The following is a 288358-nucleotide window of genomic DNA, read 5'->3' on the forward strand; positions in this document are numbered from 1 at the left end:
ATCACATGTATCAAAAATGAAATATTTGTTTACAACATCAATTTGATTAACATCTAGATTTGACTGAGCCATTAGTTTAGCTAATCCTTGTCCTCTCACCAATTTGTTGATTTAAATAATTATATTGAACTCTTTAATTCTATTGATCCATCTACACCTTCTAATAGACACTTCTTGTTGAGAAAAATTATCTTTTACTGCTCCACTAGGTATAAAGGCAATAACAATAGCACCCACTAGAAAATATCTAAAAGCTTTGACAACTTTAACAAGTGCATATGCTTATTTCTCATTTATCTCATACTTTAGTTTAGTAGGTTGTAGGGATTTACTAAAAAATGCTATAGTTTGTTCGTGTCCATCTTCATTTTTTTGTAATATAATAGTAGCAATATTTAGAAAGATGCAAACAAAAAAATATGCATAGGCTTTTGATAGTCAAGGGTCCTAAGGACTAGTGCATTCTTGATAGCATTCTTAATTTCTTAGAAAGAAATAGTAGGCTCACCTTCCCAACTAATATTTACTCCTTTCTCAAGCATTTTTGAGATTGGTCTGCTGATTTCAACAAAATTTGTAACAAATCTTCTTAATAAATTCACTTGCCCAAAGAAGGACTGTATACTTTTAACATTCTTATAGTCTTAATACTTTGTCAATGGCTTCTACTCTTTCTGTTGTGATGTGGAGCCTAATCAAACTCAGAGGTTTATTTAACTTAGTTTCCCTCCACATTATTTCTATAGCAGTTTGGGTAGTGCCCCAAGACTAGGTTAAGGAGTAGCACCCCTACAAGGTCCTAGGGCAGTTCCCTAGGTATGCTCCCTATAGAAAAATAGGGTGGGGTTGAGGGGCAATGCCTCCATGGGGGTTTTAGCCAAATATGACCTTATATTGTAAAAGGCATTAGCTACTATTTTTCTATTATTCTAGCCCTAATTTTGTAAGCGACAAAAAACTTGTATAAAAAGGCTTAGGGTTAGGGATTTTCACAGTGTGTGAAGCAAAAATTGGTTCTTGTGGTGATACTGAGCTATAAGGGATTATGAATTATAATCAACTTGTAAGCATTAGATAATAATAATATTGGACTTGTTGGTGGACGTAGCCCAGGGATTGGGTGAACCATGTTAAATATTGGTGTCTTGTGTTGTCTTTTATGCAATCTAATATTTTTTGGTATTGGTTATATTTGTGTGTAACTGTTATTTCTATCTAAGGTTAATCCTAACAAGTGCTATCAAAGCTAGATGTTCATCATTTTTTTAGCTAGACCATCATCATTTTTTCTTAAAAAAATTAGCAATCCTCAGCAAGAAGGTCTCATGGTTGAGTGAGAGCAAAGATAGATGAGGGTAAGCTAAAGGTGGAGAAGTTTAATGGGATGAACTTTTAGTTATGGAAGATGCAAATGGAACACTATCTTTATCAGAAGGATTTATGGAAGCCATTGGAAGGAAAATCCAAGAAACAAGGAACCATGTCAGATGAGGATTGGGAGATTTTAGATAGAAAGGCACTTGGAAGTATTTGATTATACTTGGCACCATCAATGACATTTAACATTACAAAAGTGAAGACTATGGAGGATTTTATAGAAATCCTAGTGAAATTGTATGAAAAGCCCTCTGCTTCAAATAAGGTATTTCTCATGAAGCATTTATTTAATATGAAAATGGCAGAAGGTGGATCTATTGCAGATCATTTAAATGAGTTTAATACTATTAGTAGTTAGTTATCTTTCATGGGTATTAATTTTGATGAAGAAATTAGGGCTCCCTTGATTTTGTGTTCTTTTTCTGAAAGCTGGAATGGCTTGGTAATGGTTGTGAGTAATTATATTTCTAGATCTAATACCCTAAAATTTGATGATGTGATTACTGTTATTTTGATTGAGGAAACTTGTAGAAAATCCTCAAGTGGATCTACATTAGGAAGTGCTTTGAGTGCACAAAGTAGAGGCAAAATGACTAAGAGAGGAAATAATTTCAAAAATTATAGGAAATCAAGAGGAATATCAAAGGGGAAGAGGTCTCAATCTAGAGGATCGAGAGATTGTTGGTATTGTGGTAAAATAGGGCATAAGAAGAAAGATTGTTTGACTTGAAAGAACAATGAAGGAGATAAACTAGAAGGGGAAAAGGAGGCAAATGTGCTAAGTAACAAATCTGAAGAGGATGCTTTGCTTTTGTCTTTTGAAAGTGTTGATGATTCATGGATTTTAGATTTTGGTGCTTTATTTCATGCTACACATCATAGAGCCTATTTTATTGATTATGTCTAAAGAGATTTTAGGCTTGTTTATTTGTGGGATAATGAACCCTGTCAAATTGTAAGAAAAGGAAAAGTTAAGATTAATTTATAGAATGGGAATCATTGGCTACTACATGAGGTAAGACATGTTCCAAGGATGAGTAGGAATTTAATTTCAACAAGGAAACTTAGTGATGAGGGTTGTGTAGTTAGTTTTAATAATAAAAATTAGAAGGTTTCAAAAGGCTCCCTTGTAGTAGAAAAAGATGTGAAAGTAGGCACCTTATATCTTTGTATAGGTTATATTGTTCCTTCTACTTTGATTGTTGCAGAGAAAAATAAATGTTCAGGAACAATTGCTATAGTTGAACAGGGAGAACAAATAGTTGCTATAGAATCTGATACAGTACTATGGCACAATAGACTTGGGCACATGAGTGAGAAATGTATGAAAGTACATCATTCAAAGCAAGTTTTCCAAGTTTGAAATGTGTCAATATAAATTTCTGTGAAAGTTGTGTGTATGGAAAACAAAAGAGAGTGAGTTTTGTGAAGACTAGGAAGGAAAAGAGAAGTGAAAAATTAGAGCTTGTGCATACAGATGAATGGGGACTAGCTTAGGTATCTTCCCTTGGTGGCTCTCATTATTATGTTACATTTATTGATGATGCAACTAGAAAAGTATGGGTTTATTTCCTTAGACAAAAATCTAATGTATTTAAAACTTTTAAGAAATGAAAATGCTTGGTTGAAAATTAGACGGGAAAGAAATTAAAATGTCTTAGATCTGAATATGGTGGTGAGTATTGTAGTTATGAATTTGAATATTATTGCTTTGCTAATGGTATTCATAGACAAAAAATTGTTCCAAGGACTCCACAAGAAAATGGAGTGGTTGAACACATGAACATGACTATAATGGAGCGTACAAGAAGCATGAGGTTGCATGCAAGGTTGCCCTTTAACATGTGGATGGAGGCTATCAATATTGCTATATATTTGATTAACAGAGGCCTCTCTACTCCTTTGGGCTATGGCATTCTAGATGTAGCATGGACTAGTAAGAAGGTGAGTTATTCTTTTCTCAAAACCTTCAGTTGTGAAGCATTTTCTCATATAGATTCTAAAAATAGAACCAAGCTAAAAGCTAAGTCAAAGAAACATGTATTTTTTGGATATAGCATTAATGAATTTGGTTATAGGCTTTGGGATTTTGAAAATCATAAAATTGTAAGAAGCAGGGATGTCATATTCAATGAGAAAGTGTTCTACAAAGATCTATTGCAGCAACATGAGAAGAAAGAAAATGACTATGTAGTGTTGGATGATACTCCAAAAGCTAATGTTCTAGTAGTTCCTCATGATCTGCAACAACTAAAACAATAAATATCACACACCCTAGTGAATTTTAGATGGTCAACAAGGATCAGTAGACCTCCAGAAAGATTTTTTCCTTCCTTGTATTATATTTTACTTACTAATGTTTTACCTGAATGTTATGATGAAGTTGTGGAGGTGGCTACTAAGATTCAGTGGGAGTCTGTAATGAAAGATGAAATGGACTGTTTGTTAAAAAGTAAGACATGGGATTTATGCAAGTTGCCTACAGGTAAAAAGAATTTACAAAATAAGTGGGTTTACAAGTTGAAAGAAGAGGATGGAGGTAAGAAACGAAAGCCTTACAACGGTATAGAAGGTTTCTACATAACTTCATTAATAATTGGGATGAGCTAGGAGAAAAATTGTGCATTTTGAAGATAAAAGTGATCATCTATCACTTTTGGAGCAACTAACTACAATTAAAAGAGCACCCCATGAGTGCGTGACTGATTTTAACTATAGATTTCAGAAAACATGGAATAGAATTCTAGGTATAGAAAAACCTCTCCTTGTAATACTTTCTTGCATTATCTTAGAGCTTTCAATCATAGAATTTCTACCACATTGCAAACCTTTGGAGGACATACTCTACCAGCTGCATGACATAACTTCATTAAAAAGTAAGACATGGGATTTATGCAAGTTGCCTGCAGGTAAAAAGAATTTACAAAATAAGTGGGTTTACAAGTTGAAAGAAGAGGATGGAGGTAAGAAACGAAAGCCTTACAACGGTATAGAAGGTTTCTACATAACTTCATTAATAATTGGGATGAGCTAGGAGAAAGATTGTGCATTTTGAAGATAAAAGTGATCATCTATCACTTTTGGAGCAACTAACTACAATTAAAAGAGCACCCCATGAGTGCATGACTGATTTTAACTATAGATTTCAGAAAACATGGAATAGAATTATAGGTATAGCAAAACCTTTCCCTGTAATACTTTCTTGCATTATCTTAGAGCTTTCAATCATAGAATTTCTACCACATTGCAAACCTTGGGAGGACATACTCTACCAGCTGCATATCAATTTGACATAATGGTAGAAAATACTTTGACCCAAAGTGGGGACCTAGCTCCAAGGCCTCTAATGTCACTATTTCTTGATGTACCTACACATCAGCCTATAATGGCTCCCATCCCAACTATGACTACATGTTAGCCTCTTATTATTGCTCCTTTGACTTCCACATCTTCAAATGGAATTGATGAAATTAAGGCCATGATGCAGGCTATGATACAAAATATAGATAAAAGGTTTTATGATCATACTATAGTGGTACAAAAAATGAACAATAAATTGGTGACTTTGGAGAGACAACAAGATCAAGGTAGTAGGCCTCCTCAACCTCATTATCAAAACCCTACATATAGGCCTCCAAATCAAAATTAGGGTTATGCTCCTTATAATCAAAATAGGTCTATTAGTAATATCTCTATTGCAAATGCAAATACAAACCTCAACAAGGCTTTAGTCCCTAAGAACAATTTGTCTCAATATTAGGACTTTTTTCCTTCTTGTAATTATTCATATGGTTCTTGTATGTGCTAGAAGACATAATATTTCCTAGCGGCAACTACACAGGATCAAACAATAGGACAGCAATATAGTGCTAGTCAATCTACAGATGCTTCTCATCTATAGCAGCAAGGTGATTTCTCTTTCATGAACCATCAACTAGAGGAACATTGTCATGCCAACCATGATAACTATGATGTCATAGCTCATAATACCAAAAGAAAAAGGAGAGTTATAAAGGAGGCTCCATCCTCTTCATCAAATCAGGGTGCAAGGGCTATCCCACATGCCATAAGTGTAAATGTACAACATAATGTTCATGCTCCATTAAAAAATTACCTCTACATTGGGTGCTTCTCCTCATGCACCAGTTATAACTACATGGTCAGATGTTACCTCCCAACAAAAGTAGAACATAGGCAATAAGAAGTCTACTAAACCTAAAATTGCTCAGTTTCAGTCATCAGTTCATATTGCTCCAAAGGTTCTTGTTAAATCAATTGGTACCCCCTTCAATGTGGTGGATCGAATGAAAATAACTTTTGTTAATATCTCTATATGGGATGTAGTTGCCACCATGCCACCATAGAAGAGACTAATGTAGTAAGAGTTAGAGAGCATAGGGGTGGAAAATTAGTTTGCCACCTTGAATAATGCAATAAGTTTGGTGCAGCCAACAAAGGAAGACGATACAAGTAAGAAAAATAAACATCCTCCCTTTTATGTCTCTTTGAATATTGGAGACAAACTAGTTCATAATTGCATGATTGATTCAAGAGCTATTAGTTATGTGATGCCTAATTATATAGCTAACCTCCTTGATATTAAGTATGAGCCAATGGTTAGGGATGTACTTCAATTGGATGGTAGCTTTGTTAAGATAGTAGGAATCCTAAAACATGTAGAAATGGCATTACATGCATGCCCTAGTTGCACTATCACACTAGACATATTAGTAGCTAAGGTTGATCCATATTTTTCCATCTGCCTTTCTAAGGACTTCACTTCACAAATGCGTGGTTATACTACCTTAGATTGGTCCTATACATTCTTTAGAGCCTTTAGCCCTTAATCATATAGAAACTTATGCTCCCAACCCCATAAACATGAATTTCACAATCCAAGAGGAAGATGAGGAATGCATAACTCATGAACATGATACTTCCTTAGTAGAGGTGCCTGATTACCTTTTGGATGAGTGGGTTGTTGCTTATCAATTTGATCTAATGCAGGAGGTTGTGGAGATAGGTCTGGAACATATTGCTTATTTGAGGAGAATGCTCCTATTCCAATCTCATGAAAATAGATAAAGGTATGAATGGATTTTGGAGTATGTTCTTTGATGGCTCAAGAGACAATAATGGTTAAGGTACTGATGTAATATTGGTTTCACCTAATTTTGAAAAATTACTACTTTTCATATAGACTCCAATTTAGTTGTACTAATAATGTGGCAGAATATGAAGCTTTGATCAAAGGTCTCCAACTTGCAAAAAGGAGAGGCACCAAGATTTTAAAGGTATTTGGAGATAGTGAGTTGGTTGTTAATCAAATTAGAAATCAGAATGTCATAAAGATTAACTTTCTCAAATCATACAAACATAGAGTTTGGGATCTACTTGAAGGCTTTCAGGTTGTCAATATTCAAAGTATCCCAACAAATTTAAAAAAACATGCTAATAGGATTGCAACTATTGGTGCTAATTATGATATACCAAAGCATGTTGTTGATGAAAGAAGTAGCAAATCAAAAATTTTGTAAGGCTTATTGTCCCAGACAATTGCACAAATTGGCAAGTATTTGATTTTGATTTACAAAATTGTTAATTTCTTGCAAAATGAAGTAGACTTCTCTGCTAGAAATCAGTCCAAGATGCAAAGTCAATATGGGGACCAAATTATCAACCTAAAGTCCAAAAAATTGCCTAAAGGTCTAGTCACCTTAGAAGGCATTTTCAACTTTGATGAGCAAGCAAGAGGCACAGGTTCAAACCTAACTACAAAGAGGGATGACTACACACCTATCACTATTGTTGATGGAAGAACTCTTAACTTGGGAAAGGTATGCACTGATGTTGAACAAGAAGTTTTCATTAATTTATGTCAAGACTTCAATGATGTTATTTCTTGGACATATGAAGACTTAAAAGGGTTTTGACCCAAGTCTATTTCAGCATACCATAGATTTAAACCATGATACTAAGCATAATAGGCAGAAACAAAGGCCAATTAACCCTAAGATTGAACCATTTATGAGCTATCCAAACTTATAGAAGCCAATATCATTTTCCCTGTTTAGCACTCTTCATGGGTAGCCAATCTTGTTCCTATTAGAAAGGAGAATGGAGAAATTAGATTGTGTGTAGATTTTAGGGACCTTAATAAGGCTTCTGTTAAAGATCACCATCCCCTTCCTTCTATGGAACAAATTATGTCCAAGGTTAGTGGCTCAAAAATATTTTCTTTCTTAGATGGTTTTTTAGGCGATAATCAAGTGTTAGTCCAAGAGTCAAACAAATATAAGACAACATTCATGACCAAATGGGGTACCTATGCTTATTGTAAGATGTTGTTTGCACTAACCAATGTAGGTGCCACATTTCAAAAGATAATGGAGATGGCCTTCAAGGATGTGCTAGAAAATTTTGTACTAGTCTACCTTGATGATATGACTATCTTCTCAAGCTCTTGGTTCCACATGCAAGTGTAAAGGAGTTCCTACTAAACAAAGATATCAATGAAAAGGAGCTTAGTGGATCACAAAAGTCATGGAGTATGACATTGATATTAAGATCATCAAGTTCATGAGGGGCAAAGAACTCTTTGAAAAAATGGTCTCCTCTTTTGATACACCCAAGGAGTTTTCCCTCTTGATATAGGATGAGCAACCAGCAGAGAATGAAAATAAAAATGATTGGTTTCATAACATGACTACTTTCTTGGTAGAGGGAAAATATTCACATGGCCTAAATAGAGCTTAAGAGAAGATAGTTCATATTGCAACCTATCCCTTATGTCTTAGTGGATGGAATACTATTTGGGAAGGATTCTAATGGAGTCCTTTTGAGTTGTATCAAAACAAATCAAATCAATAGGCTATTAAAAGAGTTCCATGATGGGTTTTTTGGTGGTCATTTCTCTACTAGGTTTACAACAATGAAGATAATAAGGGCTGGTTATTATTGGCCAAATCTTTTCAATGACTATCACAACAGGGTGAGGAAATGTGAGAAATGTGATTTCTTCTCAAGAAAGAAAAGATTGGTTGCCCTCCTCTCCATCCCATCCAAGTTGACCCACCCTTTTCTCAATGGGGTTTAGATTTTATTGGTCCAATAAACCCACCCTCTAGTGTTGTTCACAAATGGATCTTGGTAGCCACTAATTATTTCACTAGATGGACAAAATTAGCCACTTTGAGATACGCTAAAAAAAATTTAGTCGTTGATTTCATTGATGGGATAGTAACCAGATTTGGTGTTCCTTCAACTATCATATTAGATAATGCCAAATATTTTGTTGGAAATCATATATGCTCTTGGGCTCTAGAATATGAAATATATTTGAACACTTCCTCAAATTATTATCCCCAAGGGAATGTCTTCACAAAATCCTCTAATAAGAACCTCATTAGAATAACAAAGTAGACAATTGAAGACAATCATAGGTGTTGGAATGCTAAGTTGAAGAGTGCCCTTTGGGCTGATAGAATTACACCCAAGAGAGCAATTGGAAACTTTCCCTTCATGCTAGTATATGGAAGAGAAGCAAGGCTTCCTATTTCACTTGAATTTCCCTCTCTTAAACAAGCTCATCAATTGGAGCTATTTGAGGATGATGCTATGACAGTTAGGTTGTCTAAAATAATGGAACTGGAGGAAAAAATATAGCAAGCTATGCATACACTTGAGGTACATTAATAGTAGGTCAAAAGAAGCTTTGACATGAAGGTTATGGATAAAATCTTCAAGGAAGGAGACCTTGTCCTCAAGTGGAATGCTGATAGAGCCAAGGTAGATAGGCACTCCAAATTTGATGCTATGTGGAGTGGCCCATATATTATCACTAACTACAAAGAGGCCAATGCTTTTCATCTATCCAGGCCTGATGGTGAAGTTCTCCCAATCCCAGTCAATGGGATTCACTTTGAACCTTGCTTTAAGAGGAGGTTAAAGGTTTTTTGTACATATTAAAATAGTTTTTTTCTCTCTAATAAGTGCATGAGCATAGTTTTCTCACTAGGAGTTGTTTTGATCTTTTTAGAGTTCCCTACAATTTTTTTATTGGTTATAGATTTTTGTGAAGTTGCAGGTGCGATAACATGCCTTTTCTTGTTGGTGACTCTATGCCCAATGGATTTCTTAAGGCCACTAGTCTATGCTTAGTAGGCAAGCATCCCATTGAGTTGCCAAAAATCTTGGCCATTTCTGCCCCCCATTTAGCCCATCATTGATAACCAATCTAAGAGATCTTCAATGGGCTAATTTCTTTGGCGTGGGTTAACATGTGATCTGGTTGGTGTTAACTTTCATGTTAAACCAGTCTCTTCATAAGTCAAGTTGGCTCAGTTCCTTCATTGGCTAAGCTAGTTCAGCTTGTTCTTTGGCCAAGTGCACTAAGTTTCTCCATCTAGCTAGTTGCGAGTTAATACGCGTATTTTTAGGGGTTAACATCTCATGTTAATCATTTTCACTATTTCAAGAAGTGACTTTTCTTTATTTTTTGAAATCGTGAAATTGCATGATGCATCTTCAACTATGTATTGGGAAATGTGCCGACAAATAAATTAGTGCCAAGTGGTTGATCTTTGTCTTGCTAGGATGTTTTTGATTAAATAATTCTTGTATTTTCACACCATTTCTTGGGCCTTTTGCAAAAATGCAATAGTCATCAGATTTAAATGCATCCATTTGATATTAAAAAAATCTTGATCAAGGGTTATTTTTTAATCATGCATTGGGGATTTTCTTACAACATCTGAGCCATCCAATTCAAAGAAAGAGATCTACATCTATGGTCATCATTTTTTGGGAAAATCTAATTTATCCTACATGGGTCAACTCTATGATTTTCGTAATGGGTTAACATTGTGTGTTATCCCATCCCACATTTTTTGACAATAGCATGAATGGATTTGTTACAGCCATGACACGTTACTAGGACTATTCATTTTATTTAAAGCAACTCTTTGGGCTTTGTAACACCAATGTTGATTCCCTTTCATGCCTATTTAATGGTTTTGCAATGGAGATGATCTTTTCAACCACCAAATTCTTTCTTTGGCCCTTCTTGTCGCTTCACTACAACAAGTTAATTTCAAGGTTAGATTTTACTCTGATATTCATTTATGGTACTGTCATGTCCTCTATTCAAATAATTAAAAAAAAATAAACTTTGCTAAGGCAGGCAGGCTTCAAAAAGGTGAAGTTTCGGAAAAAGGGGCTAATCTTTGGAAACCAATGGACTAATAAATAAAAATTATTATTAAATTATATTTTATTAACCCCTCTTGGACGTGAGTTAGGGTTATGCCCTCTTTTAAAGGGGTTTGGAGGCATTTTGGGCTCATTCCAGAACTTGATTTTTGCTAATTTTCTTGTTGTTCTTCAAAGGCTGCCAAACCTGTGGAGAAGGAGACCCAAGAATGGGAGTTTCTAGGTTTCCAAGAAGGCTAAGGATGGGAGTTTGAAGCCATTCCATGTGCATGCTCATACAGAGTTTGGCTTTGTGCTAAATAGTGTCGATTTGTGGGTTTTCAGGGTTGTTTTTGGTTTGAGTTTGGTGTTTTCAGTTGAGTGTTTCATATCAGTTTGGGTTGCTGCTGTATTTCAGACTTTAAGATGTTAAAATAGAGCTGAATATATTTATTGGGCTGTGATTAAACTTCTGAGATAGTTTATGAGTGTTTTTGTGGTGTTTTCAGGCATTGTGTGTTAATTTCAGGAGCTCGATTGAGCATAGTTTTGTCCTACATTTGTGATTTGTTGTGTAAAGGCTATACAAATCTGGAAATGTCATTTTGTAAGCTGTTATGCTGCTGAAATTTCTTTAAAAATGTCCATTCTCAGATTTATTAATAATTTGTGAAGTTGTGAAGTTTTTTTTGGCACTAATTTGGACATACCCGATTTGGGTTTTATTGGGAAATTGGCAGATCTTTGTAATATTGGTTGTTTGATTTTAAAGATCTGATTTGAGGCTGGAAATACAATGCAAAATCATTAAAGGGACATTTTAGTGGTATCAGAGCCATGATCTTGCCAGCCTGAGGGTTTGTAGAAGTTGCATGTCAGTTTTAATAACTACCCAGATCTTGCATGTCAGTTTTGACAACTACCCAGATCTTGCATGTCATATTTTATGGTTGCATGTTGCTTCTAATTAGTTGCATGTCAAAATTTATGATCGCATGCAACTAAGTGAAAGAGAAAAAAGATATTTGCAGTGAGAAAAGAATAAAGAAATTTTGATCAAACCCCCAGTTGAAAGCAAAAGTACAAAATCCAAGAAAGAAAAAAGTATGGCTGATCCAGATGAGATGGAAAAGAAATTCTTCCAAGACATCCAAAATACTCAGAAGCAAACAGTGGATGGTTTGACGGAAACTAGAGAGGCTTTGTGAATATTGATAGAAAAATTACAAGGAGTTGCATCTATTAATGAGAAAGGGAGCACTTTAGAGGAGCCAAGAAATGGGAGATCCACACCATCTAAATCAACCAAAACTATTTTCTTGCCTACAGATGAGCCACCAGTACCAAATCCAACCATTAATCCAGTGGAAGAGGTTACAGGTAACTTGATTACATTAAGAGCTACTTATAACGGCTTAGATGATGACTTTCATAGTTCAGTTCCTTTTAGAGAATATGTGGATATAATGAACACTTTGATGCCCAAGAAAGAGAATTGGAGGGAGCATGACACAAGTGGAAGAGAGCTCAAAAATAAAATAAGCAAGTTTACAGCACCTACTTTTGATGGAACAAATAAAATTTTAGCTAGAGCATGGCTACAAAAATTACAAACTTTCTTCACACTTAACCCCATGAAAGAGAGTGATGTTGTTCAATTTGCAAGTCTACACTTGGAAGATGCAGCCTATGATTGGTGGTATCATGGAATGACTACTCAAGGTCACGATCACGTAACTACATTTGAAGATTTCAGTCAAAGAGTGATAGATAGATTTGACCTCAAGGATGATGAAGAGTACTTTAAAGAATTGTCAAAGTTGAAGCAAACCAAATCAGTTAATGAGTATATAGAAAAATTTCTAAAAGTGGCTATTATGGTACTTGATATGAGTGAAAAGAGGATTGTTTATCTTTTTCTTGATGGTTTAGAAGATTCTGTTAAGGGTTTGGTTAAGTCTTTTTCACCCTCAACCTTACAAGAAGCTATCAAAAGAAGCTTGCAACTTGAAACTTGCATGCCTATGAAATCAATCACTAATCAAAAACCCCCAAATCTTTGGCAACATAAGGGAAATTTTCAGAAAAAGACTTTCCCAACACTACCACCAAAAGATGTGATAAATGTGGCAAAAAAGAAGGTAGATGAAGAGACTAGGAGTGAATTATGAAAGAAAAATCTTTGTTTTACTTGTAGAGAACCATGGGTTCCAGGACACAGATGTTTGGGGAAAGGTCAAGTGCACTATATTGAAGTTGCTTCATAATCTGATTCAGATGAGCATGAGGAATTTCATGATACTAAGGAGGAGGTAGAAGAAGAGAAAGTAAAAGAAATCAGCAAGGATGGCACTTTAGCAGCATTATCAGGAGTCCCAAGATACCATCCCTTCCGAATTCGATGGGTACTAGCAGGGCAAAGGTTGACCGTTCTTCTTGATAGTGGGGCAACTCACAATTTTATTGATGAGGGATTTGTCATGAAAAGAGGGCTTAAAGCAGAAGATTTTGAGGGATTCAATGTTACTGTAGCTAATGGATTCACTATGCCTTGCACACGGGTGGTGAAACAACTCAAGATGACCTTAGGAGATTATGAGTTATGTGATGACTTCTATGTGGTTGGTATTGGGGAGACAGATCTTGTATTGGGTGTTCAATGGTTGCACTCTATCGGAGGCTATTACCTGAACCATCAAACTATGGAGTTTAAATTTCATTCCAATGGGAAAGAAGTCATATTGAGAGGGTTATCGAATGGAGCGCCTAAGGCGGTCTCTGCAAAGAGGATGGAGAGGACTTTTCGAAGAGGACAAGTAACATGGGCAGCGGGAGTCATAATCCAACCAACAAGCTCTCCAAAGAATCAAGGTAATTTCCATTTTGAAATTCAAAATATTCTTGATAAACATAGTATAGTTTTCAATGATTTGCCTCCAGGATTACCACCAGATAGAGGTTTTGAGCATGTTATAGAGTTAGAACAAGGTGCCAAACCAGTTATAACAACCCCATACCACCATCCAAGAGGTTATAAGGAAGAAATTGAAAAAACTATTAAAGAACTCCTGGACATGGGATTCATAAGGCCTAGCTCTAGTCCATTTGCATCATCTATGGTACTTGTCAAGAAAAAGGATGGTACAATGAGAATGTGTATAGACTACAAGGCTCTAAACAAGAAGACCATAAAAAATAGGTATCCCATACCACGCATAGATGAACTCATTGATGAGTTACATGGTGTTGTATACTTCTCAAAAATTGACTTAAGATCAGGCTACCATCAAATCCGAATGAGGAGTGAAGATGTGGAAAAGACTGCTTTCAGATGTCACTATGGGCACTTTGAATTTTTTGTTATGCCATTTGGACTCACTAATGCACCTGCAACATTCCAATCTTGTATGAATAAGGTATTCAGTCAGCATCTTCGAAAATTTGTTTTGGTATTTTTCGATGATATCTTGATATACAGTAAAACATGGGAAGAGCATCTAAAGCACATAGACACTGTTTTGGGAATCTTGGAGCAGAAATCCTTCTATGCTAAGCTATCTAAATGTGAGTTTGGTTTGACAGAGATCCTATATTTGGGACATATTATAAGTTCTAAAGGAGTACAGGTTGATCAACAAAAAATCCAGGCAATTTTGGATTGGCCTCCACCCACTAATCTTACACAGTTGAGAGGTTTCTTCGGGTTGTGTAGCTACTATAGGAGATTTGCGAAGGGATTTTCTCAGCTTGCTGCCCCCTTGACTGATTTGACAAAGAAAGGAGCTTTTGTTTGGACAGAAGAGGCACAAAAAACATTTGATAAGCTTAAGGAGGTAATGAGTTCATGCCCTGTGCTTGCAATTCCAGATTTTTCTTTACCTTTTCTTGTTGAATGTGATGCTTCTGGAGAAGGTATAGGGGCTGTCCTAACTCAAAGGGGATATCCAATAGCATTTGAGAGTAGAAAATTAAATCAATCAAAGAAAGGTTACTCCATCTATGATAAGGAAATGTTGGCAATCATGCATGCACTTCATAAGTTTAGACAATATTTGGTATGTGGGAGATTCATTGTAAAGACAGACCATAATAGCCTCAGGTTCTTCTTGAACCAAAGGGATTTGAATGATCGCCAACAAAAATGGGTAAGCAAATTGCAAGCTTATGATTTTGATATTGAATACATGAAAGGAAAGAATAATGTGGTTGTTGATGCTCTCTCAAGAAAGCCCACTTTGTGTTCCTTATCATCTATCTCTGCTGATTGGAAAGTCTCCATAATTTTAGAGTATGCTAAAGATTCATTTGCCACCAAGATTTTGGATAAGTTAGTGGATGATAACAGGTACAAGGCTGTTGATGAATTGATTTATTACAAGAACAGGATCTTCTTAGTGCTAGGGTCAAAAACTAAGGAGAGGATATTGAGGGCCTTTCATGACACACCTTTGGCTAGTCATCAGGGATACTTCAAGACATACAGGAAAATTTGAGAGCAGTTTTCATGGAAGGGTATGAAGGAGGATGTCCTTAAACACATTAAGGAATGTATGGTATGCCAACAAAGCAAGAGTGAGCAAAATTTTCCTGCAGGGTTGTTGCAACCACTTCCTATTCCCGAACAAAAATGGCAAAGTATTTCCATGGATTTCATCACTGGGTTGCCCAAGGTTCAAGGTAAGGATTGCATATATGTGGTGGTAGATAGACTAACTAAGTATGCACATTTATTTCCTATCACATCTGATTTCAAGGCATCACAAGTGGCCGAATTGTTCTTCAAAGAAATTTTTAGATTACATGGTTTGCCTAGAAACATTGTTAGTGACTGGGACAATAGATTCCTCAGCTCTTTTTGGAAGGAGCTCTTTCATTTGGCAGGAACTGAACTCACTCCCAGTACTAGCTATCACCCTCAAACAGATGGACAAACAGAGATAGTTAATAAATGGATAGAGGGATATTTGAGGAACTATGTTTCAAATCAACAACATGCTTGGGTGAAATGGTTACACCTAGGAGAGTATTGTTACAATACATCTCATCACATGTCTATTGGTATGCCTCCTTTTCATGCTCTTTATGGTTATGATGCCCTTTCCTTTGTTGATCTAATACTTTTCAATAGCAGAGTACCCGCAGCAAGTGATTTCATCAAGCAAAGCCAAGACATAATAAGGTCCCTCAAGGATAATCTACAACATGCACAGAACCAACAAAAGATATATGCTGACAGGAAAAGGATTGAAAGATCTTTTGAGGTGGGCGATTTGGTATTTGTTAGGTTGTAGCCATATAAGCAAAGCACCTTGAAGAGGAGTGGGGCAGAGAAACTCAAGCCAAGGTTCTATGGGCCTTATAAAATCATCAAGAAGGTAGGAGAGGTAGCTTATGAATTGGAGCTCCCACCAAACAGCAAAATACATAATATTTTTCATGTATCTTGCTTAAAGAAGGTTCTAGGCCAGAAAACCATAGTATCTATAGAATTACCACCTCTTGATGATGAATAGAAATTAGTTTTGATACCAGAAGAGATTTTGGATACAAGAGAGAAAAGGTTGAGAAATAGGAGCGTCATAGAGCATTTGGTCAAATGGAAAGGATTACCACTAGAGGATGCAACTTGGGAAGGAGCACATATTCTTGAGAATTCCAACCTTCATTGCTTGAGGACAAGCAATATTTTGGAGGGGAGGACTTGTCATGTCCCCTATTCAAATAATTAAAAAAACAATAAACTTTGCTAAGGCAGGTAGGCTTCAAAAAGGTGAAGTTTCGGAAAAAGGGGCTAATCTTTGGAAACCAATGGACTAATAAATAAAAATTATTATTAAATTATATTTTATTAATCCCTCTTGGACGTGAGTTAGGGTTATGCTCTCTTTTAAAGGGGTTTGGAGGCATTTTGGGCTCATTCTAGAACTTGATTTTTGCTAATTTTCTTGTTGTTCTTCAGAGGCTACCAAACCTGTGGAGAAGGAGACCCAAGAATGGGATTTTGTAGGTTTCCAGGAAGGCTAAGGATGGGAGTTTGAAGCCATTCCATGTGCATTCTCATACAGAGTTTTCCTTTGTGCTGAATAGTGCCGATTTGTGGGTTTTCGGGGTTGTTTTTGGTTTGAGTTTGGTGTTTTCAGTTGAGTGTTTCATATCAGTTTGGGTTACTGCTGTATTTCAAACTTTAAGATGTTAAAATAGATCTGAATATATGTATTGGGTTGTGATTAAACTTCTGAGATAGTTTATAAGTGTTTTTGTGGTGTTTCTGGGCATTGTGTGTTAATTTCGGGAGCCCGATTGAGCATAGTTTTGTCCTACATTTGTGAGCTGTTGTGTAAAGGCTATAAAAATCTAGAAATGTCATTTTTTAGGTTGTTATGCTGCTGAAATTTCTGTAAAAATTTCCATTCTCAGATTTATTAATAATTTGTGAAGTTGTGAAGTTTTTTTTGGCACTAATTTGGACATACCCGATTTGGGTTTTATTGGGAAATTGGCAGATCTTTGTAATATTGGTTGTTTGATTTTAAAGATCTGATTTGAGGCTGGAAATACCATGCAAAATCAGTAAAGGGACATTTCAAGTACTTTGTAACCTCAACTCTCTTTTTGTTGGAGTTTGAACTCAAGGTTGTATTTGGGTTATGCCTACACCCTATAAGGGCAAGTTTTCTTGTTGTTCTCAAGATCTCTCTTTTTCTAATCTTTTGTAGATTTATCCTCTATAAAAACTTTTGCCTCTTATTTAATAGAGATTGCTACTATCTCATCCATTCTTAGCTAGTAAATTTTGTGCAACTTGTTATGCCTCATTTTCCTGGATGTATTTTAACAATTGCAGCACCTTATGTATATGATCATTATAATTAACTAACCTATTAAGTGAACCTATGTATACCTAGCATGGTTATGTTATTTCTTGGCTTTTCTATGGTTTTAATATTGAGAGAATATAGATAATGGTATGTCTTGTGAAGTATATTGGATTTTAGTGTAGTTATGGAAAGAAGTAGATCAATAATCTATTTGATACATCACCACTTTTCCCTTAAGCATTTCAAATTTATGTTTCCTTCTTCCTTTCCCTTCTCAGTCTTAGTTAGGTGAAGCCAAATTGTGAGGAATCTAGTCTTCTCTAAAGATTCAATCTCTAATTTCAAAGTCTCACACTTTTGAGATTGTTTCCATGTTACACAAGGCTACCTGAGAAGTATTCCCTCAAGCTAGGGTGCAAGCTTTTGTGTCAACAACAACCAAAACAAAAGTGACTAGCATTATAAGTATTGCACCACTCTTTATCATGTGAATAGTTATTTTGAGGAAAAACTACCAACTCTTTAGAGGTACTAGGAGTTACATAATTTTAGGGTAGGGTTGATTAGCTCTTTGACCATAGTTTCTCTGTTGTCATTCCACTTGCCTTGGCTAGTTTGATCTTGATGCTTGATTTGATTGCCTATTTTTTTGGTAGGTAGCTTGAGGAGGCCTATTGCATTGACCTTGTTGCCTCTTCAAGTTTGTTATTTCATATCCATAGCTTTGCAAACTTTTCATCATAGTCTCACTTTTCTCCATTAATTCCAAAATTTTCTTTTTTAACTCTATGATAGGAGTTGTAGCTACATGTTCTTCTATTGCAAATTTCATGTTAAATGCTAGTAATGCTAGCATAGGTGGAATGAAAACTAATAGCGGTATAAAAATTTGTACAACCGGTTATATTTCTATAAAATAGGTCATTAGAGGCCTAGGAGGTAACTTACCACCTTGTATCAAGCTACTTTTAGCTCTATTAGCTATATCGCAAAGTACACCCTCTCGTAGATTGTATCATAACTTAAATATCATTGTTAAAAGTGTTAAAATAAAATAAGAATGCATAATCATTAGGAGGTTCAACAAATGCTTGAATTCTATCCCAAGTTCATTGAAAACAAAAATTAAAATCAGAAATATGCTCATTAGGATGCCTTTTAATAGTGGTTAGCAGCTCAATCAATGAAAGATTATCATATTTATCCTCAAACTTGTTGATCAAAAGGGTTCCCAATACATCCCATTTGGAAATTGAATTTACCGCTAAACTTCAGAACCAAATTAATATTTTACCTTTAAGAGAAGTTGCTAACAACTTTAAGGCTACATCCTTGTGTTGAACTTGATGTAATCCACAAAGGGTGGCTATATTTCTAATATGTTCAACTACCAAAACATGATTTTCACTAGTAAAATAAGAGAGAAATTTTAAAGTTTCTGGTGGAATATCATGAGTAGCAATTTATAAAGGGTCCCCAACATTAAAAGATACAAATGGAAAATTTTGGGTCATTTGATGAAGTGGTGGTTCTTGTTGCTGCACTAAAAGTGGTAACAAAGGTTGATTAGCCTGATTTAACTTTTATTGATATATTTTCAAACCTTGAACAATAGTTGGAGTACCACTTATGGATGCTACTGAAGAAAATTCACCCCTTCGTAGTTCCTCAAAAATTGACAATTCAAATCTAGAATTATCAAGAACACTCAAATATTTAGAAAAACTAATATCTTTAATAATTACCTTAGGTTCCTTAGAATTTGTAAATTGGTCCTCAAATATAGGATTTTCGAACATAGAGAAATTTGATTCAAATAATGAATTAGACCTTCCTCTTGTAGCCCATGAAGGCTACCTTCCTCTTGCAGCCCATGATGTTCATCCTCCTCTTGTTGATTGGTTTCCTCTTCTACCTGATTGCAATTCTTGATATATAAATCCTTCTATGTTTGATCTTGTGGGAGTTCTTCTCATTAAAAGAATTACTAAAACTACAATTGTATCTATGATAAACCTTCAAAATAAAGTCACCAAGTGCTAATAAAATACCTTCAAAAAGGCTGGAATATTGTTGTTCACAGCAAAATAATAGTAAAATCTCATAATTCAGAGAATTGTGAAGTAGTCCAGGTCCCATCGGGTGTGCCAAAAAATTGTTGTCAATCAGGATTGTGCCTATACCAAGATGTAAAATCTAGCTATCCTATTAAAACATGGAAACTCTCTCAAGTGGTGGGGTGTCCTAAAATTAGAGATGAATCTTTAAATCTGGTTGGTTCCTAAATAGTGTTCACCTAAAATCTCAATTGTATGTTCGAAAAGGGATGATAAGTGAACAAAAATAATGAATACTAAACCTAAATGAGGTGATACACCAATTATTGTATGCAACTTTAATTAAATCAACACAAGTTGCCCACAATATGAATGATTCACAATACCCAAACAAATGTGCAATTACAAAATTATTTCTATGCAAGGACCCAAAATATTTTGTTTTGAAAGGAAAACCTAAGCTTTACCAATTTTTTGCAAAAGAATAAGGATGCAAACAAAGACCTACAAGTACAAGTATTGAAATTCTAACATGCAATAAGGAATGTAGCTTGAATGAAGGATGAACACAACATAAAAGAAAAGAAGCCACAATATTGTAAACAAGAATCAATGAGAAGGAATCATTGAATCTATATAATCAATACTAAAAAATCCCTACTACAAAGTACTCCTACAATAAACTCAAAAATTTGCAATGTACAAAAAATTTGAGCGAGAAAGAAGAGACCTTATAATGAGGTGAAAATATAATAAATAGGGCTCAAAACCCTAATTTAGATATGAGAAAAATGCATGAAAAAAAAGGCTCAAAACTACTCCAATCTGTGAAGAAACCTATCAAATCTTCTCTCAAATACATGTCCAATTGATAGCCAACTAAAAAATGCCTCCAACTGCTCAAAAACTCATGCAAATACTCTAACTCAAATCTCAAAATCAACCCAAAAAAAATAGCATGTGTCAAACTACATGTTTCTTATCCTTCCAGTCTTTCAAGATTTTGTTTGCAACTCTTGCATTTCCAACATTGAAGATTTTCATGTCAATGGGTCTAGATGCTGGTAAAAAGACAATCTTCTCCAAAGTATAATCTTGAGGCATAATACTATCAAAATATTTTTCTATCCTAGACTTATATTCATCTACTACCCATTTCCCTATTTTCTCATCTACCTCTAGCATGGTCTCTATTTTAGGCTTGTTGCTCTTAGGTTTTTCCTTAGGCATTTTCTCACCATATCCTCTACTGATATAGTCATTGGCACTACACTCCTTTTCTTATTGATTGATAAATAAAACCAATTTGATGCAGAGGAACCACTCTTAGGTGGAGGAGTTTGAAAAATAGGGGAATTTCCAAAAACTAGTGAACGAAGAATGTTAGCTCCATCTACAACTTGTTGATTTATTTGATCCATGGCTCCAATTGAACTTTCACCACTTGTCTTAGCTATAATTATAACCTCAATTGGATCCTTATAGGTGTTTTCCATGATAACTAGTTGATCCTTCTTCCTTTGGTTGTATGAATGAGTCCACCTAGATAGAGGTGGAAGTTAAACTATAATTTGAACAATAGGCTCAACTTCAAGTTTGAGATATAGATCACCTACAGAAGAATATGTGATAACTTTATCAATATAGAAAATAGGCAACGTTGAGGTATAACTAGTAGAATCCTTTTGAAGGTTTGATTCAACTTGCCCCAAATTTGACTTCCTTTTATCTTCTAGCCATTTTTTAGTTTTGTCAATAATGGGAAGAGTTCTTGTTTGAAAATCATCTTCCTCAGGTAAATCTTGTTCCATCTTAGGTATGGGAAAAGCTTCAATTTTTTTTGTTTAAAATGGGTCCAACACTTTTTTTATACTCTTCAACATCAATAACATCTATATGAAACTTGAATTCTTTATTTTTCTTTAGAGTGAACCTAGACCACCATCTTTTCCTCACTTCGTAATCATCTTCAAAATCAGCCTAGAAATCCCCATATGTGGTACATAAGTGAAGGAGGGACTAAACTCAAATTGAAACTGTGTAAACCTTTTTCTATCAAGTTTAGGCTAGGTAGAGTGGGATGCCAAGTTCATCATTTTCAACTTTGTGTCTAGAACAAAAGCATCCTAGATGCTCTTATCCCAGTATTGACCTAGTTCAATTGGAAAGGTAAAACCAAAATCTTTCCTAGGCTTATAGTTTTTGTCCACCTCTGCTACTTTCCTACAAACTTCTATCAACACATAGTGATCCAAATAATGTATGGGTAACTTCAAGGGTTTACCTTTATATCCATCAATCCTTACAGATGTGAATTTAAGGAACTACATAAAGAAGCTACCATAAATCGTAATGATTAGAGTCACTTCTTCAATCAATCTTCTATTTTCCTTACTTTGAAGTTAAAATACCATCTTGGAAAGGAAAGTTTCATGTACTCTCTTAAAGTCCTTTGGATTCTTTTATTTTTGTAATGAAGGAAAGTATTCATAGATCAACATCCTATCAACCCAAGCCTAATGCAATAAGCCTTCCCATTCCCTACAACATGCTAGAATATAGAAGAGGTGAGAAGACATATAAAAATTAAAAATCCCAAACACCTATCAAATCTCCTCATGTAATATGTCCACTATGATTTTGGACCAATCAATATAATTCCCTTCACTCATAATGGTTTGGATTAAAAAATACATCAAATTCTCCCAAAAAAAGGCATGTTAGCTTCCTTTTATCTTATATTCAAGAGGGTGATTATATCTTAAACCTTAGGGATCATGTGCTCACATATGATGTAACATGGAAGATGAGGACCACCATTCTCTAGTTTGAGTAACATGTTTCTAGAAATGACATTATTGAAATCATTGACGTTGGTGGTAAACTAAGAGAAGGAAAGACTAATGGTCCAGTCTCCATACACTTTGTGAGATGGAATTCTTAAGGCACCCATTATCATGATGTTATTCACATATGCCAAGACTTCGCCTATATCTATCCTAATACACCTTTCAATAGCATAGTACTTATCCCTACATTCTAAAACAAGCTATGAACAAAGGATGGCTTCTAAAAAAGACCCCAGCTTGCACTAACCCACTCATAGAAAATTTCTCTACAATTGACCCAGGCGTAGACTTTGAGAACCTCAACACTACCTTCCAAATATCCGAATTTGTGACTAAGGTGTCTCCCAATTTAGGTAAGAAGTTGGTTAAGGTGGTAAATATCTTTTCTTTAGGAATAAAACATTAGCTTATGAGAGGAAAATTGAGACTCGCTAAGGAAATGCATAAAAATATCTTGCTAAAAATTATGAAGTTGCAAACTCCTTGTCTCTCCAAAGAAACCCATAACCCTTTCCTTATATAATTATGGTAGAATGATCAAAATGAGAGTCTCTTAGCTATTTATACATGGAGATCATGTCATAGAAAAATAGGGAAAGTACTGATTTGACAAGGAGATTTAATAATTAATGAGTGCTTCCTAACTTTGCACATACAAAATTTTATTATGCCATGATTTACACCAATTAAGGTTAATTATTATCTTTTTGGCCTTTTCAAGAAAAAATTATCAAATTATGTAGTTTCACTTGTGTCACCAATGGGACAACTTTCAAACTCTTGAACTATGGATTATGGTTCAAGGTTAAGGTTCAATAATCTTATAAATATTGTGATATGATGCTCATAAAATAACTTAGCATGACAAAAATATTTATTCATACCAAACTTTGAACTTGAACTACAAATGGTTTAAAGTTTAACTTCAAAGAATAGTATCAAAATCTAACAAACATCACAATCCCTGCTGGGATTTGATAAACAAACAAGCTGAACTCTTGAACTATGAACCTTTGAACCAATTGATTCAAGAGTTTGAGTTCAGGGTTTGAGTTCAAGATGTGGATCAATGCAAGGATAAAACATAACCAAGACATCTTGACATGGGTGAAATGTATTTGAACCTTGCGGCTCAAGTTCAAGGTTCAAAGGGTGAGAAGGACTTTATGAAAAACAACACAAGGGTGTAAAAGGATAAGTCCAAAACATAGGTAACAATTAGAATGGTTATTAGAAAGTTTTAATTGCAAAAGGTAAAAGAATATAGGCCACAAATTCACTCCTAATAGGGTGAATCCTTAGAAAGGGTAGTTGTATGCTCCTAATAGGGCAAAACATTTACTGTAATAGTGAGTTTTGTGAGTATCATCCCCATCATTGTTTCTATCTTCTAACAAGGGATTTCATGTGACCAAAATCAATGTCTCATGTGTTATGCATATATGGTTATTTGACCTTATTGTAATTTATTTAATGATATTGGTTCTATGTTTAGTTATATGGAATTTATATGGAATTTGATAATTCAATTTTACAGATTAGTGATTAAAGTTTTGAAATATTTGATTACACTAATTCACAACCCCTACCCACCACCCCCACGATTACCTAACCCAAATCTTTACACAAATTAGTATTAGAGCATTGAATCTCTAGAAGGAAAGTTTAGTAGCTTGAGAGTATACTTGGGATAATAGAAAGTAAAAAAATATTAGAAGCACTTAGAAGATGCTAATGAGCACATACAAGATCCAAAGAACAAGCTAAATACATCATTTCTAAGAAGAAAGGAAATAACATAAATATTATAGATGAACCTTGATTAACTTGATCAAATATCAAAAGGAAGTATATATACTAAGGAAGAAGATGATGTTATTATTGATCTATTGAAAAAGAATAATGAACTACTCGAAGATATTACAATAACTAAGAGAGAGCATGAAAGTCAATCCCTAAGGGTCATAGAAGTAATGAAAGGAATGAGGACTACCAAGAGTGCCAAAGAAGTTCTTGAAATAGAAAAGAGAGATAATGAAGAAACAATCAGAGAAAAGGATTTACTCCTTCAGAGATAATATAGAAAGATTCAAGCATGAAATAAACTAGTAGAAAGAACATGTGATAGAAATATACAAATGCAAGAAGAAAATTAGAAACTAAAGCAATGGAATGAAGAAATGAAGAATAGACTAAAATTGAAAAGGAAATCAATGTAAGAATCATAAGCTTTGAACAAATTATGAAGAAAATAAATGAACAACTAAAAAGTTAAAGGAAGCTTGATGATACTACTAGATTAGGATATATTGGCAAAAACAAAATGAAAATCAAAGAATCATCAAAAGCTAGAACAAAGAAACAACCAGAAACTTCTAAAGAATACAAAACATACAAGGTAAGAAGCCCTAAAAGTCTTCCTGCTACAGTTATTGAAAATTTGTCCGTGCTATAAATGTTTGCAGAATAAGCCAAGTAAGTACTTGTAGAAGCACATCTTTCAATGGTTACAGTTACAAATGCAATAAGTTTGGTCATGAAGCCTATGAGTGCAAATCTAAAACTATTAGTAGAGCACCTAAGAAAAACTACTCTAGATAATGAATGATCACTATCAACACAAAGCTAAAGAATGCAAACCCAAGTCACTAACAACAAGAAAATCAATAAACTATAAGAGAAAAGATGGAAACAATATTTTTACATGTGTAAAATATTGAAAAAGGTCATTTGACATTAGAATGTAAAAATTTTTAAAATAGAGGAAGAAATTATGAATCCTAGAGAGCAATGAGATTTCCATGTTATATTTTTTTAAAATTTGGCCATTTGTGCCTACAACTATAGATATGAGTTCATTTCTGACTAGGGTATCAAAGAAAAAATAATTATAAATCAAGATAAATTTTTAGGAGAACTAAAAAAGATGCAAATAAAGAAGGAAGATGATGTGACTTCAATGAAATGCCTTTTATTAATAGGCAGAGGGAATTTATTTTCCAACTAAGTAAGCAAGTAAATGTTTAGGGAACTAGAATTTTATTGGATCATTAGACAAGTCCTTAGATCATTTTGAGTTTAAAAATTCTATAAAAATAAATAGATGCTATGGTGGTTAGAAAAATGGAAAGTTGATTAGGAAGCATAAGTAATAGTAAACTTTTGGAATAAGGATACTATTTATGAACATACTCATTATTGGTAAAAGAAATATTTTCATCCTATAATTAATGTTTTGGTATGAATACTCATTGAACACCTTTCTGCTATATGTAGAGACATTCATCATATCATTTTTAAATTTTGAAGAGCTATTGTGTGACCAATTTCAAGAGAGAATCATTTTCTATTAGACAAACTCATATTATAAAAAGGATCCAAAGATTGATTGAGTTGCAAACCCTAGATGTTCAAAACCTCTTGAGTAGTATGGAAAACATATAAGATTTACATGGATGAGATGATGGTATTAATTGAGAGAATCACAAGAAAATAAGCCTGAATACTAGCTAAATTAACTCAAAGTTAAGTAAACAATATTGGGACACTATCTTGGATACCAAAAAGAGTTTTACTGACTGTAGATATTAAGAGATACACTAAATGAAAAAAAAAAATGAGATATGAGATGCAGACATAAATAAAGCCCACAAGGAATTATGCAATTATAAAAAATTGTTGAAAGAATTTTTTTGACATCTTAAATCAAAATTTCTGACACATGTCGTGTATCTACCAAAGAATTTTTGAAGAGGAATGGACTAGGCATGTGTTAAGGAGAATACATGGAGGCTATATCTAGTTGGAAAGAGAAAATCAAATTGAAATCACAATGGAAATCATTCACATAGTCACTAAACTATCAACTAGCAGAAGAAAATGTATAAAGGGTGTGGATGCTAAAATGCAAATAAAAGGATTGGTAAAATACAAGATTCAAAGACATTTGTTGTAGGTAAAATTCTAAACAAGGAAATGAAAATTGCATTAATGGTTATTGGCTACAAGATCTATTAGAAAAGCCAATTACATAGTGTATCGAGTGGAGTACTGCAAGTTGCATGTGGCATTGTCACAAAAGGAAACATATATGATTTAGCAGAGATTGCAAGGAATCAATTGATGATGAACCTGAGAAAAATCAAGAAGAGAGAATTAAAATTTAGTGTTATTGGTATGTATATATTTTTTATATATAGAACTTTTTTTGAGAATTGTTAGAGTAAATTGGACATTAGATAAACCATTTATTCAATAGATTAAGGATTATACTAAGCAATTGGGAGGAATTTACAATACAATCATGTCGTCCTATTTCAAATAATCTCAAGGAAGAATGCTTGAAAGATATTAGATACTGTAATCACCCAAAAATTCTCATCTAGACTATGAGCCCCCTTTCTAGCATTTTTGCATAATTTATCTAATGCTTGTCCTTGACCAAATCTCCAAAAAATCCATTTATTTGATTTTATCCTATAGTTTGACCAATTTATCCTAAGTTAGTATTTAATTAAAAGAACATGTCCTCCTTTTAATTAAATAAAATTCCCCACTCATCTCTTATCCTAAGTTGCACACACAAAGGCATTTTCCCTATTAAAAAAAAAAAAAAAAAAGACATTTTTGTCCCACATGGGGACAAAAGTCAACTCTTCATCATGATTGGTGGAAGTTCTTGTGCACATGAATCACTCCCACTTTCAAAATCCACCCTTCATCACATGCATCTTGCCTCATGATCTCTATCATCTATTTCTCTTTGAAAGGGAGAGCTATCTCCTCACTTCAAAAAAACTTCACTTTTTTACTAACATTATGTTGTAGGATTGAAGATCTCATACTTGTGGAGCTCCAATTCTTTTATTTTCTATTCTTCATTCTTCATGCTTTTCATTCATTCTAGTTTCTCTCCATGCTTATAGATTAAATCATCTAGTATAAATGGGGTTGTAATACTTATTTTGTAGTTTATCTTGCATTATACTTTCTCTCATTTAGCTTTCATTTACATTACATTCATTCTAGATTCTTGGATGTTAGCATTCTTGCTCCTATCTTTGAATCTCTCATTCTATGGTGCACCTTGAAAGGTTTGCATAGTTTGATTCATTTGAGAGCCACCATCTCATAACCTTTTTATGTCATATATAGAGAGCTATAAGCTACCTCTTGAGATGCCCTCTTTCATGGGTATTCTCAAGAATAATAGTTTATAGAAGTGTTTTCTCCTTATCTGCATTTATTTTCTCCAATTTCCATTCATTGTTTGTTGTTTTTTTTAGAGTCACAAATATCAAGTGATACTTTCTTAGTATCATATGATATTTGATAGTACTTGTGGGTGATACTTTTGTGGTAAAAGTATCACACACCCATACTAAACTTTATTGCCTCAGTATAGTAAGTTGTAAAGCATGGATATAGATGAAACTATTGTATGGAAACAAAGTGTCATACCAATACAATTAAAAGTATTGTATGATACTCTTCTAGCATAAAATATTGCCCAACCTAAAACTACTTGTAGAATGAGTTGTATTTCAATCTCTAATTCTGAATAACTTTAACCCATAAAAACATTCACCACACATCCATCTCATAATTTAACAAGTAAATTGAAATACCATGCTCAGAATATATATCTAAAGTATGTAAACAAGTAAGCATTCACACATATATGACACAAGATATGATTACCTAGAAACCCTCCAATGAGAAGGTAAAACTAGGGTGGGGATGACACCCACAAATATTCACTACTACAGTAATAAAGTGTATCTAATGAAGGTTACAATGTTTGATCATGAAACATGATCTACCTTGTGAAAGGTCTACCCTGTTAAAAGCTTACAAAGATTGTTAGGTCTTACTCTATTAAAGGATTTCAATACCCTATTAGAAGTGTGCTTGGTTAAAGGACTTCAACTCACAATTAAGTAAGCACCTTGTTAGAGGATTTCAATACAGCCTATTGGGACTAGATTGTTAAGAGATTTAATTGATTCACCTATTAGAATGTCTCAATAATGATCTTGCAATCAGAACTATGTTGCTTGATGTCAAATCATCTCTATATTGTTGTGTGCTATATCTTTCTTGATTAGATGTCTCTCTAATGTTCACTATTTCCTTCCTCTATTATCCTTTAACTAATTTTGCAATGAAATTTAGATCATAATTCCTTGGTCACCATCAATGTCATTTTTGTGCATGCAAACTCTCCTTCTCACTCTTTGATCATTCACTCATTCCCTCATAAAATTTTAGAGTTTTTCCTCCTTAAGAAGACCTAGGTGACTTAGGGTTAGGTGTGAATCAATGTCTATTATTTACCCATATTGCCACTTAAACCTTCCTTTTACCTGACTGGGTGCATGAAATACATAAGGATTCCCACTTAAGATTCATCATTATCAACAAAATATTGAAATAGTTTACATAGTAATTTGTGCCAATACAAACAACTATGTCAAAACTATGTTACTCAACATATGAAGTCTCTAGGGCTCGACACTAACTATGACTTCAATGCTATCACTCAGCAACTAAATGACTTAGCGTGTATTGCTTGCTTGGCTCCTAAATCACTCGGCATATACTATCTACTCAGCACTTGATTGACTTGACATACAAGTGACTCAACACTCACTATTTACTTGGCATGCTCTAACTTATATGTTGTGATTCACATATGTTACTTGTTTAGCATGAGCTAAGTAAATGACTTAAGTGTATAGATACTCACTTGTCAAAACTAATCTAAGATTAAAAATCTCCCCCTTTGACATGAGTGTCAAAAACACTTGGTCATAAATTAATAATCTTATTCTTACGAGCATAATATAGATGTCAATTCAGCTTCTATATAAAATCTCAAAATATTAAAATTTTGCAAAAAATGACTTATACCTCAAAATTTCACAACTCCCCCTAAGTTGTTTGATCTATTCTGAACTATACTCTATATCAAAATATGTCTCTTGTTAAGTATATTTGCATCAACTAATACTCTCTCTATTTGTTACTCCCCCTTTGGTATAAATATCTCTTTATTCTACTCCATCGTGGCTCTCTCCCCTAATGCTCTTGCTCCCCCTTTTTAACACTTATATCAATGGTTTATACACTAATAGTGTATTTTTCCAAAAAGGATTTATGGACCTCAAGTATAATTTTAAGAGCAGCATCCCAATTATCAAAAGCTACCTCCAAGGACTTAATTTGGAAGGCTAGCTCAACAGCAAGGTGGAATAAGCCATCTAATGTAGAAAGATTGGGATCTTTCTTCATAAGTTTTTTTGCATAGCTTAATTCATTGTGTAAAATCTCCATGTGAGGAGTCAATGTTAACTGGATGTTGATCAGTTTAGCCCTTATGTCAGCTTCATTTTCTTGTAATGATGCTAACTAACTCTAGGATTGCAATAAGGTCCTAAAGTGTTTCTCACTTTGAGTTGGAGAATTGGGAAATGTTGCACCCAATGACTACATTTGGCTTTCCAAACTTAGGATGCGATTCCTTATCTCTTGTATGAAGAGTATAGGATTACACAATTTGGTGTACAGAGAGAAAATGTTCTCTAGTACCTTCTTCACACTATCTATCTTAGTTGCCAATGCAACTTGTGTTAGTGCAATATCACTAGATATCTTCTCATTTACCTTGTTTTGAAACTTCTTTTTAGAACATTCTAATAGTTTGACATTAGTATCTAGGTGTGTCACTTACTCTTTCCACTATATTGGTCAATTATTTAATGATTGGCTTGGTTTCATCTAGAGTAGGCAAAATGAATGCATCTAAGAAAATATTTTTGGTATCAATAAAATCTTGTTTTTACCTATGATCCCTTCTAAGTAGTCCTTGATCTTTCTTCTTTTCTAGGGTCTATTGTAGCATACCCATCTGCTCAATTATTTTTGCAACATAATCAATTTTTGGCAATACAATTTCTTCATCTAGGCTAATATCTCCATAAGTAATTTCCTATTATGTCATAGATGAGCTAGGAATTAGTATTGGAGATTGTAATGGTGTACCATCTATGTTCAGTCTCTAAAGAGTTTGACTATAAGGAGTACTAGATTCTGGTAATGTCACCAATACTTGGATTGCTACTAGCTCCTTCAGCTTGGGTGTCAAACTTATCCTTTTCTACCTCTTTGATTTTAGTTGTACCTTGATCTTGTGTTGGAGGTGCAAGTGTATCTACTTGACCTATTTGACTTGGAATCCCATCATTATCTTGTGTTTCCAGCTTATCTTCTCCAACTATCTCAACCTTATCTTTTTTAGGTTCTTGTGCATTTCTGAGACTAGAGTGTCTAGCATGAGTGTGCTGACAATGAAACTCATTGTCTCCTTCCTTTATCATACAACTAAGGGTTGTGAAGGTTGTACACTTTTGACTTGAGGAGTGATTATAGATGTTTCTTTTGTTTTCACTTCCTCCCCTGTAGTAATTGACTTTATCTTCTGAACTTCATCTACACTCACTAGAACAAGGTTGTCACATAATTTAGCTTGGAGAGTAGACTGGCTAAGTATCCTTTTCAAATATTCCTCTATAAGGGGATTAATGTTCTAATAAAAAGTATTAGAAACATCCTTTAATTTGATAGTTTTAGTATTTTCACTTGTCACCTATGGAGGGTTGGCACTTGACACTTGTGTATCTTGTACACTTTGTTCTATTTGTTGCTCTTCCTTAGCTGGTGCCTAATTATCAATATTAATTTCAATGCCTCCCTTAATTTTTCCTTGTTCATTATCATCTTCTTCATCTTCTCCTACCTCAATATGTGTCTGATCATCCTATTTTGATGTTGTCATTCCATATGTTTATTTTTTGCATTTGTTTAGACTTCTTCACAACATCCTCTATATTGTGTTGCGATATGCTAAATGCCCTATAATTAGGTACAAATCTTACAACATATTTATTAATGGCTTTAGATATTTTAGCCTTACTAAGTTCTAGCATAACTTGAGCAAGGGATGTCTCCCTAATTTGTCTTTCAATGTTTAAACAATAATGCCATTTTTTCTCAACTATGTCATATAAACTTTTAGGTCTAGAGTTGGCAAGTTCTAGAGGAGCCTTTTTGAATGTATCCACTTGGTTCTTCTCAATCTCTCCAAGATTATCAAATTCAATGTGAGAGAAACCTAATAAATTAGCATTGTTTCTAACATTATTACATAAATTATTTAGATCTAAGTATAGACTATGACTCATCACTTGGAATTGGTTGTTACCATCTAATTCAGTCTTCTCCTCATTTGGTTTAGCTTGGGAAACATAATTTCTCCTCAGTCTCTTATGTTATCTAGCTTCCTTCTATTTAGACTTGACTACTTCTTTAGCCTTCTATGCAGTGACCCTTGTACTAGCCCTTGTGGTAGGTGTTGTAGGTTTGGGCTGGCTAGGTTTTGAAAAATTATTTGATTTTCTCACTACTTGAGTTTTTTCCTTTCTTTTCTTCTTATCAATAGTTATAGGTGCTTCATTGGCTTCTTCTTCCTTGGCACCTTTTGCAATTTCTACTTCTCCTCTTTCTGATCTTCTCCATGACCTTGTGTTAGTGCCAATGGTGCTTGAGCCTGTGTATCCTCCTCTTCTTTATCATCTTCCTCTTCTTCCTCTTCCTTGGCTCCTTCACCTAGTTTTTATTTTAATTTCTTCACCAATTTTTTCTTCTTTCTCATTACTAAAGTAGTCTTCAACTCCATAGTGATCTTTGATTTGGCCAAGTCATAATTACCAAATGTTTTGACTTCCTTATCCACTTATTTTGCAAGTAATGTTGTGATGATTTAGAGGCCTCATCAACATTTATTTCATAACTTAATGGCCTTTTCCATCTAACCTTAGGAATTATTTCTTGTACATAAGTGAAATTAGTATCAACTAGGAAGCAAACATCATTATTATTTTTCTTCACTAGTGAGATTGGTATCCTAAGTCTTTTCTTCATTTTTTTCTTAAAATCTTAAAAGTAACTAGTCATTACTAACTCAAAGTCTTCACCTAATTCCTCAATAAACTCTCCAATTTGAAATACAGTTGATCTATTCACCTTCCATGCAACTTTACAAAATGTAGGAAATGTATACTACACATAGAAGAAAATACATACTAGAATAGATCCAAATTTACACCAAGCACTCTTGACTTTCCTTATGGCTCCCAAATTCTCAATCAATTGTTGTAACTACAACTCAGCAAGATCATAAGTATGATTCTTCTTCACAATTTTGTAGCACATATCCACTACAATTCAAGGTACATTTTTAAATCTACTGGACTGATAAAACTTGTGTGCTATTACCCTCACTACAAAACCTATCAAGGGATTTGTGATCGTATCAATGGTCATACCCCATTTATTCCATACAGCCCCTGTGTTCTTTTCAATAACTTCCTTTGACTCACTTCTCATGGTCTTTGGTTGATCTAGGGTTGGAAACCCTGTTACCCTATGAACAATCTTCTTTGTGATTTTGACTAGCCCATTTTCTAGCCATATAGATCTATCATGAATTTTTCTTAAGACAATCTTCATCCAATATGTTTTGAAGGCGTTGAGGAAATCTAGGGCATGAGTTAACCCTTTCTTCTTGACAATATTGTATTTTTCCTTCAATGCTCTATTTTCACATAGTTTCCCATATTCTTCTCTTATGTCCATGTCTCCTATGCTTCCAATCTTGCAAGTGTAATGATTCTTGACATCTTGAATCATCAAGACTAATGGTGGTATCATAGATAATACACCAAAGTGATCCTTCTTATAAGCTATATCTGGGATAGCCTTGAAAATAGGTTGCTTGATTTTATTTCTAATTAACTAAACATTCAAAACCTCTTTTCCCTCTACACATTTTGCTTTACAAGAACTAGATGCCATTTTATGTATCTAGGGTTTGCAAAATTTGAAATTGCATAGCTCAACACATGGTAAATACCTTATAAATCCTACTGAGATGGTGTCAAAAAGCTATTCAAATATCTTACAAATGCTTAGATAAAATTCTCTAGATCATCTTTAGCTCTTCATGTTCTTCTTCAAATTAAAATGATGTCAAATGAGTAGAAGTCAATCAAATAGCCCTTAAAACATTTCCATTAATTATAAGTTCTTACATAGTTGTAATCTTGACATCAATTGATTTCTAGCTCACTCAGCAACCATGTGTCTTTCCATACACTCAGAAACCACTAAAATCTCAACCTCAACTAACAATTTTTGTTAGCTCAGCATCAACTAACACTTTACTTGGCAGTAACATGAAAAATTGACAAAACTTACAGATTTAACCTTGATTTTTAATAACACTTTGCATCTTTACTCATGCATATTTAATCTTTTCAAAACTAAATCCTTAGAATTAATGTATGATATATCTTTTAAATATTAGTCCCACATACCTCTTGATCACTTAATTTGATGAGGTGTGATCACCTAGCCCATTAGGTGAAGTGATCCCATCTACACTTGATGTGTTGGAATCTTCCTTTCTCTTCCATGTCTTGTTCATCTCATCTCTGACATTTTAAATATTTATCTTACCTTTACCTTTGTTGAACTCACAACTTGGTGCCTTTAACCTTGTTGGAAAATATCTACTAATGTGACTAGTTTTCAAATAGCTAAAATATGTGGTTTGACTCAACCACCTTTTGTAATCACTTCTTAAATGTGTTCTAATACAATTCTTAGGAATGTGTCCATACTCTTGACTATAGTGACAACTATACCTTGTATTATAATCCCAATTATAAGAGTTGTCATTTTTCTTTACATTTTTTTTCTTGTTTGATGACCACTTGGGTTTGGATCTACTTTCAAAAGCTCTATGTCCATACTTTTGACAGTTATAATAGTATCCTTCAAATCTTTAAGTGTGCATGGTGCAATGCCCCACCCAAAGATCCTTGGGAACAAAGATGAAATGCAAGCCATAATATTTTGTTTACACATGTCAACAACCTACATGGATCACAAAGATTGCAATAGAAGACTAAACCGCCATCCTGGCAACCAACAAATCTCCAAAAACCACTACTGACCAAAAAACCAAAAATGAAAGATGCAAAAATTGAATTAGAATCGAACACATCCCAAATTTAAAATGTGACACCATAGGGTTGAAGAACACCAAAGAGGGAATCCGAATCAACTCCCAAAAAGTTTAGATCAGACCAAAAAGTGCCCGCTACCCACCTGCACAGGTTTTTACAAAACCTAGGTGATACTTTAATACAGCACTGAAAAGTATCGCACAACATTCCTAAAGAAGGGGGGTGAAACTTTTAGGGACTAGGTGATACTTCTCTCAAAGGTGTGCAATACTTTAAGGGTATCATACTAAATTTCTTACAAGGAGGTGTGATACTAGAAAGTATCACACGATATTTCTCTAGGAGGCATGTGATAGAAAGAGGGGACACACAATACAATTTCAATGGGTGTGTGATACAATATTGTATTGCACCATGCTGATAAATGGTCACCTAGGAGACTCAAGAAACACAAAAGACAAATAATAGACTAAAACTAAGTTCAAAACCTCCACACTAAGGAGTACTGTATCCACAATTCAAGGCATGAACCACTCAAACACACTACTAGAAGACATAATCTACATCTGACCATCTAACAAGTAGTGAACGGAAAAATATTGAAGTAAACATTGCAATGTAGAAAAGCAACATTGCAATAACTGAATTAATATCAAGAGGATGGATGCAACATGCATCCCAATGCAACATAAAGTACAAAAGTGGTCTGATGGATATATATCCCAATGAATCATCCAGGTCCATGACCTACATTGTGCAAAGAAAACTTGAGAAAATAGGGTGGCATGCAAAATGAGGTAAAAATCCCAATTTTTGAAAATTTTGAAATTCAAACCCATTTGGCCTTTGGGTGCAAAAACTCTAGAAGTCAAAAAATAAATGAAATCGGACACCATATGAAAAAACTACCAGCATAACGGCTCAAAATCCCAAACCCCCATTTCAAAAATAGGGAAAACGTTCATACTTGACCAACCGGGTAGAACTAGCAAACAGAAATAGAGGGGAACATTATTTCTCAACCTCTTAACGTACTGCTACCAAAAATAGAAGTTGAAATAGAGAAAAAGCAATAAAAAAAAGGCCCTACCTGACAGCAGAAAGGGAAAAATCTGTAAATAGCCTAATAAAATAATGAGCTCGCTGAAACTGTCGAAAGTGGTGGCAAACCAAGGTCTCCCCAAGCCGGATCCAACGAGACTGATCTTGTGCCAAACCCATGATCACAGTTCCCAAAACAAATAAAACAAGAATATTTTAGAAGAGGATTTCTAAAATGGCTCTCAAATTTCTATTTTTGAAAAGTGAGAAGTCCATAATGAGTTCGCTTTTCCAATACTTATTCACTTTTTGAGTGAATAGTCGATTATGGAAAATAGCTAGCTAGAGTAGCTAAACTTCGAATCAACCCAAATGAAAATAGGTTATTATCCATAATGAAAATTCACCTAAGGAAAAGCTACCAGAAAGTAAATCCGAAAAGATTTAAAACCCAAAACCCAAAATCACAGAAAATAACTTAACACTTTCATGAAAAATGTGAACTTCTAAATGCACAGACACACTCACTAGTCTAATCACATAATGCAAATGAGTTCGAATTTACTAATCACCGAAAGGTTTAATTTAAACAATTAAAATAAGGGTACATCAACCATACAGGGATGACATTGGTAAAATATGAATAGCTGAATCACTAACTCCATAGGCCACTATGAGGGATATAATTCCTACACACTAAAACACACGACCAAGTGCAATTGCATATAATATAATAGCCAAAGAAATTAAAACATTAATTAACTAATTAATCCATTTACATCACTCAGGTTTGTAGAAAGCGTAAAGAATAAGAATGAAGTAAATAACCATAGCATAGAATCCATCTCATAACATAATCAACAAATATGTCCAATAAACCATATAACCATATATCATCATAGATCTATTGTCATCTCAAAATAGCATCAACATGGAAAAATGATAAACTGAATAGCATAATAGTATAGCATCTATGGTACTGAATCAAAGTATAACATTTGACCCTCAAGTCATCTCAAAGTACATATAATAAGAGTATCAAGTATCTCTCAAATCAAAATAAACAAGGTATAAACTGAAAATACGAGAGGCACTACATCCTACCCCACTAGCATAGGCTTACTCTTGGAAGCCAACAAAAAAGTAGGGGTACAATCACCTTATTCATGTAGCATCTTTCCAAGTCATAGAGGTCTCATCGCTCAGTTCCCATTGGACCCTTACTTGCTCAATGTCCTAACCTCGTAAGGTCAACCTCCGCTACTATAGGATACAAATGGGCTCCAAAGTAAGCTACCCATCTACTACCTATAAAGTATCCCAATCAAGAACATGGGTCACATCTAGAATATACTCTCACAAAATAGAAACATAAAAAACATCATGGATGCGCTATAGGCTAGGTGGCAATGATAGTCGATAAGAAATAGGACCAATCTTCTCAAGGATCTCAAAAGGTACAACAAAATGTGGTGTCAACTTAGAGCCTTTCCCATAATAGATGGGGCTCTTCCTCATACACACTCACAAAAATACCTTGTCTCCAACATAAAACTCACAATCCAACCTATGGGCATTTGCATACTTCTTCTGCCTATCCTGAGTAGTAACTAAATGCTCCCTAATGTGAACAACTTGCTGCTCCATATCTTGAAGCATCTTTAGACCCAAAAGTACTCGGTCCTCTAAAAAATCCCAACTCAAAGGGGTATGGCATGCTCTACCATACAAGGCCTAAAAAGGTGACATGCCAAGAGAACTATGATACCCATTGTTGTAAGCAAATTCAACAAGGTACAAATAGTCCTCCCACTTTACCTACCTATCCATAACATACATGCAAAGCATATCCTCTAAAACTTGATTCACTCTCTCAATTTGACCATTAGTCTCTGGGTGATAAGCTAAACTAAAATTGAGTTGTGCACCTAAAGCATGCTAGAGAGACATCCACAGTGCAGAAGTAAACACTAGATCTCTATCCAAAATAATTTGACAAGGAATCCCATGCAAACGCATAATATCTGCCAAGAAAACATGCACTACTGAAGAAGTTGTGTAGGATGCTCTCATGGGTGAAAAATGTGCTACCTTGGACAACTTGTCCACTATCACCATGATACAATCATGTCTCCATGATGACATAAGCAACCTTGTGATAAAATCAATAGATATCATATCCCACTTCCACTCTGGAATGGTATGTGGCTACAAAAGACCTCTTGGATGTTAATGATTTGCCTTCACTCTTTGGCACTCAAGGCATCTAGCAATAGAATTAGCAACGTCATGTCTCATCCCTACCCAAAAGTATAGTTGTTTGAGATCAGCATGCATCTTCGTAACACCAAGATGTGTAGAATATAGTGCATGATGCACTTCTAACAAAACCAAGGTACAAAGATCACCTTACGTAGGTACATAGATACACCCCATGTATCGTAGTAGTCCATCATACTTAAGCACATAACCTAAAAACCTCCCCTCACGGGTAAATCTAGACTCTATCTCCACCCTCACCTCTTGATACCAAGTGTCACTAGGCAAAGCCTCCAACATATAGCTTTGCAAGTCCACTCCCAATGACATCATTGATACCTCATGTCACCTTATGCTCAAAGCATCTACAATGAAATTCTCCTTCCCTTTAATGTAATGAACATCAAAGTCATACTCACGCAAGAACTCCATCCAACGATGTTGTTGTGCATTCAGGTTTGGCCAGGTAAAGATATACTGCAAGCTCCTATGATCACTATGCAGCTCAAACTTGTATCCCAAAAGAAAATGCCTCCAATGGACAAGGGCATGCACTATGGCTGCAAGTTCTGAATCATGAGTGGGATAATTGAGTTCATGGTCCTTAAGTTTCCTAGACTCATATGCAATGACTTGACCATCCTGCATTAACACTGAACCCACTCCTTCTAACGAAGCATCTATGTAAACCAAGAAATCACCTATAGGATTAGGCACTCCAAGGATTGGTGCACTGGTCAAACACTCCTTAAGAGAATTAAATGATGCCTCACACTAGTCTAACCAAACATACTTCTTCCCTTTACACTGAAGAGAGGTGATGGGATGAGCTACTTGTGAGAAATCCTTCACGAAGCGACGGTAGTAACCCACCAATCCCATGAAACTACAAAATTTTGAGACATTAGTGGGTACCGGCCAATCCATGATAGCACAAATCTTCTCCGGAACCACTACAATTCCATCACTAGTGATGATATGTCCCAAATACTTCACCTCAGATTGGAACAACCCACATTTACTCATGTTTCCATACAACTAATGGTCTCTCAAGCACTACAATACCTAATGTAAATGGACTTCATGCTCCTCCATAATCTTTGAATAGATCAATATGTCATCTAGGAATACAATAACACACTGATCAAGGTAAGTGCAAAATAAACCATTCATCAAACTCATAAACATTAATGGTGCATTGGTTAGCCCAAAGGGTAAAATCGTTAACTTATAATGTCCATACTATGTACGAAAAGCTATTCGATGAATATTAGCCTCCTAGATACAAAGCTGATGGTATCCCAACTTCAGATCAATCTTTGAGAACACTCGTTCTCCATTCATTTGTTTGAACAAGTCATCAATCCTCGACAAAGGATAATGATTCTTCACCATCACCTTATTCAACTGCTGGTAGTCAATGCACAAATGCAAAGAACCATCCTTCTTCTTCATGAAGATGACTGGTGCAACCCATGGGGATACACTAGGACAAATATGGCCCTTGGCCAACAATTCCTCCAACTACAATTTGGGCTCACTTAACTCTTGAGTAGCCATGTGATAAGGAGCTCAAGAAATTGGCTCTACTCCTGGTACAAGATCAATCCAAAAATCAATGTCATGTTGCAATGGCATACTTGAAATCTCATCAAGAAACACATCAGCATACTCAAGAAGGAGTGGGTGATCATCAACTATTACCATATGGCCCTTGACTTCCTCAAGATCACTGAGAGACACAAGAAACAACTAGCAACCCTTTCATATACTCTGGTTTAGCTAATTAGCTGAGATCATACGAAGTGAGATAGGTCTTTGAACTCCCAAAAGTTCCACCTACCCACCTATGTCATCAACACACTATACCACCTTACGATGGCAATCAATATTTTCCTAATGGGCAGCTAACCAATCCATGCCCAACACAATGTCATATGATCCCAAAGGTAGAATGCATAGATCCACTGTGGTGGTGAAGGCTCCCAAATTCAAACAACAACTCCTAACCAATGAGTCTACAGCCACCTTAGAACCTATGGCTAACTCAACCTACCACCTATTAACCTAACACACTGCCACTAGCCCACATCACTGAACAGGAGATGGTGAAATGAAAGAATCTAAAGCACCAAATTCAAACAAAACTAAAGTTGAAATACCATGCAATGTACCTATAGCCTCAATTATCGTACCTTGATGCTCAACTTGACAGTTGTCAACTGCCACAAAGACTCTATGATTCCAACCCTCATCTCCTATAGTAGGCTCAAATCTCACTGCGCCCTTACCAAGTCCTATAGATGGTTTAGTCTAGAAATCATAAGATTTATGGCCAAGCTAGCCACAAGAGTAGCAATTTCCCCCAAAGCTGGCACCTATTCCCTAGCCACCCTGAGTAGCATTGGAATATGGTGCACTACCCCTGCTAGATTTCTACTCAACATTTTGAGTAGGATGATCTTGTTAAGATTTTTGTCCTGAGCTCTGATTATCCCCTTTCTTTCCTGAGGTACTAGAATCTTGTCCACCCTTACCCCAAAACTTCTTCTTATTCTTATGGTAAGGACCATCCTGAGAAGGTTTAGATTGGGCTTGGCCCTTTCAAGAATACTGAGTGAACTGTGCATCCTATCTCGAATTCCTAGCACCTTGGTTTTGAGAACCAAATTTTCTACTAAAACCTCTAGCCAAATTTTCCTCTACAATATGTGCCTTCTCTACAGTGAGAACAAGAGCCCTAGGGTGGTGCATACAAACTTCTCTAATGAGGGATTCCTTAAGGCCTTGGATGAAATGATGAGCTAAGAGTAAATTATCATTATTGTAACATGAGTACTACCTAAGTTCAAAGAATTGGATTTTGTACTAATCCATTACCATGTTTCCTTTTCGGATCACGTGGAACTCATCAACACAAGCCTCTCTGAACTAAGGAGATAAGAATCTCTCTTGGAACCTCTCCTCAAAGATCTCCCAGGTGAGATCTGCAACACTAATCTGAATCTTCTGACTCTCAATATTCCACCAAATGGATGTGTGGACCCTCAACTGCATAATTTCACAATGGGCCCTCATGTTGGTTGAATATAGATACATGGTGAAGCAGAACTCCATGTCCAACAACCGAGTCTCAACCTTGAGGCCACTTCCCTTACCATCATACGGTGGCGGTCTGGAACTTTGAAGGGACTTCATGATATCCAACCTGATGGAATCCTCACTGTCATAGTCCCTAGCACCCCGATGGTGCCTTCTACCCCCTGTGGGGTAAGAGAATGCTCACATTCACATTCCTCCTCTCTATGCGTAGAGTGATGTGAATCCCCATGATAGGACCCCTCTTCCTAATTTTGATCACACTAGCACTCCTCAACACGAGGGCCCAATCGACAAAGAATCTCCTAGAGTGCTAGAAACAATACCCCCACACCATCTTGATTAGCATTATTACCTCGTTCTCCCTCTCTATCCTAACATTCCTCTTCATGGTGTTCATTTCCATAGTTACCACTATGGGTACCACCACAACCACCACGTCTATGTGTAGGAGGCATCACTATGAGAACAACAAGTTGATGTCAGAAAAGTTAGATCACAAGAATAAGAGTCGAAAACATGAACCAACAAGATAGAAAATAATAAAACATAACATCACAATACATAACAACAAACAAAACCTTAGTGGAATCATAACACAGAGATCCCAATGTTGCAACCTATGCTCTGATACCAGATGTAATGCCCCTCTTGGAGATCCTTGGGAACAAGGATGAAATACAAGCTAGAATATTTTTTTTACACAATTTTAAGTGCACATTTCAACAACCTACATAGATCACAAAAATCACAATGGAAGAGTGAACCACCATTTCGGCAACCAACAAATTTCCAAACGCCACTACTAACCAAAAGACCAAAAATGAAAGATGCAAAAATTGAATTCAAATTGAACACATCCTAAATTCAAAATGAAACACCATAGGGTTGAAGAAAATCAAAGAGGGTATCCAAATCAACTCCCAAAAAGTTTAGATTAGACCAAAAAGTTCTCGCTGCCCACCCGCACAGGTTTTTACAAAACCCAAGTGATAATTTAATACAGCACTAGAAATTATTGCATGACATTCCTAAAGGAGGAGGGTGACACTTTCAGGGACTGGGTGATACTTCTCTTGAAGGCATGTGATACTTTAAAGGTATCATACAACATTTCTTACAAGGAGGTGCAATACTAGAAAGTATCGCATGATATTTCTCTAAGAGGCATGCTATAGAAACAACGGATGCACAATACAATTTCAATGGGTATGCGATACAATATTGTATAGCACCATGCTGATAAATGGTCACCCAGGAGACAAGAAATACAAAAGAAAAACAATAGACTAAAATTGAGTTCAGAACCTCCGCACTAGGGAGTGCCAGATCCATAATTTGAGGCATGAACCACTCGAATGCCCTATTGGAAGAAGTAATCTACATCTAACCATCTAACAAGAAATGAAGGGAAAAATACTAAAGAAAACATCACAGTGTACAAAAGAAACATTGCAATAACTAAATTAATATCACAATGAAAAAAAAACCAAACTAATTACGTGGTTCCTCCCAACCGTCAATGGCATCATAAGACCATCGTGGGCCCTAGCCATCTCCCATGCATAACATCCCAAGCCACCAATCAGATCGTTGGTATTGTCATAATAGGGACATCACTACTAGAACATGCTAATAACAAAAACATAAGGAAATCTAACATGCACTAGTAAAGCATAAGATAAACCTACACATAGATAACATCACCTATCACATGCTAATCATCATAATAAGGAATGAATCAAAACTAAGATCATCTAACATGGTAAAAAAACATCCCAATGAAAGCATAAATCACAAGAAGCATACTTCAGAACCCAAAGTACCAAGTGAACACATCTAGCCATAATTGTGCTAGAACAATAGACTATCTTTGTACATTAGTCCTTAGCAATGGTGAAGGTAGCTATGCCTCCCAACCACGTGGAAACTATAGGTCCACACCTATTGTGGTGATGGAGATAATGATCCAACCACAAACACTTGCAAAACAAACATCCATGGCTAACACACATGCCAAGCAGTATGATGATTGAATCCAAGACATAGATAATGCATAAACTACAGGTCCTGGTTAGACATCTCAATGGGCTATTAAGTAGGGGATGACATCATGGAGAGTCACTTGGCATTGAAAAGCCCAAGCTCAAACTTGTGTAGATTCAATATCCCTCAATGAAAAGGCTCTAGCACCCCACATCTTTTATTATCTTAAGTTTATTACCACCCAATATTTTATTTAATTATCATTTAATTAAAGCTTCCTTCACCAACCCTCTTGGCACAATGATCACCAAGCTGCGAGGTAGAAGCCCCCTCCATATGTTACTCTACCTTACCCATGCTCATCCAATGATGAGTTCCTGTAGGCATGTAAATTCCCAATCCATCCCAAATGATCACAACTTTCAAAAGTACCATAGAAGATCGGGTCCCACATGTCACCAAACATATGTACTTATGTGTGGTGCACCACCATCACAAAGATCATACCAAAAGGACTAGATGAGACAACAAAGCAGAAAGTTACTCAACTGATAAACAACATCAAGAGGATAGATGCAACATGCATCCCAATGCAACATAAAGTACAAAAGTGGTCTGACAAATATCCCAACGAATCATCCAAGCCCACGACCCACATTGCGCCAAGAAAACCTAAGAAAATAGAGCATCATGCAAAATGAGGTAAAAACCCCAATTTTTAAAAAAAATTGAAATTAAAACCCATTTGGCCTTTGGGTGTAAAAACTCTAAAAATCCAAAATTAAATGAAATTGAACATCGTATGCAAAAATGGCCAGCATAACAGCTCAAAACCCTAAAACCCCATTTCAAAAATAGGGAAAACATTCATACCTGACCAACTAGGAAAAATCAGTAAATAGAAATAGAGGGGAACACTAGTTCTCAACCTCCTAACATACTACTACTAGAAACAAAAGCTGAAATGGAGCAAAAGCAATAAAATGGAAAGGCCTTACCTAACAGCAAAAAGGGTGGAATCTATAAATAGCCTAATAAAATAATGAACCTACTGAAATTGTCAAAAGTGGCAGCAAAGCAAGGTCTCCCTAAGTTGGATCCAATGAGACTGATCTCATGCAAAACCCATGCTCATAGCTCCCAGAACGAACAAAACAAGAATCCTTTAGAAGAGGATTTCCAAAATGGCTCTCAAATTTCTATTTCTAAAAAGTGAGAAGTTGATAACGAGTTCACTTTTCCAATACTTATTCACTTTTGAGTGAATAGTCGATTATGGAAAATAGCCAGATGGAGTAGCTAAACTCTGAATCAACCCAAATGAAAATAGGTTATTATAAATAACAGAAATTTACCTAAGGCAAAGCTGCCAGAAATTAAATCTGAAAAGATTTAAAACCTAAAAACCCAAAATCACAGAAAATAACTTAACACTTTCATGACTAATGCAAACCTTTAAATGCACAAACACACTGACTAGTCTAATCACATGATGCAAATGAGTTCGCATTTACTAATCATCGAAAGATTTAATTTAAACAATTAAAATAAGGGTACGTCGACCATACATGGATGACATTGGTAAAATATGAATAGTTGAATCACTAACTCCATAGGCCACTACCAAGGATATAATTCCTATACACTAAAACACACGATCAAGTGCAATTGCATATAATATAATAGTCGAAGCAATTAAAATATTAATAACTAATTAATCCATTTACATCACTCATGTTCACAGAAAGCATAAAGAACAGGAATGAAGTAAATAACCATAGCATAGAATCCATATCATAATATAATGAACAAATATGTCCAATAAACCATATAACTAGATATCATCATGGATCTACTGTCATCTCAAAATAGCATCAACATGCAAAAATAATAAACTGAATAGCATAGTAGTATAGCATCTATGGTATTGAATCAAAGTATAACATTTGACCCTTAGGTCATCTCAAAGTACATGTAATAAGAGTATCAAGTATCTCTCAAATCAAAATAAACAAGGTACAGACTACAAACACAAGAGGCACTCTTGGTTCTGCATTCATGTGCTTGATGACCTAGTTTGTTGCACTTGTGGTAGTAATCCATGTTCTTGTACTTAACATTCTAACTTATAATCTTACTCCTGCACACATTAGCAATATGTCCTATCTTTCCACAATTATGACAAGTAAGTTTGGAGTTCTTACCTTTTTTATTTCTTTCTTCAACACTTTTGGATGATTTTCCTTCTTCGGTAATAGTGTATCCCAGTCCAGATTTGTCATTGTTAGATCTAGGGGATCTCATCAATTGTTCAAAGTACTTGATGGCTTCACTAGGTTTGTTGAAACTTTTAGAAAATTCCTATTCCCTTTTCAAGTCATTGCTCAACTATTCATTTTGCAACTTGAGTGTTGTGATCTCAATGTCCTTGCTATTTATTTCATGATTAGCAATCATGACTTGATTCATTGTTTCCAATTGCATGTGAGCAATCATATTTACTTCTAATAATTTCTCTTCTAGTCTTCTAATCAAAACTCTTTTGTCATCTTTAATCATGACTTCATCTTCCATAACTTTCTTTTTCTATTTAGTCACCTCACATAGTAATATGGCTTGTGATTCTTTCTCTTTCTAAAGATTTTTTATCTCTTCAGGTAGGGTTCTGTTCTTTTCCATTAGGTTTGCAACTGCTGCATCAAATTTATTTGAGTTTTCATTTTTAAATAGCTTAGTAGCATCCATCTCTTGGTATTGTGTGTCATTCTCCTCAATAAAAATTTCCTTCATTCTTCTCAATGATTTCTTTAGATCTTCTCTTTCTTCATTCAACTGATGTAGAATGAGTTATATTTCAATCTCTTAATTCTCAATAACTTTTTCTAGCTTGTAGACTTCCATTTCTAAGATCTTTCCTCAAAGTTGCAAAGCTTCACTTTCGAAGGTTCTAGCTCAGCATATATATCTAAAGTGTGTAAACAACTAAGCATTCACACATCTATGAAATGAGATATGATTACCCAGAAACCCTCCAATGAGAAGGTAAAATTGGGGTGGGGATTACACCCATAAATATTCATTACTACAGTAATAAACTATATCCAATGAAGGTTATAATGTTTGATCATGAGATATAATCTACCCTGTAAAAGGTGTGCCCTATTAAAAGCTTACAAAGACTATTAGGTCTTACCTTGTTAAAGGATTTCAATACCCTATTAGAAGTGTGCCTAATTAAAGGACTTCAACTCATAATTAAGTAAGCACCTTGTTAGAGGATATCAATACAACCTGTTAGGACTATTATGTTAAGAGATTTAACAGATTCACCTATTAAAATGTCTCAACAATGATCCTGTGATTTGCACTATGTTTATTAATGTTAGATCATCTCTATACTATTGTGTACTTTATCCTTCTTGATCAGATGTCTCTCTATTGTTCATTATTTCCTTCCTTTATTCTCCTTTAACTAATTTTGTAATGCAATTTTGATCATAATTCCTTGGTCACCATGAATGTCCTTTTTACGCATGCAAACTCTCCTTCTCACTCTCTGATCATTAATCCATTCCATCATAAAATTTTAGGGTTTTTCCTCCTTAAGAAGACCTAGGTAACTTAGGGTTAGATATGAATCAATGGCTATGATTTACCCATATTACCGCTTAAACCTTCCCTTTGCCTATTTGGGTGCATGTAATACATAGGGTTTCCTACTTAAGATTCATCCTTATCAACAAAATATTGTAATTCAATCCTTAAGTCAGTTCAAAAATGGTTTACATAGTAATTTGTGCCAATACAAATAACTATGTCAAAACTGTGTTACTTGGCATCTAAAGTCCCTAGTGCTTGGCACTAACTATGAGTTCAATGTTGTCACTCAGCAACTAAATGACTTAGCATGCACTACTTTATTGGCTCCTAAATTACTCAACACATACTAGCTACTTGACACTTGAGTGACTCAGCATATGAATGACTCGGCACTCACCATTTACTCGACATGCTCTAACTTATATTTTGTGCTCAATATATGTTACTTGTTTGGAATGAACTAAGTAAATAACTTAAGTGCATAGATACTCACTTGTAAAAACTAATATAATATTAACAAGGACTCCTAGATTCAACATATGAGCATTCCCATCACCACCTAGACATTCACAATCACATCATGAAAGTGATGATGAAATCACTAGTGAAGACGTGATGAGATTTCAACAAGATGAAGGTCACCCAAAAGTTAATGCTCAAAACCTTGGAACAAAATGGGGACCAATACTTTCAATATATGACAATGAATTGATGGAAGCTCCCTCAGGACTTCGATGTGCAAAGGATAATAAAAAATGAGAACCCACAAAGGCTGAAAATTTGAGAGAGGAAATGCAAGAACTAAGAAAACAACTTGCACAACTACAAGTCTCCAAAGAACAACCTAAAACCTTCTTTGTCAAATCGATATGTGTTCTTCCTTTTGATAGAAGTCTTCACATGCTTCCATTTCCTAGGGATATAGAGGTTCCCAGGTATGAAAAATATGATGGAAATGGTGAACCTCATGATCATGTGAGGTACTTATATGCTATTATCATGAACTTTATACATGAAGACACTTACCTCATGAGGTTGTTTCCTAGGATTTTAAGAGGACAAGACATGGTATGGTTTACAAAACTTACACCTCTTTAAATTTTTTATGAACTTGCACAAAATTTAATTCAATGGTATTCCTATAACATTCAACATCATGTTACTATGTTGGATTTTTAAAACATCAAACAAAAACAAGGAGAGCTCTTTGCAATGTATCTCTAGTAATGGAGATCTCTACATTCTAGATACCCTCAACAAGTTCTTGAGACTGAGAAGATTTACATCTTTGTCAATACACTTCTACTAGAACTTTAATTCAACCTTAGAAAATAACTTTTCACATCCTTAAATGCCATGGTTGAAAGTGCATACCACATTAAGGATGTTTCTATCAAAAAAGGTGACATTATCTTGAATGAAGATTTAAAATGGCAATGGAAATGGCAAAAATAAGAATAAGCCTTAGAATAAAAACAAATACATTGTCAATGATGGAGTGTTGGATGCTCCTAAGACCAAGGATTCTACCTTTAACCTTTATAATGCTATTTATGCTACAAAGAAACAAGAGCCTTTGAAGTCTCAAACATCTCACAAAAATAACAAATTTGCTAATAAAATACATGTTTACACACCTATGGTAAAACCTTACGAAGTGTTCTTGAAGAACTTACTTACAAACAAACTGTTCATGCTTCCAGACAATTCTTGACCCTATGACCCACCCATTAGACCCTATTTGTGAAGAGAGGACCTTATTTGTAGTTATCATAGGAGAAAAACCACAACACTAAAAACTACTTTAAGCTCAAATATGTCATTCAAGATCTCATCGATGTTGGCAAAGTCATCACAGACAAACAACCATTACCCAAGGTAATGGTTAAGGTTAATCATCTAAGGCTAACAAGAAAAACTATGATGCAAAGGTCAACTATACATATACTAACATTGACAATGTTATAAACATGATAGAACCCATTGAATATCTTTGCATGATGGGTCCTAACTTTGACAAGGAACCCAACTATGATATAGATGATGAAAGGCCCAAGGTTGTCCTAAGAATGTAGTGCTCAACAACAACATAGGGACACTCAACCTAAGGTAGTTATTAGAGTGGAAAAATATTCCTCCCTGCATGATGAGTCACTTAATGTTGTCACTAGGGGGCAATCAAAAGTCATCCTTAAAGTTTCCATTGATCCTAAAAATTCTTCATCATCTAAACAAGCAACTACCTTAGCAATCTCTGGTTATGACCTTGTCAATTAGCTAGAACAAACCCTGATACAATTATCCATCTTTGAATTATTAGAACTATCTCCTTTGCACAAGGATATTCTTTAAAAAGCCTTAAACTCCACCAATGTCCCCATGGATATTGATGTAGAGAGGATCCAAGTTATGGTGAATCACATTTCTTCACCATACTATCTCAAATTTTCCAAAGAAGATGATAGATCTCTTAATAATCCCCATAATCTCTCCCTTCATAGAAGTCCAAATCTTCCACACTTACATCCATTGAGTGTTGATAGATAATGGTGTAGGGTTAAACATTATCTCTTTCAATTTTATTCAACATCTCAGCATGTCTAAATATTCTATCGACCCTAGGTGAAAGATCATCATCAAATCCTATGATGAGGTTGAAAGGTCTTCTAAAGGTCTTATTGTGCTACCAATCTGTGTTGGTCCCATTAAAAAAGATGTGGTCTTATAAGTTCTAGATATCCCATTAGCATATAATTTTTTTCTCAGAAGGCCTTGGATTCATGTCATGTAGGTAGTACCATCTACATACCACCAATGTATAAAGTTTCCCTTCAATGGTGCTAAAATAGTTTTTCTTGGAGACAATTCTATGACTATCAATATAGTGTCTACTACTAACACACTCGTTCCTCATAATTTCTCTTCTCATGAGCTTAAACCATCCCTAACAAAGTGAAAAAAAATTGAAAATGATGAGCCTAGGTATGGGCGAGTGCACTCTGGATTATATTTCTACTCTAACAATTTCTCCTTGATCTTACGGGAAACCTTCTACCAAATCAAAGCCCTTGGCTTCCACTATGACCATTTTTGGCACTTTTGTTCAATCTTTAATTCTCCTAGAATTCAAAAAATAAGACCAAGCTATCAGAGATTGGATGCATAGGTAAGAGGAAGATGTGGAGCAAGTCATAGTCACTACTCTTATCTCTCCTAAGAATTATGGAAAAGGATACAAATTTCTAAAAAACATGGGCTATTAGGGCCACAATTACTTAATTAGTAACAAAAAGCTCTCATAGAACCCTTAAGTCATACTGAGGGTCACAAAACTAGAGATACTATTGGCCAAGGCTTTGGACTAGAAAATGAATTACCAAGATTTCATAGAAGAGCTCCCATGTTTAATGAATTAAAGGATGATGAACCATCTTTTGCTACAATTATTCTACAAGAAGAGGATTCTATGCCTACCACTTCTCTCCTTTAGGGAGAAGAATCAATGATTACCTCCAACGATGATGAGGTTTCTACTTCTAGGCAACATGAACATTATGAGTCTGACCATGAGGACTCAAATAGAGGAAGGATGAGAGAATATTACTCGCTTGATTTCTAGGAAACAGAGTACATATTTTGGTGACTATGAATGGGAAAGTCTCTCAAATGCATCTTTCAAGTTAGAAGTGAATGTTATCCATTCCTATGCTACCCAACCTAACATAGTTGAAGAATCTAGTCTAGGGTTTAACAAGTTTGGTTCAAAAACTACTATAATGGATCACATTGATCCCTTTAGGTCTATTCCTAATCTAGATACTTAAGGAACTTTCACTATAGGCTCTACCTCTTATGTCACTAGAGATGACTCCTTTTTCATTAATTATCTTAAATCCTCCACATCCCTCTCATTAATCTATCTCAATCTTATAGATTGGTTTTCTCAAAGTCCTAAACTACCATCTTTTCGAAATGACTATGAGATCACTTGCTACCTCAACATTATTGAACCTATGATATCTTCCACCAATGAACCTATGGTTAACATGATATAAACATATATCAAATACCTTAGTCATAAAATCAAAGGATAAAATAAGAGGTCAGAAGGTGAAAACCACTTTGTGGTAGTATTTGAACCAAAAAAGAGTAAAAATAAAGATGTATCCAAAGGGGAAAACCTTTTTGAGGAACCTACACATGAGGTACTTGGTAGTCTACCAAGATATTTCTAGGATAGATCTTTAGTTCTCATCAAACCCACATAGCCTATCAACTTGGGTATAGAAGAGCCCCCTTAAGTTATTCATGTGGCTTAGTCTCTATCAATTGAAGGAAAAGAGAACTTTACTAAGTTCTTTCAAGAAAAGAAAATCAATTTTGGTTGGACATACTCAGATATGTTTGGTCTTGAGACTGATCTAATTATGCACCATCTATCTATTTCTCCTGGTGTCAAGCCTGTTAAAAAAAAGTTTAGGAAGATGCACCCACATGTGGCTCTTTTGGTCAAGGAAAGACTAGAAAAACTCCTAAGTGAAAACTTTATCAAAGCCATTGATTATATAGAATGGATCTCCAATATTATACATGTGTCTAAACATGATAAGTCCATTTGAGTGTGCACCAATTTTAGAAACTTAAATAAAGCATGCCCTAAGGATGACTTTCCACTACCTGACATAGACATGATAGTGGATATGACTAAGGGTTATGAGATGAACTCTTTAATGGATGGCTTCTCTAGGTACAAAAAAATCAAAATCATCCCTAGATATTAGGAAAAAATAGCTTTCACATGTGTATGTGGTACCTTTTATTGGAATGTCATGCCCTTTGGGATAAAGATTGCAAGAGCTACCTATCAATGAGTCATGACCACCATCTTCCATGACATAATGCACAAAAACATGGAAGACTATGTCAATGACACATTGGCCAAATCTAAACAAAGAAATACACATCTTGGTGACCTTAGTTTGATATTGGACTGTGTGGAACAATTTTAACTTAGGCTAAATCTCAAAAAGTGTGTCTTTAGTGTCACATTGGGCAAATTGTTAGGCTACATCATATCATCAAAAGGCATTGAAGTTGATCCCAAAAAGGTGTAGACCATCATGGAAATGCCTCCTCCTATAAATATTATTCAATTAAGAAGTCTTCAAGGATGTCTGCAATCCATTAGGAAAATGCAAATTTGATTACGAAGTATAAGTAATAGAAAACTTCTAGAATAAGGATATTATCTATGAACATACTCATTATTGGTAAAAGAAATATTTTCATCCTACAATTAATGTTTTGGTATTAATAGTCATTGAACACCTTGCTACTATATATAGAGACATTCATCATATCATTTTTAAATTTTGAAGAGCTATTGTGTGACCAATTTCAAGTAAGAATTATTATCTATTACATAAGATCATCTTATAGAAAGGATCCAGAGATTGATTGAGTTGCAAACTCTAGACATTCAAAACCTCTTAAGAAGTGTGGAAAACTTATAAGATTTGCCATGGATGACATGATAGTATTAATTGAGAGACTTGCAAGAGACTAAGCCTGAATACCAACTAAATTAACTGAAAGTGACATAAGTAAACAATATTAGAGCATTATCTTCGATATCATCTAGAGTTTTATTGACTAGAGATGTTAAGATGTATACTTAATGCAAAAAAATGAGATAAGAGATGCATACATAAGTGAAGCCTATGAGAAATTATGCAATGAGAAAAAAATGTTAAAAGAATATTTTTGACATCTTGAAACAAAAGTTCTAACACACATCATTTACCTACCAAATAATTTTTGAAGAGAAATGGACTAGGCATGTGTTAAGCAAAATACAAGGAGACTACATCTAGTTGGAAAGAGAAAATCAAATTGAAATCACAATGGAAATCATTCACATAGTCACTGAACTATCGACTAGTAAAAGAAAAAGTATAAAGGGTATGGATCCTAAAACATAAATAGAAGGATTGGTAAAATAAAAGATTCAAAGACATTTTTTGTGAGTAACATTCTAAACAAGGAAATGAAATTTTCATCAATGGTCATTGGCTACAAGATCTATCAAACAAGCCAAAGAGATAGTGTATCAAGTGGAGTACTATAAGTTACATGTGACATTGTCATAGAAGGAAACATTTATAATTTAGCTCAAAGATGGTGAGGAATCAATTCATGACGAACCTAAGGAAAATCAAGAAGAAAGAATTAAAATTTAGTGTTATTGGTATGTATATTTTTCTATATATAGAACTATTTTTCGATAATTAGTAGAGTAAATTGGAAATTAGATATATCATATATTTAATAGATTAAGGGGTACATTAACCAATTGGGAGGAAGTTACATTACAATCATGTGGTCCTAATTCAAAGAATCTCAAGGAAGAATGCATGGAAGATATTAGATACTGTAATAACCCAAAAATGGTCATCTAGACTATGAGCTCCCTTTCTAGCATTTTTGCATAATTTATCTAATGCTTATCCTTGATCAAATCTCCAAAAATCCATTTATTTGATTTTATTCTATAGTTTGACCACTTTATCGTAATTTCATATTTAATTAAAAGAGCATGACCCCTTTCAATTAAATAAAATTCCCCAGTCATCTCCTATCCTAAGTTGCACAGACAAAAGCAATTCGCTTATTTAAAAATAAAAGAAAAGAAATTTGTGTCCCACATGGGGGACAAAAGTCAACTCTTCATCATGATTGGTGGAAGTGCTTGTGCACATGGATCACTCCCACTTTCAAACTCCACCCTTGACCACATGCATCTTACCTCATGATCTCTATCATCCATTTCTCTTTAAAAGGGAGAGCTCTCTCCTCACTTCAAAAAAAATCCACTCTTTATTAATGTTATGTTGTAGGATTGAAGATCTCATACTTGTGGAGATCCTCTTCTTCTATCTTCTATTCTCCATTCTTCATGCTTCTCGTTCATCCCACTTTCTCTCAATGCTTATAGATTAAATTGTCTAGTCTAAATAGGGGTTGTAATACTTATTTTCTAGTTTAGCTTGCATTCTACTTTCTCTCATTTAGCCTTCATTTGCATTACATTCATTCTAGATTCTTGGATGCTAGCATTCTTGCTCCCATTTTTGAATCTCTCATTCTATGGTGCACCTTTCAAGGGTTGTATAGTTTGGTTCATTTGAGAGCCAGCATCTCATAGACTTTGCACATCATAGATAGAGAGCTATAAGCCACCTCTTGAGATACCCTCTTTCATGGGTATTCTCAAGAATAATGGTTTATAGAAGTGTGACACTTTTTGTACACACAAATATCACCTCATATTGTAGAAAATTATAAAAATGATATATTTTTTCTGGTAAGCACACACTCATCTAGAGTTAAAGTAGTAGATCCATGTACATCATGTGTGCCACCTTCTAGCTATGAAATGAAAAAGAATGAATTGATAGCAAGTATTGAGCAGTTAATGAATAAACTTAAGGATGTTTAAGAATGTAGATTTAGAACTTATGAATACGTTTATAGAAAGGTAATGTAAGAATATAAAAAATCAAAAGATGAAGGTAGTGCGATAAGAAGGTAGAAGTAAACAACAATTACTATAACATGTGCTAGAACAAAGAATAAAATAGCTAAAATAAAAGCTATCGAAAAGAAACATCTATAAGAAGGAAAAAATATTGAATCATGGAAGCCACTATGTCTCAACCTAGAAGGTAAATGAGGATCCAAGCCTCAACTAGTATAGGAACGAGGAGAAAAAATAATGAATACACAAGAATTAGAATTCCTAGGACAACTGTCAATATAGCATAAGGAATAAAAGAATATGGAACTGTCATACAGCTACATGAAAAAAATTATAGATCATGGTTAGAAGAAGTCAAGAAACTTAAAGAAGATGTAATTCTATTACATTAATACAAGTTTAGAAGATTTTGAAGTGAGATAAAGTATAACATTCCAAAAGAAATAGTTTACAAAATAATGGTAAAATAGGATGAAGCTACTAAATAAGAGAAGAAAAGAATAGAAATGGAATTAATCATCACTAAGCCATATGTAAGTGTTGAAGAAATTTATTCAAAAATGGAAAAGTATGAAAACAAATTCCCAATGAAGTATAGAACAAAAAATCACTAGGAAGAATACAACAAGAAGTGGAAGACGAAGACCTACAACTTTGGAAAATAATATTTGATGCTAATCTACCACAAGCATATAAATTTTAGGAATTTGTAGAAATAGGAGAATTATATGAATGAGTAATGTAATTGGACAAGATGAAGGCTACATCAATCTAACAGAGGAGAAAGATAATGAAGAAACAACTAGTGACAAGACACTAACAAGAGAAGATATCATTGAACTAAAAGGAAACAAACCTATTAAAATTTAGGATGAAATGGATGAAAGTACAAGTGGTGAGGGAGGAGAACAAATTGAAGAATGACATGAATCTGAAGCCATGTAAATAATAGAGCAAGAAGCAGTTACAATCATTGGAATCAAGGAATTACATGTAACTGATAAGATACATGTCCCATACACAAATGAAAAGAAAACTATAGATATAGAGTCAATTTAAAATTAAGTACTTGAATTAGAAGATGATGAAGTAGCCAAATCTCTACAAAATATGACTGATTATAGATGCACAAGAAAAGAGGAAAATAGTGCCATAATATAATGAAGAAGATGACAAACTGGATGAGAAACCTAAATATGCAATTTTAAACAAAGATTCCAAATAAACAACATCAAGAAATATAAAGGAGAGAGAGAGAGAGAGAGAGATAAGGAAGAAGAAAAATGACAAGGAATAGTTACTATATGTGAAGAAATATCATGAGAGAATAGAGAGAGAGGCAGGAGAGAGAGAGAGAGAGAGAGAGAGAGAGAGAGAGAGAGAGAGAGAGATAAGGAAGAAGCAAAATGACAAGATCATGAAGAGAATTGTTGGTACATTTTCAAGACTATTATCGATAATTACAAATAATAGTTAGTAAATGTGAAGAAATATCAACACAGAGAGAGAGAGAGAGAGAGAGAGAGAGAGAGAGAGAGAGAGAGAGAGAGAGAGAATCAAAATGACAAGATCATGAATAGAATTGTTGGTACATTTTCAAGATTATTACCAATAATTACAAATGATAAAGATGAACTCTTTATAGATCAATTGAAATTTTTTTTTAATACAATTAGTATGATCTAACTATCAAAGAAGAATTCAAAGAGAAACTATTTTTGAGATCATAGATTGTCAGAAGTACAAACAAATTAACTAAAATAATCAAACATTATCAGACAAGCTAAAGGATATGGAGGAAACTCTACAAGAAGTAATCAGTATGTATAGGAAGATAGGTACCAATGAAGGTATAAATGAGAAAATTGAAATACAATATATGATCACACCTATTATAGACATGATGCAAAAAATAGGTACAATTAATAGAATAGTAACATAATTGATGGCACCACATACATGATTATAAGCATTATTTTTTGTTTCTAGATTCGATTGTGTGTATTTTTTTATCATTAACATTTTGGATCACACTTTGAAATCCATTATTAGGATGAGAGAGTGAAATAATGAAATAGCAAGAGTCATATCACTATAATGAATCAACTTAAGGAGTGATAAAATATAATTTTATAAATTTTAATAACAAGTACACAAATATTATTAATGAATCAAACATAGGTAGATGCCCCAATAGACACCATTGTTTATCATCTTTGGAATTGTTTCCAAAAAGGGGGTACAATTGAGAAGTTAGGGGGAGAAGTTATGAGAATTCATGTTACAAGATTTGAAGAAGATTTAGAAGAAGAATCAAAGTGGGAGTAGTAAGCATAGAGCATCAAACTCATAAGAAGACAACAACAAATAGTTTTTTCGATCAATACCATAGGGGAAGACTATAACTTGAAAAAATCCTCTACATGCTACTGATGAAGATTTTTCTAAGGTTTTCATTATTAGAAAATCATATCGAAGATATTATCAAGAAATAAGGCATGTTATTGGTGCAAAGGGAATGATTATCAGAATGGTTATCAAAAAGTTTTATTGGTAAAAGGAAAAAGAAGAAAACACAATCAATGATGTAAGAAAACACAATTAATGATGTCATTTATTATAAACATAGTTTATTGAAGATTCAAGAAGAAGTTTGGTGATACCCTAATTAGGGGAAGTAAGCATAAAAGGAGATCAAGAAAAAGGTAAAAGTGTGTGGAGAATGACAAGAGATAGAGAGAAGAGGGAATGATATTGACAAAAACCAACATATCAGAGATCAAGCAAGGAACTGAATAGAGTGAGAGGAAAACAAGATCTAACAAGATTTAAAGGAAATAAATTACAAGTCAAATTTCTTATTAATTTATTCCAAATAGTTTATAGACAAGATTGTGAAATTCTTTTATTGGGTAGTTTTTAACCAAACTTAGAAGTTTTAATTGAAACTTATTGTAAATCCCTTAATTGGGTGGATACTATATAAGTGGGATGAAATCTCCTAGTGGAGTAGTATTTGATAGGACTTTAGATACTTATAACAAGGTTTAAATCACTCCTAACATGGTAAAGTCATTCATAAGATGACATTTATGTAAGATCTTAACCAGTTACCTTATTATTGCAGTGATGAGGTGTGGGTATCACCCAACTACAATTTTTCCTCTAACCAAGGGTTTTTTGTGAGACCAATATTGTGTTATGTGTTTGAATGTTTGTGTTACATTTTCATTATTTTTATAGTTTATTTATTTATCAATTAATGATAAAATAGTAATCAATTAAAATTACAATAGATATCAGTATAAGAAAGTTTTAAGTTTTAAGTTTGAGATTTATAGGGAAAACCCCACCCCCCTTAGTACCTAACCTAAATATTTGCAACACTATGGAGTACACATGGTGAGTGTAAAAAATTTGGGGGATCAGGAAAACCACTTCAATCAATCCCTACACATGGATTATGAGACTTTCAAAGGTGTTCAGGGTAGCATATATCCTAGAGTTCTTAGTAAGTATTATGTTCACAAATATACCATGTGGTTGCACAAGCAAGATTAAGACCTTTCAATTCAAGGAAATCTCATAAATGAGACTAAAACCTCTTAGCCCTACAAAAATATCAATGTATCCTACCATAGTACAAAAAAGAGTTCCCTTTGAGTACAAAGGTGAAGGTAGTCTCATAAATAAGCTCAAAATTGTGTTGTCCTACATTTTGTCACTACAAAATATAGGTAATAGTACAAAACTTTTCCAATAGGGTTTTACATTTAGCTGAGATGATTCACTATTTAATTAGCTAAGATTGATCAACCGATTATTCCCAATTCATTTAATGAATCCTTTTACTAAAGGCTATCATTAAGTCTTTTCCAATTTTTAGTTTGTTAGCCTATACTTGATTTTTGGAGCTTTCAAAGTCTCTTTTTATGTTTTCTAGAGTGTTTTTTTAGATTGTTTTATTCTTTTAGTTTCATTCAATCTCTTTCTTTCTATGTTCCCTTCGATTTGATATCCTTTTGGGCTTAATTAGAGTTATCAATTAAAAGATATCAAGTTTTTAGCATCTAAAAAGTGGGTTCTCCAAGTCCAATTACATATTTAAAATATTGATGTTATATTCTAATGTTGAGTTGCACTTAAAAAAACAAAAAAAAACTTAAAATGACTTTATGTTATAGTTTTAAGTTACTTTACCACTTAAGTGATTAAAGTGACTATAGTGCACTTTGTGTTATAATTTTATGTTGAGTTGCTTTTTTATTTTTCACTTAAGTGACTTTATGAATTGTATAGTCTAATTTAATGTTGAGCTTTACCTTACATATTTTATTTTAAAACATTTAAGTGAAATGTTACTTTTCGAATATATTTACACATAATATGTAAATTATATAGTGTACATATTGTATTTGACCCCTTTAAGTGATATTTTCACATTAATCAATTAGACATGTAGTAAATAGAAAACTTAAGTGATGCAACTCCATTCCATGTTATTTTTTAAAATAAAATATTTGTAAATGCAACTAAAGAACCCAATTTTATCTCAGATATGCAAATGCATTATATATCTAAAACTTGCATTTACATCTAGAGAGTGCAATTTTGGCCTAAGTGAAAATACATGACATGTAATCACCTCTCAAGATCCCAATTTTTCACTATATGCATGTTTGTTGACTTTTTAAAATTTGCATTTGCACTTGGAGAGTGTGATTTTGGCTTGATGCACAAGAAAATGCCTTCCAAGACCATGTTTTTCCTCTTGGAATCTAAAAATTCCCAATTGCATGTGTTTTCCTTGCATATTTAAAACATGCAAATGCACTTGGAGGGTGAGATTTGCTTCTTGCACTAGAAAAAACATGACATGTCATTACATCTAGCGAGTTAGTTTTTGCTCTCCAAGTAAAAATGTTTGGACTTTTTGCATTTTAAAACATGCAATAGCATCTCAAGACTTTTATTTACATGGAAGGCATTCCATTTTATCCAAAAACATCACATTTTTTTGCACCTGGAGAGTGTGATTTAGGTCAAAACACATGTTATATGCATTTTCCTTCATTATTCTCTACTTTTGCTTGCATCTTAAGACCCTATTTTTCTTTATCAAAGGAGACATTTCATGCTATTGCATCCCAAGGCCATATTTCACATGGAAAATATGCAACACCACCATTTATTCTTCATTCATTTGGCCTCCAAGACCACAATTTTCTACTCAGAGGCAAAAATGATCATGTCTTAGGGTCGTCTTAACCCAATTTCACAAGAAACATTTCAAGGAAGAGGACTTGGAACCACATTTTTTATATACTTGCACATGTGTTTTCCCTTGGAGGCCATGACTCAAAGCTAATTTTGAATTTTTCAAAGATGTTTAGTTATCATATGAAAACACACTTGGAGAACCCAATTTGGGAGAAGACAAGTTCACCCTTACTTCTATTTCTTCCACATTTTTATCATTGATCTCCAAGTAAGTGTGAGAGTTTGATTTATTTCTATTTCTTGCTTTTTTTGCTAATTTGTTACATTCTTTGGCTCATTACTATCCATTCATTCAAATGCAACCATAGTTTTTTATCTTTGTTGCAAATACAAAGCTCTTCCATAGAAAAAATGAAATTGCATGCAAAATGAAGTTTTGAGGTTCTCAAAACTTGAGTCAAAGCAAGAAGTATGTCTTTCTTTTTGTCTTTAATTTTTGCATATCTCTTGTTGCTTGTTTTGGTTTATTTTTAGAGAAAAGTTGAGGATTTCCACACAAGAATGCAAGTGCATATCCATGATTTCAACCCAATCCATTTTCCAAATATATTTCAATTCCATATTCCTACATATGAAATTGCATGTTCCAAACTTGATTACATATTTACGTCAAGTAAAAATAATATATTTTTACCACATGTAATCACCTCTCATAAACCCATTTTTGGTGAAAGGTCAGACTTTTAAAAACCAAAGTTATCATTTTCTAGATATACTATGCATCCAACTTTTATTCTTGGCCATTCAAACAAAAGCCCCATTTTACCTACACATAATCCATAATTCTGATGCTGATTTTGGCCCTTTTAATCCAAAATGCATGCTTTCTAGTTCATTTACATCCATCAAATGTGTTCCATAAGTATCTAATCCATACATGAATACTCATTCTTCATACATCTATCATTACAACTCAAAATCCAAAGCCTTCATTGATCCAATCCCTTCAGATTATGTATTTACTATTTGGAATTTCCATGTTGTAATATGACATATGTCCACAACTCCAAAGTCTAAAGAAAAAATGAAGTGCCAATATGATAAGGAGCTAACCCATGCAACTTTGTCTCATGTTTCTTAAACCCTTGATCAAATATTAGATACATAGATTGGTTATGTTGACATAGCCAATTTCTTGTAGAGGCTCAAAACTTCTTCCAAAAATGATATGCAACGTATCAAGAGGAGCCATATCGATATAGTGTCTACTTTTCCTATGGAAGCCCTTAGACCTAAGTTCATTTGTGAATGTATAAACTATTCTACCTCGAGTCAAAAATAATTAAGGATGCAGATGGTAAAGTATTTTTCAGCCTACATCCTGATGTGATTGAACAAATCTTCAAGGTTCTTACAAATCCAAAATGTGTAGATCTATTGAAGAAGATATCCATGTAGCCCTGGAATCAAAGAAAGATGGATTATCAAATCCATACAAATGAAAAATGACTAGTCAATATGAAATCAAATTTGTCTAGATGGTTGAGGATAATACATAGATGTGACTTCACTTCAAAGGTCAATGATTTGATAACTCTTGTTAGCAATATATGTAGTTTCAAATAATCCAATCACTTTGAGATCTAGATGTTTAAATTTAGCTATTCAATTCATGAACACAAAGATCCCATCTATTGGGGAGATATCATAAGCAAAACATTGTGTGAGCAATTGATTTATATGGGATCACATCCTCATTCCACATGAATTCATACTTGGTTTATATTTCTATGGCTACAAGAACATTCTTAGGACTCTCTACCAAGGGAGACTGCCTTTGGTTCCCATCTAGAACTATTATGATCAGCTCACACTAACATAGAACAAGAATCACTATAGGAGGGTGTAGGATGTATTTTTTGGGCATTTCAAATTCCTTTTCAACAAATAGTTGACAATCAAAAGAGTATTAGATAATGCATGCGAGCAAGTAAATCAGTATGGGTGCATTTCCTTGCAATTTTCAAATTTTACTTACCTGAGAGTTTTTTATTTAGAAGAAGAACCATACACTCTATCAAGATATCCTACTGTAATCACCCAAAAATGGTCATCTTTTGGCATAATCTATCTAATGCTTATCCTTGATCAAATCTCCAAAAATCCATTTATATTTAATTAAAAGAAAATGTCCCTGTTTTAATTAAATAAAATTCCCCACTCATCCCTTATCCTAAGTTGCACATACATAAAGCATTATTCCTATTTTAAAAATAAGAGGAAAATGAATTTTTATCTACATATGAATGCAAAACTTTCTATGCGAGAGGAATATTTTATTTTTTAAATAACTTTAATTCTCCTCCACACATTTCAAACCCTCTCAAAAGTCAACTATTGATTGTGATTGGTGGAGATGCTTGTGCACATGGATCACTCCCACTTTCAAACTCCATCCTTGATCACATGCATCTTGCCTCATGATCTATATTGTCCATTTCTCTTTAAAAGGGAGAGATCTCTCCTCACTTCACAACTCCACTCATTTACTAATGTTATGATGTAGGATTGAATATCTCATACTTATGGATCTCTTCTTCTTCTATCTTATATTCTTCATTCATCATGTTTCTCATTCATTCTAGTTTCTCTCCATGCTTATAGCTTAAATCATCTAGTCTAAATAGGGGTTGTAATACTTATTTTCTAGTTTATCTTGCATACTACTTTCTCACATTTAACTTTCATTTTCATTAAACTCATTCTAGATTCTTGGATGCTAGTATTGTTGCTCCCATCTTTGAATCTCTCATTATATGATACACCTTGAAAGGGTTGCATAGTTCAGTTCATTTGAGAGCCACCATCTCCTAGAATTTGTATGTCATAGATAGAGAGCTATAATCTGCCTCTTGAGGTTGCCTCTTTCATGGGTATTCTAAAGAATAAGGGTTTATAGAAGTATGACACTTTTTATACGACCTGCTGATAGGATAATTCTTATGGAAATGGCCAAAAATCTCATTAAGTGAAAACTTACCAAACTAGCCAAAAAAAACCAGGATTTGACATTATCACCACTAAACCTCTTTAGATTGGTTGATATGAACTGCCTCAATTTATAAAGAAAAATTTAAGGAGTCCAAACTTCAACTCATTACCGTAAAGAAGTTCAAGGCTAGATCCTTCTTTGACTATAGAGGAATGCATTCAAAGATAAAAAGGGATTTCATTTAGGTTCATTACATATAGAATGTGTGGATTGACTTACACACTATGGTAGATATCATTAGGATGGACTACTGAAGGCTTACTTTGCAGAAAATTGTCAACCTCAACATGATTCAAATTCTAGAATGGGTGAAATTGAAGATGCTAGCATACTCCTGGATCTGAAATATCATAGTACCCAACTTGAAAACTTTTTTCCCATTCCTATCATAACAAAAAAGAGGGAAATACTATCTTTGATAGTTCCAATCTATTTTGTTGAATATCAACAAATGGTTGAAAGAAAAGGTCTTAAAAGAGTACACCTAAAAGTTAAAGTAGGTTGTAGTAATTTCAAACCCATTGGAAGAAAGTTTCAAGTGGAGATCAAGAAGAAATATAATTAGTCCTCCTCAAAGACAACTAAAACTCTCAATTTAGAGCTCAAAGGTGGAAAAATTATGATTCCATCCTCATATTCATCTCAAACATCTATACAAGTGCAATCAGACAAAGCAAAGGGAGAGAGAGAGAGAGAGAGAGATAACAATCATATCTCTTCCATAGTTGCCAAGCAACCAAGAGTTTTCTATCAAAGAGGAAGCATTATTGGATGTCATAGACAATGATGTGGATTCATTCTCCACCTTATTCACACCTACAATTCAAATTTTAGAAGTGGATATATCAGCACTCCCTATCTCTTCTATAGCTCCTCCTATCCTCACATCAAAACAATGTGAAAACCTAATAAATATGTTCGACAATTTTCTAACTCTCATAGAAGGATAAGTTTCCAAACTTGATACCTCAACTATAGGGTTTGAGATGTTCATGATGGATTCACCCCAAAGGATGCCCATGGTTCCAACTATAAAAATTGAAGTGTGCACTATGAAAATGGAAATATAATCAAGATCAATGTTTGTCATAGCAACAATTATAGTCACAGCAGATGAAGGTTTATGCCTGCCTACATGGTTAGGAAACATCACCATAAAGAGAAGAAAGATCAAATTGCCCCTAGATGATATCCTTGCAAAGAAAAATATGTCTAAGCTTCTGAAGGAAAAGGTTGTCTCAAGAATTTGTGTTGATTTTGAGAAGACAGGGTATGCTAGGATTGCAATACCTCTTATGGATAAACTAACTAAAGAGCTTAATCACTCTAATTACAAGTTCACCATTTAATTGAATGTGGGAAACAATCACAATTGGGGTGTTTACATGATTCTCATGAAGACCTCTCTAATTTTTCAAAGAGAAATAATGAGATCTAGGAGAAGAAAAACTAGTTAAAGAAGGAGAATGCTAGTTTTCATGAGGCAATTTGCTAGAAATCCTTACGGTCTATGGTCATCACATCACAAACAACTCAAGTGAATAAAAAATATGAGGTAGAAAAGGATTGGTTCGAGGAGGTTATCTTAGAGGTATTTCAATTGATTAATGATGCACTCAAAGTCCTTAAACACATTATATGTTTCTAGCAAAGGCTCCATGTTATTATTGCTTCCTTCAATCAAGATATCAATGCCTTGAAAGAAGATTTGGATGCATGGGATAAAATGTGTAAGGACCCTCCTCGTATGTAATTATTAAATATGAATTTTTCTTGTTAAATCTGTTCTAAGAGATTTGAATGGATCTGAAGTAATGTTTTATGTTGTGAAGGTCCTAATGAAATTAAGAGTAGTTAATACAACCATGTTTTAAATATTCAGTGATTCAAGAACTTCTACATTAACTCAACTGTTGAAACATTAAAATTTCACTAATGATGCTATGAGGAATTTTCACCTAATGATAAGGGTGTTGATTTTGGTATCCTGATGATAAAGTTTTACACTTCAGATAGTTTTGTATTCTTTAATTGGTGTTGTTATGATGATTAGGTGTATACATGCCTAACGATGATTATTCTGGTACTTTAATATGAATTAATGAATAAGTTATGTTATATTGATTATGTGATTCGGATGATTAAATATGGGTAGAAATGAATTAAATAGTTGATTTTATGAAAGATTTATGTTCTGATTTATGTAACTATCCGGATAGGTTTTTTAATATATATGCATATGATTTTCTTGAGCTACTAATGTGTGCAATGAGTGTGTAGGATATTTTAGCCAAAAAAATTTAATGGAGAAATGAAACTGAACCCTATGTATCAATTGTGGAAACTAGGGTTAAATCTGATGAAAGATGCAAACCCCGTTGTTAGTATTTTATTTGTGCTGTGGTTTGGGTGAATGTATCATTCTATATTCAGTAAATGTTAATGCTTCATAATAGTGTTTTTATAGTGTCACTTGACGCTTGTGAATTGTGTATGCATTCCAGCATGATAGTTAAAGGGAACTGAGTAACCTAAAGATATAAGCTAGATTTGGTTAGTTAACTTTTTGTTAATCAGTTAGTTTTGAGTTTAATTACCCCTAATTAAGATTAGTAAGTTATCTACATTTTGAAGGTTTTTAGTAATCTTAAAATATTTCTAGCTTTGGATAGGTCTCTAATTAATCCTAAAAGCTTAAAACCATTAAATATAAGTACCTAAGGGGTATGGGTATGGGTTGGGGACATTTTCCACCACCTTAGCCCCTTTGGTTGACTTTTATGGTCACTCAAAAAATCCATTTTTGCTTGAGTGCGAAAATTGATTGCTTCCTTCTTGAGTTGGTAACCTTGACTCCACCTTGAAGTTCACCTAATGTCTAGTTGAGTTAGGTTGATATTTAGAGGCATTTTTTAGAAGTTTTGGTGGTTACCCAATCTCTAGTTTTAGAGAGAAGTTTTGGAAAGTTGAAGGAAGGAAGGAAGAGCTCATCTCAAACTGGTTCATGTTACCATAACCTTGTTGTGGAGGTAGGAGTTCTTCATCACTTTTGTTCATGTTGTTCATGCTTGGTTCATGCTTGTGCTATTGTGTTTTTCATTGGTATGCTTGTATGTATGTTGGGTATGGTTGGGAGGGATTGAAACATGTTTTTTGGAATGCTTTGCCTTTATGTTTTGCTTGAATTTTGAAGGGATCCTTGTGGGTTTTTTTGGCATTACTCATCCTTGGATAGCGAAGAAGTGGCCATGTACGGGGGAAGAGCCTTAGTTGGACCTCAATAGTGTAGAGTCTCTTCTCATGGTGAGAAGAGGGAAAGAGGGTAGGGTGTTATGAGCCCCTACTTGTCATCACATACCAGGTTCTGAAAATTTGAATTCTTGAAGAAGAGAAGGAATGAAAATCCTTGTTGTATTCACCTCGAAAGGGCATTTGTAGAAGAATCAAAGTTCTTGAGTTTTGGCCCCGAAAGGGCTATGTTATGGTATGGTGATTGATGTCTCCTATTAGGAAAATCCACCTACCCCCCTAAGTCTGGTTCAATGTTGAACCTATTGTGCAAAATTGGGATGGGGATGCTTGCTTGAATTGTTCTTCTTATTATGTTGATTTACCTCCAAGTTAGTTCTCGTTTACTCCATGATTCCCTTGCTGCATTAAAGATATTGGAAAGGATCTCTTGTGAAGGACCTAGAAGAGAATTTTTTTGAGTTGTAACATTATGTATAAAAAAAATTGTATTTAAATTTTGATGTATTGGCAAGGATGTCGAGTTTTCTTACTGGTTCTTTCCCAATGGAGCCTTGAACCAGATTGATTAATAGAAGAAAAAAAGCTTGAGTAACAAATCTTGCATTTGAATTTTATAATATTCAATTATGTATGTGTGCATGGAAAAGTGGATAAAATGGTGATGACCAATTATGTAATTTTCAAGTTCAAATATATTGTGTTATTGGGAAACAAATAATCTCACATGGTCAATAAAAAAAAATTATTCAACCTTCTTGCTTAACTAAATAATTGGTGAATTCAATTGTTTAAAAAGAAAAAAGAAGAAGATATAAACCTCCTTGTTATGAAAATCCTTAAGGCACAAAAGTATGCCTCTTGGAAAATTATGCAAGTTAGAAAAATTTCACACTTAGAAACAAAAAAAAATATCTCCAAGAGTAATATTGTTCTCTGGATTTTGTATGGAAAGCAAATAGAGTCCCTTGTTAGGAACAAAGAATATTTTAAAGTGATTCCTTTAAAAAAAAATGTTTTCTAAATTCAATTTTTTTTATAAAAAAAGAAGATTTGGAAGCAAATAAATAAATACTTAAATCTAAATATCCTCCTAAGCCTATCCCAAAGTCTCGCCAACTAATCTATATGGAATAACTATCTATCCTATCCCCTAAATGTGTTGCCCAAGCTATAATCATTACTTCCTAGGCGTTATAGCAAGTGGGTTGTAAGTGTCTGACATATTAATTGGGTTGGAGGACGAATCCATTAAGGAGCAGGTTTGTAATAAAGAAAAATCTTAGCATGCCCTTGTTTATCTTACCTTTTTCCCCCCTCCTTTCTAGGCGTTGATATGGAAAATTTTAAAATAATGTCAATGGTGGCTGATGTCACCCTCCCTGTCACATTACCTTGGGTGCAACAAGTACTTTGGGGAGGTTCCTTATGCATAAGCCAATCTCCATTTATTGGTGGGCAAATCAGGTTAGACCCTTGGGTCACGTTCAGGCCACCTTTCCCCTCTTAATCTTGCACCTAGGAAAGTGAGACCCCACTTGGAGGTAGCTAGAATAAGAGGGAAGTGAATGGCTAGGTTGGCGATTAGGGGGTTTTGGGGTTTTATGTTATGTGTGTTAGTGGTTAGTATGGGTTTAGGTTAGTTTAGGAATAAGTTTCTAAAGTTAGATGTTAGTATAGTAGTATCTAGTATTAATTTTAGATAATAAATTAGTTGTTAGAAAGTATGTGTGTGTTAGTTAGTTGTTAGAAGTTATGTGTTAATGAAGTTAGCGTAGGAGTTGTTCTTTCTAAGTTTTAATGTTAGATTTTTTTTTTTAATTAGTTTTGCATTAGTATTTCTTTTTAAGATTAGTATTATATTATGATGTTAAGTTGTGTTAGATGTTAGGATAGGATAATTTTAGTAGTAATAAAGTTATAGATTTTATTAATATTAGATGTTAATTTTTATTTTATTTTTATGGAATTTTATATTTAAATTTAAATGTTAGAATTTAATTAAAGTTTAAAGCAGATAGACAATAACTATATTAAATTATTATTGTTTCAAATTTTAAGTGGAAGCTTCATAGATATGATTTTTATTAGATTAAGTTTAGAGATTTAATGGCTATCATTTTGTTTTCAGTTGTTTAAACCTTTTTAAAATTAAGTGGTAAATGGTGTTTCATGTTGAATACTAAAGTACTAAAATTTGATTGTTGTAAGTGATAAATGAGAATATGTTGGGATTTATTTGGTAGGTGGATTAGATCATTTTACTATCTTAATTAGTTTTATTTTAGGTTGTGTTAATTAAAGATTTTGTTAGTTTTAGTTTGATTTAATAGTGTAGTTTAATGTTGAGATTTAAGTTTTAAAGTTAGTATATTTTAGTTAGGAAAATTCAATGATTAGATTTTATTTAGATAAGTTAGTTTCGTTATTAGTTAATATTTTGTTAAGAGAATGGTAGATATTTTGAATTAATTTTAATTAATTAGATAGTGATTGGAGTATTAGTCAAGTTGTATTATTTGAATTATTATTTAGCCTTGGTTAAAGTAATGATAGTATTATTACGTTAGTATAAAAATCAAGTCAAGATATTGGATGTTAGATGTTACTTTACTTAGAGAGTTTCTTTTAATTTCAAATGTCTCGAATAATTAGAGTTATAATTGCTTATATTGTCATTAAATAATTGAATTATATTGTTATCAATATTTGGATCAAATAATGTTATAAAATTCATATTCATGCTACTTTAAGGTAGTTGCAAATTGTGTTTCTAGTAGATTTAATAGATGGTTGGTTTATGTATGAGTTGTTGAAAAGTATATGAAAAATATTATATTGATTAAAATTAATGTATAACGAAATAAACGTTGAAATCAGTTAAATAACAAATATTCAAATTTAACAACCTATTAATACTCATTGATTAAGAAAAAACTTAAATGGAAATGTCAGGACATCGTTAGGAGATCTCGTACCTGTTTCTCATCTTTCCTATACTTTAACATGTACATTTTAAAACTTAGTGGTGTTATTGATCTTTAAAAAAAAAATTGTTGGTGTGTTTTTGCCCCGTATTTTGGGCATGACAAAATGAAAAGGGAAGTTTGGATGTATTTGTTGGAAATTTGGCTAAGGGGATACCATGAGGTTATCACTTATGGAAAAATATATTCTATATCTAGTAGGAAGACTTTGGAGTTATGTTTTGGAGGAGATAACTCATAAAATTGTCTAAGTATAACAAAGGTTAACTATCAGCAGAGACACCTTTTTGAATCAGGAGTTTCATAGAGAGCTAATTGGCACATACTGAGTTAACAAGAGGGAGTACATAAATTGAAGATCATATCCCCAAGTGTGCATGTCATAATGAGTTGTACAAGCACAATTATTAGATTTTTATCAGTAGTAATCATGTACAAGAAAAATAGAATAGAGGCAAGGAATTGGAAAAATGTGTTAAGGAATTATTTTGGTTTACCAAAATTATTACTTAACTATTATGGTATGACATCCTATATATTAAAAATAACTTATTATGAAGTGATTTTACATTTTGGGACATTTGTGAAGACTTGAAGGTTGACATGAAAAAATGTGTATAAGGAAAGAGTTTTGGATGTGAAGTTACGTAATGGCTATGTCATCGTGTTGTGATAATTATATGATGCAATCTTTATGTTTTAGTATAGCAAAGGCAATATATGTGAAGTTTTGTGAAGAGATCCACCAATGACAAATCCGATATTGAAGATATCAACACTATTAAAAGGATTTTGTATCTATACCTTTTGTGTACAAAATATATAATTGTATGTGCATGTTTGAGAAGTGGGCTCAACTTGATACTTTTGTAATTGTAATATTAACTCCTAATATGGTTGAGGCTTCTAACAAGGACATATACACTATACAAATGCAATAAACTCCTAATAGGGTCAATATCATTTTTAAGATACTTTTGATTAGTGGATAATTTTGTGGGTACCATCCCCATTGGAGTTTTCCCTTGGTTAGGGTTTTCTTAGTTAACAAATAATGGTGTTATGAGTCACATTGTGTTACTGTTATGTTTACTTTTCAATTTGATCATATGTACATGTTTAAATATTGTTAAAGATATTCATAGTTAGGAAAATGTTTGTGGAATACTAATTCACCCCCCTCTCAATATTTCCTATTTCTAATAGTTAGAGTTACTCAGAAGAGGCCTAACAAATTGAGGAAGATCTCTATGGATATGGATTAGTTATAAAAGAACCTAGAGGAAGCTCTTAAGGAACTTGATGTAATAAGAGAAGAAAGAGGAAACCTTAAGAACAAACTTAAAGATGCACAAGAATTCATTCAAAAGTTGAAAATGTGAATTGAATCTACTAAATCCAAGAAGAAAGAGTCAAATGATCAAATCAATGACAGTGTTGCAATTTCTAAGATTAAAAAGGAGAATGAGATTCTAAAGCATGAGCTTGAGATCACAATTGTTGAGATATGTTTGATAGAAAATGAGAGCAAAAGTCAATCAAATTTGGGATCTAAGAATGTAGATATGAAATCCAAACTTACCAAGGTGACATATAAACTTAAATCTACAAAGATATAATTTACAGAACTTGAGAAATATAACACTATTGTGAAAGGAGATCTTGCACAAACAAAGAAACATCTTAAGAAGTTGTATTGAAGAATTGAGAATCTTGATGAGAAGATCATGACACAAAGACATGTTTATGATAAGACATGAATTGGATATCTTGAAGGAGAATCATCTAATGGATTTGAAGTTTGTGAGGAAACATATTTAGTATTCCAACAACCTAAACAACAACAAGAAGATCTAAACAAGTACCTAAACAATCTGAACAACCTAAAGAAGTGAATAAGTAATTTAATGGAAGATTCTTTTGCATGCAATGAAATTGGTAATATGAAGAAGGACTATACAAGTAAGTATACTAACCCTTTTTTTGGTTATTGTTATAATTGTTATGTTTATGGGCATAAAGCTAAGGAATGTAGGAAACCTAAATTTAATAATAATTAAATATATCAAGGTACTAACCCTACATCTATTAGACCTATTGGTGCAACAAATGTCATTAGAAATGGAGTTATGTGCTATAAGTGCAACAATTTTGGACAAATTGCTAGAGATTGCATATTATAGATCAGTCAATCAAGACCCATATATGGAAACAATATCATAGCTTGTTATAATTGCAACTTGCATACAACAAGATTTTGCAAATATAATGGTTTTGAAAACAATATGAGTAAAAATAACATGAGGTCATATAATATAAGGACACCTAATTATAGAAGGAATGCAAACAATAATATGACAAGGAATGAAAACAACAATGAAAGACAAAATGAAAATTTAAAAGAACATGTAGAGAACTTCAATGCGACATTTTTTAAAGCTAAGACACCTAGAATCACACAAATTTGGGTAGAAAAGAAGAAAAATAACTCATTTGAGAATAAGTTGAAGTCAGTGATAGTAATTGAAAAATCCTTATCAATCTAAGAAATCAATTCATTAAAATATAAAGGGGAAATGAAATAAGAGAATTATTTGACCCCTTATAGGTTGAATTAGGACTTGCAAAGTTTTGGAGTAGTATGATATGGATGAGAGGAAGCTACAATTAAGAGTACAAGTGATTTGGAGCTTATATGTGAGTGCACATAAGGAAATCAAATCATTGGTAAAGGATAACAAGTTTTTAGTCATGTGAACTTGTGTAATTAATGCAAAAGTGATTTGAAAAGTATTTAACAGCTAGAATTGAATAATTTGATCACCATTCAATAAATTGAAGAGAATAAGAGAATTTGAGAGTTAACTTGGTAGAAAATCAAAGTATATTTCTGAAAGATTTCATCAGTTCACACAAAAATCCCTAAAATTGTGATCTCAAAGGTATTTTACTTTTTGCAAAGTTAATTTGTGAAGTGTGGTTGAAATTTTAAGCCATTGAAATGGAAGAATAAATATTACATAATATCATGAATTTAACTAGATCTAAATTGAAGAAAAACCCTTTTTCACCTATCAAGGATGACCCTAACACAACCTTTGCTCAAATACCTAACATAATTCAATATTTAGAGGATGCTAGAAGCTTTACCCATAAAAAATTTGAGACTGTAGGAGAAAGTAAAATTTCACATGAATTTGAGAATATATACAAACAAGACATATATTACAAGAAAGGTTTTTAACACCTAGGTGAAATTGATGTAGTGAAATACATGTTTTATCATGGCTTTGCCAATGAAGACTGGAAAAAGATCATTTTGAGTAGAATTCATGATGAATTTTTTTGGATGGTTGATAAATAAGAATACATTACAATTGAATTGATTTGTGAAGTAACATGTTTATCTAATCAAGGATCAATACCATAAAATGAGAAGAATGTTAAGAAGATTGTGGTTGAAAATACCAAATCAACCTACAATGGAAGAGGAATAGTAATCAACCAAATAAACTAGGATAATGTGATATTTGTAAGTAAGATTATTGCCACTAAGTTATATTGATGTTTAAGGAAAGATGAATTGGCAACCGGATTTATACATGCATCGTATAAGTTATGTATTGAAAAGACTCAAGTAAATTTATACAAAATTTTGAGAATTCAAGTGATTGAAAATCTTGAGAGGATAAAGAAAACAAAAAATGCACAATTCATATTTTAGTCTTTGATAATCTTTATGTTTTTCCATCTTTTGAAGAGATTTCCATTCATGCCCATGTCTGATTGGAACAATGAGAAGTGCACAATGCAAAATATTGTAGATTTATATAGAAGACACCCTATGCACAAGATTGACAACAATGCAACATTAATTGTGAAAAGTTTTTAGTGTGACATGAAGAAAAGGACAAGGATTCCCAAATCTATGGTTGAAAAGTACAAAGATGAAATATGTCTCATGGTAACTATTAATTTCACCAACATAGAGGTAGTCACTCCTTGAGTGATGCATGTATACACAATTGGCTATGAGATCATAGAGGAAGAAATTGAAGGATATGCACAAAGGATCCTAAATTCTAATTTAGATTCTAACAATCCAAGGTTTGGTACTTGTAAAGAGAACATGAGAATGGCTTATAAAACCAATATTAAAAAAGAAACAAGGAAGAAGGTTAATAGTGAAATTAAGAATATTTTGTAAGAAACTTTATCTGAGATGAAGCAGACTAGACAAAAAATATGTCTTAGTTGTTCCACCATTGGCATTTTAAACACGCCCTAACACTGCACCATCAGCTACACTTGCACCATCACCACCATTTGTTATAGTTGATTAGCCCATGATAGAAGAAGTTAGTATAATTCATATTCAGTTATCCACAACTACTAGCAAAAGGAGCTAAATGAGGTTAGTTGAAGTGAAACAAGAACAAGTAGAGATATCTAGACCCAAAAGAATCAAAGAGATGACCACTGGTCCAGGAAAAAGAGAAAAGGTGATAACCATTTATAAAGGAAAGAAAATGAGATGAAGTCCAAGTGCAACAACAATTCAACCACAAAAAAAGCAAGAACAAGAAGAGGGTAGCAGCAAAAAGAAGACAAATTGAAAGCCTATAATAGAGAACTTGAACAACTCTATCTTAAAAGGAAGGTAATCTCGAGAAGCTAAAGCAATACTATGATAGATATCTAGGCTATGAGAAAAGAAATTTGGATGTAACCATAATTTAGTACATGATTAAGTTTAAGAAACCTTTACTTACCATTCATCGAGAACTTCCAAAAGAAGTGTCTGATAGACTAAATGAAGTAAGATTGAAAACAAAGGTTGAAGAGGAAAATTTGAGAGAATAATTTGTTATAAAATGTTATGATGTAAAGAATGCCACACAAATGCAAAGGATCATGCACAGACTCTATCCAATTATGCAAGATAAAATGGGAGTTACAAGACTTATGGGAGGACTACAAGAAGAGGTCACAAGGGATACACAAGAACTTGGCAAAAAAATGTTAAGTGAACCTTTGAGTAGAGCATACATTGAAGAGGTTAGAAATGAAGTAACGATGCATTCATCAACAACAACACGACCTAGTTCATCAAAGCTTGATACTTCAACAACAAGAGTAGAGACTATAGTAATGACAAAGGACATTAACACCACCTTGGAGGCACCTAAGAAAGAACCTAATGATCGGATGGATATGCAACATCAAGAGAAAGGAAACTTGATGATAGGGGGAGCATTACAATTGACACCAGTGAAGACCCCTTTGCAAAAATTTAATTAGACCTATTCGGTGCTCAATTAGAGTTAAGTCTTGGAAATTTAATAGCTGAGAAAATTGTAGACTATTCTAGCTCTAGTTCAAAGAAGAAGAAGAAAGAAACATTAAAAGAGGAGAATAAATTGAAACAAATAAAAAAGAAGAAAATGAAGAAGAAAAGAAAGAAGAAGAAGGAAGAGAAGAGGAGAGACAAAAGAAAAGTACAAGGACTAAGGAGGTTGCAAAACCTCAATAGAACAAGCCTATCTTAGAGGCTAGTTAACAAATTGAAAATTCACAAGAATACAAAGAAAAAGAGAAAGAGAAGACTAAGATAGAGGAAAGAGGGAAAGCCAAAGAGTAGGATGACAATTAGAGGTTACAATTTAAATTGGTCACACCCACCAAAGAACCTAGAAAAGATGTACCTAACTCATCCAAGTCCCCATTGGACTTACTATGAGAAAACATGATGAGAAACACACCTTTGACAACCACAAGAGATGCAAAGATTGAAATGTTTAGTCAAATATCAACATTTTCCACAAGAAAAATTATTGAGAAAAGTAAGCATATCAAGAAGACTCACTCTTGATAAGGTAACTAACAAATTATAGAACATCATATCAGTTAATATCAGTGAGCCAGACCCAGAGAAGAGAGCACGAGAGGTAAAAAATGTAATTGAAAATCATTTTACCACTCTCTCGAAAGTCACATCAGAAAAAGTATAAGTTAGTCATGATGCAAAATTATTTGGCATAGTGTACGAGAAAATTAGAGGAGATTTAGTATATCTGGACTCTTGTATCAAGGAGTCAAGAAGATTTCTAGTAGAAGGAAAAACTTTATACAGACAATGTGCTTTTTCACACATTTACATTAGAGACATCACAAAAGATCTAAAGGTAAAACAAGAGGAGTTGTTGAATATTATGAATAAGCCACAATCACCTAATGTGCAAACAGAAGATCTAGAAAGTAGAATTGAAAAGGTAAGTGATGATATCAACTTGTTAGGGCTGAGAAGGGACATTGTAATGAAAATATTCTCATTGTTAAGGGAACACCTCATCTAGAAAACAAGTCATATTCAAAAGTAGTTGGATGAATGCCTTAAAGCCAAGGCATCATATGAAAAGCTTGTATATTTAGATTTGAACATAGTGGAGATAGAATCCTATGGGCTATGTGCATTAATCAACATATATGAGGTAGTTCAAGATACATGGGACAAGGAGTTCACAAATTTGAAGACGTTTTTTTTATTACATCACACAACTATCAAACTAGTTAGCTTGAAGACAAAAAGGTAGAATTCTAAACTATTGGCTTATAAATAGTTTTTGATGCTCACCTTTGTCATTGATGTCAAAGGGGGAGTAGTAGCATGTAAAATTGTATCATGTAAGGAGGAGGAGTATATACAGTAAGGGAAGATATAAGGTATAATGTAAGAAGGAGCATGTATGCAAAATGTAAAATATGGTATATAAATAGAAATGATTTGCATTTTGTCAGATTTTATATGGCCACATGTGAAGAACTTCACATTTTGTAATTTTGAATATTTGGACTTAGCCAATTTTCCCATATGGTTCCATCAATGGAAAAGGGGGAGAATTTTGGAAATTTGGCTAAGGGGATAGCATGAGGTTGTCATTTATGGAAAAATATATTCTATATCTAGTAAGAAAACTTTGGAGTTATGTTTTGGAGGATTTAACTCAAAAAATGTCTAACAAAGGTTAACTATCAGTAGAGGCACCTTTTTGAATGGAGAGTTTCACATAGAGATAATTGGCACATGCATAGTTAATAGGAGGAGCACAGATATTGAAGATCATATCCTCAAGTGTGCATGTCATAATGAGTTGTATGAATAGAGTTATTAGGGCTTTATCAGTTGCAGTCATGTATAGGCAGAACAAAATAGAGGAAAGAAATTGGAAAAATCTATTAAGGAACTATTTTGGTTTACCAAAATAATTACTTAACTATTATGGGATGACATCCTAGATGTATACCCTAACTTAACATGAAGTTATTTTATATTTTAGGACACTTGTGAAGACTTGAAGGCTGACATGAAAAAAAAAAAAAGAGTATAAAGGAAAGAGTTTTGGATGTGAAGTCGTGTGATGACTATGTCATTGCATTGTGATAATTATATTATGTGAACTTTGTATTTTAGCAGTGTAAAGGAACCATATGTGAATTTTTGTGAAGAGAGGCACTAAGGGAAAATTAGATATTGAATATATAAGCACTATCAAAAGGGTTTTGTATCTATACCTTTTGTGTACAAAATATATCATTTCATATGATGTTTGAGCAGTGGGCTCAACTTGCTACTTTTGTAATTGTAATACCAACTCCTAACAGGGTTGAGGCTTCTAACAAGGACATATATATTATAAAGATATAATAGACTCCTAACATGGTCAATATATTTCACAAGATACTTTTGAGTGGTGGATCATTTTGTAAATACCATCCCCATAGATTTTCCTTGGTGAAGGTTTCTCTAGTTAAAAAATAATGGTGTTATGAGTTGCATTGTTTTACTATTATGTTTAATTTTTAGTTTGATCATATGTACATGTTTAACAATTTTTAAAGATGTCCATAGTTGGGAATAAGTTTGTGAAATATTGATTCACCCCCCTCCCCCCCTCTTTTACTATTTCCTATTTCTAATAGTCTGGATCACATACGATATCATTCCACCTCTAGATGTGTTCTATGAATATCAAGGAGTCACGAGTCACAAGGAACTGGTGATGGAAAATCTTTTGACAAAAATACAAGGAGCCCTAGTAAGTTGCTAGGCTGTGGAAATGGAGATCATGGGTTTGAGACAAATGGGATGCAATGTCCTCATAGAGGATGACAACATGTTCATTGAAGCAAAAATGACTTCAAAGTTCATTGATAGAGTTAATGCTGAATTTGATTCAGAAGATTTTGGAGCACATACAATAAAAAAGTTCTCCACATATAAGTTTGTAGAAGATCACTTGTGTGATTCTATTGCAGAAAACTAGCAAGTTGTAAAAATAGGACATGTCGATGCAGTAAGGATTGATGTTGTTTAATAGATAATGAATATTCTAGATCTTCCCATGCTTCATGATTGTATTACCAACAACAAGGCCTTTGTTGACAATCTTTAGGATTGATTCAACTTTCAACATCTTTTTCTTTTAGTTTTAAAAAAGAAAAATAGTTTTGTAGATGCAGAAGATAGATTACATGTAATCAAAATTGCATATAATTCAATTACATGAACCTTCAATACATGTAATCCAATAAATCTTCCTTCCTAGTTTTATTGGGTCAAGGTGGTTGAGTTGTTCCTACTTTTTACTCATCCTTTATCTCACTTCTTTTCCTATATAAGGAGTGCCCCCTCATTGTAAATCTCATCTTGTATATATGCAAGAGATATTTGCCAAACTTGTGCAATCATAACTATGATTGTGTAGTACAAATTTGAAAACAAAGTGAATAGAAAGAAATACTTGAATTTTAACTTGTGACTAGAAATAATTGTGATCGAATGAATTGGAAACCATGACTGAAATTTATTTCTATTATTTTTTGTTCATGTTATTATTGTGTGTTTAAATAGAGCATAGTGAATCTATGGAGCCAAAGCTTTGACTCAGAGCAATTGTGGTAATATATAAACTATACATTAGGACTGTAGCTTATATTACTATCTCAAATTCATGCAAATGGTTATAAATTCTTTACTTTTGGAAGTCTGTGCCCACAATGATAAAAAGTTTTCTTAAACAATAGATAAAAATAGACATAGATCTAATCCAATACACACTCAATCAGCCTATGAGTTAGTTTTTGGCATTAGTATAACTATTTCCAGCTTTCAGATTTAACTGTAGTGTAAAAGATTCAACTTTCCCATTACCTACTTTGTGAGTGAGTCAACTCTTTCCTGAAAGAAAGAGGAAACAATAATAGTAATTGTTGGAAATATGTCCAATCAACCAGATAAAGTAAGTCATGGTTGTCATTTATGGCAACATATTCATTTTGCAGATTAACCTCATTCAGTTGTAGAAGAAAATTGTCTAAGAATCAGAGAGTGTTACAGCAGTAGGACAGTTTTGATGATAACAAAATATTCCCTTGGAAAATTCTCTTACATAGTTGACCAGAGACACATGACATCATAAGGATGACATATACTAGTGTGCATGTTCATATATTCAACCAAACTCGAGTTATGATGAAAAAAGTGATGTAGTGATGACACAGTGCAAAACAAAGCATATCAGTAGAACATGTTTAACGATTTGATTTATTGTTTAACTCTAATGATGTTATATGAGCTGACTAAAGAATATTTGACTAAGATGTTCCATATAAATAAAGTATTTTATTTGTGAAGTTAAAGTGTGTTGTGAGTTGTAAAAAGAGAAAGAAAATGATTCAGTAATCAATTGATGCGAAGTCAATATGACCTTGTGAAATGAGAGTAACAAGTGAATGCGACAGTTTGATATATGATGTGAAGATCTGATGCAAACTGATATATGCACAGTTGTTATTGTGTGAAGAATCATCAATCAAAAGGTTTGTGCAGTACAAGAAAGAAGTTAGTATTGTGTGTATACTTATTTCTTGAAGAACTTATTGTATAGTTGCATGTTAGGGAAGTGGGCTCTTCTTGCACACATTTGTATATGATCCACCAACTCCTAACAGGGTTGAAGCAACTCCTAACAAGGCCTAGGTCTCCTAACGGGGACTTAAGACACATACATGCTTCATAGACTCCTAATAGGGTCAATATCCTTAACCAAATTCTTATATTTAGTGAATCATCTAGTGGGTTTCTATACCCACTGGGGTTTTCCCTTGGCCAGGGTTTCCCTAGTTAACAAAATATGGTGTTATGATCTCTCTTTGTATATGGTTGTTTACATTGTGCAACACTATTGGTTTATTTTTTTATGCACATCATAAATGTGAATAATAATATTTAGTTGTGGTTAAAAGGATTAAAAATAGTGATTCACCACCACCCCCCCCCCCCTCCCCTTCCCCTCTCAATATTATCTATTTCTAACAATTGGTATCAGAGCTTGGCTATTTAGAAGAGGCTTAACAGCTTCAATAAGATCCCTATGGATATGGAACAACTGAAGAAAAATCTTGAAGAGGCACTTGAATAGATTGATCTTCTTACTGATGAAAGAGATGGCCTCAAAGATAAATACAAGGATGCTAAAGTCTACATTGGTGAATTAAAGGACAAGATAGATGACCTAAAGCAGAAAGGATCTACTAATGAAACCAATGATGATATTGAAGATCTAAAGAAATAAAATGAGATCCTAAAACATGAGTTAAAGATAGTTGAACTTAAGTTGAGTCTTAAGAAAAATGGAGGAAAGATTGACTTTGAGATAAGAGTTGAAAATGTAGATCTGAGATCCCAGCTAAGCAAGGTAACATGAGAACTAGAATCTATTAAGTTAGAACATGTAGAATCAGAGAAATACAACACCATTGTGAAAGGTGAGTTAGTACAAACCAAGCAACAAACTGAGAAATTATATACTAGTAGTGATAAAATTGAAGAACAAATATGTGCGCAAAGACCCAATTATGATAAGACTAGACTTGGATTCTTTCTTGGTTAGTCCACCAAGAAACCTATTGAAACAAAAGAACCTATTACTTCTAAAGTCAATAAAGACCTAAGCAAGACAGATGATGCATCTAAAGACGAAGTAAATATTGCCCACTCTGAGAAAGTCAAAGAATCTGATCAAGATATGAATACCAAAAGAAAGGAATCTTTTGCTTGGTGTGATGAACTTGAAGACACTGAAGTTAATAGCGAAGGTAAGTCTTTTAAACCTATTTCTAAATTTTATTGTCATAATTGTCATGGATATGGTCATTATGCAGTAGATTGCAAGAAACCTAAATTCGATAATGATAATGCAAATAGTAGGATGCATAGGAATGCTAACCATGCAGGAACTAGAAGAAGATCTCATAGTAATGAAAGTGGAGAAAGAAGACAGATTATTTGCTATAGATGCAATAATCATGGACACATTGCAAGGAATTGCAAAACACCTAATGACAAATTGAATGAATAGAAAAGAGATGTACCTATATGTCAGTTGTGCAACAACTTTGGACACACAACAAGGTTTTGCAGAATGGACATAAGAGATCTAAATAAGAATTAGAATTATAGAAGAAACAATAGAAGAAATGAAGTAAGGGCCCGTTTGGTGAGCGAAATAGGAATATGTATTTTGGAATAGAACGTATTCCTGTTCTTCATTTGGTTCAGCCAATATTTGATGGGAATTCGCGGACCCAAAAATTTATGTTTTCTAAAATTAAAAAAAATGGAATAGGAATACGTATTCCAATAACACCTATTTTGGTGGAATTGCAAAACCCCATTTTTGGGTCAAAAATGGAATACGTATTCCATTTTTACTTCGTATTCCAATCCCATTTTGGTGCATCCAAACAAGGAATTCAAAATTTTTGGAATATGTATTCCAGAATACATATTCCTATTCCGCTCACCAAACGGGCCCTAAAAGAACAGTCAAATGAATTAAAGGATTCATTTGTGAAGGAAAAGGAACCAGAAAGCTCTCATATAGCTAGAGAAGATATACCTAACAAGACAATGAGGTCACTATTATTAGTAACTTTTCTCACCAGAATTAAGCATTCTCAGTGGAATAGAGTATCAGTTATTGTTAACTAATGCTAGAGAAAGTATTAAGGGTTGCACAATTGATAGAAGGTAGTAGACATTGAGAGAAGTCTACAGTAAAGTGTGCATTACCTAATATAGTCAGGATGAGGATATATGTACAGATTAAACTCTGTTACATAGATATAGTATACTAAACTAGTGGCAGATACACATTTATTGTGTAGTACAGATTATGAAAGATTTAAAGGATGCAAACTAACTTGCACACATCATTTTCTTGTGCGAAGTTTATGAGTGAGATTGAAGCAAGATTTGGAGAATTAAAGAACCCTGAAGAATGTGAAGCCACTAGAAACCCTAGTACACATAATTAAGGTATTTTTCTAAATTGTTGAGCAAAAATCCTTCAAGAATGGCAAGGCAAGAAATTCATAATGTAAGCAAGGCCTAGGTATAATTTTAAGAGACACCCATTTGTTTCTTTGCTCGATGACCCCATTGGAGCATTTTTGCAAGTTCCAAAAAGTGTTCTTCATGTGGAAGATATCAGAGGATATATCCACTACAAGATTGAAAGTATAGGTGACTCTAAGATTCACAAGGAATTGGAAAAGATGTGTAACAATGATTTATCATTGAAATCTAAACATAGATATCTAGAACGCCTTAACCTAGTTAAGCATATGTTCTACAAGGATTTCAATAATAACGATTGGACAAGAATTATTCCTAGTAGAGTACATGATGATCTTCTATGGCTAGGAGATTCTCTCATTAGCATTGATAATGACCTAATTCACAAGGTCACAGGATTGAGCAATCAAGGCAGAAATCTTGTAAATATTAAGAATGTGCACAAACTTGTTGAGGCAAATCTCAACACACATTTTGATAGAAGGAACATGAAGGTCAACTCAATCCAAGATGATGGAGTGAGACTTATTTGCAAAATTGTGGGTTACAAGAATAACCATGGATCAAGAATTGATTCAATCCTTGTAGGATTCCTACATGCAACTTACTTGGCTATAAGAGGTGAAGAAGTGAACATGTGCGATATTATCAGAACACAACTGTTGGATAACATCTTAAGAATCAATAAGTCAAGAAGTGTAGTACTCATATTTGAATCCCTTCTAACACATATATTCTTCTATGCTATCAAGAAGTTTCCTAGTATTACAATTTGGAATGAAAATGAGTGCATAATCCTGCAAATTGCTCAAGCTTATAGATCAAGATCTGAATCAACCAGAGATAGTGACTTGGATAGAGTAAAAAAGACTTTTCAAATGGAAGTGAAGAAGAGGTATAGAATACCTCCAACACTTGTAGATAAGTACAAAGATGAAATATGCTTTATGGTTGAAACAAACTTTACATGCATGGAGGCAGTAGTTCCTCAAGTGAAATTTATTGAACCTATGGGATATGAAATGAGTGAGGACTTGATTGAAGGGTATGTGCAGATAATACTTCACTCTGAAGTTGATTATAACTATCACAGATGGGGAACATATTCAGAGAAAATGAAAGAGGTAAAAACTAGTCAAGTTATGAAGGACTCCAAGCAAAAGGTGGAGAAAGTTATTGATTCCATCTTGAAGGAATCTGGAATGTCAAGGAAAGAGTTTGATGAAGTTAAAGGGATAGCTATGGAAATGAAAGCTAGTGGCTAAACTGAGCTCTTAACCCCTACACCCATTATTATAGCAAGACCTAATGAGGAGGTCATAGTTTCCCAAACAAGTGTGCAGACTCCTTTTGTACCCTATGTAGTAGTTGCACAGTAGCAACCACCAAGAAAACTAGTGAAGACAAAGGAAACATCTGTAACAAGAAACTCTACAAGGACATCAACCCCTCCTAAAGGGAGAGTAAAGTAGACAATCAACCCCCCAAGCAAAAGGAGAACTCTTCAAATAAGCTCATCTGAGTCTAAGGAAGAAACTCGTGATAGACCAGTTGAAGTAGTTGATCAGGAGGCTAAGACATCAACAGGACACAAAGCATGGAAGCCTAAGGTAGAAAACCTTAACATGCAAATTATTAATGATAACAATTTTGTACAGTTGAATAAATATTATGATTTGTATAATAACATGGATAAGAGACAGTTAGAAAATGTTGTAGTTAGAAATATGATTTTGAAGGATAAGAGGTTTGATACCATCAAAGGGAAAATGCCTGAAGATTTGTACAATAGACTACTGAATAGGAAAAGCAAAGTTATAGAAGAGGATAAGCAGATAAGAATAAACATGATAAGAAATTTATGTACTGTAAATGGTAAAGAAGACATAAAAGAAATTTTGAAAGGCATAGCACCATTACTAAGGCATAAGAAAAAATCCATTCTTATTATGGGAGGAAATTATGAAGAACTCAATAAAGAAACTCAAGAGGCTATAGTTTCTTTCATGACCACTATACCTAAAGACAATGCACAGACTAAGAAGGCAAGTCAGATGCCTAGAGATAGTGTGCAAATGCCTAAAGCAAGTGTGCAGATGCCTAGAGATAGTGCACAGATAGAAGAGGCAAGCAAGAAGCTTAAATTAAGTGCACAATTAGTAGAAGCCAGTCAGACACCCAAGAAGAGCACACAGACAAAAGAGGATAGTCCTATAGCATACAACCCTCCTCACAGTAGTGAACCAGCAGCTACACCAAGCTCTCCTCCATAGATCACCATTGGTAGTGACTCTATGCAAGTAGACAACACCAAAGTGACTATTGATAAATCAGAAGATCCATTCAAGGATTTTGGTGCCAGCATTGTTGGCAATATTGTGGATTATAGTAGCTCTGATAATGAAGAGGATCAAAAGACTACTGAAGAAAATACATAGAAGATGGAAACCAATACTGTAGTAAGTGCCACAAGTGTGCCTTTAATGGGAATAATAGTAGTAGGGACTTCCACTCCTCCTACCCAAATAGCAGTAGCAGCAGATCCAGCTCAATTTGATGAAGAAGATGAGGCAAAGAACCTTATATCTTCTTTGAGCAAACTTCTTGAAAATAAGAAATTAGTCAAGTCACTTGAGAAGACTTTAACCATAGTTTTGGACAAAATGGAGAAGGTAATAAGACCTGTTGACACCCTAGCTGATATTCAACAGTGCGCAACAATTATGTGCAAGGCTTTTGATGATGAGTTTTCTACACTAATGAATGTGGCTACCATTCAAGCACAGACTGAGCACGATGGTAAACTTCTAAACACCATGTGCACCAACATGAGGAATGATATAGAGACTCTAAACATTTGTATTAAAGCACTTAGGCAGTGCTTAGAAGAAGGAAAATAGGCATATGCTAAGTGCAACTTAGCACACATTCATCTAAAACAATATGATGACCAAATCAAGGATAAAGTGACTAAGCTTCAGATAGTCACTAAAAACTTTTTAAAGTAGAATCAGAAAGTAGACTCCATTGAACCTACTATATAGTTACTTCATGATAATATAAGGGAAATACAAGCAAAGAAGGAAAAAATTCTAAAAAGGTTCACTCTCTTAAGAGTACATTTATTCCCTCAGATAACATTACTCAAAAACCTATTGCAAGAATGTTTGTCTACAAAATCTTCATATGGCAAGTTTCTGGCTACAGACCTCAACGCAGTAGAATTGGTAGCATATGCTCTATGTGTGCTTATTAGTGTATCTGAAGCACTAAAGGAAAGTTGGAAGAAATAATTTGAGTAGTTAAAGATGAATTTCAATGATTGTATTTCCAAATTTTGACATGCAACTACTAGATTTTGACATTTTTTGATAACTTTTGTCATTGATGTCAAAGGGGGAGAATATATAAAAAATTGTATTGTAAAGAATTGTAATATGTATGTAAGTGGGGAGCAATAAGTTGTAATAGGAAATGTAATATGTCACAACATGAATACAAATGGCTTTTATGTTTTGTGTTATGGCTATTTGTTTTAATTGGCATGACAATATGTTTGGGACTTAGTCAATTTTCCAAAATGTTGCCATTAATGCCAAAGGGGGAGATTTTTGGCAATATGTCCAATCAATCAGATAAAGTAATTCATGGTTGTCATTTATGGCAACATATTTGTTTTGCAGATTAACCTCATTCAGTTGTAGAAGAAAATTGTTTAAGTATCAGATAGTGTTACAGCAGCATGGCAGTTTTGATGATAATAGAATATTCCCTTGGAATATTCTCTTACATAGTTGACCAGAGACACATGACATCATAAGGATGATGTATACTAGTGTGCATGTTCGTACAGTCAACCAAACTCAAGTTATGATGAAAACAATGATGTAGTGATGACACAGTGCAGAACAGAGCATATCAATAGAATATGTTTAACGATTTGATTTATTGTTTTAAGTTATTGAGCTGACTCTAATGATGTTATATGAGCTAACTAAAGAAGAATTCACCAAGATGTTCCATATAAATAAAGTATTTTATTTGCAAAGTTAAAGTGTTTTGTGAGATGTAAAAAGACTAAGCTAATGATTCAGTAATCAGTTGATGTGAAGTCAAAATGATCTTGTGAAATGAGAGTAACAAGTGAATGTGACACCTTGATATATGATGTGAAGATCTTATGCATAATTATATAGGTGCAGTTTCTATTGTGTGAAGAATCATCAATCAGAAGGTTTGCGCGATACAACAAACAAGTCAATATTGTATGTATACTTACTTCTTGAAGAACTTATTATATAGTTACATGTTAGGGTAGTGGGCTTTTCTTGCACACATTTGTATATGATCCACCAACTCCTAATAGGGTTGAAGTAACTCCTAATAGGGTTGAGGCTTCTAACAAGGCCTAAGTCTCCTAATAGGAACTTGAGACACTATACATGCTTCATAGACTCCTAACAGGGTCAATATCCTTAACTGGATTCTTATATAGTGAATCATCTAGTGGGTTCCATCCCCACTGGGGTTTTCCCTTGGCCAGGGTTTCCCCAGTTTAAAAAAATGGTGTTATGATCTCTCATTGTGTATGGTTGTTTACATTGCTCAACACTATTGGTTTATTTTCTTATGCACATCATAAAGTGATTAATAATATTCAGTTGTGGTTAAAAGAATTGAAAATATTGATTCACCCCCCCTTCTCAGTATTATCTATTTCTAACAGTAACATCCTATAACACATCACTTCACTTCTTGTTTACCTTGAGTTGATCAAAGGAATTGTAAGAAGGGGGAACCTTCCCTTAAAGGTAGGAGAGACTTTGTCTCACAGGTTGTGGCTAATCTACCTATTTTTTGACTAAATTTACATAAACTATCACTTGTAAAATATCAACCCAACTGATTACAAGGCCCCACACACTCACCAAAGTAAACAAAATAGAATAACTATGTCCCTTGAGGCTTTTTTCTTAATAGGAAGCATTTAACTATAGTGGGTTGGATTAGCCAGGTCCACCTGTTCTCACTTGAGTTGCTCCCATAGGATTTTTCCCTTAATGAAAAGCTTGCTAAAAGAGGAACTACAAGATTAGAAAAGTGTCAAGGGTCTAGATTTTTTATTGGACCCAAATGGCCAAAAAACACTCTCCTAACCTCTAAGGTTTTCAAAATATGCAAGAGAGATCTAGTACAATTAAATAATAAGGTTTATTATACATGACCAATCCAATGTTTCTAGGTTTCTTATTGGATCGAGATGGCCAAGAGCATACTCCGCTATCACCAAACCAAATTTTATATACAAACCTTTAAAGATGCCTAGAAATGAGAGGCAATGAAGAAGACAAAATGTTTTCTTGTAAATCTGAGGTAATTTGCAACACAAATTTTTTTCAAGTCTATAAATGATAGTCTTCACCAAGTGTCCTACACAAAATCTTTATGGTGCACAAAACATATCAAAGAATAGAAGACCAAACAAGGGATAACAACAATAATTATCCAAAATTTATTATAAAACCCTAAAATCGTGATCTCTAGAAATGAAATGAGAATTTTCAATTTTCACCATAAATTGGTATGAGAATATGCTTGACCATATGAGAATATACCCTTTTTACAAATACTCATATGAGTTGAGATCAACCCATGTATGACAAAATAGCAAATTGAATAGACTTGTACAAGCCAAAATCATGCCTAGTACAATGATGTCTAAGCTTACAAATGCTCATATAAATATTCTCCAAATCCCATGAGACAGCCTAGAAACTTATACAAATAAAAAAGAAAAATCCAAAATTTCAGGAAATGAGGTTAAAAATGTGCGTGTGAGAATTGGTCTTATAGATGTAACACAACACTTTAATAATTCCTTACATTCATGGTTAGATACAATAGATAATTACTCAAAAAAGTGCACAAAACCATGATAATTTTATCTATTGTCTCCTATTCAATATGAGTATGATTTCCCTCATATCTTTCAAGCTATTAGTGACTAAAGATGCTATTGAAATGAAAGTTTTGAATATATGCAAATTAATCTAGATGAGACAATCAATGATATAATAATGCAAACATGATTAGTAATCTAAATGACATGCAAGTTAAGTTGATATGAACATAATAATCAATTCTAAAAAAACACGATGCATAATATCTCCTATTAAAAAAACCAATATAATAGATTTAACCTTTAATGGAACATTAGAAATGAGGAGAGAAACCCTATTTTATAGAAAACCCAAGAAAATCCACTATCAAGATTGATTGCGATGAATAATGGAGATTAATCCTATGTAGAAAAGAATATCAATCAAGGAAAGTAAACCTAAGTTCATCACATAACCTTTACACATCAAAGGGGGATCGAGGAAGTTAATCCTTTCAATTCAAATACTAAGGTAACTAGATTTAAGAAGATTAGTGCTAACCAAGTGATAGAGGAGCACTAATGCAAGCCATGATCTAATGGTTATAAAATTAGAGAAATGATGCAAAATTCCTTAAAACCCCAATTGTTAGATTGTGGTGACTGATCAGGAAAGTACTGTACATACTTCATAAATAGTGGGGTTCGGGGCATAGCCCCGAAAAAAAAAAAAATTTTGGGAAGTAGCCGACATGGTAGCCGACATAATATGGCCGACATGTTATAACCCTAAAGCGGTTTAATACTTGTATAAAAAGGGCTTAGGGTTGGGTATTTTTTCCATATGTGGTGATACAAAATTGGTTCTTGCGGCGGTATTGAGCTGTAAGGGATTACGGATTGTAATAAGGTTGTAATCACTGGATTGTAATAAGATTGGACTTGCTGTTTGGTGGACGTAGCCCAGGGATTGGGTGAACCATGTTAAATCTTGGTGCCTTGTGTTCATTTCTGTGTGTTCTATTATTTTCTGTTATTGGTTATATTTGCATGTAGTTTTTATTTCTGTTCGTGGTTTATCCTAACAAGTGGTATCAGAGCAAGGTTGTCTTTCAGTTATCCTCTGCAGAAAAGTCTCATGGTTAAGTGGGAGTCTCACAGTTGAGTGGGAGCGATGGCAGATGAGGGTAAGTTGAGGGTTGATAAGTTTAATGGGCAGAACTTCCAGTTATGGAAGATGCAAATGGAAGACTATTTATATCAGAAGGATTTATGGAAGCCATTGGAAGGAAAAGCCAAGAATTAGGGAACTATGTCAGAGGCTGAATGGAATCTTTTGGATAGAAAGGCACTCGGAAGCATTCGGTTATGCTTGGCACCATCGGTGGCATTTAATATTACAAAAGAAAAGATGACAGAAGATTTGATGAAAACCCTAGCGACACTATATGAAAAGCCCTCTGCTTCAAATAAGGTATTTCTCATGAAGCATTTATTTAATATGAAAATGATAGAAGGTGGATCTGTTGCAGATCATTTAAATGAGTTTAATACTATTACTAGTCAATTATCTTCTGTGGGTATCAATTTTGATGAAGAAATTAGGGCTCTCTTGATTTTGTGTTCTTTGCCTGAAAGCTGGAATGGCTTGGTAATGGCGGTGAGTAATTCTGTTCCTGGATCTAGTACCCTAAAATATGATGATGTGATCGGTGTTATTTTAAGTGAGGAAACTCGTAGAAAATCCTCAGGAGGATCTACATCAGGAAGTGCTTTAAATGCACAAAGCAGGGGCAAAATGACTGAAAGAGGAAGTAACTCTAGAAATCGTGGGAAATCAAGAGGAAAGTCAAAGGGGAGGAGGTCTCAATCGAGAGGATCAAATGATTGCTGGTACTGTGGAAAACCAGGGCACAAAAAGAAAGATTGTTGGACTCGAAAGAAAAATGAAGGAGATAAATCAGATGGAGACAAAGAGGCAAATGTGGTAAGTAACAAATCCGAAGAGGATGCTTTGCTTCTGTCTTTAGAGAGTGTTGATGATTCATGAGTTTTAGATTCTGGTGCTTCTTTTCATGCTACACCTCATAGAGGTTATTTCATTGATTATGTCCAAGGGGATTTTGGGCTTGTTTATTTGAGGGATAATGAACCCTGTCAGATTGTTGGAAAGGGAAAAATTAAGATTAAGTTGCAGAATGGGAATCATTGGCTACTACATGAGGTAAGACATGTTCCAAAACTAAGTAGAAATTTAATTTCAGCAGGGCAACTCGGTGATGAGGGTTGTGTAGTTACTTTTAATGATAAAAATTGGAAGGTTTCAAAAGGTTCCCTTGTAGTAGAAAAAGGTGTGAAACTAGGCACCTTATATCTTTGTACAGGTCATATTGTTCCTTCTACTTTGATTGTTTCAGAGAAAAATGAATATTCAGGAACAATTACTGCAGTTGAGCAGGGAGAACAAATAGCTGTTGTAGATTCTGATACAGCGCTGTGGCACAATAGACTTGGGCACATGAGTGAGAAAGGTATGAAAGTACTTCATTCAAGGAAAGTTTTACCAGGTCTAAAATGTGTGAATATGGATTTCTGTGAAAGTTGTGTGTATGGAAAACAAAAGAGAGTGAGTTTTGTAAAGACAGGGAAGGAAAACAAAAAGGAGAAATTAGAGCTTGTGCATACAGATGTATGGAGACCGGCTCAGGTATCTTCCCTTGGTGGCTCTCATTATTATGTTACATTTATTGATGACACAACTAGAAAATTATGGGTTTATTTCCTTAGACAGAAATCTGATGTATTTCAAACTTTTAAGAAATGGAAATGCTTGGTTGAAAATGAGACTGGTAAGAAATTAAAATGTCTCAGATCTGATAATGGTGGTGAGTATTGCAGTCATGAATTTGAAGATTATTGCTCCACTAATGGTATTCGTAGACAAAAAACTGTTCCAAGGACTCCACAGGAAAATAGAGTGGCTGAACGCATGAACAGGACTATAATGGAGCGCGCAAGGAGCATGAGGTTGCATGCTGGGTTGCCCTTACACATGTGGGCGAAGGCTGTCAATACTGCAGTATATTTGATTAATAGAGGTCCCTCTACTCCTTTGGGCTGTGGTATTCTAGAGGAAGCATGGACTGGTAAGAAGGTGAGTTATTCTTTTCTCAAAACCTTCGGTTGTGAAGCTTTTGCTCATATAGACTCTGAAAATAGAACCAAGCTAGAAGCTAAATCAAAGAAATGTGTCTTTGTTGGATATGGCATTAATGAATTTGGCTATAGGCTTTGGGATTTTGAAAATCATAAAATTATAAGAAGCCGGGATTTCATATTCAATGAAAAAGTATTGTACAAAGATCTGTTGCAGCAATATGAGAAGAAAGAAGATGATTATGTAGTGTTGGATGATACTCCAAAAGCTGATGTTCCAGCCATTCCTCATGATGTGCAACAACTGCAACAACAAATACCACGCACACCAGTGAATGTTAGACAGTCAACAAGGCCAATTAGACCTCCACAAAGGTTTTCTCCCTCTTTGTATTCTATTTTACTTACTGATGCTGGTGAACCTGAAAGTTATGATGAAGCTGTGCAGGTGGATACTAAGATTCAGTGGGAGTCTGCAATGAAAGATGAAATGGACTCTTTGCTGAAAAATAAGACATGGGATTTGTGCAAGTTGCCTGCAGGTAAAAAGGCTTTACAGAATAAATGGGTTTACAGGTTGAAAGAAGAGGAAGGAGGTAAGAAAAGATTTAAGGCCAGGTTAGTTGTAAAAGGATTTGCACAGAAAAAGGGAATTGATTTTGATGAGATCTTTTCTCCTGTTGTTAAAATGACTTCTATTGGTACTGTTTTAAGTCTTGTGGCTACTGAAGATTTGCATTTAGAGAAGATGGATGTTAAAACAACCTTTCTTCATGGTGATTTGGATGAAGAAATATATATGGCTCAGCCACAGGGTTTTGAGGTCAAAGGTAAGAAGAACTTAGTGTGCAAATTGAAGAAAAGTTTATATGGCTTGAAGCAAGCACCTCGGCAATGGTATCTGAATTTGACAGTTTTATGCATGAGCATGGATATAATAGGTGTCATTCAGATTACTGTGTTTATTTTAAGAGGTTGGATGATGATAGCTACATTATTTTATGTTTATATGTTGATGATATGCTTATAGCTGGGTCTAACATGGATCATATTAAGGGGCTGAAATGCCAATTAGCACATGCATTTGCTATGAAGGATTTGGGGGCAGCAAAACAAATCCTTGGTATGAAGATTTGCAAAGATAGGAAGAACAGAACATTGACGCTATCTCAAGCTGATTATGTTGAGAAGGTGTTGCAACGTTTTTCTATGGAGAATGCTAAAGCTGTCAGCACACCTTTACCTGGTCATTTGAAATTGACTAAGGAGATGTGTCCCAAGACACAGGAAGAGGAGGATAAGATGTCCAAGGTACCCTATGCTTCAGCTGTAGGAAGTTTGATGTATGCTATGGTATGCACTAGGCCAGATATTGCACATGCAGTGGGAGTCGTTAGCAGGTATATGAGTCATCCAAGATTTGAGCATTGGAATGTTGTCAAGTGGATTCTCAGATATTTGAGAGGAACATCCAATAAGTGTTTACACTTTGGGGGCTCTACTACTGATTTACAGGGCTATGTTGACTCAGATTTGGCTGGGGATATTGATACCAGGCGGAGTACTACAGGTTATGTCTTTACTATTGGTGGGGCAGCCGTGAGTTGGGTTTCTAGGCTACAGAAGATTAATGCTCTCTCCACTACAGAGGTAGAGTATGTTGCTACTACAGAGGCAACCAAAGAGATGATATGGCTTCAGTTCTTCTTGGAAGAATTGGGACATCCTCAGAAGGATAATTATTTGTTCACAGATAGTCAGAGTGCCATTCATCTTGCTAAGAATTCAGCTCTGCATTTTAAGACCAAACACATACAGTTGCGGTACCATTTCATTCGGTCAGTTTTGGAGGATGGACAGTTAAAGCTGGAGAAGATACATACCAATGAAAATCCAACAGATATGTTGACAAAGGTTGTAACAAGGGAGAAGCTGAACTCCTCTTCAGCTTCAGTTGGTCTTTTAGACTAAATGTGAATAAAAGAATAGCAGAGTCCAGGGTGGTTTGATCCAGTGGGAGCCCCATGCGGTAGTTGTATTGCTACAGGATCAGTCTCCAAGTGGGAGATTGTTGTTTAGTGTGGAGCCTAATCAGTCCCCAAGTGGGAGATTGTTAGATTGTGGTGACTGATTAGGAAAGTACTGTACATACTTCATAAATAGTGGGGTTCCCGAAAAAAAAAAAAATTTGGGAAGTAGCCGACATAATATGGCCGACATGTTATAACCCTAAAGTGGTTTAATACTTGTATAAAAAGGGCTTAGGGTTGGGTATTTTTTTCATATGTGGTGATACGAAATTGGTTCTTGCGGCAGTATTGAGCTGTAAGGGATTACGGATTGTAATCAGGTTGTAATCACTGGATTGTAATAAGATCGGACTTGTTGTTTGGTGGACGTAGCCCAGGGATTGGGTGAACCACGTTAAATCTTGGTGCCTTGTGTTCATTTCTGTGTGTTCTATTATTTTTTGTTATTGGCTATATTTGCATGTAGTTTTTATTTCTATCCGTGGTTTATCCTAACACCAATGTAGAAAGATAAATTAAATTAAATTAAAATACTACATTTAGGAAGTAGATATGCTAAAACAAAGAAGGTAATGAGAAGACTTGCCTTAAGAATGAAGAACTTTGAATCTAATTTTTTGATGTCTCTACAACTCCAATTGGCAAATAATCTTACCCCAAACCTAAAACTATGTGATCACTAAAACCTATAAATCATTCATCTATTTAGAAAAGTCAAATTTTCTCAATTGAGATTACTTTGGGAAGAAAGGATGCAGTGCATCCCTAATTAGTGGTATCCAAATGAAAAACAATTTTTGAATCTTCAAAGATTGACAAAAAGGATATTTGAATTAACAAACTATTCTTCCTTCTAAGGTCTAAAACCTAGAAAATAAAGGGGATTTTTGTTTTGTTGATGGGGGATTTGCCTTGGTCAAATACCACTTTAGTAATTAACCTTGAAATTAAAATAATTGAAATGCTAAAATGTAAAGTAAATGCATGAATTCACCTTAAAATAGAAGAATCTCTAGAATCAAATGTAATGCGATCACTTTACCAATTGAACCAATTGAGTTGAATCAAGAGGAATGAGGATGCATTGATGTAGAAGATGCAACAAAGGACCTTGAATGCATTGAAGGATATTGTGAATGCTAGATAAACTCCTTCAATTGTTTGAATGCTTGAATCTTTGATCTTTGATAGAGGAACTTCTTGAATGCTTGAAAACTTAAATACTTGAGTGCTAGTGCACAATAGATACTTGAATATGATATGAGATGAGATACAGAATGGAGAAAATGGATGGGTTTAGAAAGGGATGAGAATTAACTTTATCCCATAGGCCAAATGAACTTAGAATTGAATACCTTAGATCAATCTGGAGATGGGACCCAAGATAGGATCTTAAAAGGGACACATTACATCCCTAATTAGTCTAATAGGGACACACTATATCCCTGATTAAGAAGGGATGCATTACATCCATGCTAATTAGGGTTGAGAATCCTCGGGATTCCCTTAGGGTCTTGAAATAGGTCCTAAATTCTAAAAATTGGGTGCAAATTTTGAATGATTATATGAAGGCAAGGGAAAACCTAAGTGGTTAGATCCTACCTCAATATTTATGCCATAAAATAGTAACATTAAAGAGGGTTTGTTAGGTCTGACCTTAATTATGCTTAGGAGGAATGAGAAGGAAGGAGAAGAAAAGGGGAGAGATGCAACTAAATGATAATCTTATATTAAATAGGTTCTAAATCATCATTAAATTGAAGTACTTCCAATTAAGATGGTACAAATCCAAAGGTGAGTTAAAGATGAGTTTTAAAGCATACACCTCTAGTTGATCAAATGCTTTAAGAGGTGAAAGCACAATTAATCAATCACTTTTTGAGTGATTTTAAAGATAAGAGAAATTACATATTGATCTAATCTACAAAGATCAGTTAACACCTTTATCTCTTTTTAAAATTGTACATTCTTTAGTTAACTTACTTTTTCAATTTATGCATAGTTGAGTTAACTATTTTAGTTCTCCTTTTGATTTCTTTATTTATGCAAAACTTAACTTTACACTCAAACTTCGGTTCATTCTCATTTTATCAATTTTGGAAGATAATTGAATGTTTATCTCATTTAATTCAATTTTTCCATTTTTTGAATATTAAGTTCAAATTTGATATTTATAGAGATTTGATCAGTTCAATCAAATTAATTCCATTTTCATGCATAAATAGAAAATGAGCTCAATTTAATTAATTTGCTAGGACATTAAATATAAATAATTAATTTAGAATGATTCAATTGCCAATTAATGTTTTGATTAAGTAAAAATAGGTTTTAAAGGACCTGGAACCTTTTATAAAGTAACTAACAACAAGAGCAAAGAAGCCTAGAAGAATTGTGCATCAACACCAAAAAGAAGAACTAAATAAGACCATAAGACTTAATACAAACAACAAGAAAAGACAACAAAAAGAAAGCAAAAAGACAATATTATGATAGCTACAGGGTCTTCAGTACATCAACAATCTAATCTACAAGGATATTCATGTTAATCGCATAAGACCTTTAGATCATCCATTTCTTTGGCTTCCATGACCTCAGTCTTCTTAGAGTTAGCCTTGGTTCATTTGTTGGGGTTGTGGTCCTCTTTCAAGTCCTTTAAGCCTTGAACTCTCCCATGTTCCAGTTTGTCCAATAGAGTGTTAATGTTGTCCACCATAGTCTTCAAGATGGAGCAACTCTGGTCAACAAGTTTTTGAACCATCTCCTCAATGTTAACCACTCTGTTATCCATACCATCCAACCATTTCTGCAAATCCTTCATCTTATGTTCCATAGCTACGTTATTGGCTTCCAAGGGTGGTATTCTCTTTATAAGATTCTTAACCTCTTCTGCATTACCAATCACCTCAGAAAGTCTATCAAAATGCTAATCGAGAGTTCTCTCACCTCTAGTGGTCCTACTTAACTAATCAAACTCTCTCCTAATGTCCTACATCTACTCCTTCATTTTATTGATATCCCTTTTCATTAGACCCAAATTATCAATGATTCCCTTCCAATACCCTTGTTCATCATAGTCCTTTTTATGAACCAAGTAATCCTCATCCCTTTCCATAATATCTATTTTAGTATCCTCCTCCTTAAGACCTTTGTCATCAACCTTCCCTTGAGAAAGCACATTCTTACCTTTCCACTCCATCCTCTTTATAAGTGATTCATCATCAAAGGGAATGTTTAAAGCCCTATTAATTTTCTTCCTCTTGTTTCTATAATCACCTAAAAATGGTCATCTAGACTATTAGCCCCCTTTTCAACATTTTGGCTAAATTAATTTAATCATTTACCTAGACCAAATTGCTAATAATCAATGTATTTGATTATAACCTATAGTTTGACTATGCTATCCTAAGTTCATTATTTGATTAAAAAGCATGTCCCCTTTTAATTAAATAAAAGACCCCATTCTTCTAACCCACTTAAAGTGCACACATAAAGTCCTTTTTCTATTTTGCAATTAAAAGAAAAGGCTTTGTGACTTTTGTCTTATATGACAAGTCAACTTATATTCTATTGGTTGACTTGTGTGTGCACATGGATCACTCCTCTTTTCAAATTCCACCGTTGATCATCCACCATCTTCATCTTGATCTCTATTGTCCGTATGACTTTAAAAGGGAGAGAGCTTTCCCCCTCAATCCATCCATGTTTTGAGTATTGTTATGCTACAGGTTTTCTACCAGGTTTCTTTTGAGCTTTGTGGAGAACTTCTATTTCTTGTCTACATTCTCTCATACCATAGCATTTTAGCTTAGATTCATGTTGCATGTTAGTTTAGCTTCTATTTTATAATAATCTATCTCACATAGCTTAATATTTGGATTGTAACACTCTCATACATGTTTTAGCATAGCTGCATTTTGCATTCTCATCTTAGCTTAGTTTCCATATTTGCATTGCATTCTTGAGGGACTCCTTGAGACATTTGCATTCTTGCATATTGTCTTTGGAACCTCCCATTGCATGGTTTACTAGAAAGAAGAGTATTCTTAAGGCTCAGATGAGAGCCCTTGAACTTGAAATACACTCTCTTGCACTCCATGGATAGGGAGCTCTAAGCCGGCATCCAAGCATTCCAAACTCATGGAATCGTTTGGATATAAGGGTTTAGAGTGGAACACTTTTGAGTGTACATTTTTGGCACCCACCGTGGGGCATGAATCAAGTTTCTAGCTCCATTTGCTTTCATTCTTATCTCTGGTTTTTTTTGCAGCAGCATATTGGATCTAATCAAGTGCTTTTGTAGAATTATCACTTTGGTTTTAAGACCAACCCATAAGTAGATTGGTTTGAAGGCCAAAAATCTAGTTGGTTTAAAGATTTGATCATATCTTTTAAATTGCTTAGAGTTTGGTTTTGAATTTTTGCTTGCAAGTTGGGTATGTGTCCAACATGTCTTAGTCTGATTTTTAAGTGATTTGCGAAAGTTATGATTTTTTCTTTATTTTTCATAAAAAGTCATTTCTGATCGCAAATCAGCATATTTTTCAGAAAAACTTACATTTTCAGAATTTTTTTTTGAATTCTAAGGGGGGTACTTTCTTTGTGTTTTGACTCTTGAGGTTGTACTAGGGATCAAATACTCGCTTTGATAAATCTAGCCTGTTTTGAGAAAATGGGTCTCTAGGGCACAAATGAAGAGATTTTTTTGAATTTCTTGCATTTTTGGAAAGCTCTCAGATTTTTAGCAGGGGTCTCTTCTTTTCATTTCTATTTTTGAATCCGAAATCATAGCAAAAAATTTTAATCTTGTTGACTATATCAAAAGCAAAGAGTAAAAATGAGAGCATTTGTGATTAGTTTGCACTTTCTTTGCATACACTTGATTGGAAGATAACTTGAATATTCGAGGCAACTAACCACTTTTTATTGTAGTATTTTATGTTATTTCACACTAACTTATGGTGCTAACAAGTTGTGATTGCAGGTTGCCATCCTTGTGAAAAAAATTGAAACATTGCATAAAAAGAACGCATGTCAAAGCTTCAAATGCACAAGGGCTACTAATGATTGTTTGCAGGGCTTCCCAACGCATAAAAACCCAAATTTTCTTGTTCTTTACTTTTATATGTGCGGCATATACTAGTTGTTTATTTTTAGGCACATTAAAACTTACAATTGGGATCTTTTGGTGATAGGAGAGTATGCTCTTCACCCCTGTGGTGAATCAAAAATCTTGACTTACCATTTGGTTTCAAGAGTAAGAGGCAACTAAATCTTCTTGGCATGTTTGGGAGAAAATGATTGGAATAGGAGAGTATGCTCTTCACCCTTGTGGTGAATCAAAAATCTTAATTTCCAAAAGTTGATCCACTCTTTGTGTAGTTTAGAATCCTTTAGAGGGCCTGCTCTCGAACAACCTGAGGGGAACGACCCAAGTGGGGACAAGCAGATTATCGAGCTCTTCCAACCCACTATAAACTCAAGGCTACCAAGGACACAAAATCTTGGTAGACGTAGTGTTTGTTTTCGCCTAGTGTGATCGTTTATGGGATTTTGACCATAGGGAGATCACTAGGCAAGAATTCTTAAGGTACTCTTGTGGTCGCCAGATTGGTTACTCATCGCAAGGTGAGGTGTCTCGTAATTGGGAGCAAGAGAAAAACTATGAACGGAAGCACTATCTAAACACCCTAAGTTAGTAACTACCTTTTTTAGCTTCTCAACTTCTTGGTGCAAGGATCGATTCTAGTAGACTACCTGGATCACCCCAAGATTTTACACTCACCATCTATGTTCCCTTGGTTATGCTTATGGCATTTCCATGACAAAGCCAATATCTCTTTTGGGCAACCACTTGGTGTGAGGCGAAGGAGCATCAAGTGTGGGCCAAGTTGTTGAGTAATGAACCATGTCCTCTAGGTAGATATTGCTTGACGTGTTCTCGAATGTGGTATACCTATGAAAATCTTTTGAACATACACATGACGATAGTTCTAGGGATTTCTTTTAAGACCTCACATATGCTTGTATCATGCAAGATTGCTTTGTCCCTTGCTTGATTGTTTGAAGACTATTCCATGTGTCACTATCTTGCTTGGAAAGAAATTGCTTTTGAACATCAAATTTGTTATGCTATCAATTATTGTCAAACTTTGTCAACCAAGTCAAAATGTCAAGTGCAAACATTTTCTTGTGTTACTTACTAAGGGGGGTTTCATCATTTGGCTTTTATTTGTTATGCCTCTAGTGCTTAAACATGCTTAAAGTGGCTCTCTAGTCTTAGTACTCTTAGTCTTTCTATCTTCATGGTCTATGTCCACTTGCTAGTTATCTTTTTGCTGAAATGGTTACCTTGATTTCTTGACTACACTCTTGGGTTAGAGAGTTGTTCACTTGTCACCCTACTTGCTCTATCTATTTGGCCATTTGGGCATCTTGCCTAGCTATTGACTTGAGTCATTCATGTCATAAGTTTCTTGGACATATTGTTTGACAAGTCACTTTAATCTCTCTCTACTATCTTGGCAATTGAACACTCTACCTCCTATAGTTTCAACATCAAGTTATCTTCTAGGCTCTTTTATGCTTGGCTTTGCATCTAAAACTATTGGATCTAAACCTTGTGCTACCAAACTTCAACCAAATCTAGATGATCATGATATCCTCCATGTCACTAAAGAGTTTCAAGATCTATATGCACAATACAAAGAACTAGAAGAGACAAATGATCTTTCTTACCTTCATCTCTCTAAGCGCATGACAGAAATGAAGTCTAAACTTGAGAAAAGGTTAGAGGAGAAGATTGCATCATTACATGAATCTTCCTTAAGGTGTTCACATGCATGTGAGTCACCTTCTTTGAGGTCATCCTCTTCTTCTAGGTCTACATGCTCTACTTCAAGACATCAAATGTCTTCATCTTCTAGATCTAAAGACCTCTTTAGAGAACAAGCAAGTGATACCTCCTTTGATCCTATGCAAAGTTTTCATGAAAAACCTATCTTTGATCAATATGATGAAGACATGGACGCATGCTATTCACTTGAGAAACAACAAGAAGATCCTAGACATATTTTTGAGAGGACTTTTACTCCCTTGGAACATTCTTATGATGACATTGAAAACACTTCTTGAAACTAAGCTCATCATGTTGCCAAGTCTAGCTCCTATGGAAATCCTTTCTTAGATGCTTATTGTGCTTATCATCAATCTAATGACCATGCTACTTTTGATTGTATAGAGCTGAAACATAAAATCCAAGGTCTCATTGATGATGAGATTGTTGATCTTGGAACCTCTAGTGACTCATGTGGTGAAGATACTTCTCTTGAGAAAGATCATATTAATGAACCTATGTCTATTGATGGTTTCCTTGATACCTCCACTTCTTCTAACACTCGTGCATCTCCCAACACCTAAAGCTTTCCAACATGCCTCCATCAAATAAAGAACCTAATGCTCTCCACATTGACTACATGTATCCTCAAGGGCTACCTCTAAAAGAAACTCAAGCTAACCTTCACTTGGTTGCAAACCTTTTCCATGCCACTAATCCTAAACATCCTCAACCTTCATGCACTACTATGCCTAATCCAAGCAATATTCCATTCACTCTTCATTCTCCCTTGTCCTTAGAAGTGGCTCCATGTCAAGAGGACTCTAAAAAAGAAAAAGCTATAAATGTCAAGAAAGATCAAGATCAAGCACCCTTTCATCTCTTTCAATATTTTCCCCCTCCATATCCTATGTCTTATCCACCTCCTAAATATGATGAAGACACCACTTCCACCATTTCCCTTGAGCTTACTGAAAATTATGAGAAAAATTCTCTTCCTATCCTATCTAAAGCTACTTTTCAAGATCAAATTATCCCCTCATGTTCTACTTCTCCACATCCACTTCAAAATTGTGCTCAAGCTTCAAGTGCTTCTATTAAAAATGTTGTTCATATCAAAGGTACTCATGAGTCTATTGATGGCTTTGACCATGTTGCTCACTCTAAAGATGTTGATATCCCTTCCCACTATCCCTTTGCATCTTCTAAATCTATCCTTGGTCCTTATCCATCTATGCTAAAGCATTCAAACCTTCCATCCATATTGGGGCCTTATGTTCCTCCATCTCCTACATTCACTCCTAGCTCATTCCCTAGCTCTCCTATAATACCTCAAGATCAACAAAGACACTCATCCTTGATGAATTTTCACCCATCTATACATCTAAACCAATCATATCAGCCTTATTCATCCACAAATCCCAAGTCCTTTGGAAGTGAGAATAAACATAAGAATCCATTGAAAAATGAAGATCACTATGTCCCATCTAATCGAAATGTGAATGCTAAGAAGGAGAATGCACAAAAGAGACCACAAAGGTCCACTATTAAAAAAGCTAAATCAAGGAAAATATGGGTTCCTAAATCCATTATTGAAGAAATGTGTTTTGAAGTATCCAAAGGAAAATCTAAAGCTACATGGATTCCCAAGTCTCTTTTAAAAGACTTGAATATTGAAAATACTTCAAAGTTGGCATTCAAACTTCCAAAGGCTTCCATTCCATCTTCTTCAAAAAATCTTTCTAAAAATATTCCAAAGCCTTCCACTCCACTTTTTTCCAAATCTCTTCTACCATCTCATACACCTAAATCTCAAACTATTTCATCCATGATTCCTCCATTATTCCAATACCCTTCAAGGTGTGTGTCAATGTTGATCTTGTCCAATATTTCAGCTACCCTCATGAAATCCTCTAAAGCTTACACTTACTTTCTATACATGAACTCTTATCCTCAATATATTCTTCCTACTACCATTTCTCTTTCATCACCCTATCAACATCTTTGAGCATACCTTTCTATGGTCTTGGCTTATCATGACTTATCTTTCCTATAGGAGCACTATCTACATTCAAAAAGCTTGAGCTCTTTCTAAAAATTCAAAAAATTCAAAAAAAGAAAAAAAAGAAAGAAAAAAAAAGCATGAAAAAAAAATGAAAATGTGCCTTGGTGAAAACCACTTCTTGTGGCACCTTGGTAGCAAAAGTAAAGAGAAATAAATCCATCCTATGGTGAAAACTACTTCTTGTGACACCTTGGATAAGTACCATGATGAAAACCTAGTAAATAGGCATCATGTGTAATTCTTCCATCATCCATCTATCCCCTCTTCTCTCTTTGATCTTGACAATGTTGAGCTATCTTTGCATATTGGCTATCTTATCCACGAGATTTTCTATTGTGCTCTCCCATTCACTCATAGCCTCTATCTTGAGCTTTATTCTTATTTCTCTATCCCTTTACTATCTTATCTAGTTGACCCCTGAGTCTTGATCACAATAAATAAAACATCGTTCTCATAGGGCTCTTGGCATGTCTACTCTCTTGGATTGCATGCTTTCACGCTATCTTTCTCATTGGCTTCCACTGCTTATCCTACATGCTATCTTACTCATTGGCTTCCATCGCTTATCTTATATGCTATCACACTTGTTGGCTTCACCGCTTATCCTACATGCTATCTTGCTCATTTCTTCCATTGCTTATCCAAAACCTAGTTTTATATGCTATCTTTCCCTAGCTTGGGTACTCTTGAGGAGTGCGTCCTTAAGGATCACTTTCACTTGCTTCATACTCCTTTCTTATCCATCTTTGTATATCCACCAACTTTTTGCTCCATCATGTCCTACACCTTGCTAGAGATTGGGAGAAAATGATGTGATCTTGCCTGAGAACTAGTAATCTCTAAATTATTCTAAAAAATCATATATGATCTTGAAAAAATCCTAAAAATCAGAAAATGCCCTGAAAAAATGATCATCTTAGTGAAAACCTAGCAATAAGCACTTTGATGTATCACCAAAAAAATTGAAAAATTGAAAAATACAAAAAAATTGGAAAAAGTCCTTAAAAAAACTCTGTCAAGTGGTGAAAACCTAGAAACAGGAACTACTTGAAACCCTTGCACCTATGTTTATCAGTCTCAATCATCCATTTCACTACACATTTCCTGGCTTGGAATTGTTTCTTGTCCTTGTCTTGAGGGCATAGCTACTTAGCCTATTGAGGTATTCTTATGCATTAGGGTTTCTTTGACAACTCACAAAATAGTGTTTCTCAACACTTCCCCCACCTTGACATCAAGTGTTTTTCAACACTTTTCAGATAGTTTACGTACGGTCTCCGATGTCACGATATTTCTCACTATCAGAATCAAGTCTTGAAGAAATGGCCAAGTGACTTACACAAATGCACTTTAACACTTAAACGACTGAGCTATGCTAATCTTTATCTACTTTGTGTGTTATTTATGATGATTTCTTTAATATATGTTCCATCCCTAATAGTCTTTCAGGGATGTCATTGACTAGAAGACTGGGGGCATGAGGCATGTTTTCTTGATTTCTGCTTGTGGGTATACTTTGTTTGTCTATAGTGTTGTAAGCATTTATGCTTGACCTATTCAACATTTTGACTTACAAATGTATTATCCTTGACTGTTTTGCAAGACCACACTCAGGGTTTATCCTGGCGATTATGCCTTGATACAGGTGTAATCTTGCTAAATTAAACTTAAGGAATTTAATCACATAGTTATCTTGACTTACATGTCTTTGATGCTTAGATTGGATTTTCACATACCTATCTCATATCAATCATATTCATATCCTCATAGTTATACTAGTGATGGTTGTATGATCTCATGATGTCCCTAATAAATGCTCAATGATGAAATTAAGAGTCTAAATGTTATGCGCTTCTTGTTGGTAAACCACTTTGCATATTAGCTTGCATTTTAGGTTCATTTTCTAAGCTTAATCCTATATTCTTGCATATGGGGAGAGCTCTCTCTTCATCTTTTTGTGGACATATCAGCTAACTCCTTTCATATATTTCTTTACTTTCTTCTTGTTCATGTCTTTTCACCTCCTTAATCTTTCGCTTCATCTCTTTTCTATCTTATCATCACATTATATAAAGTTTTGACCTCTTAAATAATTTCAACGTCCTAGATTCATTTTCAAGATCAAAATCCAAATTTGAGTTCATCTTGATGGTCAAAATTATCTTTTAAAATTCTACTTTCTTCTGAGCAGTTAGCTGACCTTTTGAGGTCTAATCTCCGAATCATCACTGGGGCATCTTCATTTCTTCATGTCTTCATCATTTGCATACTTCATATCTACTTCAATTCATTGTTTCATGTCTAAAATCACCTTTCTACTCGTTTTGACCTAATTTTTATGCTATATCCTTCAAGGTCAACTCTAGTCAAACTGGAGCATTTTATTAGTTTCTTATAGTCATTATTAGGTTCTAATCATCTATCTGTCATCTTGGACATCGCTATATTCTAATTTTCTCATGTCTAGCCAGTTTTTGCATCCCCTTACCTCATTTTAATTTCGATCCCGAGGGGGTAGAAATAGTCTATCAATACTTGCTACAACTATCTACTTCTTTGGAGCACTTGTTTGATCTTTTCACTTGCTCTTGATCTATCTACTTTTCTAAGTGTTAGTATTCTTCTTGAATTCTAACATCATCTCTATCCTAGTGTTTAGTACTACTACTATCAGACTATACATTCAGGATTTGCTATCTCTTTCTGCATTTCGTTTTTCATAATCAGATATCTATTTCTATTGCTGCCTACTTGGCTTCTATTTTCTTTGACGTAATGTGTTCCTAGATAGATCACACATTAGTCAAAGAAGGGCAAATGTAATCACCTAAAAATGGTCATCTAGACTATTAGCCCCCTTTTCAACATTTTGGCTAAATTAATTTAATCATTTACCTAGACCAAATTGCTAATAATCAATTTATTTGATTATAACCTATAGTTTGACTATGCTATCCTAAGTTCATTATTTGATTAAAAGAACATGTCCCCTTTTAATAAAATAAAAGACCCCATTCTTCTAACCCACTTAAAGTGCACACATAAAGTCCTTTTTCTATTTGAAATTAAAAGAAAAGGCTTTGTGACTTTTGTCTTATATGACAAGTCAACTTATATTCTATTGGTTGACTTGTGTGTGCACATGGATCACTCCTCTTTTCAAATTCCACCATTGATCACCCACCATCTTCATCTTGATCTCTATCGTCTGTACGACTTTAAAAGGGAGAGACCTTTCCCCCTCAATTCATCCATGTTTTGAGTATTGTTATGCTATAGGTTTTCTAACAGGTTTCTTTGGAGCTTTGTAGAGAACTTCTATTTCTTGTCTACATTCTCTCATACCGTAGCATTTTAGCTTAGATTCATGTTGCATGTTAGTTTAGCTTCTATTTTATAATAATCTATCTCACATAGCTTAATATTTGGATTGTAACACTCTCATACATGTTTTAGCATAGCTACATTTTGCATTCTCATCTTAGCTTAGTTTCTATATTTGCATTGCATTCTTGAGGGACTCCTTGAGACATTTGCATTCTTGCATTTTGTCTTTGGAACCTCCCATTGCATGGTTTACTAGAAAGAAGAGTATTCCTAAGGCTCAGATGAGAGCCCTTGAACTTGAAATACACTCTCTTGCACTCCATGGATAGGGAGCTCTAAGCCGACATCCAAGCATTCCAAACTCATGGAATCGTTTGGATATAAGGGTTTAGAGTGAGACACTTTTGAGTGTACAATTTTTGGTAGCAATACTAGAATTAATTTTGATTTTCTTCCCTATACCCTCCTCCAGATCCTCCTCAGATTCCATGTCCATCTCTGAATCCACCTCCTTAGTCTTCCTTTTCTTCACAGACGAGCTCTCAGGAGCTAGCTTTTTCCTCTTCTTAACCTCTATCTCATCTTCCTCCTCCTCTATATCCTCATCATTGTCCTCATCCTATTTACTCTCCTCAGTATCACACTCCAAAGTTTCTTACTAAAATGGGGTTGGTCCACTTTCTTTGCTTTAATAAGATTCATGACCAGAATCATCAAGCCCTCATGGAAAGAATGGTCACCCTCATGATTGTTCTGTATATCTAAATGGTGTTACCCAATGACTACTTGAGGTAGAAGGGGAGATTAAGTCTAACCCTATGCCTAAAATGGTTAACCAACATAAAATGATGCCCAAAAATCTTAGTGAAATGACCATCCAGGGTTAGGTATTTAATCACCACGAACATGACTAACCTCCAAGGATGAGAAATGGAGCTAGGGCTAAAATAGGCATTGGCAATTTTAACCAACCTATTATGCTCCTTAGTCATCTCCACGAACTCTTCAACAATACGATCTAATAGCTTCCTATCCCTGTAGAATTTGATACCCTCTATATCAAGACCAGTAGCTTCTGATATAATGTCCTCCATGACATCCATTCTTTGGTTTCCCACCAAAATACTACCATCCTTCTAGGTCTTAATAAATTAATGAGTAATGGAAGGATTGCTACCCTTTAACTTCTCCGTGAAGCCCATAAATTGACCTCGCTCCAAAATATCCCAAATATCTCTCTTCTTCCATTCCTTGTAGCTTGCTGGGTCGACCATCTTTCTCCTGCCTCCCATCTTCCTCAAATTGCAAAAAATTCTCCCAATCATAACAGAACCAGACAATATAGAAAACTTGGTGTCGATATCACAACAAAGATTTTTGTTATGCATAAATACCCACAATCCGTGTGGCAATGAATGAATTGTCTCTTCAAAACTAATCATAGCCCACAACTCCCCATTCTTGCCCAATTCATAATGATTCATAAATGTTGTGTTCATCAGTATTAAATCTTTTTTGCAAACTTCTAACCTTGTCATACTCTATCAAGGATAGCCCGTTGGTAGGGATGTTGTCACCATGATTCCAAATCATCTTTGCATGACTTTTGCATGCCACATTCGCAACCCAATCATTAACTTAGTTTGTTTCTCTATAGTTGTGAGTGATAACAGAATCCTCGAAGGAATTAATTAGATTAGTGGCCTTTCATATAAATGAAGGAATATTTCTTAGTTATTCTAAAAAGAGAAAGACATTCAAATGTTATAACTATAGATCAAAGAAAATTGTTGAAAGTGAAAATGTTAGAGTTGACGAGAGTGTGAAAAGATTTAGAAGTGACTACATATATGACACACATGAAGAAGACAACTTGGATGAGGAATTACATAATCAAATTGAGTTTTGAAATGGTCTGGTAGAACATACATAAGTTAATGAGGAAGAGATTGACAATGAAGATTTTCTACAAGATCTACTCTAAAGATACTACTATATGTAAAGATTAATCACTTTTGAGAACACTATTATTTGTGACAAAATAGAGATGTTTAGACTAGAGGAAAGATTGCTAGGATTGAAACATGTTTATTATCAAAAATTGAACCTAAAAATGTTTATGAAGCATGCAATGATGAAAGTTGGGTAAAAGCTATGGAAGAAGAGTTAGATTAGATTCAAAAGACTAATACTTAGATTCTTATTCCTAGACCTTTGGACAAGAATGTGATTAGAACTAAGTGAGTATTCGGGAACAAATTCAATGAGCAAGGTCAAGTGGACCGCAATAAAGAAAGATTGGCATGTAAAGATTATTCACAAATGGAAGCCATTGATTTCAATGCAATTTTTTCTCCCATTGCAAAAAATTAAGCAATTAGATTACGAGTTGCATATGCTCCCTATAAAAGTTTTAAGGTTTATTAGATAGATGTTAAATAAAAATTTCTTAATGGTGAGTTAGAAGAAGATGTTTATATTGAACAACTTGATGTATTTACTCCAACTAATGAATGGGATTTGAAGTTGAAGAAAACTTTGTATACATTGAAGCAAGCTCTGAGATCCTAGTATGATAGATTGGACATGTTTACTAGGAATTAGTTTCACTAAAAGAACCACATGTATAGTAATTTGAAGTTGAAAGCAATTGATGGAAATATTTTGAATGTTGAAGTATTTATTGATGCTATTATATTTGGAGGCAATGATGATTCGAGTAGAGGTTTTGCTAATGAGATGCAAAAATCATTTGAGATGTCTATGATAAGCAAGATGAAATTATCTCTTGGAAAGTAAATTACACAATTGGTTAAAGGAATCTTTATTACTCTATCCAGGTATGTTAGAGAGTTATTGAAGAAGTTCAGGATGGAAGAATCAAAACTAGTCGGTACTCCTATTGTGACTAGTTGTAAATTGACAAAAGACAATAAATCTCCTTGTACTAATGAGACTAGATATAGGTCCATGATAGATGAATTTCTTTACTTGACATGGACTAGACTAGATATATTGAATGTTTTTGGTTTTTTTGTTAGATTTGAAGTCGATTTGAAAGAGTCACATGTTGCTGCTATAAAGAGAATTTCCAAATACTTAAAAGGAATAGTTGATTATAGGTTATGCTTTCACAAAGATAGATATTTTGCATTTTGTACATATATTGATGTTGATTGGGCATGAAATTTGGATGATAGAAAGGGTACTAGTGGAGGTGTATTCTTCTTGGATAAAAAAAAATCTCTTGAACTAGTAAGAAACAAGATTGTGTTTGAAAGTCTACCATTGAAGTTGAATATGTTGTTGCTACAAATCATTCAGTGCAAGTCATTTTGATGAAGCAAATGTTAACACATTTGAAGGTATGCATTGATGAAAAAATAGTTATTTGATGTGATAACTCAAGTGCTAATATTGTTTCAAAGAATCTAATACAACATTCAAGGACAAAACATGTTTCAATTATCATTTCTTGAGGGACAAAGTGAATGAGAAGGAAGTCAAATTGGATTGTTTTCCTACTAAAGAGAAGAGTGTAGATATTTTCATGAAGCCTTTACCAAAGGATGCATTTGAGTATCTCCAAGGGAAATTTAGAGTCATAGCCCCTCCTAGTTAGAGTTAAGATGCTTGATGTGGCATCAATCCAGTGCATTATCAAAACATTATTTCCCTAGATTGGTGTGTTGGGGACTTCTCCTTAGGGGGGAGCAAGTCCTATGTGATTTGACAATGCAAATTATTGGTCATCCTTTTAAGGTATATTTAGAGATTTGATGTCCTTGGCCCCTTCAGGGGAGAGATATGTGTGAAAAACAATGCTACTATTTGGAGGGAGAGATACGTTAGAGACATAGAGTGATCAAGTGGATATACTATGACAAAGTGATCAAGTGGATATATCATGACTTTGTGCATTGTTTGATTTTTCATTTCACATGTTGCGATCAATGCCAAAAGGGGTGATTGTATAAATTTGGTTGATCATGTCAGAGATTGTTGAGGTGTGCTGACATTAATGTTTTGTCATTGATGTCAACATACTATTTGTTGTTGCAGACAATGTATTGTATAATGTTTAGTTTGGTGATTTCAATGGTTTAGTTATTCTTTTGAAGATCTATTATTTTGATTCATGTTAAGGTTCTAAGATGTTTTTGGTTGATGGTAGTCATCTTACAAAGGTTTGCATGCTGGTTTGAATGAGTTTTAGTCAACTTGATGGTTATTGGTATTGCAATGTTAAAATGTGTAGAGGTTCATTATATAGTTCAATATGAGTTGGATTTGATAATTTAGAGGTTGTGAAGTTGGTATTGTCATTGTACATTATCATCGTGTTCACAATTACTATTTTTCATGATTCTGAGCTCAACAATCTATCTTTTGATATGAAAAAGTTTGGTATTTTAGTGTTCTTGATGATTGATGTTGAAGATGAGTTTGGATTTTGAGTTGGAATTGATGAAGCAAAGGTTTTGGATGGAATTCATGTTTCTTGTCGGTATTCTTGAATCACCTGATGACTGTGTTGTTGGTCCACATTGATTGAGGGGATTATAATTATTATTTAGGTAGTGTGTGGACATTTCTTTATTTGGTCTTGATTGACTTAGTAGAGTAACGTGTTGTGATTCTTAGTGTTGCATTGGCGATGGTGTAACACTTTTGTGGTTGAAGATTTGGATGCTATCTAAGTTTGAACCAACTTGATTTTGGATCGCATTGATGTTTGAGTATATTGTTTGGTACTAGGTCGATCTTGTATTTAGTGGTTGTTTATTCTTTGTAATCAATATAAATGGCAAACTATTTTGTAACAATTGAGAGTGTGTGTAATGCATTCAAGATGGTATGAGCGAGGTGAATGTAAATTGAATTTCATTGGAACTATATAGGCATATAAGATGTTATTTTTCAATTTGATTGTTATGGATTACTTGTCCATCTTGTTGTAATTGAAGAATAGATCAGTGAACCCGACAAAGGGTCATATTTGAGATTATATTATGAGTGGTGCACTATTGGCAATGTGCCTACAAATTGGGCCATAAGCTTGTTGGTGTAAGTACACCTTTTGTTCTCCATTTTTACACTCTTAACTTAATAGTGCTTTTAAAAGAATATATCATCTTGTGGGTTAGACTCCCACAAGGGTTTCCCCTAATGGGTTTCCTTGAGAACAAATCTTATGTTCAAGTGTTATGTGTTGTGGATCTAGCATCTATTGTTTGTTGTGGATCTAGCATCTATTGTTTGTTGTGGATCTAGCATCTATTGTTTATCTTTCAAATCTATATTATGCTTAAAAGGTTTTGAGCTTTAAGGTTCACCATTGATTCACCCCCCCCCCCCACCCACACACTCTCTCAATTGTGCTTGCCTTCTTTGGGCCTAATAACCTTTTCACCTATTGAACCTAAGTCCGATATTTCCAACCCCTTTTTAAATTACAAGTTCTTAGGGTTCTATTGAACAACACTTGGTTGAGATGGCTTTAGGATGATCATAGCTTGTTACAATCAATCAACAAGCTGAACAACCCAACATAGATCACTCAAATCCCTATTCTGGAGACAAATGCTCAAACTTGATTGGTTCATTGCAATGTTATAGTCGAAACTATTGAAGCACGAGTGTCGGGTGGGGGGGGGGGGGGAGCACATGGCATTCAGGAGAAACTTGGGAAAGTTGTATTCCTCACAGAGTAACTAGAAACTCCATCGGGTTGATGCTTGCCAACTAATGCCAAGACTTTGGAAATTGCCAATAGATCTACAAAACAAAATATTGAAGGCAACATGTAAAGCACAAAAATAATGTTGAAAGAGTTTACATTTGCAAAAGAAATTCATTTTCAATTCTCAAACATTTAAGGTAGAAACACATTCTCGAATAATACTATATTAACCTAAAACACAAACACAATAATATATAGCCATGTCACAATATAAATATTACTATAAAACAGTATAAGAATGTCTAGCAAATTGAAAAATATGTTCAAAACTACTTAGAAATAGACTTGCGTCCTAGGTAGCATGGTTGCTTGCATAGATCTAATTAACTTAAAAGAAAGAGGTTAAAAGAGAGAGGATAAAATATACTAATGAAATTTGATTGTTTAATAATTTGAAAAGAGATGGTATTTTTCTTAATAATTTGAAAAAATATTGTTCATTTTTTTTAGGATCCAAATTTCAGAAAATGGTATTTAATAATAATAATAATAAATTAAAACACAATCTACTGCCATAATAATAATAAATTAAAACACAATCTACTGCTTATTTTACATTCAAGCATACTTACGTCTAGCTAGACGTTGCCATTATTACGTGGGGAAGGAAGAATGATATTTGCAAATGCATACTACGGCAAATGTACACCATTCAAAACTGCCGATGATATATTAGCGTTTCAGAGGTTCGGGTGGTACGATGGGAAGCTGGAGTGGAGTTTGTGTCGGGTTGGGGCATTCACCTCGACTTTCACTTTCAAATTGGAGGTGTATAAAATTAGAATCGCGCTGCAGCTCCAAATTCAGATTTTGTGGCACAGTCCGGCAATCTGTGGGTTTAAATTCCGAATATAAAGTGTGCGGAATACGAGGAAAAAGAGTGAGAGTGCAGGGGATTGATAGCAAGTCCTGGAGTTGTGAAGAGTTGATGACATTTTTGGAGGCTGATCTTCCTCATTTATTTGACGAGCAGGGGATCGACAAAAGCATGTATGAGAAGGATGTGAAATTCCGGGACCCAATTACCAAACACGACTCTCTCGATGGCTATCTCTTCAATATTAGCCTCCTCAGACTGCTCTTTCGTCCGCTTTTTCAATTGCACTCACTGCAACAGGTGTTGTCATTGAATTACTTATACTTCTTAATGCCTCTGCTGGCGATGGACTCAATGTAACTTGCATTGTATGTGAATGTTGCACAGACAGGGCCGAATGAAATCACCACAAGGTGGACAATGGTGATGAAATTCGGGCTTCTACCTTGGAGGCCGGAGCTGACTTTCACTGGAACGTCAGTTATGTCTATCAATCCTGATACGGGGAAGTTTTGGAGCCACGTGGTATGCTAAGTGTATTCAACTTTCTTATAAATTCTTTAAAAACTATATTAATCGAATTGGTCTCAAGGGTAGTTGTCTCCTTTTTAAACAACTTCTCTCTTTAGCACTTGGATGTTATGTGCAACATTTGGGGGAACAGCTTTATGTTTAGGCTTGGGATGGAGGAGCTCTTACTACTTAAACTCTGTCATCAAGATTCCCATGTAAGAAAGTTATTTGAACATTCATTTGTTCCTCTTCTAAATCAAGAGCAGCAACAATACATAAAGGAGTCTAATCAAGGTTAGTTTATCCGAGAGATAAATCATCACCAAAATCCACTCCCTCAATTTGGGAGTAACATTTTCCTACTAATTGGGCCTTGTATTGTTTCTAAAAATCATCTGGAATCATGATGAATAAAGGAAACATAGTAATGAGACTTTCCATAGATGGTACATCCACAAGACTGAACACATCACTATTTATCACACCCAAAACTTGTTCAGCTCCAATACCTTCAGATTTAGATGATACTTTATCCCAATTTTGTATTTTGCAATGGTTTTGAGATGATAAACAAAGTACAGATAGTAAAATAATTTGCAACAAATTAACAACTTAGAAAATTGACAAAACTTAGATATATATGAAGCTGAAGTTCCAGATTTCATTTCTGATCTGAATATATAATATTTCTCCAACATAATATCATTACATATATATTTCAACATATCCACGAAATGCAGCAATGAAATGGCTTGAGCTGTTCTCAAAATATGGCACTTTGGAGATATACACCAAACTTCAAGAAACCCTCCCAGCACTGTTTGGTGAATAGATATAGCTGAGAGCACCCCCAAAGGCTTCCTGAGAAAGTTATGAAACCAGCTCCAAAGAATGGCGTCCTCTTCTTCTGACAAACACTTGCCTCCTTGAATGGTAGAACCAGCTTTAGAAGGTATGACCTGTGAAATTTCCTATTGCAGTCACTGATTATTAATCTTCTATCTTAAATGATTATTAAACTCCAAAAAAATAATTCACGGCTAATCTCAAAAAATAACACAATTGCAACTTCACCAATAAAATACGAAAAGAAATTCACAACATAAAGAACACAAAATTTTCGGACAAATTGTCCTTGGAAAAACTCCCAAGGGAAAACCAGTTCTACAGATGAGGAATTATATTAACTTAAGCAAATCAAGAGATACAAAATTCCTTGCTTCTCAATGGCAGAATTTAGATAACCTCCTAATTTCTCCCGCTGATATTCCTCCGTTGTTATCCCCAACACTATCACTACACCCTTGCTAACACTGCAAAGCTGTTTGCTAGCACTGCAAACTCCTTTGCTAACACTGCAAATGCTTCTACAAACTTCTTATTCTCCAAATGCCCCCCTGACCCTCTTTTATACCACTCTTGTTAGAAAACCAATGGCTGAGATTGATTCTAAATCGATGGTAGAGATTAAAAACAACTTAACAACCCTAACCAAGTTGGTTTCTAGTTGCTTCTAAAAGTGATCAATTAATTAACAAATATTTGTCCCTAATCTAACCAATTAGTTAGCAAAACAATTATTTTCCAACTAACTACATATGGACAAACAACTGTCCAAGCTACCAAAACTAACACTTCCTCTTAGTGAGGAAGCTGTTATGCATGACACCTAACTTATCTATGAAGAAGATGAATTTCGCCTTCCCTAATGCCTTAGTCAGAGTGTCTGCTACTTGCTCCTCTATAGGTATGTACTATAGTTGAACAACTCCCCATTGTACACAATCTCTGATGAAGTGATATTTGATGTTTATATGTTTAGACCTATCATGAAATACTGGATCCTTAGACAACTTGATGTAATTTTGATTGTCGCAGTGTATTGCAGTAGTCTCAACCTTCTGACCAAACAAGGCTACTAACAACTTTCAAAGCCATATAGCTTCACATGTCACCATGCTGGCTGCTATGTATTCTGCTTTTTTTGAACTCAAAGCCACATATTTTTGCTTCTTGCTGAACTAAGATACAACTCCCAATCCCAAACTGTAACAACACCTTGAAGTGCTCCTTTTGTCCATTGTACTTCCTGCCCAATCTGCATTAGTATAGCCTATCAATTTGATACCTTCACCTCAAACATATTTGATCCCATACTCAACTGTACCACACAAGTAACGCAACACATGCTTGACCGCTGTCCAATGCACTGTCTTTGGTTCAACCATGAACTGACTAAGTGAGTTCATTGCAAATGCAATATCTGGCTTGCTATTGACCAAGTACATAAGCAATCCAATAAAGTGGGATCTACATCCTTCTCCTTAGATGTATCTACCTTCCTCCAATTCATGATCATGGGTGTAGACATGGCTTTGCAATCCTCCATCCCGAATCTCTTCAAGATTTCAATGCAATATTTCCTTTGACCAAGGAAAATCTCTCCATCTGTTTGCCATACCTCCATGCCTAGAAAGTAGTGCATAAGTCCTAAATCCTTCATCTCAAACTCTTTTGCAAGGTCCCTCTTGCAATCCTCTATGAGCCCTGGTGCACCTGTAAGAAACAAGTCGTCCACATAAAGAACAAGAATGAGAACTTCACCCCCAACCACCAAGTAGTAGAGGTTAGCATCCGCTTCACTCTTCACAAAGCCCATTTCTCGCAAGTATGTATCAATGTGCTCATACCACACTCTGGGAGCTTGCTTGAGTCTATAGAATGCTTTTTTCAATCTGCACACGTGGGTCTCCTTGTTGTGTGCTACAAAGCCTTTTGGTTGCTCTATGTATACCTCCTCCTTTAATTCACCATTAAGGAATGCTGTCTTGACATCCATTTGATGGATTTGCCATCTCGTTTGTGCTGCAAATGAGATCACAACTTGTATAGAAGTATACCTGGCCACTGGAGCATATGTCTTCTTGTAGTCTATTCCCTCCTTCTAAGAGAACCACTTGGCCATGAACCTTGCCTTGTATTTCTCGATGCTACCATTTGCACCTTGCTTTATTTTATAGATCCAACGCGATCCAACTATTGCTCTATCTATTGGTCTAGGCACTACCTCCCACACATCATTCTACATAATTGAATTATACTCCTCAACCATAGCATCCTGCCATACTTGATGTCATGCAGCCTCCTAATAGTTGGAAGGTTCACTATCTACCAACTGACTAACTAATGCCACATAGTCATTGAACTTGACTGGTTGTCTCTGCTCTATAGTACTCCTTCTAGGAGCTCTCACAAACTCCTGAGTATCCCTTTGTGTCTCTTGAACCTCACGGTTCCTGCTGCCAACTGTAGAGGATGAAATATCAACCTCTAAGTCTTCTAGATGCATTTCTTGTTACACCTGTTGCTCCATGCTCTGTGAAAGTTCACCACCTGAGCTTACACTTGTACTAGTAATTGTACTTGTGCTTTGTTGCCCTTGACTAGGCCTTGGAACTTTTGCTGGTTGCTCGCTTTGATTATCTGTTGGCAAATCTGTCCTCCATGAACTTAACATCACATCTGACAATAATTCTTTTGGTCCCGAGGATAAAAATTCTATATGCCTTTGAGGTTTCACTATACCCCTTCTCTGTAGTCTGATCTAACTTGGTATGTGTATTTGATGCAGGAGCATTGAGCTTGGATTTTAGTGGAGTTATGCTTTTAATGGTTAGGGATGTATTGGAGACACATTGGGGAACCTTGTCCTATGCGTGCATAGAGATTGAAGTTATCATGTTGAAGTTTGAGCTGTTTTTACCTTGCTACTAGAGCTGTGTTTTCTAGTTTCTGGGTGCCTGTTGCTGGCTGTGTAACTAATTTTGCGCAATGAGTTAGAGGATGAGAATTTCAAGGATTGGAGAGAGCCTAGAGTACTATCTCTTGTTAATGGCGCAAGTCCTCATTCATTATAAGTTGGGAGATATGACAATTCTCTTGGAGTATTGATTTTTGGTAGTTTGAGCGACAGGTTTCTGTGCATGACTTTCGGGATGGATGTACAGATATCCTTAATGAATCAGCCTTTGCGCATTTCAAGGGTTGTAGAAGACCTAAAGTATTACCTTCAGTTCGAAGCACAAGTTCTGATTCAATCGAAGCTAGGAGATATTGCAATTTTGCACGGGTATCAATTTTTGGACATTTAATATGTAACTAATTTTGCACAATGAGTTAGAGGATGAAAATTTAAGGGATTGTAGAGAACCTAAAGTATTACCTTCAGTTTGAAGCACAACTTCTAGTTCAATTGGGGCTAGGAAATATTGTGATTTTTCTCGGGTATCGATTTTTGGATATTTAATTTCTATTGGAGGCTGACTTGTGGCTCTTCAAGTATTTAATGTTAGGTTTATTTAGTTTTTAGCATTCTGGGATGACTTGTGGCTTAGATTGGTATAAGTAAGGGTTATGGTGGAGTCTTTAGTCATTATTCATTCATTCATTCAGAGGAGTGAGTGAGGAGAGTAGCTGAAGAGCGAGTTTTTCTCGAGTCTATGCACAGAGCACCGAATGTGAGGCAATTTACAGCAAGATTGTAATTGATCATCCAGCTTGGAGAAGAGCATGGAAGATGGAGTAGCCGAGTGAGAATATTTTTAGTGTGTGAATAGAGCACCAAATGTGAGGCAGTTTACACTTGGATCTTGGATAAAGTTTGAGAAGAGCTAGTAGCTACGGTTTGGAAAACAAGGAGATTGCTTGGTGGGCTTGCGAGCACAAGTTGAGATCTTCCTTGGAGGTTTTTACCAGAGTGTGGATCTGGACTAGCTAGTGTTTGGGTTGGATCTTGAGGGATCTTGTAGAACTGTTATTGTAATTGCTTTGTATCTGGCCATAATCGGGAAAGCCTTACAGCTTGGCACATTCCATGTAACAGTTATTTTATGAATAAATTATTGTCATTTAGTATCATATCTTGCATTGTTATTCTGTTTCCGTTGTGTTTTTATTTGCTAGGGGCTTGGACATCTCCTTTGCGGATTCTCCTGCCTTGCATTGCGTTAGATGGTATCATAGTGAAGGTTGTTCCTGAGTGTGTAGACGGATCGCCGAAGTTGTTGTAGTTTGCACTAGGACTTGGGTTGGAGAAGTAGATCTGAGTTGATTTTGATCTGGTGGTGGATTTTTCTTTCTGGAGTCCTAGATCTCTTGGTTGTGAGGTGGCAGATCGTGGTTCCGACTTGCAATTTTAGAGGGCTTGCAGATGGATTGATGGATGCAAAGATGTAACACTAATCTTGTTGAGGCATGATTGTAGAGAGTTTGTGGATTATAGATCTGTGGTCCTAGACTTGTGATTTGGTTCTTGATTGTTCATGCGAGGTGGTAGGTTGTGATTTGACTTGCAAACAATTTGAGGTTGTTACAAGGAGCGTGGGAAGGATTTCTTGCAGAGGGTTTACGAAGATCTTGGGAGATGGCTCCAAGAGCATTGGACCCTGAGATGATTGCAAATCTTCGTGATCTGGCGGAGAGAAGGTTTTCTGAGATGACTGCTCGGTTTGAAGCTAGTTTGGCTGATCAAGCTAAGGAGGAGGTTGCTCGGTTTGAAACTATTTCGGCTAATCGAGATAAGGACAGGATGAGGAAGGCTTTTATAGATGTTTGTGGAGTTGGAGTCTACCAATCCGGAAGAGAGTTGTTTGGCCGGTTAAAAGACTTGTTCGTGAGAGAAGATGGCATCACAAGATCGAGGTGGAAGAGGTTGGTTTTGTTAATCAGATTGTGGAGTTTGATATAGAACTTGCAGAGCAGCTGGAGGTTGTTGCTAAAGAAATTCCTAACCTTGTTGATACTGGGACAGAGGTTGGTTTTTCATGATTAGTCGGTTGAGTCTGACATGGAAATTGCAGAGCACTTAGTCGTGGATGATCTGGTTGCTGTTGGTGATGAGTTATGTGTTGCAGAGCATCTTGTTGTGAGCAATGAGATTGCTGGTGTTGTGAGTTTGGCATGTGTTGATGGAGATTTACATGTTGTTGCTGATGTGGAGTTTGTTGCTGCTGATGTGAAGTTTGTTGTTGCTGGTGTGGATTCACTAGTTGTTGATGTGGATGAGGGTTTGTTGAAGAAGCATTATGTTCAGTTTGTTCTTGGGTGTGAGCATGCTGATTAGGTTGTTGATATGTATTTGATTCTGATGTTTCAATGGATGAAGCATAGATGATTGATTTTCAGATTTTTTCTATTGACTTTGATGAAGTGGAAGCCTTTGGTAAAGATGAAGTTGGTTGCAGATTTTTTTTTAGGCATCAAAGTATGGGACATACTTTCCTATTTACCTGGGGAGTCTGATGCAGGAGCATCGAGCTTGGAAATTTGGTGGAGTTATGTTTTTAATGGCTACGGATGTGTTGGAGACACATTGGGGAACCTTGTCCTATGTGCACAGCTTGGATTTTGGTGGAGTTATGTTTTTAATGGCTACGGATGTGTTGGAGACACATTGGGGAACCTTGTCCTATGTGCGCATAGAGATTGGAGTTATCATGTTAAAGTTTGAGCTATTTTTACCTTGTTGTTGGAGCTGTGTTTTCTGGTTTTTGGATGCCTGTTGTGGGCCATGTAACTAATTTTGTTCAATGAGTTAGAGGATGAAAATTTCAAGGATTAAAGAGGGCCTAGAGTACTATCTCTTATTAAAGGCGCAAGTCCTAATTCATTATAAGATGGGAGATATGACAATTCTCTTGGAGTATCTATTTCTGGTAGTCTACCCAATAGGTTTTCGTGCATGACTTTCGGGATGGATGCGCAGATATCCTTAATGAATCAACCTTGGTGCATTTCAGGGGTTGTAGAGGACCTAAAGTACTACCTTCAGTTCGAAGCACAAGTTCTAATTCAATCAGAGCTAGGAGATATCGCGATTTTTCTCGAGTATCAATTTTTGGATATTTAATATGTAACTAATTTGGTGCAATGAGTTAGAGGATGAAAATTTATAGGGTTGTAGATGACCTAAAGTACTACCTTCAGTTCGAAGCACAAGTTCTAATGCAATCGGGGCTAGGAGATCTCATGATTTTGCTCAGGTATCAATTTTTGGACATTTAATTTCTGTTGGAGGCCAACTTGTAGCTCTTCAAGTATTTAATGTTAGGTTTATTTAGTTTTTAGCATTTTGGGCCAACTTGTGGCTTAGATTGGTATAAGTAGGGGTTATGGTGGAGTCTTTAGTCATTATTCATTCATTCGGAGGAGGAGTGAGTGAGGAGAGTAGCTGATGAGCGAGTTTTTCATTAGGCTGTGGACAGAGCGCCGAATGTGAGGTAGTTTACAGCAAGATTGTGATTGATTATCCAGCTTGGAGAAGAGCATGGAAGATGGAGTAGCTGAGTGAGAAGATTTTGAAAGTGTGTGAATAGAGCGCCAAATGTGAGGCAGTTTACACTTGGATCTTGGATAAAGTTTGAGAAGAGCTAGTAGCTATGGCTTGGAAAACAAGGAGATTCTTTTGGGCTTGTGAGCACAAGTTGAGATCTTCCTTGGAGGTTTCTACTAGAGTGTGGATTTGGACTAGCTAGTGTTTGGGTTGGATCTTGAGGGAGCTTGTAGAATTGTTATTGTAATTGCTTTGTATTTGGCCGTAATCGAGAAGGCCTTACAGCCCGACACATTGCATGCAACAGTTATTTTATGAATAAATTATTTTCATTTGGTATCAAATCTTGCATTGTTATTCTGTTTCTGCTGTGTGGTTATTTGTTGGGGGCTTGGACATCTCTTTTGGGGATTCTCTTGCCTTGTACTGCATCAATATCTCCTAGAATATGATAATATGCCAAACCCCCAAATATTCTGAAGTGACCAACATCTGGCTTCTTTCCTGTGAAAGATTCCTTTAGTGTCATCTTCCTTAGTGCCTTGTGTGGAACCCTAAACTGAATGTAGACTGCTGTACTACACACCTTTGCCCCTAAATAACGGGGAATGTCCTGGTCATGTAGCATAGTCCTTGCCGCCTCCGATATAGAATGGTTCTTCCTCTCAACAACTCCATTCTATTGTGGATTGTAAGGAACAGTCCACTCTCTCTTGATTTCTTCTCTGGTATAGAATTCCTAGAAGTTATTTCCTTTGTACTTGCCTCCATTGTCTAACTGAAGAACCTTTATCTTCCTTCTTGTTGAGTTCTCCACATGAGCCTTGAACTCTTGGAACCGATTAAAAACCTCATCCTTGGTCTTCAAGAAGTATATCCAAGTCTTCCTGGAGAAATCATTGATAAAAGTAACGTAGTACTCATATCCTCTAAGAGACTTTGTTGACATTGGTCCACAAACATCTGAATGTACTAGATCAAGAACACCTTCAAATTTGGTGTCACTCTTTGGAAAAGATGCTTTCACAAACTTCCCCAACACGCATCCCTTACATACATCATCATGCTCTGTGCTCACCTCTGGAACACTTGTCACCGTCTCATGAAGCAATTTGAGTGCTCCATGATGAATATGGTCTAGCCTCCTATGCCATAGCTCTCCAAGATCTCTAGGATTACTGCTGCTCATGAGTGCCTTAGGAGTATCAAACTGCAACCTATAAAGGTGACCACTCCTAACTCCTATAGTTATGGGTAATTTCCAATCCTTATGCTTAGTCAACACATGTGTCCCTCTAAAGAGTATGTTATACCCCCTATCCTGAAGAACAAATACATAAATCAAATTCATACCTAAGCCTGGCACATGCAACACATCATGAAGTGGAAGTATCTTTCAATTCTCCCTCTAAAACTGAACAGTCCCTTTCCCAACTAGGTTGAGTTTGGACAAGTTTCCCATAGAAATATGGATATTGGTGTTCTCCTCCTTATAACTGGAGAAGTACTCTCTAACTCCTGTCATATGAAATGACGCCCCACTACCTATATACTAAACACACTGTGAGGTTGAGCTCACCATACAAGATAAGTGCAAACTTATCTTCCATTCTACTGGAGAGTTCTTCTGCACTTGCTGAAGTTGCCACCTGCTTCTTTGCCTTCTTCCTTTCTGGGCAATCATTGACATAGTGACCATACTCGTGACAACCAAAGCATTTGACCTTAGAAAGGTCCTTCTTCTTCTTCTCATTTTGTGAATTCAATCCTTTGCTAGACCCCTTCTTTGCTTTCCCTTTCCCCGCTAGGGCAACGTTTTCCTATCCCACCTCACTTTTCTGACTCTTGTTGGCACCATTGACAAGACTTAGTCTAAAATCCTAAATGAAATTAGTCCATAGTCGATCTCAACTCAGTAAGGTATCTTGTCCACTGACAACTTGAACAAAGACATCTCATTGCTTAGTAAACCCATTTAGGGCTATGGCATCATCACTGGGACTATCTCCAACAATTGCTAAATTGTCCTTGACAAGTCTAAGCCCGGTGAGGTAACTTGTGATGTCTTCTCCTTGGTTCATCTGAGTATTCTTCAACTTCTCTCTGAGAATCATCTTCTTGTTGGTGGTAGCATTTTGGTACAAATTCATAATGACTTCCCACGTCTTCTTTGCTGTATCTAGCTCTGAGATATGTGGAACAATATGATCTTTGACACCATCAAGGATAATCCTCCTTGCCTTGGAAATTTTCCTTCTTGTATGCTGCAAGCTGTGTAGCATCTGTAGGTACAGCTACAATAGTGGTAACATAATCCTTGATACCATTCTCTTCTAACAATAAAGAAAGTCGGGTCTTCCAGACACCAAAATTCAAGGCACCATCCAGTTTGTCTTGATCTCTCAAACTAGCTGAAGCCATCTCAAGGGATTAAAGCAATATAAATCTAAAGAGATCAATCTAGGTTTTAATAAACCCTTAATTTCTTTCCTAGGGAAAAACACTTCTACCCTCAACACCACTTTGATACCATGTGAAAATTCCTATTGTAGTCACTGATTATTAATCTCCTATCTTAAATGATTATTAAACTACTGGAAAACAATTCACTACTAATATCAAAAAATAACATAATTGCAACTTCACCAATAAAATACGGAAAGAAATTCACAACACAAAGAACACAATATTTTCAGACAAATTGTTGCTGGAAAAACCCCTAAGGGAAAACTAGTTCTATAGATGAGGAATTAAATTTACTTCAGCAAATCAAGAGATATTAAATTCCTTGCCTCTCATTGGTAGAACTCAAACAACCTCCCAATTTCTCTTGCTGATATTCCTCTGTTGTTATCCCCCAACACTATCATTGCGCCCTCGCTAACACTGCAAGATTGTTTGCTATCACTGCAAACTCATTTGCTAACATTGCAAATGCTTCTACAAACTTCTTATTCTCCAAATGCCCCCCCCCCCCCCCGACCCCCTTTTATACTACTCTTGTTGGAAAACCAACGACCGAGATTGATTCTCAATCGACAGTCGAGATTAAAAACAACTTAACAACCCTAACCAAGTTAGTTTTTAGTTGCTTCTAAAAGTGGTCAATTAATTAACAAATATTTGTCCCTAATCTAACCACAATTATTTGCAAATTAACTACATATGGATGAACAACTGTCCAAGCTACCAAAACTAACATGACCAGCCGAAAATAGACTTAAAGACACACAATAAGCTCCGAAAAACCTCTTAATCAGCCACTATGAATAATCTTTGAAGATAAGAAACTCTGAAAACTGAACAAGAAGAGAATATCAAAACACCATTACTCCAGATTGTGTTTTCCAACAACATAGAGAATGTTGCCAGTAATAGACTTCGTCTTGACAAACCTTGAGCTGAATCAAGTCCATCTCTAGAACCACATAGGGATTTCTCAAAGAAACACTCAAAGAGAAATATCATAACTAATAAACTCAACATGCAAATGAGCTTTCCATCCCCCTTTTTATAAGTGGTTGATGGAACTTTCTAGAAACTCCCCTTTAATATCACTTCATTAATTTATTAAGCCTTTAAACTCCAAAAAGTGATTTAATTTACATTTAAAACATTTTCACTTGAAGTTGATTTTAAGCATCTCATTATTTTAACTCTTTCCATTCTCTTTCCAACAAGCTATAAAGCTGAGGTGCCCACTAAATATATTTATTAAAAACTGCATTCTTAGTGAAAATAATTAAATATAATTCAATAATACACCCAATTAACGACAATAATTGACATGCATCAGTATTGAGATCTGACTATGTGGGAGTGATCCCGATGATAAAAGATGTTAAGCAAACTTAAATTGATGACATACTAAAAATAGCACTCCCTCCAAGCGTCTTGGAGCAAAAGCTGGAAATAATATCTGAAAGCATCATATGACTCATGTAAACTGTTTGAGCTCATTGGTAGCATCACATTACCCCTCTTAACATGTTCACACCAACCAAGAAAGTGAATAACAGCTACATTGGTAGAGAACCTAAAAATGGGGCATTATAATTTGCCCTTCACAAAGATTGCTTGTCATCAAGCAATGCTGATGCAATGCCACAATTACCAGACTAGTACAAAGTGAACCCTAGAATGGTCATAGGGTCTCAAGTCAAGTGAGGAGATGGAGCACTATCTCTTGAAAATGTTGTCTGGCAAGATACCAGCACAAGGACCTCCTGAAAACCTCTTATAAGAAGAGAAATCAAATATTGTGTAAGCTCAATCAACTCCTCAGAGAATTGCTTTTTGAAAGATCTACCCATGATTATCTGCTAGAGGAAAAGGACACATCATTGATTTGGAATATGGATCCGAATGAATGATTTTAACTTGTCACATACCCAAGTCCAAGGATTGATAGTAATAGGTAATGAAAAAATAATTTGAGTAGACAGAAAAAGATAAATTCAATCGTAAAATCTCAAAGAAAATGAGTTTATAACTAGATTGAATGATGTCTCTGGAAAAATTTCTCCTCCGAGTGGACTTTAAAGTCTTAAGCATCATTGTAGATGACCTTTGAGATTTCAACAATACAATTTTAGATTTTATTGAAGAGAGAATAAGTGCATAATAAGAGATCAGCTCTTTTGCACAAGTCATATTACCAAAATAATAAAATTGGATGACATTCATAAAGAGAGTTAAAGTTTTCATTGTATGAGAAAAACTGTTAGTATCTGCTGAAACAAGATGCTCTTAATGGAAGGATCAACTATTTTGTGCAATCACAACCCCAAATTGAGGTTTAGAAATTGGTAATTTTTTCATAAGAATCTTCCTTCAAGCCATTCCACAATTTCCACATGTGGCTGAATAACCTTATGTACTAGATACCCTGTATATGTTAATCTACAGGATCTTCAAACAACATGATATTGAAGAAATAAACCAATATAGGTGGGAGCCTCGGACAAGTGTGAAGTAGCTTTTACTTTCTTGGAATGTCACTGTGTAGGTTCACGATCATGGCATAGAGGATTGATAGAGTTTCACATTAAACATTCTTTTTGTATATTGTTCATCTAATGGTCTTTAAGGTTCTTGGGCTGCAACACTAGTGGCATTTATCGCAAGAGGAGTTCCATATAAATAATGTTTGCCTGATTGATATGCCTTCTAATCCAGTGTTGAATTTTGAACTTGCACAAAATCATATTCATGCTGAAAAAAGTCAAGGGTTAAATGTTTAGAAATTCTTAATATTTTCAGAAAACTTAAGGACACGCAGATGTAATTTTGTAATAGTTGAAAGGGGTGTCAATCTGGAAAGTTTGTTTCATATGTGTGCGCACATGATTTCTACTTTTAAAATCACTTGATGTTGAATACAAAAGATTTCTTTGTTCCTCATCTTCAGGGACATAGTAAGTTAATGATATAAGTTTATAACTATTTGATTTGTAATTGCCATAGAAGAAGGAAGTATTCTTTATTTTCTATATGGTCGTAACTTCTTTATGTTATTTTACATCCTATAGCTAGGTCATGAGTGTGTTTCCAAATGGATTTTGCTTATAAAGTCCTATATGTGTAACTATATAAATATAAATAGATCAGTATTACTAATTGGTCAAATTACAGAGATGTGGTTCTGTATATTGGGAACTATATTTTTAAATGTTTAGGTATTTAAAATTTGTTTTCCTCCAAAAATTTAAGCTCTTATTGAGGTAATGAACATGATTCAAGCAAGTGATCATTTCCTCTGAATGTTCCTGTTTCAGTGTTTCTAATGTTTAATTATTTTTATGTCAATTCTTTCTTCTTCTTGTTTGAGCAGGACTATTGGGACTCAATAAAACAAAATGACTATTTTTCCTTTGAAGGTCTTATGGATGTTGTAAAGCAGGTCAGTAATTGCTCAAAATTACCATTTTGTTGAAGTTTCAAATATCAGGCTTTTTTTCATTTTGAAGAGCTTGATCTTGATTATGCTTTTTGGTAATTTAACTGACATTTTATTGAAGTTTCAAATATTAGGCTTCTTTCATTTTGAAGAGCTTGATTATGCTTTTGGTACTTTTTTAATTTTGTCTTCTTGTTTTTAGGAAGTGATGATATTTTTTCTTTTCCTGCAGCTACGTATTTTTAAGACTCCAGATTTGGAAACTCCCAAGTATCAGATATTGAAAAGGACAGCAGACTATGAGGTATGGCACTAGAAGCATTAGTGAAAGGACTATGATAATGATGAATCTAATAGAAGAGAACAGGGAACAAACCTTCTTAATTTCCTTTGAAACCCTGAAGTCCTAAATTGTGGACAGGTTACATGAGAGGATCTCGATTCCTTCAATTTTTGATTAATTACACAGTCAAATATACTGTAACAGTATTGTCTGTGCAACATTGACACTAGAAAATTGCTGGACAAGGCTTGAAATCTAGGTGCATTTCCTTGATACTATTATGGTAACCATCTATGCTGTTGGTAAGGCAATCGTTTGGATCAAAATCCTGCTTCTGTTTGGAGTCTTTGGACCAACTATAGATTGTTCTGAGGTATTTGAATGTGTGATTAAGTAAAAATTAGTGGATGTTCAGTAAATATTAAGAACTTTAAAAATGAAAATGAAGTGCTCATAAATGATTGGTGGCCTGTATAAATCTAAATAAACTGTTCTTGTGGTAGAAAATAGAGTCTTGATGACAAGTACATGCCATGAACTAACAGAGAGGGGCCTGGTCACAGTTTTGACTTGGTTAAACAAACTAGAAAGAAGAGCCTTGTTAAAAGCAACACGTTTTATGACTAAAAAGTGGTTTCACAGGTGTATACATATGCATCTTAATAAAACAAAATCCTTACTAGTCACCAGTTTATTGAGGCAGATGTTTATAGAAGTCAATGGTTATGATTCTACATTACAATATCTAAGAACTAAAATGAGAAGTGGCAAAAGGTACATTCTGCCAACTTGTCTGGGTTCACAAGATGTGGGAATGAGTAGACACAATCACAATCAAAGATCTAGTAATGAACCTCAAGAAATATGCAGATAGGGTTTGAGATACAAAGGAAAAGCCTGGAAAAGCGCAATACAGTAGGTCAACTACTTGAATTGAACAACTGAAAGTTACAGGGGAAAATACAAAAATATGATCTCTTTAGAGACAAAAATGTTCCCAGTTAAACAGATTCATGTAGCATCTGTATTCTAGATACTTAGAGAAGCTGTCAGCTGACTTATAGAAGCCCTCATCTCTGCATTAATACCGGTATGCTGTTTACTTGTTTTCATTAAACTTTCGAGCAAAATTTTGTAATGATCCAATGTCCCTCCGATTTCAAGAATGTGGATTTCCTTTGGAGATTGCTTGAACAACGCAGGCAGCAGGAAGGTCAGATAGGCCGTATGGTGCATAGGATGGCCAGAAGACAAGTCGTACGGTTGACCGTACGATAGATAGGGAGATGGCGTACGGTGGTAGAGTTAGGAGGCTGTACGATGAGGGGCTTGTTGGCCATACGGTGGACTGTAGGGGAAGACCGTACGACTAGCCATACAGTACACAACTCAGTCTGATAGCAAGGTCCGTACGGTGATAGGGAAGAGACAGTATGGTGTATGGAAATTTTTATACGGTAGTAGTGAAGGGATGTTTGCATAGTGTGGAAGAGGGCCAAGATGCCGTACAGTGGATTGAGGGGGGATGGAAGAGAGGTACAGATATGTGGATGGTGAATGGAGGCCGTACGGCCAAGGAGGAGGTAGTATGGAGATAACAGGAAATTGTATGGATAGGTATTAGGACACAACTGTGAATGCTATCATGTTCATAAATCTGAACACAATAATAAAGATTTGAACACACAAATCCTTCAGTATATGTTTGCCAAGAGATGGTGCTCTGATTTGCCAGATCCGAGCAAGGTAATACATGCAACAACGAAATAGGGTAAGGGTTAAATCCCACCGAAACTGCACGAGCCAAATAGGGAAGGTCTTTCACTTCTGAAATGGCGAATTACAGAGAACTCCAACAAGAATTCGCAATACAGAGAAAATAATCCAAAGCATGCCTACAGACTACCTACAAGCCGTGCTTAAATACCCGTCGGGAAACTTTCCAAGGGTGTACAAAGATAGCTGACGGCGACACAAACTACGCAAACAAAAATAAAAATGGGTCCGAGATACATTAAATCAATCGGCCCGTTACAAAAGTTTGATTTATTATTTATTTTATAACAGGAACATTACAGTCCTTCAGTCCCAAATTTTGCTTGTCCTCAAGCAAATGCAATGCTAGGTGTTGAAGAATGTGCTCGCGCTCCCACGTCGCGTCGTCCAGTGACACTTCCTGCTCTCATAAGCGATGGGGTGTCTATCTTGCATCAGCATCGCTCCAATGCCTTCCCTGGACGCGTCGCACTCTAATATGAATGGTCAAGTGAAATCAGATAGTGCAAGTATGGGACAAGTGCTCATGGCCTCCTTCAGCTTGTCAAAGGTGAGTTGTACCTTTTCATTCCACTGGAAAGACCCCGTCTTTGTTAGATCCGTTAAGGGTGCACTGAGCTGAGAGAATTCTTTAACGAACCTCCTATAGTAACTGCATAGTCCAAAAAATCCTCGCAAATCTGTGAGTGATTTTGGGAGAGGCTAGTCAAGGATAGCCTTAATCTTCTCCTGATACACTTGAACTCCATATTTACTGACAACATGCCCCAAGTACAATATTTCTGTCATACCAAATTCACATTTGGACGGCTTGGTGAACAAGGATTGTTCTTCCATGATACTTAGAACTTCATTCAGGTGCTCCTCCCATGTCCTGCTATAAATAAGATCGTCAAAGAATACCAATAAATACTTATGCAATTGTTTGTTGAAGATGCGGTTCATGCATGATTGAAATATAGTAGGTGCATTGGTCAATCTGAACGGCATGACCAGAAACTCATAATGTTCGTAGTGACAACAGCAAGCCGTCTTCTCCACATCTTCTTCCCTCATGCAGATCTGATGGTATCCAAAATGGAGATCTATTTTTGAAAAATAGACCGTGCAATGCAATTCATCCAGTAGCTCATCTATCCTTGGAATGGGATATCTATTCTTTATTGTTTTTTTGTTCAACGCGCAATAGTCCACACACATGTGCATCATCCCGTTCTTCTTTTTGACCAATACCACAGATGATGCGAATGGGCTAGAATTGGGACAGATCCATCCTTTCTCTAGCAATTCCTGAATCGTCCTTTCAATCTCATCTTTGAATTTCTTGGGGTGGCGGTACGATGTGGTTATGACTGGCTTTGCTCCTGATTCCAACTCGATAGTGTGTTCAAATCCTCGATGAAGTGGTATGTCAGGAGGAATATCCATGAAAAATTTATCATGTCTACTTAAAATATCTTGAAGTTCATCATCCTGTGGAGGTCTTCAACGCGCCTTTATAGGTTCCGCCAAGATAAAGCAATGCGTAGCCCATGCAACGTCATCATGCCGAAAAATTGCCTCCATCCAATGCGCAAAAACTTCCTTTAGACCTTCATTTGCCATTCCTTGGAGGACAACCTTCTTTCCGTCAACAACAAAAGTAAAGTCCATCAGTTTGAAACTCCGAGTGTATTCATCAAGGGTCTCCATTCACTGTATGCCAAGAATAACTTCCATGTTAGCCAGGTCCACTATGAAGAAGTCCTCAGTCATCGTGTGATTCGCCATTGTGATACTCAGTTGAGGAACAAGGTGCGTGCAGGCCAGGAAAGTCCCTCCGGCAACCTTGACCTGGAAGCTTGCGTGCGCCTCCGTAGGTAGTCTTCTTCGTTTTACCAAGGATGAGTTTATGAAATTTAGAGTAGCTCCACTATCCAACATCACCATAACCCTTTGTCCTTGAAGGGTATCCCATACATGAAAAATTGTGCACCTCGGGCTATTGGCCAAGGCAATGGTTCCTCCGTGTTGTTCCAAAGCAACAATTCTCTCTACACGGTTTAAACTGATGTTGGTGTCATTGTGGGGTTGGTTATCTTCGGCCGACATTTCTTCCTATTTGTCCTCATCATCGGACACGACCTCAATGTAATGGATCTTCCCTTTTCTGAGGCATCGATGGTCAAGCTCCTAAGGTCCCTTGCAATTGAAACACAATTTCTTCCTTCGGAGTTCCTATTTGGTAGCTTCATCCAACATTGGCTTCTTGGGCAGAGTTTGTCCCTTGGAAACGTTGACGGTTTAGGATGTAACTTCGAGAGGATGATGCTAATAACGATGCCATACTCCGTGCTTTATTGATTGCTTCCGACAGGGTGGTAGGATTGAACCCCTTTACCTAACCTTTCAGAGGTTCTGTCAGTCTGTCCATGAAGAGCATTACCCATCTTCTTTCGGAAATGTCCGTGACCAAAATAGAGAGTTTCTGAAATTCTGCAATGAACTGATTGACCGATCCATTTTGTCTCAGTAGTGCCAAATCTTTGAAATTGAGCTCCGGATCTTTACCATCAAATCATTCTATCAATCTCTCTGTGAATTTTGCATAAGTGTTTATTTGATCATGCTCTAATGTGATGGTGCCGTGGTGCCACCATTCATGCGCAACTCCCTCCAAGTGCAACGTGGCAAATTTGATTGCTTCTTCTTCTGGCATAGGATTCAACTGGAAGTAGGTATCGGCTTTCATTACCCATGCTTGTGTAGATATGGAACCAGATCTATCAAATGGAGATAGATTTACCTTACTCAACTTTCTTCTAAGATCATCGTTAAAGTATCCTCTGTTTTCGCCTCCCGAATATCTCATTCTTAGATCCGCGTAATCTTTGTAGGATATATCTTCTTCAAGGTTTGCATTCTTCTAGTCTTCTCTCATTTGTTCTTGCATCTCTTCGAAGGTTGGTTGTCTCCCTCCGTGTTGTGCCTCCGTCTGCGGTAGAAAAGTCAGCATGGACGGTCAAGAGCGTGCTGGCTGCGCGCTGTGACCATTTTGTTCTCCTGATATTTTGTTGTCTGCCAACTTCTTGAGAGTTTCTTCCATGAGTTGCTACGTATCAGTGATCTGTGCCTGATTCCTTGCAAGTTCCCTTAGTACTGGCACAAGTTTGGTAGCGGTTGGTTCCGGTTCGACAAACATTCGATCAACGGAATGTGTCCTCTTCTGGCTATAAAATTTCATTCACTGTCCATAGGCAGGCAGGATTGAAGTGCTCTGATACCACTGTAATGATCCAATGTCCCTCCGATTTCAAGAACATGGATTTCCTTTGGAGATTGCTTGAACAATGCAGGCGGCAGGAAGGTCAGATAGACCGTACAGTGTATAGGATGGCCAAAAGATGGGTCGTATGGTCGATTGTACGTTAGACAGGGAGATGGCGTATGGTGGCAAAGTTAGGAGGCCGTATGGTGAGGGGCTTGTTGGCCATATGGTGGACTGCAGGGGAAGACTGTACGACTAGCCGTACAGTACATAGCTTAGTCTAATAGCAAGGTCCATATGGTGATAAGGAAGAGACAGCATGGTGTATGGAAATTTCTGTACGGTGGCAGTGAAGGGATGTTTGCACACTACAGAAGAGGGCCAATATGCTGTACAGTGGATTGAGGGGGGATGGAAGGGAGGTACAAAGATGTGGATGGTGAGTGGAGGCCGTATGGCCAAGGAGGAGGCAGTATGGAGATGATAGGAAATTGTATGGATAGGTATTAGGACACAACTGTGAATGCTATCTTGTTCATATAAACACAATAGATTTAGATGAAATCCGAACACAATAATAAAGATTTGAACACACAAATCCTTCAATATATGTTTGCCAAGAGATGGTGCTCCGATTTGCCAGATCCGAGCAAGGTAATACATGCAACAATGGAATAGGGTGAGGGTTGAATCCCACCGAAACCGCATGAGCCAAATAGGGGTGGTCTTTCACTTCCGAAATGGCAAATTACAGAGAACTCCAGTAGGAATTCACAATGCAGAGAAAATAATCCAAAGCATGCCTATAGACTACCTATAAGTCGTGCTTAAATACCTGTCGGGAAACTTTTCGAGGGTGTACAAAGATAACCGACGGTGACACAAACTACGGAAACAAAAATAAAAATGGGTCCGAGATACATTAAATCAATCAGCTCGTTACAAAAGTTTGATTTATTATTTATTTTATAATGCGAACATTACAAATTTACACATTTGTTACTGGCTCTTAAAAACATCCCATTGTTACTATGAGATCTGGGGAAGTTGTTGGGGTGAACTCAATCATAAATGAAATAGTCAATGCATTTCACTCATCAGTATTAAGATTAAAAACTTCACTCATTGGGTGCATGCTTCTGCTGTTTCATCACTCAAAACCTCCTTCTGTCAATCTCATGAGTGTTTGACATTCAAATAGGTTATTTAATGTGGCTGCGGAGAATAATGTCTTTTGAATACTCTCCTGTTTCAAAAAACTATTAGCTTTATCCTAGGATGGGAGTATCACATAGTTGACATACTTTTTGGCTTTGGTGATGGGGAATTTAGTTTTTTTTGCAACTTCCCCTCCTAATTTGCAGACAGGTTTTAGCTCCCAAATGTTCCATTTTGTGATGTCTTGCAACATCCAAATTAAAATGCTACCCCATACAAAATAGCACCTAAGTTAATAAACAAACTCTTACAAGAATAATATAAAGTTTGTAGATGGGGATCAGCTCATAATCCAATGTGATTTCTACTAGATGGGAATTTAATCCGTCTTCCCATGTCCCATCTGGATGAGGCATCCATAAACACAGTTATGAATCCCAAAAGAACATGATAGTTATTAGAGTTTTGAATTCAATATGTTGTTGCTTTGAATTTGATGTTTGCAAGCCATTTACATAACAAGCTTTTTAAGGCACGCCAAACTTCTCTTTATTTGATTGTGTCTAGGTGCGAAAATATGAACCCTTCATTGTGATAGAGACCAAAGGTGATAAGCTGACAGGTTCATCAGGTTTCAATGATGTTACCGGGTATGTACTATAGCCAATATTTACTACCACTCCAAATATAACTTAACATTGCTGGAGTTGTGCAAAATAGTCATGGAACATGTCTTGTATTTTCTAGGTATATATTTGGGAAAAATGCCAAGAATGAAAAAATTCCCATGACAACACCTGTTTTCACCCAGACAACAGAGGAATCTTCACAAGTACAGATTCAAATAGTTATTCCACTGGAAAGGAAAATAACAGAGTAAGTTTTTCTTTATCTGATGTGTTTCCTTCATATTGAAACAACACATTGGAGTACCAAATGCTACCAACATAAGCTAAATAAAGTTCAATATTATTCGATATTTCTGCACTTAAGATGCTTCTAAATACGAGAAATCAATAATATAAGTCTTTTGTTGAAGCTTCTGGAAACAAAACACATGTTTATGATTTTTTTTGGTTGATTCAGCAAGAGAAAAACCAAGAGAACTTAACTGTTCATCAAAATTTGCTTTCCCGTATTTTCATATTTCTGATATTCAATATCTTAGGTGGTTCTTTTTAAGATTTTGAAAAGGGTTTGAAGATATCAAGTTGGCACATGTGTAGTCCATTCTGTTTGTAAGATAGTATATAATGGTACAATAGGCTAATGTGCTGAACAGATCAATAATATATGATCTAAATTTTAATCACCAAACCAACAATGAGAGCCTTGCAATGATGAACTGAGCCTATATCAACAAAAGCATCTTAACTATACCTCAATCTAGTGCATTTTGGTGCTCATATCCACTATTTGTCAATATAAATTCTTTATGGTATATCTTCACATTCCGCAATCATGTAATTGTGCTTCATTACTCTTGTAGAGCAACTGTGTCAATTGGAATCATATCTTTACTCGTCTCTCACAGTATGGACATGTTAAGTGAGCAAGTGTGAACTTACTTTACAAAACTAGGAGGAATACATTTTCATCTTTATTGCTCTAGAAGGGTATCCTCTTTATAATATAGGTGTAATTATGTGTAGAAATCTGTATGGAAAGAACTCTCTCTAGGATTTGATCCCTTTGAAAACCAAGTTTTGGGAATCGATATCTGAAATGTATTTTTCTTGCTTGAAAACTTTTGAGAAGCTTCCCAATTTAGGTAGCATATTAGTCACCTCAAACCTCTTCCTCTCACAGCTGGTGGAGAGTGTCATTTATTTTTCCACATTTAATCATTGTGATGTCCATTTTCTGGCCCATCCATCATCCCTGGAAACTTGAACTTATTGGAAAGTGCTAGTGTTATTGGAAACTTGGAAAGGTATTCTGATAATGGCACAGAGTTCCTATAGCCTAGATGAACACTGGCACTTTTTGTGTGCAGATCCAACATTTTAAGAGCACTCCATACTTCTTGTAGAGGCTCATCAACTTGGGAGAGCAACAACTTTTACATAGATTGATATCATATGCAACTAAGGTATTGGTGGTGTGGTCAGAATTCTTTGTTTGTTGAGCAAAAATTAATTAAATTCTGAAATGGTTAAATTTCTTAATCGTCATAAAGTTTTTTGTTAATTTTTTCTCTGGCAAATTGCTACCATGGGGTTAGCACCCTTTCTATTAATAAAAAGTATTAGTACATGAAATGTGTAAGAGGCACCAAAGATGCTGGAAGACCAAGAAAGCCACAATACCCAACCAGACAAAGGAGGGGTAGGCCAGCAGACAAAAAAGAGGAACTGTGTCCCCACAAAGCGAAGGGACAAACATCACAAGGGACAAAAACACTCAAATAGGTTAGAGAAACCCAAGAAAGAATGCCAAGAGAGCCAAGCACCAAAAAGAAAGAGATAAGTGGCACGCACAAAGATCCAAGCAAGAGAAGCCCATCGTAAAGAATGTGAACCAGGATAGACCAAGAAGAAGGAAACACCATGCCCATCTAAATACCCATACTTGGATACATGAGATAACTATGAACCAAGAGATTCATCAGAAGCAACATGCCAACACATGACCCACTATTAGACAAAAGGGACTAGTAAAGCTCTCCTCCCAACCCACAAACACAGCTAGGTACAACCACTGCTAAAGGGCACAATCACACCCTTAGACCTTGTGAGGTATGACTTGATCGATGGAAGCTCCACCTTTGGTGCAAATTCTTCACGCTTCTGCCTATTTGATTTACTCCCAGTTTTCTTCTTGGTAGATTCTAAATTGATCACCCTGGCAGCTGATTGTGAAATTGATCTGGGCTCGATAATATCAAGCTCATCCATGAACGTATCCTTGGGAGAATCATCATCAAAGAACTCTTCTTTGTGTGAAAGCTTGCACAAGGACAAGGACAAAGACAATGACGGGACCAAACCAAGATTGGTAGGCGGGGTATACACCATCCATCCCCACATTGGCAGACATATGGCTATCCACATCCATGGGATTAGGGAGCTTCTCTATGATGCATTGAGTGTCCACCAAGGGGGCCATTTGTGTGCTCAAATCAGAGACGCAATTTGGATGGAGAGGGGCGCAATTTGTAAGAGGGGGAAGAGGAAAAATTGTAGCAGACCGAAGATCAATCTCTACGTCGCTCAAGCCAGAAGCAACATTGATCGAAGGAGGGGGAGTGCAGATGAGTCAACCCTCCTAGATTTCTTGGGTGTCCACCATTGCATAGGAGGCACAAGGCATTGAGCCTCATGATGATTATGACTGCTGCAGCAAAGGCAGAAAGTGCCATTATTCCCCATCTCTACCTTTTGAAGCCAAACTTCAGAGGATGATGGAAGGCGAATAGATGATGGAATTCAATGGATAGCTAAAATATGCAATCTGGCCGTGCATGTAGCACCTTTAAGGCCCATGTCGATATCGATCACCCTTCCAAGGGCGTTGCCAATTCGATCAAGAACATCCATTGACCAAAATTCAAAGGGGAGGTACAAATCAACCCAAATGTATCATAGGGCATGATAGTGACCGAGTTGAAAAAAGGGATCCGTTCTTGAATGAAGAAAGCTTGAGCATCAAAGGACCAAAGCCAAGTCTTGAGAATGTTATCGTGGGCAAGCTATGAGGGAAAAATAATCACGAAGAATTGCTTGGGAAGAAAAAAAACAGAGGTATTGCAACCCAAATGCTCCTCAATCCAACTTTGAATCCGGACGTGGGCCTAATGTTTTCCAAGAACCCTGGCAATGATTGTCGTAGATTTCGATGATGCCACTCTTTCGTCAACTAGATTGACCACCTCCACAAGTAGCAATGTCGAATCTTCCCTTTTGCACTCAACGAACTTTGATAGAGCCTTCCTCCCCTCTTTCAAAAAGTGAAAAAATTGAAAGACTACTTATATTTAATTATTTGATAAAAAGGGTTCTTATAAAGGGAGTGTAAGAACTCATGCTGCAACCACCAATTTGCTATGCAAATGATTTGTATAACTGATTTTTGAAATAGATATGCAATTCCCTGGATTTTTATAAAGTGTTGTGAGGCAAGCTAGCAAGTTTGCATAAAAATAGTAAGACATGAATTGAAAGTTTTATTTGTGAGTCTAGATAATTTACAATTAGCTGATGCTAGATATTAGCTCTAAGTCTGATTGCAAATGAAAGAACCTGATTTCTCCAACACAGCAGAGTGTTTATAACAGCAACGAACATTCAAACCCTCACACAATTCATTGAAAATCCAAATGCAATGGTTGAATGAGTAGGGAAGCCCAAGCAGTCATCTATTTTCTCCTTAAAGCCCTCCAAAGCTTGATGAGTAATGCGTGAATGAAAATGTCCCACAGCTGGAGAAATGAAGTGCATCTTCTAGCAATGGAATTAAATGCAACCTCTTGAGCTACACCAATTACTGTCAGACACCTATAAACTATATATGCTGATAAATTCCACAAATCTGATACAAACCATCACCAAAATCAACACATTGAAGCTCTGTTATGGCCTTTGGTCCAAACCATCTCTCCACTTGCATGATTCATTGGGTCTCTCACCAATTCAAAGTGCTGAAACTTAAGAGTTTACAATTCCTCAAGCTGATAAACTGAAACCCTTGTTTCAATTCCTTTTCCACACCAACAAATGTAAACAGACCAGTCGTGAATGAATCCATTTTCTCTTGCCTTGTCTTTTAGTGATTCTCCAAGAGATATCTTCACAAGTACTCTTTTCATAACTTAAAGTCTTAAACATTACTTAGATTTTGATAACATTGCTTTTGCTACAATTCAATTATAACCCCTCCTTTTGGTGTACAATATAAAGTGTTCTTTATTAAACACTTATATCTCTCTTTTAAATAAAGTGCACTTAAGTTATACTTATAAATGATATGCACTTGAAAATCAATTATTATTAATGTATAACTTTAGTAATAATTATAACACTATAACTCCATTAATCATTATTTCTCAATTCTGACTAAACCTGGGAGTTTACCATTGTACCCATTGTGCATCCGACTACCTTACTATAAATAGTAAGAGTCCTCTTCTAACATCCACTAACTATAAATAGTTAGTCCCAAACTGCAAGCTTTGTCATTGTCAACACAACTCCATACTGCTAATAAATTGTCCAAGTGCATTGTTAAAAATAGAAACTCTAACTTACCCAAAATAAACACTTACTATTTAGCAAGTGTGTTGATTTAACTCAATCAAAGAGCAATCCTGAAGATCCATGACCTCTAGAGTGGGAATTGGTCTCCAACTTTGCTAACTAGATCCTCTGAACAACTCCATTGGTCTATGAGAGTTAGGAAATAGGCTAATCCTCTTAAAAATGGCACTCACAAAAAAGGAACATTACAGAGTATTTGTTCATCCATGGGCCTAGGATAGAAACTTGTCCAGCCAATGTACAATTTTGCCATAATTTAAAAATTTGAATTAAGCATTGAAATATCATTTCAAGCTATTAAGTTATTTTTGTAAATATTATTTTCTACAAACATCTTGCTGATATGACCATCAACTTGCACCAATACAAGTTTCTTATAGAGAAATACATTAGAAATAATCATAGTTTGTAGCATAGTTCCAAGAATCACGGCGATTCATGCGATTCACGCGATTCAGCGATTCGATTCAAGCCAAACGATTTTTTGTGAATCGGTGAATCGAATCAGCGATAAAGGGTTTATGAAATAAGTTACTCACTAAATTTCAAGGCTTTTTTAAATTTTCCGATTCATGGCCGATTCGATTCCGATTCATGGCCGATTCACGATTTGATTCGGCCTTGCCGATTTCGATCCGATTCCGATTCTTGTTACTTTGGTTTGTAGATTCTGATTCCAAGAGTACTCAACAAGTCCCAAATTTTCAACTTGGCAAAGATGCGGACAAAACTTGGCAAAAGCTTGACAATTGAGAAAGAACTAAAGCTAAAAATCTTTGAGTTTTTTTTTTTGTAAAATTCAATTACAAAATGTTTTAAATTAAAAATTGACAACTTGAAAGAGAAAATGCATTGTTTTGAGCATAGTTTGCATACTTTGTGAGTACTCTCCAAGTTGTTGAGTACTCTATTTTTTTTGGTCTACGAGTTTTTACAAGTTTCACTCTTTGTAATGTCCCCATTTTTGCTAGAATCGGAGTTTGAGAGATTATCCTATTATTGTGATCCCCGTAGGCTATTATTGTAGATAGAGGGTCTTCTGAGGCAATGGCTTGGCTTGGGAGGGTCTTGACTCTTGTCTTCTCCACAATTCAATAAGTTATAGGTTGGTTTTTGTTTGGCTCAGATTGGACTTCGTTTTGGCTTAACTTTGTGTACTTACTATTTGTGGTAAGTTGGGTGTTGATTGAGATGAACCTTTTCCATTTTTGGAAGGTGCATTTGGTCACATGGAGAAACAATAGGTGTGGCTCTTATTTCAGATGACATATTTAAATGATAAGAATTTTGACAGTTATTACATTTTTAGTGGCCAAATCATTATTAAATCATTAAATGACTTATTATAAAGTTATAATTTAACTTTATTATTTCACTTAAGTTGAGGGTTGAGTCATCATGGGAAGGGGGCCATTTATTTAATTAATTATATGCCTAAGCCAAGTGTTAAATGTTATAAAGTTGTGTTGGAGAAGCTTCGTAAGTGAAGTTTCATTTTCAAAACAAAAGGGCATTTGGAGATTGTAAATATGAGCTCTTTGTGAGGGACAAAGACATCTTTTGAATACTATTTTTTATTGGTCTTTGTGAAGGGTTTTCTGATTTCTTTGCCCTTGCTGAGGTATAAGGGCTATGATTCCGAGGAAGCATCTGATTCACAGCTGAGGTACTGTGAATTCATTTCTGATATTTATTTTTGTCTTCCATTACTATTTCTCCTGTAGCTAGTGTTGAAGTACTAGCTTCAGCTGGATATGATATTAGTATGTAGAACAAATCTACACAAACATATATGAATGTATATGTGTGTGTGTGTGTATATATATATATATATGTAATTAACTTCCTCTATATACTGATATCGATTTATGATCATGCCCAGATTGGGCTTCATGATATGAATCGATCTATGAGTTAATGTTCTTATCTGCCTGAAGAAAGATCAACTATCTTATTCTCACCCAGTGATCGGGTTTGAGAACTATGCATTGATAATAATAATCTGTGATATTGTACATTAGTATCCATATTGACAATCTTGCTCGAGCATGATAATCACTATGAGTTTCTCCCTCATCAGTGATTTATAAATATAACGAAGCTGTTGTATGATTGGGAGGTGATTAAAGTACTAACTAATAATAATCACCATGTAGGGGCATGAGCCTTACATGGTTTTCACCACGTAGGGTCATGACCCTACGTGGAAAAAGCCACGTGGTCATGCCCCTACGTGAATGCAACCTTTCATTGCTTATATATGACAAGCGACTGCTGGGGAAAAGCATCAATAACATCGGCAATGTGATTACTCTTGCAGAGAAATTATTATCTACATTCCAATATAAATCAGTCTTCCATATGAATGTTGGCATATAAGAACAGCAAGTCCAATAATCAGTAATACAACATATAATAGGTTACTGAAAGGAAGTACAGATATCTATGACAAAGAAAGAAATATACAACTGGTTAAGTCTGAAAGTAAATTACAGAATTCTCTGTCTCTGATCTCACATTTCTTAATATGGTATCAAAGCCAGGTTGGTAGTTAGAGATTAAAAACTGATTGTGAAAACACTTTCAAAAGTTCCTGTATTATTAGTCTACTCAAAAAGAGCAATCATGGTGAACGGAGTCAAGATAGAAGACAAACTTGATGGAGCATCAAATTTCATATCCTAAAGAATACGAATCATGATTGTTCTTAGAGAACTCAAATTAAAAAATTTGTGGAAGAGAACAAGTCCATGCCTGAAAATGAGCCTAACAAAACTGTATCGAAAAGATACAACAACAAGGCCATGAAGATTATAATTGATTCTATGAAAAATCACATTCTTTCATATATAGCAAAATCTTCAACTGCACATGAAATGTTTATGACAATTCAAAACTCATAAGAAATCAATAACACCGGTAGATTGCTTACTTTAAAAACTCAACTCCTTCACATCAAGATGAACAAAAGAGAAAATGTCACATCATACTTCTTGAGGATATTAGAATAAAGAGACCAACTTTCTACTCTCAGAAATATTGTAAACGATGAAGAATTATCTTTGATAGCTCTTAAAGTATTACCTACTACATGGGAATCCTTCATTCAAGGGGTTAGTGCTCGTCCTACTCTAACTATATTTGATCAACTCAAGAATGATTGTATTTAGGAGGAGTCACGATTAATTACAAGAGGAATCATACCAAATAAAGAAGACGAAGTTCAAGCCTTACACGTGCACTCAAACAATAAAAGGAAGACATTTTAAGAAAAGAGGGAAGAAAAATCAAAATTATAAGAAAAGAGATTTTTCAAAAGTTCAATGTTTCAAACATGACAAATTTGGACATATACACACATATTGTCCAGAAAGAAAGAAAGCCCTTCTCAACATAACTAAAGTAAAGGAACCTAAAAACTTACTATAATACCTCACCTTGTCAAGTGAGCTAAAGTCTAACAAAAATGCTTGGATAATTGACAGTGGAGCATCTAGACACATAACATGATTTAGAGACCAATTTGAAACCTTCGGAGGACACTCAACTAAAGAAGTCACAATTGGGGATAACTCCACTTATCCTTTGAAAGGACTTGGGACATGCTCAGTACAACTGAAAACTAGAGTTACCGCACATTTAAAGGATGTCCTATATGTACTAGGTGTTGGATACAATTGATTAATTGTGTGTTGTCTTTGATGTTACACAAATGTCATATCAATTGACAGACAATGCTTACCGAGCTCACTTGGTCAGTGAAGATATTTTTCCTTGTCTACCGAGGGTTCATAGCTTTACTTTGAACAGGTGACAGTGTCTACCGAGCTCAGTCGGGCATCGAAGGAATTGAGGCAGAAAAGAGTGTTAATCGAGCTCACTCGGTCAGCGAAGGGAAAGTTGGACAGAGTTTGTATTCACCGAGTTCACTCAGTTGCCAAAGGATTTCTGCAAGTTCGCAGTGTTAACCGAGCTTCTGTTGGTTAACACAGAGAATCGTTTCAAAGTTAGTTTCTATCGAGTAGGGTCGGCTTACGAAGGATTTATCTTGTTTTAGCATATGAAGCTTAATCATTTTATGTATTGATTCTAGCCGACTATGGTGATGAATATTGGTTATTGTAATTTGAATTTGGGCTGACTTGACAATCCGGAAGGTATAAATAAAAGATCAAGTTGAGATTTCCAGTGTGTGTGCAAGTGTGTTGATTGAATTAAGAAGAAAAGCGAGGGAGTGAACTTGAAGGATAAGCAGGTATCCTTGTGGAGTAGAGAAGTAATATTCGATCAGGAAGGATCAAGTTTAAGCAGAAAAGAGATTTGGATTCAACAATTCAATTGCATCACAATCAGGTCATTTCATTGTTACTTTCTAACCATTGTAGCAGTGATCTAAAATCTCTTAATAGAGTTGGTTTAATAGCCAGTTGTAAATCCTCTAACAAGGTGGCAATTCCATTGAATTTTTTTAAGACCTCTTGCAAGGCCACTCCTAGTAGGGTGATTAAATCCTCTAACAAGGTCACACTTAACAGTGTGTTTTGTAACCTTTAATAGGGTTGACTCCTAATAGGGCTCACTTCAGAAGAGTGAAAAACAGTAACTAGTTACATTGGTGGTTTTTCCCAAATTGGGTTTCCATGTTAAATCCTAGTGTCTCATGTGTTCACGTTATTTCTCTTATGCTTGCAAGATTAATTACTGTTAATGTTTTAAGGTCTACTAAAAGTAATTCACACTCTGCATTTACCGAGTTACAACATTTTCTGTGTTTACCAAGTAACAACAACAATCAGTTTTCTTAGTCTAAATTTTATTGTTGACATCTAAGGGATCTGGGATTTATTTTAGTGGTAATTGATTCACCCCCCCTCTTAGTTACTCCTATATTTCCAATAATTGGTATTAGAGCATTTGGTGCTTACAGGAAAGGTTTCAAGGACCCAAGCTAAAGATCAGGATGTCTTACAAGAGAGAGATTCCAAAGCTAAACAGAGACAACTTTTCAGCATGACAGGGACTCATGAGACTTCATCTGGCTACCATTAGTGATTCAGACTGCAAATACATTGATGAAGAATACAAAACTCCTACTAGTACATTATCTGTTGGAGATCTTGTTGAGAAAAAAAACCATAACATCGTGATGATTGATATTGCATCTGCTCTCAACTATGATGAATTTGATGAGATCAAAGACTGTAAAACTACTTTTGATATGTGGAACAAGCTAAAGGATATCTATGGTGGTGCCAAAGCATAAAGCCTTAGAGGACAGTTTGATCAAATGAAAATGAGAGAAGATGAAAATGTTGCCAAATATGTGGAAAGAATCAAAGCTAGTGTTAGTGCAATCAGAGCTTCTGAAGGAGAAATCAAAGAAGAAACTGTTGTAAGTAAAGTTCTCAGAACATCACTTCCTATCTATGCAATTAGAGTATCTGCTATTCAAGAAAAGAGATGTGATCCAAATCACAAGTTAAGTTTGGATGCCTTAGTAGGAATATTGATAGCTTTTGAGCTAGACAACTTTGACAATTATGTTCCAGCTTCCAAAATTATTGAGTCTGCATTTGAGGCTAAACTTTCACTCAAAGAAAAAGGCATGAAAATAAAGGACATTCAGTCAGAAAGTGAAGAGGAAATAGAGGAAAGTTCTGATAGTGATGTTGAAGTTGTTGAAGCTTTACTTGCAAAGAAATATTCTAGAGGTAGAGGAAAGTACAAAGGTAAAGTTCCTTTAATTTGCTTTTCATGTGAAAAGATTGGTCATATTGCTGCCAGGTGCCCAAACAAAGAAAGAAAGGATGAGAAGAAGAGCCACAAGTACACAAAGGCAAGAAGGAATCCAAAAGTCACAAATCCTTCAAAGACAAAAATGTAAGAAGACTTGTTTTATGGCTAAAGATTCTAATAACAGTGAAGATGAAATAGTATACATTGCTGTAAAAGATGAATCTAATGAAAAAGAAGATAAGATGGTACTTATCTCTCATGTTAGTAAAAATGACACATGGATCATAGATAGTGGATGTTCACATCATATGACTGAAGATAGAACAAAATTTGAATATTTTGAACACTATGATGGAGGTAGTGTAAGGTTTGGAAACAATGAACCTTGTTGCATAAAAGGGAAACGCCGAGTCTCTTTAACCAATGAACTTGTATGTGACAATGCTTATTGGGTTGAAGGACTGAAACATAATCTGCTAAGTGTGACATAGCTAATCAATATTGGATTCAAGGTCGAATTCATGCATGGCAAGGCAAGACTGTTGGATGACAAAGGGAATTTGATTGGATCAGGCAAACAAACAAGAGGTGACCTATTTTATCTTGATCTTGGTGATTGCTCATGTTTTATTGCTCAAATGGAAGAAAGTTGGTTATGGCACAGAAGACTATGTCATGTAAACTTTGATAATATGGTCAAGATAAGCAAATTCAGAAAAGTAAGAGGTATTCCTAGTTTGAAGAAACCAGATATTGGATTATGCAAAAATTATCAGATTGGCAAAATGAGAAAGACTAGTTTTAAGAGCAAGAACTATCAATCTGAAGATGTCTTGGAAATTGTGCATACTGATTTGTGTGGACCCATTGGAATAGAAAGTTATAGTGGGGAAAAATTCTTTATTCTTTTTGTTGATGACTACTCTAGAATGATGATTGTTATGTATTTCAGAGAAAAGTTAGAAGCATTTGAGAAATTCAAATGGTATCTACCAAGAGTAGAAAAAGAAACTAGAAAAAGATTGAAATGCTTAAGATCAGATAGAGGTGGTGAATTCATCTCCAATGAATTCAATAATTTCTGCATTGAAAGAGGAATAAAAAAGCAAGTATTAGCTCCTGGTACTCCTGAGCAGAATGGAATAGTTGAGAGAAGAAACAGATCCATCATGGATTGTGCAAGGACTCTAATGATTGAAAATAATGTCGCTATCAAATACTGGAAGGAAGCCATCAACACTGCAGTTCATACTTTGAACCAAGTACAATTAAAGAAGGACTTACATAAAACTCCCTATGAATTATGGTATGGCTACAAACCCAAAGTTACCTAAAACTATTTGGTAGGAAATGTTACATCTTGAAAGAGTCTAGAAAAGCCAAATTTGATGTGAAAGGTGATGCAGATATATTCTTAGGATATTCCTGCAGAAGTAAGGTATATAAATGTTTAAATTTGTCTACTCATAAAATCATAGAAAGTGCACATGTGAGAATTGGTGAGTTTGCAGAAAAGACTGAAGAAGAAAGCAAAAGGGAACCAGAAGATTACAAAAGATTTGTTTACTTCGAACCTGATACATTGCCAAGCACATCTAAGGAGACTTCACCTCCCGAGTCCTCCACAGCTACCGAGTTGCAAGAAGTACAAATTGAGTCACAGGGACACGAGTCACATTCTGAAGCTATTGAGCTAATGTCTACCGAGTCTGAACGACCTGAGCCTGAAGTTGAAATTCAAAATGAAGACAGTGCAATTCATTCAAAAGGCAAAAAACCTATATTGGCCAAGTATGTTAGAAGGCATCATGCACCTGATCAGATTATTGGAGATAAATTAGAAGGTACTATGACAAAAAACAAATTAAAGGTACATGTTTACTTGCTGATTTTGAACCTAGAAGTGTTAAGGATGCTATAGAAAATGAAAGTTGGATTGAGGCAATGAACGAAGAAATAGAACAAATAGAAAAGAACAAAACTTGGACTCTTGTTCCTAGGCCTAAAGATAAAAATGTGATAGGAACAAAATGGGTATTCAAAAATAAGTTGAATGAAGATGGACAAGTATCAAGAAACAAAACTCGATTAGTGTGTAAAGGGTATTCTCAAGAAGAAGGAATTGATTATGGCGAGACTTTTACTCCTGTTGCAAGATTAGATGGTGTTAGGACCCTACTTGCATATGCAGCTTGCAAAGGATTCAAAGTATATCAAATGGATGTTAAATCTGCATTCCTGAATGGAATTCTTGATGAAGAAGTCTACATTGAACAGCCAGAAGGTTTTGTTGACCCTGACAAAAGGGATATGGTCTGCAAATTACACAAAGCACTATATGTCTCAAACAAGCTTCTAGAGTCTGGTATGAAAGACTACATAACTACTTGATACAAATTGGTTTTTAGAGAACAAATGATAACAATAGTCTGTACATCAAGGAAGGACCAGATAACAAAATTGTGTTGGAAGAGATATTTGTGGATGATACTCTATTTGCAGGAAATGATGACTTATGCAAAGCATTTTCAGAACAAATGAACAAAGAGTTTGAGATGTCTATGTTTGGTGAAATAAAATTCTTTGTTGGATTGCAGATACAGCAGAACAAAAATGGTATCTATATCACTCAATCCAAGTATGTAAAAGAGGTACTCAAGAAGTTTGGTATGGAAGATTCAAAACTAGTTGGTACCCCCATGTGTACTAGACTCAAGCTTACCAAAGATGATGATTCCAAATAAGTAGATCAGACCTTATACAGATCAATGATTGGAAAATTACAGTATGTAGTTCACACAAGGCCTGATATTGCCTTAGCAGTTGGAAAAGTGGCAAGATTCTCAGCTAAACCCAAAGAAAATTATATGATGGCAATCAAAAGAATTTTGAGATATCTGAAAGGTACTAAGGACTATGGCTTATGGTACAAACTTGGAAAAAATCTAGACCTAAAGGTACTCACTGACGTTGATTGGGCAGGAAATCTTAGTGACAAAAAAGCACAAGTGGTGGAGCTTTCTTTCTTGGTAAAAGGTTGGTATCTTAGACAAGCAAGAAGCAAAACTGCACATCCCAATCCACAGTAGAAGCAGAGTATGTAGCAGCAGCAGTGAAGTGTTCTAACATTGTTTGGTTCAAACAATTGCTAGAAGGAATGAAGGTTGAACTCAAAGAGCTAGTAGTCATGTATTGTGATAACACCAGCGCAATTAATATATCAAAGAACCCATTGATGCATTCCAAAACAAAGCACATTGCTATAAAATATCACTTTGTCAGAGAATTGGTGCAGGACAAAGAAATCAGATTGGAATATGTCCATACAAAAGAACAAATTGCAGACATATTCACCACACCATTACCTAAGAATGCTTTCTTGTATCTAAGAGGTAAGCTAGGGGTCATTCCCCTATCTGAAGCTTACTAAACAAAGTTTAGTGATGCATCAACTAGAACCTAGCTAAAGATCAATCAGTTGATGTAGCATAATCAAGAGAATATTGCATATGAATCAATACTCAAAGTACATTGATACAAATTTGGCATGTGTTGTGTTTGGCATGTGTTGTCAAAAAGGGAGAAGTTTACTATCATATCTTTATCTTTCTGAAATTTTGCAGAGGGAGAAGTTTGGAAAGAAGTTATGTAAAGGAAGAATTTAGCATAAAGAAGTTCTTGTATAAAATCAAAGAGGGAGAAACTTTTTGTCAGAGGGAGTCTTGTTCTCAAAAATTTCATTTTGCTATGACATGTTGTGTTGCCATCAATGCCAAAGAGGGAGATTGTTGGATACAATTGATTAATTGTGTGTTGTCTTTGATGTTACACAAATGTCATATCAGTTGATAGACAATGCTTACCGAGCTCACTTGGTCAGTGAAGATAGTTTTCCTTATCTACCGAGTGTTTACAGGTTTACTCTGAATAGATGACAGTGTCTACCGAGCTCACTCGGGCGTCGAAGGAATTGAGGCAGAAAAGAGTGTTAATCGAGCTCACTCGGTTAATGAAGGGAAAGTTGGATAGAGTTAGTATTCACTGAGTTCACTCGGTTGCCAAAGGATTTCTGCAAGTTCGTAGTGTTAACCGAGCTTCTGTTGGTTAACACAAATAATCATTTCAAGGTTAGTTTCTACCAAGCAGGGTCGGCTTACGAAGGATTTTTCTTGTTTTGGCATTGTTACCAATTTAACATGCCTCTTAAATTGTTATGTTTTATGCTAAACTAAATATGCTCTATCTGTTGACTAAGTGTGTTTAGCTTTTGAGAATGTAATGTACAGAACGAAAAGAATGCAGTGAGCAAAGTACAGGAAGCATAAAGAAGAGAATTGATCACTTTTTTAGGATACAAGTACCAAAAATAATACTTTTTATTCAAGTATTCAAAAATATTTTACAAAGTGTTCATGTTTACACAGTACTTGAATACAATGCATTCAGATATTACTAGTGCTCTCAGCTCCTAACATAAATATCTGAATTAAACACATTGTACAAATAGAAAAGTACTGAAAAGGAGATAAAAAGAAAGGCATCCATTGCCTGAATGGAAGATTTGTTGCCGAAGGAATGATCCCGCATCTCCATCTGGGAGTAAACCTGCAAAAAATGAACGAAGAAATGGGTCAGTTCATATGAATTGAGCAATGGAAAAATTTCCTATCATCTATACTCTGCTATTTCTACAACATGGTTATTCAGATAACTATGCTAAAGGCAAGAAGGTAAGCAAAATCCGAAGAAGATAAAACGTTTTTTTTACTAATGAGTTTGTTCCATGTGCAGATGCAGGTATGAAGACTTGAGGCTATTGAAGGATCATGCGTAAGTTACATGCATGAAACCTTTTGGCTGAGTTTGTTCGAGCAAAGACAAAGGATATTGGGGAGACTGTTGAGGGGGCATACATGAGTTTCTGGTATAGGACCTTCTGGTTAAACCAATGGAGCTGATTGAAGACATTGAGGAGATCATTGAAAGGACTTGCCTAAGTTACAAGCATGAAACTTTCTGGTCAAATCAAGGAGGGGTGAAGACCAAAGATTTGAGGAGATTATGGAAGGGACACGCATACACTACAAGCGTGGAACCTTTTGGTTGAATCATGTAGCAGCAAAGGCAAGAGACGAGAGAGATTGTCGAGGGGGCATACATAAGTTTTAGGTATGGGATCTTCCGGTCAAATCATGGAGGACATGTTAAGTTGGCAATCTTAGGCTAAAGGAGTTTCAGTTATTTTTGCAAGTATATTTCAGCATATATCAAGAAAGTACAGGTTCAATCAGTCACAAGGTAAATTAGAATCAATTATCAGTGCCAAATCAATAGGAAAAGAAAGGAAATCTGCTATAGGAAAATATAATGCAGATAAACAGGAGTATCAACATCGGTTAAATCATTAATGCTTACTGTTGAGCAGACTGGTAGAGGAATTACAGTAACGGAAAAACAAAATTTTGGTGGAAAAGAACTTTATTTTTATGTTGCATTTCTTTGTTAATATATGACATATCAAACTGCTATGAGCAAAGTATAGAGGCAAGAATTCATGATATTCATCTTATTCATGTACTGCATGTTCGTCAAGTAATGATCAGATTTATAGAAGAATGCAATAGTAAGTGACTAATGTTTGGCTATAACAATGAATAAAGACAGGGAGCATCAGCAAGATTAGTTTTCACGAGAAGCTAATCACAAAAGTCTCTTATATCGAATGGCATGTTTAAAAAAAAAGAACAACTATAAAGATTAAATGATTTACATGTTCATTATAATCATACAAGTCTAAAAGTACAGATTCAGATAAAGCTTCACATCTAAGGTACATGTTAGAAGAGTGCCACAGTTATATGAAATCAGGGTTTGAATTTAAGGAAAGATGGTATTTTATGCAAGTAAAATATCCAGCTACAGTAATGTGTGGAAGAAACAGTAACACCTTCAAATGCATATAGCAAGATAACATCAGGTAAATCACGTTCCTGATTCAGTAGCTCAAGAAATACAAAATAAGATACCATTAAATCAAAAGGGTTTGGATCAACTAGATTTAGCTGAAGACTAAAACGTTACAGTCATTATGTTCAAAAATATTTTCAATCTCATGTACATGGTATAATGTCTGGAAATCCTTTTGAAGCAGCAAATAGTACTACTGATTAAGGAGCATATAACAGAGCATAACTAGGATTTCCTTAGGATGGCATAACAAATATCACAGTCCAATCCAGATCTATATGTTTTAAGGTAACAACAACAAGAGAACTTCAGATTATTGATCTTTTCAAATACATACAGTAAAAGAGTATGCATTTACCAAAAAACCCTCAAGAGAAATGCCTAAAGGAACAATTATTTCTATAACCCAAAAGAGAAATAGTTAACCATTCTTTATGATTCATATACCAGAAGGTGAATGAGTGAAGCTCACAACAGTTCGTACCCAGTCAAAGAAGAAAAGATAACATTTACAACAAGGTTCAAATCTTTAGAATGGGGCCATTAAATGGAGTCTTCATAGCATGTTCTAAAGTAACAGCAAGCATATAAAAAAAGCTCTTACTGGTAAGGAACCATGCCCAGATCTGTAAGTAAAGTGGCATCTACGGCTAACGTATTGCCATAAAAGGAGAGGCCGTCCAACACAAAGCAAAATCTCAAACACCCATGGCGTCTAGAAACAAGAGATGGAACTATAACCAGCTAAAATCAAAAGCTGCTCACACATGAATAAACCCTTCCAACAGCATAAAGAAGCCATTTATAACCCATGAAATCTCAGAGAAGCTCAGAACCCGCAACCGAGTTCATTAAAAAATATGGCGTCCAAGTGAAGAGGAAGATCAACAAATATCACCACAGTAAAACTTGTGGCCATGCAGCAAATGAAACTCATGCTCTTCATAAAGATGTCTTCAACAATAGAGCGGGCAGCAAACAAAAATCCGCCCAACAAAGACAAAAAATCGCAGACTTCATACAGCCACGACTAGGATTTGAAGAAGCCCTCATTTCTTCCTCTCACGCAAGATACAAAATGCAAACTAAGTCATCAAACTTTCCTCTTTGCATGATAAAGAGCCAATTAAACTCCATTCAATGAAATTTCAAATCTGTGAGGAGGAGTCGGGTTTTTATATATGCTATTTTTATATATGAGAGTTGGATATTATTGCCAAATTCTATTTTTACTTAGTTTTGCATGTATTAAATGAATTACACTTTGATCATTTAATATATATGAAACTAATAAAAATGATGTTGCATCATTTATATTAATAATAATATGTTTTAAAATTAACAAAATAGAATGTTAATTATTAAAGCATACTAGTGTTAGTATAAATAAAAGAGTTAAAAGAATAGTTTCCATTATAATATTAATTTAATATTAACGTGTTCATTCTAAATGATAAATGATAAGAATAAACACGATAATATTAAATTAATATAATAAAATAAGCTTCAATTGTAAAATTAATATATCAAGTGGTCGTAATTATAAGGTCATTGATTTTATTAATTATTTAAATGGAAATTATAAGAGTTTTAAGTATCTTTTATGCCTAAATGCAAGGAGAAAAGGTTGGAAGGATATTTTTGGAAGGAACGTTCAGTTAACAGGGGGTATTCATTGAGGCCAAGTTCAGTTCTAGTTTCACATGCAGATTTATGGGTTATTTGATGATATTTTTAGTAGTCCATGGAGCAGTGATGATTAGTTATGCATGCAGTTTAGATTGAGGGCTTATTTTATGCATATATTGCATAATTAGGAGCAGTTTTACATGCTATTTTTGTGGGTTACTTATTGCATCCGAGTTTGAGCTTTTGTGCATGATTTTGAGGAGCTAGATGCAGTTTTTGAGTTATCCATCAATTGAGCAAGTGGTTGAGTGCAGTTTTCAGAGGCTCCTTCATGGTTTTCATCATTTTTGGTGATTTATCGTAGGCATGATTATGCAATCTGAGTTAGGACTATTTTCTATATATTGTACTTTCACCTCATTAGGAAACACCTTCTTTCGGATTCAGATTTTTTGCACATTGCAGATTTTGAGCTGATTGTAAGGGCATTTGTAGCAGAGATTATTTTTCCAGCATTGGTTATAGGGATTTAGCGGTTCCTTCTCATAAATTCTTGTGCAATTTTGTGAATTTCTTACTTTAATGCTGTGTTCGCCTTCATTTTAGTTACGTTTCTAGTTGCATATTTGAATCGTGATACATGTGATTGCAGGTCTATGTTTGTGATTATTGTTTTCTTGTAGAAAATTGGTGAAACTTAGGTACCCCTTTCAAAGCAGGAGATCCTAGTCCTTACATAGAAACACTTTTGTGATTACGTGTTTATCTGAGTATTGTGAATCAATTGTCTTTCGTAGTTCGTGCTGAAGTGGTTAAAGTTACATTCAAAACCATTGGTGTATCACCTCATTTAGATTAGTTTTCATTATTCATTCGTTCATTTCTTACCCTTATCTCGAGTATAATTTAGGATTAGGTGATCACAATTTAGGAGCCGGCCTAGCTTCCGGAGATTCTTCTCTCATTTTAGGACAACCCACCACCCGAGAGAGTTTCCATTGTTTCAGCAGGATAGCTAGATTTTACATCTTGCTATAGGGGCAATCCTGATTGACAACAGGCATATGAAGCTTAATCATTTTATGTATTGATTCTCGCTAACTACGGTGATGAATATTAGTTATTGTAATTTGAATTTGGGCCGACTTGACAATCTGGAAGGTATAAATAAAAGGTCAAGTTGAGATTTCTAGTGTGTGTGCAAATGTGTTGATTGAATTGAGAAGAAAAGAGAGGGAGCGAACTTGAAGGATAAGTAGCTATCCTTGTGGAGCAGAGAAGTAATATTTGATCAGAAAGGATCAAGTTTAAGCAAAAAAGAGATCTGGATTTAGCAATTCAGTTGCATCACAATCAGGTCATTTTATTGTTACTCCCTAACCATTGTAGTAGTGATCTAAAATCTCTTAACAGAGTTGGTTTAGCAGCCACTTGTAAATCCTCTAACAAGGTGGCAATTCCATTGAATTGTTTTAAGACCTCTTGCAAGGCCACTCCTAGTAGGGTGATTAAATCCTTTAACAAGGTCACACCTAACAGTGTGTTTTGTAACCTTTAATAGGGTTGGTCTTAACAGGGCTCACTTCAGAAGAGTGAAAAACAGTAACTAGTTACATTAGTGGTTTTTCCCAAATTGGGTTTCCACATTAAATCCTGGTGTCTCATTTGTTCATGTTATTTCTCTTATGCTTGCAAGATTAATTATTGTTAATGTTTTAAGATCTGCTAAAGTAATTCACACTCTGCATTTATCGAGTTACAACATTTTTTGTGTTTCCCTAGTAACAGCAGTAATCAGTTTTCTCAGTCTAAATTTTATTGTTGACATCTAAGGGATTTAGGATTTATTTTAGTGGTAACTGATTCACCCCCCTTCTCAGTTACTCCTTCTATATTTCCAACACCAGTTATCAAGAGAAATATTGTCTCTATCTCAGGTTTAGCAAATCAAGGGTATCACATTACCTTCCAAGAAGACAAGGTCCTATCTTGGCCTAAAAATTCAAACATTAAAAATGCAATCTCATTGGATCCAGAGATGGAAGTCTATATAAACTATGTAACACTCAAAATTTACCCTTAAATCATGAAGTCATTAAGAACAATGAGATGTGGAACGAAAGACTAGGTCACTCACACTTCCAAGCTCTACCTTCCATAGAGAAAATTGTAAAAGGTATACCTACCCTAAAATTTGAACATGTAAAGGTTGTGCATTAGGAAAGAACTCCAAAACATCTTTCGCTCAGTGAAAATAAATCTAAGATTGTACTCGAACTCATTCATCCTAGCTTATGTGGACCTATTCGGTACCTTCCCTAGGAGGATACTTGTATTATATCATTTTTGTTGATGATTACTCCAAGAAAACCTGGATCCGCTTCTTGAAACTAAAAAAATCAAATGAAGTTCTATCTAAATTCAAAGAGTTCAAAGCCTTAACCAAAAATCAAATAGGGAAGAAAATTAATATCCTAAGATTTGACAATGGAGGAGAATACATTTATGAAAAACTTCAAAGAATTTTGCATATTTGTTGGGATTAAGAGGGAGTATACAATACCATATAATCCTCAAAAGAACGGAGTAGTCGAAAGAAATAACAAAACCGTTATTGAAGCAACTAAGGTTATGATGCATGACCAAAATCTTCACTTAACATTCTGGGCTGAAGCCTCCAATACTACAGTATACATTCAAAATATATGTCCTCATTCATTTCTAGATAGTGTACCACCCGAAGAAGTCTTCTCAGAAATCAAACCTGATCTAAGTCACCTAAGAATCTTTGGGTGCTCTATATACATTCATATGCCTAAAGAGAAAAGGATTGAATTAGAGTCCCCAGGAAAGAAAGGTATATATTTTGGCTATAGCGAGTCTTCCAAAGCTTACAGAGTATACATACTAGGTTCAAGGACAATTGAAATCAGTAGAGATGTTAAGTTTGAAGAAGATGTTGCATATAAACACTCTAGAAATATAAAAGAACAAATGATGACCCCATCCTAGATTTAGATGAAAGTTCTATGATTGAGAGGGAGACTATGATTGGGGGGGGGAAGCTGTACAAAAGATAATGGACCCACAATTTCTAATCCTATGAATGACTCAAATCCTCTCAACAAGAAACGACCATTATGGGCAAGGAAAATTATTGAAGAAAATAATGTGACTCTTGATGAAATCTTTAGAGAAAATAAGAAAACAAGAAATCACTCATGTTATGCCACTCGTATAAATGAGCCCATTCAATCTAAATCCTCAAATGTTGAAGAAGCCTTAAAATCTCAAGCCTAGAAAGATGCCATGATTAAGGAATATCAATCTATACTAAAAATTGATGTTTGGGACATTGTACCAAGCCCCAAAGACAAATCTGTTGTTTCCTCAAAATGGCTATTTGAAATTAAACAAGCACTTGATGATAGTATTGAAAAATATAAAGCCAGGTTTGTGGCCAGAGGATTCTCCCAAAAGGTTAGAATTTATTATGAGGAAACATGTGCTCCTGTTGCTTGATTACACCTATCAGAACCATCATTGCAATTTCTGCCTCCAAAGGGTGGAAGATACATGAGATGAATGTAAAGACGACATTTCTAAATGGAAGAGGAAGTATACTTGGTGATGGAGCCCAAATTTTTGCAAAGTTTAGGGCTTCCATTAGAGAAGTAATTTTGGAGATTCATAGCGGAAGTATGACCATTAATGTCTAATCAAAGATGTAAATTATAAAGAGTTCATGCAACAGCATATGGCCTTATGCATTTAACCAAAATGCTCTATGGTGCAGATTTGGGATTCAGTGATTATCCTGCAATACGATAGTGGCCATTTGCAGTATTGGAAGACCTGATAGAAAAGGGATGTCTTGTACCAGTCTTCTTATATGGAAGTATCATTGCTCTTTCTTCAGCTTCAATGTTTGGAGAATGATAATAAAACATATCAGCTTGGTGTCACGTTATTGAATAATTTTGCAAAGGTGATTGGCTTAAACTCTAGAAAAGATTTGAGAGTTGGAGTTATTATAAATAGCAATTCTGAGAGGGCTGGAACCTCGTTTGGAGCCTTTCTTTTTCAAAAAAATAAAAATCTTGGGAATGCTGGAAGCTGCATTGGGATGTATTTGGAGATATTGCTTCTTGTATTTATTGATTGCTTGAATGCAAAGAGAGATCCTGTTCTTTGTTTGAAGCTTTTACTAATTGCTAAGCAAGGGTTACAGAATTTGAGAGGGAGGCAGCAAAAGAGGGTGTAGTATGCATAGTTGAAAAATACATTAAGTAAATATATCAAAGGTATATTACTGTTAAAACATATTGCACAAATAATTATCAGGGCAATTTCCTCAGGTCAGAAGTAATATTATTCACATTAGAGAAAGAAGTATACATGGCAGTATGAGTCAGCTGTGCAAGAAATAAAGGCGATTTTCTAGTCAATATCAGAACAGATATCGTCAAATCTAGAGCCATTGATTTGAAATCAATTGAGAAAATTGTGTGTTATCTACCAAGGCATGTGGGTTTCCAATATGCAATCAAGGAACAATAAAGAGGCACCCCATTTGGTGCCATAATAATTAGAAATCCATTACTATAGGTTAAACAATTAAAGACTCCACCTGATACAGGGTGTTGATTTTAATAAGATGGCTCAGAATTTTCAAATGGCGAGTCAAAGTCTTGCGAATGGAATTTTTCAGTGAGTTCTGCAAGCTTTACCAGAATTGGAAATGTTATGGTATGCTTATACTTGAGCTCTAGGGCCTCTTGATTTATCGAGCAAGTAATATAGTGACTGGTTGCAGCAGAGGAGAGAAGCAGAAGTGCTATTCTTTGACTCCAATTATTTTATAATTCTCTGGCGAATTTGAAGATGGTAGGACCATAATAAAAACCATTTCATAGCAATGGTGGATGGTATCAAGCATGTTCTACGGAATCATGCTTAGGGAAAGCGTATGATTTTGATGAAGGAGAAGAACAAGAATAACATCTTTGCCAACGCATCAGGGAAAAACTAAAATCTATCATATAAAGGCTATTGATCCTGAACTCTGCATAGTAGTTTTACCCACCTTCCAACATCAAACAAAGAATCATATTTCAACTTTGGAAATCATCGTGCAGATTTGGAATATCATGCAAGGATTTTTTTTAATTCTAACACTTATCTATATCTGTTGCAGGAATCTTTGCAAAGGATATGCATTTGAGTGTCGAGATGTACACAGGAGAAAGGTGTGTGCATGAGAGAAATGAAGCAATTCATTGCATATAACTCATAATTCGTATGGCTTATTGGTGCGATTGGAGCACGGAGATATTTCTACCGAGTTTTTATTATCTTTCAAACATTAATCAAGCTAGACATAGGTTAATGTTTGGTTGACATTAAATCTTCATATGATTAAACTAAACTTATAAGTTAGTTTATAGTTTGGAAGTGGAATGTGGGAGAGGTGTTATACCTCTTCGTCATCTATAAATATAAGAGGATCGCATAGTTGATTGATTTAACTCTTCATATGATTAAACTAAACTTATAAGTTAGTTTATAGTTTGGAAGTGGAATGTGGGAGAGGTGTTATACCTCTTCGTCATCTATAAATATAAGAGGATCGCATAGTTGATTGATATATATATTCATATACAAGGTATATTCTTCCTAATTTTTGCTATATGCTCTATGATATATTTTATTCTTTCATTGGTAAAGAAATGAAGTTTTGAACTAAGCTCATGAATTCCGGATTATTGAGTGAATATATTCATATGCCATTCTAGAGTCAAATTGTATTGGATGGATCATCTGTAAGGAGTGTCGCTATTGCAATTTTATTTCTGGCGTGATCAGTAAGAAATATTTACTTTATTTTATTTGCATGAAGCTTTAGAATTAAAATATTATATAGTTTTGTCCTTTATAATTATTATTTTAATTTTATAAATAATTTATATGATAGATAAGTGGACATGATCAATTATAGCATTTTAAAATCGAATATCATAGATATTGAGAAATATTTAATTGTTTCTGAATCTATATTTGGTTTGTCTTTGAACCAAAGAAGTTAAAGTACATTCCAAACTATTTTAAAATTGCATCCATATATTTGATCTGTCGCATCTTGATTACTAAATTGCTCATAATTAATGTGCGTAGAACCTTATAAAGTTGTATGTTTTAAACTTATAGTATTGACTCCATCGCCCTTCAGCACTGATCTTTATATTTTCCATAATTCGCAATCCATATGCTAGCAATTATTTCATATCTTTCCTTTGAAGAGTTAATATATTCATTTGTTGCATTAATCTATACTTATTCTTATATTAAAAACATTCATACAATCATTTACTTTTTATTCTTAATTCGTAATTTGCAAAACTTTCTTTGTATTCGTGTTCTAACCAATCTGCTTTAAACATTTTGGATTTAAGGTTGTTGTCTAGGATCAGGTACAGTCGCCTTGGTTTTGCAAAGCCAGAAGCGTAGGGGATTTGGATTGCATTGATCAATCTTGTCAAGTTGGTCATAATTGGCTGGATATCCCGGCATTGAGTTGGCAAGACTCATAGGATTCCAATTTGCAATTTTGGGAACCAACACTTGGAACAACTAGATGGGCTTGTTATTCATGATAAGAACACAGATGTATGTAAACTAAAGAAAGCTTTTTATGGTCTTGAACAAGCCCCCATGACATGTTATGAGAGAATTGATAGTTACCTTATCCAATTGGGGTACTTAAGAAATGAATTTGACCCTAATATTTACTTCAAAGAATCAAAAGATGATATGATAATACTTATTCTTTATGTTGACGATCTTCTAATAACAGGCGAAGATCACCTTATTGCAAAGTGTAAACAAGATCTTACATCTAAATTTGAAATGAAAGATTTAGGTCTCCTACACTACTTTCTGGGGTCAGAAGTATGGTAGAAGAAAGACTACATCTTCCTGAATCAAGGAAAGTATACTATTGATATATTAAACAAATTTGGCATGATGGATTGCAAACCAACTGAGACAAATCTTCTTAACTGCAAAAGTGAAGCATTTGAATTTGAAGCTAATGATACGACATACTACAAACAAATTATTGGATCTCCAATGTACTTGGTGAATACTGTTGGAAATTTGTTCAACACTCCCCTCGGGATTTATGACAAGGGCTTAACCGCCTCCTATGTACTATAAGTTGAGTGGTTGTATTGGGCATTGACAAATCGATCTTTTGTTGCAATGGAAACTCTACTCTAACAAGTGATATCAGAGCTTGGTCACAGGTTTGAATCCTCAGACCCTCGGGTAATGCTGAGGGGGAGATTGTTGGAAATTTGTTCAACGCTCCCCTCGAGATTCATGACAAGGACTTAACTGCCTCCTGTGTACTATAAGTTGAGTGGTTATATCAGGCATTGATAGATGTAATATCCCCTTTTTGATAGGCACCAACTATTTATTTTATTTTAGCCTTTCTTTTCCCCGGAGGCTAAACAGGAAGAAATAAGGGGGAAAAGATATATTAAATTAATTACTTATAAGGTTATTAAACAATGAAATATTAAAAAGTAACTTTATATTTAATTGATTTAATATTAAAGTGACTAACATAATAAAATATCAAAAAGTCACTTAAAAGAATAAAGTGTTGGATTCCTCTAGAAGCTTCTTCGAGTTGCTTGTGAAATCTTTATAAGGAGCCTCTGGGGGGTCATTTTACACGTCTTGAGTTGCATATTCATCTATTGTGCTGAGAGCCTTGGTGCTTGCATACTTGCCTGAGGGTTTGAAGACTCTAAGGTGCCAATTTCGGTTGTGAGATATCAACCCTAGTTGGGAGTGGAGGAATCGGTATTTAGCCAATTCATTTGTGATTAATTGGGAGATAATATTCAGTGATTTTTGTTCAGCCCGTGCATCTAATTTTTGAAATCAGTTGGCAAGGAGAAAAGTTTTAGTTTTCACAGCGGATCCGAAAAAGCAAAAAAAAAAAGCAAAGCCGAAAAAGCAGTCCGAAAAAGCAAATCCGAAAAAAGCAAAGCCAAAAAACATGTCATCTCAGCTACTTATTCTAGGTTCTTTTGGTATTTACATTTGGTAATTGTAGGTGGATTTATTTGACAAGTAATATGTCTTTTTGTTACCAAAACATTCAGTCATTGTAAACATTGAAGTATTGAAGGGAAATCAACTTAATTCAGTTGTTCAGTTTGTATGCCAAATGTTTGTAAAAACGTCTCATTGCATAGTCATTCATAGGATGCATGCCAAGTGTTTGTGAAAATACCTCTTGGTTGTAGGTGTGCATTTTACATCAGAATTTCATGTACTTGCATTTGGAAAATAATAAAAAGAAGTTGCATATCACTTTGATTTCCAATTAATTATTTTGCAATCATTTGTATTCATCAATATCCTTGGCATTCAAAAATCATAGCAAAACAACAAACATCAGCAAACTGAGGCTGCAAGAGAAGTGTTTGACAAAATTCCTAAGGCAGAAAAATAGGGATAAAACTTCAAAAATTGTCAAGGCACTTTACAGTGGTATCAAAGCTAAAGTTCCTGCCATCCTGTACGGGTTATGAGTGAAGAGTTTCCAAATGTTCCATTCATAAATCCTTTGGATAAATTCTATAACAGGGCAAGAAAGGGCTTAAGTCCTTTAGAACTCATGGAAGAAAGCAGTACCCAGAAAATGCTTAATGCTCTTGCAAGAGGGCAACAGGAGTTGAGAGATGAAATGGCAAGAGGCAGAGAAGAACTGTCACTTATCCTTGGACAGCTGGTAGATAATAGAAACAATGGAAATGATAGGAACCATAATAGGACTAATGGGTAGAATGGACACAATGGGGGTCAAGAAAACAATCACACAGCTCAAAGCAGTGCTAGAACAACAAGTAGAGCTACTCCTAGTCCTCTTATGCCTACATTTTTGAGAGAACAAGGTGCTGCAAATCACGACCAGCAAGTAAGAGAAGAGGGATATGGTGATTATTTGAGGGAGTACAACTCTCTAAGTGATGATTTCAAGGCTGCCATGTCACTAGTAGACTTTTGTGGTCTTAAATTGAGAAATAGACCAAGAAACAATCAACGGGGAGTGCAAAATCAAGACTTGCAGCGTAAGGTGGGAAAACTAACCTTACCATCATTTGATGGAAGTAACAAAGGTACAACTAGAGCTTGGGTTCAAAAGCTCGACACATATTTGCAGCTCAATCCTATGTTAGAAACAAAGGCTATCCAGTACGCCACACTCCATTTGGAAGGTGAAGCACATGAATGGTGGTACCATGGACTTGTCACCTTGGGGCATGCCAACATTACTCATAGCTGGAATTCACCCAGAAGCTCATTGACAGGTTTGATGGTAAGGATCCTGAACTCCTTTAGGGAGTTAGCACAACTCAGGCAGACTAATTCAGTGGATGCTTACATCACAGAGTTCCAACGGTTGGCAGTTATGGTGACAGATATTTCAGAACAGCGGTTGGTTATGCTCTTCATTGAGGGATTGACAGAGCCTCTTCGTGGTTGGGTTAAGGCCTTCAAATCAGATTCTCTCCAGGATGCTATCATGAAGACTAGAGACATGGAATATTCTACATCTAGCATTAGGGCTCCTAGAAGCCTTTCACATCCCATAAGGATAAGGGGAAGAAGCCATTCCAGAAAAAAAGTAATAAGGAGAACTTTGATGAAGCCTATAGATAGGAGTGTTGGCTTAAGGGGATTTGCTATCATTGCAAGGAGAAATGGTCTAGTGGACACCCTAGGGAAAGGCAAGACTTACTTAATTGAGGTGATATCAGATGATGAGAGTAGTTTTGAGGAAGAGGAACCTCAAAGGGAAGACAATAATGGTTCAGATGGGGAAAATCATGATGAGATCATTGCTTCTATCTCCAGTGCTCCTAAGTTCAACTCTTTCAAAGTTCGTGGGGTCCTACAAGGTCATCAGATAGCAGTATTGATTGACAGTGGAGCTACTCATAACTTCATTAATGCATCATTGGTGAACAAGTGACAAATTCCTCTAGAGGATTTTGAGGGATTCAGTGTGATGGTGGCTGATGGGCGTAAGATAGCTTGTACTCAGTGGATTCCACAGTTGTCTATTATGATGGGCAACCACACAATTACAGATGATTTCTATGTGGTTGACTTGGGTGATATCCATGCCATACTTGGTGTCCAATGGTTGCAGTCATTAGGGAAGTACTCACAGAACTTCCAAACCATGGAACTCAAGTTCAAAGATGTTGATGGGTGTAGAGTGGTGCTTAGAGGTATGGCATCTAAAGCACCTAAGATTGTTTCAGCTAGACATATGGAGAGTATTTTCAGGCATGATGACATAGTTTGGGCAGCAGAGTGTGTGATTACTCCTAAGGAATCTATAGATTCAAGATAGCCAGTCCACATTGACATCAAGGAGCTATTGGGAAAACATGACAAGGTTTTTGGTGAGATACCCCCAAGGAGGCCACCGGACAAAGGCTTCGAGCATACTATTGAGTTGGAAGAAGGGGCCAAGCCAGTGATTACTACCCCTTATCGCCATCCTAAGAAATTTAAGGATGAGATCGAGAAAACAAGCAAGGAATTGATTGATATGGGACACATTCATCCTAGCTCTAGCCCTTTCGCTTCTTCAGTGGTCTTGGTGAAGAAGAAAGATGGGACCATGAGAATGTGTATAGATTACTGAGTCCTCAATAAGAAAAAAATCAAGAACAGGTACCCGATACCTAGGATCGATGAGTTATATGGGGCAGTATATTTTTCAAAGATTGATCTTTGATCGAGTTACCATCAGATTAGAGTGAGGGAACAAGATGTGCACAAGATTGCTTTCCGATGCCACTATGGGCACTATGAGTTCTTGGTGATGCCATTTGGATTAACTAATGCACCTGCCACATTCCAGTCTTGTATGAATCATATCTTCAACAAATAGTTGCGTAAGTTCCTCTTGGTATTCTTTGATGATTTGCTCATATACAGTAAAACTTGGGAAGAACACTTGCAACAGCTTGATGAGATCCTTACCGTCATGGAGGAGTAGTCCTTGTACGCTAAGGCTTCAAAATGTGAGTTCGGCCTTACAGAGATTCTTTATTTGGGACACGTGATTAGTGTAGAGGGTTTCCAAGTGCACCAAGAGGAAATATAGGCTATTCTAGATTGGCCCACACCACGGTCACTTACAGAGCTATGGGGCTTCTTCGGATTGTGCAGTTACTACAGGTGTTTTGTTAAGGGGCTCTCACAGTTGGGGGAACCTTTGACAGATTTGACCAAGAAGGGTGCATTTTGTTGGACAGCAGAGGCGCAGCGAGCTTTTGATAAGCTCAATGAGGTGATGAGCAGTTGTCCAGTGTTGGCACTTCCTGATTTCACGCAGCCTTTCATTCTAGAGTGTGATGCTTCAGGGGAAGGTATTGGTGCAGTATTGATGCAAAATCGACACCCTATCGCCTTTGAGAGCCGTAAGTTGAGGGGAGCTGAGAGACTATACTCCATCTATGATAAGGAGATGCTTGACATTATGCATGCCTTGGCGAAGTTCAGACAGTATCTAGTTGGAGGAAAATTTGTGGTGAGGACAGATCATAACAGTCTCAGATACTTCTTAGAGCAGAAGGACTTGAACGAGAGACAACAGAAGTAGGTTAGTAGGATTTAGGCATATGATTTCGACATAGAGTATGTTAAGGGGAAGAAGAACATTGTTGCAGATGCCCTCTCCAGGAGGCCTTCAACTTGCTCACTCTTTGAGATTTCGGCAGATTGGAAATCCATCTTACTGGTGGAGTACTCCAAGAATACATTTGCTTGTGAGTTGATGGATGGATTGATTTGGGATGACAGGTACAGGATAGTTGATGATGTGATTTGCTACAAGGATAGGATCTACTTGGTACCGGAATCAAAATTGAAGGAGAAAATACTACAATCTTGCCATGATACACCCCTAGCAGGCCATCAGGGCTACTTCAAAACCTATAGACAGATTAGAGAGAGGTTTTCATGGAAAGGCCTCAAGGATGATGTGTTGAAGCATGTGGAGTGCATGACTTGCCAGCAGAATAAGTCTGAGCATACACATCCAGCTGAGTTACTTCAGCCTTTGCCCATTCTTGAGCGGAAGTGTGAGAGCATTTCGATGGACTTCATCACAGGCCTACCCAAGGTACAGGGGAGAGACAACATCTTTGTTGTGGTAGACCGGCTCACAAAATACACACATTTCTTTTCTATTCCGACAGAGTACAAGGCTTCATAGGTGGCTGAGCTGTTTTTTAGGGAGATCTTTAGATTGCATGGGCTACCTAAGAACATAGTCAACGACATGGATAGCAGGTTTATGAGTGCTTTTTGGTAGGAGCTATTTAGACTGATAGGTACTGAGTTGACACCGAGTACCAGTTATCACCCTCAAACTGATGGGCAAACAAAAATTGTTAATAAGTGGGTTGAGAGGTACTTGCGTAATTATGTGGCAGGACAACAACGGGCTTGGATCAGGTGGTTACATTTAGGAGAGTATTGTTACAATACCACACACCATATGTCCATTGGAATAAGTCCTTTCAGAGCCTTGTACGGGTATGATGCACCTTCATTCGTGGAGATGGCTTTTAGTGAGAGTAGGGCACCTAAAGCAAAAGATTGGATTCAGGAAAGCCAAGATATATTGAAGGCACTCAAGGATAATCTGGTAATGGCACAGAATCAGCAAAAGACTTATGCAGATAAACACAGGGTTGAGCGCAACTTTGAGATTGGTGATATAGTATATCTACAATTGCAGCCCTATAGACAATCCTCTCTTAAAAAGAGTGGAGTAGAGAAACTAAGACCAAGGTTCTATGGTCCATACAGGGTTACCAGGAGGATTGGGGAGGTAGCATATGAGTTAGAGCTTCCTGTGAGCAGCAAGATTCATAATGTATTTCATGTTTCATGCCTCAAGAAGGCATTAGGTCAGCAGGTTATCTCTTCCACGGATCTTCCACCACTTGATGAGGAGGGACATTTGGTCTTGGTGCCTGAAGAGATCATTGATGTCAGAGAGAGGAAATTGTGGAACAAAGTGATTAAGGAGTACTTGGTGAGATGGAAGGATCTGCATGCAGAGGATGCCACATGGGAGAATGAGAAGATTTTACAGCACCCGAGTTTGCAATTGCTTGAGGACAAGCAATTTCGGGAAGGGAGGACTGTAATGTCCCCTTTTTGACAGGCACCAACTACTTATTTTATTTTAGCCTTTATTTTCCCCGGAGGCTAAAAGGAAGAAATAAGGGGGAAAAGATATATTAAATTAATTACTTATAAGGTTACTAAACAATGAAATATTAAAAAGTAACTTTATATTTAATTGATTTAATATTAAAGTGACTAACATAATAAAATATCAAAAAGTCACTTAAAAGAATAAAGTGTTGGATTCCTCTAGAAGCTTCTTGGAGTTGCTTGTGAAATCTTTATAAGGAGCCTTTAGGGGGTCATTTTACACATCTTGAGTTGCATATTCATCTATTGTGCTGAGAGCCTTAGTGCTTGCATACTTGCCTGAGGGTTTGAAGACTCTAAGGTGCCAATTTCGGTTGTGAGATATCAACCCTAGTTGGGAGTGGAGGAATTGTTATTCAACCAATTCATTTGTGATTAATTGGGAGATAATATTCAGTGATTTTTGTTCAGCCCGTGCATCTAATTTTTGACATTAGTTGGCAAGGAGAAAGGTTTCAGTTTTCGTAGCGGATCCAAAAAAGCAAAGCGAAAAAGCAGAGTCGAAAAAGCAGTCCGAAAAAGAAGATCCGAAAAAGCAGTCCAAAAAAGCAAATTCGAAAAAAGCAAAGCCAAAAAGCATGTCATCTCAGCTACTTATTCTAGGTTCTTTTGGTATTTACATTTGGCAATTGTAGATGGATACATTTGGCAATTGTAGATGGATACATTTGACAAGTAATATATGTCTTTTTGTTACCAAAGTATTTAGTCATTGTAAACATTGAAGTATTGAAGGGAAATCAACTTAATTCAGCTGTTTAGTTTGTATGCCAAATGTTTGTAAAAACATCTCATTGCATAGTCATTCATAGGATGCATGCCAAGTGTTTGTGAAAATACCTCTTGGCTGTAGGTGTGCATTTTACATCAGAATTTCATGTACTTGCATTTGGAAAATAATAAAAAGAAGTTTCATATCACTTTGATTTCCAATTAATTATTTTGCAATCATTTGTATTCATCAATATCCTTGGCATGAAAAATCATAGCAAAACAACAAACATCAGCAAACTGAGGCTACAAGGGAAGTGTTTGACAAAATTCTAAAGGCAGAAAAGCAGGGATAAAATTTCAAAAATTGTCAAGGCACTTTACAATAGATCGATCTTTTGGTGCAATGGCAACCTCACTCTAACAAATACTCGCCCTAATATTTGATATGCTACAATACATTAAGTCAATTTATGTGTGAACCTAAGAGGATTCATCTCGTGGCAGCCAAACACATCTTGATATACTTACGAGGTACTATTGGACTTGGTCTAAAATATGACCATGTTGAGCTACAACTTCTTGGATTTTCTAATTCTTACTGGATTGGGAGTTCTATTGATCAGAAGAGCAGTACAGGATGTTGTCTTAGTCTTGGATTTGCAAGGGTATCTTGGTTTAGCAGGAAACAATCTGCAGTTGCTTTGAGTTTTGTAGAATAAGAATACATAGCGGCATCTATGAGAGCTTGAGAAGTAGTGTGGTTATGAAAGTTATTGGTCGGACTATTTGAGAAACCCCTAAATCACACAATTATCCATTGTGATAATGAAAGCTGCATTAAACTCTTTCATAATAGGTCCAAGCATATACAAATTCCCTATCACTACACAAGGGATATGGTGGATAGAAATGTTATCAAGCTGGCATATATCAGTACTAAAGAGAAGACCGCTGACATATTTATCAAATCTCTTGCAAAATTTTGAAGTGGAATATTTGAGAGGTAAACTTGGTATGACTAAGATGTAAGTGTAACTCCCGAGATCAAAAAATTCAGTTTTTGTTATATATATATATATATATATATATATATATATATATATATATGTTGTGATTACTCTTGTGCACATGTGTATTGTTTTATGAAAGATGATGATCTTTCTTTTGGGTGTAAGGTCTCTAGAGTAAGGTGACGACCTTCACAATAGATTGACCTATTATCATATGACTTCATTAAGTTGTTGTCCCGGAAGGAGCCGAAAATCATCATGCTACTTGTGTTGTTTCTTTTGAGTTCTTGATTCATTGTCATGATGACTACATTAACTTGCTGTCCTGGATTGTGCCGTAAGTCATGACAATAAGATAATCATGATATACTACTTTAGTCCTAGAGTGAACTAGAGATCATGATTCTTGTCGCTTGTGATGAAGACTATCTTTCTGATAGACTATTATTTACCCCGGAGTGTGACAAAAATCAGATAGACTTTGTTATCAAGAGAATATCACTGTGGATAAACACTTTTGATGCTAACTCCAACATGGGTTGTTGAGATTGAAAAATTGATCATATCCTCCCTCACTAAGAGGGAGTGTTGAAGTAATAGTTTCGGTTGGATCTGATATCAGTATGCAAAACAAATCTGCACATACATATATGCATGTATATGTATATGTATATATATATATGTATTAATTAACTTCCTCTATATACTGATATCTATTTGTGATCATGCCAAGATCGGGCTTCATGATATGAATCAATCCATGAGTTAATTTTCTTATCTGCCAGAAGCAAGATCAACCATCTTATTCTCACCCAGTTATTGGGTTTGAGAACTATGCATTGATAATAATAATCTGTGAAACTGTACATTGGTATCCATATTGATAATCTTGCTCAAGCATGATAATCACAATGAGTTTCTCCCTCATCGGCAATTTATAAATATAATGAAGTTTTTGTTGTATGATCGGGAGGTGATTAAAGTACTAACTAATAAATATCACCACGTAGGGTCATGACTCTACGTGAATGCAACCTTTCATTGCTTATATGTGACAAGTGACTTCTGGGGGAAAAGCATAAATAACATCGGCGATGTGATTACCCCTGCAGAGAAATTACTATCTAAATTCCAATATAAATTAGTCTTCCATATCAACATCTACATCTAAGAACAGCAAGTGCGATAATCAGTAATACAACATATAACAGGTTACTGAAAGGAAGTACAAATATCTCTGACAAAGAAAGAAATGTACAACTGGTTAAGTCTGAAAGTAAATTACAGAATTCTCTTTCTCTGATCTCACATTTCTTAACAGCTAGGAAGACTTCTGGGTGCTGAAAGTTATTAGTATTCTACACCTTCAAATTGGGGAACTGAGGTTGAAGAATTTGGTGTTGGAATTGTGTGACCAATTCACTCTACTGCTGGGGCATTTCTTGAGTTGCATATCTGGATGCCTTTCCCTGCTGTTTATCTGTAACTGTGGATGGCGATTTGGTAAAGTAAATTAGATACTGTATAATCCAATTTTGAGCACTATTTCTATCTTTCAGCTGTGCATTTATTTTTCAGTTATCGTGGGTGATTGTTCATAAGTCTTGGCATTATTTCTTAGTGCTGTTGGGTGCTCCAAATACCCACCTGTTTAGAATGATTTCGTGCTGCAATTTGGAATGGAGTTATTCAGCATTTAAATGTCAAACCCCTGCTGTAGGTATTTACTTTCTAAGGGCACGTGAAGCAGATTGACTGATGACTGACAAACTATGAATTTCACTGCCCTAATTGGGCAATTTATGTCTGCCATTTGGATACTGTTGCATCTGATTCTGGGTGTCCATTCTATCTACTGTTGGTGTTTGAATTAAGGCTGCAATCTGGGATCTTAGACGGTTTCTAGCGGCTCATAAGTATAGCTAAATCGTGTAATCTCAGGCCTGTACATGAGCTACAGCCAGATCTGCATTGTAGAATTATTGTGCAAAACAATTTGGTGTGGGAGATTCACATGTTCCATATTTGTAATTTCATATAGAATTTTCATTGCAATCATATAAATAAAATTGCAGTAGAGTTGTAATTTCTGAACTGGTTGATTAGAGATTTGTTCAGCTTTGACATTCTCTTGTCATTATATATATTCCAAATCCAAAAACGAAGGAAGCATTATAAAATCAAAACACAAAGGAAGTCACATTAACACCATAGTTAGAGGGAGATGGCTTAGAGTGGGAATGTCTGCCAAGTGTTTCAGAAAATGCCAAACTTCTGAATTTTGTTTAAAAATTGGAGTTGTTGAAGTTATAATCTAGTCAGGGTTATTAAACTCTTGCGCATTTATAGGCACAAAAAAATCACAAATGAAATTGCCAATTTGAGTAAAATGTTGGTTTTACCTTTTTTTTTGTTATAAAACCATGCATTTTCTCTTTTGAGATGTCAATTTTTTTATTTAAACAACATATTCTAATTAAATTTTGCAAAAACAACATGTTCTTTAAAGAAATTTTGAATTTTTTTATCAGCAAACAACATAAGCCAGAATTTTTAATTAATAAATTAAGCTTTATAGAGCCTGGTTCAGGGGAGCATACCAGCAGGAAAGAACCAGGAAGAAAATCTCTGGTTGTAGCTCCTGGCAGTTTTGAAGATACATGAAGAAACAAGGACATACCCTTGTGTTACATACTCTGCTCGATCAAAATTTATCATATGTTTTGAAACGAGCGATGAAGTACATACACAAAACCTATCCTCATGATACATAAGATCAAGAGCATACCCTTGTGATACATATAACACCTGTATTGAATGGACAAACATTTCAATACGAGCTGGGAAGATACTAATTACAAAATTAGTTACATTGAATGAGATATTAGAAGATGAAGAATTTTTATCAATTGTTTTGTGGGGTCTTCAATAATGGAGGATCCATAATTAATGAAGCGAGCGAGAGCCTTGTGATAAGGGAGAGTCTGTGACTTGGAGGAGGTATACTTTCCAGGGGTTAAAAGGCAGTACAAAACTAAAATTACTTACCAAAATGGGAAGTCAGGAAACTGTGGCGAAGAGTTAGTACTAAAACCGAGAAGACAAGATTATTGAAAAAGGTGTAAAGGCTAATCAACATTATTATAATTGCTTTAATAGTTTATTAAGATGTCATTCATGAAAAAATTAATTTAAAATATAAAATCTAGTTTTAATTTTATAGATAGTATGTTAATATCAAGTTGAAAAAGTAGCAGTAAATATTAATAATAATAAAAATAGTAAGGATTATGGGTCATCTTGAACCGGAAGAAGGGGGAATCTTGGATATGTAAGGGTATATCTATGTCGGAATATTTCAAAATTGTACATATTAAAGACAAGAATTAACATGAGTGAGGGTACTAGCAAGTTGGATATCGACAAGAGAATGGAACCAATAAAAGGAAATAAGATCAGATTAAATCACCATCAGCCTTAGAATTAGCAAGGCTATTTGCATCCCCATCACCTTTATGATAAATGTGGGAAAAGTGATGTTTTTGAATACTTTGGAAAGTTGATGGCTCTTTGCAATTTAGAGTTAAGGAGCCCGTTAGGAGTAGAACTTGTGCGAAGGGCGTTGATGACAATTTGAGTGTCTCCTTCCTCCTCTATGTTTTTAATGCCTAGCGATATACATAGAAGAAGGCCTTCGCCTAGGACTTCATTCAGCATTGTTATTAGTACTGGAACCTATGAGTTTGGTGAGTTTGCCAAAAATATTGCTATTCCAATCTCTAATGATGCAACCAATTCCTACAATCCTAGGATTCCCCCGAGAGGCTCCATCAAAGAGTTTATGCCACTGAAAGCGGGGTGGGGACCAAAGGCAATGAAGTCTAGCAGTAGAGGTTGCTTTACCTCCTTAGCCAAAAAGAGGAGGGATGATGAGGTTAGGAAAAGCTTTTCTAATCTCATTGTCCTAGACAGAAAAAATAGAGTTTCCACAGTTAAGAGTCCTTAATCTATTGTTAGTGACTTTGATGATGCTTGCTTCGATTTTGTTGATGAGTCTAGCTACTTTTAATTGAGAGTTCTAGAAGATTCTATGATTACATTTCTTCCAAATCTTCCATATCATGATGGATGGAGCGATAATGCAAAGGGGGTGAAAAGTAAATTTTTTGTAGAGAAGGGGCCAACTTTTGACGAAGATAGGAAGGTTGTCGAGAAAGGCAAGCTAAAGGTGAAGCTTTTGTTGAAGCCATAACCAACACTTTTGTGCGTAAGGACAATGAAGAAGGGTATGTTCTACCGATTCGGAATTGGATTCACATAAGGTGCATTGAGATGGTCTTTCAAAGCCAAGCTTAAGGAACCACTCGGTTGTGATGATGCATTTCTGGGTTGCAACCACTTGGTTGTGATGATGCATTTCTGGGTCGGTCCAAGTGAACACGCTAGCCTTAGGGAGACACACTTTATCCCTGCATAAGTGAAGGGGGAGATCAAAGGGGGTCCAATGTTGATTGGCAACAAGAAATTGATAGTTGCCTTGCACTGTGTAGGTTCCAGAATTGGATCCTAACCAAACTATTAAGTCCTCGAAACATTTGGGAGTTAAGGCTCCAAAGGAGAGAGCGGAGAGAAGCTCCTCCTCGTCCCTTTGAGAGAGAGAGAGAGTGTTGTTGAGAGAGCACCATTCCCATTTGAGACTTGGGTCAGAAAGGGGAAAAGATAAATAGTTATCAAGAGTGGTGTCCCAAAGGCGAGAGAGGCTCTCCTGATGTGTGGAGATATGGTATTGGATAGAGGAAACTATCCTCCCTAGGAGTCATCCCAAAAGAGGACCTTAGAGCCCTTACCAATAAATATCCCATGATAGCTTGCTGGAAACTATATCTTTGCAGTCTAGCATAAAATTCCACACTTTAGAGCCTCTTGGAGGATTGGAAGTATGGAAAATGTTAATGTTATTAGAGCCATCTAAATATTTATGGAAGGGAATCTTGGCTGATTTGTAATGGGATTAAGGTACATATTCCAGATAAGCTTAGCCTCTAAGACTTTATTCTAACAGATAATTTTAAATGCCAAGACCACCAAAAGGAAGTGGTTTACAAATATTATCCCTGTTGCTAAGAGTCATTTTCTTGTTGTTGGAAGCCCCTTGCCCAAAGAAGTTGTGTAATTTTTTGTCGATGTCTACTTTGGCTTTGGTGGTAAGGGGAATGTAGGACATTTGGAAAGAGGGAAGGGAAGAGAGGACATTTCTAATCATAGTTAGGAGACCTATGTTTGAGAGCAATTTACCCTTCCAACTATCCACCTTTTGATCAAATTTGTTAATTCTAGGATCCCAAATTTTGTTTGATCTAGAACCTATATTTATCAGGATATCTAGCTCTTTACAAGAAAACTCGCCTATACTACAAATGAATTACTTAGAGGTTGAATCCGAGTTCAGGAAAAAATCTTTGATTTGTCAGGATTGACCCTCTGACCGGAAGCCCTCATATAAAGATCTAGGATTTCTTTATGGTTGGAGGCTTCAATAGGGGAGTAGTCGGTAGGGAGAATGGTATTGTCAACAAATTGTTGATGGGTAATATTTTCAACATTGCTAGTGACTTTGACACCTTTGATCTTATTGATGGCCTGGTAAGCTAAGACCATTCTCCCGTATGCTTCTGCCATGATCATGAATAAGAAAGAGGAGATTGGATCTCCTTGTCTTAGGATGCGAGAAATATTGAAGAAACCTTCTGGGGAGCCATTAACCAATTGGAGATTTTGGGGGTGGAAATGAATTGGAAGATGAGATTGATCCATTGAGACGAGAAGCCAAAGGGTTCGAGGCATTTGCAAAGGAAGTGCCAGTTGACTTTATAATAGGCTTTTTGAATATCTGGTTTAATGAGCATCATTGGTTTTTTTTTCTAAATGGTGTGGATAAGTTCTTGGATGATAAGAATACCATCGAAGATGGATCTGCCAGGCACAAAGGTTGTTTGTTCTTCAGAGATAATCTTGCTTAATAATATTTTTAATCAGTTTGTTGTGGCTTTAGACATAATCTTATATACTATATTGCATAAGTCAATTGGACAAAAGTTGCTAAAGGAAGATGCATCTTGTTTTTTTGGGATCAGACAAAGAAGGGTATTGTTGATTTCTTTGAGGATGTGACTGTAATCACCTAAAAATGGTCATCTAGACTATTAGCCCCCTTTTCAACATTTTGGCTAAATTAATTTAATCATTTACCTAGACCAAATTGCTAATAATCAATTTATTTGATTATAACCTATAGTTTGACTATGCTATCCTAAGTTCATTATTTGATTAAAAGAACATGTCCCCTTTTAATTAAATAAAAGACCCCATTCTTCTAACCCACTTAAAGTGCACACATAAAGTCCTTTTTTTATTTTACAATTAAAAGAAAAGGCTTTGTGACTTTTGTCTTATATGACAAGTCAACTTATATTCTATTGGCTGACTTGTGTGTGCACATGGATCACTCCTCTTTTTAAATTCCACCGTTGATCATCCACCATCTTCATCTTGATCTCTACCGTCCATACATTTTTAAAAGGGAGAGAGCTTTCCCCCTCAATCAATCCATCTTTTGAATATTGTTATGCTGCAGGTTTTCTAACAGATTTCTTTGGAGCTTTGTGGAGAACTTCTATTTCTTGTCTACATTCTCTCATACCATAGCATTTTAGCTTAGATTCATGTTGCATGTTAGTTTAGCTTCTATTTTGCAATAATCTATCTCAGATAGCTTAATATTTGGATTGTAACACTCTCATCCATGCTTAGAATAGCTGCACTTTTCATATTCATTCTAGTTTAATATTTAGTTGCATTGCATTCTTGAGGAACTCCTTGGGACATTTGCATTCTTGCATCTTGTCTTTGGAACCTCCCATTGCATGGTTTACTAGCAAGAAGAGTATCTCTAAGGCTCATCTGAGAGCCTTCTTATTCTTGAAATATACTCTCTTGCACTCCGTGGATAGGGAGCTCTAAGCCGGCATCCAAGCATTCCAAACTCATGGAATCGTTTGGATAGAAGGGTTTAGAGTGGGACACTTTCGAGTGTACATTTTTTAGAGTGGCCCCACAGTGGGCGCCAAAAATGTACACTCGAAAGTGTCCCACTCTAAACCATTCTATCCAAACGATTCCATGAGTTGGAATGCTTGGATGCCGGCTTAGAGCTCCCTATCCATGGAGTGCAAGAGAGTGTATTTCAATAATAAGAAAGCTCTTAGATGAGCCTTAAAGATACTCTTCTTGCTAGTAAACCATGCAATGGGAGGTTCCAAAGACAAGATGCAAGAATGCAAATGTCCCAAGGAGTTCCTCAAGAATGCAATGCAACTAAAGATTAAATTAGAATGAATATGAAAAGTGCAGCTATTCTAGGCATGGATGAGAGTGTTACAAAACCATTATTAAGCTATGTGAGATTAAGCTACATGTAAAAATGAAAGCTAAGCTAAGCTAGAATGCCATGATGCCATGGATGAGAGAATGTAGACAAGAAATAGAAGTTCTCCACAAAGCTCCAAATAAACTTGTTAGAAAACCTGTAGCATAACAATATTCAAAATATGGATTGATTGAGGGGGAAAGCTCTCTCCCTTTTAAAGATGTATGGACGGTAGAGATCAAGATGAAGATGGTGGATGATCAACGGTGGAATTCAAAAAGAGGAGTGATCCATGTGCACACACAAGTCAACCAATAGAATATAAGTTGACTTGTCATATAAGACAAAAGTCACAAAGCCTTTTCTGTTAATTGCAAAATAGAAAAAAGGACTTTATGTGTGCACTTTAAGTGGGTTAGAAGAATGGGGTCTTCTATTTAATTAAAAGGGGACATGTTCTTTTAATCAAATAATGAACTTAAGATAGCATAGTCAAACTATAGGTTATAATCAAATAAATTGATTATTAGCAATTTGGCTTAGGTAAGTGATTAAATTAATTTAGCCAAAATGTTGATTTCTTTGAGGATGTGACTAGATTTTCCTTGTATTTGCTATGGCTTCCCATAGTTTGTGACTAAGAAAATGCCAACATTTTTGGAAGTAGCTAATAGGAAATCCATTAGGAACTAGAGCTTTGTCGAATTTCATCTGGAATAGTGTTGACTTGATCTCTTCTAACGAAAAAGGTTGATTTAGCGTCAGGTTATCCTTGCGAGAAATTAATTTCGAGATACTGTCAAGAAAAGTTGTTTGGGCTTGCAGATTTGAGAATTCCTAGTTAAGAGTATTATGGAAGAAGGAAACAACTTCTTGTGAAATAAAAGAAGGATCTTCAATCAGTCAGTTGTCATGATTCTTGGTGGATGTAATTTTGTTTACATTTCTTCTTGCTTTAGTGCTGTTGTGAAAAAATTTAGTATTGCTGTCACCTATTTTGAGCTAGTCTTCTTTGGATTTTGGTTTCCAAAAGACTTCTTATTTAAGAAGAATATCTTCTTGTTTAAGTAAAAGCTCTTTTTCCTTGAGATATTTTGCATTGTCCATTCCATGATGGAAAATATCCTCATTCAATTTGTGAATTTCTGATTCAATGGAAGCTTTTTCTTCAATATGTTTTTGAAATGATTATCATTCCAGTCTAAGATATTATGTTTGAGAGTTTTAAGTTTGGACACAAAGCTGAACATTTTGGAACCTTTAAACGAGGAGGCCTGCTACTATGTTTCTAAGAGGGTCATAAATTGGTTGTCTAGGTACCACATGTTTTCAAATTTGAAATAACTTCTAGAGGGTTTAGATGCTTCGAGATAATTTCTAGGGATATTGGGGAATGGTCCAAACTCGAGATAGGGATAAGGGATGAACTAAGGTTGAAGTCAAAGAGGGCAAGGTTGTCGTAAAATAAGAAGCGAACTAGTTGTTCTTAGATTAAGTTAAAGCTCGATCTTTTGTTAGACCAAGTAAACGTACCATTCGTAGTAGGAAGGTCCAGCAAACAATGGGAAGAAATCCAATTTTTAAAATCTTTTATCAATTGGGAATGATGTGGATACCACCTTTTTCTTCGATGTATTTGATCCCATTAAAATTGCCACCTAGAATGATGGGGCGCTAGTTGTGGGATTGTAGAAAGCTACCGATTTCAGCCTAGAGTAAGGATTTACCTGTCGTGGTGATGGGACCATATATATTAATAAGAAAAAATTGGAGGTTGCTGTGAATGCTTTTTCTAGATCCAACCATCCATTTGGGTGCACTATGAAAGTTGTCATATTTAACTCTCCTTGGGTCTGTAATAACCCGAATGGCTCTTAAACAATCTATGCTGAAGAATTGATTTCTTTTTTTTGTTCTTAAGTTTTTGCAATTTTGATACAACAATATAGCAGCAAACTAGAAGATTTTGCAATAATAATTTCAACTCAAATATTTAAATATTACATAGGGAATTTATAGCTGAAAATTTCCAGATTCCAATATCAACTTAGATACTGAGCATTTTCACAAATTATCAACAACCCAGTTGATAAAATATCCCCTACCATCTAAATCAACAAAACCCAGAAAAATTAGAAGTTATAATCCATGAACTTATAGGTAAGACATGCCTTGAAACCAATGTAACAAGACCCTGCGAGTTTGACCAGGACTTTGCAAGTTCAAGACAGAGTCCCACTTTCTAATGCAATTGGCCTCTGGATTCGGACTCAACCGAGTCCTGGCAGAGTCCATGTGGACTCGTCAAGTCCAGGGACTTGCCAGACTCATCGACTCTCGAGCCCAAGACTCTCGCCGGCGGCAAAGACATAAAGTGCAAAAAACATAAAAAAACATTGACTTGAGTTAAATTTTTCTGGTTGTTATAACATCTAATTGACCCAAAAAGGTCATTCCACCATTTTCTTATGCTTGTGATAGAGAGGAAAGAGTTAGAGAAAAATATTGAGGTTTTGAGAGAGAAATCAACAAAACAGTTGGCTCTCCCATATCAATTGCTGATGGTTTGTGCAACTTTGTAGCTTGCACTTAAGCATTGAGAGGAGCTTAAGGAAGCATTTGGAGAAGGCTTATACAAACTTACTTGCATTTCCATTGTTTGACTTTGTGCAAATATGAAGAGGTAAGCAACAAGTTGCATTTCTTTGTATTATTTTGTAATATGTTTTACGTTCATATTTTTTACTTCCCATTTTGTTTGTTTAGTCTATACTTCTACTATCTACTATTTAGGCTCTAGATTTATTCTAATTTATGTTGATGACAAAGTAAGAAGGCCCTAAAGTTTAAAAATTTGATTTGATGCTAACTTATTTCTATTTATAATATATTCATATTGCAGCAGCAAACACATTGACATAATGCCTTAGGGTGAGCCTTCTGGAAGTAGAACTAGGCTTGCATTTAACCCTGATGCAAACCCAAGTGCAATAGAAAGGGATAGGGTTTGGAAACATGCCATCCCGGGGCACAAAAAAGGAGTTGTTACATGTTGGCATTGCGGTGTAGTATATAATAGGGGAAGAATAAATAGATTGAAGTATCACCTAGCACATATACTTAGGTGTGATGCTAAAAAATGCAAAGATGTACTCCAAGATGTTATGCGAGACATGCAAACTCTTCTAGAGAAAAAAATGGAGAAAAAAAAATTGAAAAAGAAGCAACAAGAAGAAATGACACAACTAGCCCAATAGGGATCTTCTAGTTTTCACTCCCCATTATCCCCTACTCCACCTACAGATGCCACTGCTTCTAGGAGTGTGACCATTGGGCCTTGTGTTCGTAAGCAAAGATCGACACTTAATTCCATGTTTGTTCCACGCACGACTCCAGATGCACAACCATCGCTTGAGAGCATGGGTTGGAACAAGGAGAAGCACAATTATGCAAAATTGGCACTTGGAGATTTCATCTACAACAACATTTCATTCAATGCAGCAAGGTACTTATTTATTTAAATTTTAATTTTTCTTACTTCTCTTGCTTTCAAGTTTCAAGTTTCAACTTTCAAGAGACAATAATATGCTTATTTTGTATTTTGTTTTCAAATTTATTTATAATATACTAATTTGGTTAACTTTAAATTGCAATCGATGTTGTTACTATTTCTTGGTCTAAGGTTCAAAGCCCCTAGTACTGATGAGCTAGAAGGCCCTATTTTGACCCAAAGGGTGGCTGATGTAGAAGGTGCAATCAAGGAGCAGCGTGGGGTGTGGAAGATGAAGGATTGCACCATCATGATTGATGGTTGGACTGATAGGAGTAGAACATTCCTTAACTTTTTTGTCTCCTCATCAGGTAATTCTACTTAGAGTCTTAGACATGAAAAATTTAGAAGTAGAACTTGTATTTAAGTGATTAAGTTTATAAGTTATGATTCATCATTAATCATTATACTAGTTTGTTTTTTTTCTTCAGGTGCCACAGCTTTTTTGAAATCAATTGATGCTTCAGGAAAAGAAAAGAATGTTGAATATCTTTGTGAGCTAATGGATGAGGTGATAAAGGACGTGGGTGAAGAGAATGTGGTGCAGATAGTTACAAATAATGTAGAAAATTATGTTGCTATAGGAAAACTTCTTATGGAGAGACACCCTCACATATTTTGGACCCCTTGTGTTGCTAATTGCATTGACCTCATGTTAGAGGATCTTGGTAAAGTCCTTTGGATAAAAACAATTATAGAGCAAGAAAGAAGTGTATGCAAATTCATATATAATCATACATGGGTCTTCAACCTCATGAGGAAACACAATGAGCAAAAAGAGTTGTCTCATCCAGGGGTTACTGAATTTGCAACCAATCTTCTCAAATTGAAATTTTTGTTTGATTCAAAGGGAGGTTTGAGACATATGTTTGTTAGTAAGGAGTGGATTGCATTATCATATGCAAAGACCACTACAGGGAGTGATGCAACTGACCACGTTTTTTATGAGGCTTCTTTTTGGACACCGATTGTTGATATTGTGATGGTAATTTTTCTTTTTGTTCTCATTTCAACTTTATTTTGTTTATGAAATTATGTTATAAATTATTGTTCATTTTTAAAAGAAAAAACTTAAAGCTGATTATTTCTCTTCCAACTTTCATAATGTTTGTAGTTTGTAAAGCCACTTGTTATTCTCCTATGAACTGTTGATGGAGAGAAGCCCTTAATGGGCGACATTTATGAGGGCATGGATAGGGTGAAGGAGGCCATTCGCTTTTTTTTAGCAGGGAATCGAGATAGGTATGGGCCTATATGGGATGTTATTGATAGACGTTGGCACAATGTACTTCACAGGCCTATACATGCAACAGCCTACATCCTTAATCCAACATACCAATTCAGCTCACATTTGAAGGCTAATGATGAGGTGTGGAGTGATCTCTACGATGTCGTAAAGAGAATGTCACTTGATTCAAGAGTTGGAACAATTGTAGTCTGTGAGATTGAGTTGTTTAAGAAAGCTCAGGGGACTTATTTGCACGGGAGCTGTGCAAGAAAAATAGGACAGAATTGATGCCTGGTAAAAATCTTTGATTCTACATCCTAATTTCTAATTCTATTACCATTTTAATTTGATAAAGTCAAAGTTATTGATATGATTTAAAATTTTCTTGTTTCAGATGCATGGTGGGAGATGTTTGGCACAAAGGTGCCAAATTTACAAAGGATTGCGATTTGCATTTTGAGCTAGTCATCTAGTGCATCAGGATGCAAATGTAATTGGAGCTTATTTGAGCACATACACTCGAAGAAGTGCAATAGGTTGGCAGTAAAAAAATTGAATGATCTTGTCTTTGTTCACTACAACCTTCGCCTTCGCCATAGACAGATCTTGAGCACCAATACATCACCGATTGTATTAGAGAATGTTGATCCACATGCAGAGTGCAACACAAAGATTGTTGATCTTGTCTTCAGTGATGAAGATGTAGAGTGAGTAGATCAGCTGGATCGGGAGGCTGAGGCAGTAGCGATGGTAGTTGAGGAGGCTAGAGTACGAGGAGACAGAGTGTAGGACCCTGAAGCTAGGACTGATGGATCCAAGTCTAATGATGAGGATTATGTGGATGAGGATGAGGATGAGGATGAGGTTCAACCTTAGACACAGGGAGAGAGGATGGCTTTACAGTCTTCCATGATTTATCTTAGGTGTACTCATAGGAGGACATATAATACAATGAGCCTTAGTCTTCTAGTTGTTATTTTGATATAAGTTTTGAACTTTTGATATCATGGATTTCATAATTCATGAATATTGTAGACATTTGAGTCTTTGACACTAGAGTAACACTATGTTTATTACTTTATAGTTTATATTGTGTTATTCAGTTTTTCTCCTTAAGAAAGTCGCTTTTATACTTATGTGATCTATGCAAAATTGTGTATGTGTATTAGGTAGCTTCTATTTATCTCAATTATTGTGTATTTGACGTTAATTGACTGAAAGATGCATGGAACAATCTTAAAATCCTTAAAAATGTTTGAATTTCATGGGTTTTTCCATTTTTCGAGTCCGGTCACTGACTCTGAGTCCAAGTTGGGTTTTGACTTTCCAAGTCAGAGGCGAGCCTCTGAAATGAAGACTAGCAACAACAAAGAATTCTTCAACAAACAAAAGCAACTTTAGATTTGGAAAATGTTGCTCCCAAAGTGCAGATAGAAAATAACACCCAACAACAGATATAAATTGGCACTCAACCAACTCCAAATTAACCAGCACACAATTTGATATAAAAATTCCAGTGAATCCCTTCACAAATTCTAGGACAACCTCCGACAGCAAGAAAAATTAAACTTTTCTGTAACAATAGTTCATACAGTAGGAAAAATGACAAATCGTATACCTCAGCACAATTTGCTAAGAAATCTTGGAATTGAATCTACAATACTTCGCCTGTAGATCTCAAACCCTTATATTTCAACAATGGCACAAAATTTCAGAACTTCAAAAGTGTCACAAAGACAACAAAGAAAGATAAGATAATCAAACATTGAATGCTTTCCTCATCAAATGTCCTCATCTTTATAATCTCCAAATGACATCAGTTTCTCAAAAGAACTCCACTTAAGAAGCTTTCTCTACACAACATTAAAATACAATAAAGTGCCATTAATATAATTTATTAATTGCTCGACTCCAAAAAGGACCCTTTCCACCATAACTTAATATTCTGATATGCAAGGCCACTATTTCTTGTTCCAACGATTTAAAACTTTTCGTCACGGTTCCAACGAGCTATGGTACTAAAGTGACCAACCAACAGCACTAACAAAAATAACAACTTCAATGTATTTAGATGAATAATAATAAATCACTTGTCTTGCAAAAACAACTATAGAGGCATCAAAATCAAAATCTAACAACACCAAAGTGATCTTGATAATGAAAGACGATGAATGAACTTGATAGGGTGACTTACTATAAATAGACACTCCCTCCAAAATTCTTGGAGCCCAAACTAGAAGCCTGAAATAAAAACTGAGAGCATCACACAACTCCTATAACTCAACTGAGCTCATCAGAACCAACAGCTTGACTTACTATAAATAGTAAGTCCCTCAAATGGAGCCAATGTTTACCGTACGGGGTAAACGGTTTATTGCATACAAACAATAGACAAGAGCATGTAACACAATAATACTTTTATTATTCGTATATATGCGGAAGAGATTACATAGTGCTTCCGATGATGATTACAATGATCTCGGATGGTGTACATATACCTTCCCGAAGGGGCCTGTCGGCTACATAACAATTATCGACTACAAGCTAACCTACCTGTGGGCTAAAAGAATTTCTACAAATGCATTTGTACTTCAAAATATATTCATAGCTTCCACTATATTAGCTTGTAGTCAGTAATTGTTATGTAGCCGACAAGCCCCTTCGGGAAGGTATATGTACACCATCTGAGATCATTGTAATCATCATCAGAAGCATTATGTAATCTCTTCGACATATATGCAAATAATAAAAGGAGTACTATTGTGTTACATGTTCTTGTCTATTGTCTGTATGCATTAAACTATTTACCCTATACAATAAACAACCAAAACACACCATAGGCTACTGAAAAGCCCATAACCCCACAATTGAGACCCTCAAATCCCACTGTCAGCTCACGAGGGTCGCAATGGTGAACTGACCAAGCCAACTATAGGAACTTGCTAAAAATGGGGACATTACAGTCCTCCCTCCCTAGGATTGCTTGTCCCCAAGCAATCTCGAAGCAAAATGAACATCACAGTCCACTTGGATCCCATAGGCAGAACTGCATACTATCCATGTCATGTACAAGAAATTCCTATAGCACCAACACCTAATAACGAACATCGCCATTAGAGTCATCTGAAAATTGACCCTAGGCGCTGATGATGGAAATTACTCATCAAAACTCAACCCAACTGAAATGCCAATCTTGTCCACACTCGAGTCCCCATTAAACTGACACTCCAACTCAATTGTAGTGTGGAGATGGTAACAACCATAGGTACCTAAATCACTATCATCAACTCTAACCACTGATAAAGTGTCTTGGGTGTATAGATATTGCAAGGGGTCTAACTTGCAGCTATCAATCCCATCTGTAAAAGATGGTGCTAACCCATCCCATAATGGATGGTATGAAATTGGAGCCAACCCACATCGACCTGAAACCAAGTCCTCTACCTGTGGATCAAAAGAAAAATGACGAGCACTCCTCACAGTGTAATGCTGATAAAAACTCCTAATCTCTGTCAAGGGCTCATTATCGTCAAACTAGGAATTAGAAGATAGCTCCAATCTCTGACTTTGAACTATTGGTCGGGCAAGATCCTGGGCAACCCTCTCAACAAACCCAACCTCAAAATCCCTATGGGGAAGCACAGTAGATAGTCTCTACAATCTTTCCCACTAACCTCTGAATAGCACAAGAGCCTCAGATGAGGGTACCCTCAAACCCTCTATATGAATCCTCTCTCACATTCGAACTCTCCAATAGATACTCCATGAGGAACTCTGTGCAGTAGAAATTATAAGTGGAAGCATCAACCTGCTCTCTTGCGACCCACAATGGATCCCTCTGAAAATGTGGCACTGCGAACTGTCCAATGGTACCAACTATATGAAATGAAGAAATAGATTCGCTTCCAGCAGAAGAAGCAAATCACCATAAGAGCTCGTCTCAACTAATGCTCTCACCTTCTCTGTACCTATTGCACCAATATGCTGGACAAATGTGTTGGCCACATTATCACGTCCATCATCCCTAACTGTAGAAGCAAACTCACCACCAACCACAATATGCAATTTAACTGGATTTGGGGCTGGTGTGGTCTTAACATGCTCCAACTCTATGGTCACCTCATCCAATTGTGATTGTGACTCCTCAAGAGCCAATTGAGTATACTGAAGAGAGTCCACAGTCACCTCAAGCTCTTGGGTGAGCTCAACCACCTCCTCATTTTTCCCTAACAACGTGTCATAGCAAGTGCTACCCCACTCCAGAAGGTAATCCTTGTCAGCAACTAACTGAGAGCAACTATGTTTCAAAATCCTGACAACCTCTCGAAGCCCATAAACCTCTACTAGAGAAAGACTACTATCACTGTGCTCATCTGACACAGGAGCATCCCAGCTATATGTAGCTAACATTTGACAGATAACATCATAATGCTCAAGAGTTGAAGAAATGTCACTATTACTCACCTTTAGCTAACAAGTCACATGATGCCTCTGTAACCCCTAACTCCTATGTAAGCTCTCTGTCTCACTAATTACACCGTTATAGGAAACAGAATCAGAATTTTCCACCACAAGATTGCTCATACTTGTGCTATCATCCTCGCACAACTCTGGATTTGAGATACAACTACTATGTACCTCAGTCAACTCCTCATCCAAAGAAATGGAAGCCCTTGCAGTATCAATCTCTTTGCATGTCTTAGCTTCCACCTGAATACTAAGATCCTACAAATATTGATCCTGGGACCCATCCAAAAACTCTTCGAAGTCATCACCCAATATCTGACAAGGGGTGTCATACTCGATGCAACATATAGCATAATCCAACAAATCATCAGAGGTGTCCATACTATTTGCATCCTCACCACCTGACAAAGCCTCAACTGTTGTCAGTTGACTTTGCACACATGACTCTATGCCAGGTTGTGAATCAATCAAGCTAGAGCATGGACCCACATCTACTGACTATGTTGTATCACCCAAATCACCAACATCAAAGCTGGGTGACTCCATATATGCATCGGTCCCACCTAAAGAAGCAACTACATGTTGCAATGGAGCAACACTATGACAGCTCACATACAAATCTCCAATAATAATCCCCTCCTCGAGAGAGTGTCAAGTATCAGTAGTAACAACTGCATCAATTGTCTCTACACTAATTGCAGCAATGGCTTTGGGAGCCTCAACCTGCTGAAGCTCAGTGCCGCAATCCTGGTTGCCACTGACACAACCACGTCCCTGCGAAATAAGTTCATCATCAATATTGCGGATAGAACTAGCAAGTGCCATACTAAATATAGGTACATCTGCATCATGGACACTTGTTGGGGAAAACTCAAGCCTCCTCCTTGCCGACCTTCTAAAGGTGGAAACCATATACCTTGCTGCCCTCTCAACTGTCTCTGGCTTTGACAAGCTCTTCGCCATCCTCTACTGATGAAGCTTAAGTTTCTCTATGCTCTCTATCAAAGAATTTAATTTCTTGCTATCTCCGTCACTATTCTGCTAACTTCCAAAACTACTAGGCCTCTTGTATCTATCCATAACTGGAAAAACTAGAGTGCTGGTCACTCTGCAAACAACAATAGATCTAAAATAAATAAAAAATTTCCTACCTCACAAGATGACAGGAAACCGCTTTGATACCTTTGTAATAACTCGACTGGCTCTCAAACAATTTGTGCTAAAGAATTGATTTCTTTTTTTTGTTCTTGAGGTTTTGCAATTTTCATACAACAATATAGCAACAAACTAGAAGATTTTGCAATAATTATTTCAACTCAAATATTTAGATATTACATAGGAAATATACAGTTGAAAAATTCTACATTTCAATATCAACTTAGATACTAAGCATTTTCACAAAATATCAACAACTCAGTTGATAAAATATCCCCTATCATCTAAATCAACAATACTAAAAAAAAATTAGAATTCTCAATCCATGAACTTACAGGTAAAACTTGCCTTGAAATGCTTCAAAATGAAGACTAGCAGCAACAAAGAATTCTTCGAAAAACAAATACAACTGCAGATTTGGAAAATGCTACTCCCAAAGTCCAGATAGAAAATAACACTCAGCAACTGATATAAATTAGTGCTCAACCAACTCCAAATTAACCAGCACACAATTTGATATAACAATTCCAGTGAATCCCTTCACAAATTCTAGAACAACTTCTAATAGCAAGAAAAAATAAACTTCTCCTTAGGAATAGTTAATACAGTAGGAGAAATGATAAATCATATACCTTAGCACAATTTGCCAAGCAATCTCAGAATTGAATCTTCAATACTTCAGCTGTAGATCCCAAACCCTTATACTTCAGCAAGGGCACAAAATTTAAGAACTTTGGAAGTGTCAAAGACAACAAAGAAAGATAAGATAATTAAATAATTGGATGCTTTCGTCATCGAATGTTCTCATATTTATAATCTCCAAATGGCACCAATTTCCCAAAAGAACTCTACTTAAAAAGCTTTCTCTACACAACATTAAAATATAATAAAATGCCATTAATATAATATATAAATTGCTTTTGAATCCAAAAATGGCCTTTTCCACCATAACTTAATATTTTGACATGCAAGGCCACTGTTTCTTGTTCTCACGATTTAAAACTTTTTGTCACGGTTCCAACGAGCTATGATACTGAGGTGACCAACCAACAACACTAACAAAAATAGCAACCTTAACATATTTAGATGAATAATAATAATAAATCGCCTGTCTTGCAAAAACAACTAAAGAGACATTAGAATTGAAATCTGACAACACTAAAGTGATTCTGATGATGAAAGACAATGAATGAATCTGACGGGGTGACTTACTATAAATAGATACTCTCTCCAAGATTCTTGAAGCCCAAGTTGGAAGGCCGAAATAAAAACTAAGAGCATCACACAACTCCTATAATTCAACTAAGCTCATCAGAACCAACAGTTTGATTTATTATAAATACTAAGTCCTTCAAATGGAGCCAAAACACACCATAGGCTACTGAAAAGCCTATAACCCCACAACTGAGACCATCAAATCCCACTATCAGCTCACGAGGGTCGCGATGGTGAACTGAACAAGCCAACTGTAGGAACCTGCTAAAAATGGGGACATTACAGGGTCCCATAAAATAGCAAGACCTCCTGAGGTTGAGTTGGTGGGTGAATCTATAGATTGCCAAATACCAATTTGTTTATTAAACATATCAAGTTTTGTTTCTTGTATCATGGTAAGTTCAGATTTTAACATCTTCAAACATATTTTGAGAAGATGTTTTTTGTTAGGGGCATTTGAGCCCCTAAAACACGTAATGAGCCTCATGGCTATGTGGGAAGGATCTTCCACTTCCTTGCATGAAATAAAGAAAAAAATTTAATTTGATTTTCCGCTTGGTCATCCTTTTGGCAGAGCTTGCTGGTAGATTTCTCACCTCTCTTTTCCGGAGTTCTACCAAAATTTGGTACATCCAAACCTTTAATGTTTTGGACTATCCCCAAAGAATTGTAATCAGAATTTATAAGAATATTATGATGAATAAAATTTGTTTCCATATATGGTTGAGAAGTTCAGCTTGAGGATTTTTGGAGTTATCCTCTAATAAAATAATTTCTGGCATGTTATCATTAATACCAAGAATGTTGTAAGCTGATTCTAGCTCAAGAAATATAGGGAGTTGTTGCAGAGGTAGTTTCGGGTGCATTTGCATCCCTCAAATCTAACTTCTCAACTGGCTCCTTTTTGTTAATTTTGAGATTAGATTTATAAATTTAATTTTCTATAATAAACTATCTTAGTATAATATATGATTCTTGTAGTTGAAGCCCCCACTTTGTAGTGCTTCATGACTCTATGCATGGTGATGTTTATATCAAAGTAGTGTAGTGGATCAGCATTCCGTAGGTTAATATGGGATCTAAGCATTTAGTTTCAGCATACAAGTGCAGATTGCTTGAAAGCAAGCAATCTCCGACAAGGGAGGACTGTAATGTACCTTAGACACTAAGTGAACTTGTATATATTTTTTATCAATCTTAGACACTAAAAGAAACATATCAGTAGCAATTTAGAAGCAAGATGGGCATAATAAATCCTATTGAACAAATGCTGAATTTTCAAATAACAATAATGAAGACTTTTAACAATTTCAATAATATTTGTATTTTGATTCACTCATTTCAACGTGACACAAAATTATGCAACATGTAAAGCATTTTTATAACTAAAAGAAAAGGCTTCCTTTGACCTAGAATCAAAATAATTTATGTATGCAAGCAGCAATACAGACAAATTGAATGTAAAACCATTTAAAAAAAAATTCTCGGGCACAAGACAATTCAGCACTTCGGCACCAAATGGGAGGTTTTGTATATAAAGCTATTCATTGCAGAAAAATAATCTGAAATAAGATTTATGAATGAGCTTTGTGAAGAACTGAGGTTTGCCCAAGCCTTGTCAACCACAACAAAAATCCAGTCTTCTATGGTTGTCATTAGACTTGAGGATGAGAGTGGCACCCTGTCATGTTCCCATTTTAAGATATAATTTTAATTTTTAATAGTAGTTAGATAATACAATTCATTAAATAAATAATGATAATAAAATCATATATTAAAATATACAAAATAAGAAATAATAATAAAAATCTATAAGTAATAGCATGTATATAATCTATGATCTATAAAATAAGATTCAAACAAATATTTAAAATAATAAATAAGAATAAGAATACAAAGAATGAGGTCAGAGAAGACAAGTCATGGAGTGAGGAATGCAATTTAAATGTGTCGCTAGATGAGAGAATTGGGGGATTGAGTAATGTCTACTAAAATGTCCTAGTGTAAACAAATTTTGGAAGTGTTTTGTTATGATAATTGTTAAGTGTAACAATCAGTTATCTAAGACCTAGGGTTGATCAGGAAGCAAAATTTTGTAATGCCTGCAGTGGTTGATGGGTGTACCTGTAAAGAAGGTAAATGCATGCAGAAATGCAACTCAGTGGCTGAGTTTTTGATGGAGGATTAGTGGAGTTTTCTGTAACTGCTTGAAAGAATGGTGCTGCAAAGACTGGTAAGGGTGAATGCATGTCTGGACAAAATGTAATTCAACAGGATTTTGCAGATGTGATGTCTAGCAAGAGTGTGCAACTTAATGAAGATGGTACTTGTTACAGTGGAAACAAGTACCAATTGTAATGTTGGCTAAGAATGTGTTTTGGTAGGATTTGTAATTATCAATGGTGTACGCATGAGTGCAGATCTGCATGAAAGTTATCTCTAGAAGTTACTTATGTCTGTAAACTTTATGTTATTAAAAAAAAAAGTTACTTTTTATCGAGGAGAAAAAAAGAAAAAATGAATGGATAAGTAAATAAAATTAACTATAAGAGAGAATATTATAGAAAATATGTTGCCTTTCTAAATAGGATTTTATAATAAAGGATAATAAATATAAAATAAATAAATAATATAATATAGACTAATATGTAATGTCCCTATTTTTGGCAGGTCTATGAAGTTGATGGAGTTAGCTCATCTGAGCTGACAGGGTGTTTTGGGGGTCCTAGCTATAGATTTACTATTTTTAGTAGGTCTATTTTTGACAGTTGCTATTTTTGGCAGTGTAGTGGGTGGCTTCGGCAGTTGGTCATCACTTGCAATAAATAAAGTTAATAATTGCTTGAGCTCTTATGTATTCATTAATTATTAAGTTGCATTATTATAATAATGTTTATATTATTATAATAATGACATTAAGTGATATTTCTAAAAAGTGTGTTGGAAAGTTTCTAGTGTTGAGTTCTTTTGGGAAACTTCCACAATTTCTAAAGTGGAGTTTTTTTAGGAAACTTTGGCCAATGAAGGATTATAAATGAGAGCTCATTTCATTGGGAAAAGCATGCTTGAAAATATATTTTCTTTTGTCACCTTTCTGGATTTTTTCCGAGTTCTGAATTGTGAGCTCTTGCTGAAGTATAAGGATCTCTGAGTTTCTGATGTTTGAAGTCATTGCTAATGTATAGTGGTTTCACTGGTCAAATCTCCTATCTTTCGTTATGCGTGTCTGGGAGATTGGCGTTATAATTCTGGGATTCATCTCTGAGTATTGTGGCAAATTGTTGCTGTTGTATAGCAATTTGCTTGATCTCCTACTGTATTGTTGTAGCTAAGGAGAGTTTGGTTATGAGCATCTAAAATTGTGGTGATCTAAAGTTCCCGGTAACCTGTGAATTTTTGAAAAGGGAGGGACGTTATTAATTTCTGAGGTCTGCATTTTTATTGGCAACATTTTGAGCTTGGGCATTGTGCACTAAAGGAAGCATTACATTTGGGAGTGGTAGTCGTCTTCTCCTAAGACCTGTGTTTACTATTCTTGACTCACGCATTAGAGAATTGGCACCCACAACTACAATTTTGGGTCTACATAATTGTTGTTCAAAGTCCACGCAACTACATTCATTTACTAAACTCATGGCCGGCCAGCATCTCTTCAACAGCTATTGAATTGGAGTTTGGAAGTGTGGTGTGATCTTTGGTTTGAAGATAATCATTGATTGCGGCTGGGAATTGGCACTAGGGAGCTAGCGTTGACAACAAGAGGCAAATTCAGTGGGACGGCTTGCCAATTGCAATCCAGGCGCTAATTAAAAATATGTAAATCTAACTAATGTTTAAGCAAATAAAGTGCAATGTGGTTATAATCTGATTTCCATATATTGGCATTTTAAATCTCTTGAAGTTGTTGATACGTAAAGCCAAAAATCAACTAGAAGTCTTGAGTGGTTGTGCAACTTCTAATATGGTGACTAAGATTTATAATATTATTTAGAGTGTTAACAGTTTGCCTGCCAATGGTTTGACAAAATGTCAAACTTTTGATTAGTTAAGGCAATTGATGTGTTAAGGCTTAATTGTTGAACTATAATTGGCTAAGGGTTTTTTACAGTGGTATCAGAGCTATTTCCTGCTAGCCTGCAGGAATTGGGCTCGGTAATTATTTTGATCGGTGCTGACTTTGAAATTTTTCAGATTGATATTGTGATTTGGTTACTGGCATTATGGATGGTAATAGAAGATTCATTCCAAGTAGATATTATACTTGCAGAGGGCGTTCTTTTCCGCCTAGGGATGCAATGGTAATGGAGGTAAGTGTGTGCAATAATATTGTCATATCTTAAGCTACTCAAGTGATAAATGAGCGATCTAGTGAGACACTTAGCAGGAGTACCTTAGATGTTTAGGTGTGTGCTGTTGATAGTACGCATGTTATTGATTTTGACGTTGATGATGATCGCTCACCTAAGTGGAGTTGGGCTCAATTTACACCATCTGCAGATACAATTTAGTTTCCTATAGTGGCAGTTGGTAGTGTGGGCTCAATTTACAACATCTACAGATACAATTCAGTTTCCTATAGTGGCAGTTGGTAGTTTTTCTATATTTGCCAATTCTGATGAGGACGTGGGCGTTGTGGATACAATGGAGGTGAGTGCATTTGTTGAGAGCAACAGAGAACCACATATTGCACATAGTTCTCCTGTGGCTTCATCTTTTACAAGGGTTACTAGAGATGATTAAGATTCTAGTGAGGAATGTAGTGAGGTATATTTTATGGGGAGTCCATACTACTTCAGATTTGTGCAGGATTCATATGTTGTGCAGGGATTGTTTGTACCTAAGTTCGATGATTGGTGAAATGATTGGGTTAGTGTAGAGGACATACTAGGACCTTCTATGGATGTGACTATAGGTGATACTTTGGCACAAGTGTTCGACGTTATATTGCAAGTCATATTATTGGTTTTGTTGATGGTATTGGCATTATGTTGGTTCAGTGAGGTCAGGGACATCACTTGCTTCTTATGGGATCCCGATGGAGGTTTTTGTATGATGCCAGATTGCTTAAGGACAAGCAATCTTGGAGAGGGAGGACTATAATGTCTCCATTTTTGGAAGGTCTTTGCAATTGATGGAGTTAGCTCATCATAGCGACCCTCGTGAGCTGACAGGGTGTTTTGGGGGTCCCAACTATAGATTTACTATTTTTAGTAGGTCTATTTTTAACAGTTGCTATTTTTGGTAATGCAGTGGGTGGCTTTGATAGTTGATCGTCACCTGCAATAAATAAAGTTAATAATTGCTTGAGCTCTTATTTATTCATTAGGTATTATGTTGCATTATTATAATAATAACATTAAGTGATATTTCTAAAAAGTGTGTTGGAAATTTTCTAGTGTTGAGTTCTTTTGGCAAACTTCCACAATTTTTGAAGTGGAGTATTTTAAGAAACTTTGGCCAACAAAGGATTATAAATGAGAGCTCATTTCATTAGGAAAAGTACTCTTGAAAATATATTTTCTTTTTGCGCTTTTGTGGTTTTTTCCTAAGTTTTGAATTGTGAGCCCTTGCTGAAGTATAAGGGTCTCTGAGTTTCTAATGTTTGAAGTCATTGCTGATGTATAGTTGTTTCACTGATCAAATCTCCTATTTGTCATTATCTGTGTCTAGAAGATTGGCATTATAATTCTAGGATTCATCTCTGAGTATCGTGGCAAATGGTTGCTGCTGTATAGCAATTTGCTTGGTCTCCTACTGTATCGCTATAGTTAAGGAGAGTTTGGTTATGAGCATATGAAATTGTAGTGATCTGAATTTCCTGGTAACCTACGAATTTCTGAAAGAGAGGGAGGTTATTAATTTTTGAGGTCTGCGTTTTTACTGGCAGCATTTTCAGCTTGGGCATTGTGCACTGAAGGCAGCATTACATTTGGGAGTGGCAGACGTCTTCTGCTAAGACCTACATTTACCATTCTTGACTCACGCATTAGAGAATTGGCACCCACAACTACAATTTTGGGTCTACATAACTATTGTTCAAAGTCCACCCAACTGCATTCATTTACTAAACTCGTGGCCGGCCAACATCTCTTCAAAAACTATTGAATTGGAGTTTGGAAGTGTGGTGTGATCTTTGGTTTGAAGATAATCATTGACCGCAACTGAGAATTGGCATTAGGGAGCCAACATTGACAACAAGAGGCAAATTTAGTGGGACGGCTTCCCATTGCAATCCATGTGCTAATTAATAATATGTAAATTTGACTAATGTTTAAGCAAATAAAGTGCAATGTGGTTACAGTTTGATTTCCATTTATTGGCATCTTAAATTTCTTGAAGTTGTTGATACGTAAGGCCAAAAATCAACTAAAAGTCTTGAGTGGTTGTGCAACTTCTAATATGGTGACTAAGATTTATAATATTATTTATAGAATGTTAATAGTTTGCCTGCCAATTGTTTGACAAAATGTCAAACTTTTGATTAGTTAAGGTAATTGATGTGTTAAGGCTTAATTGTTGAACTATAACCAGCCAAGGGTTTTTACATAATATAAACTAATTAAATCTAATGAAAAGTCAAGAGATATGTGATAAAGAGATGTGACTTTCAAATTAAGATATAAAAGGGAGGAGAGTTTGTTTGAAAGAGGAAGGAAGAAGAGAAGAAGATATGAGCTAAAGAGGGATTAATGGAAGAGGAATATAATTAGAAGAAAATAAGGGAGATAGTTTTTCAAAAGGTTTAAATGGTGAAAGGACGTGACTCTTCAAAAAGGTTCTTATTATGAATAGTTGTGACTTTTTGAAATGTTGTAATTATGAAGTGTTTTGACTTTTCGAAAAGGATTTGATTATGAAGGGTTGTGACTTTTCAGAAGGATATAGATGAAAAATAAAACAAGATTTATAAATTATCATTGAATAAGAAAAAAACAAGAACTTATGATTGTAAAATAAAAGATAATTTAGATTAGAATTATTCCAAAACAGGAATAAGATGTATGGTATCAATTCATATAAATAAAATGTGATCCCATTCAAGGGAAATGTAGAGGTTTAATAGGAAAATCCTATAGACCTTAAGGGATACAATTCAGGGAAGACGGCTAACTAATTGAGGGCCACATTGTGAAACACAAGGGGTCCTCCCAGAGGGTTACGAAGCCTAACTTGAGTAACAATTTCAAGGAAGATGGAAGAATAACCGAGGACTATTCTTCATAACACAAGCGATCCTCCCAAGGGGTTAGGATTTGAAGAAATCCTTAAGGATTATGTAGAAACAAATGAATATCTAAATATTAATTATTATAATTAAATTTAATAGTTTAAACTAACAAATCTTTGTAAGTTAATCTCATTGAGAAACAACTTAATGAGGGGGATATTATACACTTGTGGTTTGAGGGGAGAACCTCTTACAACTTGGGATCAAATTGACATGATTGTTGTGCTATTTTTATGAACCATGATGAGTTGCTTCACAACTTCAAGCATGGTGATGTTTACATCAAAGCAGTGGAGTGGATTAGTGTTCTGTAGGTTCATATGGGAAGCAAGCATTTAGTTCATTTAGTTTCAGCATACAAGTGTAGATTGTTTGGGAGCAAGCAATCTCTGGCAAGGGCGTATTGTAATGTACCTTAAACACTAAGTGAACTTGTTGAAAAAAAAAATCTACTTTAGACACTAAAAGAAACATATCAACAAAAATTTAGAAGCAAGATGGGCATAATAAATTCTATTGAATAAATGCTGGATTTTCAATTAACAATAATGAAAATTCTAACAATTTAAAAAATATTTTTATTTTGATTCATACCTATCAGTGTGACACATGTTGAGATAATGGGTGTTGTACACATTGCATAATATTGTTATATTTTATTATTTTATTTTATCATGTAATGTTCCACCTAGATAGATGTGCAACATGTAAAGATTCCCATGGAATATTTTTGATGAGTTGTATTGTAACATTGTGATAATATTTCATATAATTATTTAATATTGGAAAAAAGAATTAAATGCCCAATATTAAATGTGGGGTCAGTGGGTTAGGTAGTAGCACATGGTTTTAGCACATGGTTTATGTAATACCACTTGGTGGTTTTGTGGGACTTGCTACTATATAAGCAACCACAAGGGTAGTTGTTGTAGAGTAAGAGTGAGAAAGGCAAGAGTCGAGCGGGACAAGGCTTGACAGGTTAGCCAAGGGAGCATTTGTGAAGGTTGAAAACATGGCATGGGATGTGTGGATTCATGCTTGTTCACATAGTTTGCTCGGTTGTGGCTATGGCCATGAAGGCTTCCATGGTTGTATTGCAATGGTATTTTTTGCTGAATAATACATGGCGATGGATGCTTTTGGAGGCTGTGTTTTTCCCTCAATGAGGGTTTTCCAGGGTATATCTTGTGTCACAATTTTGTGGGTATGTTGTCTATTCTCTTGCGTGTGGATTTTAATTCCGTATTTATTTTAGATTTATTATGGGTTATGTGGAAACGGTTATATTCTTTATTGCCAAGTTTCCTTAGAACACAAAATGATGCAACATGCAAAGCATTTTTATAATTATGAGGGAAGACTTCTTTTTACCTAGAATCTAAATATTTGTGTATGCAAGCAACAGTAATTACAAATTGAATGTAAATTCTTTTTTTTTCTCTAGGGCACAAGATGATTCAACACTTTGGCACCAAACAAGAGGTTTTGTAATATGCTATTCTTTAAAGAAAATTAATCTTAAACAACTAAAGGATGCTTATATTTTCAATCAAATATAGAGATAAAAAATCACAAGACAAACAAGATTAGATTGAAAATACATTAAAATTGAGCATGAAAGGGTCACACATAAAATTGCAAGACTTCATTTGACAATAATTGTAATATAAAACTTTTAAGAATGATCTGACTGCACTGAACACAAGATGATTCAGCACTTTGGCACCAAACAAGAGGTTTTGTATATAAATCTATTCATTGCAGATATATAATCTTAAACAACTAAAGGATGGTTATATTTTCAATCAAAATGTAGAGATAAAAAATCACAAGACAAACAAGATTAGATTGCAAATACATTAACATTGAGCATGAAAGGCTCACACATAAAGTTGTAAGACTTTGTTTGACAATAATTGTAATATAAAACTTTTAAGAATTATCAGACCACACTGAACACAAGACAATCAAACATCAAATCTCAAAGCTCACTTAATAGCGGTTTCAACAATATGCATGCTTGAAAATTACTTTTTGGAAACTTGGTGCAAAAAAACTCTTATTTATAAGGTTACAAAACATTAAATGAATACAAAATCAAAGAAAATAAATGTCACTTTTATTTTTTTAGAATAGCTTGATTCCATGAAGGCAATCTTTATTACAAAATATTCTCCGTGCTAAATCTAAATATAAAAACTATTCAATTGTGAGTTATGCTGATGGTTGAAATTATGAAAAAAAAAAACAATAGATTATCCAAATTTCACATTGCTGGGATGACAAAAAAAATTAAGAATATATTTGTGTCCCAAAACTAAAATTCTCTCAAAATAGTGAATTGGGCTAAGAATAACTGCTCAGCAGCTCCATTGAAATTTCTTGGTGCTAAAATTTTCTAAAAACTTTGAAGAGACTGATTCACCTTCGCTTCTCTGAGTGCTAATACTAAACACAATTTCACAACTTGAGTTTGAAGAATAAACTCGGCCTCAAATTAAATGCCTGAAGTTTATTTTTATTCTGTTAAGATGAGCTGTGATATTGTCCTATTTATACATATTATACATGTATTATTCTTTATTTATTTTCTCTTTGATAAAATTTTGACACTCCTTGTACTTCATCTTAAGAATGACCCCTTCCCCTTTAGCTTAGATGTGTTTTCAATCACACATTTGGAAACAGACTTGTCTACTTGAAATAATTCATCCTTTTCTTCTATGAAAGTAGATGAAGCTTTATTAGAATTCTTTGTGTTAGCTTAACTATCAAATTATACAAGTTTTCCAATAGCTCAGTGCCTCATTGATAATTATCTCCAAACATTCTTACAGATTCTTTCCAGAAACAATTAGTTGACCTAGCTGCTTTTGATAATCCATGGAATCTAAATTTTGAGGAATAAACATTGTGGGCTCAAAAGAGGATCGTAAAATATGAGTAGCGTATTCTCAGAGCTACTGCATTTTTCTCCATCCTTTATAACCCTTTTGTTGATATTGTCAGTGATGACCTCCAACATAATTATGTCTTCACGACAACTATTGGCCCCAAAATTGTCCTAAAATTTTGAAAATCAACAAACTTAATATTCTGAATGGATATCGTTAAGAAGAATGGTTGTCTGAATAATTAAATTTATCTTAGTTATCTTGGTCATCTTATAATGTGATTTGGCTTCTTTTCTATTCAATCGTCAAGCAGCTTATCAAGTATGACAAAGCTAATTTAATATGGGACTACCCTTTTTTGAACAATGGCTTTATTCACCCATGTTGGAACATGGACACCAGAAATGGAATTTTAGACTTTGGGGTGTCAATACAATCCAAAGGAGGATGTAATTTGATATGTGATGGAAGAATGGATATCATAATTGGCTTCTTATGTTGAGTTGGTGTAGATATACAAAAAAATTTCTAACAATTATTCTTAGCTTCCCTCTTTGGAGTTGTATCTACATTACCCTCTTCCTTTTTGTTTCCCCTTTATTTAGTAGTTTCAACATTTCTCTTAGTTTTATCAATGTTTTCGAAGAAGATGGAGGAAGTGCATTCCCCATTGGTGACTCTAAAATTAGCAATCATTTCCTTTGTCATTGTTAATTTTCTTGTCATTTTTAGGATTTGGAAATATCTTTTTGTGCTTCAAATCTATATTACTCCTCTCTTGATTTGAGGAAACCTTTTTATTAAACCAATCAACTAAGAAAAAAGGTACTAATCCATGTTAAGGTGACATAATATCATGTTTATCATTCAAAATTCCTTTAACATCCTCCACAAGAATATCAACAAATTGGTTAATTGTCAAGCAGCTAAATGTTTTCCTTTTTCTCAAACTCATTTGTACAATTGGCACAATAATCCTCAATGTTTGATAAATGCTTGAATTTGATTACCAATCTCTCTTGTGTGACACCTTTGTATTAAAAGTGTGTTTTTCTTAGTAAGTTTTGTGATTGAATCTTGTCAATTCTCCATTAGACTTAGAATATGCAGTTATCTTGCAAATCAACCTCAAGCTTATGTCTTCCTCCCAAGAGAGAACCAACCTCAAGAATATGATTTCCTCCCTATAGAGAGTGCTTCTCATAAACTTAGTAAAGATTTTCCGTAAATATGATTGTTGCAGCGTCATCTGACAACATGTTGTTTCTTATAAATTAAGGTGACAAAATGCCAGTTGCATCATTTGGAACATCTTCTACAGACAAAAAAAAAAAAAAAAACCTAGCAAATTGGCTGGTTGTCAAGTATTTGAAATCATAGTTTAAGATACTGCCGGTATACCACGAATATTGCATGTTTTCACAGAATTTTCATGGCCCCATTTAAATCGGCCATAAAACCGGTGCTGAATTATTGCAAGTAGTCACAACAAGTAAAATGCAAACAAAACACGATTTTTTGGTGAATATTTTGGTCTCCACCAGTCAATGTGATTTTAGGTTGGAGTCTCACATCCACATCATCGCATTTTTTCAAAGTTTAAAGGGACATTAAAGCCTTTCACCCGCGTAAAGACAAACTCCTTCTGGAAACCAACTCATTCTTGTGTATGTGTTCTTTGTCCTCAGTAGCGCCTGAAATAGTAAGATCGGGAAACAAAGTCGACAAGAACAAGACATGCAAACTTAGCTGGATCATACGGATGTAGAGAAGGCTCCCTAAGAAACCAAAGAATCTCAAATACTCTTTCATTACTGCCTAAAGCACTGAACGAAACTTCTACTGCTGTGTGAACACTGAACGAGACATCATTGCCGCCATATTCTTCTTCCAAGTGTCATTTTCAAACGAAGTTTAATCAGGAGACTTCTAATTCAACGCCTTTTTCTTCTGTTGTGAGCTTGTGCGCTTGTGTCTCAAGATTCGATTGAAGTTTGAACTTCTTCAACAATCCAAATTCCAGATTGGGCATCGATTGAGTTTCTTCCACATTCCAGGTTAGTATTTTTTTGCATTTGTCAATACTAATTAGAATTCCAATTTATTTATTTACTTTTAGTTAAATTGATATTATCAATGTTTTTTATTTTTTATATTATAAATTAATGAATATTATTTTAAAAATTTATTTAAAATTTTAAACTGGTTAATTTAGGTTGATTATCATTATATTTTTAATTATATATATTGTATAAAACTGTAAATTTTATAAACTATAATTATTCAAAATTTAAAATTGATAAACAATAAATTACAATGAATAATAAATATCATGAAATTAAAATTTTATATATTTTATTTGTTTAATATAGTATGAAATGTTATTAAAGTAATGAATATTGTTTTTAAAAATTTATTTAATCCATAGTTTACAATTTGTAGCTGTCATATAGAAGTGCACCCCATCAACAAAGATGGCAATTGTATGCATACTGCACTTATAGCCTTGCAAGTACCCAAAAAAGTTGCATGATCCAGTATAAACAAAACAGTGTCAAAACTGAATCACAAATGTAGAAAGAAGTTAAGAGAAACTTGTTTGAGACTAAATCATACAAGGAAATGAAAATAAACCCGAGCTTGCAATTTAATTCATAAGACCTGTAGGTCCATTTCCAATTTCTGTAGTGTGTTATAAAGCATAGATATTGAAGAAGTAACTAGCCTAGTTTTAAATCAGATGTCATTTGAATCACAGGTTGTATATGACTTAATGTTATGCAAAACTCCTAGATAACAATTCGAAGCTTTAAAATATGAAGTTTGTTTTCCTCATACCCGTCCTTCAAATTTTAAACTTCTCTAAAATTTGATTTCTCATTCTTATACTTGCAGATTGCAAACTTCGAGTGTCAGTGACAGTACCTATAGAAATAGGATGACTGGTTGTGGTAGAGGTAAGGACCCTTTATGGAAACATGGGATCCCAGGGGTAACCAATGGATACGTCCAGTGTATCCATTGCCTTAAGCATATGACTTTAGGTATAAGCTGATTGAAATACCTTCTTGTGAAGATTCCAAAAAATGATATTATACCATGTGAAGAATGTTTGGAAGAGGTTACAAGAGAGGCTTTGACAAGCCTACAAAAATATGCACAAAGGCAGCAAAAAAGAGGACATTTGAGGCCATGGCAGCCCCAATGGGGACTTTTAGTCCTACAAGATCACAAACAGGTGGAGAGGGTTCTTCTATTGGGCCTTGGATGCGAGGATCGGGAACTGTGAGTGGGTCTTTAGCATACTTTTGGGTTCCATGTAACACTTTTAGTGCTCAACCCGACTTACTAGGCACACCATGGAGCAAAGAGATACACGATAAGATAAAGGTGGCAATTGCAAGATTCAGGATTTGTAATGATATTCCCTTCAATGCTTTATGTAGTCCATATTGGGATCAAGTGGTAACTTTGATTTCTTTGTTTGGTAAGGGGTTCAAGCCCCCAACTCCTTATGAGGTAAGTGGGTCATTGTTAGATGGTGAGCTAAGAAATATTCATCAACTTGTGGAAGAGCAAAGAATAGTTTGGGAATAGAAAGGATGGACCATTATATCTGATGGGTTGACAGATGGTAGGAAAAGGACGCTAATCAATTTCATAGTTGCTTCAGGGGGACAATTGATATTTCTAAAATTAGATGATGCCTTTGATCAAGTAAAAAATGCAAACAAATTGTGCAACATTTTGGAGAGGTGGTAATAGAAGTGGGAGTGGCTAGTGTCATCCAGATTGTGACTGATAATGCAATTGCGTATGTGGCAACCGGTAGACTTTTTATGGATAGACATCCCACATTATTTTGGAGCCCTTTTACTGCCCATTGTCTTGACTTACTTCTTGAGGATCTAGGGAAACTGAGTTAGGTGGAGAAGGTGGTTGAAGATGGAAGGAATATTGCGAAGTACATCGATAATCATACATGGGTCTTCAGTCTTATGAGAGAGCACACTAGTGGTAAGGATCTGTTGGCAATTTGGCTAAGTAGATAAGTTGGAGTTGTCATTTGTGGCAACATATATCTAGTATTTAGAAGGAAGATCTTGAAGAGGAAGATTCACCAGTTAGACTCAAAAAATTGTCTAAGTATCAGCTAAGTTATCTAGTAGAGTGGTGCAGGGCACCTCTTGTAATGAGTTTGAAGGTGATACAAGACCTATAAGGTCTTTTCAATATTGTAACATGGCTATTAAGCCATTTGATGTAATCACTTGATCCATGGTAGATGGAATAACTTGTAATAATGCACTTGGTGCACATATTGAATGTAATCCATGGCCTAGAAGGTTAAGGATGGGTCTATAGGTGAATTTAGGAGTTTGGAAATGCTATTGGGGTCCTAAAAGGATGAAATCCTTAGTTAGGAGTCATAGGGAGTTAAATTTAATAAGTTTTAGTTCATTTTCATGGTTTAAAAGTTCAAATGTGCCATTTAAGAGAGAAATGGAGTTTTAATGGTTTTACCACTTAACTAATCCCTCAAACCGGTTGGAAGAGGTTGGAGAAGTTATGTTTTGGTTCCTATTTGTAATTGGAACTCCATTGTATGGGCAAGGAAGCCTAGAGTGTATGGACAATATTGAGATTCAATGAAATACATGTTTGGATCAACAAATTCATTGTTTTAGCATTGATTCTTCTTGCTTTGATTGAGATTTAACAATAGAATAGTGTTGAAAGTTTCAATAGGGTATTCAAAGGCCGAGTTACATGTTTTGAAGGGTTTGAGAGTCATTTTACATGACTGTACTTGCACTTCCAGTGGATTAGACTGATTTTCTAGTCTTTCCTTTGTTTTGAAGTCTTCTTGTAACTAATAACCATTCCATTGACTCAAAGGCCTAGAATCCATGGAATGATGATTTCTAACCTTGTACCATAGGAATCTAACTTAGAAATTACAGAAGATTGAATGCAAAGTGTGATCACAGGCTGTAGTAGGGCATGTTCCATTGAAAGTTGATGGCACAAGTGTAGCAGGAGTTTGGGCTGTATGACATGGTCTTTTTATGATTGGAATAGTTTTATATGGTGGATTGAATGATGAATCAATCACAAATTGATCCTAGAAAGGTTTGGGAATGTGAGATTGGAAAAACCCTCAAAACAAGGGTTTGAAGCAACCAAATTGGGGCTTTTGATGTTCCAGATGATTTGGGTCTAATTCCTTTTAGAGTTAGAGGTTTTGGGACATTTCTTGAGACTGTCCAAGAATTGAGATCTTGGGGATATGTCTAAGTGGTAGTTGCTTTGTAAAATCACCTACTTTTGAGTGTATTTGGAGAAGTACAGGCTGAATAATTCAATTTGGTCCAAAAAATCAATATTGAAATTTAAGATATGTTATAGAATGGAAAAAGGTTATTTGAATATGGTTTTAGTTATTCTGGTATTTTGGGAAATTTTTGTGTTTGAAGACCAAAACGGTCGCTATTGGGTTAATTGCTGATTTCTAGGCCTCTAGGCCAATTTTTGAGTCTTTTTGTCTTTGTGAGTGGAAGATATGTCAAGTAACCTTGAAATCACCTTAATCTATCCTTATATACCTCAAATGCCTTAAATCCATCATTGGTTTGTGTTTAGAGCCACCTTGGTTGGGTTGAGTCTCTTAAAGCCATTTGAGCACTTTAGGGAGTAAGTGTGTTTGTAAGAAAATTTGTGTAGCTCATTTTGTATAAAAGGTTCATCACTTTTTCCTCTGCATCACAGAGAAGATACAGTTTTTCTATGTACAATTGACTGAGGCATTATGAGCACGTGTGCAGTTAGGTACGAATAATACAAGATGTCAAGATGACGTGTTCAAGCGTGCAAGTCAGTACGAAAGAAGATATGACAGTTTTACCAATTGCGACATTATTCATATAGGAATAGAGCATAACAGAAAATGGGTAATTATGAGTTAAGGAATTATTTTGTTCACAAAATAATTACTTGACCAATTAGGGACAACATCCTAGATGTTAACCCTAAGAGGTCAAGAGTTAATTTTGTATTTTACCAAGCATATGAAAGTTTGAAGGTTGACTGAACAATGTTTTGTAAATTACAAAGGTATAAAAGAAGATTACAATATGCAAAGTTAACTGTGATTCTAAGGAAGACTATGCAAACTTTATGAGATGTGAATTCTGATGTATGCTGTACCAAATATTGAAGATATCAGCAACAAGCAAAGAGGTTTTTGTATCTATCTTTTTGTATCAAGGAATTACATTGTAAGTTACATGTTTGGGTAGTGGGCTCAACTTATACAACATTTTATGTATGTATATGTACCAACTCTTAACAAGATTGAGGCTTTTAACAAGGCCTAAGTCCTTTAACAAGGATTGAGACACTATACGGATGGAATAGACTCCTAATAGGGTCAATATCTTTAACCAGATACTTTTGATTAATGGATCATTTTGTGGGTACCATCCACACAGAGGTTTTCCCTTGGCCAGGGTTTCCCTAGTTAACAAAATATGGTGTTATGAGTTCTCTTATTGCATGGTTATGTTTACTGTTTAGTATAATTAGTTTGTTTTCATATGCAAGTTATAAGGCAATTAATAATATCTAATTTTGGGCTAAAATTTATAGAATACTGATTCACCCCCTCTCAGTATTCCCTATTTCTAACAATTGGTATCAAAGCTTAATTCCTCAGAAGAGGCTTAACAACTTGAGTCAGATCAAAAAACTATACTAGATTGATAGTGATGAACACCTAGTCAGCCTAATGAAGAGTCTTGAACCTTATCTTAGGAACAAGACAAGAGCCATATTGATAATGGGAGGTAATTATCAGACAAAAAAGGCCATTGTGCAAATCATAGTTTAAAATATTTGCGATTAATTGCAAAAATTGCGAGCTAACATTGGAAACGAATTAATTGCACCATATATTGGTGCTAGTAAATTAAAAAATCTCACCACAGTTCATGGAGTTAAAACCATGGTAAAAGCAAAATACCACCAAAACATATCGTTGATTGCATGTTCAACATGAAAATGTGCATTAGGTTAAATGGTATTTTATAATTTATATTTTCGTTTCAACTTTTTCCGTCATTCCAACTGCAACGACGGGTTTTGTTTCAACTTTTGTGGCTTGCGTTCTTGTTGGACAAGGACAACTTTGACTGTGTCTTGTTGGACGGCTGTGACTGTGTTCTTATTGGATGACGACAACTGTGTTTGCAAGCAACGATTCTCTCCAATTTGGGTTTTGATTTGAAGTTGAACATTCAACAGTCAGCTCTCTCCCATCTACAAGCGACGACTTCCACTTCCAAATCTAGTATGTTTATTTTGTAATTTATTTTTTAAAAGTTTACAATTTCAATATGTTTCAATTTAATTAAATGTAAAGTTGTTTAAGACTTTAAGTTAAAAAATTTAAATATAATAAATATAAAGTATTTAATGTAAATTTAAAATATATTAAATTTTAATTTACTTATTTTAAATACATAATAATACTGTTTTATTTTCATTTTTAGAAACTGTTAGCTTATAATAACAGTATTTTTTATAGATTTATAATTAATTAATATATTTTAATAGATTTATAATACATATTAGTAGATTTATTATACGAAATAGATTTTAATAGATTAATAATAATATTTCAATTTTCAACAAATCTATAAAGTATTAGATTCTTACTCATTAGACGCTTTCTAATTTATAAATCAGTTTTTTTTTGTTAGGTATTGAAAGTCTACCTATTTTTTGACAAGATGGTTGGAGGTGAAGGTAAGGATCCTTTATGGAAACATGGGATCCTAGGGTCAATTGATGGACATGTCGAATGTATCCATTGCCATAAGCATATGACTTCAAGCATAAGCCGATTGAAATACCATCTTGCGAAGATTCCAGGCAATGATATTACACCGTGTGCTGTATGTTCGGAAGAGGTTACAAGAGAGGCTTTGACAAGCCTATAAAAATATGCACAAAGTAAGGCAGAAAAAAAGAGGATATTCAATGACATGGCAACCTCAATGGGGACTTCTAGTTATACAGGATTAGGAATAGATGGAGAGGGTTCTTCTATTGGGCCTATGTATCTCTAGCAAACTTTTGGGTTCCATGTAACACTCTTGATGCTCAACCCAGCTTGCTAGGCACTACATGGAACAAAGAGATGCATGAGAAGACAAAGGTGGCAATACCAAGATTTTGGATCCGCAATGATATTCCCTTCAATGCTTTATGTACTCCATATTGGAATAAAGTGGTAACTTCCATTTTTTTTGTCTAGTAAGGGGTTCAAGCCCCAACTCCCTATGAGGCGAGTGGTTCATTGTTAAATGATGAGGTAAGAAATATTTATCAGCTTGTGGAAGAGCAAAGAAAAGTTTGGGAACAGAAAAGTTGCACTGTTATATCTGATGGGTGGATAGATGGTAGGAACACGATGCTCATCAACTTTATAGTTGCTTGAGGGGGACAGTTGGTATTTCTAAATTCAGTTGATGCCTCTGATCAAGTAAAAAATGTAGAAAATTTGTGTAACATGTTGGATGAGGTGGTAATAGAAGTGGGAGTGGCTAATGTTATCCAGATTGTGACTGATAATGCAACCGCATATGTGGCAACCAATAGACTTTTGATGGAGAGATATCCCAATTGTTTTGGAGCCCTTGTGTTGCCCATTGCCTTGACTTGCTTCTTGAGGATCTAGGGAAACTGAGCTGGGTGAAGGTGGTTGAAGATGGAAGGAATATTGTGAAGTACATCTACAATCATACATGGGTCTTGAGTCTTATGAGAGAGCACGCTAGTGGTAAGGATCTTGTATAAGCAGGGGTCACATGCTTTGCTACTAATTTTCTAAACTTGCAAAGCATCTCTGAGACATTGATAGACCTTAGGCGCATGTTTCTTGATAAGAAATGGTTAAAGAGTCCTTATGCCAGGAAGCCTGAATCAAAGAAGATTGTGAAGATTGTGTTTGATGCTAGCTTTAAAAAGCTAATGGAGGAGACCCTCAAAGTAAGTTTTCAAGTCTTCATTGATAATGTAGTATGTGATTTTGAAATATTTTCATTGGCTGATTTTTGTTTGTTTTATTATGTCCAAGTGTTAGAACCGTTAGTGAAGGTTTTACGAATTGTGGATGGGGATAAAAACCCCATGGGGTTTTTATATGAGGCCATGGATAGAGAAAAAGAGGCCATTCAACACTTATATAGGTCAAATGAGACCAAATATAGACCCATATGGAACATCATTGATCATAGATGGAACTGTCAACTCCACCAACACATTCATGCAGCTGGCTACTTCTTGAACCTCGAGTATTATTTCTCTAACACTTTTAAAGCAAATGCAGAGGTTCAAATTGGCTTGGACACATGTATTTGAAGATTGCTTGCTAATGCGGACCTCTGAGACCTCATACTTGATGAGTTACAGAGCTCCAAGAGGGAAGTGGGGCTGTTGTTTTCTTCTACTGATTGCAAACGTAGGAGATACACCTTGCAACCAGGTAAAAAAGAACATGTGTTTAGTTCTATCATACCATTTATTTTGCTCGTGAAATTTAATGGAAGTTTTACCACATCATAAATGGTTTTTTTTAATCCTTGCAGATCTATGGTGGGAAGATTACGGTGCCACAATGCCCAATCTTCAACGGCTTGTCATCCAAATTTTATCGCAGCCTTGCAGTGCTTCTGGTTGCGAGAGAAATTGGAGTACTTTTCAAAATATACACACAAAGAAACGTAATAGGTTGACTCAAAAGTGTCTGAATGACTTGGTTTATGTGAAGTATAACCTTCTCTTGCACGAAAAGAAGGTGAAATGGCAAGCTTCATATGAAGCACTAGACTTGGATGACATTGATCCATATTCAGCCAATTGGGTTGCTCCTCCTAATGGTGAGGATGTGGATGTTGGTGAACCATTATTGATAGATGAGTAGCTAGCTGAGTTTAAGAGAGAAAGAGATGAGTGCGATGTAGATGGGGCAGCACATGAGGAGGAACATGAGCTTGGTCATCCATTAGAGGCTTTTGTTGAGCGTGAGACACCTATTAGGGCACCTGTTGAGGATGTTGCCAGAACAACTACTTCAACACCACCCACCCAACAACAACGATCTCTTTTGAATTTTACTCGTAGACACAATTTATGATTGCTACTTTTAGTTTTCATTGATGCTGAAACTTGAACTTAATATGTTTTCAGAAGTAGTAGTTTTATAGAGTTTGACTTCTATGTATCAAACATATTTATATTTAGAATCTCAGATGTTGTACTTGTTTTTTGGTATACGATTCTAGTAGTATGTTAATCTACTAAGTTCCTCTTGCTATGAATTCGTGTTTAACTTATAACTTTGAATGATATATGGTGGATATCTCAAATTATTACATATTCTACAAATTTGGTGTGTATGTATGCGTTTTTAAGAATGTTTTAAGAAATTTTATATTTTCAGATGTTTGATAAAAGTGCCGATTTATTGCCGATTGTTTCACCAAATTTTTGCCGATTCCAAGTTTTTCAAAAATTTTGGGTTGGCCAAGATATTGCCGATATTGAGTTTTTACACTATGGTGCAAATGATGATAGATCTGAATAAGGCAGTAGTAACAGTGCCTTAGATTACTATTGGATCAAACACAATGTAGATTGACAACACAAAGGTCACAATTGACACAACAAAAGATCCATTTAAGGATTTTGGCCTTAATGTTAGCAATTTGACTAGCTACACCAGCTCTGAGGAAGAAGATGAATAAAAGAAGAAAAAGGAAGAAGAAAAGAAAAAGCTAGAAGAAACGAAAAAAAAAGAGAAGAGGAAAATAGAAAGAAGGAAGAAGAAAAGAAAAGAAAGGCAGAGGAAGAACAAAGAAGAATAAAGGAAGAAGAGAAAAAGAAAGAGGAAGATAAAAAGAAAAAGGAAGAAGTTATCAGGAAAAAGGAAGAAGAGAAGAAGAGGAAGGAACAAGAAGAGAAGAAAAAGAAGGAAGAGGAAGAGAAGAAGAGGAAAGAAGAGGAAGAGAAGAAGAAGGAAGAGGAAGACAAAAAGAAGGAAGAAGAGAAGAAAAGAAATGAAGAAGAAAAAGGAGGAAAGTGTACCTAGTTCCTCTAGGACACCCCTTACACTTGCAACTTTAACAGGTTGCATCATTAAGCAAGATCATTGACAAAAATAGAAAGGTGAAGATCTTACAAAGATCTCTAATGAAAGTCATGGAGTAACTTCAGAGCACTTTGACTGTAAAGTTGACAAAATCAGAGCTATAAGACAGAGAAAAAGCTGTAGTACAAGCTTTTAATGCTGAGTTTACACACTTGTCTGACATTGCAGCTATTCGCATGATGCGCAAATGTTTGACATTATCTTTCAAAACATCAGAAATGACATTGGAGCTCTTGATACATGCATCAAGGAGCTAAGAAGATGTGAACAAGAAGGTAAAGCACTGTATGCTAAGTGTGCAGTTTCATTTAAGTTCACCAAGGATATTGATGGTGAGTTGAAGAGAAAGCATGAAGAACTACTGGCATTGTTAGATCAGCTTCAGCAGCCTAACCGAAAGATTGAAGATATTGAGGCTCAAATAGGAAAGACTTATGATGAAAAACTCTTATTGAGATGAACTAGAGAAAGAATAACCAAGAGGTTCTCACTTTTGAGAGAACATTTATCTTTGAAGATAGCAACTCTGGAGCGGCAGAGTTAGGAATGTCTTAAGGCAAAGACATTTTGAGAAGTTTGTCTACTCAAACCTGAATGTAGTGGAAGTAGCATCTAATGGACTTTGCGCCCTTCTTAGTATATCTGAAGGTGTAAAAGATTCATGGGAGAAGAATTTTAAGAGCTTGAAGACAAGTTTTGATGACTACATTTCATGTCTATCCTTTTGAGCACAGAGGTGTAAAATCACAATTTTGACTTGTATATAAATTTTGACACCTTTGTCATTGATGTCAAAGGAGTAATATAGGAAAATTGTATGATGTATATAGAAAAGGGAGAGCAGTAATCATGCAAAGTATTATAGTCAAAGGGGGAGTTAAAGTGTAATAGGAGATATAAGGAAAGATGGTTATAATATATGATGATCCACAAATTTTTGAAGTTTTGTAAATTTTGTTAAGACCAAGTTTTTGTTCAACATTTTGGGACTCAACCAATTTTCTCATATGTTGCCATCAATGCCAAAGGGAGAGATTGTTGGCAATTTGGCTAAGTAGATAAGTTGGAGTTGTCATTTATGGCAACATATATCTGGTATTAACAAGGCAGATCTTGAAGATGAAGATTCACCAGTTAGACTCAAAAAATTGTCCAAGTATCAACTAAGTTATCTAGCAGAGCAGATACAATTTTGGTATGCATAGTTGACTAAGGCATTATGAGCACGTGTGCAGTTAGGTACTAACAATACAAGATGTCAGGATGACATGTTCAAGTGTGCAAGTCAGTATGGTCAATACGGAAGAAAATATGACAATTTACCAGTTGCAGCAGTATTAAGACAGGAACAAAGCATAATAGAAAATGGGTAATTACGAGTTAAGGAATTATTTTGTTTATGAAAGAATTACTTGACCAATTAGGGACAACATCCTAGATGTTAACCCTAAGAGGACAAGAGTTAATTTTGTATTTTGCCAAGTGTATGAAAGCTTGAAGGCCGACTGGACAATGTTTTGTAAATTACAAAGGTATAAAAGAAGATTGCAATACACGAAGTTAAGTGTGCTTCTAAGGAAGACTATGCAAACTTTATTATATGCGAATTCTAATGTATGATCAGAGGATAGCGAGTTTAGTGAAGAGCAGCAAGTGCTATATCAGATATTGAAGGTATTAGCAACAAGCAAAGAGGTTTTTGTATCTATCTTCTTGTATTAAGGAATTACATTGTAAGTTACATGTTTGGGCAGTGGGCTCATCTTGTACAACATTTTGCATATGTATATGTACCAAATCCTAACAAAATTGAGGCTTCTAGCAAGGTCTAAGTCCTCTAAAAAGGACCAAGACACTATATAGATGAAATAGATTCCTAATAGGGTCAATATCTTTAACTAGATACTTTTGATTAGTGGATTATTTTGTGGGTATCACCCCCACCAGGGTTTTCCCTTGGCCATGGTTTCCTTAGTTAACAAAATATGGTGTTATGAGTTCTTTTATTGCATGGTTATGTTTACTGTTCAGTATAATTAATTTTCTTTCATATGCAAGTTATAAGGCAATTAACAATATCCAATTTTGGGCTAAAGTTTGTAGAATATTGATTCACCCGTACAAGCAAGGGTCACATGCTCTGCTACTAATTTTTAAAACTTGCAAAGCATATCTGAGACATTATTAGACTTGAGGCGCATGTTTCTAGATAAGAAATGGTTAAGAGAGTCTTTATGCTAGAAAGCCTAAAGTAAAGAAGATTGTGAGGATTGTGCTTGATGCTAGCTTTAAAAAGCTAATGGAGGAGATCCTCAAAGTAAGTTTTGAAGTCTTCATAAATGATTTAGTATTTAATTTTGAAATATATTTGTTTGCTGATTTTTGTATATTTTTTTATGTTTGGGTGTCAGAACCATTGGTGAAGGTTCTACGAATTATGGATGGGGATAAAAATCCCATGGGGTTTCTAAATGAGGCCATGGATAGGGCCAAAGAGGCCATTCAACACTTGTATAGGTCAAATGAGACCAAATATAGACCCAGATGGAACATCATTGGGAGGTGGAACCAACAACTCCACCAACATATTCATGTAGCTGCCTAGTGCCTACTACTTGAGCCCCAAGTTCTATCTCTCCAACACTTTTAGAGCAAATACAAAGGTTCAAATTGGCTTGGATACATGTATTTGAAGATTGGTTATTGATATGAACCTCTGAGACCTTATACTTGATGAGTTGCAGAGCTACAAGTGGGAAGAGGGGCCTTTCTTTTCTTCTCCTGATTGCAAACGTATGAGATACACCTTGTAGCCAACTAAAAAAGAACATGTTTTGTTTTTATTATATCATTTATTTTGCTCATGAAGTTTATTGGAAGTTTTCCTATATCATAAATGATTTTTTTTTAATCCTTGTAAATCTATGGTGGGAGTATCATGGTGCCACAATAGCTTTCCATCTGAATTTTATCATAGTCTTGTAGTGCTTCTGGCTACGAGAGAAATTGAAGTATTTTTTTCAAAACATACACATAAAGAAATGTAATAGGTTGACTCAAAAGCGCTTGAATGACTTGGTTTATGTGAAGTACAACCTTCTCTTGCATGAGAAGAAGATGAAAGGGCAAGCTTCATATGAAATACTAGACTTGGATGACATTGATCCATATTCGACAAGTTGGATTGCTCCTCTTGATAGTGAGGATGCATATGCAGATGTGGGTGAACCTTTATTGACAAATGAGTAACTAGCTTAGTTTGAGATGAAGGCAGATGATTGGGATGTGTATGTGGTAGCACGTGAGGAACATGAGCTTAGTCATCCATCAGAGGCTTCTGTCGAGTGTGAGACACCTATTAGGGAACCTGTTGAGGATGTTGCCACATCAAGTACTTCAACACTACCCACCCAACAACAACCATCTCTTTGAGTTTTGCATGTAGATGCAATTTATGATTGCTACTTTTAGTTTTCATTGACATTGAAACTTGAACTTTATATGTATTCAGAAGTTATAGTTTCATGGAGTTTGACTTCTATATGTATTGAACTTATTTATATTCAAATGTTGTACTTGTTTTTTGGTTTATGATTCTAGTATAGTGTTAATCTCATGGTTACAGGGAGACCCGTCTCCCCTAAAAGACACGTCTCGGAGATGGAGACGCGTCTTAGCTACTTTTCGCGTCTCTTGAGACCTCAAGAAAGGCTAATGACTAATTCTCCTGAAGTCTCCTAGTCTCCTAATCCAAAATTTGAGGTCTCCTGATAAAAATAAATGGAAAAATATAATATTAAATTATTTTATGTATCTTAGTCCTCATTTAAATATTTTTTAATGCAAAAATTAAGACCAATGACAATTTAAATAATTTTTTGGAGATCATGATAGCCGAAGACCTTGAGATGGATGATCACAACCTTGTGGAGTAGACGATAGTACCATCAACATACTAGTAGTAGATAGATTTATGGTTTTTGTTTATTGTACTAAGTTTGTTCATTTTTGTTTTTATGTTGGCAATTTTGCATTAAACTATACCTTTTTGAATTTAAAATTTGAATATCTAATGATAATCTCGGCGATTATGAATCTGATATGATGATGATCATATGCAATATTCAGAAAACAAGTATGATTATGACATACAGTAATGTGATTATGTGAGTTTTGAAATATTTGACTCTATATTATTGTGACATTACTATTATTATTTACTTAAGTCTTTTAGTTTTACAATATTACTATTTTGTATTTAGTATTAGACTTTTTAAACTATTAGCAAAAAAAATTCCGTCTCCAAGTACCTTGTCTCCTATTTTTGAAAAATTGTCGTACTAGTACTAGTACTAGAGACCTCCAAGTCTCCCCATCTCCTGGTGACCTTGGTTAATCTACTAAGTTTTAGTTGCTATGAACTACTGTTTAACTCAAAACTTTGATTGATATATGGTAGATATCGCAAATCATTATATGTTCTACAAATTTGGTGTGTATATATGCATTTTTAAAAATATATTAAGAAATTGTATATTGTGATGTGAATATCAGGATTTAACTGTGTGATTTTGAGTCAAACTCGATGACCCATGTTTCATGAGTAGTGATTCAACATGAATCCATCTCTCATGAGAATAAATGGAACATTTAGCACTCATTGGATCTAGGTGATGCTCACAGGGGTGAAGCACCGGGACTTCCCGGGAGGTCACCCATCCCAGTACTACTCCAGCCTGAGCGCGCTTAACTACGGAGTTTCCTCCACAATTAAACCCAAAGCTTGCAACCCCATTTGCAAAACCTTCACCAAGTGTTGTGCCTTATGAACCATTCATTAGAAAGCCCCTTAAGCTCATCAATTGAATATCAAATTGTATATTTTCAAATGTTCAATAAAAGTGCCAATTTATTGCCGAATTTCTCGTTGAGTTGTTGCCAGTTCTGAGATTTTCAAAAAATTTGCGTCGGTCAAGATATTGCCGTTACTGAGTTTTCAAAATATGGTTGAAATACCTTCTACTTTTAAGGTCATTTGCAGAATTAGCCCAATAGTCCACAGCATTTGGAACATGCATGCATTTGATCCCCATTTGTCTTGCATAATACCCTTTTGTGTCATGAGCACATTTTGTCATAGAAGGCTTTGAGATCAAATCTGTGATTTCTTCATAGATGACCTTAGAATTTGCAGTCATCATGCAATTGTAATACCCAGCTAAATTACTGTGTCATAAGCACATTTTGTCATAGAAGGTCTTGAGATCGAATCTGTGGTTTCTTCATAGATAACCTTAGAATTTGCAGCCATCATGCACTTGTAATCTCCAGATAAATTAAAAAACCATCCCCAAGCTTATATCTTCTTCTAAAGGGAGCTGCACCCCTAAAACTAGGTAAAGATATTATATAAATATGATTGTCACTTGGATATCTTCCTAAACCCTATATGTTTTGCAATATACTTTGGTGCAACCTATGGATGTTTTTTGCCTCCTTCCTAAACTAAACTCTTTTGAAACCAATTCTTCCAAATATAGCTGACAGAAATCCCAGCCTTGACGAAATGTGATCTCCTCCTTCAAGTGAGTGAGATAGTGTGGGATGATAAAGCTTTCTTTTCATGTATAGATGAGAGTGCTTCATGTCCCTTTCTTTCCTTTTAATTGGTAACAAAACCATGCCTTGTACGTGCTTTTGTCACTACAAAAATGAATATTTGATCATCAGGGAACACAGGCTTGCTGCATGGGCTTTTCCTTTTCATATTTCACTTCTTTCTCTCTCCTTTTTTTCCCTTGTTTTTTGTGTGTCTGTTTTCAACATAGATAACGAATGTGTGCTTACCATGTACTTTGGTCACATTGGCAACATGTCAAATTGGGCATGTAGGTGGGCTAGGAACTTCATGCATATCTATTTTCTTCCCATCCACTTTTCTAACCATTATGACACATTCGGAAGAAGCAGGCATACTACGTACTTTTGATCTAGTGTGAAAAAAATAGAAGTGTTCTTTATGCATGCTTTTTATGATTTTCTATTCTTTCCCTTGTTAAAAACAATTCTCCTAGTTTCTTCAAACTTTCAGACTTTTCAATGGGATCAATTGACCTTTGCAAATTTTGATCAGTCAAGACACAACCAGATTGACATGAGTAACCAGAGGCAAGGGACATTATCACAGATGAATTTTACCAATAAATGCATAGGGAGAGATTGAGGAGAACGAAGTTGGAACAAATAGTTGATACACAATGATATGAAGAAAAGTCTGGGAGCGGTGTATCCGTATGACAGAATGTAGCACCTGTTCAGATTGTTTAATTTTTTTCAAAAATGGTCAGAAGCACTGCCTTTATAATATTATATCTATCAAAAGAGTCTGTCATCTAGTAATCTTATAGTATATTAGATTGCAATCTGACTAAGAATTGGGAAATTCGTTTGCATAAAAAAGTCCCTGGATTGAAATTAAAATCCGAGTAGGTTTGCTTTCATCTGCAGCCAATTTCATTCAATTAAATTTTGATAGGGCCACAAAGTACCTGTTGAAAACTGGAAGAGGGAGAATAATTCAAAATAATTTATGGGGATCCTCTGATTGGATATTGGCATTGAAACAAGCAATATGGCTGAGTTGATGGGCTTACCCACGAAGATAAGTTTGGCATAAGAATCGGAGGTCCCACAATATCGTGCATAACTACATTTTGTGTTTCTGTAACACAACTTGCTCCCTTGAGTTGCTAGTTGTGACTCGAATTCAGTTCTCTTTATGTTTTGGGCTCTTCACATTAAAATATTTAGGGTATGGTAGACTAGTGATTTTATAAAAACTAATCTTTCTGTACAGTTTTTCTTTAAACTTCTGAAGATTACACCCTTTTAAGTGATTTTGGGTAATTTAAGTTTGCCAGAACCTCCGTCGGAAGGATTGAAGTTGAGAGAAATTGAAGGGAACATTGTTGCAGTGACAAAATTCAGTGGGAAAGCCACAGAAGAGATTGTCTTTGAGAAAGAAAACAACTTGCGGGCTGCTTTGATAAGGGATGGCATCCAACCAAAACCAGGATGCATGCTTGCTCGATACAATGACCCAAATAGAACATGGAGTTTCATGATGGTAAGACATCGTTCACGTTCCAAATATTTGGTGGTTTGAACTTTATTTCTTTATATGTAATGCCAATTATTTCTTAGTTGGATCTTCAACACATTGAATAGTTTTGAATTGTATAAATTGCAGAGAAATGAGATACTGATCCCATTGGAAACATTTGTTCTCGGGTAAACTTATTTATTTGTAAATTTACCATTCATAATGTTATAGAGTGTCCTCACATGTAAATCATGAGGTATAAAATTATTTCATTGTAAAAAAAGGTTGGTCAATTACAAGGCATGATGCTATGTGTGCATGCCATGTTATTATTACGTTATGAGAGTTTTATTGGCATCAAGTTATGAACCATGGGAATATTTGTAAGCCTTTTTTATTTCAAGGCAACTCTGAACAGATTATTTCAGGATATTGCTAATGCTCAAGCTCATTGACTTTCAAAATTTTGGTGTAAGTACCCTTTCTAAGTTGGAATTTAGTAAATTTATCTCAAGAATACATATCAATGCTATTTGAAATATCCTTCTAGAATATTTGCCCCAGATTTTGCAAATGTTCCTTAGGAAGTTATATAAATATTTTATAAGGAAACTGATTCTATGCATTCAGAAAACTATATTGAAAACTATTTAATATCAATCCAAAATAAAATATGAATGTTGTCTTCAGGTTACAATCTTGTTTATAATACTCCTATTGCTGCAAGTATGTCTTCAGATGAAATCTTCACAAATTTGTCCAGTTGCGAACTCTATTGTGCATCCACCTCTAATGATGAATTGAGTTTCCGTCCAATCCACCAAAAAATCTTAGAAGGTTTCCGTGCTCAAGTTTTCAAAATGAAAAGCCAAAACTTCCCAACATAATCCAAGCATCCTGAGAATGACCATCACCATGTTTTTAATAGCACAACCCTATGACTTTGTTCTGCCTGTGGGTGTCTCTTGGAATTCCTTTTCTGTCTCTTTATTATCCTCCTTTAAATTAAAACGACTTTATCCATGTTCAGTTAAGCTCCATTAAAGTCATTTTATTACTTTATTAAATAATTAAACTAAATTGTCATTTAATTAAAATGATAGACTAGTTATGCAGGAACATGTTGACGGTAAATTGTGATGTCTCACCTGCATTTTTTAAAACACGGGAACAATCCCGACATTTAAGGAGATTGCCAAGCAGAAAAAAGCACATTCCGGCTATGAAGTTCCCAGACGGAGTATATTGAGAATGCTTCGAGATTTGATGGAGTTTATGAGGGCTTCTGTATTTTCTTAAACTTTTCAAGTATTTGAATCTTATATAATATAATTTGCAATTTTATATGACAATTTGTTTCGAAATTTATAATTTTGATTGTTAGATAATTAGAACTTTAATTGATCGATAACTAATTTGAATGTTATATGAAAATTGAATTGTGTTATTCTATATTAATATGGTTGATAATTTAAATGATAATATGGATTTATTTTTATAAAGAACATGAATTTATAGAAGATAAATGACAAGTTAAATAAATTAATAATAGGGGTTCATGTTTTCAATATTAGTTTAAATTTAAAAATAAAAGTGATTTTTATCAAACATTACATTTTATTACTGTAAAATAGATAAGATTATAAGTACATTATTAATATTTCATTGTATTTTTTAAATTATTTTCACTAAATACTATTAAATGCATATATGTTGTAAAATAGATAATTTATAATCTGAATACATTAATAATATTTCATTGTATTCATTTAATTATTTTCACTAAATATTAGTAAATGCGTATATGTGTAGATTTTAATAGAATTTACACTATAATATAATATGATAGGGGAAAGTTAATATTTTCCTGGTATACTTCTTGATTGGATTGCGATTTGCGGGTGATGGGTTTCTATGCGAGGTCGACGAGCTAGGGCTGCCGTGCCCTAGCTCCGTTCTGAGCTTTCTGTGCGTGCGTTTGCGGAGGAAGGTGCTCCAGTCGGCGTGAGGGTTGGCGTCTGGTCTATAACGCCATATTTGTAGGCTGTTCTTTGTTCTTGGGTCGGTCTGCGGGCAGTGGCGATGGTGGGTCGCGCGGCGCTTGGTTCGTGGTCCCCTACGGTGATTACTCCAGGCTGGTGGTAGAATGACGAGGGGTGCGCCGTCAGGGGTCTCAAATGACATTATTTTGCATGATGCGGAGGACATGCATCTACCAAATCAAGGGGCGAGGGTGTTTGATAATGCCCTTTTTTCTCAGAGTTCAGGAGTTACAACATCAAATCCATCTAGCAATTCCCGGATCACAAAGATAAATGGGTGCTTGGAGCGATGCAAAGAAAGACCTAAATTGGTAATCCCTTACGAGATGATTGCTGAGGATGTGGAATACTATTCAAAGCATTCACTGTACTGTAAATTTCTGGGTTTAAGAGTATCCCTTCAATTTCTAGAAAACTGGGCTCAGAGAGTCTGGGAGCCAGAGGGTGAAATGGATGTCACGTTGCTTGCAAACAACTTTTTCATGGTTACATTCACTTGCATGGCAGATCGTAATAGGGTATTTGAGGGCGGGCCCTATTTTTACAACCAGGTTGGGCTATTTGTTAAGCCATGGCATGCAGGCTTTAACCCCTCTGAGGAGCTTCTGAATCGGGTCCCAGCGTGGGTTCGGCTACCCAGATTTCCAATAGAGTGTTGTCCGGAGGATGTTTTCCATATGCTCGCTTCGATGTTGGGGAAACCGGTAGGGTCCTCAACCCAAACCCTTGGGAAAAGGGTTATGACTTTTGCTCGAATCTGTGTGGAGCTTGATTTGAGTAGACCACTGCCAGATGAAGTTGAAATGTGCGCAGGATCACATTCTTGGGTGCAGCAACTCGATTATGAGACCCTTCCATTCCGGTGCCGACTTTGTCATGAATATGGCCACCTGCTGCGTAGGTGCCCGAAGGCCAAGCCGGTTGATCAGCAGCCTCCGCCCCCTCCTCGTCACAATCTTGGGGCTGATAAAGGGAAGAAACCAAATTCAGGAGAGGAAAAGGATGCTGAGGGCTTTGTACAGGTCAAGGCTCGCAATCGTAATAGAGGTCAAAAGAGGACTTGATGGAGAGACAAAAGGAGGATACCTTTAATAGATTTGAAGTCCTAGATGAACTGGGGCAGCAAGAAGTTATTCCGGGATCTAGTAGCTTGGCTTAATTAGTTGTGGAGCATGATCAGGAGATTGTCTCTTTCGACCCTCCTCCTGCTCCACAGGTTGAACCAGCCATGCCTATGGTCACTGATGGGCAGGCAGGGGCTCAGGTGTCTCTGGGGTTAAATGTTGGTTGGGGTCAGGAAGCAGGGGGTGCAACCCTTCCTGCAAGGAGTGCAGTTTCGGATATGGATAAGTGTGGCAAGTCTTCTCCTCACTTGGGTATTCTTCAGAAGGATGGCAAGAAGGGGGTTTCTAAGAAAAGTGGTAAAAGTGGGCGTAAGAAGGACATGGAGAAGATTAAGATGATTGGTGAGAATCTGGTGGAGTCAAGAGCTGTCAAGACCTTGGATTCTCATTTCCCGGCTTCCCAGAAATGATCATTATTTCATGGAATGCAAGGGGCTTGAACAACGGCCCTAGACAAAAAGCTGTTCGAGAATTGGTTAGAATTCATTCTCCTGATGTTCTTTTTCTTTAGGAGACCAAAGTTTCTGTTGAGAGTATGATGAGTATAGCTCCTAAATTGTGGAAGAATGGTCAATGTCAGTGCATTGGAGCTCAGGGATCTTCAGGAGGGGTAGCTTGCCTCTGGAACCCACGAAAGATCCAGCCTATGTGGTGGATATCTTTTAGATCTTCTGTTTCCCTGGTCTCTCTATGCTACGAATCAGGAGAGTCTGTTCTTCTCTCCAACGTCTATGCCCCTGTTGAGCTCCAAGGTAAGATCCTTACATGGAAATATATTCATTTTGTTCATGGGTTATTTCCTTATCTGCCATGGATTATTGCTAGAGATTTTAATGCTATTCTAGATCTCTCTAAAAAACGAGGGGGTATTGCAAGACTTGAGCCCTCCTCTGTGCTTCTTCGGGATAACATTTTGGCACTCAATCTCGTTGATATCAAGCCTAGTAATGGCCAGTTCACTTGGAATAATAGAAGAATAGGAGATAATTGCATTGTGGAAAGACTAGATCGTTTCTTGGTATCCTATTTTTGGGTGGGTGGATTATGGTCATCCAGGTTTGAGATATTAGATTGGAGAGGGTCGGATCATTGGCCCATTAAGTTAGTTATTTCCTCCAACTGGTTGCCTTAGAAGCCACCTTTTAAATTCTAGCTTATGTGGTTAAGGGACCCAGACCTATATGGCTATGTAGCTGAGTGGTGGAAGGATGGTAGACCTGCCTTTGGTACAACAATGTATATCTTTGCTAAACTCCTACAATATGTTAAATATCAGCTTCAAAGATGGAACAGGTATTGCTTTGGTAATATTTTCCAAGAGAAATATGCGGCCCAGGCTGAGTTGAATGATATTACCAGGTTGTTAAGGGAAGAGGGGGTGTCAAATTATTTGTTGCGGGAGGAAGCTAGGGCTCTGAAAACTTTGGAGGAGTGGGAACTGAGAGAGGAAATCTTTTGGAAACAAAAAGCTCGTATTGAATGGCTTCAAGAAGGTGATAAGAATATTGCTTTCTTCTTCAATTCAGTTAAGGCCAAACAACATGGTAACTCCATATCAACCTTGGTGAATGCTAGGGGAGAGACGCTCTCTTCTTCTCAGGATATTTTCAGCGAAGCTGTACAGTATTTTGAGTCTTTATTTAGGGAGGTTTCACAGGGGGACTCGGTTGAAGAGGCCCAGGTCCTTTCTTGTATTCCTTCTTTAGTCTCTTTGGAAATGAAAGAGCATCTTATGAGCGCCATCTCTTTGGAGGAATTAGAGGGGACTATTTTCCAAATGAAGAAAGGAAAAGCTCCAGGTCCAGACGGCTTTCCAATTGAGTTCTTCCAGGAATTTTGGGATATTATCAAGATAGATTTACTGGTAGTTGTTCAAGAATCCCAGAGGAACAAGCAAATGCTCTGGGCTCTGAATTCTACTTTCCTTGCTCTCATCCCCAAGGAGGAAGGGGCTGATCGGATTAGTCAATTTCGCCCTATCTCTCTTTGCAATGTTATTTATAAAATTATATCTAAGCTGATAGCTAACAGGTTAAAAAAGTGGCTTCCAAAGTTAATTTCTGAAGAACAGAGTGGCTTTGTGACGGGGCGCCAGATCCTGGATGGGGTGGTTGTGGCGACTGAGACTATTCATTCTATGGCCAATTCTAAAGACAAGGCTATGTTCATTAAGTTGGACATGGCTAAGGCATATGACAGAGTCCGTTGGTCATTTCTCCAAAGGGTTCTGGGTGCCTTTGGTTTTGAGGAGGAATGAATTCGGTGGGTTTTGAGTTGTGTGAATTCGACTTCTTTCTCAGTCCTGATTAATGGGGAACACTCTAATCTCTTTGGTGCTTCTCGGGGATTACGGCAGGGCGATCCCCTATCTCCTTATTTGTTTCTTCTTTTGGCAGAAGGTCTGGGCCGGTTGATAAAAAATAATGTTGAAGGGGGCTTTATTCAGGGCTGGCAATGGGGAGGAGGTCTCCTTGTGCAATCTCACCTATAGTTTGTGGATGATACATCCTTGTTGGGTATGGCTACCATTCGAGAGGCTTCTAATATATGCAAAGTGTTGGATGTTTATCTTGCTGCTTCAGGTCAGATGATTAATGAGGACAAATCTTCCATTTATTTCTTTAATACTCCACCTTCTATTCAGAGGAGAATCGCTCATATTATTAGATTTCAAATTGGAAGTCTTACGATGTTCTACCTCGGCATTCCTATCTCTGGTGGTAGGCATTCTAAGGAATCATGGCAGGTTATTCTTGACAAGTTCCGGGCCATAGTTACTCATTGGACCCACCACTGGCTATCCTTTGTTGGTCGGGTCCAACTGATTCAATCTGTGGTTCAAGCTCTTCCTCTCTATAGGAGTATGGTTCAGGTGGCACCGTTGAGCTTTGTTAGGGAATTGGATTCCTTAGCAAGACAATTTTTATGGGCTGGTAATCTATCTACATCCAAGTGGAGTCTTGTCAAATGGGAGGTTGTTTGTAGTCCAAAATGGTTTGGTGGTCTTGGTTTACGACAATCAATGCTGACTGGTACTGCTCTAGCTGCTAAATTGTATTGGCGTTGGTGTGTGGATAAGGAACAGGTCTGGGCTAGGATTTTGTCTTTGAAGTACCTTCCAGGGATCCCCCATAATGATATTCCTCGGTATGGCTTGTGTGGGAAAGGCTCTGTGATTTGGAGTACTCTCAAGAAAGGAGCGGCGCTCATTAAGGGTGGCTTACACTGAATCTGCAAAAGTGGCTCAGAGGCTTAGTTCTGGCATGATGCTTGGGATGGGTATCCTCCCTTGGTTGTTCAGTATCCTCATTTGGACAGGTTGGCTCAAAGTTTCTGTGATGCCGGATTGTCAAGAGTGTGCGACTTTAAATCCTTTTCCCCTCAGGGTCAGCTGGTGGAGGCAAGGTGGAAGAATCTACAGGAGTGGCCTATTTTTGGTTTGGAAGCGAAGCAAGCTGAGCTCCAGTTCATTCTTTCGGGGCGGGACTGTAATGCCCTAAGGGGTGTGGATGTGCTGGCCTGGTCCCCTAATCCCAAGGGCGTTTATACTGTTTCCTCTAGTTATCAGGAGTTGCTCTCCCAACAGCGGGTGGGAGGGGAGGTTCATTGGTGGAAGAAAGTTTGGAGTCAGTTTTCTTGGCCAAAATGTAACTGCTTTATTTGGACCTTGGCTTGGAACAGGTGCCTGACTTGGGACAATATTCAGAAGAGGGGTTTTTTCGGCCTGTCGAGATGTATCCTTTGTAGTAGTGAGGAAGAAGGCTCTGTGCATTTATTGTTCCATTGCTCTTTCACTCTACAGTTATGGCATTTCTGGTGGGAGGTTTGGAAACGCCCGTGCATTCATGCCTCCTCTCTGACAGATTTTTGGTTACTACTAGGGAGGCCCCCGTCCCTGGCTTCCTTTTTGCAGGATGTTTGGTATACTGGACCTACCTTTTTGCTATGGCAAGTCTGGTTGGAACAGAATCAGAGAATATTTCGAGGAGAAGCTTTGGGGATTCAACAGGTTTGGATTAGAATTTTGGGAATGATTCAGAACACAGTCTTAGCTAAAAGTGAGGTGCTGATGCCTCTTGAGAGGGACGATGCTGTAATGGTTGACAGGTTTGGAATTCAAGGAATTTCTCCAGACTCTGCCTGTGTTAGGAGAGGCAGAAGGGCGAAACATAAAGTCCAAAGGATAGGGAAGTGGATGACCCCTCCGGATGGCATTTTAAAAGTTAATACTGATGGTTCGCCTAGGGGAAATCCAGGGCCTGCTGGTATAGGTGGGATTGGTAGGGACTCTTCTAGAAGGGTGGTTTTTATATTCTCAGTCAATGAAGGGATGCAAACTGTTAATAGAATGGAAGGTTTGGCTATTCTTTATGCTTTGCAGAGGGCATATGCTCTGGGGTGGCGCAAGGTGATTTGTGAATTTGACTCTCAGGTTCTTGTGAATCTTCTACTTGAGAGGAAGTGTTCGGATGTTAGCTGGGAATTGTCTTTGATAGTGCAATAGATTTTACAGGTTAGTTCTATGATGGATTCAGTGTCTTATACCCATATTCCAAGGGAGTGAAATAGGGCAGCTGATAGTTTGGCACAGTGGGCATCTGGAAATGTAGATGGTTGGCGGATTGATGAGTGGGAGCAGCTGCCAGGTGAGTTACGTCAAGACTTGGAGAGAACATTGACAGAGGATGTAAGAGGTATCAGGGAGAGTTGATTTTGCCTCTACGATTTTTTTGTGGTTTCTAGTGTTTCCTGGGGTTTAGGCCCTGTTCTGTTTTGTACTAGTTTGCTCTCTTCTTCAATAAAGTTTTTACCCCTCTTTTTTCAAATATTAATAATATGTAAAATGTAGAATTATGGCTTATTAATTTAACTGATAGGCTATTTGTGGGGACTTTGTTTCTAAAAATTAATTTTATTACGGAAAAGTTGTCGGCTGACTAGAAAAATTGTCAGTTTGGCATTAATTATTTACCGACCATTTTTATTTATTTATCTTATCCCACTTTTAACTTTTGTTTTGATATTTATTAGTTGTTATCTCCACTTTTAAATATTGTTTTTGTTTTTTCTATTTATTTAAAAAAATCATTACTTGTGATCTCCAAATTAGTTCATAGTGTGATCTTATTTATTTAACTTTCAATTTTTAAAATTGATTTAAATTTTAGTTTTTGAATTATTTTTTACTTTAGTTTAATTTGTTCTTTAAATATTATTTTTTAGTTTCTATAATTTATTTAGTCAATAGAATATTTGTTAGAGACGTTGCTATTTTTTCATATTATATTTTGTATTTCTCTTATTAATTTTTCATAATAGATTTTTAGTTTAAAAAAAAAAAAAAATTGAATCTAAATAAATAATATTTATTAATCTATTGAAAAGATTTTATTAAATATTATATTATTTAAATTTAAAATTATTAATAATGTAATTTGTTCATTATATTTTAAATCTCCACTTTTAACTATTGTTTTTCTTTTCCTATTTATTTAAAAAATAATTACTTGTGATCTCACATTAACTCATGTTGTGATCTCTATTTATTTAACTTTTGGTTTTTAAAATTGATTTAAGTTTTAATTTTTAAATTATTTTAAATTATTTTTGTTTATATTTAAATATTATTTTTTAGTTTCTATAATTTATTTAGTTAATAGAATATTTGTTACCAGGTTATTTTTTCATATGATTTTTTTGTATTTCTCTTATTAATTTTTCATAATGTATTTTTTGATGGGTTTTTTTAAAATGATTATTTTTTCATATTTGATAAATTAAATTTAAATAAATAATATTTATTAATCTATTTAAAACATTTTAGTAAAGATTATGTTATTTAAATTGAAAATTATTAATAATCTATTTTTTTCACATAATATTATATTTTAAAAATAATTTCATTATTGAGCACCTATCAGCTTATCGGCTTATTATTACAAGCACAAAACCATGCAACCGTTAGATATGATTTGTTACAAAAGTAGGAATTAGAGGAGAATGTATGAATATCACATACGAGCATAAGATTTGGCTTAAAGTAGGGATTTGATATAACAATTTATACTATGAATGTAACTGTATAGGCATTGTTTTTGTCTTTTGTTTAAAAAAAAAAAGTAAAATGTGAGAAAATAGAGATACATAAGGAAGTTTAGAAGTATTTGGTATGACAATAGGTTAAAAACAATGGAAACTCAAAAAAATGAAGACATGATAAAAAAATAGTTTTATATTTGTGTTCATAATATGTTTTTACTTATCACTTAATAGAATTAAAAAAATTAAATTAAATTAATTAAATATATGATTTGAATTATACATTTATTTTTATTTGAAATTTTAATGTAAATTTTTTATTTACTAATTTAAAACCAAAATTAAATAAACTTATATGATAGTACCATATATTTCATTAAGGAGTAATTTTTTTTTTGATGAAATGACCTTAAATCATTTCTAAAAACTAAAAATATGTTGACTTCAAACTAAAGATTAAAATTTAAAAAAATTGTGATCCTAGTTAGCTTTCAAATTTTTAAATAAAATAAAATATTATTATAAAAATTCATTAAGGAATTAAAAAAGGAAATTAACTTTAAAAAATGCATGCCATGAAAAATTAACAAACAAAAATCAATCAAAATTAATCTTTAATATTAAATACAAAATTATGACAATATAAAACCATAAACAATATTAAAAAAGTGGATTAACAAAATCAACAACATTAAGCGCTCTGCAACTTCTTCGCATGTTCCCGCTCGATTGGCAATTTGAATGTGGATGTGTGGGTTTGGCCCCCAAGGGTCGGGCCTAGTCTCGAATTCTTACCCGGACCTGCAACTTGTCCTGACTACATTTGGGGTGACCCAAGGAAGTGCAAACGTCGTTCGCCCTGATGGTGGGGTGCCAGTGGAGTCAACAATGGTATTGATGGTGGGGTGCTAGTGGAGTCAACGGTGGTATCGATGGTGGGTCAAAAGGATTCGATGAGTCATACAGTGGCCCTAGGATGGAAGGAAGTGGTCCTTGGAGAGAAGGCGATTCATTCCCTATTGGAAGCACCCAAGGTGATCAACAGTGATGAGGGGGTGGAAATTGTTGTTCCAGACAGCTTGGTTGATAGTGTGTCTGCTAGCCTGAAGCTCTACTTGATTGGCAGGCTTTTTTCCTTTTGCCCATCAATTGAGATGGTCAAGAAGTGGGTAAGTCAGAGATGGAAGTTGAAGGGGAGTGTGATGGTTTTGGCCATGTCGGGGGGTTTGTTTTGCTTTAAATTCAAAGTTGTTGAAGATATGACAATGGTAATGCTCGAGTCTTGGTCATATGGAAAACATAGCCTGGTGGTGGCTAAGTGGCACCCAACGTTGGATCCGACAAAAGAGTTGAGCAGGATGGCACCGGTTTGGGTCAAGCTTCCAAGACTCCCACTCGAGTTCTAGGATGAGAGGATCCTAAAATCTATTGGAAACTCCTTTGGACATTTTGTTGCTGCAGATATGGTCACTATACAGAGGTCTAGGTTGGTGTATGCAAGATTTAGTGTGCATGTGGTTGTAGGTACTTCCTTACCTGAGTTTATTACTCTGAGCTCAAAGTGGGGAAAAAGGTGCAACCCATCATTTATGAAAATGCGAGGTTGTTTTGCCAGAAATGCTTGTCATTTGGGCATTTGATTGTGGACTGCAAAAAGGTCAATAAGACAGCTAAGGAGGAAACATCAGGGGAAAAGGAAGTGGAGGCTGCTCCTCTGGACGCAGAGGAAGAGGGAGATGTGCTTCTAGTTAAAGGGAATAGAGACCTGGAAGAGAAGGGAGAGACTTCTTTACCTAGGAAGGAGCTAGAAGATAAGAACGTTAACCCTCAAGAAGAGATGTCGAGGGTTAGGATAGAAGCTTTGGAGCCCCACTAGAGTGAGGAGTCCTATAGGATAAAGGTCCCAGAGAAGCCTTGTGAACTGGAAGGGTAGCCGGGCCGGTTAGAGGAAGGGGAAATTTCCTTTGAAGAATAGACCCTACCCTTTCTGCAAGGTATTGAAGAGCTCCTAAGTACTCCTTCGAGAAACTTGGTAATTGAGGAGGTGTTCGGGGAGGAGAGTCATAAAGGAAAGGTGAAAGACTTGGCAGAGGGGGGGAGGTGGCAAGAGTTCTTTGCTGGAGTGAAGAGGAACCACCAATTCCCAAGAGGGTGGATTGTTTGGCCTCGTTGGAGGATGGAGAAGGGAAGTGGCAAACTCAGAAAAGATAAACTAGAGTTTCAAAGAAATCTAAGGTGGTAGTGGAGTTAAAGATGGATGTAGGGAAGTTTTGGAAATGGAGTAGAAGAATGAAGTAGATGGAAAGGGAGGTGGCAAGTGGTAGGCAGCCCACCTTGGAGTCCTTGACAAAGGGTAGAAAATGACTATTCTATCATGGAATATGAGGGGGTTGAATAGCCCTCAAAAGTAGTTTGCTCTCAAGTAGCAGCTATCTAACCTGAATATTGATATCTTTTTGATCCAAGAAGTTAAAATGACCATGTCTAATTTGAAAAGTATTGCTAGTTATCTTTAGCCAGGGGCTAAATTTTGCTATAGTGAAGTGGAGGGGGCATCAGGAGGTGTGGCTACCTTCTGGAACCCAGGTGCTGGTAGAGGAAGTCTAATTCACTATTCTAGATACTATCTTATTATGGAACATAAGAAGGGTGATAAGACATGGAATATTGTCAATGTGAACGCTCCTAATACAAGGCAAGGAAGATTATATCTTTAGGAGGAGATGTCTACTTTTCTCTCTCGCAATAAAAAATGCTTTTTGTATGAGAGATTTCAACTCGCCCCTGTACTCATCGGAGAAGGTTGAAGGAATGGTAGATTTTAATGAAAACATGGAGGATTTGGCTAAATTCATTAATAAAAATGATTTAATGGATATGGAGATGCGTGGAGTGAAGTTCACATGGTCGAACTATAGGAAGGGAGTTGACCTTATCTAAGACAAATTGGATAGACTTTTGGTTTCAGCTGGTTGGGAGGGCCTAACTTCCTCCTCTCTCATAGGATTACCCAAGATTGTCTCGGATCACACTCCTATCTTTTTTAATTGGAAAGAAGAGACCCAGGGGGGCCCAAGACCTTTTAGATATGAAATTATGTGGCAGTCCCATCCTGATTTTAGCTCTAAGGTGGCGGAGTGGTGGGGGATTTGTGTGGAAGGGACTGCTATGTATAGACTTTTTGCTAAGTTGGAGAATGTTAGAAGGAATGTGTGGCCCTAGAAGAAGAGATATTTTGGTGATATCTTTAAGACTAAGGCGAAGGTGGAAGAAAAGTTAGAAGAACTTCAGAAAGCAATGGGGGACAGTCTCACCACGAAAAATATGATTCAGGAAGAGGACAAATGTGGAAAGATCTGGAATGATACAATGATCAAAGAGGAGACCTTCTGGAAGTAGAGATCCAGGGTATTATGGCTCAAGGTGGGAGATAGGAATACTGCATTTTTCATAGATTGGCCTCAATTCATAAAAGGAGAAATACTATTGATAATGTCAAAGATGAAAATAACGTGAAGCTTACAAAAATTGATGAAATAGGAAACTGGGCGATTGTTTATTTCAAGAACTCTTATTTGGAAGAGCAGAGGAATATTAGGGAAGAGGATAGGCGATGGCTGATTAATTCCATGCCCACAGTGATCTTGGCTGAAGAGAATGAGGAACTTACACAAACGGTCACTAAGGAGGAAGTTCACAAAGCTATCTTCTCTATGAAAGCCTATAAGTCCTCAAGACTTGACGGCTTCCCCTCAGCATTCTTCCAACACTTTTGGGATGTTATTAAACTGGATCTCCTCTGGGCAGCTCATGACTTCTTCAAAACTAGAAAACTTCTCAAACAACTTAACAAAACATTTATTGCCCTGATCCTAAAGGTTAAAGACCTAGAGGTCTTGTTCGATTTTAGGCCAATTAGCCTTTGCAACACTACTTATAAGATTTTCTCAAAAAATTTGGTGAATAGATTAAAATTGATTTTGCATAAATTCATTGGGAAAACAAGAATGGGTTTGTTCCGAGACGCCAAATCCTTGATGTTTCCATAACGACTCATGAAGTTTTGCACTCAATGGAGAAAAGTGGTAATTTGGGTATGGCTTTGAAACTCGATATCTCTAAAGCTTATGATAGGATTAATTGGATTTTCCTATATGAAGTTATGGGTAAAATTTGTTTTAGTCAAAAAATTATAAGGATGGTGAAATTGATGGTGGAAACTGTCAACTACTTGGTGATGGTGAATGGTTCATCTTGGGGGAATTTTGGTGGGGAAAGGGGACTAAGATAGGGTGACCCTATCTCTCCCTATTTGTTTATCATGGTTGCTGAAGTTCTGGGAAGGGCGTTCTTGAGAAAGATGGAAGGGGGGGTGATTAAAGGCATTAGACCTGCATCCATGCTCCCACCCGAGGTGATACAATAGTTTGTGGATGACACCTTCCTAAGTGGGGAGTCCTTGGTGGGAAAAGCCAGAGCTTGGAAGTTAGTGTTGGAGATATATGTGGCTAATGCAAGGCAGAAAATTAACTTGGATAAAAGTAAAGTGTTCTTTTTTAACACCCCCCTGATATACAACAAGGATTGTAAATATTTTAGGTTGTAATATTGCTGAGTTACCTAATACGTATCTAGGCCTCCCCTTGATAGTGAAGGATGTAAGTAACAACTTTTGGAATTGCATTCTGGAAAGGATGGAAAAAAAGTTGATTAGTTGGAAACGTAAAACTCAGAGTAGTGTGGGAAAGCTTTAACTTCTGATTTCCTCCCTCCATGGGTTACCTATCTACTTCCTGTCATTGTTCAAAATTACTTAGTCTATGGCCTATAAATTGGAGAAAATACAACATGACTTCCTTTGGTTGGGAGGAAGTGAGAAGGTAAGGCTAAGTTTGGTTAATTGGGATACGGTTTGTAAACTGAAAAGTAGAGGAGGTTTGGGAGTTAGGAAGATAGCTGATTTGAATAATGTGCTTCTCACCAAGATGAGGTGGACCCTGATGAAGGAGGAATCCAACTAGTGCAATATTATGAAGGCTAAGTATCTTGGGAATTTGAAGTTCTCTCACTGCACCTAGAGAAATAATCTCCCTAAGGGATCTAAGATTTGGGAAAATATTGTGAAGAATAGAACCCTTTTGAAAGAAGGCATAAGGTAGCCGATGGGAAACGAAAATCAGATTAACTTCTGGGAGGATCCATGGCTTACTGATAAATTGTTAAAGAAAGCAAAGTTTGGGTCTCTTCGAAACCATTTTCAGGAGCAGGGTGAGGAATGGTTGCTGATTTTATCTACCCTGGGAGGAAGTAGAAGAAGGTCAAGCTACAACAGAATGCTATGGTTGGAGGGGACCTAATAGAAGAGCTAAATGTTCTGCTAGAAGGGTACAAAATCCTAGGAAGGGATCAAAATGATGAATTCATTTGGAAGGCCACTTCAACAGGGGAGTTCTCTATTAAGTCTACCTATAAATTAATATTTGATAAAATTCTAGAACCTAATCATTGGGGGAATATATGGTTTAATCATCTAATACCTAAGATTAATATATTCTGGTGGACCACCATCCATTGAAAAATTCTCACTATAGATAACCTTATGAAACAGGGTTTCCAATTATCAAATAGATGCTACTTGTGTAAGAAGGAGGAGGAGAATATTCTCCACTTCTTCCTACACTATAGGTATGCTTCTAATGTTTGGGGAAGGCTTTTACAAAAGGTGGAGGTGAATTGGGTGTTTAATAAGGATCTGGTGCAATTTGTGGAGAATTGGCAAGGCTCCTTTACTCACCCCCTCCTTGTCAGGTTGTGGAAGGTTATCCTCCCCCATGTCTGTTGGGGTATTTGGAAGGAGAGAAATGAAAGGGTGTTCAAAAATGAAGAGAGAGAGGAGGAAGTTGGGGTGGAAAAGATATATAAAATTATGGTTGAGAATATGAGTTGCAACAAATGGAGAAAATCGACATTCCTCCTTGGTGTGCTGGAGGTTAGAGTGGCCAAGGGCTAGAAATTGGAAGAGGGGATAATGGAGATTGATAACTCCAATCTGTTGGCTAGGAAAAGGACTAGATGGGAACCCCCACTTGCGAATTGGGTTAAGCTCAATTTTGATGGTGCTGCCAGAAAGAAAAGCTTAGGAGGAGGAGGAATGGTCAGGGATAGCAAGGGAAGGATGTTGTTGGCGTATTCCAGATAGCTAGGGAAAGTGTCTAATAATACCATGGAGGTGATGGCCCTATATTGGGGTTTAAAATTGGATGAGCGTGGGATGGAGAAATGTGGAAATTGAAGGTGATTCTAAAATCATCATAGAAACTGTTAAAGGTAATATGAGAGAACGATGGGCCATTAAACATGTGATAGAAGATATTAGACACCTATTAGCTAATTTTAATAGGTTTAATTTGAAGCATATATTTTGGGAGGGAAATAGTGTGGTAGATGGTATGGTGGTGTTAGACCTAAAGGTGAAGGGACTAAGATGTTGGAGGGAATATAATGCCTTGCCAAATTTGGTAAGAGATTTAGAGAGTTGAGAAATTAAGAATGATGAATTCTAGCTGGAGAGATATTTTAGATTTTTGTATCATGCTGCTGAGTTGGTAGAAAGGACAAAACCAGGAAGGATAGATGGTTAGAAGTGATGGAGATGGTATTGGTAATAATAAATTTGCATGGCCCAAAAAAGAAAGATTTTTGAAGTTTGAGAAGAAAGGTTTTTTAATGATTTTCCTATGCGTGTTCTTGTATGCCGGGCAGAAAAAAGGTTCAAATTTTAAATGGTTAGTGTGTATTGGGAATGATGGAAAAGATTGAGAGGAAGATAGAGGCATTCGACATGTGACATTAATTTCTACTAAGGACGCTACTATAATTACTAATAATAATGGGCATTATTTTTGCCTAAGGGATTTTCGACTTAAGTGTGAAGTCATTCTTAGCAAGTGCTTCTGGGTTCCAAAGGAGAAGAGAGGTTTAGGAAAATTTGCAGAGATGGGTGGTGACCTTATGTGTATTGAGCAGTTCATGATTGAGGAGAATGCGAGGAAGCTGCTAGTGTGGTATATGTTGAAGGAAGGTGGTTTTGTTCTGTTTATGGAGGCGCTTAATGGGCACGATGAAAATTATTCCATGTAATTTGTTAATTCGTAAGAGGATCGTAGAGTTATGATAAATGGCATTTCATTCCATATCTTTGACGAAGTCATTTCTCTGGTGATGGGTTTGGCCATGAAGGGTAGGAAGTGGTAGAAGGTGACAAGGGTGGTCAATGAAGTGAGTCTACAATGCTTCTTCTTGGATAGGGATGAACCTATTCAACATAGAGGTGGTTTTATGTGGGAGAAGCTCCTTGAGCCATGGAATGAGATTTGTTTGATGTTGATGAAGTACGTAACTCTAGAAGGGAGGTATGGTGTTTTTTATTACTACCACTTTCCTCTCCTAAATCATCTTTGCCACTGTGATTTAATTTCCATTATGTTCTTTCTGTTGCATGATTTAGAGGACATGGTTACTAACGTAAAAGAAAAAATGAGAAAGGGTGTTAATTTTACCATTTTACATCAAGGGTTAATGTTCTAGCTGTATTAGTTCCACCTCACCCTAGTCCCCCCTAGGATAGTGGAGATTGATATTCTAGCTCATCCCAACCCCTGACCCCAACTAGTTCCCCTTAGGATCATGGGTCTCAGAGCCCCTACCCCACAACCTTCGCCTAGTGGGTCCCCTATGGATTTGAAGCCCACCCCTTTGGGGAAAAAAGGGAGATAGGACAAAGGGAAAGAGAAGGAACCAGAGGAGTAGGAGGAGGAGGGGAGAGGGGGTAGGAGGAGGTCGGGGAGGTTAGCTAAGTCTAATGCTAAGAGAAAATTAAAAGCAGGGGCCTCGCAAGAGGAGGAGACGAATTTTGAAGACACGGGCTGTCCCAAATGGAGGATGAATGAGAAAGCATCAAATTTTGGGGAGAGGAGAATGGAGGATGAGGAAGAGTAGATCTCAGACTCTTCTTGGTCTGGCTTAGGTGAGGGGTTGAAGGAGAGAAAGGAGGTGTCACATGTTTCGGCAACCATTGGGTTGGGGTGTGTGGACTTAATGAGGGACCAATTCCCTGATACAGAGGATAGAGTGCCCTCCCCCATAACGATTTGCTCCCTTGTTAAGGCTTTTTCCAAGGATAATGCTAACCTTCCAATTGTGCAGGAAGTTACTATGATGTAGGCGGACAATTTTCCTAGTGACATGCAGGAGGTCAATGTGGAGATCACAAAGAAGGCTAGCAGTGAGGTGTGGGAAAGAATTCATGCACTGGAGGATAGAATGCGCCTACTAACAAAGTTCACTATCAAAGTGACACATGCGACTGCCACCACACGAAACCTGCTTAAGGACACAAAGGGAGACTTGCCAAAGAGGATACAAAAATTTTATTTGACTTCCTTGCAGAAGATTGGGCAAACATCCTCCTTGGGAGGAAGGAGGCTAAGAAGCCTTAATGACTCTCTCTCTTTTTTTTTTTATGCTGTTAATCTGCCAGTTGTTGAACTTGAAGGGGTTTAAGGCTGTCGAGCCTTTGTTTATATATTTCTATAGCTTTACTAGTTTTAATACAGGCAATATGTATATTAGGCCTACTGATACTCTTTTAATTATGGTTCCAAACTTTGTTTTTGTTTTATTAAGTGGTAGGAGGTAGTTTTGGTTGATGGTTATTTGCTAGTTATTGACCAGTATGTTTGTTTAAGGGCCAACCCCCTAGTTTTGGCTGCTTTTAATTCAAAAACAAAATAAATCACCATTTCAAAACTATAAAAAAAAATATTGTAGTAAGTATATTAGACCAGAATTACACATCTTACATATTTATCTAATTTGAAAATGTAAAACTAGAAGTTGAATATTTATATTGTAAAAAGTAAATGATGTAAACAAATAAAAATAATATCATTTATGTTTAAGAAAATATATCTAGAAAAGTGGCATGAATACTAATTAACTAATAGATTATAATCATATTTAATTTACAATAAAATTAAAATTAATAAAAGTGATATCCAACTTGTAGCTAAATTTTCATATAAGTATTATAAAATTAAAATAAAATAAATAAATAAATAAATATTATGAGATTTGTAGTGAAGTGCCAACATAAACCGTTAATATTAAATTGAACACTACAACAATAGATAAAATAGATTTTGGGAGATGAGGTTCAATTCCCAGAGCTTGGTTCAATGGCTACTAAGACAATAGATAAAATAGATTATGGTGGTAAAAAATAATTCAACATAATCCTAATGGCAAAATAGTAGAGATATAATACGAACACAAAGATGCTGAGGAGAAGGAGTAGGAAGGCAAGGGGAGGAAGAGGAAGAGGAAGAAGAGAAAGACGGGGAAGAAGAGGAGGAGGAGGAAGAAGAGGATGAGGAGGTTGAAGAGAAGAAGGATAGGAGGTGGAGGAGGTGGTGGAGGAGGAGAAGGAGGAGATCGTGAGGAGGAGGAAGAGATGACTCAAAAGGATGCAATTCAGAAGGCTAACTAGGTTTACTTACCAACACTATGCAAGGTGAACTGTCATACATGCTATCTAACACATGTGCACTGAACTATGCATCTAAAAGAGGTCATGCACATGAGGATCAAAATAAAACTATAGGCACTCCTCACTATGTTATCACCAAAAAACTCTGTAGTGAGTTTGTTTAAAATCCCAATGCATTGGAAGGGTTCTAAACTCTGAATAGAAGCCTACCAAGAAGAACATCCTCTGACTTCTACTTCTCAACTCTAAACATAACTTCATAATGCCAAATGTGGTGAAGACAATCAATAGGAAACACCCAAACTCCAGTGCTAACCCTATCATCACTTAGGTCCCAAAGCACATTGAACTCACATTCATCCACTAGGTGGACATATAAACCATTGGAGATATCTACAATGGTACATCTCTAACCTTTGCTAAGGTCTTATGGATGTGTTGACTCAACACATAAATCCCCACCCAAGATGAAGTTTAATTCTCACAACAACTACTTCTATCTAATGAAAATGGTGAGCACCTATCCCACAAAGGATGGTACAACCTCAGAGCCAATCTACATTGATGCATCATCAAACCCGTTGGGTGTGGACTAGGAAAGAAGTGATGAGTACTCCTTGCATAGTCATGATAAAAAGCTCCAACATCTGTCAATGGTTGACAGTCATAGTCATGGGATGAAATGACTAATTTTCTTCTAGGGAAGGGAAACTAATCAACATGAGAGTTGACCTCCCAACTAGATGATATTATGCTTGTCTTGTGAACAAGATGTAGTAGTGTTTTGAATAATCACCCATCACTGGTGAATCCACCACTACATCACAAGAACTACCAAAAAATTTCCCAAATCATTTGTCAAAGGACTAACCTCAGAAGAACCTAGTGCAATATGTAGTTCTCCTTTGCTCTCAACTAACATACTCATCCCATCTATATCAACTACACTTGTAACTATGATGGGTGTATCCATGTCTTAACTTGCTCACAATCATATCCATGGATATAAGATCCCTACCAACTTCTTCTATGGATATCTGAATTATATTTGAAGATGGTGAAGATTGTACCAAACTCAACTCTACGGTAAGCTCATCAATTTGTAGCTTAGATTCTTGAAGAGCCAATGGCGTACTCTTAATGAGCCCATAGTACCCTCAAGCTCAAAGGTGAAATCATCAACCTCCTCTTCCTTCCCCTATAGAGCATCATAATAGATGCCATCAAGCACAAGAAGACAATCTCTATCTAATAAAAGTTATAGGTATTGATTTTTCATTATCCCCAATGCATCTCTACAAAATTCTAATAACGAATTTGACTTGCTCTTAAAATTGTTTCTCCACTTAAAAATTTGCACCAAATAACGTGTGGGGATAGATTGCTCACAGTACAAGAGGAATAAATCAAATAGAGGAGCCATTTTAGCCTGAGAATAAAACATCTAGCTGAAATGCTCCACACATGGCTATGTTTATTGTTGGTACATCCTTAATGGGACAAATGGAAACTGCAACAATTCTGGAATTGATTTTTAAACTTAACCTTCAAACCCTTACTTATGTATTCTTCGAATTTCTTTACCAATTTTGCACAAGTAGAACTTCTTGATAAAACTCTCACATAAAAAATTTCAATGGAAAATTTTGACACCTCAGGAAGTAAAAACTAAATGAAGAGAGCATGATCTCCAATGCTACAATTAAGAATCTTTGTGGAAACCCTTATTTCTCATGTACACCTACCAAAGAAAATGAAGAAAAGTATAAGTTACCATATTCTCTTCACAATCCTAAAAGTTTGGTTCGGTTCTATACAAAGTCTGGTCCTTGTCAAACTCTCTTGCAAAACTACGAAGGAAACTAGGTAGAATTTGAATTAAATTTTGAAGAATTTGTTGCCTAGTTGCTAAACTTGGGCTGAATTTTGTATCAAAATATTTTTAAGACTATTTTGAAGTGTTTTTAATGCCCAATTTGGTCTATTCAATCCTCTCAACCCTAAAGTGACCACTATAAAGACCAAAAAAGATTGTCTATATGTCATTTATGCATTTGTGAATGAAAATGAACACTTGCTTATAGAGGAAATCCAAATTGACAACAATGATGTCCAAATTGACATTATAGAGGAATTCCTTTTAAAAATATATGATATATTTGAATCCAGGGCTTAAAATTTGAATCTCAACTTTTGATTTAGCCTGGCTAGAAATCCTCTAACCAATATAAAATAAAAATACAGATAATTGCACTTACGTTCGAACAATTCCTTTCATTCTCAAACTATCCCCTTGATATGGAAATATGGTCCATACATGTGACCAAGCAAGTGTATCATACTTGTATGTATGGCTAAATGATGCAATTAATATCCTATTGAACTGAAACATAGATATGGTGGTGTATTTTGCTATGTTGCTTTAGTATTAACATAGTGATGTATGGACTTATTTGTTGTTGCATATATATACACACATACATATTTTCAAAAAAGCATGTGTTTTTGTACAAATGAACCCAAAACAAATCCAAACCCAACCCCCAAATTTTTTTAACAAATTTTGAACTCGCATCTATACTGGAATCCGAACCAACTTAGAGAAAAGTCATTATCATCTAATAATGAGTTTGATTTTTTGGAGGATGCCTTATATGCTTTCTCTAACATGGCACAATTTTCTAAGTCTTCATAATATGCCTTTAAAATGACTTTTATATTCACTTTGATGTTAACTTAGGATAAGACTAGGTATGGGTGCCCAAATAAAATAATCATTTAATGTACTTTAATGAAGTGTTTTGGCCCCATGCATAAAAAACTTTATATTTACTCTTTTAATAATTAATTATTAATAAAACACTCTTTATTAATAATTAAATAGCATTAACTTGTGCAATTAAGCCCATTTCACCAAGCCAATTGCTAGACATGATGACCACTACCCATGGGTCCAAGTGCCTTGCCCAAAATATATTCTCTACAATATCTGCTCAACTCAAAGGTGTAAGGGATCGACATTGCAAACATAGCTTGTTCAGATGCCCTGCTATAATTAGTAAGCCTGACTTTCTTGAAAGAGTCACTATAAATAGTAAGTGAGCCAAACTAAATCTAATGAAGGTCAAACTTGAACACATACTGAGCTCTGACATAGAATGCACACTGATCTCTGCTAAAAGGGGACCCTCTATTCAACTAGATTGGCCTATGAGGGCCAATGAAAGGCCTACATGAATCATAAATCATGATGAGCTAAAATGAAGACATTACATTGAGGTTTGCAAAGTCAAATTTAGAATATTTGCATTTGACTGGTCTATTCTAAACAAATATGTATCTAATTATTTCAAGTAAGAGAACACCATCAGAAAATTTTTATAGACTTCAATTGTAATGCAATTACATAAAGCCAATTTCCTACTTTGTTTTTCTTTCCATAGATCCTTTAGCTGATTGCCATTAAATGTGTCAATGAATCCTTTTGAAAAAAAAACACTTTTTAAATCTGCCATTGTCTTCATTTTGTTTTTATCTAAACTGAATTCCACCAAATCTGATACCTCCACAAGTTGTAAGATGCTACCCTTGTTGTGCACTAGAATTTACCTTTCCCACAGTGTAATTTTGTCAAATAGATTGCTTGATAATTGTAAGCAGTTTAAGTTGGCAAAACAGTGCAAATGAAAAAGAACTTGCATGGGTTAATATCTTTTCCCACATGCTAACGACCACTTTCAAATATTTCAAACTAAGAAAAAATTAAATTTGAAAAAAGTAAGTCAATTTCCACTTTGAGTCTAGGAATGAAACTTTGAGTATGATGTTTAAGCCGTCCCCACACCAACTGATGCAACAACAAATCAAACTTCAAACCAAAATTACAATTTTGAATCACCAAATGCAAGAGTCCCCCTTCGTTGGACACTGTCATTTATTTACTCCCTTGTACCTTTCAGAATGCTTAGGTTCTCAGACATTATGTCAAACAATTTGCATCGGCAAAATGTGCCCAACTGTTGCCCAGATTTGCTTACTCTTAAAAACCAATAACTAGTGCTCTTAAAAACCAATATCTAGTGCTCTTAAAAAATTGTAGAACATGTGCTTCGGATAGATAAAGATTGGTCAAGTACACAAAATAAAAGAAAGATGCTAACCTTATTTGTTTAATTGAAGCACTCTTAACATTTTAAGGTAATGCAGTTTCCTTTAACTTCCAAAACCAAATTTCAGTCTGGTCTAATGCATCAACACCCAGGAATGCACAGTATTGGTAGGTTCAATATCTGAAACCTAAAAGACATCATTTCATTACCATATTTCAACTTTTGTACTCCATTTGATGTAAGCGCTCAACGACTCAACAATGTTCTGTGTTAGATGGTTTTTGTAGCAGTCTCACCAATCACGTCATTGCTTCTGAGTTTCGCAAAGTCAGACTGAATCGAAGAAGAAATGAAAAGTCTTAGAAATAAGCCTTACCTATTTCTCAGCAGAGCGCATTGCACTTCCAATTCACGCTAGAGGTTCTGATGATTCAGTAGTCAATTGCTTCAACATACATGCCGTACCATTACAAAGCCAAGAATTATAAGTTGCTCATGCGCATCAGCTGTCCAAGGATTGTTCCAAATTGCAACTATTTATTATATTGAGCAACAGATGAATTCATAACAACGGTTCCAGTTATGGCAACAAACAACACTGATATAAAACCATACAAGCTTATTCATTGTCAGTACTTCCATCTGTGTTTTCATTTAATCGGTCTCTCATGACAGACATTCTACTTACGCCAATCTTGAATATTGTTCGGCAGAAACAGGAAGTTTTCTTTCGTCTTATATATTAAACTGAGCCCAATGTCTTTGCAATACCAGTGGAGAGGTGAGAACACGATGTCTAATGGAAGGAGATTGTTTTAGATAAATTATTTAGGATTAAGTAATCTCAAGGAAATTGATAATAATTAGTTAATCTAATATAGCAATCTTTAAAATGTAATTTGAATTAATTAAGAAGTGTATTTTGAATTAATTTAGAAGCGTATTGATTAATTTGTTTTGGATAATGTAATGATGAAAAATTGAAAAAATCAATTAATATATATAAAAGATTTGTGAAGAAAATAAATTAATATTTGGATTGTTATTTTGAATTTTGAATTAAAAAATAAAATAAAAAATTAACTTGTTGTACTTTCACATCTTATATATCTTAAAATCATCATATTTCTAAATAAAATAAGAAGAAAATTACAAAAAGTAATTAAGTTGTAAGTTTTGAATTATAACTTCCATCATTCTGATTAATATTTATTTAATTGTTATTTTAATTTTGATTTAAAGAAAGAAAATCAATAAATTGTAAAAGTTAAAATGGAAGTATTAATTTATATTTATTTTAAACTTTCCCTAATTCCAAAGTTTTAATTTGATCTCAATAGAAATTATATTTCTTTATAATTACAATTAATTTAATTTTTTACTTAGAAAATGTTAAAATTAAAATGATTATTAAAAGTTTTTAAAATGACGAGCTTTTCAAAAAAATAGGCTTAGTGAAAAAGGTAGGAAATTATCGATTAAATGCAAAAAAACCCTAGCATTTGCCCTAACAAACCAAGTATAAAGAAATCTACAATTATCTCCAAAAATTGGAATAGTCGATGCCCAAAATTACTCCCCATTAACATTAGCAATAGATTTGCAATTCTATCTTCAATTCGAGAAGATAGTCATGGACAGAGGAATGTATCATTTAAATCTTTAGTAAAATTGCATGAAACTAGGGCTAAGGAAATTCATAAATCACAGAACAATTAGATCAAACCTCCTCCCAATTCAGAAAAACATGGGGATGATTGGAAACAAGTGATAAAAAGAAAGAATAGGAGCATAGTGGTTTAGAAGAAATCAGGCTCAGATTTGCAAAACACAGAGGAAGATGAGCATCTTAAAGGATGAAGGATTTTCTTCAACAAAACTAAAAATGCAAGGAATCTAACATTGAAGAAGGATTTGATAGTGTCCAAGCAGAAGAATGAAGAGCCCAACCTTGGAAGTAAGCCTCGACCAAAAATTATTTCAAAAGTTAATAGTATCCCCTTAGGTATTAAAAGGCATAGTAGTTCACTTGTAGCATTTTCTAGGTTTCCCAAAACCCTCAATAAAAGCTCACAAGCTTATATCCCTCCCCATAGAAGATCTCTAGAAATTAAGGATAAAGAAAAGAGCTTAGAGATATTTAGACAGCCTATAAGTGTAATAAATCTAGAAAATCAGGAGCACTATTCAGATATCCATATTATTAGTGATAGACATATATAGGATAAGTGGTTGGAGTGTTCAGATCTAGGTTTATATGCATACTGGAGTGGACCATAAAAACTAATATCAAAACTGGTAAGAAGGTTAGAAAGGATTTGTCAACATCAAGTAAGTATCATAACTTATTCCTGTACACTCGAAAGTGTCCCACTCTAAATCCTTCTATCCAAACGATTCCATGAGTTCGGAATACTTGGATGCCAGCTTAGAGCTCCCTATCCACGGAGTGCAAGAGAGTATATTTTAAGAATAATAAGGCTCTCAGATGAGCCTTAAAGATACTCTTCTTGCTAGTAAACCATGCAATGAGAGGTTCCAAAGACAAGATGCAAGAATGCAAATGTCCCAAGGAGTTTCTCAAGAATGCAATGCAACTAAAAATTAAACTAGAATGAATATGAAAAGTGCAGCTATTCTAAGCATGGATGAGAGTTTTACAATCCAAATATTAAACTATGTGAGATAGATGATTGCAAAATAGAAGCTAAACTAACATGCAACATGAATCTAAGCTAAAATGCTATGGTATGAGAGAATGTAGACAAGAAATAGAAGTTCTCCACAAAGCTCCAAAGAAACTTGTTAGAAAACCTGCAGCATAACAATATTCAAAATGAGGATGGATTGAGGGGGAAAGCTCTCTCCCTTTTAAAGATACATGGACGGTAGAGATCAAGATGAAGATGGTGGATGATCAATAGTGGAATTCAAAAAGAGGAGTGATCCATGTGCACACACAAGTCAACCAATAGAATATAAGTTGACTTGTCATATAAGACAAAAGTCACAAAGCCTTTTTTTTTAATTGCAAAATAGAAAAAGGACTTTATTTGTGCACTTTAAGTGGGTTAGAAGAATGGGGTCTTTTATTTAATTAAAAGGGGACATGTTCTTTTAATCAAATAATGAACTTAGGATAGCATAGTCAAACTATAGGTTATAATCAAATAAATTGATTATTAGCAATTTGGTCTAGGTAAATGATTAAATTAATTTAGCCAAAATGTTGAAAAGGGGGCTAATAGTCTAGATGACCATTTTTAGGTGATTACATTTTCCCCTCTTTGACTAATGCGTGATCGATCTGGGAACACATTATGTCAAAAAAAATAGAAAGCCAAGTAGGCAGTGATAGATATAGATATCTGATTTCAAAGAATGAAATGCAGAAACAGATAGCAAGTCCTGAATGCACAGCCTGATAGCGGTAGTACTGAACACTAGGAAGATGATGTTAGAATCCAAAAAGAATTCTAATACCTAGCAAAGCGAATATATCAAGAGCAAGTGATTAGGTCAAACAAATGCTCCTAAGAAATAGATAGCTGCAACAATCAGCAATAGAGTATTTTTGCCCCCTCGGGATCGAAATCGAAATGAGATAAGAGGAAGTAGAAACTAGCTAGACATGAGAAAATCGAGATATAGCAATGTCTGATATGATAGATAAATGATTAGAACCCAAGAATGACTATAAGAAATTGATAAAATGCCCCAGTTGACTAGAGTTGACCTTGAAGGATATAGCATAAAAATTAGTTCAAAATGAGTAGAAAGATGATTTTAGACATGAAACAGTGAATTGAAGTAGATATGAAGTATGGAAATGATGAAGACATGAAGATGCCCCAGTGATGATTCAGAGATTAGACCTCAAAAGGTCAGCTAACTGCTCAGAAGAAAGTAGAATTTTAAAAGACAATTTTGACCATCAAGATGAACTCGAATTTGGATTTCGATCTCGAAAATGAATCTAGGACGTTGAAATTATTTAAGAGGTCAAAAATTTATATAATGTGATGATAAGATAGAAAAGAGATGAAGTGAAAGATTAAGAAGGTGAAAAGATATGAACAAGAAGAAAGTAAAAAAATATATGAAAGGAGTTAGCCGATATGTCTATGAAAAGATGAAGAGAGAGCTTTCCCCATATGTAAGAATGCAAGACTAAGCTAGAAAATGAACCAAAAATGCAAACTAATATGCAAAGTGGTTTACCAGCAAGAAGTGCATAACATTTAGACTCTTAATTTCATCATTGAGCATTTATTAGGGACATCATGAGATCATACAACCATCACTAGTATAACTATGAGGATATGAAAATGATCGATATCAGATAGGTATGTGGAAATCCAATCTAAGCATCAGAGACATGTAAGTCAAGATAACTACATGATTAGATTCCCTAAGTTTAATTTAGCAAGATTACACCTGTATCAAGGCATAAGCGCCAGGATAAACCCTGAGTGCGATCTTGCAAAACAGTCAAGGATGATACATTTGTAAGTCAAAATGTTGAATAGGACAAGCATAAATGCTTACAACACTATAGACAAACAAAGTATACCCACAGGTAGAAATCAAGAAAACATGCCCCATGCCCCCAGTCTTCTAGTCAATGACATCCTTGAAAGACTATTAGGGAGGGAACACATAGCAAAGAAATCATCATAGATAGCACACAAAGTAGATAAAGATCAGCATAGCTCAGTCATTTAAGTGTTTAAAGTGCGTGTGTGTAAGTCACTTGGCCATTTCTTCAAGACTTGATTCTGATAGTGAGAAATATCGCGACATCAGATACTGTAGGTAAACTATCTGAAAAGTGTTGAGAAACACTTGATGTCAAATTGGGTGGGGTAAGTGTTGAGAAACACTATTTTGTGAGTTGTCAAAGAAACCCAAATGCACAAGAATACCTCAAAAAGGCTAAGTAGTTATGCCCCCGAGATGAGGACAAGAAACAAGTCCAAGCTAGGAAATGTGTAGCGAAGTAGGTGATTGAGACTGATAAACATAGGTGCAAGGGTTTCAAGTAGTGCCTATTTCTAGGTTTTCACCACTTGACAGATTTTTTCAAGACTTTTTTTTTTTTTTGTATTTTTGAATTTTTCAATTTTTTTGGTGATACATCAAAGTGCCTATTGCTAGGTTTTCACTAAGATGATCATTTTTTCAGGACATTTTTTGATTTTTAGGATTTTTTTAGCATCATATATGATTTTTTTTGGAATTTTTTAGAAGGTTTTAGATATCACTAGTTCTCAAGCAAGATCACATCATTTTCTCCCAATGTCTAGCAAGGTATGGGATATGATGGAGCAATGAGCCAGTGGATAAGCAAAGATGGATGAAAAAAGAGTATGAAGCAAGTGAAAGTGATCCTCAAGGATTGACTCCTCAAGAGTACCCAAGCTAGGGAAAGAGGTGAAATAGTCATATGAAGCATATTTTGGATAAGCAATGGAAGTAATGAGAAAGACAGCATGTAGGATAAGCAATGAAGCCAACAAGTGAGATAGCATGAAGTGTGTAGTCCAAAAGAGTAGCCATGTCAAGAGACCTATGAGAACCATGTTTCATTTATTATGATCAAGACCAAGGGGTCAACTAGATAGTTTAGCAATGGGATAGAGCAATAAGAATAAAGCTCAAGATAGAGGCTATGAGTGAATGGGAGACCACAATAGAAACTCTCATGGATAAGATAACCAATATGCAAAGATAGCTCAACATTATCAAGATCAAAGAGAGAAGAGGGGATAGATGGATGATGGAAGAATTATGCATGATGCCTGTTTGCTAGGTTTTCATCATGGTACTTATCCAAGGTGCCACAAGTAGTAGTTTTCACCATAGGATGGATTTATTTCTCTTTATTTTTGCTACCAAGGTGCCACAAGAAGTGGTTTTCACCAAGCCACATTTTCAATTTTTTCATTTATTTTTTTTAAAATTTTTTTTCTTTTTTTTTGAATTTTTAGAAAGAGCTCAAGCTTTTTGAATCTAGATAGTGCTCCCATAGGAAAGATAAGCCATGATAAGCCAAGACCATAGAAAGGTATCCTCAAAGATGTTGATAGGGTGATGAAAGGGAAATGGTAGTAGGAAGAATATATGGAGGATAAGAGTTCATGTATAGAAAGGAGGTGTAAGCTTTAGATGATTTCATGAGGGTAGCTGAAATATTGGACAAGATCAACATTGACACACACCTTAAAGGGTATTGGAACAATGGAGGAATCATGGATGAAATAGATTGAGATTTAGATGTATGAGGTGGTAGAAAAGATTTGGGAAAAAGTGGAGTGGAAGGCTTTGGAATATTTTTAGGAGGATTTTTAGAAGAAGATGGAATAGAAGCCTTTAGAAGCTTGAATGTCAACTTTGAAGTATTTTCAATATTCAAGTCTTCTAAAAGAGACTTGGGAATCCATATAGCTTTAGATTTTCCTTTGGATACTTCAAAACACATTTCTTCAATAATGGGTTTAGGAACCCATATTTTCTTTGATTTAGCTTTTTTAGTGCTGGACCTTTGCGGTCTCTTTTGTGCATTCTCCTTCTTAGCATTCACATGTCGATTAGATGGGACATAGTGATCTTTCTTTTTCAATGGATTCTTATGTTTATTCTCACTTCCAAAGGACTTGGGATTTGTGGATGAATAAGGATGATATGAATATTTTAGATGTATAGATGGGTGAAAAGTCATCAAGGATGAGTGTCTTTGTTGATCTTGAGGTATTATAAGAGAGCTAGGGAATGAGCTATGAGTGAATGTAGGAGATGGAGGAACATAAGGCCCCAATATGGATGGAAGGTTTGAATGCTTTAGCTTAGATGGATAAGAACCAAGGATAGACTTAGGAGATGCAAATGGATAGTGAAAAGGGACATCAACATCTTTAGAGTGAGCAACGTGGTCAAAGCCATCAATAGACTCATGAGTACCTTTGATAGGAACAACATTTTTTATAGAAGCACTTGAAGCTTGAGCACAATTGTGATGTGGATGTGGAGAAGTAGAACATGAGGGGATGCTTTGATCTTGACAAGTAGCTTTGGATAGCATATAAAGAGAACTTTTCTCATAATTTTTAGTAAGCTCAAGGGAGATAGTGGAAGTGGTATCTTCATCATACTTAGGAGGTGGACAAGATATAGGATATGGAGGGGAAAAATCTTGAAAGAGATGAAAGGGTGCTTGATCTTGATCTTTCTTGACATTTGTAGCTTTTTCTTTTTGGGAGTCCTCTTGACATGGAGCCACTTATAAGGACAAGGGAGAATGAAGAGTGAATGGAGTAATGCTTGGATTAGGCATAGTAGTGCATGAAGGTTGAGGGTGTTTAGAATTAGTAGCATGGAAAAGGTTTGCAGCCAAGTGAAGGTTAGCTTGAGTTTCTTTTAGAGGTAGCCCTTGAGGATACATGTAGTCTATGTGGAAAGCATTAGGTTCTTTATTTGATGGAGGCATGTTAGAAAGATTTGAAGTGTTGGGAGATGCACGAGTGTTGGAAGAAGTGGAAGATGTAATAGAGCTGCTACTAGACATAGGTTCATTAATGTAATCTTGCTCAAGAAAAGTATCCTCATCACATGAATCATTAGAGGTATCAATAATTCCATTATCAATAAGATCTTGGATTTTATGTTTTAGCTCAATGCAATCTGAAGTACTATGCTCATTATGTTGATGATAAGCACAATAGATATCCAAGAATGGGTTTCCATATGAGCTAGACTTTGGTAACATGATGATCTTATTGGTAAGAAGTTTTTGCAAAGTGTCATCATAAGAATGTTCCAAGGGAGAAAAAGTTCTATTAGAAGTATGTCTAGGATCTTCTTGTTGTTTCTCAAGTGAATAGAATGCATTCATGTCTTCATCATTATCTTGGTCAAAGATAGGTCCATCATGAAATTTTGGAATAGGCTCAAAGTAGGTATCACTTGCTTGTCCTCTAAAGAGGTCTTTAGATCTAGAAGATGAAGACATTTGATGTCTTGAAGTAGAGCATGTAGTCCTAGAAGAAGAGGATGACCTCAAAGAAGGTGACTCACATGCATGTAAAGATCTTAAAGAAGATTCATGTAATGATGCAATCTTCTCCTCTAACCTTTTCTCAAGTTTAGACTTCATTTCTGTCATGCGCTTAGAGAGATGAAGGTAAGAAAGATCATTTGTTTCTTCTAGTTCTTTGTATTGCACATATAGATCTTGAAACTCTTTAGTGACATGGAGGATATCATGATCATCTAGATTTGGTTGAGGTTTGGTAGCACAAGCTTTGAATTCCATAGTGGTAGATAGATACTCAAGCATGAAGGAGACTGGAGGAAGCTAATAGGGTGACACAAGATAACTTGATGTCCAAACTAGAGAGGTAGAGTGTTCACTTGCCAAGATAGTAGAGAGAGATTAAAAGTGACTTGTCAAACAATATGTCCAAGAAACTTACGACATGAATGACTCAAGTCAATAGCTAGACAAGATGCCAAAATAGCCAAATAGATAGAACAAGTAGGGTGACAAGTGAACAACTTTCCCAACCCAAGAGTGTAGTCAAGAAATCAAGGTAACCATTTTAGCAAAAGGATAACTAGCAAGCATGCATAGACCATGAAGACAAAAAGACCAAGAGCACTAAGACCAAAGAGCCACTTTAAGCATGTTCAAGAACTAGAGACATAGAAAATAAAAATCAAATGATGAGACTCCCCTTAGCAAGCAACACAAGAAAATGTTTTCTTTTGATGTTTTGACTTGGTTGACAAAGTTTGACAATAGTTGATAGCATAGCAAGTTTGATGTTCAAAAGATAATTTCTTTCTAAGCAAGATAGTGACACATGAATTAGTATTCAAACAATCAAGCAAGGGACAAAGCAACCTTGCATGATACACGCATATCTGAGGTCTCAAAAGAATTCCCTAGAATTATCATCATGTGTATGTTCAAAAGATTTTCACAGATATACCACATTCAAGAACACATCAAATAATATCTACCTAGAAGTCATGGTTCATTACTCAATAAATTGGCCCACGCTTGATGCTCCTTTGCCTCACACCAAGTGGTTGCCCACAAGAGATATTGGCTTTGTCATGGAAGTGCCATAAGCACAACCAAGGGAACACATATGGTGAGTGTAAAATCTTGGAGTGATTCGGGTAGTCCACTAGGATCAATCCTTGCACCAAGAAGTTGAGTGGCTAAAAAAGGTAGTTACTGTAATCACCTAAAAATGGTCATCTAGACTATTAGCCCCCTTTTCAACATTTTGGCTAAATTAATTTAATCACTTACCTAAGCCAAATTGCTAATAATCAATTTATTTGATTATAACCTATAGTTTGACTATGCTATCCTAAGTTCATTATTTGGTTAAAAGAACATGTCCCCTTTTAATTAAATAAAAGACCCCATTCTTCTAACCCACTTAAAGTGCACACATAAAGTCTTTTTTCTATTTTGCAATTAAAAGAAAAGGCTTTGTGACTTTTGTCTTATATGACAAGTCAACTTATATTCTATTGGTTGATTTGTGTGTGCACATGGATCACTCCTATTTTCGAATTCCACCGTTGATCATCCACCATCTTCATCTTGATCTCCACCGTCCATACATCTTTAAAAGGGAGAGAGCTTTCCCCCTCAATCCTCATCTTTTGAGCATTGTTATGCTGCAGGTTTCTTTGGAGCTTTGTGGAGAACTTCTATTTCTTGTCTACATTCTCTCATACTATAGCATTTTAGCTTAGATTCATGTTGCATGTTAGTTTAGTTTCTATTTTGCAATAATCTATCTCACAAAGCTTAATATTTGGATTGTAACACTCTCATCCATGCTTAGAATAGTTGCACTTTACATTTCATTCTAGCTTAATCTTCATTTGCATTGCATTCTTGAGAAACTCCTTGAGACATTTGCATTCTTGCATCTTGTCTTTGGAACCTCCCATTGCATGGTTTACTAGCAAGAAGAGTATCTCTAAGGCTCATCTGAGAGCCTTCTTATTCTTGAAATATACTCTCTTGCACTCCGTGGATAGGGAGCTCTAAGCCGGCATCCAAGCATTCCAATCTCATGGAATCGTTTGGATAGAAGGGTTTAGAGTGTGACACTTTCTAGTGTACATTTTTTGCGCCCACCGTGGGGCTTGAATCAAGTTCTAGCTCCATTTGCTTTCATTTTTTATCTCTGGTTTTTTACAGCAGCATATTGGATCTAATCAAATGCTTTTGTAAAATTATCACTTTGGTTTTAAGGCCAACCCATAAGTAGATTGATTTGAAGGCCAAAAATCTAGTTGGTTTAAAGATTTGATCATATCTTTTAAACCGCTTGTATTCTGGTTCTAAATTTTTTTTTGCACATTGGGTATGTACTCAAAATCTTTCAGCCCAATTTTCAGAGAATTTTGACGTGATTTGCGAAAGTTATGATATTTTCTTATTTTTTCATAAAAATTCGTTTTTGATCGCACATCAGCGTTTTTTTTAAAAAAAATTACATTTTCAGAAAGAGTTTTTAATTCTAATGGGGGTTCTTTTTTTGTGTTTTGAATTTTGAGGTCATATTAAGGATCAAAAACTCAATTTGATAAATTTGGCCTGTTTTGACAAAATCAATCTCTAGGGAGCAAATGAAGAGATTTTTTAAAATTTATTGCATTTTTGGAAAGCTCTCTGATTTTTAATAGGGGTCTCTTCTTTTCATTTTCATTTTTGGATACGAAATCATAGCAAAAAAGTCCAATCTTGTTGACTAGGTCAAAACCAAAGAGTAAAAATGAAAGCATTTGTGATTAACTTGCACTTTCTTTGCATGTACTTGGTTGGAAGATAAATTAGATTTTTGAAGCAACTCACCACTTTTTATTGCATATTTTTATGTTATTTCATACTAAATTTTGGTGCTAACAAGTTGTGATTACAGGTTGCCGTCCTTATCAAAAAAATTGAAACATTGCATAAAAAGAACGCATGTCAAAGCTTCAAATGCGCAAGGGCTACTAACATTGTTTGCAGGGCTGCCCAAAGCATAAAAAACCAAAAAAATTTGCTTTTTTTTTTCATGTGTGGCATTGACTAATTGTTCATTTTTCATAGGCACATAAAACTTGTGATTGGAGTTTTTTGGTAATAGGAGAGTATGCTCTTCACCCTTGTGGTGAATCAGAAATCTTGACTTGCCATTTGGTTTCAAAAGCAAGGGGTAATTGAATCTTTCTGGCATGTTTGGGAGAAAATGATTGGAATAGGAGAGTATGCTCTTCACCCTTGTGGTGAATCAGAAATCTTGACTTCCAAAAGTTGATCCACTCTTTGTGTAGTTTAGAATCCTTTAGAGGGCCTGCTCTCGGACAACCTGAGAGGAACGACCCAAGTGGGGACAAGCTAATTACCCGGCTCTTCCAACCCACTATAAAATCAAGGCTATCAAGGACACAAAACCTTGGTAGACATAGTGATTGTCTTCGCCTAGTGTGATCGCTTATGGGATTTCGACCATAGGGAGATCACTAGGCAAGAATGCTTAAGGTACTCTTGTGATCGCGAGATCGGTTACTCATTGCAAGGTGAGGTGTCCCGTAATTGGGAGCAAGAGGAACACTATGAACGGAAGCCCTATCTAAACACCCTAAGTTAGTAACTACCCTTTTTAGCCACTCAACTTCTTGGTGCAAGGATTGATCCTAGTGGACTACCCGGATCACCCCAAGATTTACACTCACCATATGTGTTCCCTTGGTTATGCTTATGGAATTTCCATGACAAAGCCAATATCTCTTGTGGGCAACCACTTGGTGTGAGGTGAAGGAGCATCAAGCGTGGGCCAAGTTGTTGAGTAATGAACCATGTCCTTTAGGTAGATATTTCTTGATGTGTTCTCCAATGTGGTATACCTGTGAAAATCTTTTGAACATACACATGACGATAGTTCTAGGGAATTCTTTTGAGACGTCACATATGCTTGTATCATGCAAGGTTGCTTTGTCCCTTGCTTGATTGTTTGAAGAATACTCCATGTGTCACTATCTTGCTTGGAAAGAAATTGCTTTTGAACATCAAACTTGTTATGCTATCAACTATTGTCAAACTTTGTCAACCAAGTCAAAGCATCAAGTCTTAACATTTTTCTTGTGTTGCTTCCTAAGGGGAGTCTCATCATTTGACTTTGATTTGCTATGTCTCTAGTTCTTGAACATGCTTAAAGTGAATTTTTGGTCTTAGTGCTCTTGGTCTTTTTGTCTTCATGGTCTCTTAGTGCTCTTGGTCTTTTTGTCTTCATGGTCTATGTTTGCTTTCTAGTTATCCTTTTGCTGAAATGGTTTCCTTGATTTCTTGACTACACTCTTGGGTTGGAGAGTTGTTCACTTGTCACCCTGCTTGCTCTATCTATTTGGCTATTTGGGCATCTTTCCTAGCTATTGACTTGAGTCATTCATGTCGTAAGTTTCTTGGACATATTGTTTGACAAGTCGCTTTAATCTCTCTCTACTATCTTGGCAAGTGAACACTCTACCTCCTATAGTTTCAACATCAAGTTATCTTCTAGACTATTTTATGCTTGGCTTTGCATCTAAAACTATGGGATCTAAACCTTGTGCTACCAAACTTCAACCAAATCTAGATGATCATGATATCCTCCATGTCACTAAAGAGTTTCAAGATCTATATGCACAATACAAAGAACTAGAAGAGACAAATGATCTTTCTTACCTTCATCTCTCTAAGCGCATGATAGAAATGAAGTCTAAGCTTGAGAAAAGGTTAGAGGAGAAGATTGCATCATTACATGAATCTTCCTTAAGGTCTTTACATGCATGTGAGTCACATTCTTTGAGGTCATCCTCTTCTTCTAGGTCTAAATGCTCTACTTCAAGACATCAAATGTCTTCATCTTCTAGATCTAAAGACCTCTTCAGAGAACAAGCAAGTCATACCTCCTTTGAGCCTATGCTAAAATTTCATGATGGACCTATCTTTGACCAAGATAATGATGAAGACATGGATTCATACCATTCACATGAGAAACAACAAAAGGACTCTAGACATAATTTTGATAGAACTTTTGCTCCCTTGGAAGATTCTTATGATGACACTTTGCAAAAACTTCTTGGCAATAAGATCATCATGTTACCTAAGTCTAGCTCATATGGAAACCCATTCTTGGATATCTATTGTGCTTATCATCAACATAATGAGCATAGTACTTTAGATTGCATTGAGCTAAAACATAAAATCCAAGATCTTATTGATAATGGAATTATTGGAACCTCTAGTGACTCATGTGTTGAGGATACTTTTCTTGAGCAAGATTACATTAATGAACCTATGTCTAGTAGCAGCTCTATTACATCTTCCACTTCTTCCAACACTCGTGCATGTCCCAACACTTCAAATCTTTCCAACATGCCTCCATCAAATAAAGAACCTAATGCTTTCCACATTGACTATGTGTATCCTCAAGGGCTACCTCTAAAAGAAACTCAAGCTAACCTTCACTTGGCTGCAAACCTTTTCCATGCTACTAATCCTAAACATCCTCAACCTTCATGCACTACTATGCCTAATCCAAGCACTACTCCATTCACTCTTCATTCTCCCTTGTCCTTAGAAGTGGCTCCATGTCAAGAGGACTCTCAAAAAGAAAAAGCTATAAATGTCAAGAAAGATCAAGATCAAGCACCCTTTCATCTCTTTAAATATTTTTCCCCTCCATATCCTATGTCTTTTCCATCCCCCAAGTATGATGAAGATATCACTTCCATTATCTCCCTTGAGCTTGTTGAAAATTATGAGAAAAGTTCTCTTCATATGCTATCCAAAGCTACTTGTCAAGATCAAAGCACCCCCTCATGTTCTACTTCTCCACATCCACTTCACAATTGTGCTCAAGCTTCAAGTGCTCCTATTAAAAATGTTGCTCCTCTCAAAGCTACTCATGAGTCTATTGATTTCTTTGACCATGTTGCTCACTCTAAAGATGTTGATATCCCTTTTCACTATCCCTTTGCATCTTCTAAATCTATCCTTGGTCCTTATCCATCTAAGCTAAAGTATTCAAACCTTCCATCCATATTGGGGCCTTATGTTCCTCCATCTCCTACATTAACTCCTAGCTCATTCCTTATCTCTCCTATAATACCTCAAGATCAACAAAGACACTCATCCTTGATGACTTTTCACCCATCTATCCATCTAAACCGGTCATATCATCCTTATTCATCCACAAATCCCAAGTCTTTTGGAAGTGAGAATAAACATAAGAATCCATTGAAAAAGAAAGATCACTATGTCCCATCTAATCGACATGTGAATGCTAAGAAGGAGAATGCACAAAAGAGACCGCAAAGGTCCACTATTAAGAGAGCTATATCAAAGAAAATGTGGGTTCCTAAATCCATCATTGAAGAAATGCACTCTCAAGCACCCAAAGAACGAGGAAAATCTAAAGCTATGTGGATTCCCAAGTCTCTTTTAAAAGACTTGAATATTGAAAATACTTCAAAGTTGACATTCAAGCTTCCAAAGGCTTCCATTCCATATTCTTTCAAAAATCTTTCTAAAAATATTCCAAAGCCTTCCACTCCACTTTTTTCTAAATCTCTTCTACCACCTCATACATCTAAACCTCAAGCTACTTCATCCATGATTCCTCCATCATTCCAATACCCTTCAAGGTGTGTGTCAATGTTGATCTTGTCCAATATTTTAGCTACCCACATAAAATCCTCTAAAGCTTACACCTCCTTTCTATACATGAACTCTGATCCTCCATATATTCTTCCTACTACCATTTCCCTTTCATCACCCTATCAACATCTTTGAGAATACCTTTCTATGGTATTGGTTTATCATGACTTATCTTTCCTATAGGAGCACTATCTACATTCAAAAAGCTTGAGCTCTTTCTAAAAATTCAAAAAAAAAATAGAAAAAGAAAAAAATTGAAAATGTGCCTTGGTGAAAACCACTTCTTGTGGCACCTTGGTAGCAAAAGTAAAGAGAAATAAATCCATCCTATGGTGAAAACTACTTCTTGTGGCACCTTGGATAAGTACCATGATGAAAACCTGGCAAATAGGCGTCATGCGTAATTCTTCCATCATCCATCTATCCCTTCTCTCTTTGATCTTGACAATGTTGAGCTATCTTTGCATATTGGCTATCTTATCCATGAGATTCTCTATTTGTGCTTTCTCATTCACTCATAGCCTCTATCTTGAGCTTTATTCTTATTGCTCTATCCCATTGCTATACTATCTAGTTGACCCCTTGGTCTTGATCATAATAAATGAAACATGGTTCTCATAGGTCTCTTGACATGGCTACTCTTTTGGACTACACACTTCATGCTATCTTGCTCATTTCTTCCATTGCTTATCCAAAATATGCTTCATATGACTATTTCACATCTTTCCCTAGCTTGGGTACTCTTGAGGAGTCAGTCCTTGAGGATCACTTTTACTTGCTTCATACTTTTTTATCCATCTTTGCTTATCCACTGGCTTTTTTCTCCATCGTGTCCTATACCTTGCTAGACATTGGGAGAAAATTATGTGATCTTGCTTGAGAACTAGTGATCTCTAAAACCTTCTAAAAAATTCCAAAAAAAATCATATATGATGCTGAAAAAATTCTAAAAATCAAAAAATGTCTTGAAAAAAAATGATCATCTTAGTGAAAACCTAGCAATAGGCACTTTGATGTATCACCAAAAAAATACAAAAAAAAAAAAAAAAAAAAAAAAAAAAAAAAAAAAATTGTCAAAGTGGTGAAAACCTGGAAATAGGTGCTACTTGAAACCCTCGCATGTATGTCTATAAATCTCAATCATCCACTTCGCTACACATTTCCTGGCTTGGAATTGTTTCTTGTCCTTGTCTCGGGGGCATAGTTACTTAGCCTATTGAGATATTCTTGTGCATTAGGGTTTCTTTGACAACTCACAAAATAGTGTTTCTCAACACTACCCCCACCCACTTTGACATCAAGTGTTTTTCAACACTTTACAGATAGTTTACCTATGGTCTCCGATGTTGCGATATTTCTCACTATCAGAATCAAGTCTGGAAGAAATGGCCAAGTGACTTACACACATGCACTTTAACACTTAAACGACTGAGCTATGTTGATCTTTATCTACTTTGTGTGCTATCTATGATGATTTCTTTGCCATGTATTCCCTCCCTAATAGTCTTTCAAGGATGTCATTGACTAGAAGACTGGGGGCATGGGACATATTTTCTTGATTTCTGCTTGTAGGTATACTTTTGTTTGTCTATAGTGTTGTAAGCATTCATGCTTGTCCTATTCAACACTTTGACTTATAAATGTATCATCCTTGATTGTTTTGCAAGACCGCACTCAGGATTTATCCTGGCGCTTATGCCTTGATACAGGTGTAATCTTGCTAAATTAAACTTAGGGAATCTAATCGTGTAGTTATCTTGACTTACATGTCTCTGATGCTTAGATTGGATTTCCACATACCTATCTAATATCAATCATATTCATATCCTCATAGTTATACTAGTGATGGTTGTATGATCTCATGATGTCCCTAATAAATGCTCAATGATGAAATTAAGAGTCTAAATGTTATGCACTTCTTGCTGGTAAACCACTTTGCATATTAGCTTGCATTTTAGGTTCATTTTCTAGCTTAGTCTTGCATTCTTGCATATGGGGAGAGCTCTCTCTTCATATTTTTGTGGACATATCAGCTAACTCCTTTCATATATTTCTTTACTTTCTTCTTGTTCATGTCTTTTCACCTTCTTAATCTTTCGCTTCATCTCTTTTCTATCTTGTCATCACATTATATAAATTTTTGACCTCTTAAATAATTTTGACGTCCTAGATTCATTTTCGAGATCGAAATCCAAATTTGGGTTCATCTTGATGGTCAAATTTGTCTTTTAAAATTTTACTTTCTTCTGAGCAGTTAGCTGACCTTTTGAGGTCTAATCTCTGAATCATCACTGGGGCATCTTCATTTCTTCATGTCTTCATCATTTCTATGCTTCATATCTACTTCAATTCACTATTTCATGTCTAAAATCACCTTTCTACTCATTTTGACCTAATTTTATGCTATATCCTTCAAGGTCAACTCTAGTCAAACTGGGGCATTTTGTCAGTTTCTAATAGTCATTCTTGGGTTCTAATCATCTATATGTCATCTTGGACATTGCTATATTCTAATTTTCTCATTTCTAGCCAATTTTTGCATCCCCTTACCTCATTTCAATTTCGATCCCGAGGGGGCAGAAATACTCTATCACTGCTTAGGAGCATTTGTTTGATCTTCTCACTTGCTCTCACTCTATCTGCTTTTCTAAGTGTTAGTATTCTTCTTGAATTCTAACATCATCTCTTCCTAGTGTTCAGTACTACTGCTATCAGGCTGTGCATTTAGGACTTGCTATCTATTTCTGCATTAGACATCTATATCTATCATCGCCTACTTGGCTTCGATTTTCTTTGACATAATGTGTTCTCAGATCGATCACACATTAGTCAAAGAGGGGCAAATGTAATCACCTAAAAATGGTCATCTAGACTATTAGCCCCCTTTTCAACATTTTGGCTAAATTAATTTAATCACTTACCTAAGCCAAATTGCTAATAATCAATTTATTTGATTATAACCTATAGTTTGACTATGCTATCCTAAGTTCATTATTTGATTAAAAGAACATGTCCCCTTTTAATTAAATAAAAGACCCCATTCTTCTAACCCACTTAAAGTGCACACATAAAGTCTTTTTTCTATTTTGCAATTAAAAGAAAAGGCTTTGTGACTTTTGTCTTATATGACAAGTCAACTTATATTCTATTGGTTGATTTGTGTGTACACATGGATCACTCCTATTTTCGAATTCCACCGTTGATCATCCACCATCTTCATCTTGATCTCCACCGTCCATACATCTTTAAAAGGGAGAGAGCTTTCCCCCTCAATCCTCATCTTTTGAACATTGTTATGCTGCAGGTTTCTTTGGAGCTTTGTGGAGAACTTCTATTTCTTGTCTACATTCTCTCATACTATAGCATTTTAGCTTAGATTCATGTTGCATGTTAGTTTAGTTTCTATTTTGCAATAATCTATCTCACAAAGCTTAATATTTGGATTGTAACACTCTCATCCATGCTTAGAATAGTTGCACTTTACATTTCATTCTAGCTTAATCTTCATTTGCATTGCATTCTTGAGGAACTCCTTGAGACATTTGCATTCTTGCATCTTGTCTTTGGAACCTCCCATTGCATGGTTTACTAGCAAGAAGAGTATCTCTAAGGCTCATCTGAGAGCCTTCTTATTCTTGAAATATACTCTCTTGCACTCCGTGGATAGGGAGCTCTAAGCCGGCATCCAAGCATTCCAATCTCATGGAATCATTTGGATAGAAGGGTTTAGAGTGTGACACTTTCTAGTGTACAGTTACTAACTTACAGTGTTTAGATAGGGCTTCCGTTCATAGTGTTCCTCTTGCTCCTAATTATGGGACACCTCACCTTTTGATGAGTAACCGATCTCATGATCACAAGAGTACCTTAAGCATTCTTGCCTAGTGATCTCCCTATGGTCGAAATCCCATAAGTGATCACACTAGGCAAAGATAAACACTATGTCTAGCAAAGTTTTGTGTCCTTGATAGCTTTGAGTTTATAGTGGGTTGGAAGAGCCAGATAATTTGCTTGTCCCCATTTGGGTCGTTCCTCTCAGGTTGTCTGAGAGTAGGCCCTCTAAAGGATTCTAACTACACAAATAGTGGATCAACTTTCAGAAGTCAAGATTTCTGATTCACCACAAGGGTGAAGAGCATGCTCTCCTATTCCAATCATTTTCTCCCAAACACACCAGGAAGATTTAGTTACCCCTTGCTTTTGAAACCAAATGGCAAGTCAAGATTTCTGATTCACCACGAGGGTGAAGAGAATACTCTTCTATTACCAAAAGACTCCAATCACAAGTTTTATGTGCCTATAAAAAATGAACAATTATTATATGCCACATATGGAAACAAAAATAAAAAAAATTTGGGTTTTTATGCTTTAGGCAGCCCTGCAAACAATGTTAGTAGCCCTTGCGCATTTGAAGCTTTGACATGCATTCTTTTTATGCAATGTTTCAATTTTTTTTCATAAGGATGGCAACCTGTAATCACAACTTGTTAGCACCGAAAGTTAGTGTGAAATAATATAAAAATATGCAATAAAAAGTGGTGAGTTTCCTCAAAAATCCAATTTATCTTCCAACCAAGTACATGCAAAGAAAGTGCAAGTTAATCACAAATGCTCTCATTTTTATTCTTTGGTTTTGACCTAGTCAACAAGATTGGACTTGTTTGCTATGATTTCATATCCAAAAATAAAAATGAAAAGAAAAGACCCCTATTAAAAATCAGAGAGCTTTCCAAAAATGTAAGAAATTTAAAAAAATATCTTCATTTGCGCTCTAGAGATCGATTTTGTTAAAATAGGCCAAATTTATCAAATCGAGTTTTTGATCCTTAATACAACCTCAAAATTAAAAACACAAAGAAATAACCCCAATTATAATTGAAAACCCTTTCTGGAAATGTAATTTTTTCTGAAAAATACGCTGATGTGCGACCAAAAATGACTTTTTATGAAAACAAAGGAAAATATTATAACTTCCGCAAATCATGTCAAAATGCTTTGAAAATTGGATTGAGACATTTTGAACACATAAGAAACTTGTAAAAAAAATTTCAAAACCAAAATCTAAGTGGTTTAAAATATATGATCAAATCTTTACACCAACTAAATTTTTGTCCTTCAAACCAATCTACTTATGCGTTGGCCTTAAAATCAAAGTGATAATTCTACAAAAGAACTTAATGAGATCCAATATGCTGCTGTAAAAAAATTATAGATGAAAAATAAAAGCAAATGAAGCTAGAAACTTGATTCAAGCTCCACGGTGGGCGCCAAAAATGTACACTCGAAAGTGTCTCACTCTAAACTCTTCTATCCAAACGATTCCATGAGTTCAGAATACTTGGATGCCAGATTAGAGATCCCTATCCATGGAGTGCAAGAGAGTATATTTCAAGAATAATAAGGCTCTCAGATGAGCCTTAGAGATACTCTTCTTGCTAGTAAACCATGCAATGAGAGGTTTCAAAGACAAGATGCAAGAATGCAAATGTCCCAAGGAGTTCCTCAAGAATGCAATGCAACTAAAAATTAAACTAGAATGAATATGAAAAGTGCAGCTATTCTAAGCATGGATGAGAGTGTTACAATCCAAATATTAAACTATGTGAGATAGATGATTGAAAAATAGAAGCTAAACTAACATGCAACATGAATCTAAGCTAAAATGCTATGGTATGAGAGAATGTAGACAAGAAATAGAAGTTCTCCACAAAGCTCCAAAGAAACCTGTTAGAAAACTTGCATCATAACAATATTCAAAATGAGGATGGATTGAGGGGGAAATCTCTCTCCCTTTTAAAGATGTATGAACGGTAGAGATCAAGATGAAGATGGTGGATGATCAACGGTGGAATTCAAAAAGAGGAGTGATCCATGTGCACACACAAGTCAACCAATAGAATATAAGTTGACTTTTCATATAAGAAAAAAGTCACAAAGCCTTTTCTTTTAATTGCAAAATAGAAAAAGGACTTTATGTGTGCACTTTAAGTGGGTTAGAAGAATGGGGTCTTTTATTTAATTAAAAGGGGACATGTTCTTTTAATCAAATAATGAACTTAGGATAGCATAGTCAAACTACAAGTTATAATCAAATAAATTGATTATTAGCAATTTGGTCTAGGTAAATGATTAAATTAATTTAGCCAAAATGTTGAAAAGGGGGCTGATAGTCTAGATGACCATTTTTAGGTGATTACAATTCCAACTATTTATTGTATTTATATTATGTAAGCAAAGATATTAGGAACAAATTGATCTTAAATTCATACTGCTTGTATAAAGGTTACTAAGTCATTTTTTAAGCTTGGGAACCTAATTGGAGTGAAAATTAATATTAGGAAAAATATTTCTCCTAATTGGATTGAATGTAAAAAAATTCCACCTGAACTTAATCATATACAAACCTTTATAAAAATAGGTAAATCTCTAGGAAATTTGATTGACATTCACGTGAATTTTCATAAATCTAGTAATATCAAGTTTTTAGTAGAAATAGAATTAGGTCAAGATATTTAACAAAAAAATGATCATAACAAATAGATCCATATATGAATTCATTTTCACAAAAGATGGAGTAATCAACAAATTCATGAAACCCAATTTCTATCTAGATCATAAAATCACAAATATTAAAGAAGAACTAAGTAGCATCAACATTAGGAAAGGAAAATTAAAACATGAGACAGAAGAAGAGAGAGAAACAAATAAATCAACACAGAAACTATATAAGAAAAAAGAAAGGAATTCAAAAAGAGGTATCAGATGAGAAAGAAATGGTAGCAATAGGAAGAGAGATTTTAGAACAAGAAGAGGTAATTCAAATAGGAATGAAGGAACTAGAAGAAATGAAAAATGAGGACATTCAAAATAAAATTTCAACATTTGAGAAAGTGGCTTTTTAGAAGAGCTTGAAGTTAGTGTAAAGAACCTCAACATACTATCTCAAGATATTCAACTCATGAAGAATGATATTAAAGATCAAATAATATTAGGAGATCAACAAAATAGAGAACATGGGAAAATACACTATCATGAAAAGAAAGAAGAGGAAGCTAACAACTCAACAAATACAAAAGAAGTCAAAAGATCTCCAAATAGTAGAAGGGAATCATGACCAATTAAGCAACTGAGACATGAAAATTTAAGTCCGAATTTTTTTGAAGTCTCAAGGCAGATAGAAAACTCAAGGACATAACATTAGTGCATAAAAAGACAAAATTTGGAAAGTATATTTAAGGAGAGACAAACTCAAGAGAAGGAGGATAAAGAATTCTCAATAAGGATAATTGAAGACGAGATTAGAGAACATGATGAGATAGAAAAAAATAAGAAATATCAGAAAGATAGAGCAGTAGCTACACAATCTAAAGAATAGGGTTAGGAGGATAGTATACCTCCAACATAAGCAAAACATTGGAGTAATGTGATTATCCAAAAAAAGACTAAGAAAAGAATACACAAATTTTGGTAGACTCCTAACAATGGGAAAGACCTCTTTGAAGACAATGACAAAGAGAAATAACAAATATTTAAGAAAAGGAATGAATTGAAGGAATATTCAATACCGATAGAGGTCAACACCTACATTAAGACAATAAATCAAGAAGATAAAAACAACTATGAAGAAACAAGGAATGAAGAGGATGGTAGGACATACTGCAATCATAAAAAAATGATCTTTTCAATATATTATGAAATAATACAATAGGTAGTACATGCAATTTTAAAAATACATTGTAAATAGGGAACATGACTTACCTTGACGAAGGTATTCCAATCATGTGTTTTCAACCTTGGCCCAAAATCACCTTTCTTTGATATAAGACTGTTGATATTTACAACAAATCCTATAGGAAATTTTGTTTATTTATGACTTCTTTTAATGCATCACTTTGTTGCTCTATTAACAACCAAGGAATGACACTCGTATTTATGTAGTCTCCATTGATATTTGAATCAATGAATTTTTTTAGTACATGATTGGATTTATGAATGTCATGTTGCAAAATTTGTTATTTTTTTCTCTATCACACCTTCCATCCAATGTTTTCCATAGTGTCTATGTTATATTCTGTCTGATATGCATAGCATCAAATAAATACATGATTGGGAGATCCTTGTAGTATGGTAACCTACTAAATTGAGTAGGATAACTTTTTATTCCTCTAGGAAGTTGGTCATTGATGCCTTGACTACCTTCACAAGCATCAATTACATCATTACTAAATTAAAAAAAAATTCAAACTTTAGACCACAAATTGGACATTACCTTGGCGATTTAATCAATCGTATTCCAACTTTCATAGATGAGGTGTCATTCTTTGTGGCCTTGATATTGTCTCTTCTTTCCCATTGAATTTTTTTTTTATAGTAATTCAATACTTATGATTATTATAGAGAAAGTGCCTAAACTCATCGAACACCTACTTTTCTAGACTTCTTGAATGACGAGATTTCATCTTTGAAGCACAAACTGGACATGCAAATTTTTTTTTGTCTGAAGACTTAAAAGATCATGTACAATTATCATGCACAACTTAAACATACAACAATAATGTGTAAGCACTATAATAAACCAAAAATATGTGACCTTGACAATATAACATACAACAAAAATGTCTTAAGACTTCTTAATTTTTTTTGGTGTTGATGCATAGTTCCTCATGGGCTTTTTTAGTTGTTTTCATATGATACTTTGTAAAGGTTTCGGGTCCTTTAAAACTTGTTTTTACTTAATCAAAATATACCACAAAAATGAGTTATCCCAAAGGCATCATGTATTGCCCATAGAAGCATTGCATGGAATTGAAATTGTCTTTGTCCTATTGGTCTAGAGATGTCATATATAGTGACCCCATTTCATAACTTCAACAACTCATCAATAAGGGGATCACTACATACATTCATATCTTTAACTTGATACTTACCTAGTAATTAAATGAACAAAAATATTACATAATTATAATAACCATTTTGATACACTATTTATAAATTAATTTAGATAACTATTAAATGAAAAATACTTGGTACAATCATTGACAATATTATGTGCTCCCTCTTTATGAATATCCAAGGAGGAATTTTATTGTTAATAACAAAAACAAGCCACATTGAGTAAATAAATCTCATATCTCTAAATGGATTGACACGTCAGCTACTAATGAAAGCTTGAGATTACAAGGTTCTTCTTTAAAGTATGGCCATGTTTTTTTATCTCTTTAAATGTTGAACCATCCATAGGCATTCACATAATGTCATCTTGAATTCTATTGTGTGCATGATAGTCCATAAATTGTGCCAAGCTAGTGCACCTAAATAATCGTTCAAGACGTGGAATAATAAGAATGTACCGAAGAACCTTGTGAGACACTTTTATTATTATTTGATCTAACTAATATCTACTAATATGAAAATTAGGGCATTCTATTACAAATTCATGTTGTTTATGATATAGAATGTGGTCATTGGAACATGCATGTATTGTCTAATACTTCATTCTAATTTGATTCACAATTGTAGATAATTCTCAGTACAAACGAGGTAAAATATTTGATGGTGGTAACATAAACTCACCTAGCAACCTATAACAACGTATATGAATTGTTAATATAATGAATAGTAATGGTATGCTAACATTAAAGATGAAAAAAATGGCATACCTTAGCATACGTGATATTGCTACATTGGATAAATCATTCATAACCTTCAAGTTCACCAACAACACTATAGTAGAGAGAAGAGTTGTTTGAGAGCCTTGGTATAGGGGCTCATATGCCTTCTCAAGTATAGGTATATCAAGACCATCTTCATCCTCATTATCATATGTGTTAGTACCATCATCATGAGTATCTTCATCAGCTGCACCAATACCATCTTCTTCAATCATGTCCTCTGGCACATTATCATCTTCTTCCATGGGAGTGTTATCCTCATCTTAGATATTCACATATCCATGTTCTTCCATTTGGAAATCAACATTCACCAATTGATGAAAATCATGGCCCCCATCAACATGACCATGTTGTCTACAATGACTCTGGCCGTTGTGATTAGAATTCTTTGATTCTTTAAGCCCTTACACTTTTTGCAAGGACAATTACATTTACTAATTTTTCTTCAAAATTGAGACCACAATCTAGTAATTGTCTTATTTTTTTTGTTCTAGGTTCATATTGTTAGGTGTGGTCTTTCTTTACAGAAAAATATATCTACAAAATTATTGGACATGTTGTACATAATGTTTATATTTGCACATATGGTTTTGAAAGAAAAAATTGGTGTAATTAATGTTTATATCTACAAAAATATTGGACATGTTTTATTAATGTTTATATTTGCACATATGGTTTTGAAAGAAAAAAATTGGTCTAATTAATGTGTATATCTACAAAAGTATTGGACATGTACTTAATGTTTATATTTGCACATATGGTTTTGAAAGAAAAAATTAGTGTAATTAATGTGTATATATGCAAATATATTGGACATGTTCTACTTAATGTTTATATCTGCACATATGTTTTTGAAAAAAAACTTTGGTCTAATTAATGTGTATATCTACAAAAATATTGGACATGTTGTACTTAATGTTTATATCTTAACATATGGTTTTGAAATAAAAATTTGGTCACCTCACTCAAATTCACCCATATTATAATCAATGAAAAGTTGTCTAATTAAAATGGTCTTTGTTAATTGTACAATATACAATGCTGATTATACAATATTTAATCACCAATTTCATCACCTTGGTATTTAATTATTCATCTATAGTAAGTTTACAATCAGCATAGTACATAGGAGATCTCATTACAACATAGTGGTCTTCTACAAATCATTGCGCCCATGAGGAGTACTTGAGCTCACTCGAGGAGAACATGTTAGCCCAACTTTATAATCAAAGTATTTTATCTCTTAGCTCCTCAAGTACTCCTGCACAATCTGAACATTTTGATTATTTGTGGTTAAAGATTTATTGTTAAGCAAATTGGCAAGGAAGCAAGAACAAAAGTATACTTCTAGTTTTGAATTTCCATTGTGAGTTTTTGAATTGAATAAGTAACAAAAGAGAGAGAATGACAATATGCAAAAACTAGAAGGTTTGAGGTCCAAATGTTAGAAGAAGCCAAAGACTTCATTACAAGTATCACCTCCCAAAATCCAACCATAGAGACAAAAAGAGAGAATTTGTAGAAATGCAAGATGGATAAGCATAAGAGTTGGACAAGGTTCCAATAAACTCAAAATTCTTAAATCTTCCAAAAAATTGGAATTCTTATATGTTTGACATAACAAAAAGGTAAAGTGGGGCAATGGTGTAGGGGCCCAAGGTCCTAAAAAAGATGGTCAAATGTCAAATTTTGGATAGTAGGTGATTAATAAGTGTCCAAGTTGACACATGGCAACAAGTCAATCTCAAGCATCCTAGAATGCATTTTAGGAAAATTTCTTGCATGTTGTCATAAGGCCTATGGGAAAGTTGTAGGTCAGTTAACACTGGTAAATGCTATGAGTTGACCAAAAATATTTAATTTTATGTTTTTTAAAGTTATTTTATGATTTATCAAGTTTTGGTAGGCATTTGAAGTCATTTCTTTGGAAATATTGAAAAGTTGCAAAAATTGTCAAAAAGTTGTCATGCAACTTTTCTTGCGAATTTGGAAGGTCAATAGTCATAGTTGTTCTTTGATTGAACAAGTAGAGGTGAATGTGTAAGGTAAAGAGTCTTGGCCTATAAATTTAATGTTCTTCAACCTAGGAAGGTTGTCGATGTTGTGATGTACAAAACTTGAATCAATAAAGCAATTTTTGGTGGGAAAATAAGTGCAGACAACAAGTACTAATTTGAGATTTCCTTGCAGAGTTACACTTGGTACATGTTTTAATTGTTCAATTTATTTATTTTTGCTTCATGGTGAATGTACTAATTAGTTGTCAGTGAATAGGATTATCTTGAAGTAGATTTTCTTTATTTTGTGCCTATTGGTTACCATAATCTGTGCTTAGGGTTTTAACTGAAATGGAGTCTCCTTCTTGATCCCCTTGGTGGAAAACCCTAGTTTTTGTGTGTATACAAGGGGTGTAGGATGGAGATGATTATTTTATTTTTCATGTTACCACCACCCACTTGCTTGGAGTATTTTGATGACATTTGAGCCAAGCGATGTAGAGGAAATACATGTTGCTTCTTGCCCTGGTCACATCATAGATTGGTAGTACAATACCAATTGGACTACTCAAGATCTTGGATCTACATCTATTGCACTATCATCACAGTAGAAAAGCATATAAATCTTGTTGTCTGCTACATTGTCCGTACCTGAAAATGAAGCTATGACTTCATTAGTGGTCAACCAGGCTTTATAAGTTGAACACTGAATATTAATTTTTATTTATTGATGTTTTTTAAGATCTAAGAAATACAACTAAATGCTAATGTTCCCACCTCATGTATTTAAATGTGATATAGTTGTGACCCTATTCATAAACTCCTATACAATAAATGCAATTTTGAGCTTTGCATGCTTATCTAGTTTCCACTTATCTATGGATCCCATAAGTTGTTTGACATCCATTCATTTAGCTCCACTGATCCCACATGTCTATAGTGATTATAATGCATGTTAATCTTCAAATTTAGGATTAGATATAGAATTACTAGTTTTTATGTTTGACATTTCATTATTTTGTTTGATATGTCAACGTTTGTTGTATTTTCATAACTTCACTAACAATATTAAATGTTTAAAAAGTATATGGAAACAAAAAGATATATAGATTCTTGTGTTCATCTTTGAATGTATACCTGCATACTTCCAACTATGTGTCCATACTTCACTAACAATTTTCAATATTCCAAAAATATCTTGGTAATAAAAATTTATGAATGTCCTCAAGATGAAATGAGGAATTCAAAATTTTCTATCTAGATAATCATTTTCTAGAATGATAGAATTCTTCAAAAAAAATGTAGTTGTTCCAATGACATTCAATATTATCAAAATAGATGAGAAGCTAGAGATGATGATGCTAATGCTGAAAATCATCTACCTATCACTTGTAGGTCACTGTTGATGTTCCTAATATAAATGGTCACAAAAGCATTCTTAAGGTTCATGTAGGCAACAAGAAGTTGGGAAAATATGTCTTACTTGATGTTGTTGCCATGAGAACACACAGGTTTAGTGGTGATAATCTTGCAAACCTCTTGAATGAAGCAGCAATTCTTGCTAGAAGATAAGGCAAACACTACATATCAAGTAAGGAAATGGATGATGCAATAGACAAGATTGTGGATGGTATGGATGTCACATCAATGACTGGTGGAGAGAGTAAGAGTTTGGTGCTTACCATGAAGTTGGACATGCAATTTGTGTGTAAGTACACAAAACTAAACATCTATTGATACTTTATTGTAGACCCTTCACATATGTATGGACCACAAGTTGGAAGTTTGATTTGCAATAATATATGATATCAATGTGTGTTTCAGAGGCAAATAAATCTTCTTTTGGTAACTATTACAAGGTCAGCATGATGACCCCTAGAGATTCGACAATCTATAGATTATTAGAGTTGACCATTTAATTATATACAAAGATAGATTATTTTGGTGAAAGGTGATTGTAAAATATATGCATTGACATAATCAAATATGATTTGAGTGTTGCCAGGAAGTTGACAACAACTAATGGATTCTATTGTGAGAGAAATTACCAACATGGATATGCATGACCAATAATTCTTGTGTATTAGTGTCTATTTTCACTCTCATGTAACAAGTCATTCCTTTGGGATTTTACGAACTTCTCATTGCAATGGACTAGTGGTGTAACTCGTAATTCTTGCATTGAGCTTCATGTTCTCTTGGGAAACTCTAAACCATGACCTAGAAATTCTTCTAATCATCTTCCCTATTTGTAAACCCAACACAAGATTGTTCCACTTCATGATGGAATTAAAATAGTGATATGACTTCCCATCTTGGATTCCCTTTCTTATTGTGCCCTCTTTATGCAAGGTAGAATAGGGTGACTTTGGGTAATGGCCCCTCTCACTCAAAATTTCTATGCATATCTTTGAGATTCAAAATGAGGATTCTTTCTATGGTAGGGAGAAGTCTTTGGAATATCATGCTCTCGTATGAAAACTTGTCTCATTGTATTCAAATCTAAACATCTTTTGAAATTAGATCACATATAATTATAAATTTGAATTGGAGGAATAGATTTCCATTTTACCCCATGTAATTTGAGTTTTTTTCATACTTGAGTCTAAATGTGTGGAAGATAAAGAAAATGTGTTAGAAATAGTTCTTAAGTTTTCAACACAAACCTTCTTCTCATGAAATCCTAGTACCCATCATTCACCCCTAACAAAAATATCTTTCTTTCTACTTTCCTTTGGCTTCATTTACCCTATCTCCTTTTCAATTTTAGAAACTAAATTTTTTGTAATCTATTGGTAGTGGTATGAGAAGATATCATTGTACCTTAAAGGATACAATCAAGTGTGTAAGCTCTAATTCTGCACAAATTTGTGTGTAGATGGACCTCTCTAATCATTTCCCATTTGATAAATTTTTTAAAGTGGGAAAGATAAATTAGTATCAATAAGTTGATTATGAAAGAAAATATTTCAAATGTAGATTGTGGTTTCTAGAAAAATATTCTTCCTTGAAATGTGTAAAAGAAAAATAAACAAACAAAAATGAAATCAAGCTTCATGATACCCTCACACTTGTTAGATTAGAAAAGAACCTTATAAATTTATTATTCCCCCTAATGATTTGGTAGACTCCATCCCCCCATGGATCCAACACGTGTGAGCTCAAATCATAACACTCTTTTATCTTTAAATTAAGAAAATCATCATGAGATAGAACTTGAGATTCCTCAAGGGGAATCTAAAAATTATGCCTCTTTTGATGTTTCTCATATAGAACAAGTGAATAGGGAACCCAACTCTAATATATTTATTTAAAAAATTGAGATTGCTTCACAATCATCTTAGCTATTTAGGGGTTATTTTAGTGGATGCTAGTGTTATTCTTCTAGTCACCAAAGTTTGACTTTTGTCATGTTATCATTGATTTATGCATTTATCTATGAAGGAATGAGCTATTGTTTAATCATATTTATATCATTAATTTATATAGTTATGCATTTAGTTAAATCATATTTTCTTATTTATTCAAATGTTGTTAATTATTTGTTTTCAGTAAATAGAATTTTATTTTTCATTTCATTAACTAATTTATTTAAAGAATCTTACATATATGATTATGATATTCATGTTGATTAAATCTATGGTAGATGATTATAGTATAATCTATACATGAATGAAGTTCCCATCCTTGTTCATGACACTCAAGTCACTTTATTTGCTGCCAAGATCTTATCATTGATAAGAAAACTAAAAAAAATCTCAATGCCCACTCTCTAGCAATCTATAATCACAAATACAGACAGTAAAATCACTTTCTATTATTTCAATTTTGAGTTGCATACCTCTTACAGACTTGTAGGTGTTTCAGACACCTCTTCAAATAATCCTTGAGACTCAATAGATTCCTTGTACATAGGTGTATCTTTAAAGTCTATTGCACCAAAATTGTATGCCCTGATTGCTACTCCACAAGCAACAATCTACAAAAAGAAGAGATCAATCTCATTGGTTATTAAACACAAATCATAATCCCACAAAAATATAGGTGCATTTAAAGAGCACAAGAAAATTATATTGCTTGAATCAAGGTGGTAAAATTTGGATGAGACAGATTTAGGGTATCAAAGATATACGCGTCACTGGAAGCCCACATACCTCCAATGAGGTATGCCATTATTACTACAACTAAAAATAATCAATAAAATTTCTAAAAAACACTTAAAGATTAAGGGGTTGGATAATTACCCTTCAAATCTAAATCTATATAGACATTAGAAATTGTGAATTCAATGATAGGTATGCCTAGTTAACATTAAGAAATAGATTCCAATTGGATAGGAATTGGTCCCAAGTCAGGATTTTAAGTGTAGAGTAGTGTGCAAGTCTTACAAGAATCCCAAGTATAGTTACTACTTGGCAAACATCTGATGCATGTATCTACAAGATTGTGAAACTCTCACAACACTTCCAAATGTGCTTGGTAACTTGTCACAATTGAAGGTGTTATGTGTGTACTGTTGTTCCAACTTAACAAGCCTTCCAAGCACCATGAGCAACTTGAGTTAGGTAACAAAGTTGCATTTGGATTTAACACGATGTATCTTTCAAAGAACATAAAACATCATTTATAGGTGGATTTAAGATGGTGTATCTTTGAAAGAATATATATTTCTATTGGTTTGAAAGAATGAAGTATTGAGTAAATAGATCTTGTATTTTATAAAGGCCTTAGATTGGGAAGCTTGGTATAGAAGCAATATATAGTATGCATTGAGCGATTATAAACACAAGTATCTATGCAGTGGGTCAACTCATATATATAGAGTTGGGAAGGATGAGGAAAGTAGTGAAATTAGAGAGGTAATAAAGAGCAATGATATTGTCATTCATGTGATTTCTAAAAGCTTTGGAGAGAGCTATTGCTTGAATCAAGGTGGTCAGATTTAGACGAGCCAGAACTAGGGCATCAAATATATATGCACCGCTAGAAGCCCACATACCTCCCATGAGATATAATATTATTACTATAACTAAAAATACTCAATAACATTTCTAAAAAATACTTAAAGCTTAAGGGGATGGATAATTACCCTTCAAATCTAACTCTTAGACTGAGTATGAGTTACTTGAAGGGACAAGTTCAAGCAACAACTCCCACAATCCTCATTAAACCTTTCTCCCATGAGAAATGAGTATTTAGCTCCCATATTCACAAGTCCCTAGCCCACCCATCAATGATAAATAATGCTTTCCACACACCAGATGCTCAGTGCCAATAGCTCCAATAGTGCATAGAGATAAAATAAACAAGTAGCAAACAAAGTTTTCTATTTTTTTATTTGAACCCAAGTTGGTCAAAATTTTGGCCAAATTGGGAAACCCTAAATTGGTCATAATTTTGACCAACTTGGGCATAAAAACAAAACAAAAAGGTATTCAACAAGTCTCTTCATATGTTGTCAAAAATATAGGTCAAAATTTGACCTATAATGTGGTAGTGATAGAAAACAAATCATGGAAAGAAATCACTCAAGAAATTGAGAATTTTGGATGGGCAAGCAAAAGAACACATAAATATTAATGGAATTTTAAAGGAATGGAAGAGGAAGAGCCTTCCCATAGAACAATGAGCATTATAACTTGGGATGCTAGGGGACTCAATGCTCCTAGCAAAAAATGTTTATTAAAACATAATCTTACTTTATTTGAATCAAATATTATATTAATTCAAGAAACTAAGTTGAATAAAGAAGAGGATGATAGATAAGAAAAGAAACTGGGTAACTAGAAAATAACATTTGCAGAATCTAATGGGGCATTAGGAGGTATAGGTTTCATTTGGAATCCCAGGAAACCAATGCTTAAAATAATGGTCATGAACAATAATTAGATGGGATGCAAAATAAAAAGTTTTAGACATAATCTTCAAATTACTCTGATTAATGTTTATGGGCCTACTCAAACAACAAACAAGAAAATAGTATGGGATGAAATTAGTACTTTCATGGAAGAAAACCCTATAAACAACTTCATTATTGGAGGTAATTTTAATGCAATCCTAAATTTGGAGGAAAAGTATGGGGGCTCACAAGTGGTATTGCAAGCAGTTATAGATTTCAGAAATTGGGTAGAAAAAAATAGTTTATTGGATATATCAACCAACAATGGTATCTGCATGTGGAAAAACATAAGAAAAGGATTTAGTTACATAGCAAAAAAATTATACAAGTTCTTCAAAGGAGATTTAAGCAATATAGATTTGGTGCTTCAGTCTTGGATTATGCCACATGTAGGATCATATCATTATCTAGTTAGAATAGAACTAGTTCAACCCACAAAACTATCCAGGAATCTATTCAAATGTGGTTCTTAGACTACAAATTCATGGATAATATAAAAAAATGGTGGCAATAAGGAAACTATAAAGGATCTAAAATGTATTGCTTTGTCTCCAAACTAAAAATGCTTAAAGATTTATTTTTTAAATGGAATAAAATACACTTTAACAACATAATTAAAGAAAAGTTAAACAATGAAGAATATATTAAGAAATTAAGTGAAGAAGTCATCCAAAAAGGTATCTATAAAGAAAAATATAATAAAGAAAAAGAATTATTAGCAAAATAGGAAGACATCTTAGAGAAAGAAGAGGTGTTTTGGAGACAAAATTCAAGGGAGAAATGGTTAGTAGAAGGGGATCAAAATACACAGTTCTTTCATAATAGCACGCGTAATCAAAGATCAATAAACAAAACAATAAAAATTAAAAACAAGGAAAGGAATATAGAAGAAGACCCCACCAAAATAGCAAAAGTTTTAGTTGATTATTATAAAAATATTTTGAATAAATTTGACCAATCTAACCAAATAGCACAAGAAAAGATGTTGAAATTAATTCCTAAATTGGTAACTCCATAAGATAATCTCTTTCTGAATAAACCCTTCACTCTAGAAGAAATTAAAAATGCTCTTTTCAAACTTAACCCTGACAAATCACTAGGACCTGATGGCTTCCAAGCTTACTTTTTTCAAAAATGTTGGGAAATCATAAGAGTGGACCTCTAGAAGGAAGTTGAAGCTTCAAGAAATGCAGAATCATTATTATCAGAGATTGATTATACCTTTTTGACTTTGGTACCCAAGAAAAATATCTCTAAAGAACCTGGAGACTTTAGACCTATTGCATAATGTAATACTATTTAAAAGATCATATCTAAAGCACTTTCTTATCATTTCAAAAACATTCTTCCAACCCTCATTTTAGAAGAAAAAATTGGTTTTGTGCTAGGTGGATCTGTCCTAGACAGGATTTTGATAATTCATGAAACTATCCACTCAATAATTAGGAACAAGGAAGCATGTATGCTCATGAAACTAGATATACAAAAAGCTTATGACATGGTAGATTGGAATTTTTTATGTAAAATATTAAAAGCCTTTAAGTTTTCTCATTAATGGGTTAATATGATATTCAAATGTATCTCAACTCCAAAAAAAAATTCACTTTTAATAAATGGTACTCCAGAAGGCTTTTTCAGCATTTCTAGAGGAATATGCCAAGGTGATCCAATTTCCCCTTTTTTATTCATCATCATGGCTGAAGCCTTTGGTAGAGCAATAAAGAAAGCTCAAGTTGAGGGTATGATTAAAGGTATTATTGTAGCAGAAAACACCACAAATGTCACTCATCTAAAATTTTATGATGATACTATATTACCAGGAGAGAGGACAATAGAAGAATCCCAAAACATTAAATGAATCTTATAGAATTACACAGAAGCTTCAAGGTAAAATGTGAATGTTGAGAAATCAGATTTTTTTTTTCTCAACACACCACCTGAAATAGAAGATTGCATTTGTAATGGCATGGGATATAGAAAGGGTTCCTTTCCATGCAAATATTTAGGAATATACTTGGAAAAAGGGGTAAGGAAAATTAAAACTTGGAACAACATTTTGGATAGACGTGACAAACAAATAGAAAGCTGTAAAGGAAAATGGTTAACTATGGCTGGAAGAGCGATAAAAATCAAAGCTATTCTTTTAGCTATTCCAACGTGTCAAATGCCATGTCTCCCATTACCCAAAAATATCAATAAAAGACTAGAAAGGAAACTTAGAAATTTCTTTTGGAGTGGAACAGATGATAAAAATAAATATACATTAACTAAATGGGAAAAGATCTACAGACCAAAAGAACTAGGTGGTTTAAGTATTAAGAATTTTAACTGGAAGAATGAAGCCTTAGAAGAAAAACTAGGCTGGCAAATGTATCAAGAGAGATAGTAAGTGGGAAAAAATATTATATAATAAATACTTGAATGTAGAAGATCCATCCTCATTATTCAGAACCAGAAATCTGCCTAAAGGATCAGAGGCATGTAACTTTATGATTAAGTGTCGAGCCTTGATCAGTAAATATGTAACTTGGGATATAAGGAAAGGGGAAGAAGCCCTATTTTGGAACAATTTTGGGATGAGTTTCCAACTATAGATAGCCTCAAGACTCCCCCTTATATAAAAAATGGTAAACATGTAGCTAATTTTAAATAGTTGATGAGGTTCAATGAGGAGGATATATAGAGATGGAAGTCTCTAGAAGGCTCAGGCCTAACTTGTGAAGAAAAAGAGACCTTAGATAAAATTCTTAAACAAAGAAAGGTCAATCATAAAGATAGAGAAGATAGAATCATATGGGGAGTTTCAAAATATGGGAAGTATAATGTAAATAAAGGATATAAAATTATAATCAACTCTTAAAGATGAGAAAATATCAATATGCCTATTAAACTATGCTAGGATCAAGCTTGCTTGCCAAGGGCATGTATATTTCTATGGGAAGCTTCACAAAAAAGTATCCTAACAACATATATCTTTTGAAAGATGGGCTTTGAAGGCCCTTTGAGATGTAGCTTATGAAAAGAATAGGAAACAAAAAATCACTTTTTTTTCAATGCCCCTATGCAAAAGAATGCTGGTATTGGCTTAATCAAAAGACAAAGTGGACCTCTCCTATAGCTGGGGACCTAGATTGTCATCTAAATAAATGGCTTGACAACAATAATTCTAATATTTATAATAAAGTGTGCCACATATCTCCATCTATTCTGATATGGGAGATTTGGAAAGAATAAAATAGGTTGATATTTAGTGACATTGAGCTTAGAACTGCCTAACTCCTTAATAAAGTAGAAGAAAGCATAACATAAGTCATGAATTGTTATCTAAGAAGATCAATTAAAGAAGAAGGTTCTTTTAATGAATGGGATGCCTTAATGAAAAATAATTGAGTCAACCTTATCAATCCTCCATTAGTCTATCATAAGAAAAACAAAAAGCAAGGGGATAATGCAAATAGGAACCACAACCATTTGGGTGGATGAAATTAAACTTTGATGGAGCATCTAGAGGAAACTCAAGTATGGAAGGTATAGGATATATTATATGTTCTACTTTTGGAAATTGGATTATCAAGAGAACCAAACCATTAGGAAATGCAACCGATAATATGGAAAAACTAGAAGCTGTATAGGAAGGGCTGAAACTGAGCCTTCAATTGGGAATAGGGAAACTAATTATAGAAGGGGATTAGCAAATCATTCTAAATTCTATAAGAAATAGAAAAACTCCTATTTGGATTATGAAATCAAAGCTAGAGAATGTTCTTAGCACCATTGATAAATTTGAAGAAACTAGAGTAAAACATATTTATTAGGAAGGAAACATAGAAGTAGATCTTCTAGCAAACAAAGGTGTAGAAGGAGAGGAATTTATTAGTCAAGCTTCAAATTATCATCTTTGACATTTTACGCGACTCCCAAGCTTCAACTTATTTTGAAACTTTAGACATCAATCATCAGTTTATAAAAACATTGTGGTAATATATAATGTTTATTCTGGTTTATTCGTAGCCTCTTAGGTTAATGTGGCAATTGGATTGCTCTTTCATAAGTATAAGCATTATCCGGATCATTTTAAAATCTAACTAATCATACTAATATAATATTATAAATCACATTAATAAGTAAGATTATGATCTAGGCCTAACCTAGCAATTATAAACTAAACTCTTAGAACAATTCATGATACATAATGATGATTAGTAGGTGGTGTATGGTATCATGTTCTTCTAGATATTTCTAGGGCCCTCGAGTTAAGTATTTTAAATTCAACTCTTAGTTTTTTCTATCATTTTTGTCAGAGCTTGTTAGGTGTTGTGCCTTAGGGTGAGAATGAATTCTTCCATCTATGTGTATCATGCCATGGAGGTACACAATATGACATTTAGGAGTAATGTCATGTTGGAAATTTGATTGAAAATGAATACTATCAAAGAGGGAGATTTTTGTAAAGAGGGAAATTGTTGATAAAGAATGTTTTTAATCATTATTTTTTCATTGATGTCAAACCTGCTATTTGCTAGAATGACAATTGCATATAAGATCCAAGTACTATTACTTAGTTGATTGATGAAGAGGATTTAATCAACAAGATGTAACAAGAGTACGCAAGGGAAAGGTTGAGTTATGGTTTTGTAATGAAGTGCAAGGATCAGTTAAGACAATGGTAAAATGATGTATTGATAATATACTTAAAGATATAGAGGTTGGCCACACTTAGAAACACTAGAAGAATAAGTAACAACAAGGTTGCTTGCAAAGCTTAACTAAGTTCATTAGTGAATGCCAAGAAAGCTAGTACAAGTCGAGAAATTTTTTAGTTAGTGCTGAGAAAATGCAAAATCTAGTGTGTACCAAGTGATATAGAAGGAGCCAAGCATGTTCAAGTGCTAAGCAAAGTAACAAGTGTTGAGCATCAGAAAAACTTAGTGGATGCCGAGTGAATCCACAACAGGTACCGAGCATCAATAAAATATAGTTGATGCCGAGTAACACAGTATGTGCCGAGCACTAGAATTTCAATAGTGCTACGCTGCTATATTATGTGAAATGTCAAAGATTTGTCAGATTTGAGCTGACAATGTCATTACCTTGAATTTTGTGAACCAGATGGAGGATAAGTGATGTAGGAGCATCTTGCATGGAAAAATTATTGAAAAAAAAAATTGAAAAAAAAATTGGAAAAAATAAAAAAATTGTGGAGGAGAGAGAAAGTGACAAAAATTAGAGGAGAAATAATAAAAAAAATAAAAAGGGGAAAAAAGGAGAAAAGAAAGGAAAAGTGGATTTCTATTTTTGAGGTGCATAGGTGGCATAATAGAAAAAATAAAAAATAAAAATAGTTGTCATTCCATTTATCGAGGTGTGTTGGTAGAACTCTAGAAAGTTATGAATATTTTAGAAAGTTGTGGTAGTTGTAGAAGGTTGTGGATATTGTGTAGGAGGAATTCTAGAAGGTTGTGGATAAGCCATGCATGGGGTGGTAAGTGCCTATTTAAGCAAGGCATGTGAGTATTTCTAATCAAGCTCGAGAAGAAGGTGAAAGCTTGAGAAGTGAAAGCTTGAGGAGTAGAAACTTGAGAAGGAGAAGCTTGGGAAGTAGAAGCTTTGGAAGGAAAGCTTGGAAAGGTGAAAGTTGTGGAAGGTGAAGCTTGGAAAGCTTGAAAAGTTTCAAGGTGTGAAAGAGAAGGAGGAAGTGAAGAGTACATTTTCTCGAGTCTGTGGACAGAGCGCCGAATGTGAGGCAGTTTACAATAGGATTGTGATGGAGTTGTGAGTGTGTAGATAGAGCGCCGAACGTGAGGCAGTTTACACTTGGATCTTGGATTAGGTTGGAGAAGAGCTAGTGACTGCAGTTTAGAAACAAGAAGGTTGCTTGGTGGCTTGCGAGCACAAGTTGAGATCTTGGAGGTTTCTACTAGAGTGTGGATCTGGGCTAGCTTGGGTTTGGATTGGATCTTGAGAGATCTTGTAGAAAGGTTATTGTAATTGCTAAGGATTTTTCAAGTTTAATAAAATTTCTTGGGAAGCATTTTATCTCTCTTTGTCTTCATATTGTTGCATTCTTGGTTGTGAGTTGGTATGGGTGGTGTGGCCCTTCATCAAGTGGTATCAGAGCCTACCTTCATCAAGGGGTATTAGAGCAGGAGTTCCTGAGTATACAAGTAGATCGCCGAAGTGTGAGGCAGTTTGTACCAGGACCTTGGTTGGGTGAAGTTTATCAGAGCAAGAGTTCTTGAGTGTACAAGCAGATCGTCGAAGTGTGAGGCAATTTGTACCAAGACCTTGGTTGGGTAAAGTTTATTAGAGTGAGAGTTCCTGAGCGTGTAAACAGATCGTTGAAGCTGAGGCAGTTTGCATCAGAACCTTGGGAGGACATGCAGATTGATTGATTGATGCGGAGATGGAAGACTCAACTTGTTGAGGCATGATTGTGGAGAGCTAGTGGATTGCAAATTTTTCATCCTAGACTTGTGATTTGGTTCTTGATTGTTCGTGTAAGGTGGCAGGTTATGATCTGACTTGAAAACAATTTGGTTGTCACAAGGAGCATGGGAAGGATTTGTTGTAGAGGGTTACGAAGATCTTGGGAGATGGCTCTAAGAGGATTGGACCCTAAGATGATTGCAAAAATCCATGATATAGTGGAGAGGAATTTTTGTAAGATGTTTTCTCGGTTGGATGCTAGATTGGTTGATCAAGCTAAGAAGGTCAAGGTGGAAGAGGTTGGTTTTGCTGATCAGTTTGTGGAGCCTGATGTAGAACCTGCAGAGCAACTAGAGGTTGCTGCTAAAGATATTCCTAATGTTGTTGATTTTGGGACAGAGGTTGGTTTTCATGATCAATTGGTTGAGTCTAACATGGAGATTGTGGAGCACTCAGTCATGGATGATCTAGTTGTTGGAGGTGACTTATGTATTGCAGAGAATCTTGTTGTGAGCAATGAGGTTGTTGGTGTAGAGACTTTGGCATGTGTTGATGGAGATCTACATGTGGTTGTTGATGTGGGGTTTGTTGCTATGGGTGTGGATTCACTAGTTGCTGATCTGGATGAGAGTTTTCTATTGAAGCATTATGTTTAGTTTGTTCCTGGGAGTGAGCATGTTGATTGGATGTTTGAGATTCTGGTATTTGATAGAGTAATGCAGATGTGGAAGATTTGCATGGTGGTTTTCTTGTCTCCATTGAGGTGGAAACCTTTGGTGAAGATGAAGATGGTGGTAGATCTTTCTTTTTGGCGTCAAAGTGTGGGACACACTTTTCTATCTACTAGGGGAGTTTGATGCAGGAGCATCTTGCATGGAAAATTTATTGAAAAAAAAAAAATTTGAAATTTTTTTTGGAAAAAATAAAAAATAAAAAATAAGAAAATTGTGGAGGAGAGAGAAAGTGACAAAAATTAGAGGAGAAATAATAAAAAAAATAAAAAGGGGAAAAAAGGAGAAAAGAAAGGAAAAGGGGATTTCTATTTTCGAGGTGCATAGGTGGCATAATAGAAAAAAATAAAAATAAAAATGGTTGTCATTCCATTTATCGAGGTGTGTTGGTAGAATTCTAGAAAGTTATGAATATTTTAGAAAGTTGTGGTAGTTGTAGAAGGTTGTGGATATTGTGTAGGAGGAATTCTAGAAGGTTGTGGATAAGCCATGCATGGGGTGGTAAGTTCCTATTTAAGCAAGGCATATGAGCATTTCTAATCAAGCTCAAGAAGAAGGTGAAAGCTTGAGAAGTGAAAGCTTGAGGAGTAGAAGCTTGAGAAGGAGAAGCTCGGGAAGTATAAGCTTTGGAAGGAAAGCTTGGAAAGGTGAAAGTTGTGGAAGGTGAAGCTTGGAAAGCTTGGAAAGTTTCAAGGTGTGAAAGAGAAGGAGGAAGTGAAGAGTGCATTTTCTTGAGTCTGTGGACAAAGCGCCGAATGTGAGGCAGTTTACAATAGGATTGTGATGGAGTTGTGAGTGTGTAGACAGAGCGCTGAACGTGAGGCATTTTACACTTGGATCTTGGATTAGGTTGGAGAAGAGCTAGTGACTGCGGTTTAGAAACAATAAGGTTGCTTGGTGGCTTGCAAGCACAAGTTGAGGTCTTGGAGGTTTCTACTAGAGTGTGGATCTGAGCTAGCTTGGGTTTGGATTGAATCTTGAGAGATCTTGTAGAAAGGTTATTGTAATTGCTAAGGATTTTTCAAGTTTAATAAAATTTCTTGGGAAGCATTTTATCTCTCTTTGTCTTCATATTGTTGCATTCTTGGTTGTGAGTTGGTAAGGGTGGCGTGGCCCTTCATCAAGTGGTATCAGAGCCTACCTTCATTGATAAGGATGATAAGCTGGAGGCATAGAATTTTAGATAAACTATTTTTGAGTGAATTCAAGAGGATTCTTCATGATGTTTCTAGAAGGAACAAGATATGGGTTAGATTCAATGAATCCTACCTAATCCATTCAAACTAAAATTAAAGAAGGGAAGAATCGAGCAGGAAAAGTAATTCCAAACTTCTATTTAAGAAGTCATAGGCCAAAAAGCAAGAGTTGTTGTAGCGCCAATTTGCAAATTGATTGATGGGTGTTAAGAAGAAGATATCAAGGAGAAGAAGAAAGAGCACATAGACTCTACTTTGATAAGTGGTCATATAGGAGATTACACTTGTACATCAAGTATGCAGACTCAAGGAGACAAAGCTTGAAAGGAGGACAAGTTGTCAGAGCTGTAGTGACTGAAAGCTAGGTAAGTTGTGAAGAGTTGAACATAGATCTAAAATTTGCAAGATAAGTTGTGAGTTGCAATCAAGTCAAAACCCCTTATTGTTACTCTCTAACAATTGTGCAAGCTAGGGTAAAATCCTATGGACTTAGGTTGGTTTAACAACCATTTGTAAATCATTTAACATGGTGGCATTCCAAGTGAATGTTCTAAAATCCTTTAACCAGGCCCACTTCTAACAGGGTGGTTAAATCCTTTAACCAGGTCACATTTAACAGTGTCTTGTAGCCTTTAATAGGGCACACCTTTCATAGGGCATTACTTCAGAAGAGTGAGAATTGAGTAGCATGTTATTGCTGGTTTTTCCTAAATTGGATTTTCACATAAATCACTGTGTTATGTGTTGATCTTTCATGTGTTATGCTTGCATGTTGATTTATAGAAACTTGCTAAGTAGAAAAAGTTTAAGCTTGGATGTATGAATAGTTTAATAGGCTCACTTTACTTGATGAAAAAGTTTTAATTGGACATTTGGACCCTGAATTATTGATTCACCCCCCCAAGTTATTCTAAAGCATTTCTAACAATTGGTATTAGAGCCATATGCTGATTTAGTTTAAAGGTACTAGAAGCAGAAGGATCAAGATGTCCAAGAGAGAAGTTTCCAAGCTTAACAAAGATAACTTCGTTGCATGACAAAGTCTAATGAAATTGCACCTTCAATCAATAGGTGAATATGCAAAAACCTCAATTGGAGTGGAACATGTAGATCCAGCTAGATCCCTCATTGCAGATGATTTGAACAAAAGGAAGGAGTATAATCAGGCAATGCCGGAGATTGCCTCTACCCTCAACTATGTTGAATTTGATGACATCAAGGGATGTGATTCTATATTCAAGATGTGAAAAGCCCTGTCAGATATCTATGGAGGAGATCATAATGTTCAAAGAGCAAAAAGAGAAAGCCTCAGAGGAAAGTTTGATGACATGAAAATGGAGGAAGGTGAGAATGCTTCTCAATATGCCTCTAGAATGAAGGAAGTGGTAAGTGCAATAAGAAGTTTGGGAGGTCACTTAGAAGATGACACTATTAATAGGAAATACTTAAGAACCCTGCTACCTATCTATGCTATTAGAGTTTCAGCCATCCAAGAGTTAAGATGTGTACTAGGAAACCAACTAACTTTTGAAGGTATAGTGGGAAGACTTATTGCATTTGAATTGTCCAACTTTGATAAAAATTGACCTGAGAACTTTGAATTTTCTTTCAAGGCTAAGCTATCACTAAAAGACACTAAGGAGGTGAAATCAAAGAATAAGAGTAGAAAAGGAAAACATGCATCCAATGATAGCAGCACAGATGAGGAAGATGTGGAACAATTGGAAGCATTACTAGCCAGAAGATTTCATAGTGGCAAAGGTAAATTCAAAGGTAAGCTGCCTATCATTTGTTTTAATTACAATGAAGTAGGTCATATTGCTGCAAGGTGTACACAAAAGAAAAACTATAAAGAAGGAAATAAGTACAAGAACAAAAGAGAAGATGATAGCAAAGATTACAAGGACAAAGGAAAAATATGCTACATTGTTGAACAAGATTCTAATGAGAATGATGATGAAGTAGTCTATGTAGCCATGAAGGATGAATCAGATGAAGATGAGACAACAACACTAGTAACCTATGTGAACAAGAATGACAAGTGGATCATAGACAATGGATGTTCACATCACATGATAGGAGACAAAAGTAAGTTTATTACCTTTACTTAGTATGATGGAAATAGTGTTAGATTTGGTAATGATGCTCCACGCAAAATCAAAGGAAAATGTTCTATTAAACTTACAGAGAAAATTTCATGTGATAATACATACTATGTTGAAGGATTGAACTACAATTTGCTAAGTGTATCACAGTTAGGCAATATAGGTTGCCAAATAGAATTTGGAAACAAAACTTCCAAAATCTATGATATTGATAAAAATCTAATAGGAAAAGGTGAAAAAACTAAGAGTAATTTGTTTTACCTAGATATGAAAGATGCAACCTATCTTATTGTTAAACTTGATAATGTTTGGCTATGGCATAAAAGGCTATGTCATGTTAACTTTGATAATTTGATCAACATCAGTAAAAGGAAAAAAGTTAGAGGTTTTCCTAAGCTAAAGAAGCTTGAAAATACAATGTGCAAACAATCTCAACTAGTAAAGATGACCAAGTCAAGTTTTAAAAGCAAAACCTACACTTCCAAAGAAGTATTAAACCTAGTCCATATAGTTTTATGTGGCCCAATAGAAGTACAAATCTACCAAGGATACATATACATAATGCTATTTGTGGATGACTATTCCAGGATGATGACTGTCATGTTCTTGAAGCAAAAATTTGATGCATTTCAAATGTTTAAGTGGTAGTTGACCAGGGTTGAGAAGGAAACAAGAAAGAGTCTGAAGTGCCTGAGATCAGATAGAGGAGGAGAGCTTACATTAATAGAATTTGAGACAATTTGCAATGATAAAGGAATCAAGAGACAAACATTAGCACCAAGAAATCCACTTCATAATGGCATTGTTGAGAAAAGGAATAGATTAATAATAGACTATGCCAGAACATTAATGATGGAGAAGAATGTTGCACTTAAGTACTGGAGAGAAGCTGTTACTACTGTAGTCTACACCCTGAATCAAGTTCAAGTCAAGAAAGGTACAAATGTAACACCTTTTGAACTATGGTATGGTAACTCACATAATGTAAATTTCAAAGTATTTGGTTGCAAATGCTATATTCTTAAAGATACTATAAATGGAAAGTTTGATGCAAAGAGTGATGAAGGCATATTCCTTGGATACTCCACTAGAAATAAAGCATATAAGAGTTTGAATACTAACACTGACAAGATTGTGGAGAGTGCAAATGTAAATTTTGATGAGCATATAGAAGTCCAAGTTGATGAATCCAAGAAATCAAAAGATTATAAATCTTTTGTATACTTCTATGAAGTAATGTCTATTGAAGATGATGCTACCAATCAAGTTGGGAATCAACAACAAATTTTAGTATTAGCCAAGTCACAGCCAGTGAATGTCAAGCTACATTGAGAAGCTGTGTTACAGAATGAATAAAATTCACATTCTGATTCTAAAATTAGTACACATGGAAGAGATAATGAAATACCAGATGGTGATGTGCAAAGTGATTCTAAAGTTGAAATACCAATCATGGAAAGAAGGACAGAACCAAGACTATCCAAGTATGTGAGAAGACATCACCTTGCAAAACAAATCATTGGAGACAAGAATGCAAGACCAATGACAAGGAATAGACTAAGGAATGAATCATGTCTACTAAGCAAGATTGACCCCAAAATAGTGAAAGATGCACTACAAGATGATAATTGGCATAAAGCTATGGAAGAGGAGATAGACTAGATTGAGAAGAACAAAACTTGGACTCTAGTTCCTAGACCAACTAATAAGAATTTAATTGGTACCAAATGGGTATTTAGGAATAAGCTTGATGAGAATGGTGAGCTCACAAGAAATAATGCCAGATTAATCTGCAAAGGTTATGCACAAGAAGAAGGACTGGACTATGGGGAAACATTTTCCCCTATTGTAGGATTCAGAACATTACTTGCATATGCTACCTACAAAGGTTTCAAAGTCTACCAAATGGATGTAAGTTCTACTTTTCTGAATGGTATACTAGAAGAGGAAGTTTACATAGAACAACTAGAGGGATTTGTTCATGACAACAACAAGGATATGGTTTGCAAACTACATAAAGCACTCTATGGTTTGAAGCAAGCAACTAGAGCATTGTATGAGAGACTGCACAAATATCTTGGGAAGATAGAATTTGAGAGAACAAATGACAACAACAACCTATATATCAAGGAAAAAAAATGTAAAGATATTCTGATATCTAAAATCTTTGTTGTTGATATTATATTTGGAGGAAAAGATGCCCTTTGCAAAAATTTTGCTAACCAAATGAAACATGAGTTTGAGATGTCAATGTTTGGAGAAATCAAATTATTTGTTGGATTACAAGTACATCAACTGAAGCATGGCATATTTGTGACCCAATCAAAATATATCAAGGAGATACTCAAGACATTTGGATTAGAAGATTCAAAACTAGTCAGTACACCTATGGTAACAAGACATAAGTTATCCAAAAATGATGAATCAACTAAAGTGAATCAGACAATGTATAGATCAATGATTGGAAAGTTGCAATATATTGTGCTTAGTAGACTAGACATTCCATTAGTTGTTGGAATAGTGGCAAGATTTTTTGTAAATCCAAGAGAAAATCATCTAATGGCAGTAAAAAGAATACTGAGGTACCTAAAAGGAATTGATGACTTTGGCTTATAGTACAAAAGGAGTGAAAAGTTTGAGTTGAAAGCCTACACTAATGCACACTAGGGAGGTAATATCGATGACAGAAAAAGTACTAGTGGAGGAGCACTTTTCTTAGGAAAAAGATTGGTTACTTGGACCAGCAAAAATTAAAGTTGTACCTCAGTCCACAACAAAAGCTGAGTATGTTGCAGCTGCTATCAACTGCACCAATATTGTATGGATCAAACATCTACTACAAGGTATGAAGGAAGAGATAACTAAACTTGTGATACTCTATTGTGATAACACAAGTGTGATCAACATATCAAAGAATCCTATGATGCATGCAAAAACAAAGCATATTGCAATTAAGTATCACTATGTAAGAGAAGTGGTGGAAGACAAACAAGTAAGGATGGAATATGTCAGTTCAAAGGAACAAATTGCTAACGTCTTTACAAAAGCACTACCTAAAGATGCTTTTGAGTATCTTAGAGGTAAGCTAGGGAAGATACCCCTATCCAAGGCTATTTGAGCAATAACAAAGATTGTCCTGCATCAACTGAGTTGATTGTTGAAATATTGTGAATTGATACAGAGGATACTTACTTTAGGATTTTTGCTTGAAGTAATCAAAGTGTTGAAATTCCAAATCAGTTATAAAGCTTGGTGATAGAGGAAGAAACTAGAGTACTTGCAAATGCTACATTAGCATGTTAAGATGCTAAGATAATAAGTCTTTGGCATTTTTTTCAAAGAGGGAGAAGTAGCAAGAAACTGATCAACAACATTCAATTGGATAGAGGGAGAAGTAGCAAGAAGCTGATCAAATCTACAGAATCAAATGGACAAAGGGAGAAGTAGTTGATACCAGAATAGCAGAACATGATCAATGCACACAATGAGAGAAATAATGTAAGGAGTCAAAAGCAGTACAAGATCAAAGTGGATAGTGGTAAGCCACAAAAAAGAGGGAGAAAAAGGATGTTAAGAAGATATAGCAGAAAGGAAAGGAAAAAGGAAACAATTGCTAAGAGGGAGAAGTAGAAGTAAAGGAATTAGGATAGTAGATTAGAGAGGGAGATGTGAAAACTGATTGTAACACAATTTCTTTTTGGCATTTGATTTACTATTTTAACCCAGTTAGCATTTTGTTAACTTGGTTGATCAGTTTGGTTTGCCATCAATGCCAAAGAGGGAGATTGTTGGAAATCTGATTGAAAATGAATACTATCAAAGAGGGAGATTGTTGCAAAGAGGAAAATTGTTGATAAAGAATGTTTTCAATCATTTTTTTGTCATTGATGTCAAACCTATCATTTTCTAGAATGACAATTGCTTATAAGATCCAGGTACTATTACTTAGTTGATTGATGAAGAGGATTTAATCAACAAGATGTAACAAGAGAACCTAAGGGAAAGGTTGAGTTATGGTTTTGTAATGAAGTGCAAGGTTTAGTTAAGACAATAGTAAAATGATGTATTGGTAATATACTTGAAGATACAAAGGTTGGCCACACTTAGAAAAATTGGAAGAATAAGTAGCAACAAGGTTGTCTACAAAGCTTAACTAAGTTCATTAGTGAGTTCCAAGCAAGCTAGTATGAGCCAAGCAAATTTTCAATTAGTGCCAAGAAAATGAAAAATCTAATGTGTGCCAAGTGATACAAAAGGAGCTGAGCGTGTTCAGGTGCCAAGAAAAGTAATAGGTGTCGAGCATTAGAAAAACTTAGTGTATGCCAAGTGAATCCACAATAGGTGTTGAGCATCAATAAAATGCAATTGATGTCGAGTAACACAGTATGTGCCAAGCACCAAAATTTCAATAGTGTCAAGCTGCTGCATTATGTGAAATGTCAAAGGTTTGTGAAATCTGAGCCAACAAGGTTGTTACCTTGAATTTTGTGAACCAGATGGAGGATAAGGATGATGAGTTGGAGGCACATAATTTTAGATAAACCATTTTTGAGTGAATTCAAGAGGATTCTTCGTGATGTTTCTAGAAGGAACAAGATATGGGTTAGATTCAATGAATCCTACATAATCCATTCAAACTAAAATTAAAGGAGGGAAGAATTGAGATAGAAAACCAATTTCAAATTTCTATTTAAGAAGTCATAGGCCAAGAAGCAAGAGTTTTTGGAGTGCCAATTTGTGAAGTGATTGAAGGGTGTCAAGAAGAAGGCATCAAGGAGAAGAAGAATAGAGCATAGAGACTTTGCTTTGATAAGTGGTCATAAAGGAGATTACACTAGTACATCAAGTATGGAGACTCAAGGAGACAAATCTTGAAAGAAGGACAAGCTGTCAGAGCTGTAGAGACTGAAAGCTAGGCAAGTTGAAGAGATGAATAGAGATCTAAAATCTGCAATATAAGTTGTGAATTACAATCAGGTCAAAACCCTTTATTGTTACTCTCTAACAATTATGCAAGCTAGGGTAAAATCTTATGGACTTACGTTGGTTTAATAGCCATTTGTAAATCCTTTAACAGGGTGGCATTTTAAGTGAATGTTCTAAAGTCCTCTAACCAGGCCCATTTCTAATAGGGTGGTTAAATCCTTTGACCAAGTCACATTTAACAATGTGTTGTAGCCTTTAACAGGACATGCCTTTCATAGGGCATCACTTCAGAAGAGTGAGAATTGAGTAGCATGTTACTGGTGGTTTTTCCCAAATTGGGTTTCCATGTAAATCACTGTGTTATGTGTTTATCTTTCATGTGTTATGCTTGCATGTTGATTTACAGTAACTAGCTTAGTAGGAAAAGTTTAAGCTTGGATGTATGAACAATTTAATAGGCTAACATTACTTGATGAAAAAGTTTTAATTGGACATTTGGACCCTAAATAATTAATTCACCCCTCCTCTAAGTTATTCTAAAGCATTTCTAACATGTCAAACTTGAGAGGTGGAATTGGTTATTGAACCTTGTAGAGAACATAACTAGGGTTGTCATCAGTCAAGTTCTGGGAGAGAGGGGTTTTAAATATGATTTCATCTAGAGGACTAACAAAAATGTCTTAGGTTCCTTTATTGGGTGTTTGGCGAGGGCCAATGTAGGAAAATGGGAACTTATTTAACTTTTCTAGAATATTTTTGATCCAATTTGGTTGGAGGGTTTAGAGAATGCAGTCCTTTTCATTGATGAAAAACTCATGATTCCCCTTCCTAAAGTCTACTTGTCATATCCCCCTAGGAGTCTAGAACTTTCCAAAGTAGCAAGGCAACCTATAATGGTTATTTGGGACAACAACATGTTCTATCAAGAGTGGCCAAATATTGAAGCTAGCATTATATTTTTGCTTCATTAGAGAGGTATAATGGAAGACCTAGACAAGAATTGGCTCCTGCATTATCTTCAAACTTTTAATGCCTACATAGAGCTAGTGGTTGATTTTGATGATATCAACCTTTGGAATTTAGTTTGCAACCTTTGTTCAAATCCAACAAGGAGAAAAAAAAGTTTGTCTTTCCATCAAGCTCAAGGGCAAATGATCTAGAAGAAGCAATAGACATCATCATGGTCACATGTAAATCTAGTGGGGAAATCTAATGGCGGGTCTATTCTGGGTGGGGATTTGTTTTGGTATCGTGCCCTATTTTGTTGTGTTTTTTGATAATATTTTATTTTGAATGATCTTCAACACTATGGTTTTTGTTCCGTTTGGCCCTATCATAGGTGGTTTGGTCCCTTCTTGTGGGTATCATTTTGTTCGGCCTTCATCATCTTTCCATCAAAGTTGTTGATTGTTTTGTATGTTGTCGGTCTAGTTTTTTCTTGGCTATGTATGTAAATATACATTAGATAAATATAATATAAGATACTCTTTTAAGTTTAAGCAATTTATTGTTAAAGTTACTTGTGGCATTCTTACGCTTTGAGATTACTGGCTATTCAGAATACACTCTTTGATAGATTGAGATCATTAATTAAGTATTTCAATCTTCTTGTTGCTGATAAGTTTAAGGATTTATTTTTAGTATAAGATTAATCATTTTGTTATGTTATTAAAAGCAGTAAGGACTGTAGTATTCCCTAGGCTTTTCATTATTTTCATTTTAATATGTCTCTATTCATTAGTATTCTCTCCAATTTTGATTTAGTTTCAGTTAGGATTAAACTATTTATTTCCAAAGATAAGTGATGATGTTAATAAAAGGGATTAGATATTGTAAAATAAGATTATCTAAGAGTAAAAATTACTAAAACCTAAAGCGGAAAAATAAGTTGTCTTTTTATAATATGACAGGAAGGTGCCTCATATTTTAAGCAATTTCAACAAAATATTGGGAGAGTTAACTCGTCTAAATCTCTTTTGTTGCTTATTGTAATTAAAATATTGGATCTGGAAGAAAAGGAAGTAATGCCTTCCAGAGTACCTAAAAAAGATTTGGGTAAATTGTATAAAATAGGAAAATTTGAATAAGAATTATTAGGATTACCATCAAATTATAAAAATTGTGGTATGCCCCTCTTAAGTATGTTTCAATATAGGACCTCAGTCCTGGGCAAGACTGGAGGTTTTCTTCTCTTTTATATCCTACCAGTGCCCATTTGAACAAAGAATTCTTTAATTGTTTTTTTGATATAATATAATCAAAAGGCTTTGGCCATTTACCAATCAATTTTTTTAAAATTAAAACTTAAAAAATAAATTAAAAATTATCCAAATCAAAAGAAAAATATACACTTACATATTATATATTTTAGAAGTGTACCATTTTTGAAAACTAATTTAATATGTTTATGGCTGGTTGTGAAAATGATGTGGTGGTCACAGGGACTACATAAGCACCATAATTTTCCCACTACCATAGTCTTTAATATTTTTCTAATTTTTTGAATTAAGAAAATACCCATAAACCCCAATAAATTGGATGTGAACCAATCAAAAATTAGGAAATAGCACAAAATAATTGATTTATAAAATTTGACATTCTAAACCTTAGATTATTAGATTTGTCTAAGAGAAAAAATACTAGGGGGATAAACAAAAATATAAGTTTCCTGCCTTATAATATAAGACAGGGACTAATAATTGTGAGTATACATGCACTGCCAGTACTCACACATGTAGTAATTGTCTGGAGGATAGATGAGTCCTTTGTTAAAGCCTTGACATCCAAATATATCTATACAAAGCTACTAAAGGATATTATAATCAAATATAGTATATATATCAATTTCTTTGAAATCAAATTTGGGACTTGGATTTGTGAAGGGTTGGGGGTTTCAAGGAAGGCTATGTGAATACTAAATGAGTGAGTATTGGATAAAATGAAAACACAATGGTTTTTGCTGAAATTTTTAGCATTTTTTCTTCATGATATATATGTTTTGTAATCAAGAACAACAAAAAAATTGAAAAAAAAATCACTATGTTTTCATAGATCTAGAGGGGGAAAAAATTGACTTTTGGTGCATTTTTTCTCGAGGATGATTGGCATCTTTAATGAATGTCTACTTTCTATGTGAATCATTGTATTTATTCAGTTGTGGATTATGTATGGTAAGTGATAGTTTATTTTTTAAAGGTCAATTCTCTTATTTTCGTTATTTTTAATATGAAAAACTAATGTCTATATTTTAAATAATAATGATTTATGAAAATCATTGACTACAACTAAATAGATAGAATGAACTAGGATAATATTTTATGTAGAACTTTCACATTAGATAGACTCATATTTGAATGACAAAAAACTTACTACTAAATAGACTAAATTTGCAACAATAATATTTTATGTAGAAACCTTCACATTAGATGAACTCATATTTGAATGTTGAATAACTTTGGAAGAGATGACCTTCACAACAAAGTTGTTAATTCCAACTCTTAGTTTGATAATACTATAAGCAAGTTTGCATGGGAATGGGATACTTGGTTACTTATGGTATCAATATGGGTACAACTATTTTTAAAATATGGAATGAGAGTACTTGGGTATGTAAAACAAAATTTTAATATAATTTAATATTTATATAAAATCTGAAATTGTGAGTCATGGCAATGGTTTTCAAACAAGAACACTGATAAATTTTTGAAATACAATACATATTATTTTTAGTTTCATATTCACTATATGTTTGTAAAAATAATATATCATAAATGTTTAGATGCATAATAGAGAAGATACACTTTAAACATGAACAAGAAGGTCATAAATCATAACAATGACATATTGCAAATGATAAAATTCTGAATTTAACAATAATAAAGTGTATTGTTAATTACTATTTATCAAAGTTTCTAATTGATTACATATTTAATTAAGCTCGATAAACAACAACGTGATACACAAACAAAAAAGAGAAACAAAAATCATAAATCTTAATCAAGGTCTTTAGCTACAATGCTCTCCACTAAGTACCCAATACTTGGGTTACATGTACTTGACACATGGGTACATGTCCTTGGGTGTGGATACACATACCCATGCAACCTAGACTATATGGTAAATATTATTGATGCTTATAAAGTCCCACACCAAAAACTACTATTGTTACAAATGTTTTGTGGCCAAATATTTGAGCTTAATAACAAGATTATTACTTCAACATATATTAATTTGATGTAGCTCCTTAATCTTCTGGAAACCATAAGATGAGGTTCACACAAAATTATTATAATTGGCTTCACATTAATCAAAGAAAAATTATCAAAACTTGTCGATGGACCATAAAAGATTAGGCATATAAAATATTTCTTGTTATCATAAAAATTGAAAGAGTTGCACCTTTTTCACTCATGAAATCTTATAGACTAGCAAGTGAACCAATTTTGATAGCACTAAAATGTCCTCCTAGGATATTTTCTCTAGATTTTGCAAATATTCCACAAGAATTTACATTAATATATTAAAAGAAAACTAATATTTATTCATTCAACATATTATATAGGAAACCATATGGGAGAAGATACCCAATACTGAAGTGGGGTCCAATAATAATTCACTTAGTTTTAATCATTGAATATATTAGTAGTGGGTCATTTATATACCAATAGTTGGTCATTTTTTTAAAAAAATATTTTTTGATTGATTGTTGGCTCATTTATGCACCACTACTCATAATTTATGAACCACTATTGGAGATTGTGGACTAGTAGTGAAGAGTTGTGAAGCACTATTAGATATTTTGTGAACCACTATTGGTAATTGAATGAATAATTATTGGTGCAATGTGAATAAAGTATTGATGATCACTTTTTTTGACCACTTTTGACCCTTTTGTGCATAATGTTTCTTGTATAGCACATCATTATAGGTGAGAAGATGAAACCTTAGCTTTAATAAATTAAGTTATATAAGAAAGCAACTAAAAACATCAAGAAATTTTGGCATTTTTTAGTACCTCAAGTGAGTTCCTAAAGTTAGTTATAGCCACTACTAGGTATCTTCCCCTAATATTATTCTAGAATTAAATATGAATTATCTTCAAATTATAATCTTATTTACCAAATAAGGATGAAATAGCTATATTGTTGCAAGAATGTTTAAAATGAAATCTTCACAAATTTCTCCACATGGGAACTCTATCATGAATCCACCTCTAAAGATGAATTGGATCCTATCCAATCCATCGAGAAATACTAAAGGATTCCATCCTCATGTTTTTAAAATAGAATGCCAAAGCTTCCTGGAATTCTCCAAGAGAAAACAATAACGAAACATGGGCCAAGCACATTGAGAATAAACTTTACCATGTTTTTAGTAGCACATCTCTATGACTCTTCAGTTATCCTTAGTTTTTCTCTTGGAATTCCTTTTCTAATTGACCCACTATAAATTAAAATGACTTTATTAATTTCTGCTAAGCTCCATTAAAGTCATTTTATTACTATATTTTATAATTAATAATATCTTATTTAATTTAATATAATTTGACAATTTAATTATTTAATTGACTTCTAATGTTCCAAAAAGGGGACCTTACATATTTGAGGATTATTCATGGTGCCTAGGGTCATATTTAGTTTTAAAACTTATAATGACGATGAGGATCATGGGTAGTTCTCAAACTTATAACAAATTGAGACTTGTAGATTAAATTTGTTTTCATTGAGAATAAAAGTTTTGGAATACATGTAAACATTTGTTGATTTTCTTGTGGATATCACGGGTATGTTTTGAGTGTTTAAGTTGTATGGTGCAAGTTGTACTATAATTACA

General features: G+C 35.2%; 2 protein-coding genes across 3 annotated transcripts; both read left to right on the forward strand.

The window, feature by feature from the left end:
• The first annotated feature begins 110459 nt into the window (after positions 1-110459).
• HBP5 (SOUL heme-binding family protein) lies at positions 110460-212462 on the forward strand. Of its 2 annotated transcripts, none has more exons than XR_016364491.1 (8): positions 110460-110975; positions 111063-111200; positions 124352-124420; positions 124650-124721; positions 131449-131531; positions 131629-131757; positions 211817-212022; positions 212146-212462. XR_016364491.1 is itself a non-coding variant. In XM_089829486.1 (8 exons), the coding sequence occupies exons 1-8, from the start codon at positions 110559-110561 to the stop codon at positions 212188-212190; spliced, it is 1167 nt and encodes a 388-aa protein (XP_089685612.1). In that variant the 5' UTR covers positions 110461-110558; the 3' UTR covers positions 212191-212462. The 2 variants fall into 2 exon arrangements, 1 of the variants encoding a protein (XP_089685612.1); XM_089829486.1 differs by having other exon boundaries at positions 110461-110975; positions 211809-212022.
• Positions 212463-215570: 3108 nt separating this feature from the next.
• On the forward strand, positions 215571-219875 carry LOC149578499 (uncharacterized). The gene is made up of 10 exons (XM_089800619.1): positions 215571-215639; positions 215745-215916; positions 216010-216118; positions 216458-216845; positions 216996-217271; positions 217521-217629; positions 217747-218311; positions 218483-218765; positions 218967-219649; positions 219734-219875. The coding sequence occupies exons 1-10, from the start codon at positions 215571-215573 to the stop codon at positions 219873-219875; spliced, it is 2796 nt and encodes a 931-aa protein (XP_089656745.1).
• Positions 219876-288358: the final 68483 nt, after the last annotated feature.

The sequence above is a fragment of the Cupressus sempervirens genome, chromosome 1 (genome assembly GCF_028749045.1).
Source record: "Cupressus sempervirens isolate cs-2001-9-10 chromosome 1, ASM2874904v1, whole genome shotgun sequence".
Classification (NCBI taxonomy): domain Eukaryota; kingdom Viridiplantae; phylum Streptophyta; class Pinopsida; order Cupressales; family Cupressaceae; genus Cupressus; species Cupressus sempervirens.

What these genes read in the sequence shown, in the direction of transcription:
- HBP5 (XM_089829486.1), top strand. Translation starts at nt 110,559, where the DNA reads ATGGGAAGCTGGAGTGGAGTTTGTGTCGGGTTGGGGCATTCACCTCGA. An exon ending in GGTTTCAATGATGTTACCGG is followed by an intron (nt 131,532 to 131,628) that starts GTATGTACTATA and finishes TGTATTTTCTAG; the next exon opens with GTATATATTTGGGAAAAATG. An exon ending in CTGGAAAGGAAAATAACAGA is followed by an intron (nt 131,758 to 211,808) that starts GTAAGTTTTTCT and finishes GGGTAATTTAAG; the next exon opens with TTTGCCAGAACCTCCGTCGG.
- LOC149578499 (XM_089800619.1), top strand. Translation starts at nt 215,571, where the DNA reads ATGATCATTATTTCATGGAATGCAAGGGGCTTGAACAACGGCCCTAGA. An exon ending in ACTCGGTTGAAGAGGCCCAG is followed by an intron (nt 216,846 to 216,995) that starts GTCCTTTCTTGT and finishes GAGTTCTTCCAG; the next exon opens with GAATTTTGGGATATTATCAA. An exon ending in GGGCTGGCAATGGGGAGGAG is followed by an intron (nt 217,630 to 217,746) that starts GTCTCCTTGTGC and finishes TTGCTGCTTCAG; the next exon opens with GTCAGATGATTAATGAGGAC.